The sequence below is a fragment of the Bubalus kerabau genome, chromosome 5, assembly GCF_029407905.1.
Source record: "Bubalus kerabau isolate K-KA32 ecotype Philippines breed swamp buffalo chromosome 5, PCC_UOA_SB_1v2, whole genome shotgun sequence".
NCBI classification, from domain to species: Eukaryota; Metazoa; Chordata; class Mammalia; order Artiodactyla; family Bovidae; genus Bubalus; species Bubalus kerabau.
In genome coordinates, this window is record NC_073628.1 from 82,531,459 (window position 1) to 82,819,816 (window position 288,358).

Consider the following 288,358-nt stretch of genomic DNA (forward strand, 5'->3'; position numbering starts at 1 on the left):
TCATTCTCTTGACTGTAAGACACCGTACCAAGCTGGGCCAAGAGAAAATAAGAACAAACAGGGGACACCCAACAGTTATTTCAAGCAAAAAGCAGATACATGACCACATATTCCCTTTGTATACATTACTTAGTATTTATGACTTATGAAATCTTTAAAGAATAGTGTCGTGATATGTAAACTTTAAGTAGTGAAGTCATGGATTTTAAAGAGCGTTTTTTACATTCAAAACAACTTATTTAGAATCAACAGATTATGTCAGATTATCTAAGTGTCACAAACAAGCAACATGTATATACTGCAATTTTATTTCAATCGCACAAACGAAGTTAGCGTGTAGGAAATTTAAATGGAACAGTATGGTAAAAATAGCAGAGAAACAAAAACTCTACAAAGGAAGTACACCTAGAGCATGAGGATTCAACATTCATTAGTGTTTCATCTTCAGTTCTGATTGACACTTGATGCTTGCAAATTCTGAAACAAACTCAGATCATGATGACTATTCTGAAGAGATTTCAGCACCAGCACTAAGGTTGTACATTCAGTTGGTTTGCAGTTGACTTGTTAGCCATTTACATAGTGTGTAGTACAGATTTGTCACAGGTCAGATCACAGTGTTAAAGGAAAGAAGTACCTTCCTGTAATTAGAAAGGATCCCCTAAACTGCACTCAGCTTAAGACATCCAATGTACAAGAGCACGAAAACCATCATAATAACATGGCTCCAAGGAACATAGTTTTGATAAGGAAAATAACCTAAGCTTCTGTTTCCCGTTTTAATTACTGAAATCTCTAACAATGACAAAACTGTCACACAGGACAGTAAATGTGTACAGTAATTCAATCAAACTTCTTGGAAAGAACACATTTAGCAGTCTGGGATAAAGCAGAATGACAGGAAATAAAATGTGATTCAACACTGGTTCTTTTTGTCATTTTACACAGACATGTTAATATTTAGACCAAGGCACAAAACGTTTAGTGCATAAACCAGTTTCTTCTTCAAGATCTAGCATTTTTAGCGTAGTCTTTTATCTTACTTTGGACCACTTATACCCAGTACTCTATCCTACTGTTTAACTTAATCAACAAAATCAAAAATGATTTCTGACCAGATTTATGGGGGACATAAACATTTATATCTCCAAAGTGTTTGCATAACCAAAAGTACGGTAATAAAGATGGAAATGCCTCCTATTTCTTTAAGAAAGTAGTGCTTTATAAGCTTGCTGCATCTTTAATGTCTTTACTGGTGGATGACAATGAATATCTGATAGAAAAAGAACCGCATATTAGAATTATGATAGCTCATCCATCACAGATTAATCTAAAAATGAAGTTTCTACAGAAACAAGAACTGTTTTAATATGGGAAAAAAAAAATTTCCTCATTCAAACCTCTTTGAAGTGGTGATGGCTGCAAACCTGCATTTAGAAAACTACGCTATCAACAAGCTCTGTCTTATGAAGGAAGATTAGGAAATCCAGAAAGCAGACAACAGTGGACTATTTCTTCAAAATTTTAGTAAAACTACAGATAATCAAAGATTTCAAAGCAAATATGGCACATAACAACTCAAGCATAATAAACCAAGATGGAGAGCCTGGAGAATTTTTGATTTCCTAGATTTTCAAAAAATGCTATCATTGTAACATACAGGATTGCTCCCCTATTTTAATCTCAGAAGTTTCAAAGAAAAGGGAGTGCATTGCACACACGCACACACACACACACGTGAGTGCCCACACAAACACGCACACGTACATGGTGGTAAGTAGGGCATCTAGTTCCTTCTTCCTACCACCTAAGTCTCACTTTATTTATTAAAAGAAAATTATGCAGGACCCCTCGTCGTTCTTCCCTTTATCTGATGATTTCTGTGACCTTAATTGCTGCCATCGTTGTTACTTTTCTAGTATTTCAACATAAAAGTCCGAAAGCAGCTCTGAAGTCAGGAATGTGTACCTGAACACCTGGATAACTACAGGGCACCTAGGTAATAACAACTGCCAGATTCAGGGATCAAACGTTTGAATTCCACAGTAAGACAGAATTCATGTGAAGCTCAGAATCATGTTTCAGACCATTGAAGTTACTGAATTAAAATACAAATAGCTGAAGACATGATGTAAAAGATTAAGTACTCGGTTCTGTTAACATATTTACCAATTAAAGTCACAAAATATTCCTCATCATTATTCATGCAGATAACTGAGAAAAAAGATAGTGCAGAAATTAACTTTAAATAAAAAGTTATTCCTTCCCCGCCTCCCACTCCCTATACTCTACAAAATGTTTTCCCTGGGACTAGGCCTTGAAAAGGCCACTACATATTAGTTTAACATGCATTACTGTCTGCAATTAAAAAAGCTAATTTTTGTGGTGGTTGTAATTACGTTATAAAAATGTCCACATGCATAAATCTAAAAAAGGTTGAAAACCTACCGTAAATCTACAATATATTGTTTTACATTTGACCACTGGTTTGTGTTATGTAGGAGTCATAGATTTGGTAAAGCATTGTAACAATTTAGGAAGGCATCTAAATCTTTAAATTCTGGATGAATTTTATGTTTGAATCTACAAAATTGCATGAAGGCTAAACTCGAGAGACCTCCTATCATTCTAAAATTCCTCTCTGGACAAATCATTTTTAGGACACTTTCTTATAAATGTCACCTTTTGAAAGCACATACAATTACATTTGTTCCATATTTTATGATCTTAACCTACACAGGGCTGATCTCAATTATCCATGGAATATCAAATATGATAGGAAGACAAACCTGAGAGAAACATTTACAATACAATAGCATCACTTGCTAAATTCTTCATCAGCATTCTCTGGAAAAAAAAACTTCTCAAGCCTTTCTCCTCTTTATTTTAGCAATGGACTGTGGAAAATGTGCAATTGTCTCTTGACATGAAAATATTTTCAATGTATGGTGATCTTGCCTGACGGGTTTAGTTATTTTCTGCATAACTGATATAGGAACTCCTATACGACTCTCTTCCATCCTGTTGTAAAGGTCAGAAAAAAGCAGCAAACTGGGAGGGAAATAGCTTATCTGCCAGAGTAGTAATGTTTGAAGGCTTTCAAAGTATGTTGGTTTTCCCCTCCTTCCGACTGTGTATCTCCGTTTTCTTCTTACAGCTCACAAAATGTAAGGGTTTTGTTGTTGCTAACAGTTGTTCTTCGCAGGTTTTTATTTTCTTCTTTTTCCAGATTAAAGTCCTGTCTCTCCTTAGTTTGTTTCTCTACGCAGTATTTGACTTGCTCAGTTCCTGCCTGATTGCTGGTAGGAAAAGGAAAAATAATAAAAGTAAATATAATGGTAAGGTAATATAAGTGGGTGATTCATTCTTAAGAAATCTTAATGACTGCATTCAAACTCATGGTAATACAAAGATACACTGTGCATCTTTCATTGAAGAAATCTATGTTATTATTTTTATAATATTAACATCATCAATTTGTATATATTTATATATTCTCTCCATTTTGTACACAAAATGAAAACACTGATTCTTTGGGCTCAAAACGAGAGTTCAGTGGGATGGGATGGATGAAAAGGAGTAACCTAGAGAAAGAGTGGTTTACTTAGTTTTCCATCTAAAACTACTCAATACCAGAAACTTAAGAGGAATTTTGTTTACCCTGTTTTCACAAATAATTTCCATTATATGAAGCAGAGAGACCCTCTCTTTGGCATCTGAAGCCAGGTAAAGGGCAGGATAATATGGAAAAGTAATTGTTTTATGCTCTCAAGTAATAAATGAGGTATTTTTTAATCTTCATTTTATTTAGAATGGGTATTATTAAACATTATAAGAGTAGCAAATTTGTTTAGACACTCACCATCAATGAGCTCTTCTTTTAGCTTAGTTAATTCTTTTCTCATTTCATCTAAAATGTCCTAAAATATTACAGAAAAACATCAGAAATACAGAAAATAAAGATTCTTGCTTATATAAAATTTTATGAATGTATCAAATGTTAGCTCTTTTGTTTCCAGATTCATAATTTATGACTTAGAAGATCAATTTTGGTAAATTGTGTTTTAATAGTCTTCCCTTCCCAATCTTTGCTTATTCTAGCTTAGCAAAATATGAAGCAGAATGTTTTCTAAACTTAAAATAATTACCCGGTCATGCCGTGAAAGCTATGATTCAGATAATGCCTATAAAACATATAAGAGCTCTGCTTTTAATCTAATCTTTTGGGAGCTAAGAAGCAATCCATAAACAAGTTTCAAGGAAGAAGACACAAACTGGACAATCAGCTCCTGGGAAATTTGTCATCTGGTCTGAAGTATGGGGACTGCTTATGAATCACCAGAGCTGTCAAACTAAACTTCATGGAATCTAGGATTCCCCTGGAGGGCCCTCGGGGGCTGCCCTAATAGGTGGGGAAGTAGGAGGATGGGACCCTGCTGGACATACACAGTCTTAAGACAGAAGACCAGCCACACATAGCTACTGAGCACTTGAAACGTGGCAAGTCTGAGGTGAGATGCGCTGTAAACGTTAGACACCAGACTTCAAAGGTTTACTATGAAGAAAGTAAAGTAAAATAACTAATCAGTAATTTAAACACACTGATTATATACTGAAATATTACTTTGGCTACATCAGGTTAAATAAAAATATATTAAAGTGAATCACCTATTTCTCTATATTTAATGCACCTGCTAAAAATTTAAAGTATGTGATCCATCTTACATAGAGTTGGTCAAAAAGTTCATTTGGAAAAACCCTAACAAACTTTCCAATCTGATCATATGGACCACAGCCTTGTCCAACTCAATGATATGAGCCATGCCATGTAGAGCCACCCAAGACAGACGGGTCATGGTCAAGAGTTCTGACAAAACAAGGTCCACTGCAGAAGGGTATGGCAAGCCACTTCAGTATTCTTGCCTTGAGAACCCCATGAACAGTATGAAAAGGCAAAAAGATAGGACACTGAAAGATGAACTCCCCAGGTTGGTAGGTGCCCAATATGCTACTGGAGATCAGTGGAGAAATAACTCCAGAAAGAATGAAGAGACAGAGCAGAGCAAAAACAACACCCAGTTGTGGATGTGACTGGTGACAGAAGCAAGGTCCAATGCTGTAAAGAGCAATACTGCATAGGAACCTGGAGTGTTAGGTCCACGAATCAAGGCAAATTGGAAGTGGTCAAACAGGAGATGGCAAGAGTGAATATCGACCTTTTAGGAATCAGCGAACTAAAATGGACTGGGACGGCTGAATTTAACTTGGATAACCATTATATTCTTGCTACTGTGGGCAAGAATCTCTTAGAAGAAATGGAGCAGCCATCAGTCAACAAAAGGTCCGAAATGCAGTACTTGGGCGCAATCTCAAAAATGACAGAATGATCTCTGTTGGTTTCCAAGGCAAACCATTCAATACCACAGTAATCCAAGTCTATGCACCGACCAGTAATGCTGAAGAAGCTGAAGTTGAACAGTTCTATAAAGACCTACAAGACCTTCTAGAACTAACACCCAAAACAGATGTCCCTTTCATTATAGGGGACTAAAAGTAGGAAGTCAAGAAATACCTGGAGTAACAGGCAAATTCGGCCTTGGAGTACAAAATGAAGCAGGGCAAAGGCTAACAGCATTTTGCCAAGAGAACGCACTGGTCATAGCAAACACCCTCTTCCAACAACACAAGAGAAGACTCTACACATGGACATCACCAGATGGTCAATACTGAAATCAGACTGATTATATTCTTTGCAACCAAAGGTGGAGAAGCTCTATACAGTCAGCAAAAACAAGACCGGGAGCTGACTGTGGCTCAAATCATGAACTCCTTATTGCCAAATTCAGACTTAAACTGAACAAAGTAGGGAAAACCACTAGACCATTCAGATATGACCTAAATCAAATCCCTTATGATTATAGAGTGGAAATGACAAATAGATTCAAGGGATTAGACCTGATAGACAGAGTGTCTGAAGAACTATGGACATTGTACAGGAGACAGTGATCAAGACCATCTCCAAGAAAAAGAAATGCAAAAAAGCAAAATGGCTGTCTGAGGAGTCCTTACAAATGGCTGAGAAAAGAAAGGGAAAGGAGAAAAGGAAAGATATACCCATCTGAATGCAGAGCTCCAAAGAATTATAAGGAGAGATAAGAAAGCCTTCCTCAGTGATCAATGCAAAGAAATAGAGGAAAACAACAGAATGGTAAAGACTAGAAAATCAGAGATAACGGAACATTTCATGCAAAGATGGGCTCGATAAAGGACAGAAATGGTATGGACCTAACAGAAGCAGAAGATTAAGAAGAGGTGGCAAGAATACACAGAAGAACTATACAAAAAAGATACTCATGACCCGGATAACCACAATGGTGTGATCACTCACCTAGAGCCAAATATCCTGGAATGAGAAGTCAAGTGAGCCTTAGGAAGCATCACTATGAACAAAACTAGAGGAAGTGATAAAATTCCAGTTGAGCTATTTCAAATCCTAAAAGACGATGCTGTTAAAGTGCTGCATTCAACATGCCAGCAAATTTGGAAAACTCAGCAGTGGCCACAGGACTGGAAAAGGTCAGTTTGCATTCCAATCCCAAAGAGAGAGGCATTGCCAAAGAATGCTCACACTACTGCACAATTGCACTCATCTCACACGCTAGCAAAGTAATCCTCAAAATTCTCCAAGCCAGGCTTCAACAGTACATGAACCGTGAACTTCCAGTAGTTCAAGCTGGATTTAGAAAAGGCAGAAGAACCAGAGATCAAATTGCTAGCATCCGTTGGATCATCAAAAAAGCAAGCGAGTTCCAGAAAAACATCTACCTCTGCTTTACTGACTATGCCAAAGCCTTTGACTTGTGGATCACCACAAACTGTGGAAAATTTTGAAAGAGATGGGAATACCAGACCACCTGACTTGCCTCTTGAGAAATCTGTATGCAGGTCAGGAAGCAGCAGTTAGAACTGGACATGGAACAGACTGGTTCCAAATTAGGGAAGGGAGTACGTCAAGGCTGTATATTGTCATCCTGCTTATTTAACTTATATGCAGAGTACATCATGAGAAATGCTAGGCTGGATGAAGCATAAGGTGGAATCAAGATTTCTGGCAGAAATATAAATAACCTCAGATATGCAGATGATACCACCCTTATGGCATAAAGCAAAGAGGAACTACAGAGCCTAGATGAAGGTGAAAGAGGAGAGTGAAAAAGCTGGCTTAAAACTCAGCATTCAGAAAACTAATAAGATCATGGCATCCAGTCCCATCACTTCATGGCAAATAGATGGGGAAACAGTGTCAGACTTTATTTCTTTGAGCTCCAAAATCACTGCAGATGGTGACTGCAGCCATGAAATTAAAAGACACTTGCTCCTTGGAAGAAAAGTTATGACCAACATAGCATATTAAACCAGCATATTAAAAAGCAAAGACATTACTTTGCCAACAAAGGTCCATCTAGTCAAGGCTATGGTTTTTCCAGTGGTCATGTGTGGATATGAGAGTTGGACTATAAAGAAAGCTAAGCACTGAAGAATTGATGCTTTTGAACTGTGGTGTTGGGGAAGACTCTTGAGAGTCCCTTGGGCTGCAAGGAGATCCGACCAGTCCATCCTAAAGGAAATCAGTCCTGAATATTCACTGGAAGGACTGATGGTGAAGCTGATATTCCAATACTTTGGCCACCTGATGTGAAGAACTGACTCACTGGAAAAGACTGATGCTGGCAAAGACTGAAGGCAGGAGAAGGGGATGACAGAGGATGGACATGAGTCTGAGAAAGCTCCAGGAGTTGGTGATGGACTGGGAAGCCCGGTGTTCTGCAGTCCATAGGGTCGCAAAGAGCTGGACATGACCGAGTGACTGAACTGAACAAACTTTTTGGCCAGCCCAATATTTCTATTTAATAGTGATGCTCTAGACCCTCTTGCCTGGAAAATCCCATGGACGGAGGAGTCTGGTGGGCTGCAGTCCATGGGGTCACTAGGAATCGGACACGACTGAGCGACTTCACTTTCACTTTTCACTTTCCTTCATTGGAGAAGGAAATGGCAACCCACTCCAGTGTTCTTGCCTGGAGAATCCCAGGGACAGGGGAGGCTGGTGGGCTGCCGTCTATGGGGTCACACAGAGTCGGACACGACTGAAGCGACTTAGCAGCAGCAGCAGCAGCAGCAGACCCTCTTTCCTCTATGATAACCACTCTGTCTTTACTTATTTTGCAAAATTTCTATTTATAGAGTTCAACTTGAAATAATGGATACATCCTCTAGTTAAAAAATATAAAGATTGTATAACATGAACACTAAAAGGGCTAATAAGGTGATAATTTTAATGGGTGAAAAACAACGATCCTTTGGAAGGATTATCAAATTCTATGACTTTCTTTAGCACTGTGCACACCTTAGGTAAAATTAAATAGCTCTATGTTTAAGGCTCATCTTAAAAAAAAACAACTTTTAATGTTTAAATTAGGTTGAAAATTATCAATTAGTTTATTTCCTCCATTTTCCAGTGAGGAAACTGAGGCACAGAACTAACAGATATTCTTTTTCAAATTAAGTTAAATCAGTCTTAAAATCAAATCTATTCCTCTCATCAAGTCCCCTACTTCAGACAGTCAAGAACTGACCATATTTTAATTGTGTGCAAGTGCTCCATTTCAAGATATTTTTCAAGAAAAGAAAGCCATGTTTAACACACAGGAAACAAGCGCTTGATTATCAATGACCACATGCTTTTCCAATTATATAACTCAACTGAACTGTTCAAACAGTTTTGTAGTATAAAAGTCAGGCTGATCTGAAACTGTTACTATTTGTTGCTTTAATTCCTATTTAACTTTTACTTTGAACTCATTATACTGCAACATTATTGGTACTCTTTTAAGCCCCACTCAAACTGCTGATATTTTAAAAAATGAGTGACAGAATGGGGAAAGCGGGCTCTGAAGATAAAGACAGGATTCTGATCCTGATTATGGGACTGAGTAAATTCAAATTCTCTGAACCTCTGATGTGCACAATTTGAGTACAGACACTATGTTATCTGACTACTACCAGGATTAGGAGACAATGTCACGCTAATAACCTAGCAAATGCATAACACTGAGGTCTGCCAGATAGTCGGTAAATGCCTATTATAGTGATCACTACCACTGTTATCTTTACAGGCTATTCTGAAGTGCAGGATAAGAAGACAAAGATTAAATTGTTCATTACAGGCGTAACTATCAGGTCTACAAAACTGATAGCTGTTTCACTAAGATGTCTTTAGCCTTCCCTTTCCAATCGTTTAAAACACTATCAACCTCTTTTAGAACTAAAACAGTTCAAGGTTCCAAAATTACCTATTACTCCTTCCATTTTTTTCTGTGTATATAGGTATTAAACACAATGCATACTGTGTCTAAAATACAAACAATATCTTTTTCTTATTGATTTTTTCCCCAAACCGCTTCCTTTCACAGAAATATGTGCGAGTACTCATCTTCCTTACATTCTTGCTAAAACCAGACCTGGTGGGTCTGCTTTGGCCAATGCTGAGTGCGAGCCCATTTTTTCTCTTGAACAACTGTACACCATTTACTTACATTTAACGTTTATCCTATTACATTAAACCACTGTCCCCACCCTCCACCACTGCTGGCACTTTATGCAAACTGATGAACCAAAAACTGAGGATCTGAAAGAAGTAATACAGCATGAATGCTGTTTAATTTCTATAAAAATATCAAGTCTATATTCTTTTCAAATACATTCACAACCTGTCAAATATACGTACATGGGGTTATTTTTAAAAAGAACAAGTACAAATAAAGGGAAGCTGCTGCTGGGCACCCACCTGCTTCAGCCTGTCATAGTCCAGTCCCTCTGTCTGGACTCCGTTGGCACTGGGCTGTGACGAAGGCGCAGATTTTGGTCTGGACAAATGAAATTTTCAGGACAGGTAAGTAACACTTAGCGTATTTAATGAGTTCATTAGTAATTGCAAACTTACCAACCCAACACCAGATTACAGTATATTTCTTAAAACATGTGTTAAAGAGTTAATTATCTTAATAGTTGCAGAACTAATTAGGATGTACAAAAATACTTTTCGCTTTTTACAGCATTATCAGTATAAAAAAATTAGAAAAAGTTGGTAACATGACAAAACTTTTCCAGTAAAGAGTAGAAGACAACGCTCTTTGGGCACGAGGAGGGTGGCAGGGTAACAGGTGGCATCGTGACCAGGACAGACGGGAGGCCAGCTGCAGCGACCCAGCCCAAGTAACACAATCTTGCTCTCTCCTTTTGAAACTGTACGCTATCTACTAAATATCTGGCAAACCAATGAGAGCGAAATGATGAAGACCAAACTGTTTCATTCTGTATAAATCAATTTTCAAATTCTATGCCTTGGTTTCCAGTGGCAGGGGGAGGAATTGCTTAATGAGTATGATTTCTTTGTATGTGTTCCACTCCATATCAAGCATCAAAATAAATAAGCATCTCGGAAATATGATTATTAAGTTAAAAATTAGTTATTAAGTTTTAAAAAGTATGTTCGTATCCAATTGGCTTTATGGCTATTTCCCAATGAAGTTTTTATAAAGATGGTATCTGAATGGTCATCTAACTACTTCCACAAACTTACTTTGTTTCAAAAACAGGGGGAGGGTAAGGAGACAGAAGGAGACTGTCAATTACTATTACATTTTCAAAAGTTGAGCTTCTGTTAAAAAATTTTACATGAAGAAATAAGTCTTAAGTATTAGCCATATTTTAAGCAAAAAGTTTCAAAATCAAGTCAGTCAGTCATGACTCCCTCTCCAATTCTGGCAATAAGAGAAAATACTAAGTGGAAAAATTTAGAATTTTAACTGAATGATACTTCATTTTCAGCTTTTAGTATATATTAAGTGGCCACTTTTTAAGGGTCACAAATCAACGCAAATGAAAACTATTAGGCCATATATTTCCAACTTTGCAGAATACCAATGTGAGAAATCTGAACCAAGACTTAACAGGCATAACTTTTTCAAACTTACAATTCTTATAAGGCATATTATACTTCAAACCCATAGGCACTGTGTGTGAAGATGAAATCTTGAGTCATTTAGGTTTACATCAAACATATGACAGCTTAAAAGATTGATGTGAAGGAACTCAACCAATTTTACTACATATCTGCTGCTATGTTTATATGAACAAGAAAAATAATAACTCATAAAATTTCATTCAAGAGGCACTGAATGAATAAGGCCCTGTGCTGGATAAGATTTATATGACATAGTTCCTTTCCTCTTGAGACAATATACCTTTTCACCTTGTTGAGGAGGTGACTTAATTCCACAGTCATTTAAGATGCACTGAGATCCACAGTACGCAAGTCACACTGCACTGCAGAATCCGGTCTATACAGTAGGTATCATAAACATTGACTTTTATGCATTTCCTTTACCCATACTGCCTGTTCCTGCTCTCCAGAAGTAAATTATTATTTATTCTGCTTTTCTTCTACATTTCAGATTTAATTGGTACAAACACTGTTTTGGTTTCTTTTACTAAACTTACATAATGAATATCCTTGAAAATCATGTGAATAACAATAGTTTGTTACTTAACTGGGGAGTATGTTATAAATATATCCATATTTACTAAACAATCCAGAAAATTATTGTTATATAATTTTAAAAAAATCGTGGAAACATGCAATTTGTAAAAAATTTAATTCATGCTAACATGCAATCCACCACCACCGCCGCCACCACCACCACCATCACCATGATAATTAACTAAAGGGGGGAACTTTTCATACTTAAGGAAAGACGTAATCACCACTTTTTAAAAAAGGTTTATCAACAACATTATCTCAGGGGGATACTATGTATGAAAGTGGCAAACTGGAAAGATTTACAACAGAAAATCTCATTGTTAAATGCTATTTTTCTATGTTATTTTCTAAATAAGTCTTTGGTCAAAACAATTAAACCACCTCAAAAAAAGCAGGAAAAACTATTTCACTACTGTATTATAAATACTTTATGCAAATTTAACTGGCTAACAAAAACGAACTTGCCAAATATTTTAATCATCAATGGCATGAAAATAACCGTAGCTAATAACAATGTGGTCGAATAGAGTCTGATTATAGAACTCCTTACTCACTACCAAAGACAACCTCCCGTATACTATTTATGCTCCCAGTAGACTTGATGTGTATTTTAAAAAACAGATGCATATAGTAACATGAGTATAATATCTCAGTTATTTCTATCATTAAGGTTTTCGCCATAATTGATAACAAAAAAGGGGGATTTTTATTACTTTATAACGAGAGTGCTGCCTCTAGATACTGCCTATAAAATAACTATACTGCAACTATTTAAGTCCCTGTTCTGCAAAATTAATTCTAAATATAGCTTAAGCACTTGAGGATCTTAAGAAATTGTCAGTTTTTTTTAATTAAGAAAGAAATACATGGTTCATATCCTAAGTTTTCTTAATTAAAAAATGATATAACAGGACTCATCCTAGAAAACAAATAATCTGCTCAAGGATATTAGATGTTAGGTTGTTAAAGATACTCAATTTACTGCAACGTATGTAGGAAACAGAGATTTTCCTCAAATAAATTATTCACAATGGCTATTCACTGTGGCTCTAATACTGTCCTGTCTTCCAGTGACAGAGGACAGGATCTTCTGTTCAACTTTTTAAAGCCTTGTCTTCTAAAAGGAATGGCTTTTAAAATAAAATGCAAAAGCTAGACACTCTCGATACATGTGGACTTCGATTCTCATTCTCGTATTTCAGGTATGTTGACCATTAATGTTTATCATAATCCAAATATAAACTGATGGCAGGGAAATGAATACTATTAATTTTTCTCACTAAAATCACTCCGAATTTTTTCTAAAAGAGTGTTTTAGACACAGCTAAATATGAAAGATTTACGTTATCGCCATTTTGCCTTTGTGGTGATTACCAATCCATGTAGAAAAAGCTCAGCCCTATCCTGAAAATGTTATTTAAAAGTCTCAAATCACAAAGTCACATCAGGATGATACCTGTGTAATGAATCATAGGACCTGTTGTCAAAAACAATCTGATTTTTCCTTGGAGAATCCCGTCTATGAAGGGGAAAAACCATTTAAAGGGATACACAATAGAACTCTTAAAAATAATTCTCATTTTGTTACTGTTTTACATGTTTTTAGTTATAGCAAACAGAAGAACTAAAGGTGTCCATTAACTTTAAAATAATTGTAAAAAAAAAAAAAAAGATTATTTGGAGACTAAGTCTAGTTATGTGAGGACACTATTTACTTGATAATTACAGAGAATTCTTTTAAAAAATCATTATATAGTGGCTACTTTTACATACTGTAAAACCTACTTACATAAAAATTCAACAAGTATCAAAACACAGGACATTTCTATTAGAGTGAATATAAATAAAACTACAGACTCAAATAAAAAGCACAGTAAGAATCACTGTAGCTTGAAGTATACAAAATTAGCTCTTCTAAGGAGGCAAGTAAAGAACTTTTTTCCATCTTGAATACAAGATCTGTAAGCTCCCAATAAATGCCATGGGAAGGATTCATAAATTTTCCAACGTTACATTCCAGTCATGATTTAGAGCTTTTTTTCCTAATTTATTTTTTATATTGAAGGATAATTGCTTTATAGACTTTTGTTGTTTTCTGTCAAACCTCACATGACTCAGCCATAAGTCAACATTCTTGCTTTTATTCCACTGTCTGACATCTTCACTTAATACAGAATATATATTACAGAATATTAATCCATCTTATCACTAATATAATTTTGACACTGCATATTTATACTTTCAGTACTGTGCAAGGATAAAGTGTGCTTAAATAAAAGCAAAAAAAAAAAAAAGGCTAATATACTTGTTTTCAGAAGGAATGAGGGGAGTAATTTAGGAAGAAAAGCAATACAGTTCTTTAATTGGGCATTTTAGAATGTTCACTCTGGGAAAAGAGAGGAAAACCATCTACCAGAGTTAGAACATGATTACAATACACTACTGGATAATAAGAACCCATATTTGATTATTCTATACAAAATATTTTTAAAATAGTAATGCTTAAAACATTTATCAAACTTTCTTTAGAAGTCTGAAAACTCTCTGAAAGAATATTCTGTCCTTTATTACATGAACCCAACCAGAACAAGGAACACATACATTCCACCTGGAGAAGTTTTTCCATGTCCCGTCTACGATAGAGCTTTTGCCATGAATTTCAGTTTAGCTTTAGGCAAGCTCACTATGGAATCCCTACCTATGAGGCAGGGGTGAAAGTAGTGACAAAGAGAAGGCATTCCTCCCCGTTACAATTTGAAACCTCAAAGGACACGGCACATCACCGGTCTGTTCTGAAAGGCACAGTGCTTGATAAACTGGGTGTTGTACAGTGCTACTGAAGAAAATCTGTAACTACTACCAGAGATACATTAGAAGGCCACATCAATTAGGTATCTGGGAACGCAAATGCAGTTTTTCCACTCTGTTGAAGAAACATATTCACCAAAAGCAATTCCAGTCAAATATATTCATCTTTCAGTGACAGAGAAACTGAAAGCTTTTATATATTCAAAAAGGCCAAGTTTCTTTGTGAAATCTAATTAACTATTTCATCACCAAATATTTCCCACCAACAGAAAGAACCACACAAAAAAGCAATCCAAAGTTAGACTGAAGCTCATGTACAACAGACCTGTGACAATATAAGGTCTATTCTTGTATTTTTTTAAATTAGGCTTCTATAATTAGATGGTAAGTCTGCTTTTTTATGAGGCAAAAATAAGGCGAATAGCTCAGAAACAAAAGGCAAAAAAAATTTTTCAGTCTCAAGACACATACTTTTTTCTAGGAAAATTATGAGTCCTTTAAACTGTCTCATAAACCAAGAAAATGTTTCATCTATGTTTAAGACCTACAATATAAAGTTAGTTATGACAGTAAAGTATATCTGACTAAGGCATACTGAATTTGCTCGACTATGCAACACATAGCCGCTTGTAGAAACATGAATTAACTAGTGTTGTTCCTGGGCATTATCTTTCTTAACTCGACTATAATTAGAAGTTTCAACTGAAAAATAAATCTTTCTACTTTATAAATTCAAAATTTTAGGTTTTATTCTGTTCTCTCTTAAACACTATAGCCTTTTCTCTCCAGCTGCTTTTCAGTTTAAAGCGTTATGCTTCTTTCAAAAGCTCAATGTTATTGACAGTAATAATGATATTGAGGTTATACAGGAGAATATCCTGTTTCTTAAGACAAATGCTCAAGTATTAGGGCTGAAGCAGCATATATTTGCAAACTGCCTTCCAACTATTCAGAGAGAAAAAAGTGTGCATGTGTAGACAAGAGTTCAAGCCAATGTTGGCAAAATGTTAATAACTGGTGAATCTAGGTGATGGATACATACATGGAGGTTTGCTATATTCAATTTTTCTGTAGTTGTTTTGAATTTTTTTCAAAATGTAAGTACTGGGAGGAATAAAAGCTATCTAGAAATTTCAGACAACCTGGGTGATAATAATAAGCATATGGTAGAATACAGACCAATAAAAATGCAGATGTTAATTTCTTAGATACAACTGTAATATAAAACTTAGAAAAAAATTTGATTACCTGGAAATAACAGGTGACTTGCTGCCATTCATTGTATTTGTTCTTTCCCAAGGTTTTCTTATTGGTTCTTTAAAAATTAAAGAACTTAAGTTAGATATCCTATATGCTCCCAGAGTTAAGATTCTAATTTGTGTAACTGCAGATCCCAAAATGAAAAGAAATTACTAAGCAACTAAGTGTGACAACTTTCTCTATGAAGAACTTAGATTGTTAAATTTACAATACTGTAATTCTATACACCAGATGGTAAAAAGTTTCTCTAATAAAGATAGGATAATAAGAATAAGGGTAGGATAATTTTGATTAATTACAATGAAATTGTAGCGATTATTTTAAATTAATAAGGATAGCTTAAATTAGAATGGGAGAGTACGGACTATACACTCTTTTAAACTATTTTTAGTGCCAATGGTAAAACAAATAAAAAGAATCTTTAATGTGTTCATGTACTTCAACATTTAATCTAAATTCAAACAGCCCTCTTGGCAAAAAATTCAAGCAACTCAAAATGTATTTCAGAATTATCTCATTCTACTGTACTTCCTTGATTTTCAAACAACCAATTGTTAGGACTTAGCAGACAATTCCAGTTAAATAAAATTAGGTTTCTCTGAACTTTCAGTTGATTGTGTTTTGAAAAACGAAGTTCTAAACTGTTTTTGCTAACCTGGGCTGCCTCACTGATGCTGTCTCTGGCCTCACTAGATGACTAGATGAAATCCGGAGTGGAAGCCTCTCATGGAAGAACAAATCTGGGCCATGGGAGAATCAAGTCTAAGTTGTGCAGAATTTTAGCTTGAAAAACTGCTGAGTTCTACTGTGGCCCCTCAACTGGCCTATGGACATGCATATAGGCAAAACTCAACTCTCAACTCAAGCCTGAAGCACTGCTTATTTTCCAGATTTCTGCTGTCTTCAGTCATCTAGTGAAACAAAGTCATCATTCATCTTGCTTTACTCCTTGTCCATCAACCAGTCAATCATTGCTCCTTCTGTATTCTCACAGCTAACACACTCTCTCACTGACCACCACAGACTGAGCCAGTGGACGTCAGATAATCAGATGAGGATGTCCACGACAGAGAGAATCAGAAACACATCCAAGAGATACCTCCAGAGTAGGGGAAAAGAGGGGAATCCTGAAGGACAACTGGACAGGCAGTGGATGGTCATAAGAACACTGTCACTAAAGAAGAGACAGGCGAAGTGATGTCTCCTAGTCTCTTCCAGCTCCAACTCCCCATCTCTGCCCATGCCATACCCACTTCCTCTACTTCCAGCTAAGTGAAATACTCTTCAAGGCAAGGCAAAATGTCATTTTCTCCTACAAAGATGATCCAGGTGACTCCAAACTATACAATCTCCTTCTCCGTGATACATTTTTTAATATTCAACATGTGGTTATGAAACATTAACATTTCACTTGTGTGTGTGTCTCAGCATCCAAGCTGAATCATGAATTTCTTGTGCTTAGGGTGACTTCGTCTTTTGCTTCTTTTTGGCCTGGCAGGTGTCTGACATGTGGCAACTAGGGGAAAAAAACTGACTGCAACAAGCGAAGTAAAAAAGCCTCTAGACCTTTTGAATGAATCCTTAATTTTATAAAAATGGTACACATGTGCAAACACACACAAAAAAACACATGCAAAATCCATGCTTCAGTTTTCCATGTTTTAAATAAGGGGATATACATTAGATAAGGAGTCTGTACATAACCTTCAGGGAATTAGTGAATATTTCAAAATGATGATCAGTTTTGTATAAAAATATGATTTTTTCTTCCCTGGGAGAGGGCTCACAGCTCTTTTCAAATTCCAAAAAGTTCTCTGACTCTAAATTATAGCTAAGTCCTAAAATATCATTGGCTTAGTAACAGCATGTATACTGATTTGGGGAAGACAAAGGTAAAAATAAGTAAATCACAAACAAGAGAATTTTTAATGAAGGTAACATAAACTGATTTGAGTCCTATTCAGAGGAAAAATTATTCACATTTACAATATTAATTATAATACAGCAATCAGGCCACTACAGATCACTATTCAGTGAGAATGAGTAGTTGTTCTAGATATTTCTCTATAGTCAATTCCTATGGCTAACTCTAAATATTAATGCATCAAAATTATCAAACTTCATTCCAAATTAGGTAGGGAGAGAAACAGTATTTAGTCATTTAGTCAAACATGAAGAAATGGCATGTAAAATCCTCGCCTTTAAGAAACAATTATTAAAAGTATTTCTCTTTCATCTAGATAACATATTTTTCCTTGTTTAAATGAGTAACTTCAAGTGATTAACAATAATATACATAGAATGTGTAAAAATTATGATTTTCAGAGAAAGTCACATAAAAAACACTTTGGATTTTAATATTATCTCCCAAGGTCATCAAGAAATGAACAGCTGCTTCAGGGTCACAAAAGGTAGAGGAGAAAGTCAGTGCTTTCAAGTGTGAACCAAGAATTTTAACATTTTAGCAGCTAAGCAGTCACTTGATCTAAACATGGGAAAAGGGAGTTTTTTTAATTGAGAAGTACTAATATTTAGATAAAGTTCATAAAGATGAAAATGTATCCCCTGAACTTACCAGGTGTAGTTGTTGAAGAGGCCTTAGAAGTTACAGGCTCTGAGTCTTCCTAAACATACAGAAATACATATTAATAACATCATATCTTCTAGAAACCTGCTGTATACATTTGGTGCTTTATACCTTCGGCCATTTCCCACTTTTGCCTTCATCAGTCTCTTCTCTCTTTTACACTAAGTTTAGGCTTTTTTTTCTATCCTAGCAGCCCCACCTCCAAACTCCTCCCTCCCCCACTGCAGTTCCTCAGGGCTCCCTTCCTCGTGTGTTCTCATTGAGAACTGCACACTCAATGAGAACCACACCTGCCAATGTGCTGCTGAATGGAAGAGAGGGCACAGTTAATAACCACCAGTATCTGGTCAAATTCCTTCATTTTTAAATGCAAGGAAACTGAAACTCTCAGATATTTTAAAAACCTAGGGAAAAGTCCTTCACTCCTTTAATGGTAGGCTTAGGTACATAATGAAATATAAGTAGGAATTCCAGTACTATCCCCCTAACTACACACATTCAACCCATTTTACTAAGAATGTCATTTAAAATATATAAAAAATATATCAAAACCACTATGAGGTACCATTTCACACCAGTCAGAATGGCTGCAATCCAAAAGTCTACAAGTAATAAATGCTGGAGAGGGTGTGGAGAAAAGGGAACCCTCTTACACTGTTGGTGGGAATGCAAACTAGTACAGCCACTATGGAGAACAGTGTGGAGATTCCTTAAAAAACTGGAAATAGACATGCCTTATGATCCAGCAATCCCACTGCTGGGCATACACACTGAGAAAACCAGAAGGGAAAGAGACACGAGTACCCCAGTGTTCATCGCAGCACTGTTTATAATAGCCAGGACATGGAAGCAACCTAGATGTCCATCAGTAGATGAATGGATAAGAAAGCTGTGGTACATATACACAATGGAGTATTATTCAGCCATTAAAAAGAATACATTTGAATCAGTTCTAATGAGGTGGATGAAACTGGAGCCTATTATACAGAGTGAAGTAAGCCAGAAAGAAAAACACCAATACAGTATACTAACGCATATATATGGAATTTAGAAAGATGGTAACAATAACCCTGTGTACGAGACAGCAAAAGAGACACTGATGTATAGAACAGTCTTATGGACTCTGTGGGAGAGGGAGAGGGTGGGAAGATTTGGGAGAATGGCATTGAAACATGTAAAATATCATGTATGAAATGAGTTGCCGCCAGGTTCGATGCACGATACTGGATGCTTGGGGCTGGTACACTGGGACGACCCAGAGGGATGGAATGGGGAGGGAGGAGGGAGGAGGGTTCAGGATGGGGAACACATGTAAACCTGTGGCGGATTCATTTTGATATTTGGCAAATCTAATACAGTTATGTAAAGTTTAAAAATAAAATAAAATTAAAAAAAAAAAAAAAAGTGATGCCATTTTTAATATCTGAAGAGTTAAAAATAAACATTGTTAGTTAAAATTAATTAAATTCAAACTAATCTTTGACATGAGCTATACTTAAATCTCACATTTTCAGGTGCAGCAGACTATTTTGATTTTTATTTATTTTTTGCTCACACCACTCGGTAAGTGGGATCTTTGTTCTCAGACCAGGGATCAACCCGTATCCCTTGCAGTGGAAGCATGGTGTCTTAGCCACTGGACTGCCAGGGAAGTCCTCGTGAACTAGACTCTTTTTTATTAACTTACATTTTTGTCCTCTTTTTGTTCTGTTTCTATCGTTGATCCCTTTTCAGCAATTCTTCTCCTAGGAAAAAAGTACGTCAGGTAAAAAATTAAAACAAATCATGTAACAGTTTAAAACTATACCAAAAAGGAAGGCCTGCATCTAGTTAAATTATACTTAGAATAAAATTAACACAATTCTTTCAATCCTGGACACACCCACATAATTTCTCACTCACCTCCTGGCCAGCAGGGCACTCATTTCTTCCATTAAACCACTACCCCCTAAAGGAAGGGGTCCATTTCCACGACCTGTATCTGTTTTAGATGAGGCCGAATTCACACCAGTGGTGTTCCCTCCGCTTGGGAAAGAGGCATCTTCCATCTTAATGAGAATATAAACACATAATAAACTCCTATGTGGGGCAATCCTAATATATCAATCTTTTATTAATATATTACATTCAAAACAGAAGGATATATCCTTTTTTTACTGACATTAATAAAAACATATAGGTATTATCTTTAAAACAATAAAAATATCGTCAATAAAAACATCTAGGTATTATTTTTAAACCTTAAGAACCAATGGAGTAATTTTATGTATCAGGGAAGTTTTATCAAAGCTAACATCACCAATAATGGCATAACATGCTATCACATGTCTCCTTGTATAAGGCATTGAAAAGGGTGTATTACGTTGGTTGTAAAAATTGCAAAACCTGTCCCCCAAAATGCATAACCTCCATCAAATCTTAGGGAAATATCAGATCTACAAAATACTTATATTATTGTCTTCAAAAATGTCAGTATCATGAAAGAGGAAAATGAGGAATTATTGCATTTTAAAGTAAATTAAAGAGATATCACAACAAAATGTAACAGGAGTGGCCCTGAAATAGAAAAAAATTGCCATAAAAGACATCATTGGACAACAGGTGAAATTTTAATAGGTTTGTAGATTATGTAGTATTGTATCAATTAAATTTCCTAATTTTGATAATTATACTGTGGTCATGTGGGTGAATGTTCTTCTTACAAAATACACACTTCAGTATTTAGGGAAATAGGAGCATGGTGTCTCTGATTTATCCTCAATTCAGACAGAGTGTGTGAGTTTATACAGAAGAAAACATATACAAAGAATAAATATGGTAAAACGTTTAGTGGTCAATACGAGTAACGAATTTACAGAAATTCTACACTATTCTTGCAACTTTTCTTAAGTTATTTCAAATTTTTTAGTCAATGAAGTTAATAACACAGGGTTCATACAATAATTCAATTTTTAGATGCTGAGACAGAATGAGACACACATAAGAAATATAATGAATTAGGAAATCCATTTACCCGTGACACTTTCCTAAGTTTTGCTCCAGCAATTGCAGCTGCAAGTCCAGTTAAAGGGCGATTGTCTTCAGACATGGATCCCGAAAAAAATCCAGATGCAGGGAGGGGAGGAGCAGGAGGTGGAGGAGGAGGAGGGGGTACTTGATTGGGAAGAGGTGGTGGAGGAGGCGGGGGCGGAGGCCCTGAGGATGGGAGTGGAGGGGGTGGAGGGGGTCCTGGGGGAGGAGGGAGTATGGCTGGTGCCTGGGCAGGACCTGGCGGGAGTGGAGGAGGGGGTGGAGGTGCAGGTGGTCCCAAGACAATGCCTGAGAGGAAGAAATGTTAAGACCGTTAATGATAGAGCCATGTTACACTATCTCAGGAGGAAAGGCATGTAGAGTAACATGCTAAATTAAACATTTATCACAAATTTATGAGCTCAATTTACGTAACAGCTAAAATCCAAGTCAGTATTAAAAAGATACTACAAAAAAAATTTCTTAAAAAATGCTAAAATTTAAAGCCAAATCTTAAGCTAACTAATTAAACGTAGAGTTTTAGTAACAGAACTTCTAAACAGATCGTCTAATTAGGTTTTTTTTGGTTCATGGGGATTTGGTAAATAAAATAAATGCTTATAAAGGTCGGGATGGAGGTAGCATCACTGGAAAGAGAAATACACGTATAGGTCGGCTGTTAGTGTTATTTAAAATAACAGACCCAAAATAATCTGGATAAACCTTTGGAGTTGAGATAATAAATCCTACACTAATGAAACATGTAATTTACTTGCTTTCCAAAATGGCTGAATTGAGACCATGAAAGAAGGGCAGGTCCCAGGCTCCAGCATCTCAAAAATACTCCATACTTAAATACAGTGTATCAAGAGAGTTGAGAATTACCGAAGTAAAGGAATCTTTACTTTATTAAAACAACCAGGAGACACAGAACTTGTACAGAGTTTTAGCCTAGAAGACGGGGGTGGGAGAATGTCCAGGTCTTGTAAAATCACAAAGTAGTGGACCAGAACAAAATCAGGAAACTGACCCTGTAGGTCCTTCCCCTTCCTTGAAGGCTTAAAGGGCTGTTTTAGGACAAATAAAATGCTATTTGCGTATTGAGTGGTTGAGTTTTTCAAAAGTGCTAACTTTGAACAGTGACACAAGCTGAAACGACAAACTCCTGGAAGAAAAACAGTGATGGGCTGTCAATCTTCCAACAGAACTCTGAGGATACAGGAGGTGGGCTGTCTGACCTTGTCAAACTCGGCCTCTTTTGTCCAGCACTACTTTCACAGTGATACTGAACTGCATCTACTAGAATTGTGATGCAATGTTTAAGCAAAATTCAGCAAGTCAACATGAAAAATATATATATGGAGATAACAAGACCCCTTAGAACAAAGATTTTTTTTAAGATGTGCTTAAATCCAGACTATAAAACTGCTTCTTTGTAAGTACAAATTTGTCATATTCCTTCCTAAATTTCTCACTAAATCCTATTTTAAAAAGGGAGTGGTTGCTAGGAATCTTTTTATTTACTTACAGAACCAGGTCCTTCTCTACTTAGGAATAATCCACACCTAGAAGATCATAACCCCCTTCCCTGTCACGGAGACAGCAAAGTTCGAGCATGGGGAGTAGGGGGATGACTGCAGAGGATGCTACCACCTCCCAGCTATCCCTATAGGCTGCTACGTCTTACAATCTGGACCATGGAATCCTTTGGGGCATACATCATGACTGCCCTCTCCCCACTCTGTGCAAAGTTGGGATGCTCCCCTGGTTTAGGGTGGCAGCCACCCCTGGAAGTCTGATACAAGAAGCCCAATGCATACAGGAGGGGCCAAAAAGAAAGAGGGTCCAAGATAAGAACTGTCCTAGAGGAGACTCCTGGATGACACAGATCTAATGACTACAGTTGGGCACTAAACATAATTTCTCTATTTCCCAGAAATTAAAGGAAGATACGTTTGATTATATATTTATTGTGTGGATTAATATGTCTAGTAATGTTTTCCCAGTGATTATTCAGAGAAATGTATCGAGACCCTGAAACATGGAAGAACACCTCCAACACTGCATAAGAATCCACATCTAGCTCAATAGGGAAATTCCTCCTACTGATCCTCCAAATGCAGTCAATTCAACAAAAAGAAACCCACCTTCAACTTTTTCAAAACCATCCTCCCCATTCTTCTAGGGAAGTGAAGCTGTCTGGGGTGGAACATTTTCAAGGGCTTAGCGGTTAGTCGCGATAAGGGAAGCCTTACCCTGCTGGGCTGGAGTCTCGGTCGGCTGAGAGGCTGCCTGCAAGCCTGGCTCAGGAGCAGAGGAGTCTCCCAGCACAGAGTTTAGAGGAGTCTCCACAGAGGCAGGGGCAGCTGCAGAGGGAGAAGGGAGAACACTAGGCTTGGATGAGGGAGTTGAGGCAAGAGGGGTGCTCGGAGGTGGAGGAGGAGAAGCTTGCGATCCACAGTGTGAGAGTGGTGCGAGGGAAGGCAGTGGCGGCGGCGGCGGCGGCACTGCTGGCCCTGAGGTAGGCGGCGGAGACACGGGGTGCGGGACCGAGTCGAGCAGCCCGCTGGGCGCTGTTGGTGAGGGGGGCATCGGGGGCACAGGAGAAGAAACACAGACGGGGAGGACAGGCCTTGGACCCGTGGCTTTGCCTGGGGGGCTGCTAATCATTACTGGGGGAGACGGAGGGAGGGGTGAAAAATTGGAAGTAGGCCAGGCACAGGGCTTCGTAGCTGGAGGCTGAGGAGAGGGTGTGTTCACAGGAGAAGAAGGTCGAGAGTTTTTGTTCAGAGGACGAGGAACTGTAGCATAGTGGGGAAGAACGGGGTGGAAGGCTGAACCTAGAGATGTCGCAAAACGTGTCGCGGAGTGTCGAAGTGGTGGTGTAGGGGGTGTGGAAGTAGGTGGCAAAGCGGTCACTACAGCGTATTCAGGAGTGGCCTCTGACACTGGAGCTGAGATGACTTTAGCGTATGATGGAGGAGGTGCTGAAGGAGGCTGGCAACTGGCATACTCAGGAAGTGGAGCACTATACAGGGAGCTGTCGGAGGATGGAGCTGGACAGAGGTAGAAAGCAGCGGCGAAAGACAGGATAAAAAAGGAGAGAGAAAAAGGGAGCTAGTAAAGCCACAAAACCAGCATTCAGACAAAATGTATAAATGTAGACTACAGTTAGTTCCAGAGAATTAAAGCACATGTGCAAATACCTGACTTCACTCAAGAACGTTTTAACGTATAAATAAATTTTGAGATCCAAAAGACGGTATGTTTTCTTTAAATCAAGTAACAGATCAGTAAATTAAACTGATTAGCTTATTCTTGCAGCAAAAAAATACAGTCGTCTTAACCTTCATTATTTTATCCACTAAAAGGACAGTAACATTACATGAATAAGATCACAAAGAAGAATAAGTTGCTTTTTAAAAATAATAGAGAAACTAGCAAAAAAGTTCATCAGTAAGGACTAGAAGCCCCCAAATTCAATGATCATTTGTGGAAAAGTTATGTTGACTATAATCCCAGAAAATAACTAGGCAATCAAAACAAATGAATTAACTCAACAAACCAATCAATATTTAATCAACCCACACTGAGACTTTAGATATAGATCATAAGGAATAGAAAAATTGTTAAATCCTATAATAAATGTTAATTTTAATGAATGTCAAAATACCTCAAATTTTTAGTCATATCTTTACCCTTATGTCCTTCAATAAAATTCCATCATATTTAGTAATTTTCACTAATTTTTCACAATATTAAAATACGTTTACATTACTAGTCAGCTTTAGAGACGGTATTTTTTAACTTGCTGTTTTTAATTCCTCCTTCAAAAACTTGAGAACACAATCCAGCAAATTTCTGGAAAGCTACAGTACTCAAGAAAATTGAAGCAACCTCAAAAGGGAAATATATTCCAAATTCATCTAACACAAAAAATTTCCCATGAAAATAATTTACACTTTATAGCCAATTTATAGGCACTTAGAAGAATTAGAATGCCAGGATAAAATTTTCCAAGAGCTTTAAGTCTCCAAGCAATAAAAGCAACACAGAAAGAAATTTAAAAAAAAGATAAAGTAGCAATCGCCACATATTTTTTCTAATTTCGAATCGTACTGCTTAATCCCAAGAATCTCAAATGCTAAATATTCTTCCTAATTTATGACTCCACCAAACACCACCAAGCTCAGACATCAGGAACACAGAACAGTCTGTAAACTTCTTACCGGCATTTGATATTCTCCGCTCTCGCTCCCACTCCAGCTGCTCCCTCTCTAGTTGCTCCTGCCGCTCTCGTTCCTGCCTTTCCCGGTCCAGTCTCTCCAGCCTCTCCCGCTCTTGTCTCTCCCGCTCCAAGCGATCCTGACGTTCCCGTTCTTGTCTCTCTCTCTCCAGCTGCTCCTGTTCCAGCCGCTCCCTCTCCAGCCTTTCCCTTTCTAACCTCTCCCTCTCCATTCTCTCCCTTTCCATTCTTTCTCTCTCCAGCCTTTCCCGCTCCAGCTCCTTTTGTCGTTGCTGCTCTTGCAGTTGCCTGAAATTAAGCAAGTAAACAGTAGGCAATTATGGCTACTCACAAAGAAAATCCCTTTCTTTTCACAATGAACCCACAAGAACCTTATTTCTGATTTAAATACAAAGCAGTGTAGACCATGCAATCAACATCTCTCTTTCCACGTGAAGAAGGACTATATTCAGTAGAGACAGCTTATGTTACATACAAATGAAAAAAATTTCTCTTATTAGGATCATTTTCACTGCTTCAGCACATTAAACTAATATCACATTTTATCCTGCACTTTTCCTGAATAAAGTGGTCCAAAGAAACGAATAACTGAACATACCACTTTAATGACCAAGACATCCAAGGTCAGTATAATTAACATTTTGACATTCATGCTTCCAGACTTTTCCTCATGTAAAAAATACATGAGGAATATAAACCAAAAACCAAACAAAACAGAGTATTTCTCTACTACTCTGAAGTCTGTTTTCCTCTCTCCCACTTGATATATTGTAAAAGGTATTTGACGCACTAAGTAAAGCTTTGCGCCTTTACTTTTCATGCCCGTGTAGTGTTCCACTGTCCAGTTGTTCAGTTTGAGCAGTCTCCTATGGTACAATATATTAGCCTAATACTATTACTAATATGGCAATAAACATTTATCCTCATGTATCTTTGAACCATTTTCTAACTGCTTCTTAAGCACCACCATCCACACAGATTTGCTAGATGAAAATATATAAATATCGAGATTTTTGATATACAGTTCCAAAGTGTCTTCAGCAACAGTGGTGCCGATTAACACTCGCCAGCAGTCCCACAGTATATGAGAATATCCACTTTTCTTTCCTTTCACTATCATTGTTTTTAATCTCTGCTAATATGATTGATATCATGTAACAATTTTCACTTAATTACTTCTGATGTTAAATATTTTACAATTTGTTTACTGATTTTTATATTAGTATTGACTGCATATGTTCTTTGATCAGCTTTCTCTTTGGGAGGGTTAATACTCCATATTTCTTTGAAAGGTTCTTTTCTATATTAAAGGTCACAATGCTTTGTCACACACTGGTCATAGGTATTAACTTTTATTATGGCTTTATGTCTTTGATTTTAAAAGTGTTATTTTATAATATGGCTTTTAATTTTATATAGAAAATCGAGTAATATTATTCCTTTATGTAACCTGCTTTCGATACCCTTCTTAGCAGCCTTGTCCCACAAAAAGATTATATAGTTGCTAACACTTTCTTTTTATACTTTTATTTTTTACAATAAAAGCCTTTAGTTCATATGAAATTCGTCTTGGGCTTAACATGTGAAGAAGTGACCTATATCACAGCACCTATTATTGAATAGTTTATAGCCCTGATTTAAGATGTCACCTTTACATGTGCTGACTGTTACTGAACTTCCAGAATGTTCTGGAGCATGGATCTGCTTGTCTGGCAAGGCACGAATATCTTGATGCTTTGATACCCAAAGTATACTTTAGTATTTACTAGGATGCAGCCATTCTTATTACTCTTCTTTTTGAGTTTTTCTAGATGATTCTCAGATATTTAACTCTTTCTAGGTAAATTTTAGAATCACTTTGTTTAATTTACCCTTTCTGCCAACACCTATGCTTTCAATCCTATCAATGTTTCATTAAATTAGAAAAAGTCCCATTTTTATCTCCTTATCTAAGGAAGTATAGACTGTCTCAGTATTTATATTCAATTCGACTAAAAATCTCAATTCTAGGACCTCAAATGATGACTATAAAAATATCTGCAATTATACTAAAATCTGCAGAAGCCTCCTGCGTGTGGCTCTAAAATAGTTTGTTTTTACCTTCCATACATAATATAACAGAGCAAGAAGATGTCTCCAAGTATCCAGCTCAACTTAAACAATTAAACTGTTATAAAAATTAACGTGCCGTAAGATTTAAAATAAAAGGTTATATTCATCTTACACATAAAATATTTTAAAGCACTGGCAGGATGATGAAATGAGATAGTATCGTGAAAGCTCTTTAATAAGTACCTGGAGCATAAGAACACTAAGTAAATGTGAGCTATAGTAATAATTATTTGGAAATTTCAAATTGAGACTTTCCCTGGACTGACTGATAAGCTGACTGGGTTCTGGGAGTGCTACATGACAGAAATGTGTATGCTGTCTTTTGTTCCTCCCAGTAGTATCAATAAACCAATAAAATCTTTCCATAAATCTCTATCTTTCATGCTTCTTTAATTGATTATTAAACAAAAAGAAAAGTCCAAGCCCTCTCCTATTAGCACAAAAACACAGAGCTTCTTTCTGGACAGATCATCATACTCAGTAAATCCAAGAGAAAAACCGAAGACACCTATGGTAGTCCTGCTTATGAGAAATAGCTGCTTAAAAATACTGACAATAAAATCTGATTTTTAGGGTACATTACTGACTTCATTCTACTATTTGATAAAATACTAGCTGCCAAAGTTTCTGAGGGATAATGATATCACTGTAGGGATGAGGGCAAGAAATAAGGTGTATTCAGAAGAATGTTTTTAATAATAAGACAAAATTATTATTTTTGAATAACTGGCATCTAATGAATAAATGCAGGTAGGGCTTATATTGCATTTGAAATACATAACACTCATCAAAAAATAAGAGCATATTAAATACAATACTCTAAACAACCTACTGGGTCGTGAAGACAAAAGATATACCCATATTATTCTAATTAGAATATATTTGAAAATAGAAGCTAGGGGAAAGTATTTAACTTTTAATGTAGCTGTACTAAGATCTATGATTAAAATATTCAATTTATTAGGCTCTGTTATGATCCTGTGCTACCTCTTTCATTTTATTCTATCAAAATAATACAAGCACATAGTTTTTAAAGTCTGTAAGAAAAAAACAGCAGTTCATGGCTCCAACCCTCCCATCTCAGTTTCCAACATATCAGAGATAATTACTGTCAACTCTTTTGGCTGTTTCTTTAGATATGTCAGTTCTTTTCATTATTTTAATTTTATAAAATATGTCAACTGACATAAGATATCTCTTAACTTCCTCACCACACACAGGCTTTTCTCAATATAGTCATGGGGAAATACTGATTTTTGGTTATATCAATATTCATTCAGAGTTTACATTATTAATATGATAATGTAAACGCTGTTCACAGCTGAACCACATAGTACTCTAAGACTACATTTCATTTCTCATCCAAATTCTTGGTTTTTTTTTTTAACCCCCCAGTTAATGGCTGCTTCTCTAGACCACTTATAACACAAAAAATAAGCTTAAAGCACAGGCAGAAGGCCAGGTATGGGTAAAGTGAATCTGAAAGAATTATTAAATAATGGCATTACCAACCAATGTATCCTGACTTAAAATAACAGTTGCACATGTCATAATACCTGGGTTTTCAGGCTATGAAAGAAAAGGAATATACTGATGTAAGAAAAGAGCACAAGGCCAGAAAGATCATCCAAGTTCACTGACAGAAGACTAAGTAGGCGGTTCCTACAGCGGCAGGAGATTCTGTTATTTATATTTTTGATTTGAAAGGAAGAAAGATGCAAGAAAGAAAAAGTGTTTGAAGTCTCTAATTTTTAGCCTGCTCACTGAAAAGAAACACATCTAAACATATTTTCCCAAGTTGTGTGTCTAAATCTCAGGCTTACAAATCCATAGTGGAATGAATAATTCCCACCTAAATTGGATGGTATAAATAAATCTACTGACTTTCATGTTTTGACTTCTAAAGCAAGACATTTGTATATCTTTTTAGGGGGACAGTTTCCAAATTTATAAACTCTGCTTTTCTTAGAAATATCACTGCCAACTCACACACTGGAAATGCACATGATTCTTCCCAGAGCTCTGACTACAAATGACTGTTTCCAACTGAAAATTTTTTCAAAGTACACAGGCCCTAATTCTGAACGATGGAAACATTCTGGAGACTAATTTTTCTTTTGGATATGCATTTTACAGCAATTTAAAAGTTTCTGAGAAAATATATTTTTTCATAAAAACAAAACAAAACAAAACAAAACAGTGCAAATGACTAACAGTATAGTCATCAAGAGCATTTAAAAATATCGGGAAAAATTCTTCCCACCACCAAAACATCTATTTCTTCCCGAGAAGAGTTATCCCCAAATGTAAAGAGAATTGTTGCCTGTAAAGCACCAGGCAACAATAAGATCAATAGCTTTTTTATATACTTGAATACATATTTAGTTTATGTTAACTCAAAGACCTTAATTTTCTTATAGCAAGCACAATCTATATAAAAATTTGAAAACACATTTCATTCAGCCTTATGTATAACAAAAAAATAGCACTAGGTAAATGAAAAGTAATTTAAATTTCAACATAATAAAGGAGGAGAGTGGATCAGGAAAAATGCTCCAGGTTGCTAACATTCAGTAACACTAATGCTACCAACATTTGACAGAAAATAAAACCGCATAAAAAAATGTAGGCATTTCAAATCTCTATTAGTAAACAAACAAACAATGGATAAAACTAAACAAGATAATAAAGTTTTTAAAATTACAAAACTCCTGAGACAGGAGACAATACTCACAAGAGAAGGCGGTCAACTCTTGGTCCATCCTGCCTCTGAAGGCTAACCTGAGGACAGTATACTCTCATCACTGCAACTCCTACTTCTGTGCGGGGGTTATTACTCCCCTCTTATAACTTTCAGGTAGTAGTGGTGATTTGCAAACTATTTATAGATACTAACTAAATTAAGTTCTATGCTGAGACTGACACAGGACTGACTCATGTTTCTTAGAATATGTTTTTTCATCAGTCAGCCAAGGAAGCCAAATTAATAGTATGAGTAGGAATCAGAAATTGGTATTAACAAATGACACACAATATATGAATAGAAAACTATACTATCATCATCTTACTATAGCAAAAGTATTGGACTAATAAGATTTAACATCTAAGGTAAACATTGATTTTATCAACTCAATTTTACCCTCATGAAAAATTTTAAAATTACTTGTAAAATAGTTTAAAAGGTCAAAGTGTTACAAAGTTTATAATAAAACACTAATCCAACACTCATGGAAAACTAACCAAATTGATGACATGGATCACAGCCTTGTCTAACTCAATGAAACTATGAGCCATGCTCCTTAGGGCCACCTAAGACAGACAGATCATGGTGGAGAGTTCTGACAAAACGTGGTCCACTGGAGAAGGGAATGGCAAACCACTTCTGTATTCCTGCCTTGAGAACCACATGAACAGGATGAAACGGCAAAAAGACAGGACACTGAAAGATGAACTCCTCAGGTTGGTAGGTGTCCAATATGCTACTAGAGAAGAGTGGAGAAATAACTCCAGAAAGAATGAAGAGATGGAGCCAAAGCGAAAACAACTCCTGGTTGTGGATGTGACTGGTGATGGAAGTAAAGTCTGACACTGTAAAGAACAATACTGTGTATCACAGTAATCCAAGTCTATGCCCCAACCAAGATGGTTCTATGATGACCTACAAGACCTTCTAGAACTAACACCCCAAAACAGATGTCCTTTTCATCATAAGGGACTGGAATGCAAAAGTAGAAAGTCATGAGATACCTGGAGTAACAGGCAAGTTCAGCCTTGGAGTACAAAATGAAACATGGCAAAGGCTAACAGCATTTTGCCAAGAGAACGCACTGGTCATAGCAAACACCCTCTTCCAACAACACAAGAGAAGACTCTACACATGGACATCACCACATGGTCAATATTGAAACCAGAAGCTGACTGTGGCTCAGATAATAAGCTCTTTTTTGCCAAAATCAGATTTAAATTGAAGAAAGTAGGGGAACCACTAGACCATTCAGGTATGGTCTAAATCAAATCCTTTATGATTATACAATGGAAGAGACACATATTCAAGGGACTAGATTTAACAGAGTGCCTGAAGAACTAAGGACGGAGGTATAAGACACTGTACAGAAGGCAGGGATCAAGACCATCCCCAACATCCCCAAGAAAAAGAAATGCAAAAAAGGCAAAATGGGTGTCTGAGGCGGCCTTACAAATGGCTGGGAAAAGAGAAGCAAAAGGCAAAGGAGAAAAGGAAAGATATAAGCATCTGAATGCAGAGTTCCAAAGAATAGCAAGGAGAGATAAGAAAGCCTTCCTCAGTGATCAATGCAAAGAAATAGAAGAAAACAAGAGAATGGGAAAAACTAGAGATTTCTTCAAGAAAATTAGAGATACCAAGGGAACATTTCATGCAAAGATGGGCACAATAAAGGACAGAAATGGTATGGACCTAACAGAAGCAGAAGATAAGAAGAAGAGGTGGCAAGAATACACAGAAGAACTATACAAAAAATATCTTCATGATCCAGATAACCATGATGGTGTGATCACTCACCTAGAGCTAGACATCCTGGAATGAGAAGTCAAGTGGGCCTTAGGGAGCATCACTACAAACAAAGCTAGTGGAGGTGATGGAATTCCTGCTGAGCTATTTCAAATCCTAAAAGATGATGCTGTGAAAGTGCTGCACTCAGTATGCCAGTAAATCTGGAAAACTCAGCAGTGGACACAGGACTGGAAAAGGTCAGTTTTCATTCCAATCCCAAAGACAGGCAATGCCAAAGAATGCTCAAACTACTGCACAACTGCGCTCATCTCACACACTAGCAAAGTAATGCTCAAAATTCTCCAAGCCAGGCTTCAACAGTACGTGAAGATGAACTTCCAGATGTTCAAGATGGATTTAGAAAAGGCAGAGGAACCAGGAATCAAATTGCCAACATCCGTTGGATCATAGAAAAAGGAAGCAAGTTCTAGAAAAACATCTACTTCTGCTTTCTTGACTACTCCAAACCCTTTGACTGTAAGGATCACAACCAACTGTGGAAAATTCTTTAAGAGATGGGAATACCAGACCATCTGACCTGCCTCCTGAGAAATCTGTATGCAGGTCAAGAAGCAATGGTTAGAACCAGACATGGAACAACCAACTGCTTCCAAATTGGGAAAGGACTACGTTAAGGCTGTATTTTGTCACCCTGCTTATTCAACTTCTATGCAGACTACATCATGCAAAATGTCAGACTGGATGAAGCACAAGCTGGAATCAAGATTCTCAAGAGAAGTATCAATAAACTCAGATATGCAGATGACACCACCCTATGGCAGAAAGCAAAGAGGAATTAAAGAACTTCTTGATGAAAGTGAAAGAGGAGAGTGAAAAAGCTGGCTTAAAGCTCAACATTCAAAAAAGGAAGATCGTGGCATCCAGTCCCATCACTTCATGGCAAATAGATGGGGAAACAATGGAAATATGACACTTTATTTTTGGGGGCTCCAAAAGCACTGAAGATAGTGACTGCAGCCATGGAATTAAAAGACGCTTGCTCCTTGGAAGAAAAGCTATGGCCAAACTAGACAGAATATTAAAAAGGAGAAACATTACTTTGTCAACAAAGGTCCATCTACTCAAAGCTATGGTTTTTCCAGTAGTCATGTATGGATGTAAGAGTTGGACCATAAAGAAATCTGAGCACCAAAGAATTGATGCTTTTGAACTGTGGTGTTGAAGACTCTTAAGAGTCCCTTGGATAGCAGAGATCCAACCAGTCCATCCTAAAGGAAATCAGTCCTGAATATTCACTGGAAAGACTGATGCTGAAGCTGACGCTCTAATACTTTGGCCACCTGATGCAAAGAGCTGATTCACTGGATAAGACTCTGATGCTGGGAAAGATTGAAGGCAGGAGGAGAAGGGGATGACAGAGGATGAGATGGTTGGATGGCATCACTGACTTGAGTTTGAGCAAGCTCTGGGAGTTGGTGATGGACAGGGAAGCCTGGCGTGCTGCAGTCCATGGGGTTGCAAAGAGTCAGACACGACTGAGTGACTGAACTGAATCCAACACACTAATCCTCTTCTCAACTCTTCATCGCTTCTGATTCCTCTCCCCAGAAACAACTACATTCAACACTTGATATTTATGTTTCTAACTAATTTATTTGTTTAGAACTAATACTTCTTAGTCTTTCAGATTTAGAAGTTATCTACTGACTTAGACTACATAAATGATTTAATTCCTAGACCCTCTAACCCTCCTAAAAATCTTACCTTACTTATTCTCCCAATAAAGTCATGACTTTGGATACATCAGCAGCCACTTAACTTACTCATGCTGACCATATTTACTTTCCAGAACAATTCCTTTCTTAACAGTGGTGTTAAAAATGGCTATTTTCAGAATTTGATTCTTTTTTCCATACCTACCCCAAACTCTCCATCAGAACTCTAGACCCTCTCAATGGCGTCAAATACTATCAGGTGATCTATTTTTGTTTGTTTGCTTACTCTTTTTCTTTCCCCCAGAAAATTTTGGCCCATCCTACAAAGCTACAATGCCACAGAGACCTTGTGGCCCACAAAGTCTAAGACCTTTATTGTCAGGCCCTTTTCAGAAGAAGTCAGCACCCCTGACCATGATCAGGTCACTGAATTCCAGGAAAGTTCCTTATATTATTTGTTTGCAGGTTCCATTTCCTCACATTTTTGTTCTTGTTCTCCTAAAATTCCTATTATTTGGATGGTGTGCCACCTAATCTGATCTTAATTTTTTTCCCCTCATATACTATCTCTTTTACTGCTATTTTCAGGACAATTGCCTCATTCTTATTTTTCAAACCTCCTATTATTAAAATTAATGCTGTTTCAAAAAAATTTTCTAAGTACATTTCTTTACACTCATTCTTTTTAAAATATATATGTGTGTGTATCTATATTACATATAGATACAAATATCTCTCTATATATTTGTATGTAGACACACGCACATATTTTTTTCCTGTATCAGGTCTTGGTTTCAGTATATGAGATCTTTAAGCTCTGCCATGAAGGATCCAGTTCCCTGACCAGGGATCGAACCCACTTCCCATTCCTGCCATATTAAGAAAGCAATATCTCTGGAATATCAGGGAAGTCTAAAATACCTACAAATGTTTGCTTTATGAATGAAATATATTCTTAGTTCTCTGAAGCTATTACAGTATATTTTTAGGTTTTCTTCTGTTCCCTGTTATTACATCTATTTCCTCCAATATCAATTTTTTTGTTTGTTTTGATCTGTCTTCATGTTGTAGAAGTTGTCCTTAAAGACATGATGATCCCTGGCTGTCCATTTATAAGCAGTACTAAAGCTGATTCAGAAGGCCTTAAAAAAATGAGCTTCACTGGGAAGGACCCTGGATGTCAACATCTTTGATTTTTCTCTTGGCTGAGCAAGTTTCAGGAGGAGGACTCTTCTGAGGACTCTTCTTCCTCACCTGAGTTCTACAGGTCTGGCTGCCAATGACGGCAACTGAGCAAGGGAAAGAGACCAAGTTGGCGGCTTTCACTCATCCCCCCTCCGGTACGGCCTCTCACCCACATCTTCTCTTCTTTGTCCTGCGTCAGTTTACCTTTTGCTGGCCTACTAAGTTAGTGACCACCTATATTGGTTTCTTTGGTTACATAATAAAGAACCACACACTAGGTGGCTTAAAACAACAGAAATTCACTGCCTCAGTATGAGGTTAAAGTCTGAGATCAAGGTGTCGGCAGGGCTGGTTCCTTCTAAGGGCCTCAGGGGAAGAGTTTTGTCCATGCTTCCTCTTCCTTCTCAGAAGGCCGTTAATTCTTGGCATTCCTTGCCTTGCAGAAGGATCTCTATAGTCTCTGCCTCCGTCTTTACATGGTGCTCTCTCTGTGTCTTCATATGATTATCTTGCTTCTGTAACTTTCTCATCTTCTTATAAGGACACCAGTCACGTTTGACAAAGGGGGTCCATCTCACTCAAGTATGACCACGTCATAACTAACAACTCTATTTCCAAAAAGTTACATTTTGAGGTAGTGGATTTCTTAGGAGACACTATTCAATTTGTAACATTACTCATCAACAAAACTGCAGAAACCATAAAGCAGATGGCCATTCCTTGTCTTCACATTGTACAACTGATGTCCTTAAAGTGTAACTGAAGTTTCTCAATGTCCCATGGACTGTCCCAAACAAAAGCAGATTCTTCAGAAATCAGATTCAGATTTCTACTTCACTCCCTCTTCAAGGCACAGCTCAGAGAACATCTCGTCAGGAATGCCTCCCGCCCGCTCTCAGAGCACAGACAGAAGAGCCCAGGCAGCATGAAAAGAGTGTGTATTATCTTATTTAATGGTCCCAACAACCTTACGAACTCCTATTTTCTGCCTGTTATGTCCCAACACCTACATATAAATGAATTCAGTACCACTAGCTTTTTGGCTTTTTATTAAAAACTTTATTCAGGTTCCTACTCTCAAATAGCCAACAATGTTTACTGTAGAGGTTAAGACTCATATGTAAAATAAACAACAAACAATAAAATACAAAAAGCGTGTGGTTAAATTGTGAAGTTCAGAAAAGAAAATCATTAAAATACCTGGAGAAGAGTCTACAGAAAAATGATAAGACAGAAAAAACAGGAAGGGCAGGACAGAAAACGTAAAATGCTACTCAGGGAAGCGCAGCGGGAAGAACAGAGTATGGTGTGGAAACAGTCATGCAGAGGAAAGAGACACACGGAGGGGCTCTCCAGGCCAGAGAACTGAACTGGGTGTAAGGAGAGCTGGCCACCAGGAATGCAGGCGGCGAGTGACAGGAGTGCCTGGACTCTTACTCACATTGGTAGATTTGACCAGCAGACTATCCTTCCCCACTCCAGAATGCTAATGGAATTAAAAGTGTGCATAAACAAACCCATTACAAAGTAGGAAATTAAAGAGTGGTCTTTCGTAGACTAAATTTATCATCAAATTTTTGGACGACAGAAAGGGTAGGGAGGAGTTACATGTCTAGAATTCTTTACCAGTTTCTACAGACTAGTTCATCCAACTACCTAGTCAACATTGCTACTTGAAGTGTAGCATTTTCAAAATTCATCTGATCTCTCCCAAAAAAATCTACTCAGTCTCGCCCATTTCAGTTCATAGTAATCTCATCCTTCCCACTAGCTCACGTTAAAAGCCACAACCCCTCTTCTCTCACACTCACTCACAGTCAGTCCACCAGAAAATGTGAGGACCTTTCTCACTGCTCCCACTACCTGGGGAAGCCACCATTATCTCCCACCTAGTTAAGGTCTCAACAGAGCAGCCAGACTAAAAGGTGAAATCGCTCAGTCGTGTCCAACTCTCTGCGACCCATGTACTGTAGCCCACCAGGCTCCTTGGTCCACGGGATTTTCCAGGCAAGAATACTGGAGTGGGTTGCCATTTCCTTCTCCAAGGGATCTCCCTGATAGGGATAGAACACTGGTCCCCCGCATCACAGGCAGACTCTTTACCATCTGAGCCACCAGGGAATCCCATAATTAACAGAATTAGAGCAGCCAGACTAATTCTGTTAAAATTTTAAGCCAGATCATTCCCATCAAAATCATCCAATGGGTACTTCATTTCTCTCAGAATAAAAGATAAATTCTTTATAATTGCCTGCAAGGTCCTGCATGATACGACTCTCCTTTTTTGCATCTGTTCTCTCAGCTAAAGCCTCAACATCTCCTTGTTCCTCCCTACACACGTGAGCACAGTCCTGCCTTAAGGCTTTGCAGAACCATTCTCTCTGTTGCAATGCGCTTACCTAGACATCTACTCTGCTAACTCCTTCCGTTCATTTCTGGAAGATGCACTCCAACCAACCTCTTTAAAGTTATAACCACTTCCCCTGCCTTCCTGCAACATATATTCCCTTTATTCAGCTCTACTTCTCCCCACAGCACTGACCACCTTCTACTACACCATGCCACATTCCCTCCAATCTGGTAGAGGCTTTTTGTCCACCACTCCTCACCTTCATGTACTATAAGCACTTAGAACAAAAAAACACTTAGCCTTGAACACAACTAGACTAAAGAGTGGAGGCATCCAGAGTCCAGAACATACAAGGAGGATGGCTGAAGCAGACATGAGAAGAAGCTGGGGAAGACCTAACTTGAGACGAGCAGATATGAGAGGATGGAAATGTGAAACACAACCATAATCAAGCTGATGAAGAAACACACACATTATCTGAAGAAAATTCACCAGTCATCCCTCTGCTCCCTAATCATTAAAAATAATTTTATGTTTCTTTTTACTTCTGCTGGTATGGCTACTAGAAAAATTTTAATTGAATATGTAGCTTCTATTTCTACTGGACAGTTCTGGTCTAGAATGTACAGGTAAAAATATCACCAAGAAGGGACTTCCCTGGTGGTCCAGTGATTAAGAATCTGCCTGCCAATGCAAGGGACAAAGGTTCAATCCCCGGTCAGGGAACTAAGATCTCATATGCCTAAGAGCAACTAAGCCTGTGCAACACAAACTACAGAGCCCATGCACTCCTAAGCTGTGCACCACAGCTGAGACCTGATGTAGCCATAAATAAATAAATATCTTAAAAAATATCACTAAGAATACAGAACAAAGAAACAGAGGCAGGAAATGAGAAAACACCAGCATCATAAGGAAATAACTCAAGAGGCCCAGCATTTGATCAGTAGGAGCTCCCCAAAAAGAGAACAGAAGAAACAGAAGGAAATGGTTAAAGAAATTAAAACTTCTTAAAAATTTAGTTGTGGCGGCTAAGTCTTAAACAGAAACAGTCCACTAAGTATTGAGCTTAATAAATAGGGGAGGACCCCAAAACCTAATCTAATCACATCTTGGTGAAAACTCAGACTACTGTGGTTACTAAGAAGGTTAAATGGATTCTAGAAAGGGGGAAAAAAGATCACATAACATAAAGACAAAAATTTAATAATAGTAACAGAAAGACTGCAAATGTATAAACCTTGAGAATAATAAAAAAGATGACGTGTCTGCCAAAGCTAGGTTGCAGAATGGAAGAAAGGGGGCAGCGGGATGTGCAGAACTACTGCACTCCTCTTACAGAGTTAGGAGTTAAGACATATTGTCTAAGACTGTTGTTGTTTAGTCACTCAGTTGTATGCGACCCCATGGACTATAACCCGCCAGGCTCCTCTGTCCATTAAATTCTCCAGGCAAGAATACTGGAGTCAATTGACATTTCCTTCTACAGGGATCAAACCTGTGTCTTCTGCACTGGCAGGCAGATTCTTTACTGCTGAGCTACCAGCAAAGCCTTAGAAGAACTGAAAATAGTAACTACTCATAATTGGCAGGGTAAAGAAATCTTCATTTTTCATAGCAAAGTTTCAATAGCTACTCTCTGTAATGTGACTAATCAAAAAATAGAAATATAAACAAATTACTATGGGAGAACTCACCAAAAGTACTTAAGGTAGAAATGGTTAAAAATGTTTAAATCTGGTGATTGATATGAGGAGAAGGCACAACTGTGCAGCAGATTACCCTCCCTAACTTGAGACCCTCCTGTACTGTTTGAGCAAAAAAAGTTTAATAAAAAAAATTAATCTGGCAGTAATAAAGTAGGAATAACTGAAAGGGATCTAGGTTAAAGACAGAAAAACTAGAAAGTCCAATCTACAGTAGTATATAGGAGAATAAATACTGGAGAAAGCTACTACCAATGAGAATATTAGAACAGTAAACCCAACAGGCTTTTAGAGAAAGAAAGAATGAACTGTACTTGAATAGATATCATGAATGAAGATAATTATAGACTTTCCAAGTAGCAATTCTGGGAAAAATATTAGAGAGAAGAAGGAATGTACATTACGAATGACATCATAAGGGTTTAAACTGAGGCATCAGTGGGATACCCAGGTGGACGAGCTCTACACAGGAATTCTCATTGAACATCCATTGTTGGAATTAAAGGGGTCCGTGATCCTCTGGACCATGTAAGGACAGACGTGTGCACAATCACACACATATCTGAAGGGTGTGTCTGCAGCGGGGGACAGGATGGAAGGAGGCAGTAGTTCACCACTTCCTCCCAGTTCTCAAAAAGGACCCATGACTCTACTCCATTTCACTGGAAATATGGGTCTAGATCTCTACTGGATAATTAGGAGCTGGGGGCTGTAGATTTTGAAGCCATCAGCATAAAACTACAAGACCCAACCAAACCATCAATTTTTCAAAGGTTATATTGTGTGCAGAAAGAAAAAATAAAGATAGTTTAGTGTAAAGCCTTACATAAGAAAACAAAGAGGTACAAAAAGGAGAGAAAAGGAGAAGGGTTAGCAAAAAGAAGAGATTCTCAAGTATCAAAAGGAAGAAAGAGAAGTGGTACTAGTCTAAGTAAATGATGGAAGCAGCATGTCCAGTAGATCTGTGGAGACACAGGCAGATTTCATAAGAATAAAAAAGAAGTGGGTGGAGAATAAAGAAAAGGAATGAAGATGAAATAAATATTGGCGAGAGAAGGAAACTGGTTGGTGTCATGTGGAAGGAGAAAGCAGTCTATGCGTGACTGTGGACAAAAAATATAAAATTTATATGAACTTTTCAGAAGTTTGGATTTTATGCTTCAAAATGACTGAGTTCAAGTCTTCAACTAAACAAGTAATGTAAACATGTCCACTTTTCAAACTCTAAAGCATCTACTTATATACAAAGAGAAAAACTTCGCTCAGATGAACACTTTGAAAAGAGAAAAAACATATGTGAGGCATGGTGTTCTAGTAACAATTACTAAAAAGTCACTTAAAATACTCACTTCCAACTAAAAGTGTACGCTGCAAGTTCTTGACAGCCCTGTGCAAAGCGGATGTCCCACCTGTGACCCTGAATGAGTCAGCAGTACTAGCAGATGGTTTCTGTCTCTATTCTCTATTGTCCTGGCCTCCAGCAACTGTGTCTGGGATTGTTTGCTTGCCCACTTTGTATCACCCAAAGATTATGTACTTAACTATGTTCAGGGTTTTCTCCTGGTTCTTCCTAGCCTTCTACAAATCTACTACTCTTAACATTGGGATGTTCGTTTCCTGGCCAGGGATGAAACATGTGCCCCTTGCAGTGCAAAGACAGAGTCAACCACTGGACCACTAGGGAAGTCCCCTATGATAATTTTTATTAACTACTTTTCTTTTCGTGTGTGTGAGAGACAGATCATTACAATTTCTGTTAGAATTATCCTAGTATGTTTAAAACTTTCAACACAGAACTGAAATGATTATGTCCTTTCAATTTTCTTTATTTCTACAGAAACTCATTTTATTCATATCTGTCACAGCATCACTCTAAAGGGCAGACAGAGTTTCACCAAATATGGAGGCTATTTCTGGAACTATCTGAAGATACAGACTGTCAAAAGCAAAACTCATTTTGGGAGATCCTGGAGGGCATTCTTCAAGAACTAAGTAGTTACACAGCAAAGTAACCAACACAGAACCACAGCAAGAGGTCCCTTGACCATCCGTCAGGGAAACGTGGCACATGTATTAATAACATAAAGAATATAAAGAATGTTTCAGATGTGAGGTCCAAATCAAAGACAACAATAAAAAATACTGGCCTGCACGGAGCAAATGCCTTTCAACTGGAAAATTCCATCTACATGATGGCTATCAATTTCCAGAACAAAACAGGGGTAATCTACTAGTAACAAAAAGCAACATCAACATCTCCAAAAAGTTTTCCTTTCTTTTAAGTAGGACACCTGGTTTGACTAGCTCAATTTTAGTTACTGATTGTACCTGAATTTTATAAAACTGTTTTGTTATAAAGTAGCTTATAATTTAGAGACTATTTTGCTAATTCAGAAAAAAAAAATCCCTAGATGAAGCTGTATTATAATTTCAAATGTATTTCTACACTACACTGAAAATAATGAAGATAATATTATTGATTTCATTAAACCAGCAGTTTAATCAAAATCAGAATGACTATACACTTCATTACTAAGTCATATCTAATGTCCAATGCCTTATACAGTCAACACTACTTCAACCTTCCAAATTAGTCACTTGACAGCCGTAACAATCACAGATTAATTTATAACAGCTATAACAATAAGATGTCTTGAAGACTTCTTAACAGTACACAGTTCGTGATGAGACACAATCTACTTTCAATATCAGATGTTCACAGACTGGTCTTCTGCAGTAGACAGGGGCAAATAATAACTTGGGAATTTACCTTCTTTGAATTTCCAATTCTTCTTGTGATGGGCCATTCTGAACTTGGGCAGGTAGTTGTGAATTTTGTCTAGGCAATGTTGGCCCTAAAAAGGGAGGGAAACATTATAAATGAACATTATCTTTACATTGTGCTGGACAGAGGAGGTAAAATCATGAGAATAACATAAAACCATCACATAATTACAAATGTTTCTTCTTTTTGTTTAGCAAAATAAAATATAAGCTTCATATAACACACAGCAAATGAAAGACTGCAACAAAATACTGTCATTATTTCCAGAAGGCTTACTTGAAACAAATGGAAAACATCAACAATAAAGGAAAAATAAACATTTATATATGAAGAGCTTGAGTAAAACAAGTGTTCAATGAGCATCTGAATAGGCACCTAAGCTTGACATTTTCTAAGACAATGAGACATTCTCTTTGGGGTACTTATTCATGAAGTGGAGAGGGAGAACTTAAATGAAAAATCAGAATTCAAAAACTCACCTAAATAGAACACTGGAAATGAAAAACAGGAGAGAGAAAGCATGAGAACCTTATTACTAGACTGATGCACGCTAATGCATTTATCAAACTTGCCCACTTTAAGTTGCCATTCTTATTTAACGGCCTGGCATTTCCAGCACTGGTGAAAACAAACATTTGCTAAACTTTCACATATAATTAATCTACTTATCTGAACTTTTTAATGTAACAGAGATAACTGCAATAATTTTTCACTTGGGGTAAAACAAAACAAAAAACCTGCATTCAAACCAACACGATTCTGTCATGAGAAACTAATGACCATTCATTCCCATGTCATATAAAATGCAGACCCATTTTTAGCATCTCATAAAGAAGGCCACTAAACAATGGGACATTTTAATGTCACTGGATATAAAAATTGTGTCACAAAATGAGATAAATAAAATACTGGACCTAATATACAATGCTTATAGTTATAATAGAACAATCTTGAATTTAATCCAGTAAAGAAGAGAATAAAGAAATAGTAGTTATCTTTCACTCTTGGAGAGAAATATATGCATAATGATAATGCTATACATATTTGTGAATTCTAGTGTGCTAGCAAAGGCCCCTGGCAGATATTTTGAAAGTGTTTTTATAGACCACTAGTATAAAAGACAGTTAATAAATAAATGCTTCTAAGTGCTAAAGCAAATTCTTGTAAATCTGAGTTAACAGCCCAAAGTATCTATTTTATACTAGTGGAGATTTCACAAAGAGAACGATAAGGTTCATTAGAATATAATACAGTACTTGTTATATCCCAAGTGTAAAAAAATAATTTGATCTGAACTTACCTACTAATTTTTCCCTCATCTCTTTACATGTTTTTAATCATTTAATTTGTCCTCTGAAGACAAATTAGATGACAACTGCAATACTTCACTAGATTTCCTAAAAGTCTCTGCTATTTTAAGAGCCACATAAAGGAAATATAAAAATATATTAATTCCATGTCATCAGTAACAGCAACAACAAAAAATCAAAAAGCTTCCAAAATTAAAAATGCATTGAAATGTTTGCACAAATGAAAATATATAGTGTCTAGTAAACAGACTGGAATTCTCTCCTTTCTGATATCAAGATAATGATACAAAAATAGACTGCCGTATTAAGCCATACACTAATGTTCAGTGTACATTACTTGTCTCTTCTGGCCGAAGGACGGGGACAAACAAGGAGGGAGGGTACTTTTGAAAACATATAAACTAGTCGGAGGCAGTACTTCCAAAGTTATATTTATCAAAAAATATTAAATGTGAGTATTTAAAATGGGCAACTCATAAGACCATCATGGTTTAACTATTTTCAAAAATAATGTTTGGATATTTAAGTTAAAACCTCATGCGGCTCAAATAATTAATCAGGTGAATGTCGGATTTGTTTGGCATCAATCTCAAATTTGATCCTAACACATCTATACCAGGCACTGTAATTATTATTGTAACAATAATATTAATAGATTAAATTCACCAATTAAAATCTCTTGATGTTAAGTTTCAACATATCTCAATTCAATCCTACTGATTTCATTTAAAGGTTTTTTAAATTAAACTAATGAAAGTTTGATATAACTCACAAAAAAATCTGAATGTGAGAAAGGTCTCTTTTAGCAATTCATAAAAACTAATTTGGATTTTTTTTTTTAAGTTTTAAGTTTACTCAGCAAACTTGTTTTAAAAGGAGCTTTAAAAAATGTGGGTAGTATTTTCTGGCTTATATTGCTAATTGTAAAAATAGTTTACAATAAGGAAGATCCTTTTTAAATGGGAGGAATCCAAGAACTAAAAGACACTCTTTAAAATTCTTTTCTACATGGTTCTTGGTGATAATGGGTTATCTTCCCAAAAACTTTCTTTAAAAGGGGTGGGGGTGGGAATAGAAAAGGAGAAGCCTCCTCCCCCAGCATTTTCTCACATCCATATTTAATCTGGTTATTTTGTTTCTTCTTTATCAATACGGTCAACTCACAATTAACAAGCACATTGAAATTTATGTGCATTTAAAAATAATATAAATGTACGGTGAGATTAAGTAAGAGTTCTAGGTAAACTATGAACTTCAGGTACACGATTACATTCTTTCTTCTTGCCCAACACTCTATGGGACTACACAGTTGGTAAATTATACCAAAGGCACCACACAACATGAAGCAGCAGGTGAGAGTACAGGCTGTCAGCTGCCACTGTACTTTCTGTAACACAACTACTGGTCACTGCACACAGGTCATATGTCTACATGAGTATCTGTGTTCTCATAGAATGCCAAAAAAAAAAAAGGTAGTTTTCTAACAAGTGGGTTAAGTAACAACATTTTAGGAGCATCACAGGATAGTCAACAGTTCTTTTGGAGGGAAAAGGGAGAAGAGACAAGTGAACCTGCTCTGTCCCTACTCTAGTATCATAAAGAACAGTAGCTATATGAGAGTTAAGTTTTTTTCTGTTTTATTACCAGAGCCAGAGACAATAGTTGGTCTTAATGTGTCCTGGCTAGGATTCATGTAGCAAAGTATGTAAATCACTGATTCTAATAAAGAAAATGTGTCCATGTCGCTGATACAGTAATTTACAAATGATGGAAATCAGAACAGAACGTCTGTATAAACCAGGAATGAATGGCATTTCAGTCTTGACTTTAGTACTGAGTTTTGGCTAAAGCACATTTCACTTATTGTCACGTTTTAATTTTCCCATATCTTGTTTCACACTTAGCCACAGACTATTTAAAAACACAGGACTAAAAGACAAATAAGTGTTATTATACACAATACAATCAAGTTTAAACTTAGCAATGTGGTAATTATATTGTTTGCACACAGTTCAATCAATCAAAGGTAATAATGGGGGAAATTTGCTTTTATTTTACAGCTTAAAAAATTCACCTTTATGAAGGCCAAATCTCTTCTCTGCAACTGGGTAAACTCTATTATTCTGCATGTGAAACCCCACATATTAAGTAGCAAAGTATAGAACATCAAGTAAGTTTTCAAAAAGAGCTACAGAGTCCTAATAACACAAACAGGAACAATCACACTCGCAGCTACTCCAAAAGATGGCCTGGAAGAACCCCCAGGAGGAGGCAGAAAAATCAAAATTAAAAGTTACTAATTAAACACTTAATCTGCAAGGATTAACTGAGGAATCTGAGAAGGAGTGAAGCGTTTATACAGGGCCGCATGACAGGCCCACTCCTATAACTGTCACCTGGAACAATCATAAAATAAAACCTCAGGTGATTAAGGAATGCAGCAGAATTTTCATTTTGGGGGGCAATTTATAACACATATTTCCTTGCCTAAACCAGCAAGTATATCAACCTTACAACAATTCTCTTTATAGGTAAAGAAACAATATTAGTAGTACTGAAGGAGCATATCAAGAACTCTGAGTCACATGGATAAAATAAAGATACATGGCTGAACTGTTCATATAACATTTTAGTAGTGTTTATCATTCTATCTCTCATAAAATAATCTGGCCAGTTAAGGTATACAGTAGTAAAAAAGGCATATCTGAGTCAAAGGCGGGGGCTGCTGCGCCTGTAAGATTTGAAAGTCACTTTTTGAACTGGGGTTTTCAAAACCAAAGTTTTAGAATCAAATGAAACTAAAAGGAATTCAGATGTATGTCTGTGTGTGTGTGTAAATGTTTACATATGCAGATATATCCTAGTGTAAGGAGAAGGATATGCATATACTTGATTAACTGTAATATGGAAAAAAGGCTAAGTGACATAACTGATTTGTCCATGCAAACAACACATATATGTGCACACATGTGTATATGAGCGTGAGAGTGAAAGAAAACACACTATAAGCCTAAATTCACTCCTAAACCACAGATATCTAACCTACTGAATCAAGAAGGCTGTCGATCAGAAATCAACCTATCAAAGCATGAAAGAGCTCACAGCTGCCTCACAACATGTACATTTGGAAACTAATTCAAGCTAAGCAAACGCTCCCTTCCAGTAAATCCCAATTACACTCCTGATATCATAGTAAGATGGATAAAACTTTCCCTCTAAAACTCTAACTTAAAAGACTGCTCTCAAACAAAATAGTTTAAAACAAAAACGAACAAACAAAAATCCCTCTCATTCATGTTGGAAGAAGTGAATAAGTATTAGTTCTGAGATACTAATTTTAACTAAACCCTCGCTAGGAAGCCAACTCAAAAGCTGACCAAATCACCTACATGAACCACAACAAATATCACAACATAAAACAGTAGCTTGCTATATATCCCAAATTCCACAAACCAGACCATGGCCTAAGGAAACAAAAGTTATGGAAATGCGCAAGAAGTATGTACCACAGCTTGAAAAAGTAATGTAAACATAATGTTGCTTACCACAGAAAATACATCGCAAATTAGTGCTGTCCTGGGTAGCAGTAACCTTGCTCTGGGCTGCAACAGACACCTTGGTGTTAGAAGCTTCAAAAGACAACGGGGCCATCTGAAGAACTTCACATAAACTAAAAGGTGCTTTGAAAGGTTCAAAATGTATTATACATACGTCCTAGCTAGACCCTCATTCTGGAAACTCTGTAATTTAATACAAACGTATCCTCTGTGACATAATTTTTTCAAAAAATTTTATGTGTTTTTTTTTTTTTTTTTTTTTGTGGAAAAACCCTATAATAAGCCACAGATCAAATGATGCACTTACAGCTTAATTATTTCCTGAGTTACACAATCAGAGAATGCATCAATTTGCATTTTACAATTTATCTTAAAACGTAAATGGATCTGAGATACAGGGAGTCAAACCTTTGGCCATTAGTTAATTTCACGATAGTTACCCTCTTTCAGTATTGCTCATTTAAAAGAAGCTGCAGCTGAACAAAATTTAAGGGAAATGCTTATGATTAGCTTAACATGAGCTGAACTCATTTCTCCTAGTTGAAAAAGATCAAAGCCATTTTAAACAGCCTCCAGCAATTAAAGTGTTACATATTCATTGATGTAAAGTAAGAATATCTTCATTTTTCACTTTGAAAAACATCAAAACTATTGTTTTATCAAGCCACATTTTACTTTTCCTTTTTTCTTCAACATGTGTATATGCATACACATTTGAAAAAAAATCTTACTAAAAATGTGTGGCCACATCAAAAGGCCATTTAGTATTTAGGCTATCTACACTAAAATTTACTTTGAATATTAACGAGATAAATTCTCTTTAAGTGAAAAAATTCAATGAGGAGGAAGTGATAATTTATGAAAAGGTTTTTATAAAAGCAAGATGACACTCAAAATTAGGGTGGGGGGAAAAAAAACTAAATTTCTTTTAGTTTTACATTAATAACATTCAGAACTTTACATCAATACTTTTCTATAAAATACTAAAGAAATTCTTTTCAGCTTGGGAAAGATTTTCTCTTCCAATCAGTATTAATCAAGAAACAGTGAACAAGTTAAAAATATACTGACTTAAGAAAGACTGAAGAAAGGCAAACAAGACAGTATTTCCCTTAAAATTATATTCTTTAATAATACAATATATGCTAACTAAAAAAAGTCTGCATAGAATCAGAACCAAACCAATTTATATTTTAAGAATATACACCTGCAAATGGTAATAAATCTTAAATAATCAAGAAAATCTTTATCATTTATAGAAATTAGATTTAATACAATCCAATTAAGTTTAAATCTTGCTTTAAAGGTATTAAATACAGCAGATTTTTTAAACACAAACAAGACTAATGAATGTCACCTTTGCTAAGTACTTCCACCCACCCAATCAATTATTATTAAAGTAGCATGCACAATTATTTACAGTAATGACATAAAAAAGACCACAGGCACACATATAAAATGTCTACTAGCCTAATCAGATCATGCCAATCAGTAATTATATTTTAAGTTTAAACTTAAAAAAAAAAATCTGTCTTACCGATGTCTGTAAATGACTACTTCTATAAAGCCTTTATTAAATAAACATGCCTAGTCTTCAGGTTTTACCTTTCAGTTCCTTTCATTTATATTTAAAGGATTAAAAAATAAGAAAAATATTAAAAACTTACAGGAAAAACCTGAGAAATTATCTCGTCTCTGACAGCAAAGAAACTGCCACATTCCATTACCAATCATTTTGGCAAAAAGTCATCTGACATTTGTCAGAATGCAGGTAAAACATTATTACCACATAAGACACAAAACTCCCAATCTCGTGACAATTTAAACAATTATGCAATATTCTATGCAACCTGGTATCTTTAAACATCTTTTTCCTACTGACTTTTCATACCATCCTGTAAAGTACTGATCTAAATTCTGATAAGCTAGATTGAGTTCTACTGCAGTTTGCATTTCCCGAAGATACTAAATTATTCATTCCATCATATGCATAAGGCTAACAGCACTTCCTGCTTAATACTGATGCTGCTGACTCTCTGCTCAACTGAGGGAGGAGCATAGAATATGGGAAAAGAAGGTTCAGTGTTCGGATTGAAGAAATTCAGTTAGAAAAAGAAAAAAAGGGACATTTCTCTTTAAATCAGCATATTAAAATAGGATTAGGGCTTAGAGAAATAAGGATGGACCCTAAAGAAAAACACGAACTGAGGAGGTTAAGATGTATCAAAAAAGCAAAACTTAACCTCTATGTTAGACTTCAAGAAAAGAAAAATGACCCATCTCTATTAGCCACACTGACCGTGAAATAGCCTTGTCATGGTTGTTCATATATTTCTAATAGTTTGTAAAACAGCTATCCCTCAGGCTTTCTCCACCCTTTAACATACTTTATAGTTAGGTGTTTTGTACAAGCAGGGAAGTACAGAAACCTTGGGTGAGATACTAGTAGGAGAAAAGGACAAGATGTCACTTGATCAGTATTACTGTTACTGCTATACAGAATTAGTATAGTAGATTCTTAGTATTCACATTTTTAACCTTAAAGGTTTTCACTGTCACAGCAATTAATCTCAAAGCAACTTGTAATGAGGATACTACCCATCTCAGCATTTTTTCTGAGGATTAAATGAGAAAATGTTTGCTTAGAGCTGGTTTTCATTTGGTTTGTGCTCTCTGGAAAGCTGGTCTGTTGAGTGAGCACAGCACCAGCATCCAAATTAACAGTGGTCGCCACGAGGGCCCCAGGTTACCATCATCATGACTGCCAAGAGCTACTGCCAGCAGTTGTGAGAGGGCAGGAAAACATGTTAAAAAGCAGAGACCTCTGCCAACAAAGGTCCATCTAGTCAAAGCTATGGTTTTTCCAGTAGTCATGTATGGATGTGAGAGTTGGACTATAAAGAAAGCTGAGTGCTGAAGAATTGATGCTTTTGAACTGTGGTGTTGGAGAAAGACTCCTGAGAGTCCCTTGGACTGGAAGGACTGATGCTGAAGCTGAAACTCCAATACTTTGGCCACCTGATGGGAAGAACTGACTCAATGGAAAAAGACCCTGATGCTGGGAAAGACTGAAGGTGGGAGGAGAAGGGGATGACAGAGGATGAGATGGTTGGATGGCATCACTGACTCAATGGACATGAGTTCGAGTAAGCTCTGGGAGTTGGTGAATGACAGGGAAGCCTGGCATGATGCAGTCCATGGAGTCACAAAGAGTCAGACACGACTGAGCGACTGAACTGAACTGACTAAAAGCAAATGTGCTTGTGTTTGTTCTAATACATCTAGAATAGAATGAAGATGCTGCAGTGTGGTATGGGTGCCTCTCTTCAAAAAGTAGGTACCATGAAATATAAGCTAGGGCAGCTACTATGGAAAACAATATTGAAATTTCCCCCAAAATTAACAACAGAACTACCATATAACCCAGAAATCCCACTTCTTGGTATATTCCCAAAGGAACTGAACACAGGTAACTGAAGAAATAATCTGCATTCCCATGTTCAGTTCAGCAACAGTCACAAAACTTGAGATACAAAACAACCTAAGTGTTCATTAACAGATGAATGGACAAAGAAGATACACTATATTAATATATATATTAATATACAAACACTGCAATATTATTCAGCCATAGGAAAAAGGAAATACTATTATTAGCAGCAATGTGGATGGATCTTGAAGGTATTATGCTAACTGTGATAAGCTGGACAAAGAAAAGACTGCATGGAATCACCTGGATGTGGAACCTAGAAAAGCTAAATTCACAGAAACAGAAAGTAGAAGAGTGATTGCCAGGGGCTGGGGAGTGGGGTGGATCGATAATAGGCTAGTAAAAGGGTACACATTCTTAGCTATAAAATGAATAAAGACTGAAGATCTAATGTAAAACATAGTTGATAACAGTTGATAACAATGTACTGTATAACTGAAATTTTCTGAGAAAAGAACATAAATGTTCTTAACAAACAAAACCACCAATGAACCAAACAAAAAAGATAAATATGCAATAGCTGCATTAACCAGATGGAAGAAATCCTTTCACAACTTATACATATATCAAATCATCATGATGTACACTGTAAACATCTTACAATTTTGTCAATTATACCTCAATAAAAATGGGAGGAAAAACGTACTCTATCTGCAGGGCACTGTGCTAAATAAACCACATGAGACTTACAAATAGTAAATTTTACTCAAAGTGTGGTATTTTTAAAGTGGTATTTTAAAACATTTTCAAAAGAATTTCAAACTGTTTTAAAATACATATAGTTTTTAACAAAGGAAAATCTTACATACCTCAGGAAATGAAACATTACGTGTCCATAGTCACGAGTGAAAAAAACATCACCGCTCTCTTTTTCTAAATTACCGAGTCTTAGGCAAAACTGTTTGTATGATTGGGTTTCCCCACCCCTCTTCATTTCTTTAGTTCTCCCCTAAATTAGGGCCTCAAACGCATTTTATTTCTTTCTAAGCAAGTATGAAGATGACTGCTCACAGTTGATAAATTGCTGATAACTGATTAGGCTTTGGCAACAGCATCATTCCAACACCTGTTTTGTTTTTCTAAGCCCTTTGGATGTGGAATGAGTGACTGCCTCCAGCTAAAGAAACTGAAGAGTCAAGCTGCAGGGTCTATACGACACTTCCAAAGGCAAGAGTAACTCATGTCCAACATTCATGTCTCTGCTTCTTCCTCCTGAGCATAGATCAAGGCCTGTCCATCAATCACCTTACCACCTCCATCCCCCCACCCCCACCCCTACCTGTCCTTCCTTACTAAGAAATTAGTAAGAATATGCTCAGAGAAAGCAGCACGTTCAGGCAGAATGCTTTAACAAAGATGTTGAGCTCATGACTACAGCATCTGGTTAACTCTCTAATCTATTCAGGTATGCAAACCAGATATCTAGGGCTCTCTTCACCTCTTTTTTCTGTTTGTGTGCTCAGTGGTGTCCTACTCTTTGTGACCCCATGGAAGGAGCCCTCCAGGCTCCTCACTCCACGGGATTATTCTACCAAGAATACTGGAGTGGGTTGCCATTTCCTCCTCCAGGGGAATCTTCCCAACCCAGGGAGTAAACCCAAGTCTCCTGTGGCTCTTGCACTGGCAGGTGGATTCTTTACTACTGAGCCACCTGGGGATTCCTTTCCCTCTATTACTACTATTCAACTTATTTCCAAGTCCTATGAATACAATCTCTGCATTTCTCTCTCCAAACCATCTCCACTATCACTGTTCATGTTCCATGATCTGTTGTTTTGATTCAGGATCTTTTGGTTTGCAAAGTGGGGTTCATATCCCAGAATACTAATCATACCCTGCGATGGGAAAGAAAATAGTAGTACTTCTACTTCTGTTCATGTTTTCTCATTCTTTTTACATTTCTATAATTTCACATTTTATAATGTATTCAACATGTCAATACTAAACATAAACTATAAATACAAATGTATTTAGGGACATAAAATACACCAGCCTAGACTATTTTACATGGGGCTTCCCTTGTGGCTTAAAAGGTAAAGACTCTGCCTGCAATGCAGGAAACTCAGGTTCGATCCTTGGGTTGGGAAGACCCCCTGGAGAAGGGAATGGCAACCCAATTCAGTATGCTTGCCTTGAGAATTCCATGGACAGAGGAGCCTGGTGGGCTACAGTTCACGGGGTTGCAAAGAGTCAGACACAGAAGCTACTAACACCATCACTATCACTAGACTATATGTGGCATCATCTAATTAATCTGTTCATCCTGATTGTCCTACCTCTCCCCTCCCCCACAGAAACCAGTAATGCTTAATAACTAAACCAGATCAAATCATCTCCCTTAGTAAAATCTCTTCAATAGCTTTCCACTGATCTAAAGATAAATACCAAAATCCAGTGCTTTCTCCCCATGATGTAACTGTACCCTAACTCATCCAACTCATACTCTGTTTCTCTCTGGGTACACTGGCCTTTTAAATTCTCAAATGAGCTTTATGCTCCTCCTATGTGCACATGTCTTCTGTCCGTGATCTTCTTGGTCAACCAGTATGCTCCCTTTTTGAAAATTAGAACTTTCTGGTAGTCAGCAGGAGTTACTATTAGTCTCCAGACAACTAAGATAATTATTTCTCCCTCCTTTCATAGGCATTCTTATTTCCTGTTTCCAGATTTATTAATTACCTATGTTTTTAAAGATTTTCCACTTCAAAAATTTGAAAGGAGATAATAAGTATAAATACAAAATTGGGTAATACTAAATTTTCTAAGAAATGTGAAGAATCTGCCTAGACTTAAAAGTTTTAGGCAACATTAATATTAGGCAAAGTGGGAGGGAGGGGATGGGGACCCAATTCCATGGGCCAGGCTCATCTGGGGATGAGAGGCAGCATCTAATAATATGAGAACACCTCAAAACATTCTTAAGGAAATTCACACAATTTCGTTCCCTCATCCTTAAGTGAAGAGGTGAAATTCTTTTAACTAAGAAAACTGTTTTCACTCTAAAAGTTTAACACAGAAGTTTTCGAAGACCATGTCTGTTCTTCCCTACTTTTGTAAGAGAAGAGAATCAAAAAAGTATGAAGTTTAAAAAAAAAAAAAAGTATGAAGTTTCTAAGCTAATGCTCTTGGATATGGGGGTAAAAGTGAAGGCAGGACAATGCTGGGCAAGAAAATGTGCCTGGGAGACAAGACAATAAACCTAAGAGATTTCATAAATTGTCCAGCATTCTTCTCTATATACAATCAATTTGACACAGAAAACCACTACACAATTCTACTTTACACCATTTACCACATTTTAACATGTTGGGTTTTATAAAAAATATGAGGAAGCCTTTCTGCTTTGGTTATAACCTATTTATTTTTTAAATGTTTGGAATTAATCATTATTTTCACTGTATACAACTTTAACACATGAAAATAAATTGTTAAAATGAGAAACTCAGCTGTTAAAATTTAGAAAGTATGCCTGGATTTATAAATATGTGCTAATGATTTACTTTTCAAACTGCCATGCGTGACACATGCTACAAAACAGATGAACTGTGAAAAAGTTGTGCTAAGAAGCCAGTCACAAAGATCACATGTTGTATGATTCCATTTATATGAAATGTACAGAACAGGCAAATATACAGAGACAGGAAACAGGTTAGTGGTTGCCAGGAGCTGGGAGGGATGAAGGAATGGGGTGAGGTAAGGGTGTGTGCATGCTCAGTTGCTCAGTCATGTCTGACTCTTTGTGACCCCATGGGCTATACCTGCCAGCCTGTTCTGTCCACAGGATTTTCCAGGCAAGAATACGGCAGTGGGTTGGCAGGTGGATTCTTTACCACTGAGCCACCTGGGGTGTGGGGGGTAAGAATGGTGATAATGCTTAATGGTGTGATCAAACTGCTCTAAAACTGATTACGGCGATAGTTGTACACTTCTATCAGTATACTAAAAATCACTGAATTGTACACTTTAAATGGGTAAACTGTATGGTATATGAAGTAAAGCTCAATAAAGCTGTTAATGGCGGAGGAAGGGAAGTGCCCTGTCATGCTCGTGTTCTTGGAATTGAAAGACCAAGTTGAAAAGTATCTCAATGCCTATTACTTTTCTATTATGGATAATATTAAATGTAATTACCTCTGGGTGGTAAGATTTTAGATATTTTTACTTTCTTCTTTATGCTCTTCCATCCTGCTTAAACTTTATAATAAGCACGTAACTTCTTGATTAGAAAAAAAATCAGAGCAAAATGCTGTGCTGGAAATTTGAGCTCTTTGCCAAGAGCAGTTGCCATCGGTGGAGCCCTAACTGGCTCTAGGTTCTGACGTGAGAACTGGATGTACACAAGGAGGGGAGTGACTTGATTAACAATACCAGCGTGACCCCAGGTGTCTGGAAGGACCGCAGAGCCAGCACTTGGGTATCCTTCCCAAACACCTGAGCTGGCCTGGAAGATTCCTCTGCCACCAGCTTGTCCTTCAGGAGGAATAAACAGTCAAAGGCATTTGTTAGGCCATGACTCTGAATACATACCCATTCAGGAAGGTTCATACAAAACCAGGCCTGTCCTAGTTAAGCCAGAACAGTTATCTCCTCTCTGGGAACCCTACTGCCCTTCCCTTCTCATTTTCTCTGCACAATAATTCATGACACTTCATCAGTGAAACCAAGAAGCAACTTCTATCTAAAACAACTCAGGAAAGCTGATGCTTAAATGACAAAGATGTTCACATTTACTTTTTGGAACTCAAAATTAAGTAAAATTTTATTGAAAGAGTAATTTTGTTCAATATATAATAAAATAAACTGGGTTTGTTAACCTGACATGGAGTTTATGAAATAGAATTAAATATAAAAGTTATTGGTGTGGGCTGTCAGTAAGGACATAAAAACTTATTCTACAAACTAAACTCATTAACTTCAGTCTCTGAAATGTAATTTGTAACAATATGTATCTTTAATTTCACTACTCTTTAAAAAAGATAATATCTAATAATTAGTAGGCCTAAATTAGATACAACAATTCAAGCATGAGGGTATGTTATTTAGACAAAACATCAGTGTACTGAGACAAACAAAGAAAATGAAAAAAGCCAACACCTATGCTGTTGAACTTATGAAAAAATTTAGGAAACTTTAAATTAGGAGTGCCATATTCCCAGTCTTAAGGATCCATAGATGTTACTCAATAAAGAACTTCTTTTTCTGGAAAACTATACAAAATACTTATTATCATACTTTAAATGATAGTCTTAGTTATCATAGTTCAACCTGTAGGCCTACAGTTTTTATTTTCTTCATCAGACATTTTTCACTAAATCTCAGTCTTTTACTACTATTCATTCTCTAAAAATGAACTATTATACAAAAGCAGCAATATACTGTTATTTAAAAATAAAACAGGGGGAAGGGAAAAAGAAAACTTCCATACCAGCCACAGCCCAGAAGGAAACACACTATGAAACATCAAAACTGGCCCAGCTTAAGGTCTTTACAATTCACTGTGTGACTGATGAATTTCCCTTTACATCACGTACTAGAGTCAGCTGTGTGCCTCACTAGACCTCAAGATGCTCGAAGGTAATATTCATCTTCCCAGTTACCAGCAACCAGCATGGAGTTCAGCACATTGTAGGTGATCAATAGGGGACTTCCAGGTGGTGCAATGGTAGAGAATCCACCTGACAATGCAGGAGACGCAGGAGACAGAGGTTCAGTCCTTGGGTAGGGAAGATCCCCTCAAGGAGGAAATGGCAAACCACCACACTATTCTTGCCTGAAAAATTCCATGGACAGAGGGGCCTGGTGGGCTACAGATCATGGGGTCACAAAGAGTTGGACACGACTGAGTGACTGAGCACATACACACAGGTGACTGATAAATCTGTTTAACTAAACAGGAGTTTTACCAAATTGATGCAATTTAACCAAAACTTGCTGAAGGCCTACTATGTTAGAAGTACCTTTACATACAGGAATCCATCTAAACAATGTAAATGGGAGAGAATAAGTATGAGAACGAACGAATCTGTATATAATTTTATAATTAAGAAGCAGGAGATTTACACAACACCAGAAATATTTAAACAAAAGTCAGGGAAAGAAAACTGTCTTCAACTGAAAAACAACCTTTATGTGGATGGGTAAATAAGGATTCCTATAAAGCCTTGTTCAGTATTATTTAAAGAAATCCCTGAATACCCAGGAAATATATATCTAAAGTTTTTAACGGATTATAAGATTGGGACCCCTCAAGTTTCTGGGAAAAAGAAAATCAACTTTTAAAAAAGCAAGGAAAAATCCAGTGTGAAGACATTCAGGTGAAGGCAAGTTATTTCTACAACCTTCATGACCACGAACCATAAGAAGGCAGGGCACAGAACTATTAAAGGGAGGGGCAACTCTAGGAAACAGGGAGGTAGCTTTAGATAGGCAATCTGGCTGAATCTCCTCTGGCAACAACTTCATGCTGAATTTGTTTTTTAGCAACTCAAGACTCCACAAGCTGACTACAGGGACCACACCATCACTATTCACAGGAAGATGAAATACACAAGAAATACTCATGGGAAGTTTTTAAAATGATACATGTTCTAATTTATGCTTTAATGAATAAAAGAGTAAATACTGCCAGAGAAATAATTGCTGGACTGACAATGTGGAAATACCAGAGTCCTAAAAACCTAGCTCTTGCCTGAGTTATGATAACTTGAAAATAAAACTGAACTACCCAAACTGAGGCAAAAGTACCTACTTATGAAGGGAAAGATATAAATTCAAGCTGATTTCCCCAAAAGAACAGCAACCCTTTGGAGCAGAAAAATAGTTCTAGCTTCCTCAGAACAAAACTCTAGAGACTCAAACACCTACTCATGTAAAAATACTGTAAATTACTACTACTGTATTAAATATACTTGAGAGATGTTTATATATCATATCTTAGTCCAGATTAATAAGATTGTAGGCTACATTTAAAAATGCATGAATGCATGTATCTTTTGGCCTTCAGCAGAAGACACTTTGAATAATTTGATCTTTATATGCAAATAAAATCTGCCAGTAACTGTCACTGTATTAGGACTGTCTCCAAATTTATTTATACAAATCATTTTAAAGTGTTTTTGACAACAAAATCCTTTTCCCCTGTGCAATTTTCAGCCCACTGGGAAATCACCAAAAAAAATCACCAAAAAAAAAAAAAAGTTATTGAAAAGACTCACCATGGTGAAAGAAGGAATAGAAGGTGCAAGGATCTGAACCAGGGAGCATGTTTAGTTAATGCAGAGTCAAGAGGGGCCAGTTCATGAAGGAATCCGGATTCCTGGTAAGAAGCCTGTATTCTGTTCTAAGAGCAACGAAAAGCCACTGCAAGACCATTTGGTATACACAAAAATCCAATCTACCTCCTATGGTCATTCCCTAGTATTATCTGCAGAAGACACTAGAGACCTGTTTCCAGGAACTGACATCAGTCATCCAGTCAGTACCTTCAAACTCGGGGTGTATGGTTCTGTGACTTAAGAAAAATGTTAAATCCACAGAGACCAGTGTGACTTTAAGTCTGAACAAGGTAAAGTAATTCTTTGTGTTTAGTACAGTATTATCACGGTAAAGATCAGGACAGTATTTGCATAGGAAATTCCTTAATAAAGATGCATTTCTTCTTATATGAATGGCACTTTCACAGCCAAATTATCACTGAAAATTTCCAGAAAACAGAAGCCACTTGTTTCCTCAGGTGAATCATCTCAGAAACTGCAAAAGCTTACAGAAATAGCAGGTCTACTTCACAGGAGTTATTTCTGGTATCCTTACATGAGTAGCGTGCTGTATTTGCCTATTCCACTTCCTAATTACCACTCTGTACCATTCATGGTACTCACGCCATCTTGCAGGTATTTCTGACCATGGCTTATCTTCTCTACACAATAGCCTCTTAAGGTCAACAAATTTGAACCATTCATTTTTGTTTCTCTAGTATCATGTAATGTAAGTACCTTATCTGGAGTACAAGTAATTCAGTTCATTGTGGTTTTTCTTCTTTTATATTATGAGACCACCTACCTCTTAGGAATTTTTAATGGGTTAATGAAATAATATCACATATATATATAATAATATGTTGTCTATATATATGTAATATTGTGACACTGTTTATATATGTATGTGAAGTGAAGTGAAGTCGCTCAGTCATGCCCGACTCTTTGCGACCCCATGGACAGTAGCCTGCATCACGCTCCTCTGTCCATGGAATTTTCCAGGCAAGAGTACTGGAGTGGGTTGCCGTTTCCTTCTCCAGGGAATCTTCCCTACCCAAGGATCGAACCCAGGTCTCCCACATTGTAGACAAACGCTTTACTGTCTGAGCTACTTATATATGTAGGAAAGTGAAAGTGAAGTCGCTCAGTCGTGTCCAACTCTTTGCGACCCCATGGACTGTAGCCTACCAGGCTCCTCTGTCCATGGGATTTTCCAAGCAAGAATACTGGAGTGGGTTGCCATTTCCTTCTCCAGATCTTCCGGACCCAGGGATTGAACCCAGGTCTCCCGCATTGTAGGCAGAGCCAGCAGGGAAGTCAATAGCAGATGTTAAAGAGATCACCATTTAACACCATCTTCAGAAGATTAACTAGAATTAATTAGAATTTTGCTAGCGTGTCTAGACCATACCAACAGGAATGCCCAGTGTTAATTCAGAAGCACCGCACCAGCGTGTACATGCTCTCTGCTGAATACAAACACGAGCAACACAACAGTATACACTATCACCTACACACTGATCAAAGTATGTCCAAAATTAAGCTGTGACTCTGAAACTAGTACAATATTGCGAATCAATTATACTTCAATTGGAAAAACACTAAACTGTAAAAGTTGTGAACAGGTTTGGCTACAACTGTTGTAACTGGTCTCACAAGAGCAGAAGTGGTTCCTGCAATTTGAGTCTTCGCATCAGTGGACAATGAGACAGATTCTGTTCTATCAAAGCTTCTCTCTATCTCTTACATCCATAGTTAAATATGAAAAAGTCCGACAAAAAGGTATCAGAACTTTCAACTGTCTAACATCCAGCAAATGCTTCTCCAACCTACGGGCAACAAATAATGATTACAATCCAAGAAGACAAGTAAAGTAATTGTATACAAATAAGTATTCTCATGCAGTAAAATAATCACAAAAATAACTGTGTAAACAATCATGAATGACATCCTCGGTTTGCTGCAGCCCCATTAATTAAACTTCAAGTTTATTGTAAAGTAAGCCTAAAGAACTGAAGTCACCAGTTAGACCTGTATCAGACACATTAAAAGAGGTCCAACTGACAAAGAAACAGAGAAATAAGAATGAGAGAGAATACAGTGTCTGACAACAAACTTCAGGCTAAAATAACTTTCTATAATTATGAAACACAGATTCATCAGAAAAATCTTGTCTGTTTTAGTTATTTAATCAATTCTACAACACAAGACTGAAGCTGTGCTTAAGAAAAACACAGTATTAGACTCGAGTTACAGTCAAGACAAAGCAGCTTTCCCAAAAAGCTAATGATCAGGAACCTAAAAGTCACAGAAATAAATACTCTCGAATTCTTTTATTATAAATAAAAGATAATAATTCGTATGTTATAACGTAATAGTCACCAAGTCATTTTGCGTAAGTGCTTAACCCTCTCGTAACCCTGGATGAGAAAGGTTGGGCATACGAACCAGACGCCTAACTCAGTAGTTCTCAACATTTTCAACAGCTAGAAACCCTTTTATTATTTTAGCTACCCTCCTTGGACTCGATACTTACAGTGAGCTTGTTCAAAGGAACTGTATTTATCATTAATCTTTGTTCTTTCTTAAGTAAGCAAAGATACATAATTGGTTGACCTCAATTCAGGTACTAGGACTATTTAATGTTGCTTATCAGCATTGTGACACAATCACAAGATCCAGAAATTCTTCAAAGTGTCAACAACAGCTAATTAGGATTTCTGATTGGTTTCCGATAAGCATCCCTACAAAGAGCTGGCAAATTTTAGTCCCCAACAAAGAAGTTTAACATCTGACTTAGGAGGTATAATCCTATCGCTGGAATGTATGATGTACATTGTTTATTTAGCTTTCCAAAACACTGAAAATTATCTCACAAGTGTTATCAGTTGTTTTGTATTATTTTTGTAACAAGTTGAAAACCATTGTTCTAACTCAAACAGAATTATCTCCCAAAGAAAAGGACATTCATATATAATATGGATGCGAACTCTGTTAATAAATTACTAAACTGTGGGCTTAACGTATTTGCTCTCTAAAAGCTATTTAAAGACAAATCTATGTCCATGTACCATTCTTTCTAAAACCTGGACTCCGGTTCACAGTAAAAATTCAAACTCATGCTGAACAGCATTTTCATTTTTCACCTCTTTCTCCCAAACTACTGACTTTTCTCATAAGTAGAAATTATTGTAGGTACCATACTATCGGCAAACAGATATGATACTCTCCTAGAGATTTCTATTGCTTTCATGTGAAAATCTGCAGCCAGAATTCTTTGGTAAAAGGAAAAGTTGTGTAAGGGGAAGAAGTACTCATACAATATTGATTTCCTATCCCTCTCCTACTCGAATTTTCTCCTCTACTCCTACTATTTCTGCCTTTACTCAGCAACTTAAGGCTTGTCTCAGTTTCCAGCAGCTCTCTTTTCAAACCATTGCTGGCCTTCTGAAGTACAGCTTTGTTCACATCATTCCATTTGCTCAAAAACGTACACTCAATCTCTATCACCCACAGCTCTCAAAGGCCCTTTTTGGTCAGACCTATCTTTCTGACTTTATTCCCTATCAGGCCAATCAAATAACTCCTGTTCTACAAACAAGCTCATTTTTCCACTTTTGTACTCCTACACTACTTCCTGGGCCGGATGGATGTGCCTTTCCCCTTTATGTCCCTCTTTTATCTATCTTTCAAAATCAGTTCAAAAATCCATCTCATTGTTAACACTTTCCTCAATTGTTTCAGTGGAACAATTCCCCTCCTCATACTCAAAGGATTTTATCTGTACCTCACAGACAACTCTCTCTTTTGGATTAAGATTGTGTCTTATCTCTCCTGCAAGAGTAGAAGAATCCTTGAGGGCAAGATTTGAGTCTAATTTTCCCCTGTCATGTATGTATCAGATGATGGGTAAATTAATTGATTTTCTATGGGGAAACATAACATGGTATATCTTTACCAGGCAGTAAAGACAAAGAGGTTAGAGAAAACTTCAAAGTCTGTCTACTACTTTTATTCCTCTAAGAAAATTAATCCACACAGAATTTTCTGTGTATTTTTTAGTATTAGCATTAAAAAATAACATCCTATAGTTTAAAAATACTAATCTCTTTACCTCAATTAATCCCTAGGATACAGTAACACAGGTATTCTCATGATCCTTTTATAAGGATCCCTTTATATGTTTCCTCATTGAAGGGAACAGCTTTAGAGAAAGCAATCTGCCACCAGGGGAGAAGTCAAAATTGGAGTCTTTCACTTCCAAACCTAAGTTCTTTCCACTAAATCAAAAATGAAAGACCATAAAATTTTACTCCCCCCCTAAAATAAAACAAAAAATGAAAGTTTTTCTCTTTTCGATTTTCTCACCTTAAACGGACATCCCTCAAAAGCCTTTTAAAATATGCTTTGAAGATCCTGAGCTGAAATGCAGAGAAACCTAATACAAAGAAATCTCCTGAAGGTCAGTAAAATCCAATCCCAGTTGAGCCTCCCTTTCTAGGTATATATGACCTCAGCGAAGTCCCACCTCTCTGTGTCAGTCTTCTTAATTAGAAACTGGGGGTGACAATACTGGTCGACTAACCTCATGTTTTTATAGAGACTGTGAGTTTATAATGTGGAAGGGTGTGAAGAGGTAAGTTAGAGAAGGAAGCACCCAGAAAAAGCCTGTCCCACCCACACAACCTCCAAACCTCTTACTCATTTAATCCTGGCGAGCAGCTACAGTTCTATGTTTCACAACGTTACTTCTCTGATAAGACCGTTGATTAAGTTAGAAGTGCAAAGTACTATATCCAAGATCACCTTTAGAATCCATTTTCCCTGACTGCCCAAAACGACACAATCTAGTAACTGTCTTAGAACAGCATCCTCTTCTTCCTGACCTATCCATTACATCTCATGGACACAGTGGAAAAAAGGTGAATGCTAAAACTAAATCAGGGTACAAATGGCCATTAATGCCACTGTCTTGCTGTGGGCTCTTGGGCCAGTCCAGAGACCTTTTGTAAGCCCCAACCTTATGTCTGCTGCTGCTGCTGCTGCTAAGTCACTTCAGTCGTGTCCCACTCTGTGCAACCCCATAGACGGCAGCCCACCAGGCTCCCCCGTCCCTGGGATTCTCCAGGCAAGAACATTGGAGTGGGTTGCTGTTTCCTTCTCCAATGCATGAAAGTGAAAAGTGAAAGTGAAGTCGCTCAGTCGTGTCCGACTCTTAGCGACCCCATGGACTGCAGCCTTCCAGGCTCCTCCATCCATGGGATTTTCCAGGCAAGAGTACTAGAGTGGGGTGCTATTGCCTTCTCCAAACCTTATGTCTTAAACAAGCTTAATACCAGCAACTCTGTAGTGTTATACAGATTATCAGTAATAAATGTGCCCAATTAGGACCAGCCACAAAGCTGGTGCCTAAAAAAAGAGTATTATTCCTGCCTCAGAACTGCTTTAAGGACTAAATGAGGATGTAAGTAGAAGGCCTAAAACTATGCCTTCACAGGCAAGGCTGGCACTAAAAGTCTGTCACCTCCTCTCCACTCTGCTCCTTTCCCTTCTCATATTGTGTCATTTCAAGACTCATCACTCTCACTGGTATTATCACAACGGCATCTGAAACTCATCTCCATGCCTACAAACACATGCTTACCAATTTATCACTTTTGTCCTAAAGTATTTATTCAGCACCCTCAGGGACCGCATCACCGACCAGTATCCTGAACTGCACACCGCCCAGCAGGAACACAAGGCCCTTCCCAGTCTCATCTCTTGCAACTTCCCTTCCAGATAGAAACCCTCTGGCCCAAGCCCACCACATCACTTGTTTGTTTCCCAACTGTGCCAGGCTCTCATGCCTCCAAGCCTGTCCAGAATGTTCTTCTATCATCTACTTATTCTTCAAAAGACAGCTCAAACATCATCTTCTCTTCAAAACTTCCCTTTACCCTAGAATTTTCTTCTGCATACTTCATTCACATGTCACAAACCATACTCTAATTTTGCTAAGAAATCCTAGAAGGCAGAGGATAGGCCTTATCATGTTAGCATCATTTCCAGTATCCAGCACAGGACCTATGCTCAAAACATGTTTGGCGGTTTTTGTGACATAACCTTAATATTGGTCCCATTAATACTGGCATTCTGGATGTCTGAAAAATAAAAGTGCCACTATAAACATAGCAAGTATTTCTAGAAACTTTTTGAGATATTTTAAATCCAGTTAATTCTGAAACATATGTCAAAAAGATTTTTAAAATGCTGAGATAAAACTCATACAAATGCACATATGAAAGGTTTATCAGACCAAATTACCAATTAAAAAAATGAATGGAATCTCAGTTTTCATAAATATTTAACTATAAGCTCTAAGGAAAATTCCCAACAGGAGGTTATCTTTGACTATATTCTTGCTTTCAATAGACACAAAATAAAATCCAGCAAAAGCAGTCTTAGACAATGGTAAAATATTTTAAGGTTTTCCTCTTAGAAAGGTATGCTTAATTTTGGTTCAGTAGAATGAAAGGAGTAGAATAATCTTACTTAAAACCAATATGATTTCCCTTTTTTACAAATGGATTTTAAGAATTATCTCTTTTCAAATGACTTAAACCTTTTTCAAAAGGAAATAGACTGTGGAAGTTTACATCTACTGATCACGAAAAAGACTGACTTTATATTTTATATAATCCATGACTATTATCTGCAAAACTGCTACACATGTACTTGATAAATAATAAAGAAATAAAAAATACCAGGCTGGATAACACATTTTGAATGTACTTAATTGAGTCCATTTCTATTAGGCAAAGAAAACAGATAAACTAGCTTTTGGTATAAAAGAAAGCATTAAATTCAACTCTTTTTCAAAACTGTTAGAACATGTGACTTGTTTCTTAAATTCCAAATATAACTCACTGTATTTAGCACCTTCTGTACTTTCCAGTATATTAGATAATTGCACACCAAGTTAAAAACAAAATAAAGGAAAACATTCCTGCCACCCACCCCTTTCATAAAAGAAATGGAAATATTAAACATCCACACAGAGCACCTTGTAAAGGTCATCATGACTAGCTATAGAAAAGGCCGTTTTTTTTTTTCCCTTAATTTGAACATTTTGTTCGAGGATTTAGAGGGGCAAAGAAAAGAGGAAGGCAGAATTTTGTGATTTTTTTTTTTTTTTATTTTGGCAGAAAAGATGAGTTTAGTAATTTCCAAATCCTGCTCGAGGGAACCACATGGGTGTCCCCATGGTCAGAGGCTCCCAACTCCCACATTAATCAGAGAATCTCTGCAGGTTTCTTTTTTTTGTTTGGGGGTGGGGGTGGGGATGGGGGGCTTGGTCTGTTTATGCACTAAGCATCTGAAAAAGATTTTTTTTGTACAAAGGTGACCATAACTTCAAAAAGCCTAAAGACCACTAAAAAGGACTAGCGAATATTCAATAAATAATACATTAAACCTAATAAACAAAAAATCCAGAAGCATTCAATATGGAAAACTGGTTTTAAAAAGTGGAAAGACACCAAGTAAAAACAGACTAATAGCTACAGGTACTTTACCTTTATGAATAAGTTTGTTTCTTTTGCTTCTGATCAGAGATTTACAGGGTATATTGTTTACTTAGGGAGGGGACATGCAAGTTACCTGTTCCCAACTTGGTTTTGGCAGGCAGAGAATAGATGGTTTTAGCAAGCAACTGGCTATGAATCCAAAGCAAACAGCTGTGGAGAGGGACGACGTGTTCAAGATGAGAGGTGACATTATTGGGTATGTTTGTTTATGTGGATAGCAGGGACTCACAAAATTAACACTGGGGGTGGAGTTCTTACCGATTCTACTGAGATCTACAGAAAAGTTTATATCCTTTCCTGAGGACACTTCAGATTCACAGCATCTAAATCCTCTTATGCCTCCAGTGAAACTCGCTCAGTCGTGTCTGACACTCTGCAACCCCATGGACTATACATACAGTCCATGGAATTTTCCAGGCCAGAATACTAGAGTGGGTAGCCTTTCCCTTCTCCAGGGATCGAACCCAGGTCTCCCACATTGCAGGCAGATTCTTTACCAGCTGAGCCACCAGGGAAGCACCTTATGCCTCCAATGCCAAGCTAATTACTGCTATCAAAAATTGGAGACAGTGTTTAACTACACTAATGTACGAAAACAGTCATTTTCTAAGTAAGTCAGACTATGAAGAACATTTCATGTGCTTTGCCTTCTCTGATGAAAAAGCCACAGAACCAAGAGCTTCTTTGCCAGTGACTGGGGCCATGATGCAAGGAGATGGCTAGGATGGAGCAACTTCTTCCACCACTCTCTCTCCTGCCTCAGCCCACGATATTCTAAGTTGAGACTGTGACAGAGAAGAGAATAAGCTTCAAACTTATCTAAGAGGAATCTATTCAATTTTTCTGCCTTAACAAAATGCTTGCATAGCTAATGAGATGATGGGCGATCTTCCCATTTACTAAACTTTCTATAATGTGGAAATTACAATAGACAATGTAATTGAGTCTCTCCACATTAAGACTCATTAATTTCAAAAGATCAAGATCAAAAGAAAAAACATTAATTAGCATCTGCATTTTGAAAACAAACTATATGACTATACACTGATAAAAACCTTTTCTAATTGGTTAAAAAAACTGATGATAAGATGAATAATAATGTTAACCACTTTAAATTAGTAACATTCAATTCTAAGGATCAGTGGACAAGCTTTTGAAAGTTCAGAAATAAAAATAATGCTAGATTGTTCCAAACATGGAGAAGCTAAACGTTATTGTCACTTATGCTCTCTAAAGTTTGGCTCTTAGATTATTTATTATGTAGTTGATCTATTCAATAAAATATTAAGAACAACGATTAGAGTTGCTTCCTTATGGTAAAACTAAGTAACAGAAAAGCAATTCTATACCCACAAGAGAATGCTGATAAAATACTGATGCCTGAAAGCAAAGTACAGTGACTTAGACAACGTACATACAAGTCTGTACACACGGGCAGACTTCTGTGCTACTTTCTAGACTGAGTGACACACTAGAAGAAGTTCTAGTGGTTTATTTTCTCAAAATAGATGAGAGTTATGTACAAATTATTTATAGAGACATTAATTTCCTCAGAAGAAAAACCACCTATAGGTATAATAAAGTAGTTTTAGTAAGATTCCAAAGTGTCTTCTTGCCCTGAAATTCACATCTGAAATAGACTAACACATAGGCTAGATGCTTCAATCATTTTTAGAATAGGGCAAGGTATAAATAAAATTTAAATGATCTATAACAGGTTTTGAAATTCTGTACTTTCAACAAAATATTGAATTTTAATGTAACTATGTAAGTCCTCCCTGATAAAATATATAAATAAACTTTATTTATGGCATGCTTATATCAATAAGGTTGCTACTAAACACAGAAAGGCAAGCAAGAGTAATCATAGGTGTTTGCTTTATTATAACCTTAATTTTCTGAATATTAAACCTATCTCCCCAAAGAAATAATCACAAATTGGCATATTTTTTCCTATTTTTTAAGTCAAAATAAAAACAGCTCATCTGTGACACGTATACACTTTCAAATCCTGTGTGTTTTTAAGTGAATTATTTCTACACACCTCTCTGACCACCATGCAGTGTCAGAGGACATGCAATTCACAGCTTATACCACTGGAGGGCACTCTGAAAATCTTTAAACAAGTTTTAGAATGGAATTTTTACCTACTAGGAAGGAGACCTAGTCCTAGACCTTGAAATTCATGGACTCAGTAGTGGCTTAAAAAACATATTTCAGAAAACATGTGTTTGATCATAAAAGATAAGATGATGACAAATATGCATATTCAGTCCACAGCTTATCTCTAAGTCTCATGTTCTTGCAATGAAAGTTGAGGTTCTAGATCAGAATAAACAAATTAAATAATTTCAAATAAGAACACTAAAAAATTACTAACTACTAACCAGTCTCATAAGATTATCCTTCTTGAGTAAATGTTCATCATCAACAAACAGAAGTTCACATTTTTGTAGAAAACAAAACAAATTCAAGAATCACTTCAAATATTAATATATATATGATTTAAAAGTTGGTCAGAAAAGACTTGGTTTAATATATACACAGCACTTCAGTTCAAGGAAACAGGTAACCTGTGGAAACCCTACCTGTTTCCTGTGAATTCAACACTTCTAAGGCATGCATCATGGCACTTGCGAAGACATTGGCATCTTCTTTGCTGCCAAAGTTGAGACCATACACCTGTCTAGCATCCCGCCATTGGTGGAAGGTCTGTGTAGCTTGATTGTACTTCAATCCTTTAGGAATGGCACAATTTATCACAACCTAAAAGACAGTAATTCTTTATAAAGTTAAGCTAATAACTGGCAAAATCAGCAAAGTCAACATCCTGACTGGACATGCTCATTCAAACCTGCTCCTGACCAACCTCGGCAAAAAGAAAAAAAAAAAGGTTAAAACCAGTATTTGGAGTAAAATCAGTCTGCAGAAGTTAACAGCCTGATAGATGTTAGGCTGTCTGATAGTTACAAGTCTCTGGCCTTAAAAGACTAAATCAGCAAAACAAAAGAAAATCTATATCCCTCATTAAATATTTGAACATGTTTACTGAAGTTTTATAAATTCAGAAAGCATATAAAACATAATCATGTATCTTAGTGATTGCTCCTAGGTAGCCAAACCCTGATCAAAAAATAGGACATTAACATCAGAAACCCCTCCCAAAGGCATCAGCCACACTTCTAACATCAACAAATAGTTTTGTAGGTTTTGAGGTCTTATGTATAAGGAGTTACACAATATATACTGTAATTTGCCCTCGTCTCAAAATTGTTTATGAGACGCAGCTATTCATTGCATGTAATTGTGGTTTACTGCACACACTTCTGTTGGGCATATACCTAGAAGTGGAATTGTCACGAGCCATACATATGCTCGATTTCAGCAGAAAACGCCACGTAGCTTTCTAAATTGGTCCCATCAGTGTTCACTTCCACAGCAGTATACAATGGCTTGCACAACCACACATACAGTGCATCGCTATAACTGGTATCGTCAGGCTCAAGTTCAGTGATTCTGCTGGGTATAAATACTACATCATTGAGGTTCTAGGTAGCATTTCCCTGATTACTATTGAGATGCAGCACTTTTTTGTATTTTAGTGGCTATCTGGAGATCTTCTATGAATACGTGCTTAAACTAAATCCCTTGCTCATTTTTTAACTGAATTGCTCATCTTTTTTTTAATTGATCTATTAAGAGTCCTTTATATATTCTGGATGATCCCACTGTTGGTTGTATGTTACAAATATCTACTCCCATTCTGTGACTTGCCTTTTCACTCTCTTAATGGTGTCTTTTGATGAACAGAAGTTCTTAACTTTTATTCAGTCCAAATACACAATCTTTTCCTTTATAGAGTCAATGCTTTTTGAAATCCATTTAACAAATGCTTCTCATGTGTGATAAAAGTGATAAAAATATTAGTCCATGTTAAATTATAGAAGCTTTACTGTATTAACTTTCATATTTACATGTCCAATTCAACTGGAAGTGATGTATGCCTACGATATGAAACAAGGTTCAGCTTTCTTTTTTGTTCCAATATGGCTCTCCAACTGATCTGGCAGGACCTACTGGCCTGCTGCAGGTTTACCTTTTTCATAAACCAAGTGTCTAAATGGCTCTATTTTGTTCTACTGCTCAGTATGCCGATCGGAGCCGACATCACAGTGACTTAATTATCATAACCTTACAGGAGGTCTGGGGAGCCACTAGTGCGTCCTCCTATTCGCAGCTGCTCAATATTGCTTTGGCTGTTCTCAGTCCTTTGTGTGCAGCTGCAACTTTATACTTATTGTCAATTTCATATTATTTATCCAATTTACCAGTCTCTGTTTTTAACAGTAGTGTTTAATCCATTTACACTTACTGCAAGTTATACATAAATCTGGGCCTAAATCTATCATACCTTCCTTTAGAGTGCTTTACTACTGTCCTATTAGCCTGCTAGTTGCACAGTGTTTTCACTGTTGTTTCAGTGGTTGCCCCAGAGATTGAAACAGACGTCTTAAACTTATCAAAGACACAGAGGAACCAATATCTTTGTCTTCACCTCAACAATCCACAGACTTACAATACTTTATCTCCCCCTTTCCCAATGCCCATCCTAAGAATTCTACACTATTTTTATCAGGTATTTTTAATTCCATTAAATCCCATAAAACATTATTAGTAGTCTTATACAGTTGATGGTCATTTAAGATTTACCCAATATTTATCCTTCTTTTTGTTGTTTTTTATTCCTCTGTCCTCTCCAAGCTTCTGTTGGGACCATTTCTGATCTTGATGAGCACCCTTTAGAATTTCATTCAAAGGAGATCTCCTGATAATGAATTCTCCATTTTGGTTTCTCAAGAAATCTTGAGAAAGAATTCTCAATTCTTAATATCTTTATTTCACCTTCATTATTGAAGACTATTAGGTATGGGATTTAAGTGGTCATTTATTTTCTTTTATCCTTTGCCTTCTAACTTTTATTGTTTCTACTGAGAAGTCAGCTGACAGTTTATTCTTGCTTTTTAAAGGTGTATTTTTCTCATGGATCAAACTGAAGAACTTCAACTTGAATCTAGTATACAGTGATTTTAATATGGTATGTTTATATGTGGTTTTCTTTGTACTTATCCATTTATGGTTTACAGCATTTCTAAGGTGATACCCTTTCACCATTTCTGAAAATTTGTGTTCGCTATTTTGTCTTCGATTACTGCCCCTCCACATTCCCTCCTCTCTTCTGAGACGCCAATAAGGTAAGGGTATACCTTACACTTTTTTTTACTGTATTTCCTATGTCCCTTAAGCACTTTTTCATATGTCCATAATTTTCTCTCTCCAAACATCACAGCTTCAGAATGAATATTTCCTTCTGATCTATATTCCAGTTTACTAATTTTTTTCAGTAGCTTCTAATTTGTTATGAACTCACCACTGAGTTACTAATACCAGCTATTTTATTTTTCAATTCCAACATTTCCATTTAGCTCTTTTTCTACTGAAATTCTCAATTTAGTCTTTTATCTCCTTGAATACATCAAGCATAGTTTTTTTTTATTATTTTATTTTAAACTTTACAAAATTGTATTAGTTTTGCCAAATATCAGAATGAATCCGCCACAGGTATACATGTGTTCCCCATCCTGAACCCTCCTCCCTCCTCCCTAAGCATAGTTATTTTAAAGTCAGTTTCTGATAATCCCATTAACTGGAGTCCCAGTAGGTTACTGTTACTGTTCCTCTTACCGTTCCTCTTGTCTCCTCGTATGCTGTTTATTTTGACTGAATGCCAGACACTGGCTATGGATAACTCTATGGAAATTTTGAGGCCTAAAATGATGCTATATTTTCCCAGGGAAGATTTACATTTGTTTCTGGCAAGCAGCTAGGGAAACTAACAATTTCAAATTACCTCAATCCAAAAGTGATTAAAATGACTAGAGGCTGGGTATCAGTTCTTCTAAAGGCTAGTCTACTCAGAGTCAAACTTCTTCCCCAGGGTATGGGGCTTCTGGGTCCCAAATCACAACCTGGGTGATTACCAAGACAACCTCCCCTCATTAGCAGATCTGACTTATAATTTTTGTTCTACTAGTCCCAGGAGTCTGCCAAAAGTTCTGTTCAGCTACTCAGGCTCCTCTTTCAAAACTAATATGTGCTTCTGGGTAAAAACTGGTTCCAAGCTAGGCTCACTTCTCTGATTCCTTCTTCTTTTAAGTCATGGACCCATAATTCTTCACTGTCATGTAAGCTCTCCAAATAGACTTTTTTCTTTTAAATATTCATCCAATTATTTTGGTTCACAGAGAGAGGCTTTATCTAAATTACCTCATCCACCAATATCCAAACATGACATTATTTTTAAAATATGATGACCACTTAAAGATAAGTGAAATAAGCTAGATTTACAGGAAAAAATATTGTATGATTCCAATTATTTGAAGTACCTAGAATAAAAAAATTTGCAAATTATATAGAATATAAACAATATAGAATGGAGGTTGCCAGGGATTATGGTGGAGGGAAATGGAAAATTACTGTTTAAAGGGTTCATAGTTTCAGTCTGGATGAACAAGTCCAGAGATGAATAGTAGTGGTGGCTGCAGCATGGCAGTGTGAATGTATTTAATGTCCCTGAATGAAATTAAAAATGCTCACCCCTTGGAAGGAAAGCTATGACCAACCTAGACAGCATATTAAAAAGCAGAGACATTACTTTGTCAACAAAGGTCCGTCTAGTCAAGGCTATGGTTTTTCCAGTGGTCATGTATGGATGTGAGAGTTGGACTGTGAAAAAAGCTAAGCACCAAAGAATTGATGCTTTTGAACTGTGGTGTTGAAGAAGACTCTTGAGAGTCCCTTGGACTGCAAGGAGATCCAACCAGCCCATCCTAAAGGAGATTAGTCCTGGGTGTTCACTGGAAGGACTGATGTTGAAGCTGAAGCTCCAATATTTTGGCCACCTGATGCAAAGAGCTGACTCATCTGAAAAGACCCTGATGCTGGGAAAGATTGAGGGCAGGAGGAGAAGGGGATGAGAGAGGATGAGATGGGTGGATGGCATCACCGACACAATGGACATGGGTTTGGGTGGACTCCAGGAGCTGGTGATGGACAGGGAGGCCTGCTGTGCTGCAGTTCATAGGGTCGCAAAGAGTCAGACACGACTGAGCAACTGAACTGAACTGAACCATACACTTAAAATTTATTAAAATGGTAAATTTTATGTTATTTTTACTACAACTTAAAAAATATGGTCACGTCTTACCATTTAATTTCTACACATATCGAGAGTGGGAGAGGGTTACAAATCCTTAGCTACTAGAAACCCAAAGCTACTAGAATTTAATACCACAAGAAAACTATGAACCAAATTTTAAGGCAATCTATATCCTGCTTGACAAATAGGTTATCAGGGAAGACAAAAAAGATAGTTACGTTCACTTTTTCAACTCTTCATTGATAATTAGAAAAAGTTGAGGAAAATATTACTAGAATTAAAATTATACTACCTAAATCATTAGCTCAGTTTTTTCAATATAGACATTTTAAACTGTGAAATTTTAGTAATTTATAGAATAATTTACAGAAATTTTAATAATTTTAAACAGATTATTTCATTCAATTCTATCTTTCAAGGATAGACAATGCTATATAATCTTAAAAAGCTTTAAAAGTAAAGAGGGACACATACACCTTCATTTAACAATAACTGTTCACTAAGGATACTATTGGGTATGAACTTCTTCAAAATTCTAATACAGCAGACCCACAAAGCTTGAATCTAGATTAGTGATTTACACCCTGCATACACCCATCCATTTTTAGCCTGATCATAACAGATTAAACCGTGCAATAAACATCTATGCTTCTTTCTGACATGGCTCATCAGCTTATCTTGTCTATGAAGTCATCACAACCTTTTCCCCCATCTTCTCAACAAACTGATCATTCTTTTATGCCCTAGCTACACAATGATTTATTTATCATAACTGAAACAACTAACTGTGCTTTCCTTACATGTGTAACATCCCCATTCTTTACTGCATTGTTCTTCAACATCAGGAATTTATTACCTATATAAAACCTAAGCACAGCCCCTAGAAAACAGTAAGTACTGAAGTATTATGGAAAAAATGGCAGCTTTTCATATGTATGTATATGATTTGTACATATTCATTTTTATAAACTGTGGTTAATGTTTTAATGGCTCTTAGACATTATTTAATAAATTATAATAATATGTTCCCACTTAAAACAGACTGATAACCATTAAGCAATGAAAAAAGGTACTCTGGAATGAAACCAATTATTTATGAGATTTATTCTTAGGTATTTTATCACTGCTGTTACTTTAAGTAGTATCTGTATAAAATTATATTTTCAAATTGTTTATTGCTAGTTATACAAAAATGCTACTGATTTTTATATAGTCATCTTATATCCAAAGACCTTGCTGAACAATTTTATTAGTTCTAATATTTTATCTGCAGATATTGGGATTTTTGTTACATAGACAATTGTATTATCAGTGAATAAGATCAAGCTCTGTTTCTTCCTTTTCAATCCTTATAGTTTCTGTTTCTTTATCTTTATATTACTAGATTACCATCTCTGCAATAGAAAATGAAAATGACTAAAGCTGAAATCCTCAAACTTATTCCTGAGTTTAATGGAAATCCTTTCAACACTGAACTGTCTTGTAGATGTCAGCTGTATGTTTACATTATTCATCCTTATCAGCTTAAGAAAACTCATTTTTATGCCAAACGTGCTGAGCATTGTTCTGTATGGATTTTATCAGTGTTGTTCTTCTAGGTTTTCTCCTACCAAATTAATAGGCTACTTATGTTAAACTACCTTTACATTACTGAGATAAAGAGGAAGAAATCCTCTTTGGTTAAGAGGTGATCTTCCTCCCACCCCCTCCTCCAATATACATTGTTACATTTGGCCTGTTAATATCTTATTGAGGACTTTCATCTCTTTAACAATGTTAAAAATTGAAATGTGTTTATAATTTTCCTCTCTGAAATGGTTCTGTGTCTTAGATATCAAAATTACACTAGCCTCATAAAATACTCCTCTTTTAAGATTTCTTTTTTGACACGGATCATTTTACAGTCTTTATTAAATTTGTTACCATATTGCTTCTGTTTTATGTTTTGGTTTTTCGACCACAAGGCATATGGTATCTTGACTCCTGGACCAAGGATTGAACCTGCAGCCCCTGCAGGAAGGTGGAGTCTTAACCACTGACTGCCAAGGAAATCCCAAAACACTCTTTTCTAGAACAGTTTACATAAAACAGGTAATAGTTTAAAGATTTTTAATTTCATTTATAAATGCTCTGGACACTGTTCTTTTTAAAAAATATTTGGGGTAGATTATTAACTACTGATATAGTTTATGACTGATAAAACAAAATATAGTCTATTATGTTTCTACACTTTTTGCCAGTTATGATAAATCATATTTTTCTACTAAATGGCCCACTTATTGGTGTAAAGTTGTTCATAATATTATCTTATTATTTATTTCCTTACTGTAACTACAGTGATATCTCTTTCCAACCCTAATGCTGTTTTATTTGTAACTTTTGGGGGATTTGATTCTGTCAATTTATTCAGGGAAGCAGTTTCTTGTGTTATTAATTTCTAGTTATTATTTATTTTCTTTTATTTTTAGTATTTCCTTCTGCTTTCTTTGGGTTTGCTTATTATATGCCATTAAGATTTGTCCATCTACCTAGACGGTATTATGCTAAATGAAGTAAGTCAGACGAAGAAAGACAAATACGCTGTGGTTTCACCTGTATGTGGTATGTGAAAGAAAACAAATGAACAAACATAACAAGACAGATTCACACATACAGAGAACAGGCAGGCAGAGGTAGGGACTGTCTATCTAAGGACGCTTAGACATCCCACAGGTTTCTAGGTGTCATACCTTGTCACTTAGATCCAGGGTTTTGTTGGGGTTTTTTTTTTTTTGACTTTTGAACATTTTCTAATCTTCATAATGATTTCATCTTAGTGTCACTAATTATTTAGAAGTGTTTTCAAATTTCTAACATTTTAAGAAACACTCCATTTGTCAAAAACTGGAAGCCATAGGATAGCTACCTTCTCTTTTGAATAAAAATGTCAGTATTTCATCTTTACAGAGATTTCTTTCTAATCATTTGTTTTCAACTGAGGTGTAACTGATATATAACATATTCATTTCAAGTGTACAAAATAATGATTTGATCCCATTATTTTTAAATACCCATCTTCTTTTTCAACAACATTTAGATATATTTAGGTGTGTTCATCAGGTTATCAAATGACCAATTCACTGAATTTACCAAAAATTTATTTTACAGCTACTGGTTTGTAATGTGTTTAAAATATTCCGTAACTTCTATAAAGTTCTAGTTGTCCAGTTCCCATTTTTACTTTGTAGCAGCATCTTAGGGGGTATTCAGTGAGTCTCTGGCCCAACTCACTCCTTAGACAGCCTGCTGCAGGAAAAGACAAAGAGCACAGAGAGGCAGAGAGGGTTCTTGGTACAGAGACTGGGGGAACCAGAGAAAGGCTGAGCAACAGGTGCACAGAGCAAAAGGAGAGAGGGGAGGAAGAAGAAGGAATAGGGTGGAGGTGGAGGCACAGGGGAGAGAAGGGAGCCTGAGAGGGCAGAGAGCAGCAGGCTAGGACAGTCAGTACTAATAGGTAAATTTGCTGCATTCAGTGAACTGCTCTTTCTGCCAACTGATTCAGGTCTTGGAAAGTTCCTCTCCTGGGAAGCAATACATTTGTTTTCGCCAGGTGCCGTAGGAGTTTCACTGGCCCGCAACCAGGATTGGTTAATTTCTCAGCTGGAGATGTGTAAATGAAGCTGGAGGCTTCCATTTTTCAGAGGAGCTCCTAAACTAGCTCAAACTCCTCTGCCTACCTGTGCTGGTTAGGAAGATTGTTCTTAGTCTTCTTTTTATGGTGTGCAGCCCCTTGAAAAGGTTCAGCTTTAGGCAGTTTTGAAACTTTGATACCAGTTTCGAGGCCCAGCATCTCAAAGGGCACAACCTGTACCATACAAATACCAAATCTAAGTCCCTGGATATTACCAGTTCATAATTTCCATCCCCAAATACAGCGCTGTCACAGCATCTCACACACTACACCAGCCTGTCTCCCAGTGGAAATTCAGAGAACTATCTTTCTCTAATAAGAACTCAGCTGGAAATCTGTTACATTTTTCCCCCCCGCATATGTTTAACACTGGCTGATTTTACCATCTTACCAGCGTCAAAAGTATTTCGTAAATCTGTTCTTTATAAAAGTCCTCACTATTATTAGTATATACTTAATGCTAGTAAAATCCCATCTCCATTTTGCACTGTCTACTGGCTCCTGATCTGGAAAGACCCCAGAAATCAAGTAATCAGATAATCCAGTCACCTTTCTAAGAAATCCAGAGCAGGGAATTAGCAAAAGCTTAGTTGTCATGCCAGACATGAATTACAAAAGCCTAACTATTCCAGCAACCTTAATACAATTTTTCTATCATATATGAATTTAACAATACTTTATGAAACTACTTAAATTTTGAACTCCTTCCTATAGTCCAATACCCCATACCTTTGGTGGGAAATGAATTCCTTAAGCACAATCTGCTACTTAAGTGATATTTCACATTTTAGTTTGTCTTAAATTTACTTTAGATTCCCAAACCTAGCTAGTTTGAAGGCGAGAGGATTTAGTGAATATCATAATTTAAAAACTCAGATTTATATTCCTGAACAATTAGTTCTAAACTGTCATCTAAATTCAAGCTTTATAAAGATGGAGAGGGTGGAATGGCAAAGCTATACCCAGTTTTTCCCACAGAGACTCTTTTGGCTACAAAATATGACTTTATTTTACTGAATATAGTGAGTCCTTTTGTAATACTAGGTAACTTTAAGAATTAACAAATCCTTACCTGATGGTCCTGAATCTTCCTGCCCACCACTCTGAATGTGTTGTTGCCTGTATGGTGATATATATGAACTCTGCTGAACCCAGTTGAACCACCGGCTGGCACCCACTTTTTATTGGCATCATCGTAAACCATCACAGCAGCTCTTGCCTGACAGATACTCTGTTCACTGGGAAAGGGAAAAAATAAAAAAGCAAACTTTTAAGATACTTAAATATGCTAAGTTTCCCATAAGGCCATATAAAATAGTTATCTAACAAAGCGGTCGGTCAACAATCAGTGCTTTACTGGGCGCTAGAAATGACGACAGTGAATACAGCAGAGGCCTTCCTGCTCTTATGAGTAGACTCGAATGGAGAAGACAGACCAAAAAATGAACTGTAATGAGGAAGCAGAAGGAGGAGATCAGGATCCACAAAGGAGATTGTATATTATATACACAATACAAAAAACATTTTCTTCTATCAATAAATCTAATATATCCATTAAACTGAATAGAACTATAAGTATAAATTAATCATTTCACTGTGTGTGTATATATACATTTATACTATTGGTGAACTGTCTGTGATTACCCATCTTTACTGGAAAAATTACTTTTATCATCAGGCTTGCTTCAAGGTCTATATAACGAATTCTGCTAGGCTCCATCTGTCCCGTGAGATACGGGGGGGCACTAGTGATCCTTGCCTGGCACTGTGACTGAGCCCCTGACTCCACTCAGATAAGGTAACATCCTATGTCTCAAATTTCTTCACTTAAAAGTGATTTCTAAGCATTCTTTTGGATTTTCAATTCTAACCTTCACAAATAAATATTAAGGAAAAAAAGACCAACTCCATGATAGAATATTTAAACCTCAGCTTCCTCTCAATTATTTTGTTACCAAGTGAGAATGAGATTTTGTTGCTGTTGTTGTAGAGGTGATCTTCGTTACATATTAAGCAATAATTTCATATTTCAACTATTCCAAAATACTACTGGGCAAAAAAGACTAGTTGAAATTTTACTTTATACCATATTTTACTTCTTAAAAATCAAATACAAAAATTGAACAGAAGAAAACAGGTATGTTAACTCCATGATGACTATTAACCTAATTAAAATGACTCAATCTTCACAATTTTCATACATTTATCTGACGCTTAAGTAATTGTTAATGGAGATGCCAAGGAGCTCACCCAACCCTATCTTCAAAGAAAGCACTGCTCATTCCACAAATTTCAGCCTCAAAGTAAATCATGTGGGTTCTTCCCCAATATCCTGGGAAACAAAAAGTCACTTTCATCCCTCCCTTCTGGCCCATCTCTCAACAGTATCTGCTTGTGCTTTGCTAGACTTCTGTGATTTGATGACAGAAGGATCACAGGAAACCTAAAGAGGTCACAGCACTGAGCAATGAAACCACTCACAACGGTAGTGTTAAAACCATTCATAATTTTCCATTAACGAAATCTCACCAAAACTAACTGGTAATAATATCTGTGCAGTACAAACACTGAAATAAACCCAGTGGTACCGTCTAAATTTTTATGCTGTACTGAATTTTTTTTTTTTTTTTTTTGTAAAATAGTTCTGGGAGTAAAAATGAGGCAATGACTAAAGCTTGAATTATTTTTAAAAGCTTGATTAAAGAGTCTTTGTCAGCACAGCAGTTGAAATCTCTTCATCACTCACAATAAAAATACTTGTTAAGTGACAAAATTTACATAACCCTTTAGAAAGAAACAAGCTAAGGCAAAGTGCCTTTTATGGCATACAATCCAAGAAATAAATTTACTAACAGTGAACAACAATTCAATAAACCCGTCTGAAAATTAATATAGAACAGTATTTTCCAGTTTTCACAAAACAGTATTTTTGGACACACAATTGCCATGCCTCAAAAAAAAAAAAAAAAAAAAGAATGAAAGATATATCAGAAATGTAAAGCCAGGAAAGTTAAATATAATGTCCTAACTTTCTCCTCCACTTTTTTCTTCCCCGTTGCTCTACAATGGGATGCTGGAGACATTCCAAATATTGAAGCTCATCAATCAATCAGTCAGTTCAGTCGCTCAGTTGTGTCTGAGTCTTTGTGACCCCATGGACTGCAGCACGCCAGGCCTCCCTGTCCATCACCAACTCCTGGAGCTTGCTCAAACTCACATCCATCAAGTCGGTGATGCCATCCAACCATCTTATCCTGTCGTCCCCTTCTCCTCCCACCTTCAATCTTTGCCAGCATCAGGCTCTTTTCAAATCAGTCAGTTCTTCCCATCAGGTGGCCAAAGTATTGGAGTTTCAGCTTCAGCATCAGTGCTTTCAATGAATATTCAGGATTGATTTCCTTTAGGGTGGACTGGTTGGATCAGATCTCCTTGCAGTCCAAGGGATTCTCAAGAGTCTTCTCCAACATCACAGTTCAAAAGCATCAATTTTTCAGCACTCAGCTTTCTTTATAATCCAACTCTCACATCCATACATGACTACTGGAAAAACCATAGCTTTACCTAGATGGACCTTTGTTGGCAAAGTAATGTCTCTGCTTTTTAATATGCTGTCTAGATTGCTCATTGCTTTTCTTCCAAGGAAAAAATGTCTTTTGATTTCATGGCTGCAGGCACCATCTGCAGTCATTTTGGTGCCCAAGAAAATCAAGCCTCTCACTGTTTCCATTGTTTCCCCATCTATTTGCCATGAAGTGATGGGACTGGATGCCATGATCTTACTTTTCTAAATGCTGAGTTTTAAGCCAACTTCTTCATTCTCCTCTTTCACTTTCATCAAAAGGCTCTTTAGTTCTTCTTCACTTTCTGCCATAAGGGTGGTGGTAAAATCATACCCTCATAGTTAATTGAATAGCTATTCTTCTCTAAATGAACATATCAAAGTAGCCAAGAAAAGACCAAAAATGCAAACACTAGTTGATGTTTTATAATGAAGATGAAAAGACATCTTCAAAATGAGATTAAGGATACAAATCTGACACTCAACAAAACAAGAAGCACATAAAGAAATCAAGATTAAATGGAACAAGATAAGACATGGCTAAGAGCTGAGATGTTATTGGAGATGTAGTCAGAGCCATTCAGGTTATGTATCAAGCTGTAAAGACACAAGTTAGCCCCAGACAGTGCTGGAGTTCTAGCAGGCATCCAGTCCTCAGAGAAGCCACATCATGCAAGGCCCAGCCAGAAAAGAGAATGGCACTGTCCAGTGGGGCCTCACTGACCAAGTCAAATCTTTCCATTCCTTCCACGTATCACCTCATTAGAGACACACATCCTACGGTATAATAAAAAAAATACTTGGTCTTTGTCTGGTTCCTGGAACAGAACTCCTAAACCCCTTGGCATCTCCCAAGCAGTATCTTTGTAAGCTAATAAGATGACTGACTATAGGCTTCTGATGGGGGCTGTGTACCAGAAATAGCAAGCCATGATCAGAGGGTAGAAATTTTCAGTCCTGGTCCTTCCCCATCTCTGGGGAGGGGAAAAGTGCCAAAGACTGGTCTCACTCACCAACGGCCAATGAAACAGTCATCACGCCTCCATGATGAAATCTCCATAAAACACCCAAAGCAGCTCACATGGAGGTGCTGGTTGGATGGCATGCCTGGAGACAGCATGGAAGAAGCCCTCTATACCTTGCCCTATGCATCTCTTTCATCAGGCCGAGTTGTATCCCTTATGATAAATCAGGAATGGTAAATAAAACACTTTCTGAGCTCTGGGAGCCATTCTAACAAATTACTGGGCCTGAAGGGGAGTCGTGGGAACCCTGAATTTGTAGGCAGTGGGTATAAGTAGGGGGGTAACCCAAGTACCTGACTAGCAGTGCCCACTAAAAACTGTTACCTGCCATCTGGTTCTACAAGAATGAAGCCACTAGCCACTGCAGTCGCTGACCTTCAATACACCCTGAAAGGAGTTTGGGGCGGAGATCAGGAATGAGGCACTCTGTGCTCTGGGAAAAACTGGCAGAACAGGCCTTCAGATGCACCCGATTTCTTGCATCTTCTCATATCTAGAAAAGCACTAAAATCATTAACGGAGACATCTGCTCCTCGTGACTAGCAGCAACCTTCTCGTGACTAGCAGCAAGCCTCTCAGAAAACCTGTGCTTGATCGACCTTCCTTCACCAAAATCTCATATATACTGACCTCCCCCTTATCTCTTCAGAACAGTTCCTCAGAGCTTTCTGAGAGGCTGTTTTCTGGGCTACAGTTCTCATTTGGCCCCAGTAAAACTTAACTCACTACTGTCACACTGCATTTTTTTTTCCCCAGTCAACAGCAGTTAGGTCTAAAGTGGGACAGTCTTGTGGGAATGAGCCCTTAACCTACTAATTTCAGAGAGTCAGTGTTTGTATTCAGCGGAATTGCTGGACACCCAGCTTGTATCAAAAAATAAGAGAACTCATTGTTGACCTGAGAAGAAAACCACCCAATATATCAACTCCAATTACAGGTGTGCACAAATAAGCTAGTGGTACCCAATTTTGGATTTCACAGACTCATAAACTTCAAAAACCAACTATGTGAATCAATACAGAATAGGTCAACAATATTTTGGCCTACTTGACAGGCAGGAGATTTCAGAAGAGGGGAGGGAACCGCCATAACTTACTAAAATGAAGATATTTTGGAACTTAAAAATCTCAAAATAAATACAATGTAATATACTGTAAGTATAATAACTAGCTTTCTATACAATTTTCTACATTGTCCACTTTTTTTTTTTTTTCATTTCTCCCCAGCCAAGTGAAATACTTATATTATAAGCCTGCTTTACAAGTATGACTATATGACTGGCCTGCTTAGAGGTTCTTCTGGTAGGAATTTCTAACTTTAGCTAGGAGAATTTTTAGACGAGAAAGTCAATGAGTGAATTTCTGAAATGATAAAACTTTGCAAATTCAGTATGTGCAGTTTTTCAGGGAAAAGTAATTTGGAAGGAAAAGATTTAAGAATCACAGCTACTGAAAGAGTCAAAAAGGCAGGAAAAAAAATTAAAGAAAATGAAGACCTAAACAAGCACAGCAAAAAAGACAAAAATTTTATAATCTTTACACTTATTATTCTACAAGCCTCAAAATAAACACCTAGTCAAAGTCTTCAACACTCTGAATCAGTAAAGGAAGTATACAAAAGATTAAATTAATTAATTACTAAGCTGTACTGTGACGATCAGGCACTAAAATTAGTTATCAATAAAAATTTCATTTTATGACCAAATGCAATTGGCATATGTAATTGGTTATACTTCATCTTCCTGATGTTAATTTTGGCTTTTAAAAAAAAATTGATATATGGCCATAGAAGGCTAGAAACAGCTCGCTTTTTTTTAAAGTATAAAAACCATGACACTACAATCAAATTTTGTGGCTTTGTCAATATTTGCTTCTGAATGTACTCAAATTTCCTGGACAGGTATATATGATGATAGAAAAAGGTTGGCCTGATTCTATTTTTATAGGTACCCATGAATGAAATGGTTCCTGGTATTTAAGCAGACTAAGGATCCCTTGGCTCTTGTATATGCTATTTATTGAAGTTACAATACATACAGCCAACTCTTTGAAAATAATGACTTACTTTCAAAGTAATCATTACCTGTCAAAGCATGAATCTGCAGTGCCTAGGCACATAGAGGCACTACTTATTTAAATTCTTATTCAGCACATAATTTCATTTAACAAAAGTCTACTCAAGACCTGGACCAAATACCATTCCTTCTGTTAAGTCTTTCTGGAGCCTTCAAAGTCAGATTCAACTGCTCCCTCCTCTGAGTTCCCATAGTATTCATTCATTTTTCCATAAGGAGGACTCTCTGAAGAGGTAATATTTGAGATGGGATTTTACCCAAGTGCACTGGAAAGCCAGTAGAGGGCTTTAAGTAGAACATGACTTATAGTTTTAAAAGATGATTCCGTTTCTATAAAGAGAAGGGATTCGGGAAGGTGGCATGGAAGTCAAGAACGCAAGCATGAAGACTAGTGTGAGAAGTGTATTTATGATGAGATTTGGTCTAGATTAAAGGAGAGGGAAGGGTGTGAGATATATATGTCAGAAGCAAAGGAGATAAGATTTGCTAATAGGAAAGATGAGAGAGCTGACTCATTGGAAAAGACCCTCATGCTGGGAAAGATTGAAGGCAGGAGGAGAAGGGGACAACAGAGGATGAGATGGTTGGATGGCATCACCAACTCAACGGACATGAATTTGAGCAGGCTCCAGGAATTGGTGATGGACAGGGAAGCCTGGGGTGCTGCAGTCCATGGGATCAAGAACAGTTGGACATGACTGAGCGACTGAACTGAACTGAACTGAAGATGAAAGAGAAGGGAAAGGAAGAAGACAAAGACAAGAGAACAATTATGTCACCTAGCAATTTACTGATATTTCCAAAGTAATGACATGCTACAAAGGATGTAGCATAGAAGTCATGACCCCAATTTATTTTTACATACGTATAAAAATGTCTTCATCATCTTTGAAAAAGGAGAACGTCATTCAAATGACAGAGCCTAATTTGCAGTAAGTTATCAAGTCTGTATCATAACCTCTATTATACTACCAACCACTTAGAGAATCTATCCTAAGAGAATTGGCACCTTGTCTGTTATGATACTGAGTCATTCTGTGAATCAAGATGTCAGTTATTCAGAAGATAAAACATTAAGAAAGAAACTACACAAAAAAGTTGGAAATCTTTAAAGAGAGTATTTCCATCTTATTCTCTGATGTCAATTTTTTTTACTCAAGCTTGCAATTTTATAACATTTCAAGCATTAAAGAGGGTTAAACACAATGTTAAGATTTCAATTCAAGTCCACAATTATTTTTCATATCTACATTCCATGGCCTCCTAGAGTTTCAGAAGACTATGTACTGAAATCAGGAATAAAAAACATGTATTTTCTTCAAATAGGAAAGTAAACAATAAAGAGCATGCCCTGTATTGTTAAGCACGAGAGGAGTCACACACACAAAGACTTGTCCTCCGTTCACCACTCTGGACTCGAGCTATCTTGCAAACCTAGAGGTCACGCCAGAACTGTCCCTGCCCTTGACCTTGCCAGGTGCTCTGTCACTGAGGCCTGTCAGTTCTACTTCCTGAATTCAGTAGTTCCCTTTGCTCACAGTGCTCACAAGTTTTAATCTGGGCCCTCCCTAGCTTCTCATCTGGATTATTTCAGATACCTCCTAACTGGTATCCTTGACTGCAATTTTACTCCTTCCTCCCAATGCTTCCAGCGGGAAAATTTTTCTAAATCAGATCTCAAGACATCACTCTTCTGCTTGCTGCTGCTGCTGCTGCTAAGTTGCTTCAGTCGTGTCCGACTCTGTGCGACCCCAGAGACGGCAGCCCACCAGGCTCCCCTGTCCCTGGGATTCTTTCATGCATTTCTCCAATGCATGAAAGTGAAAAGTGAAAGAAAGTGAAGCCGCTCAGTCGAGTCTGACTCTTAGCGACCCCATGGACTGCAGCCCACCAGGCTCCTCCACCCATGGGATTTTCCAGGCAAGAGTACCGGAGTGGGTTGCCATTGCCTTCTCCGACTCTTTTGCTTAAGACACTCCAAAGGCTCATTTCAGGATAAACTGTGGCTTCAGGGGTCTGGCGTGATCTGGCTTCTTTCTCAACATATATACTTTCTTTCAAACACTGACAGCATGATACATGTGTCAGTGTATAATGTAAATGTTCTAGCATCCTGCTGCTGGGGGCACACAGTGTTCACTACAGCAGTAACAATTACACCATACCTGTGCACATGTCCACGCCTTTGCACACGCCCTGGACCTAAACTACCTGCTACATAACATTTTCTCCTCCTAAACACCTCCTCCCTAATACTGACTGTTCTCCAAGATTTAGACACAAGTTATACACAAGTATCATATACTCCTGAAAGTTTTTCCTCTCCTGCTCAACACAGGGCCTCCCTTTCTGTGCTCTCACAATACACTATGCTTATCATCTCTACAACATCATATTAAACCCCTGAAGGGTTGGCATTATATCTTTTTCTCTCTCAAAAGTAAGATTTGTTGAAGTAATGAGTTAGAAAGTAGTGAGCAATATTAACTGTATAAGGTAAACATCTATAAGCTTTGAGTAAAAGCCCCAAAACATACCAGTGAAAGCTCTTTTCTGACTTCGAGTGCCCAAATGGACAATCTCAGACCCTCTCCTTTCCATCTGTAATACATACCATAAGCACTCAAGACCCTGAGCTCTGAGCCAGTAGATTACTCTAATCCCCCTGCACTCTTCTGCTCCCAGCAGTTAGGCTGTGTACTTAGCAAGAGTCAGCTGTGTTTGTGACCAAATGTACTCATACCAATTATACTGTAATTATGCAATTTAAATACTCTATAAATGGATACAATGTGAATATATAGAAATTCTATGAAAATTAAGTTTCTATCAAGATGAGTCACTAAAAAATTGTGAGATATACATAAAAGAGAAGGCAGAATGCTATATTCAGAACACTCTGCATATATCTTAAGTTCTCTCTCCACTTCAAAGAAACTGAAGCTGAAATTTTGAAGATAAAACAGAGGCATGCTTTAGCAAAGAAAAATAATGTAGACTTCTCATCATCTAACACTAAAAGTTTTACAAAAACAAAGGTCCCCGGTGGCCCTGGTCCCTACAGGTCCTCGGGAACAGTCAGCCAGGCACTGCTACACCTCTCAGCTAGGCTAAGGTCTGCGGCCCCAGCCCCTTTCCCTGTAAGAATAAGGGTGTAGAGTCTCAGCGGGGAACGAGACAGGCTGGGACCTGGGATCCTTCTCTGCAGTGCTGCAATGCTTGCACCTGGACAAACCTCTCCTCTAGCAACAAAATACAAGGGAACTACATGGGACTAAAAATAACTGCATGCATATGCAGTGAGCACAAATTCTGGACAAAAGATACAAAGAGACCAAAAAACCCAACTGCCTCTTTTGAAGAGCTGGAGCAAAAGCAGGGTACTGAGAATGCCCCCACACTCAACACTACCAGAGTGGGCAGAACACTGGGCCGCCCCTCTGGCCCGAACCCCGCACACCCCTACCCTCAAGCCATCTAAGGAACAAGCTCACCCCCAACTCAACAAGCAAGTGAGCAGGCAAGGGAGCTTATTTGTCCTCACTCCCCTGCTATAATAGGGCCCCAATAAAGCCTTGCTTGGAAAACAAAACAAAGGTCACAGAATTAACACATACATTATAGAGGAGATTAAACGTTCAAAGGCACATGTCATTTTTAAGGATACCAAACTTGAGGTCAATTAGCCAATCAGTACAGATCACAATACAAGGGCTTCTTACGATAGGGTACATTTATGAAATACTAACTAGCTTTTCTCCTTTCATATTCCATTCATAAATAAAACACTTGGTAAGAATGGGGGGATGCTGCTTGCTAATAACAATTAGGTGCTGCTGTCATGGCTCACCGACTGAGGGGTAAGGGAAGAACACTGTGAATACCACTGAAAAATAGCAGATACAAACAATGGCAGCAAACATTTTCTACAAGGCAAGAAAACCATCTGTGAGGCGGCAGTTCCAAAGACACAGAAAGGCAACATTTCCAGTAAAGGCCACACAGCTGTAAACCATTCATCTTTCTAAGAGATACTAAAAGGTTTTTGTAAAAAGTGAAAATATCAATGTCACTACTTAACTCTTTCTTTCCATAACAGCTATATTCATGTACCAAGTACAAATGCAATCTAACGAATAAGAGATCCACAGTCACCACAGAAAATGACCTATGTATCTAAAGCAAAATACAGTGTTTTGGAAAACACTTCAGCCAATCTGCTGGGTTATCCCACAGGATGACAAAAACCTCTTAAAGGAGAAATTAATCATTAAACAATATACAGAAGAAGTATCTGAAAGGAGGCACCTGCATGTTCAGAAGTAAGAGTGATCTTTTAAATAAAAATCTTTATGGTACTATTTGACTTTAATTATGGATACCGCTGACTCAAGCATGGTGGAGATTTCTGACAGAATGTGGTCCACTGGAGAAGGGAATGGCAAACCACTTCAGTATTCTTGCCTTGAGAACCCCATGAACAGTATGAAAAGGCAAAATGATAGGATACTGAAAGAGAAGCTCCCCAGGTCAGCAGGTGCCCAATATGCTACTGGAGATCAGTGGAGAAATAACTCCAGAAAGAATGAAGGGATGGAGCCAAAGCAAAAAGAATACCCAGCTGTGGATGTGACTGGTGATAGAAGCAAGGTCCGATGCTGTAAAGAGCAATATTGCATAGGAACCTGGAATGTCAGGTCCATGAATCAAGGCAAATTGGAAGTGGTCAAACAAGAGATGGCAAGAGTGAATGTCAACATTCTAGGAATCAGCGAACTCAAATGGACTGGAAGGGGTGAATTTAACTCAGATGACCATTATATCTACTACTGTGGGCAGGAATCCCTCAGAAGAAATGGAGTGGCCATCATGGTCAACAAAAGAGTCCGAAAGGCAGTACTTGGATGCAATCTCAAAAACGACAGAATGATCTCTGTTCGTTTCCAAGGCAAACCATTCAATATCACAGTAATCCAAGTCTATGCCCCAACCAGTAACGTTGAAGAAGCTGAAGTTGAATGGTTCTATGAAGACCTACAAGACCTTTTAGAACTAACACCCAAAAAAGATGTCCTTTTCATTATAGGGGACAGGAATAGCAAAAGTAGGAAGTCAAGAAACACCTGGAGTAACAGGCAAATTTGGCCTTGGAATACGAAATGAAGCAGGGCAAAGACTGATAGAGTTTTGCCAAGAAAATGCACTGGTCATAGCAAACACCCTCTTCCAACAACACAAGAGAAGACTCTACATATGGACATCACCAGATGGTCAACACCGAAATCAGACTGATTATATTCTTTGCAGCCAAAGATGGAGAAGCTCAATACAGTCAACAAAAACAAGACCAGGAGCTGACTGTGGCTCAGATCATGAACTCCTTATTGCCAAATTCAGACTGAAATTGAAGAAAGTAGAGAAAACCACTAGACCATTCAGATATGACCTAAATCAACTCCCTTATGATTATACAGTGGAAGTGAGAAATAGATTTAAGTGCCTAGATCTGATAGACAGAGCACCTGATGAACTATGGAATGAGGTTTGTGACATTGTACAGGAGACAGCATCACTACAAACAAAGCTAGTGGAGGGGATGGAATTCCAGTTGAGCTATTTAAAATCCTGAAAGATGATGCTGTAAAAGTGCTGCACTCAATATGCCAGCAAATTTGGAAAACTCAGCAGTGGTCACAGGACTGGAAAAGGTCATTTTTCACTCCAATCCCAAAGAAAGGCAATGCCAAAGAATGCTCAAACTACCGCACAATTGCACTCATCTCACACGCTAGTAAAGTAATGCTCAAAATTCTCCAAGCCACGCTTCAGCAATATGTGAACCGTGAACTTCCTGATGTTCAAGCTGGTTTTAGAAAAGGCAGAGGACCAGAGGTCAAATTGCCAACATCCACTGGATCATGGAAAAAGCAAGAGAGTTCCAGAAAAACATCTATTTCTGCTTTATTGACTATGCCAAAGCCTTTGACTGTGTGGATCACAATAAACTGTGGAAAATTCTGAAAGAGATGGGAACACCAGACCACCTGATCTGCCTCTTGAGAAATCTGTATGCAGGTCAGGAAGCAACAGTTAGAACTGGACATGGAACAACAGACTGGTTCCAAATAGGAAAAGGAGTACTTCAAGGCTGTATATTGTCACCCTATTTATTTAACTTATATGCAGAGTACATCATGAGAAACGCTGGACTGGAAGAAACACAAACTGGAATCAAGATTGCCGGGAGAAATATCAATAACCTCAGATATGCAGATGACACCACCCTTATGGCAGAAAGTGAAGAGGAACTCAAAAGCCTCTTGATGAAAGTGAAAGCGGAGAGTGAAAAAGTTGGCTTAAAGCTCAACATTCAGAAAACGAAGATCATGGCATCCAGTCCCATCACTTCATGGGAAACAGATGGGGAAACAGTGGAAACAGTGTCAGACTTTATTTTTCTGGGCTCCAAAATCACTACAGATGGTGATTGTAGCCATGAAATTAAAAGACGCTTACTCCTTGGAAGGAAAGTTATGACCAACCTAGATAGCATATTCAAAAGCAGAGACATTACTTTGCCAACAAAGGTCCGTCTAGTCAAGGCTATGGTTTTTCCTGTGGTCATGTATGGATGTGAGAGTTGGACTGTGAAGAAGGCTGAGCGCCGAAGAATTGATGCTTTTGAACTATGGTGTGGGAGAAGACTCTTGAGAGTCCCTTGGACTGCAAGGATCTCCAACCGGTCCATTCTGAAGGAGATCAGCCCTGGGATTTCTTTGGAAGGAATGATGCTAAAGCTGAAGCTCCAGTACTTTGGCCACCTCATGCGAAGAGTTGACTCATTGGAAAAGACTCTGATGCTGGGAGGGATTGGGGGCAGGAGGAGAAGGGGACGACAGAGGATGAGATGGCTGGATGGCATCGCTGACTTGATGGACGTGAGTCTCAGTGAACTCCGGGAGGTGGTGATGGATAGGGAGACCTGGTGTGCTGCGATTCATGGGGTTGCAAAGAGTTGGACACGACTGAGTGACTGATCTGATCTGATCTGACTCAAGCATAGAATGTGCAGAACTCTGTAAATGTGACTTGGCCAACAAAAAGGACCTGCCTCTGCCCACAATATACCTGGAGAGAGGGGAATAATAGAACGAAAACATGACAATTTCGGTATTCTTAGAACCACAAGAGAGAGGAGAAATCTAGGATGGAATTTATAACAGTTTGCAAAGAGGAAAGAAAATGAAATCACACTGCTGCTGCTGCCAAGTCGCTTCAGTTGTGTCTGACTCTGTGCGACCCCAGAGACGGCAGCCCACCAGGCTCCCCCATCCCTGGGATTCTCCAGGCAAGAACACTGGAGTAGGTTGCCATTTCCTTCTCCAACGCATGAAAGTGAAAAGTGAAAATGAAGCCGCTCAGTCGTGTCCGACACTGGGTAGGAAGTAAAAAGAGAATTAAGAAACTAATAAAATCTTGGCTGGAAAACTGCCTCTGCATGTAACTGGTGGCAGGGTACTAGAGGAACCTTGTTCTACTGCTGAGAAGCCCAGGTAAATCAGGCCCCTCCTGCCTTTCCTGTGCTACAGAAGACTAGGCAACACAAATAAAGCAAACATTATTTTAAAAAAATCATGTACAGCTGTTTCAGGAGACTGCACTCTACAAGAATCCACAGGTAAATATTTTTGGAATTTGTTTCAAAGTAATGCTTAACTGCAACACAGAAAACATAACAAAAATCAATGAGGGAAAATGTATTAATTTTTTTACTATCTACAGTCTTCAGTATGGACGGACATATCCCCAGTTATAGTCAAAAAGAATCCAAATCTCCTTATATTAATAAAGACCTAAAACCCAGAGACAAGTGACTGTAACTAATTACTGAGTCAACGTGATGATAATACTGTTACTACTAATAATAACAAATACTAATATGAACATAATACTTAAGAAGGGCCACACACTGTTCAGTGTGCTGTGTCTATATTAATTCACTTATTTATTCAACAACTTTATTTGGGAGATACTTGTTAATATTCCCAGTCTACAGATGGGGAACAGAGACAGAGAAGTGTGGTGTGCTTAGTCTCTCAGTCGTGTCCAGCTTTTTGCAACCCCATGGACTGTAGCCCGCCAGGCTCCTCTGTCCATGGGGGTTCTCCAGGCAAGAACACTGGAGTGTGTTGCCATGGGGATCTTGTATCCAGGGGATCTTCCCAACCCAGGGACTGAACCCAGGTCTCTCGCACTACAGGTGGATTCTTTATGGGTTCTTTACCATCTGAGCCACCAGGGAAGCCCAAATTAATTTAAAGAACTTATTGTAGGAAGCAACAGAAATGGAACTCAAAGCAGCCAGTCTGCTTCAGAGTTTGGACTTATGACCACTCAAATAAGAGAGCTAAAATCTACCTAACTACCGATTATATTAGCTCAACAAAATTAACTCCTCAGAAGTTGTTATTTCTGCATTATTCTTCATGTTATATTTAATTTGAAGTTAAGGGGAGGGAATTTATATATTTGCTGAAATTGATGTTCCTGTAGAAATAAACAAGGATTCTTTTGAAGATTTCACGAGAGAAAACTATACCTTATACTATTACAAAAACATATCTGGGGGGCTTCCCGTGTGGCTCGGTGGTAAAGAATCTGCCTGCCAGGGTTTGATCCCTGGGTCGGGAAGATCCTCTGGAGAATGGAATGGTAACCCACTCCAGTATCCTGCCAGGAGAATCCCATGGACAGAGGAACCTAGTGGGCTACAGTCCATGGGGTTACGAAGAGTCAGACACGACTCAGGAAACTGAGCACACACACATGACAATGCTTGGTTTGGAAAAGCCCTAAACAACCATCTCTGGGTTTTCTTTAAAAAAGCAAAACATATCTACGGCTATCACAGAGCTTCCCTTGTCGCTCAGTCGGTAAAGCATCTGCCTGCAATGCAGGAGACCCGAGTTTGATTCCTGAGTTGGGTAGATCCCCTGGAGAAGGAAATGGCAACCCACTCCAGTATTCTTGCCTGGAGAATCCCATGGACAGAGGAGCCTGGCGAGCTGCAGTCCATGGGGTCACAGAGTTTTTAAAAGATAGCAGTACAAAACACATGCGTAAAATAAATCTTTCAGGGAAACTTCCCTTCAAATTGAACCTCAATGTTCTTCAAAGAATTCATGAAGACAAAAATCCGTGGGGAGCATTGTAGGCATCAAATTAGACACACACAACACACAGGCACACAAATGGAGGATATAACATGATTTTTAGAAACAAGTCATATGGTAGAATAGCACCCACCATCCCATGATGTTACTCTGATTTTGTTACTACATGATGTAAGAATTTAACATTATAGGGAGTACGTGAACTTTAAAATATACTAGCCAATGAGGAATATAGCTCTCATTTTTCAAAAAATGAATAGGCAAAATGAAATAATACAAGAAATGTTAATGATTTTCATCCACGTTAGTTAAGTACTGACTAGAAAGTTAAGATAAAATTTCAATCTAAAACTACAGAAAAAAAAAAAAGATTCTTTCAAGTAAATGAAAACAAAGAGAGGGTTGGATATGAATACAGATGGAACTAGGACTAGGTGTAACACTATAATTATTTACTAAAGTCTCCCCAACTAAATTGGGATGGTAAGGCCTTGTTTTACTAATATATTTACATTAATTGGTATTTAGCCCCTACTTTTAGGAGCTCACTAAACTTCTGCTGAGTCAAAGACTTGGTACAGAATGAAGTGATAATTTTAAAAAAAGTACAGGATAAAAAAGCTCCATTTTATGGCTGAGTTCTAGACAGTTACAAGTGCCAGAAATCTCACCTTTCAATGAGTGGCTGATTTACTGTCTGACTCCCCTAAAATTGGACAGACCTGAATTATAATCTAAATCCAAAATTACTGTAGAAATGTGAATGGTCAGCAGACCCAGTGACATATGGTGTGTGGTTTATTTTCTAAAATACCATAAACATCAGCGTCTTAAATTACACTAAATGTACGCATATTGTTAATTATTCTTTAAACCAGTCACTAAAACAAGATGAAACTTTTATGAAAAGGTTTTCTTCTGGTGAGACTTTTAATGAAAACTCTGTATGAAAAGTTCAGTCTTTCACAAAAAGATGTGTTAACACCACTTGTAACTAGGCAAAGTTAATAAAACAATTACTTGGGTACCTAGTATTTGTATTTTTTAACTAGTAGAAATCTCTCTTGTCTTCTGCTACAGATGTCTTTTCAATCAAAAAACTTAAAGCTAATTGCTCTCTGTGCCCACCTGTACTGGGCAGCTTCTGAGATAGCCCACCCCCAAAGCAGAGACTTAAACAGACATCTGTACATCAATACTCACAGCAGCACTCTTCAGCCAAAAGGTGGAACCACCCCAATGTTCATCAATGGATGAACGGATAAATAAAATGTGGTATATACAAACATATTCCTCAGACGCAGAAAAAAATCCTGAGACGTGGATTTTACATATATACGTGCAACCCGCTCCAGTATTCTTGTCTGGAAAATCCCATGGACAGAGGAGCCCAATGGGCGACAGCCCATAGGGCTGCACAGACTTGCAGAGAGTCGGACATGACTGAAGCAACTTAGCACCCCACAGCACATACATCCTATATATGTAACATGATATACATGTATACAATGATATATATCATCCATATATAGTATGGATGAACCCTGATGACATGAGGCTAAGCTAAATAAGCCAGACACATAAGGATAAATACTGTACGATTCCACTTATACAAAGTACCTACAGTGGTCAAACTACTAGAGACAGAAGGTAGAATGGTGGTGTCCAGGAGCTGTGGAGAGGGAAGGAGGGGGAGTAACTATTTAATGGATAGTTTTAAAGTGCTGGGAAGATCAAACAGTTCTCCAGATGCCTGGTGGAGACAGTTACACAACAACGTGACTGTACTGAAGACCACTGAACTGTGCACACGCAACGTGCTTAGAATACATAGAACTGGTATTATGTACACTTTCCCATAACTAAAAATACATAATAGCTTTAAATATTAAGAAAATGTGAAAACATTTTTTAAAAAAGTATTTTTGTCTTTCAAGGAATAAAACTTTATTTATTAATCCCAGTCATATTTAGTTAAAGGTTGTGTCTTAACACAAATCTTAAAATTTTTATATTAATACAGAAAACACAAATAATGACATTGTCTAGAATTAATCCAACATGTTATAATGAATATTTAACATTTTCTTATGTCCTGTTATTTAAGATGCTTTGCTACTCATTCTTCTTTCTGTAAGACATTTCTTTGGGCTGTACTAACAACCATTAGCTTCCTAGTTATGAACTTTGGTTTATAATTTCCCCCAGCTGTATGTTTCTGGCTCCCATTACAAGAACAATTACAAGAAATAATTTGCATCTTTTTTCCTCCTCCCAACCACACAAAAAAAGATGGCTCCCAATGACCACCACCACCTGGTACTCATGCCTGCAAGCACTGAATTCAACCATAACTATGTGAGCGAGTATAGAAGCCCCCTCCCCTCATAATGACTTCTGTTAAGACTACAGCCCTGGCCAACATCTTGACAGCAATTGTTGAGAAACCCTGAGCCAGGGGACCTATGTGCTGTGCTTAGTTGCTCAGTCATATCCAACTCTTTGCGACCCCACGGACTGGGGCCCCCCAGGCTCCTCTGTCCATGGGGATTCTCCAGGCAAGAATACTGGAGTGGAGTGCCATGCCCTCTTCCAGGGGATCTTCCCAACCCAGGGATTGAATGAACCCAGGTCTCCTGTATTACAGGCAGATTCTTTACCATCTGAGCCACCAGGGAAGCAGGGGACCTGTATTCTGTCTAATCCACAGAAACCACGTGATAATGAATGAGTACTGTTTTGAACTACTAAGTATTGCTGTAATTTTACTGTGTTGCCATAAATAACTAATATACCACCGCCCCACCCCCTCTTGCCTGTCCCCCAAGATCTTAAACTTCTTTTTCCCCCATTATTTAAGTTCCAGGTATACAACATAATAATTCAGTATTTGTATATATTGCAAAGTGATCACCACAGTAAGTCCATCAGCACAGTTACAATTATTTTGCTTGTGATGAGAACTTTTAAGGTCTCTCTCACCAACATGCAAATATACAATATAGTATTTTATGTAAACTTAAAAGTCAAAACAATCTCAGATTTCACATCCCCCAAAGAACTTAGCACATAATATTCATACACATATGGCTCATATACTGTATCTACCCACTCATCTGTTTTTTAACTGACCTTAAGTTTTCAAGCATCAATTCTCAGTGAATGAGCAAATCTATTAAACTTTCATTCATAGCTTGATAGCTCACAAAAGTAAGTACATTTAGAAATGGTCAGCGACAGGAAGGAAATACAGGAAAACACTTCACTTGGCAACACAAACCTTGCCTATCCTAGCAAATCTTCCCATTAATAAGAATTGAAGCAATTGATTAGAAGTGTCCCTGTTTCCTGAACTTTTCTGCCTCACAATATTTTCATCAGGCTGTAAAAACTATAAAAGGTTCCATTCATCAAAAAAAAATACAATCATAAATGTTCAAAACCCATGAAGCAAAAACTGGAAGAATCGTGCAATGTATCAGTGCATCAAATCAACACTTTATACTTCCACAATCTTGTATGTTAAGTTTATCTCAATACAGCCAAGAAAAACACTGACAAAAGGAGAGGACAACAATTTTCACAACAATTAGTTGCAAATTTTAAAACCCCCTCTCAGTTAACTATTAAAACTAGATAATAATTTATAAAGTAATTAAAAAAATACTGAACACACAGAAAATCTGAAACCTATTAACCACTATGACTTAACTGATATTTCAAAAGCATTACTGCAACAACTGGAGAATATACATTCTTTTCAAGTACACAGTATGATCACCAAAACAGATGCTATACTAGCCCATTAAAAAATCCTCAATAAATGTAAAATAACTGAAAGCATACAGAGTATAACCTCTGATCACAATGGAATTAAATTTGAAGTTAATTATACTAGGCTTCCTAAGCAGAGACATTACTTTGCCAACAAAGGTCTGTCTAGTCAAGGCTATGGTTTTTCCTGTGGTCATGTATGGATGTGAGAGTTGGGACTGTGAAGAAGGCTGAGCGCCAAAGAATTGATGCTTTTGAACTGTGGTGTTGGAGAAGACTCTTGAGAGTCCCTTGGACTGCAAGGAGATCCAACCAGTCCATTCTGAAGGAGATCAGCCCTGGGATTTCTTTGGAAGGAATGATGCTAAAGCTGAAACTCCAGTACTTTGGCCACCTCACGTGACGAGTTATCATTGGAAAAGACCCTGATGCTGGGAGGGATTGGGGGCAGGAGGAGAAGGGGACGACAGAGGATGAGATGGCTGGATGGCATCATTGACTCGATGGACGTGAGTCTGGGTGAACTCCAGGAGTTGGTGATGGACAGGGAGGCCTGGCATGCTGCGTTCATGGGGTCGCAAAGAGTCGGACACGACTGAGCAACTGAACTGAAGTTAGAAAAGAGTAAAGAAAATCCAAAGGAAGTAGGACAAAGAAAATAACAAAGAAATCAGTGAAAAAGAAAACAGTAAGAAAAGTAAAATTTCTAGTTAAACTTATCAAGAAAACGAGAGAAAGTAAAATACCTAATAACAGGAATAAAAGAGGACTTATCACTACAGATTCTATAAATACTTCAATAATACTAAGGGAATTTGATGAACATGTTATGCCACCTAATTTGACAAATTAGATGGAACTGGAAAAATTTCTAAAAAATAAATTGACATAAGATGAGACAAAATCTAAATAGCTTTATCTATTAAAGAAATTACTGAGCTTCCCACAAATAAAACTCCAGACACAGGGGTGCTCTAGTGAACTGTATCAAATATTTAAGGAAAACACAACATCCATTTTACACAAACTCTCAGGAAACAGGAGAAATCATTTCTAGTTGGTTTGATGAGGCCAGCATGACTCTAATTCCAAAACCTGACAAAGACGTTACAAATAAAATAACGTTGCCTTTCCATAATACAGATTTGACAATGAACAAAATATTACAAAGTCAAAATTAGCAGTATATCTAAAGAATAATTAAATATTCTTTATCCTAGGAATGTACAGTTGACTTAGCATTTGAAATCCAAAGTAATTCACACATTAACAGAATACAGGAGAAAAACTGTGGACTGCAAAAGATGCAGAAAAAGCACTGGATAAAATGCAGTATCTGTCATAACAAGAACCCTCAGCAAACTAGGAACAGAAGGGAATTTCCTTGATATGAAGAACATCTACAGAAATAGCTATAACTAACGTTATATTTCACTGTGGCATACTGGACTCCTTCCTCCTAAGATGAAGCACAAGGCAAGGATGGCCCTTCTCACCACTTCTATTCAACACTGTAGTGGCAATCCTAGCCTTTGCACCAAGACAAATAAGTAACAGAAAGACCAGAAAAAGTAATGCCTTCTAACTGCAAATGACAAATATTTATATAAATAAATCCTACCAAATCCTCAAAGGCAGCTACTATAACTAGTAAGTGAATTTAGCAAGGTTGCAGGATTCAAGTATTTGACTCAGTAATAAATTTAATATCAGATATGCAAGATCTCTATGCTGAACATTATAAAACACTGGTAAGAGAAATTAAGCACAACCTAGATTTTAAAAAGTATACTACATTCATATATTGGAAGACTCAATAATGATATAATATAAAGGCTCCCTCAAATTAATCAATGGATTAAATGCAATTCCAATGAAAATCCCAGGAAACATTTTTGCAGAAATTAACAGTCTAAAATCCACATGGAAATTCAAAGAACACAGAATATCCAAAACAACTCTGAAGAAGAATGTTAGAAGGCTAACACTATCCGATTTCAAGACATAAAGCTTTAGCAAACAAGAGCATGATAATGACTTCAAGATAGACAAATATATCAATGAAACAAAAGAGTTAAAAATATGGATTGATTTTGTGTTTTACAAAGACGCAAAGACGTATTAGTGGAGAAAAGAATCTTTTCAGTTAATAAGTACTGGAACAACCAAATATGCACACAGAAAAACATAAATCTCAACCTAGACCTCACACCATACAAAAGAATTAATTCAAGATTATCATAGACTTTAACATAAAACCTAGACTCAAAACTTTTAGAAGAAAACATAAGGAGGCTAGTTTCATGAGTTGAGGGTAAGCAAAGGTTTCAGCAATAATCACAGGAAAAAAAAAAGTAGGTGGGTTAAAATTTTCTCTCATTAGAAACCACCTTAAGAAAATGCATGACATAAATTACATCTCAATAAAGCTGCTACAGAAAGGAAAGAAACTAGGGAATTTAGGCCACAAGGGAATTTCTTTACAGGACAGGCAAGGTACAGATGCGTAAAAAACATATTTACAAAACATAAATCTGAAAAGCATCTAGACTGCATTTTTAAAACTCAATAATTGAAAGACAACTAATAAAATATTGGGCAAATAATTTAAACAAACGTCACAAAATGTGATACACAAATGGTCAATAAATCCATGTAAAAGTGTTGAACACCATTAACCATCAGGGAAATACAAATTAAATACACAATGTAATGTCACTACCCATCCACCAGAAGAGGTAGAATGTGGTGCAGCTGTTAACTCCCATACAGTACTAATGGAAATACAAAATCGTCACACAACTTTCAAAGATACTTGGTACTTCAAGATATAGAACAAAACATACACTTACCCTTTGACCCTTCAATTCCAATGCTAGATATTGCCAAAAACTAGAAAAAGCCCAGGTATCCACCAATACAAAGGATAAACTGTATATTCATATAACAGTGTATGATTGAGCAAGAAACACAAACAACAGAAACAAGCAACAACATAGTGTTGAAAGCATTAATCACTCAGTCATGTCCTAACTCTTTGCGACCCCATGGACTATAACCCACCAGGTTCTTCTGTCCATGGAATTCTCCAGACAAGAATACTGGAACGCGTAGCCATTCCCTTCCCAACCCAGGGATCGAACTCCAGTCTCCCGCACTGCAGGCAGATTCTTTACCCTCTGAGCCACCAGGGAAGCACCAACAATATAGATGAATAGCAAAAACATCCTGGGAGGGAAACCTTAAGCAAGAATGTGTATTTTATGATTCCTAATAGATGAAGTTCTTGATCAGGAAATACTTACAGTGGAAATTAAACAGTGGTTGTTGGGGGGGGAGGGGAGGGGCAGACAGTGAAAATGAGGATGATGTGGGAAGAGGCTTCAGGGAACTCTGCCATCAGTCCCAGAATGTTTTGTATCTTGAAAAAGATTTGGGTTACACAGGTGTGTGCATCTCTCAAAACTTACCAGATGATCTGTACAATTCCCTGTATATATTTTACAACAAAAGGGAAAAAACTGTATTACAGAGCCCTAGGTAATGACATACATACAGGAAATAGTGCACTGATGAGTCCACATACATACGACTAGATGGATAAGTGATAGAACAGGTACACTGAAGTGTTAATGGTAGAATCTGGTAGATGGTGGGCAAATAAATTTTCACTGAACAATTCTTTCAATTATCCTGTGTGTTTACAATTTTTCATAATAAACTGTTAGGGGTTGGGAGGTAAATTAACTAAACGTTCATTCCTGTGTAGTCTCCTCTATAAAGAAGCTAATTATGCAGACTCAACACCTGTAATAAAAATTATGATTATGTAATATAGTACATTTTTTTATTTTCAGTAATAAAAGAGAAAGACAAAAGACTGGCATGATTTACTTCTCCATGTTCATTCAAGAAAGAACTCTAAAAGTTTTAATTGAATGGGTTGAGAAACAATGTGCAGATGAAAAGAATCAGCTTGGCAAGTAGTGTAGTGACTAATCCCTTCCCCCCTCACTCAAAATACACACATACAACGACCACCATCACCAAAGCTTAAATCCGAGTCCACACTCACAGTTTCAAATGATACCTGCTAGAAATTGCCAGCACAAAGTGATTTCCAGCCCATACTTCTAAGCTCTAAACCCATACAGACAGCTGCCTGGTATGTATTTCTACTTACATTATCACAAACTCATGTCAGCATACAACCTATTTTCCTCCCTCACACATCTGCTCCTCCCTATTTCCAATTCCAAGGAAGGGATACAAAAGTCCTACTGTCTGGCACCAGCTAGAAACCCAAGTGCCACTCCAGACTGCTCCTCTGCTCACATCCCCACGTCAGTCACCAAGCCTAGTCAACTCCACCATCTAGGTCTCTACCAATACCGCTCCCCCCAAATCTGTCCCACTGCCCCTGCTCTAATGCATTATTTCCTGAATTACTACAGGGCCCTCCAAAATAGCATTCCTACCTATACCCTCTCTGGGTAGAAGCCCGATAATCAGCACTTTCTGCACAAGAATAAGCATCTTAACACTACCTAGAAAATATAATGTCCCACTATTTCTCCATAAGAGGCTTCAGTTAAGAATATTTTAATTTGGACCCTTTACAAAACAGATTTACATTTCTGCTGGTTTCACTAATCTTCATTTTCCAGTAAAACTAATAAAAAGTTTATTCATATTACCACACCAGTTTAATCATTAAGACCAGATGACAGTGATGATCTTAGATTTCACTACAGAACTGTTACTAAGCCTATATAAGTTACCACAATCATTGATACACAGACTATACTTCCCTCCCTGCTCCCAAAACAACTTGTACTTCAATAAGGTTTCAAATTTCTTTGAGACCTTAATGTCAGTCAGTACTAGATTCTACAGGGCACAGAGGGTATCTTTAAAAGTGCTAGAGCATGGGAGTGAAGAGTAGAATTAAAGCTGAATCAATTTCAGTTCCAGCTCTGTCATTCCCAATGCACACATACATGTGACCCTGAACAAGCTTCTGTTTAGACTAAGCCTCCTGATGGCTCCGACAGTAGAGTCCACCTGCAATACAGGAGACCCAGTTTCAATCCCTGGGTTGGGAAGATCCCCTACAGAAGGAAATGGCAACCCACTCCAGTATTCTTGCCTGGAGAATCCCGTGGACAGAGGATCCTGGTGGGCTACAGTCCACACGGTCTCAAACAGTCAGACACAAATGAGCAACTAACACTTTCACTTCACTTTCCTTATTTATAAACTGGAATGATAATAGTTCCTGTGTCACAGAACTGCTGCGAGAATAAAACCATGTACTTCCACTACTCGGCACATCACTGGCATTCAATAATGTTTTACCATTATTGGTACAGCAGCATTAGCAACAGCATTTTGGTAAATGAGGACAGCAAATAAGTGGGATTCCAGAATCACAAGTGATGGCAACACTACTGAAGAACTGAAGTGCACCCTTAGCCTTTGATGTGCTGACAAACAAACCTAAAGATCCATGGCGTTCAAAGTCATCCTTCAACCAATACAAGACTCAGAACATCCCACTCTTCCAGTCTGGTGCAGTAAGAGTGAGCTTGATCAGATTTCTATCACCTGCATGCCAATGGGGCTGACTTCATTTCTACACATGCCTGGGTACCTATTTACTTTGGTGACTACTACAGGCTCAGTTCAGTTCAGTTCAGTCACTCTGTCATGTCCAACTCTTTGCAACGCCATGGACTGCAGCATACCAAGCCTCCCTGTCCATCGCCAACTCCCAGAGCTTACTCAAACTCACGTCCATCAAGTTGGTGATGCCATCCAACCATCTTATCCTCTGTCATTCCCTTCTCCTCCTGCCTTCAATCTTTCCTAGCATCAGGGTCTATTTGAATGAGTTAGTTCTTCACATCAGATGGCCAAAGTATTGAAGTTTCAGCTTCAGCATCAGTCCTTCCAATGAATATTCAGGACCAGTTTCCTTTGGGATTGACTGGTTGTATCTCCTTGCAATCCAAGAGACTCTCAAGAATCTTCTCCAACACCACAGTTCAGAAGCATCAATTCTTCAGTGCTCAGCTTTCTTTACAGTCCAACTCTCACATCCATATTTGACTACTGGAAAAACCACAGCACAGGCTACAGTAGTTATTTATGGATCTGGTAATTCATAATAGCCTTGGAATATCACAAGTATACTGCTGCAAGTGGCTGTTGCTTAGCACATCTCTATGGGGCTAGAATATAATTCTAGCTTCATGTTTCAATTTAGCTGCTTCTGCATGTGACTTAACAAGGATTATGGACTACTCAGGGGATTCTCAGGTGGCACTAGAGGTAAAGAACCAACCTGCTAGTGCAGGAGACATAAGAGACACAGGTTCGATCTCTGGGTCGGGAAGACTCCCTGGAGGAGGGCATGGCAACCCACTCCAGCATTCTTGACTGGAAAATCCCATGGACAGAGGAGCCTGGTGGGCTACAGCCACCAAGAGTCGGACACGACTGAAGCGACTTAGCACACATAGCACATGGACATAGCACAAGTCCTAAAAAGTTGCTTTTTTGTTAATTTTTAATAGTTGATTTAAAAGTTAACTTAAAATAAGATATATATATAAATATGATGTTCAGGTAAATAGGATATTTAGTCAATTAAACTAATTATAAATACACTAAATCAATTATAAACATTTCTCATGCTTAAAAACAACCACCCAAGGAAAGTCTGGTTTTCCTATTACTCTAAGGAAACTCTTAATTTCCCAAGAGTGTTTCTTGAACATTCATGGTTCCAGACCAGATATTTATATAGTTTGGCAAATACATTCAACATCCGCCAGCTGCCAAGTCTTGTTCAAAACTACTTTTTTGAGTGGTGAAATTCTGCCCTGAAAAAGTCTGTCCACTACAGCTGGGAAAACATACTTCTCTAGTCTTTCTCCATATATAGTTCTTACACACAGACCAGGAATTCAGCCCCTAAATATGACAGACCATATCATCCTTGGCACAAATTAGCTAAACCAAACGTCAGCATACTTTAGTTCTGAGGACTAGACTATGATGACTACCCAAAAACAAATATTCCAGAAAAAGCATCTGAAGATTACAAGATGCCACACAGCAGGCTTTCAACACACATACCCTAAAGGAGTCTAGGAGCCCTACAGAGCCTACAGCAAACAAATTTCTTGGAAGCTTCACATTAAAATGTAGTGAAAGTGAAAATGTTAAGTCACTCAGTCGTGTCCAACTCCTTGCAACCCCATGGACTGCAGCCCACCAGGTTCCTCTGTCCATGGGATTTCTCAGGCAAGAATATTGGAGTGGGTAGCCACTCCGTTTCCAGACCCAGGGATAAAATGTAGTTGAGTATTCTGCAATTCACTCCATTACCCAGCCTACTTTAATATGATGTTCTTCCCAAAAATCTTTCAGTGAAACTGACGTTCCCGGTAGAGAGGCCACGTTTGCCTGACGATCTGCTTCATACACAAGCGCACTGCAGCACGTCCCTGAGGTACGGACAAGGACTCCGGCAGTGAGAAGACCGAAGTACCAAGAGTACGGTAAGCCCTGCAAAAGGAAGCCTGAACTGCACAGGGAATACCAAAACTTGACACAGGCGTTGGCAAGCGGAAGAAAATCTGTATTAATAGATGGAAAGCCAGCAGTCACGTGACTGACATGGACAACACAATAAACACGATAAAAGCTGAGAGTGATTCAGGAATCACTAGCATAGGATGTTCTGTCACGCACCTTGGGGGTGTGTTCTGAAAGTAATTATAGCAAAGCATGATCAAAGAGAATGGCTGACCGTATCTGAAAAACAGCAGCCCCACTTTTATCACTCATCTTCAGCCAAATATAAACAGCTTGACATTTAAGAAAATTTTCAATTTCTTGTTCTGTACTTCTACAAAATGTTCAAACAAGATGTAATGATAATGATTATTTTTATTATTTTTTTTAAGTTGCTTGACTAGAATGCCTTAATGCTGTGCTTTTCTAATCATATCAACAAAGTGGAGTCAATAACAATCAACAGCCGAGTGCAATGAAGACTGCCTGCTGGAATCTGCTGAAGTAGCAGCCAAGCTAATGTGCCTTGAGAATAAACCAATTATTCTCACGTGGTATCAGCTGTAAAATTCTCTTTTCAGTCTACCATAAGAAGAAGCTGAAATGAGTATGCATGCAATAAATGTTGAGGGGAGGCTAGAAATGCAGAGATTATTTATCTTGGGAACCAACTACACTGCTTCACTCTCATGTTGCTAGATTCAGAGTCAAGGGTATTTCTTCTTAAATAGCTGTGGAAAGTCATAAGCACATGCAGTATCTTTTATTTTTTCAATGAGTGAGGACATCTTCAAGCAGTGCACAGTTTGTGGAACTGCTTCAGTGAAATGACGTCATCACCATCTACTAGATTTTGTTTTCCACTTGGGGCAACAGTCTCTCTTTTCTCCATTCCTTTGATCAGGCTACTCCTGAGTGTTCAAAAGCCTTCTCTGCCTTCATCACCTTGTTAATGGTGACTGCTCAATCGGCACCCCGCAGTTCACATCCAAGTACCCTGGGAATGGCCCCTTCCCATACCACCCCTCAAGGAGGTCTGCACGCACCACAGAACTCCAGGAACACTCTTATCACAGCGCGATTCTTTCGGTAGTGTAACAACTCATTAGGCAGTGCACATCCTGGTACAGAGAACAGTACCACCTCTACACTGTTAATACCTGAAGCGTATTCAAGTATTTGTTGAATGTCAAGTGAGCAAATGGATCGCAATGCCCAGCATGAAACATGGACAATCACTATTTTAATCTTCTTAAAGTTTTTAAATTAGCAATAATCATCTCACACAGAAATAATATGCAATTTTGTATCCGAAATCAATGGGAAATTTTCTCTTTATAGACATCTTTGCTAAAAGCATGTCAGTGAAGGTTAGAACCTAACCTTCTAGATTCTGAACATTTATATAGTTATGCACTAAATAAATACACATAACTGATACAACTGAGGGGAAATGGGCATATAAAAAACAACACTTACACTGGCAGATCTATTTAATTGAAGTTTGACAGTAATTCTATCTTAAAACCATCAAATTAATTATGGCACAAATATTCAAACTAAATAGTTCTACTAATCAATTAATTTTTATCAAATGAAATCTGAAACTGAAGTTGACTTAAATGTATCTTGACATGAGTAGTTAGTTGGTCATGCTTACTCTAATTCTTAACAAAATTAAGGGGAAATATTCCCAGCTTTCCAAGAGAAATCCTAAAGCCAGGCTCTCAACCATGAAATGCTCCTTGTCATGACTACTGGGTACCTAAAACAAGGTAGGCACTATTCAAAACATTCAAAAGCATGATTTGATACCCATATTCTCATGTGTTAGCTTCATCTTTTATTTTTGTGGCAGCTGACTATCAGTAGGCATAGGACCTAAACCATGATCCTATTTCTCACAGTAATTCACATACATCGCCAAGCAACAGCTGTGTAATTTTTATAGTACATCTAAAAATATATAGTTCAAAACATTAAATAAATTTCATCTAACATTTAGGAATGACTGAACAAAATAGTCAAACTCAATTCATGTTAAAGGAGTAATTTAGCAGAAGGGAACATTCAAAACGATGAGTAATTCAATTCACAAAAATAAAAAATGTATATGGGCTACATTTTAATTTTAGAAGTGTCCTCTTTCTTTCCCTCATGATATGTAATGCCTGCAACTATACTTCAAGTACTACTAAAGAGGATATTCTCTTTGGCTAAAAATTTAGAAAGCTATAGTTTCCTCAGTCTCTTGACATAGGCCTATGCCCTCCCACAACTTTAATTGAAAAAGACTTTTCTGAAGCTGGCTTATTTTGTCTTCCCTTGACTGACCTCATAAGCCACTTAGCTGCAAAAGGCTCATGCTATCTTTTAATACGCTTTCCCAGAAGTCCCACTGCTAATGAGATATACAGCTCTGTCTAACACAAAGTACTCCTCATCGAAAAACTTGATTTTCAGATGCTTTTCTCACCTAAGCAACAACTGCAAGAGGGACTTACGTTTTACTTCGGCTAAGCGTGCCAGGCAAACCCACCTGACTGATCCCTCTGCAAATCAGCCCTGAGACCTGATCAGCAAAGTTTGTGAACTCCAGTTGAGTTCAGCCCTCTTGGAGTTTTCAACCTCCTGACCTGTAAAGTAAAACAGTCCCTGGAATTACCCAAGCCATATTACAAAATTAGCAAGGCCACATATAGCCTTGGTAAAGCCTGGGTTGGGGTGGAGGGGAAGGCTGGCTTCAAAAAGGACTTTTTCACAAAGTTTAACTATTCACTTATACAACAACCCAAAAAAAAAAAAAAAAAAGACTATAATTATTCCCCAATTATTAAGCCTAAAAGGAGTGATTTAGCTTAGGTATATTATTCCAATTAAGTTTTTACAGTTTCCAGGAAATCTGACTTATTTGGTCTAGGAAAACAGTTGAAAACTTGATCATACAGATAACCATTTCAAAAGTCAGTAAAATCAGGTGATACAAATCATACATGATAAAATGAGGCGATAAAATCACACCATCATCAAGTGATACAGATAAAAATTGGGCAGCAAAGGGTTAAAACTTACTTTGCTCTTGCAATTGGTTAGGCTATTCTTCACAGCTGCTACCTTAAGACTTCAGTTTTTCTCTAAGATATTCAAATAAAAATTAAAACATTTCACCAGTAACATAAATGGTACATAAGTGGAATAAGTGGCCACAGCTGCTAGCTTCAGTGTTTCTCTCATTCCCATGAAAAATCTAGGTCAGAAGACTTAAACTCCCTACCCCCTCTTCCCTCCCTTCTAACACTCTTTGAAAAATACAGTAAAAGTTCTCCAGTCAACCAGTGGACACCATTCTTATATGTGGGATGTATACCAAAGTGACCAGTTATGTTTCTGTTCTGCCAAGAAACCAATATTCTACCAGTGATGAAGCATAACAATTTAAACATTAAAACCATGTTAAATCACTACCCAGAGAGACTCCATGTTTTGTAATGGTAGTGCTTTGGAACAAGGTAAATACTAAAACAAAAAATTACTAAAAGTGGAGGACATTATACAAAATAAATAATCTTTAACTCATCAAAAAGGTCAATTAAGAAAGACTGAAGAACATTCCACAGTAAGAGACATGACAACAAAACCCAGCATGCCATCTGAGCTCAACCCTGAACCAGAAAAAATATAGTTTTGTTTTTGGTTATACTAAAACTGAACAAAATATTAAAAAATAAAGTATAATGTCTACCAGGTATATACTAATATCACATTCTAATGAAATCCAAATCTGAAATCAACCTGTTTAACTTTTTATTTAGGTCTCTGCTTCTTAATCACTTTAAGAGTTTCCCTCTGCTTACTGTTTTATTTTTTACAATTATTAATTAATATTATTATTAGTTGGAAACAGTGGCAGATTTCATTTTCTTGGGCTACAAAATCACTGTAGACAAGACGCTTGCTCCTTAGAAGAAAAGCTATGACAAACCTAGACAGCATATTAAAAAGCAGAGATGTCACTATGCCAACAAAGGACCGTATAACCAAAGCTATGGTTTCTCCAGTAGTCATGTGTGGATGTGAGAGCTGGACCATAAAGAAGGCTGAGAGCTGAAGAATTGATACTTTCGAACTGTGCTGCTAGAGAAGATTCTTCAGAGTCCGTTGGACAATAAGGAAATCAAACTAGAAAATCTTAAAGGAAATCAGTCCTGAATATTCATTGGAAGAACTTCTGCTGACGCTGAAGCTCCAATACTTTGGCCACCTGATGCAAAGAGCCGATTCATTGGAAAAGACCCTGATGCTGGGAAAGACTGATGGCAGAAAAAAGGGGCAAGAGAGGATGAGATGGTTGAATAGCATCATCGACACAATGGACACGAGTTTGAGCAAACTCTGGAGGAGAGTGAAGGACAGGAAGCCTGGTATGCTGCAGCCCAAAAGGTCATAAAGAGTCAGATGCAACTGAGCGACTGAACACCACCACCACTTATAAAAGTAGGTGTAAAAAAATCCTAAATGCTGGAGAGGGTGTGGAGAAAAGGGAACCCTCTTACACTGTTGGTGGGAATGCAAACTAGTCCAGCCACTATGGAGAACAGTGTGGAGACTCCTTAAAAAACTGGAAATAGAACTGCCTTATGATCCAGCAATCCCACTGCTGGGCATACACACTGAGGAAACCAGAAGGGAAAGAGACACGTGTACCCCAATGTTCATCGCAGCACTGTTTATAACAGCCAGGACATGGAAGCAACCTAGATGTCCATCAGCAGATGAATGGATAAGAAAGCTGTGGTACAAACACACAATGGAGTATTACTCAGCCATTAAAAAGAATACATCTGAATCAGTTCTAATGAGGTGGATAAAACTGGAGCCTATTATACAGAGTGAAGTAAGCCAGAAAGAAAAACACCAATACAGTATACTAACGCATATATATGGAATTTAGAAAGATAGTAACAATAACCCTGTGTACGAGACAGCAAAAGAGACACTGATGTATAGAACAGTCTTATGGACTCTGTGGGAGAGGGAGAGGGTGGGGAGATTTGGGAGAATAGCATTGAAACATGTAAAATATCATGTATGAAACGAGTTGCCAGTCCAGGTTCGATGCATGATACTGGATGCTTGGGGCTGGTGCACTGGGACGACCCAGAGGGATGGAATGGGGAGGGAGGAGGGAGGAGGGTTCAGGATGGGGAACACATGTATACCTGTGGCAGATTCATTTTGATATTTGGCAAAACTAAGACAATTATGTAAAGTTTAAAAATAAAATTAAATTAAAAAAAAATTTTTTTAAATCCTAAATAAAATACTGATTGACCAAATCCAATAGTGTACTTTTTAAAAAATAAGATCATATTAAGAACATATTAAAGGCTAAAATATACACATTATATGATTATCTCAAGAGAAGCAGAAAAGCTGAAAGAAATCAGCATCTATTCATTAATTTTTATCTTAGCAAACTAGGAATAGAAGGAAGTTTCCTTAACTGGAAAAGGTTACACATACTGAATACTATATCAAGTTAAAAATAAAGAAATTTCACGTGAGCAAGCTCCCGGAGTTGGTGATGGACAGGGAACCGTAGCGTTCTGCAGTCCATGGGGTTGCAGAGTCGGACACGACTGAGCAACTGAACTGAACTGAACTTTAGGTATGTGCACAAGAATAATGGCCAAACAGAACTAAATAAGAAATTATTACATGACACAAAAAATTTAAATGATAATTTAATAATGAGTAAAAGGGCAATGGCTCTTAGCCATCCAAAATGAGGACCTTAAGAGTGTCATTTTCTCTAAGTAAAAAGTAAAAATAGAAAATTTAACAAAATGAACATTTAAAATTAGACATGAAACTTCTAAAGAATTTTAACTACATATATACCTCCTTCTTAAGAGTTCAAAGTACATGTTTAAAAGCTAGTGAAAAATAATTGCTTAAATGAGTTGTTTATGATATGGTAATCTTTAGCTCCTGCAAGATTATTTTTAAATATATATTAGTGACCATCAAAAAAGCAACAGAGTTCCAGAAAAACATCTATTTCTGCTTTATTGACTATGCCAAAGCCTTTGACTGTGTGGATCACAATAAACTGTGGAAAATCTGAAAGAGATAGGAATACCAGATCACCTGACCTGCCTCTTAGAAACCTATATGCAGGTCAGGAAGCAACAGTTAGAACTGGACATGGAACAAGAGACTGGTTCCAAATAGGAAAAGGAGTATGTCAAGGCTGTATATTGTCAACCAGCTTATTTAACTTATATGCAGAGTACATCATGAGAAATGCTGGGCTGGAAGAAGCACAAGCTGGAATCAAGATTCCCAGGAGGAATATCAATAACCTCAGATATGCAGATGACACCACCCTTACGGCAGAAAGTGAAAAACTACAGAGCCTCTTGATGAAAGTGAAAGAGGAGAGTGAAAAAGTTGGTTTAAAGCTCAACATTCAGAAAACGAAGATCATGGCATCCGGTCCCATCACTTCATGGGAAATAGATGGGGAAACAGTGGAAACAGAAGCTGACTTTATTTTTGGGGGGCTCCAAAATTACTGCAGATGGTGATTGCAGTCATGAAATTAAAAAACACTTACTCCTTGGAAGGAAAGTTATGACCAACCTAGACAGCAAGCATATTAAAAAGCAGAGACATTACTTTGTCAACAAAGGTCCGTCTAGTCAAGGCTATGGTTTTTCAAGTGGTCATGTATGGATGTGAAAGTTGGACTGTAAAGAAAGCTGAGCACCAAAGAATTGATACTTTTGAACTGTGGTGTTGGAGAAGACTCTTGAGAGTCCCTTGGACTGCAAGGAGATACAACCAGTCCATCCCAAAGGAAATCAGTCCTGGGTGTTCATTGGAAGGACTGATGTTGAAGCTGAAACTTCAATACTTCGGCCAGCTGATGCGAAGAGCTGACTCATTTGAAAAGACTCTGATGCTGGCAAAGATTGAGGGTGGAAGGAGAAGGGGACGACAGAGGATGAGATGGTTGGATGCCATCACCGACTCAATGGTCATGGGTCTGGGTGGACTCCAGGAGTTGGTGACAGACAGGGAGGCCTGGCATGCTGAGGTTCATGGGGTCGCAAAGAGTAGGACACAACTGAGCGACTGAACTGAACTGATTCTAAATTAAATTAAACTGGAAAAAAGCATGCCTTCAAATATAAACCTTTGCTTTCTTTCTCCAAAACTGCAATTCTATTCATCTTTCAGTTTAACCCTAGTATCAAGTTCAGTTCCAAAAAAAAATCAATTGCCTCCACAGCCTCAAAATGTACACAGAGGCATTCATTACAGGCATGCCTGGCTACCTAAGTGCTATGAGTCTTACTTATTTTCAAAGACAACACTAAGGGAATGTCAATCAAAAAAACTGTGAAAAAGCACATTAAGAAAAACGTTGAAAGTGAAAGTGAAGTTGCTCAGTCGTGTCCGACTCTTTGCAACCCCATGGACTGTAGCCTACCAGGTTCCACTGTCCATGGGATTTTCCAGGCAAGAATACTGGAGTGGGCTGCCACTGCCTTCTCCAGGAGATCTTCCCGATCCAGGGATTGAACCTGGGTCTCCCTCATTGTAGGCAGACCGCTTACTGTCTGAGCCAATTTACCAAATGTAAAGTTTTAAAATTTAGATTATCAGCCGACACACAAATTGGTAAAACAAATCATTTAACATAAAATTTTGCAAATTTAAGCAGCATATGGCTATGGGTTTAAATTAAAAATGTTCATTCACTCAGGACTGTAAAGAAAAGACTATAAAATCAGAAATGTATTATAAAAAACATGGAAGTACTACCCAATAGCCTTTAAAAGATCAGGTTTTAAGGGGTCAATCTTATTCTAAATCTTATTTATTCAATTACAATGTAAAACTTTTTGTGGGTATGGTTAATCTCTGCTAGAAACTTCTAATAAAACTTGTCTATAGGTCAAAAAATCTTCAGTAACAGTACACATTATAAGTAAAAATAATAACACTATCATTCCACAAAATAAACAGAAACTCAAGCTACTTTCACTGGTAGACGTAAAAACTGGAATTCCTTGTCTTGGTCCATTTTGAAAACACCCAACTCTTAGGTGGTAATCCAGGTATAATTAAAGCCCACGCTTTTTCACCATTTTTGGCCAGTGAAATTACTACTGCTTTGTTTTCCTTTGGATAATGTCAATGACTTATGAGCGGATGGGCAAATAAGAGAATAGGGAAATGAGGCTTACTATACAAAAGTGGGTAAATAAGTAGGTGGGAAAACATGGACTGAGTGGCTGTTACAAAGGAAGACTGCTTACCAAGTGATTTGTCCACAAGCAATAAACACCAACATTTAAAAATTGCATGTGTTAGAAAACAAACATGGATACCAAAGGTGGAAGTGAAGGAATAAATTAGGAGTTTGGGATTAAGAGATACACACTACTACATATAAACTAGATAAGTAACAAGATTTACTGTGCACAGTAAACTATATTCAGGGAACTATATTCAGTATCTTGTAATAACCTAACCTATAATGGCAAAGAATAGATACAGATATATATGTGTGTAAAACTGAATCACTTTGCTGTACACTTGAAACTATCACAACTGTGTAAATCAAATAAACTTCAATAAAAAAGAAAAACAGACACCACCATCCAAAACCTAAAACACTGGAATACAGTAAAAACAGAATATAAAATACCAAATAGCATAAACCCTGTTTTATTCTGCTAAACAGCACAAAAAAAAAGCAACAAGTACTTGGAAAAACAAAACAAGATCTGAAAATAAATATAATTCACATTATTCAGATAAACCCTAAAAGAAAAGATTACAAGCCACTGCAAGAATACTTCAATCAACACTTAACTAGATATTACAGTAGGGATTATGAAGGGTTAAACAGTTTATACACAGTAAGGATGTATGTCAGTATATCATATTGATTGCTCACAGTGTGTAAGAAAATCTGTACAACAGAAGAACAATTCCAAAAACATGAACCTGGAGCAATCAAATTGATTGTTAATCTCTGAAATGCAAGTAGGAAATAAATACTAAATTAAAAATCTGAAACACACTCAACTTGTAAACAGCATAACATTACTTTGAAAAGACAGTAAGAACATTATAAAATAAAGACTGAAATGCAAAACAAAGAATGACATCTGCCCTTTAAACAGTCCTGCTATAGATAAAAAATACTATTAACGATGGCAAAACAGTGAATATATTATAATCTAATTTTAAAAAAGACTGGACACAAAGATCTAGCTTTTAAACTCTACTGGGGTGGCGAGGGGGGTGAGGGGGGAGTCACAATTTTATCTTAGTATTTAACCAAGCAAGATCTACTAGCGTTTTGGTCAAAAGAGTTCTTGTAATGTGCAAGCCTTAACTTGGCCAATCATCAAGATGCACCCAGGGTGTGCATCTATGCACCGTGCGCTTTGTGTTGGAACAAAACCAGGCCCAAGGCAGAACCAGCACTGTCATAATCATGGGTCAGTTAAGACTGCTGCTGGAAAAACAGCGAGTTACAACAGGAATCCCTCCTAAATATGGCGTACTATATATTTTATTGTTTTTATTTTTATTGAACTATAGCAGAGCTGCAATGTTGTTAGTTTTATTCTGTTTTTAAACTATTATCACAATTAGAAAAGCGACTAAACAGACGTATTCAAGAAATCTCAAGATTGTTTTAAGGCTAATTACAGTTAGCTGGAAACACATACTGTCTTGAATTAAAAAATTATAAATACTATTTGAAATAAGTACTCCTCTCTATTTAACGCAGATGAGGTTTCTAGTGAAAAGGCGAGGAATGCCAAAAGGGCCCTGGAATCAAGGATTCTACTCCCACAACCATTAACTAATCTTATCACTCATAGCTTACCTTCCACACAGTACTTACTATGCAACCTGCACTGGATAAGAGCGTTTCAACCACTATCTCAGCTAATTCTTGCATTGGTAATATGAAATAGGTACCATCTGTTGTTATTCCCATTTTTCAGGTGAAGAAATTGAGGTTTGGAAGTTAAAGAGCTTGCCTAAGATTATTAAGGTACTAAACCATAAAATCAGGATTCAAACTTGAGCTATCTGAACCTAGAATCCTACCTTTAACTACCAAGTGTGTATGCATTTTGGTCTTTTTAGTTTCAGCTTCTTCAACCAGGAAATGAAAGGTTCTATTCTCTTTAGTTTAATTAACAAGTAAGAAAACAGAATTTTCAACTTTTACACAAGTAAACCTAGAAGCAATGGAAAAGACACTTAAATAAGAACACAAATACCCCAATATAAAAATGGACAATTCACAAAACATTTAGAGAAACCTTATAAAGATATGGAAAATACTGAGGCTCACTAGACAAAGAAATACAAGTTAAAACAAGATATCTTTTCTAACTTTGATAATGTCAGAATGGGAAAAGGGCACTATCTTATCTTGTTGATAAAGGTGAAATAAGCATTTTGAAAAGCTGTTTGTCCTTAAACATCAAAAGTCTTTGAAATGTGCACTCATCAAGCAGATTACATTTCTGTAGGTTTCACTTAAGTATCTGCATGCTCAGTTCAGTTCAGTCGCTCAGTTGTGTCTGACTCTTTGCGACCCCATGAATCGCAGCACGCCAGGCCTCCCTGTCCATCACCAACTCCTGGAGTTCACTCAGACTCACGTCCATCGAGTTAGTGATGCCATCCAGCCACCTCATCCTCTGTCGTCCCCTTCTCCTCCTGCCCCCAAACCCTCCCAGCATCAGGGTCTTTTCCAATGAGTCAACTCTTCGCATGAAGTGATCAAAGTACTGGAGTTTCAGCTTTAGCATCATTCCTTCCAAAGAAATCCCAGGGCTGATCTCCTTCAGAATGGACTGGTTGAATCTCCTTGCAGTCCAAGGGACTCTCAAGAGTCTTCTTCAATACCACAGTTCAAAAGCATCAATTCTTCGGCACTCAGCCTTCTTCACAGTTCAACTCTCACATCCATACATGACCACTGGAAAAACCACAGCCTTGACTAGACGGACCTTTGTTGGCAAAGTAATGTCCCTGCTTTTGAATATGCTATCTAGGTTGGTCATAACTTTCCTTCCAAGGAGTAAGCGTCTTAATTTCATGGCTGCAGTCACCATCTGCAGTCACTTTGGAGCTGTTTCCCTGTTTCCACTGTTTCCCCATCTATTTCCCATGAAGTAATGGGACCGGATGCCATGATCTTCGTTTTCTGAATGTTGAGCTTTAAGCCAACTTTTTCACTCTCCACTTTCACTTTCATCAAGAGGCTTTTGAGTTTCTCTTCACTTTCTGCCATAAGGGTGGTGTCATCTGCATATCTGAGGTTATTGATATTTCTCCCAGCAATCTTGATTCCAGCTTGTGTTTCTTCCAGTTCAGCATTTCTCATGAAACATTTGCATCCTCAGTCCTGTCCAACTCTTTTGTGATCCCATGGACTATAGCCTGCCAGGCTCTCTGTCCATGGGATTTCCCAGGCAAGCATACTAATGTGGGTTGCCATTACCTCCTCCAAAGGATCTTCCTGACCCAGGGATAAAACCCACGTCTCCTGCATTGGCAGGTAGTTTCTTTACCACTAGCCACCCAAGAAACCCCAAGTAAGTATATTATGTATGTTTAAGAATGTTAAACCAACAACCAATGACAGGAAATTTCACTGAGGGACTGACTTAAATACATTTTTCAGTTGAACCTTATGAAATTGCCAGTATTCAAAATCACTTGTGAATACAAAAGCATATGGTAATTTTAAAAATAATATATAATCTATATTTGAAATTGACATTTTTTGATATTAAATGGGGGGGAGAATAGACAAAATACAGTATTTTAGGGGGAGAAAAATCCAATAGTGAATATTTGAGAGGCAACTCTATGTCCAGGCACTTTAACATAGTCTTTAATTTCATACAACCACCCTGTGATATACTGTTACTTCCAGATTACAGATTTGGGAGCAAGTCTCACAGAGGTTAAATAATTTAGGGAACTATAAAGAAGCAAGACTAAGATTTAAGCCAAGCCTATATGTCTGCCTACAAAGACCATGTGTTAAGTCACTAAGTCACATCCAACCCAACCCTTTGCAACCCCGGACCGTTGCCCACCAGGCTCCTCTGTCCATGGAATTCTCCAGGCAGGAATACTGGAGTGGGTAGCGATTCCCTTCTTCAGAGGATCTTCCCGACCCAGGGACTGAACCTGGGTCTCTTGCATTGCAAGCAGATTCTTTACCATCTGAGCCACAAGAGGAGCTCCACGAAGACCATACTAGTAATATTTCTACTGGGCTACACAAGTACATTCCTTTCTCAACTGTGTTTGAAACAATACTGCTTTCAAAGCATAAGAGATAATAAAAATATTTTTTAATGGCTGAATTTTATTACCCCCACTCACCCAAATTCATATGTTGAAGTCCTAACACCAAGTACTTCAGAATGTGACTGCATGTGGAGTCAGGATCTTTAAAGAGACAATTAGGTAAAATTAGGTGATACACGGGGGCCCTAATCAACACGACCCGTATTCGTGTTAGAGGAGAATGGGACACAGACTAAGGGAGGACTATGTGCGGACAGCACGAGATGCCCCCTACAGGCCAAGGAGGGGCCCACAGAAGAAACCAAACCTGCCAATACCTCGGTCTCCAACCCAGCCTCCAGAATTGTGAGAAAATTAACTTCTGTTGTTTAAGCCACCCAGTCAGTGGCATGTTGTCATGGCAGCCCTACCAAACTAATACTCTTAATCTAAAAATACTGAACATCTTAAAAACCTAAACCCCACATTCCCCTTGTATTAAAGAATATACTCCTTTTAGAAAGATTATCCATAAAGCACCTAAAGAGATCTTTTAACAAACAGTTTTAATGCAATGTTAATCATTTTAAAAATACATTTTACTGAAATTTAACTTACTAGAATTACTATATCTTAATAAGTAAGTTGAAAAGCACTGATAGTCTATTCAAAATAAGTAAACTTTAATAACCTTAACCAATCACAAAACTTCTGACATTTATCCAATAAAATAAGTACACATGAAGGTCCTGAGTAATGCAGCTGACAGTCCCAACACAAAGACCAAAGGAGGCCTCACCAGAACACCCATCCTCTCCTTAGCAGAATGGAGCAATGGCGTTTCCTATAAGTCCAACATTAAATAATAATTATTTTAAGGCAGAGACCATACACAAGCAAAAAAAAATAAAACTTACACATACATACACGCACACACACACACACACAATTGTAGCAAACTATAATTTTGGAAGCTAGAAAGTAAATGGATGAAGACAACAGACATTGTCTAGTGAGGCTGTTGAGGGTTAGTGCCCAGAAAAGCCTAGAAAGGTTCAGGAATCAGGAGTCAGGGTAGGCTAAAAAGAACTGATTAAAAACACTATATAAGGAGCAACTCCCAGACCGCATAACCCAGAAATCCCAACCAGATACCCAGCCCTTCATTTTGGGAAATTTACACTTAGGGAGACTGCAAAGGCCAATTCTGAGGGAAGGAATGACAAGGATGAAGTGTAAGTGTAAATACTGAATGGTAACTACCCACCACCTACCATCCTCTCTCCCAACACAGCACAGAATCTTGGCAGTAAAGCTTACCTCTGAGGCAGGAAAATCTATGGAAAACAAATGCCTACAAGAAAAAAGACCTACCAACACTGCCAACTGAAGGTCTCTCAAAGAAAATCAGATCAACTAGTTACCCTTCAAAGAGGAATATCATACTATAAGCTTTCCATGAAAATACACCCTCCCGTTCACTTTAAAAGGGAAAAAAAAAGCTTCACACGTCAATCTGGACAGCCAAGGATCATCGAACATTTAAGACTTGAATTTGAAAGCCAAGAAGCAAAACAGAGGGAAGGAGGGAAGAAATTTTAATATAAAAACAAATACATGTAAAATATCATGTATGAAATGAGTTGCCAGTCCAGGTTCGATGCACGATACTGGATGCTTGGGGCTGGTGCACTGGGACGACCCAGAGGGATGGAATGGGGAGGGAGGAGGGAGGAGGGTTCAGGATGGGGAACACATGTATACCTGTGGCGGATTCATTTTGATATTTGGCAAATCTAATACAGTTATGTTAAGTTTAAAAATAAAATAAAATTAAAAAAAAAAAAAATACAGTGAAAAAAAAAAAAAACAAATACAGTAAAGCAGGGAACAGGAAAAATTTCAAGTTATGTGAAATTAATATCCTCAGAAAAAAGATATTCACTAGTGAAATAAAAATGTTATTAAAAGGGACATTCATAAAACAAGTCAAAAAATTTCAAAATTTAAAACAGATGCTAAAAATTTCAAATTCAATAAAAGAATTAGAACACAAAGAACAGCAACAACAAAGATAGGAAACAGGAAGAAAAAAAAAGAGAAAAAAAGAAAAAAAAAAGACAACTGGTTCAGAAGACTAAAAATAAAAATGTTAACAGGCATTCTTCCTTTTCAGAGCCCATTATCAAAGAAATAATAAACTTCCTAGCATTGAAGAACATACGTTTCTAGATTAAAAGGGTCTAGTATAATGAGTTTTGGGGTCCCCCCCCACAGAATAACATTAAGACTCATCACTAACAAGTTTCACAACATCAGGAATAAAGTTGCGCTGTGTGCGTACTCAGTCAATGGCTGACTCTTTGCAACTCCATGGACTGTAGCCTGCCAGCCTCCTCTGTCCATGGGATTCTCCAGGCAAGAAAACTGGAGTGGGTTTCCATTTCCTCCTCCAGGGGATCTTCCCAACTCAGGGATCGAACCCACATATCCTACATCTCCTGCACTGGCAGACGAATTCTTTTAAAGGCTCCCAGGAAGAAAAAGGTTTCTTACAAAGGACCAGGAATCAGAATGACACCAGATTTTCCACAACACCAGAAACTAGAAGACACTTAAGAGCAATGCCTTCAAAATTTCGAGGAAAAATAATTTCCAACCTTGACTTCTAAACTAACAGCCATATTGTTGGTCAGAGGCTCTAATAAAGAGCCCCTGTAGTCTAGGTCTAAAGCCATTTGCTTCTCATGCTTCAATAATGAGGCAGCTACAAGTGGTAATAAGCACACAGAAAAAGCCAAAGAGAATTCCCATGATGATGGTGAAAAAAAGCTCCACTACAAGAAGCCGGCCCAAAATGGAAGAGAAGGTTAAAGGTATCCAAGAAAAAACTGAAAAACACTGAAAGATTACTTGATGTGTCTGATTATATTGAAAGGAGAGTTAAACATCAGAAGCAGAGTTTGGAGCTGAATAAATGATGAGTGTATGGAAAACTATTAAATAAATGAACACAAAGATTCATTAAGTCTGGATAAAACAAAAGGCTGTTTCAGAAGAAAATGTAATCACAGCACACACAACATGGCACAGATGTAAATATTATGGAATCATCATAATGCAACCTTGGTTAACCAAAATTTGTCATACAGCCATACCTAGAATACAGAAAGTACATATTGTGGGGAGGGACGCAATGTTTAAAAACTAAAATATCTTCCACAGTGGCAAGTTAAGAAATAAATTCTAAAACTGGAACAAGTTAAGAAATGTTGGTTTAAGCGTGTTATCTGGAAATACCAAAAAACTGTAGAACAAGTAAAAGACAGCAGCCATCCCTCCACAGAGTCAGATTGTAGAGGGGGAAAAAAAAAAGCTACACCCCCCTCCCCCAATCCCAAGCCTTGCCAGAACTAGTTGAACTCATGTGCTACTTTTATAGAAACTAGATTTTACATCATGCTTTTATTTAAAAAAAAAAAAAAAAAACTTCAGAATAATATAGAGCAAAATATTCATAGTACATTATTATGGGAGAAATCACATTATAGAACATTATGTTCGACATAAAAACAATATTGCATTAAAAATACAGGAAGTATACACAGAAAAGTGGTTTTTTTCTAGAGGTAGTGGTATTACTTTCACTTTAAGAAAACTTTCCTGTATTTTTCAAATTTTCTATATCACACGTATGCTATTTCATAATTTTAAAAGAAAGTACTTCAAGAAGGAATAGAAGATTAATAGAACTCAAAGATCAAAGAATTACAGTAATATTTAATTCCTGCCTCAATAAGTCACTTACAGTCTCAGTGTGGGGGTTAAAGATAAATGGGAGTTTTTTATAATTACTGTAAAAACACTGGCAAACACTCTTAAAATTTAATAAGCAAATAAAACAATGCCAGATCCCCAGGTCAAGAAATACTCTTTTTTTTTCAAGTATGCTTACACTTGATCACCCTTCAACTTCATACCAAGATTACCTGACTCAGAGAGCTGACTCTCCAAATCAAAAGCTCTAGATGGAGTGGTCATTTTCTAAACTTACAGTTAACCAAAGGGAGAAAAAAAAAAGGGAAACCACTAAAAACTTCCTTATGTCCAAAAAAGAACTAAAATTAAACAAATCAGCTAGCAAAAAAAGTCAACCAACAAAGTAAATACTTACACCAAGGGCAACACTACAAAACTACTACTAAACCTCTGGAGACTGAATATGGGCAGCAAGAAAAAAACAAATACCAGAGTTCTCAAAACACTATCATATCCCCAAACAAGAAACTACACATGCAGATGTTCATCAACAGAATGGATGAACAGCTAGCATTTCACACAACAGCATAAAACGAACAATATGGATGAATGAATGGGACCAACTGAAAGTTAAGCCAAAGAAGCCAGACACAGAATACATATTAAATAATTCTATTTACGGAAGAACTAAAACAGGCAAAATATGTTACAAGTAAGAGTGGTTACCCTTTGGGAAGAGGTTTTAACTGTAGGAGGGCATGAGGGGAGCTGGCTTCTGTTGCTTGATCTGGGTGCTGGTCACATGGATCTATTGAGTTAGTGAAAACTGAGTTAACACTCAGAACAGGTATACTTACTTCTGTACATGTTATACATGTTGTACGTCAATTAAAACTGAAAACTGAAAATTTTCAAAGGCCAACAAACACATGAAAAGATTATACAACATCATTAGCCATAAGTGAAACAAATCAAAAATCACGAGATTCACTCACCCTCAGTAGACTAGGATGGCTATAATAAAAAGCAAAAATATCAAGTGTTGGAAGACAATGTAGAGAAAGATGAACCTTCATACACTGCTAGTGAGAATGTAAAATGGCACAGCTGTGGAAACCAGTTTAACTGGTCTAAATAGATTAAAAACAGAATTACCTTTTGACCCAGTAATTTCACTCCTAAGTAAATGCTCAAACAAACTGAAAATGGGCACTCAAATATCTGTACGTAAATGTACATAGCAACCCTACACACTCACAATAACTTCAAGGGAGAAATAACCCAAATGTCTATTAGCAGATGAATGGAGAGCCAAAATGTGGTATAACCAAACACGTACGGAACAATGGAATAAAATGGAATACGGCGCTTACACTTGCTGCGGCTTAATGAACCTCAAATCCTCAGCTGAATAAAGCAGCCAGACACAAAAGGCCACATAGTCTATGACTTCTTTTACATGCAATGACCAGAATAAGGAAATCCACAGAAACAGAGAGCCTATTAGTGGCTGTCAGGAACTGGGTAGCGGGGGTTGGGGACGGGGGGGGGGGGGGGGGGCATGGAAAGTGACTGTTCAGTCTCAGTGGGTACTGGGCCGCCATCTGAGGTGATGAAAAAGTTCTGAAATGGCAATAATAGTTGTACAACATGATGAATGCATTTAATGCCAATGAACTGTAATTTTAAAATGGTTACCATGGTAATTTTACGTCATATATACTTCACCACAATTTTAAAAATTAAAAAAAAAAGATAATAATATAGGCCAGGATATAGTAAGAACTCTCCATACATTGGTTACTGCAAAGTATTTTGCAGTAAGTAATTCATATCTTTGTACCAATTCACATTTCTCCTTCTGAGAACAATCCTAAGCAACAAAAAAGCACTCATGTAACATTTATAATAGTGAAAGACAGAAAGAAAGAAAAGGAGGAAGGGGAAGCGAAGGATGAGTGAGGAAGAAAAGAAATCTAAATGTCAAATTATCAGGGAACGGGTAAGAAAATCATGAAGCACTTACAAAATTAATTATGCCAGAACGAAAAACGTTTACTAAAAGCATTCACTGTGAAATGGGGGAACGTTTATATTATGAAGCAAATGTGATACAAGCAGAATACCAATTCTATAAACACAAGCCGAACTATACATCAAAAAAAAAGACTCAAAATTATCTCTTTGTACTTACCACAACATGAGAATAACTGAACTTCTGATTTACGTACATTCATCTTTCTTCTCCATCCCCTACTAGAATGTAGGCCCCCTGAATACAAGGACTCGTACCTTATTATTTTAAATGTATCATGCCACCCCAGTCTGGTCAGCAGACGTTCTGGTGAAAAATCAGCTGATAACCTTAAAGGCATTCCCCTGTATGTTTTCAATATTTTCTCTTTGTCATTTTGATTACAACGTATCATGGAATATTCCTCTGTGGGTTTATCCTGTATGGAACTCCACGATTCCTGGACTTGGTTGACTGTTTCCTTTCCCAGGTTGGGGAATTTTGCAGCTATAATCTCTTCTAATATTTTTCAGGCCCTTTCTCTCTCCCCCTTCTCCTTCTGGGACCCCTATAATGCGAATGTTAGTGCACTTAATGCTGTTCCAAAGGCCTCTTACACGGTCCTCATTTCTTAGCATCCTTTTTTCTTTTTTCTGCTCCACATTAGTGATGTCCTCTACTCTGTCTCCCAGCTCACTGATCTGTTCTCCCGCATCTCCTCTACTAGATTCCGTTCAGTGTGTTTTTCACTTCAGTTATTTTATTGTTCAACTCTGTTTGGTTTTCTTTATATTTTCTCTGTTAAAAATTCCTAACTTATCAATCTGTGCATCCATTTTTCTCCCCAAATTTTTGGATCATCTTTACAATCATTACTCTGAACTCTTTCTCAGGTAGATTGCCTATCTCCACATCACTTAGTTCTTCTGGGGTTTTATCTTGCTCCTTCATCTGAAACACATTCCTCTGCCACCTCATTAACTACCTGTCTCAAGTTTGGAGAAGGAGCCTTCTTAGGAGACCTCCTATGGGTCCCAAGAGTGTGCTCCTCTCTTGTCACCCAAGGGCCAGGGACCAGTAGTGCCAGGGTAGTGTCTGGCCTGCATTTGCAGACTACAGGCTGCTGGATCATAGTTTTCTTCCTTCTGGATTCTGCTCCAGATGGGTGAGGCTAATCTAGAAGCTTGTGTAGGCTTTCTGGCAGAAAAGGCTGATGCCTGCCCACTGGTGGGTGGCACTTGGTCCTGGCCCTCTGGTGGGCAGGACCATGCCTAAGGGCCTGTGTCTAGAGGTGGCTGTGGGATTAGGAAGTCTTTAGGAAACCTGTCTGCTAATGGATGGGGCTGTGTTTCCCGCCCGGTTAGATGTTTGCCCTGAGGCATCTGGCCTAGAAGCCTACAGGCTCTCGAGGGGGCGGTCAAGTCTTGGTGCTAATAGTCCAAGCAAGATGTCTGCCTTGAGGATAGAGTTCATGCAGATAAATAATCCCCAATAAATCTGCCACCAGCTTTCATGACCACATGAGGCACAGCTGCCCCCTGCCTCCCCCGGAGACCCTCTCCAACACCAGCAGGTAGGACTGGCCCAGACTCCTATGAAGTTACTGCTTTTGCCCTTGGTCCCGGTGCACATGAGATTTTGTGCAATCCCTTTAAGAGTTAAGTCTTTGTTTCCCTCAATTCTGTGGAGCTCTTGCAATAAGCCCTGCTGGCCTTCAAATCCAAGTGCTCTGGGGGAGGTGGGGGGTGGGGTGGTCTTCTTTCCAATGCTAGTCCCCTCAACTGGGAAGCCAGATGCAGGCCTCAGAACTGACTCCGTGGGACAGCCTCTGCAAGGTCACCCACGGGATGGGGCTGAGGAACTTGATCATATTACAAGCACACACCTCCTACCATCTTGCTGTGGTTTCTTCTTTATGCCTTTAGATACAGAAGATCTTTTTCTGTAGGTTCCAGACTTTTTTTAATCATTGGTTCTTCATCAGTTAGTTGTGATTTTGATGTGTTCACGAGAGGAGGTAAGCACCAGGTCCTTCTACTCCACCATCTTGAAAGACTCCTCAGGACTCTTACCTTATTCATCTACACATCTCCAGACCCAGAAAGCTGTACCTGGCAGTATTAATGAATACTTGTGAAGCTAATCAGTAATACTGGTTGACTTTAACCTGTTCTTTCCATACTTCATCAATTTTCTATAACAGCACACACTATTTTTATATGTTTTAATTTTTTGTTTTTGTTTTTTATTTTCTTTTGGCCACGGAGCACGGCTTACAGGATTTCATTTCCCCAACCAGGGACTGAACCCAGGCCCTCCACAGTGAAAGCACAGAGTCCTTACCACTGGACCACCAAGGAATTCCCTCTAATCTCATTTTTAAATATAAAATACTTTGGTGGGCAAATATCACTTATCAAGTCAACGAAAACATATAACTTTGGTGATATTCCCTAATACAAGGCAAGGGTCCAGTTTTCAGTCATAACAACAAAATCACTAATTACATACTCTTCCTAATAAAGGGTAAAGTTCTAGTACATTTTATAGCACATCTTATCAACTTTCAGAAATTTAGAGACCTCTCTCAAATTTCTGATTCCATAAGGTACTTACAATAATCCTTCTCCCAACCCCAATTCTACGCCCACCATTCCAATGCCCTTCCCCATACACATACAAACCCGTTGAGTAGTATTTTAATAGACTCACATCTAACACATGAGAATTATTTCAGAATTCACTGGAATCAATATGCTAATACTAAACAATGTTGAGAAAAATTAAATAAATTTAATTTTACTCATGTGAGTGAATTTCAAATTAAAATATACTAGTGTCCTAGCTACATTTACTCTTGTGTTGATCTGTAATTAAAATGCAGTTCCACAAGAACCTAACTATATATAGTATTTGCAACTATATTTATAGTGTATCCATATATAAAAATTGAAGAGAAAAATATCCTTGTTTTGAAGAGAAGAGCTAGTGAGATGTTGAAGAATCTAAAGTGAAACTACCATTCACAGGGAATAATTCCAGACTCTGATAAAATGTAAGCATTCAAAATTCACTGTCACTAAGTTTCTACTGGTGACTGGAAAACTGAGCTCACTCACTAAATTAAAGTTTGAAGACAGCAGGCTTAAGTGCTGAAAATCTGCTGAGCTCAGGCCAACAAATGCAACTGTGGACATCAGAACGAAAAGGACACTTCCATGTCTTGTTTTAAAGTTTGATAAAATTTACCTGTCCACTGACAACTGCATCAATTCTTAAAAAAAAAAAAAGTGAACTAACTTCTTTGTTGTATCACAAATATACAACAAACTGAACATGCAAATACACCTCAAAATCCTTGTGTATTACCCTTCCAGGATCCCAGATAGCACAAGACTTTCCAGTTTACCAACAACTTGTAAGTGAAAGTCAAAGTCGCTCAGTCTTGCCCGACTCTTTGTGAACCCATGGACTAAAAAGTCCATGGAGTTATCCAGGCCAGAATACTGGAATGGGTAACCTAGCTCTTCTCCAGGGGATCTTCCCAACCCAGGAATCGAACCGGTGTCTCCTGCATTGCAGGCCAACTTAGCCATCAGGGCCAGACCTAAATAAATACTGGGGCATTAAGACCCTGGCTCAGGATACTTAGATATCAGATTATTATCTGATATACAGAAGTCAGCACACACCGCAAATGAAGCCCCAAAAGCAGCAGGTTCTTATCTCTATAGTATTAAAAAAAGTATTTACTCAGATAATCAAAAAGAACTTAACAGAACAGTGCTAAATGGGCAATGGGCAATAGGCTGGCAATAATTTAGTCTCTTCTGTAAATGTTTGACAAAATTAGTACCATGATTGGTCAGAAATATGACACATGTATACAACTCCAACCCACTATCAAGCTTAGGATTCAACCAGCTAAGTAAATTCTACTACAAATGCTTCTAAGGGGCTTCCCAGGTGGCACAGTGGTAAAGAATCTGCCTGCCAACGCAGGAGACACAAGAGACTGGGTTTGATCCCTGGGTCGGGAAGATCCCCTGGAGTAGGAAATAGCAACCCACTCTAGTATTCTTGCCTGGAAAATTCCATGGACAGAAGAGATTGGCGAGCTAGTCCATAGGGTCATAAACAGTTGCACACAGCTGAGCAATTGATCACACACACAATGCTTCTAAAGGTTATTAGAATTTAAATTCCAACCCAAACTATGGGTAAATCTTGCTTGATACTGACATCCAAAGGATCAAAAGGCATTTCCTCCAAAATGGTTAAGTAATAAATAGCAAATTTTTTAATTCAAACATCCTGCTATGACCAACTTGTGATTAAATTTTGAGCAAAAACTAAGGGAAGACAGAAGCAACATTTTTAATTGCTTCATAGTAAGTAGCTGTCAAAAACTATCAAAGAAGCGCCCTTCAACAGTGCTTCCCGTGTGGCTCAGCTGGTAATGAATCTGCCTGCAAAGCAGGAGACCTGGATTCGATCCCTGGGTTGGGAAGATTCCCTGGAGAAGAGAAAGGCTCCACTCCAGTATTCTGGCCTGGAGAATTTCATGGACTGTATAGTCCATGGGGTTGCAGAGTCGGACACGACTGAGCGACTTTCACCTCACTAAAGAGGAAGGTTATCAGTTAGAAAAATTACCAGCCAGAACTAAATGAATGTAACCGAAATAAGCAGAAAAACATTTACCCTTGAGGCAAAGAAACATAATTTCAGGAACCAGGAGGCAGATTTCAACTACATACCAACTTGTACCTAATCCCCAAGCAGATTGTTTAGCAGCTGTTGCCCTTGCCAAAGCAGTCCCTCCATTCTCATCCAAACGTCCCCCAGAAGGAAAATGACAACTCCCTGAAAGCAATAAGCCTTCCTCACAATCAACTTTTCCAATAACTGGGGAGAAAGAAAAAGTGAACCATGGGCCAATATCCCTCAAAACTAAAACCACCACCCAGCAGCTCTCTGCATGAATGGTTTATCCATTTCTCTTCAAAAAGGCCATCCAGATACAAAACTGGCCACAGGGACTGTTTTTAATCAACCAGTTGCCGATTTGGGATTCCTTCCCTCTTATCTCTCCCTTCCAAGAGCACAGTATTAAAATAAGGGGACGATAATCACCTCTGTTCACTTGTGCTTCATATTCACTAATAAGTAGTTCAATGATCCTAGACAAATGTTCAGACTCTCTCCATTCATTTAGCCAGTCCACAAAGACTTACTGAGTGCCTGCTAAATGTCACTATTCTATCTTGTTTTCTTCTGAATCACAGATGAATCCTTGGTGACTTCTGTACAAAACTCAACTAAGAAGTTTTTTTGTTTGTTTTTTGGCCACGCCACAGGGGATCTTAGTTCCCTGACCAGGGATCCAACCCGCAGCCTCTGCAGTGAGAACACTGGGTCTTCACCACTGGACCACCAGCAAAGTCCTTTACCAGGAAGTTTTACATTCTACTTACAACACTGAAACGAAAAAAGGAGAAAGGCATCGACCTCTGTGTCTTAGGTTTTCTGTTTTTAACTGCCTTTAGACCAGCAACTACTAGGAAGCCCCTTAAAAAAAAAAAAAGACTCCCAAAGGATTCCACCCTCTATAAAACTGTATTTCATTATATGGCAGGTAAAGATAACCCAGTGAAAGGGAAGAAGGCCTATCACTTGGCCCACAGTAGAAACAAAGTTAACAAAGTCCCAGGACCCTACAACAGTATACCTGAAACCCAACCTACAGCAATTCATCTACCGAAACAGCATCAAATTACTGAAGCCAGTGATAAATACACAGTACATACCACGACGTAGTACATACATACAAAGAGAACTGAAACAGTTTCATGGAACAATACTTGCCATAACAACGTGCAATGTACTCTGATATTTTCTATTCTACTCTTTCATTTTGATAAACACTGTTTAAAAATCCAGTTTGAAGACCACCATCCTAAAACACTCCCTTCTTACCCTTTTTCCCCTCTCACTCTCTCCTCTTATTCCAAGGAGGATCCCTTCTCCCAATCTGAGAAGGAGCAAAAGCAACATTTTGGGGAATGAAGAATCTTCGATCTTGGGCATCTCGATTTCAAACTCTGCACGGATGGTCCCAAAGAGATGTTTTAAGATATGTCTATCAGGTCAATTGTGTAGGACCAATGTTTGTCAAATAAATTACAGACATCAAAAATATCTGGTGAGAATGAAATGTACTGGGCTGAACCATATTCAATTGCTAATAACTGATGCTTTTTGACCTAAGAGTGTAATACATACTTCAAAGACATGATGCATTAAATGGCCTGTGGACTGAGGACCTAATCACCCCTCATCACAACATAGTTTCCACAGAAAGACATGTGCTAAATTCTTACCAAAAAACTGATTTCAAAAGCTGAGACTATCTGAAGTTAAGCTGTGATATGATCTGATAGCTCTGAAAGCTTTTTCAATACCATCACTACTGGTTTCTACTCTTAACCACCAGAGAAGACCCAGGCCTCTAAAAGCCCAGAACTTTTCCATGGTTCATTCTTGTTTTCACACAATTATCAAATCTGGGGTCTCAACTTCTGCTCGATGCTTCTATCAGCCCTCTCTGATTTTCTTAAAGTATGTTCAGTTCAAACCAACTGATCATAAGCTCCTTAATGGTACAGACAGTTCCTTTTCATCTTTAAAAACCCACTTCTTTGCAGTCTTGTACACAATCAAATGTGTCCTGAAATAAAACAGATCCTCTCAAGAAAATCTTTGCCTGATTTCAACTTGCCTAAAATCTTTTGAGAAGTGACAATGAGCCTACATACTAGCAAATTCCATAACACTGGCTGTGCTTTCATACCACATGATCTTTAACTCACTGGAGTCATTACTATATCAAAACTACTTTGTCTACCAAAAAACTTTCCAAACACTCCTTTATTTCCTACCAATAATCTAAAGCTGTACCAGCAACCATTCTCATTATATTTATTTTAAATGAGGAGGAGCCTATGGGACCTTCCCAGGACAGACCCCTCGACCACCTCATCTGCTTTTGCTCCTCTGTGAAGTACCTAGATAATAGCAGACGAGGCACATTTCCTGAGTTGTTTCTACAGCTGCTAAAACCCCCACCAAATGAAAGATGTTAAGTTGCTTGATGACCATGAGCACACAGGCCCCAGCCTGAGGCTTGATAATGTCAACCCCTCACTGCCCTGTTACCTCCCCATCAACCAATCAGAGAACTGTGTGTGAGCTGATCACATACTCTGTGATTCCTCCATCCCTCACCTGGTCTTCTTTGTTGGCCGCACCCTTTACGGGATCTTAGTCCCCAACAAGCGATCAAATTCGGGCCTACAGCAGTGAGGTCACAGATCTCACGGTGAGGTCACAGATCTCACGGTGAGATCACATCACTGGACAGTCAGGGATTTCACCACCTGGGCTTTAAAAATGCCTCCCTGAAACCCATCGGGGAGCTCAGGCTATCATGAGCACTCCTGGACGATTTGTGTGGCACCTCACAGTAAACGATGCACGCTTCTTCACCACAACCTGAGGTGAGAAGGACTTCTGCAAACTGGGCATGTGTGTGGGTGGGGGGTCCTCTGTAGAAGAGTACCTCCCCCACAGTTCCTTCCTCTGGCAATTCACCCTTTGAGTGACTTGGTGGAGCATAAAGGGTCCTCCACCCTCAATCTTTTCTTATAAGCTATCTTCAAGTGTTTGAGGCTTGTAATTCTGTCATTCTGCCATAGTTTTATATTTAATACAACTTAAACATTTTAACAGCTTTATTGACACATAACTGACATAAAATAAATGCCACTGCCAGGTGAGCAGACCCAGGTGTGAGTGAGGCCATGAGAATTATCTCTTTAAACCTACCTCTTGGCATTATGCTAAGTGTGTATGCCAGAAAAAGACAAATATTGTATATTCTTGCTTCTATGTGGAATCTAAAAAAGTCAAACATACAAAACAAAGAACAGACTGATGGGTGCCAGGGGTTGGAGATGCGAGAAATAGGAAGATGTTGGTCAAAGAGTACAAACTTCCAGTTACAAAATGAATAAATTCCAGGGACCTGATGTATAGCAACTATATTAACAGTATTGTACATATACAGTTGACCCTTGAACAATGTAGGGGTTAATCCAAGTATAACCTAGAGGTGGCCCTTTATACTCAAGGTTCCTCCATATCCACAGACTCACCCAACTAAGGATTATGTGATACTGAAGTATTTACCTTTGGAAAGTATCTGTATATAAGTGGAACCTCAAAGTTCAAACCCATCTTTTTTTTTTAATCCACATTTTTCAAGGGTCAACGGTACTTGTAAGATGTTAAAGAGAATAGACCTTAAATGTTCTCACCACACACACAAAAATTAATTATGTGAGGGGATGGAGGTGTTAATTAACCTTATTGGTATTCATTTCATCATACATACTGATATCACCTTGAATTTACATAGCTTATATGTCAACGATGTTATATGTCATCTCAATAAGGCTGGGGAAAAAAGAAATGAGCATGTGTAAATAAACAAACAAATCTACCTCTTCATCAACCGTTAAGATTATTTTAGATTCACACCATAAGGATCCCGTCGTTTCACCAACGAAATTTTCCCTAAATTAAATATTTTTCCCTAAATTAAATATTTCAAATTTGCACTCTTGCCATGTGCTACATAGGCCTTTAACAATTGAATACATCCCAACTAGGCACTCTCATTCACCATCTGCCTCATCCCACAGTTTCATTTAGTTAGAATGTACAAGCTCTCTGCAGCATACCTGTCCCTCTCACGCCCGAGGAGATGAGTACTCACTTTGGAAGAGAAGGGACCATTTACATCCAGTCTCACTCTCTTTTACTTTCTCCTTGCCTCTTTCTGCTATATCTCTTACCCCAAAAACAGCTGAAAATGTCTCTATCTCCAACACGAAACATTCAGGGTACTATCAAGTCAGATGTGCAAAGAGGGTGTTTTAACATATCATTAGTCAACTCTTTAAATAAAGTCCTGCTACTATTAAGACCAGGTAACAAAAGGGGAAAAGTGTTATTGATACTGTGGTAAATTAAAAAAAGACACCACAGGTCATGCAAATCAAGTGTTAGGATTTAGGAGTGACTTCCCTTTTTCTCCCTATTCTCCAAATTTTTGTTGACATGCTTCTGTTTTCCTTTTAAATTGGGGGTGATAAACAGGTTCACTGATAGCTTCCCTGGTAGCTCAGTTGGTAAAGAATCTCCTGCCTGCAGTGCAGGAGACTCAGGTTCAATCCCTAGTTCAGGAAGATCCCCTGGAGAAGGAAATGGCAACCCACTCCAGTATTCCTGCCTGGAGAATCCCATGGACAGAGGAGCCTGGCGGGCTACAGTCCATGGGATTGCAAGAGTCAGACACAACTTGGAGACTAACCCACCACCAAACAGGTTCACTGACTTGACTGTGGTGACGGCTTCATGGACACATACATGTGAAAACTTATCCAGCTATACATTTAAAATGTGACATTTATTTTATGTCAATTATACTTCAGTAAAGCTATTAAAATGTCTAAGTTGTATTAATTTATGAAACTATGGCAAAAATGAGAGAACGGCAAGCCTCCAACATGTAAAAATAGCTTCTAAGAAAAGGCTGAAGGTGTGAAACCCTCTATGCTCCATAAAGTCACTCAAAGGGTAAAATGCAAAAGGGAGTGGGGGGATATGTTTCTAAAGAGAACCCTCTCACACATGCACTCAGCTTACAGAAGACTTCTCTACCTGGAGCAAAAAGCAAAAAAAAACGTGCAAGTTTAAGGTTTCAGAAATAGGAAAACTTTTGCATTGCAGAAAAGATTCTGGACGACACTAAGATCCAAAATAAAGGCACCCAAGAACTTTCAAAACACTGGAGTTCTCACTGGGGACCTGAGATATCTCTGAAAAAACAGGCTCAGAGAAAGAACAAGATGAAACAAAGGGGTTTTTTCCCTATTTGCTTTTAACGACACATGCTTCTTGTGCTTAGCTTTTATATTCTGTCATTCTGTTCTTTGCATTATATCTGCTAATTAGCAAATTAGTCCCTTTGTTTTCTATTTTCCTCCAGTTTTTGTTTTGCTTATTAATATTAATATTATTATATTAGTCAAATACTTCATCAAGGGCTCTTAGAGGTTAATTCTTTTGTGTCGGTGCTTTTTTAAAAAAACAACTTGTGTTATCCTGGTGATGGGGGCGGGGGGCGGGAATACCTAACGAGTCTCTTTATCAGAGATCAAAAATCCATAATGTCACTTGTAAATCCAAAGTACCATAATACTTCCATTACTTCCATTAACAAATCTCTTGGAAAATAGACAAGCTTTGAATGTTAAAAGTTTCCTGATTTAGTGGAAGGGAGACCATCTGTTCTAGACAATGAAAGGATGCTCTGTTTTCCTCAACACCTGGACTCTAGCTACAGGGGATGAAGAAACCAAGATCAAGACCCCCTGAGGGGGAAACAGCTCAGGATCCGGATCCCTGTGATACCTGTCACAGGGTAAGTTCTCTCCAGGCCACGATCTTACATGGTAGATACAAATAGATAGGAGAGCTAAGGAGTAAGGACACTCTGACCAGATGGGATGCCAAGTAGCTCCTCCTTGAGTCCGTTTTCTGATGGTGGAGTAGGAGGTCAACATACTGGACATGGAACACTCAGGACGTGGAACTCCAGGACCCCTACTCTCTCAGACATCACCCATTTCTGGAGGCAGGATGTCTATGAGCTGAGCAATAGTCTTTAAAATGAGTTTTCATTCTAAGAGTCAAAATCCAGAAAATTCCTGGGTAGGGGATGCATGTTTAGTTTTAAAAATTAAGGTACGAAAACTCACTTATATAAGAAATACAGATAAAATTAATTTTCTAAATAAGTCTCACCTCAAATTTCTAATTTCTTGGCTTACTTAAAGCAATATTTAGTAGACAGAAGTGATTTTTTTTTTAGTTGCTCAGAGACCTTATAAGAAATGAGACTTTGTCTTACCAATTTTCTTTAAACTTTGTCTTAGGAAACCCCAACTTTTTTATTACCATAAAGGAAAAGGAGTGTTGCAAGCTACATTCTTTGACAAGCTCTGTAACTCGGTATCTCGAGCAGATAACTAACACATTAATCTCTAACTTCTCATATCATAAAACTTTATCTTTTAGACCTGTCTCTTTTGTACATGTAACTGGCTTTCGCTACCGTCCTTTTCTGAGTATCATAATGCATTTGTTTGCCAGCATTCCTTCTCCCACGTTAGAAAAGCTCACTCCCCACACCACTGATGCTCATCACAGCATTCCACCCCCCACTGGAGAAGAATGCACAGTGACCTAGGTAGGGCTTATTACCAATCTTCAGCCAGGATTTTTTCCTACCTGAAGATCACAAGAAACATTCATTGACTTAAATTTACAAAATCTGGAAAAAGAGACTCTGGAGAAGCCATATGAAGCAAGAGTACGGAGCAAAGAATAAAGTCTAGCAAAGAATGGGTAACTACTAACAGTTAACCGATACTGCCAGCTCTGAAAGCAGTCCTGGCTTCAGCCGCTCTCACTGCGATGCTGTAAGCTATACTAGGGTCCTTCTTCAGCTAAACCGAGTTTTCATCAGTGTCAAAATTATCATGTATGATTACAAACACAGACAACCAGTTTTAAGTACAAATAGGGGTCCAATCCCATTACCACTTTCAGAATACCTAGTGACTTTCAGATTTCTTTCAACTGTATTATTAACATTTCGTTTCTTGTTTCCTCCTCGTTTTTATGAGAGCACCAACAACAGTACAAAAATAAATGTGAATAAAAATACAATAAATAAATGCATACAATAATCTACAAAGGCATTGATACTGACAAAACTGAACTGTTGAGTAAGTTGTACCACCATACAATAGTTCAAATTATTGTTTGTCACCTCACATATGAAATACTAACCTGAGGAAAAAAAGAATGATATTTAATGGTACAGGTACATAGCATATGGAAGCTCACATTAAAAAAATCCTTTAATAAGAACCCTTCTTCGTTCAGACATTCAGAAGAAAATAGGCAAACTTCCTTCCTGTCTACCAGAAGAAATCACGGATTTTGCTTACAAAATGAGAGTGAAAGGCATTCCTTTCAATATTACAAGTCCTACACTGGTATTATTTATAATAATAGCCCTTATGTTATTTATAATAATTAGCCCCTTATGTTATTTTTTATGGTTGAAAGTCTGAGGGAAAAATGTCATTTAAATACGTATTTATCAGTAAGTACAAATCTGTATGTTCATATCACACACTCTGATTTGGACACGTGATGTTTAAGGTGCTCATTAGTTAAGCAAATAAAGTTGTGAGCTTATGTGGAGCTCACAGAACTAGCCAGAAACTTGAATCTGGGAATCAGAAGTACACAGGTGGTCAAGTCCAGGGGCTGAGTAAGACTGGGCAGGAATGCAAGTCGAGGGGGAGAAAGAAAAGGGAGGAGAGGGCTGAGAGATGCAGCCAGTGACATGAGGAGAGAACCAGGAGAACTTAAAGCTACCTCAGCCCAAGCGGTCCAAGGCCAGGACAGTTAACTGCACCGAATGCGGTTATGAACCCAGAGGCAGCTTCTACATTATCAGCTTTCAGGAATGCTTTTCCCTTGACTTTTCTTCTACTTAGGGAAAACATTCTATCAGCTCTTAGTTCTTCTGAATTCTTTATGAATTTTTAGGGAAAAGCCACTTTACCTCCAGAGCTGTTCGTTATTTTCTAAGTAAAGAAGTAACAGTAACTCAGGTAACATCTGAGAAGCACCCCCTAGACAAGGTGGCCACTGAACCTGATCTCGGTTGCCTCTGCTGCCCATGGAGCCCCCTGAAGGGTGAAAGAGAGCACCAAACCCATTCCTGCCCAGGCTCTCAAGGGAAATGTCATCTGAAACACACACCACATTGTTCCATACCATCCAACTTATCAAAATAATTAAGGGACTGAAAAGCAGAAACAGTCAGTCATTCGCGCATGCAAAAGGGTACAGGGGTAAATGAGACCTCATCTGGGCACTGACTGCATCAAAACAGAAATCAAAAACCAGTTGAAGGACAGAAACTAGTAGCCAGGCCTCCCGTGTCTCGAATCTAATCTCAACCGCAATTATAACTCTAGGTGTAATTTAGGATAAAGGTCCAGCAGAGCTGTAAGTCAATTCTTCTTAGATTTAAAGGTCAGCATCAAAACATTCTCTGCTGCTGCTGGTTGTGGTAAAATGGACACTCCATATATTTGCAGGCTGGCATGAAAACGGGCACAACACTTCAGGAAAGCATTTGGCAATATGATTCAAGAGCTTTTAAAACTGTTTCTATTTATTCAGAGATCTAATACTATTTCTGGAAATCTATCTTAAGGAATTAGTCTGCAATTAGGAGAAAAAAAAAACCCTTAGAGTTCATGAAAGCATTATTCATTATACAAAATCACTTTAAACCATACAAATAGCCATTTAAAAGGAAACAGGTAAATTACAGTGAAATATGCTACTAAAAATCCTGAACAGCTTTTTAAAAGCATAGAGAATGCAAAACGTAACAAGTGAACAAATGAAAAAAGGCATCATCAAACATATATAGTAATGCACAAAAATAAAAGGAGGAAAAAAATTTTTTAAGATGGTGCAACTATGAAGAGAAATGAAAAGCAAACTGACTATAGAATAAATCTGTCTGAGCAGGATGAGACCACATAAAACAGGGAAAATCAAGGTCAAGGGTTCTCAAGGCAAAAATCTACTGGAACGGGGGGAGGGGCAGCACGGGATGGGGGGAAAGGTAAGTACTTCAGTTAAAGAATAAAGAGACATAAAAGTACCTAACAGAAAGACAGCAAAATTTTTAAAAAATACCCATCCCTTTGCATCAACTGATAGTTCAAATGACCGCCTGCACTGCTCTTCTCCCTTTTCACTCTTGAGCACTGTTCTTTATTGTAGATTGCCAATACTACAATTAACTCCATATTATCCATGAAAAAGAAGAGCATAAATTTAGAAAATACGAAGAAGTAGATGATCCAATGCCAACTGGCTTTAGACTTTAAATGGCATCACATTACAATTCTTTAATAATACTACACCTTCCTGTATGTTTGTATCAAACGATCAGAAAATAATCTGCATATTCCATACACTCTATTGGAAAGAATTGCAAGGCAAATGACCCATAAACAAGCTGAAAGGGGGAATTAAATCCTTTCTATATGATTAACCAAAAGGTATATAGTTTTTATACATAATTAACCATAATACAAACTACATCCTTTTTACATATTCAGAGCAAAAAAGTCTAAAATATGGCCAAATTAAATTTACTAAGAGTCCATAATACTGTTAAAGCATATTAATTTTACTTGAATAAACTATAAAAATTAAAAAAAAAAAAACACACACATTGCTCCTACCACTAAAAAGAAAGTAATTCCAAAAGAGGGCAACACAGCGTAGCGGCTGAGAACACAGCAGAGCAAACTGCTGGGGTGTGTGAATTCCAGCTCCACTCATGACTAGGGCATGCTCTTCTCTGTGCCTCGGTATTGTCACTTGGAACATAACAGAAATACTTACCTTACAGGGTTGCTATGATGACTGAATGAGTTAATTTATCTAAAGCATTTACAAGAGGGCCTGGATTAAGTTACTAAATGGATGCAAAAGGCTATCAGTTCCAGAGATGAAGAAACATGATAGTTTGTACAACTATGTGAATGTACTTAATGCCATGAAACCATACACTTAAAAATGGTTAAAATCATAAAATCTTATTGTAATATTTTACCCCTTTTTTAGGAAAAGGCTCTTATCAACCACCCACTTGCTATTAAAACATTTTAATTTTCCTGGGAGAAAATAAAGTAACAGATTCTACAGGAGAGTCTGTATAAGTTTAGGATTCCTATAAAAAACATCTTTATCAACAAAGGGATGCTGATATCAACATCTGAGTCCGTACTTCTCAAAACTAAAATTTAAAATAATATGTTGTGCTATTGAAAAGCTCTGATGTTCAAATTACTTAACTTGAATTTCAAGCAAAAACTGACTCCATGCAAGTGGCAGCACCATCCTTCTTACAGTTACAGAACAAAAATATTGCTCTAAACTGAAACTACTTGGAAACAGATCTATAAACCCTTTCTTTGAACACAAGCATTTTAGTGTATCTTCTACACAAGAACAAAGACTTCACAGACCTTAAACGCAACCAATTAAAAAAAGCAACAAAAATCTTCAAATGCCTGTTTTAAAATAAAACCTTGCAAAATAGCCTGAAACCACTTCTCTCAGATTACAAAATGAGCATGTGGTGAAAGGGACAGAGAACACCAATTTACTATACCCTGTGCTGACTGACAACGTCTGTTGCATAGCAACAAGATTCTGCAGTCTGAAAACAGCACAGAACTCCTTTTCTTGACTTGCCAAGCCTCGATTAACCCCATCAAGGCTGAGAAACCAAATTTACAGAGATTACTACCAACATCGGCTTCCCATGTGGCACAGTGGTAAAGAATCTGCCTGCCAGTGCAGGAGACTCAGGAGACATGGGTTCGATCCCTGGAGGAGGAAATGGCAACCCATACCAATATTCTTGCCTGGGAAATTCCATGGACAGAGGAGTCTGGCAGGCTACAGTCCATGAGGTCACAAAGAGTCAGACACAACTGATCACGCATGCACAATACTACCTTCAGAATTCCAATGATATTCTAAATTCTAAAACTATAGAATCATAAGTCTAAATTCCAGCCTGTTCACAGCTTCAATGTACTGGTATGCCTTCACTCTCAATGATTCTCTATGTACTAGCATAAAACTGCTATTTAAATTCTTTTAAAAGCATCATTTAGAAGAGTCATTTTTAAAATCCTATGTAACAGCATACCACATGCCTTTTGTTCCATAATTTAAAAGAAGTAATTTGATCCTCTCAGTTTATTTTCAAAAAATCCTGATTTATAAAACAAGGGCTATAATTTCCTAACAATTTAAATTTCCTACTTGAAATTTACTTGAACTATTTTAATGGATTTGCCTATATAGGTAACTAGTAACTTTTTTCCCCTGAAGTCTTCATCTAAAAAACAAAAATTTAGAGTCTGCAGTTTTTCCTGCCATGTCTATAAATACTTGCATTATTTGGGGATATCCCTGTCTTTTGAGAAAGTTAAATGGTTGCCAAGCCCCACCTAAAAAACAGATCAAATACAGATAAAATCAATTTACAACAGTGGTTTTCAGCCTTTTTGAAGATAAGAATGCCCTGTAAATTCATAAATTCTACTTTTAACATATTCTGACTCAGAAAAAGCGATGTAAAAGTACTTAGAATTTACTACCTTTTAGGTTAATCTATATCTTATCATAAAAGCACCTACATACTTGAAATATAACATTTACAAAGGCAGGTATCTCTGGGTTACAGACAAAGCTTGGTGTGCACCAATTGGTTCAAACTAACTCCGCAAAATAATCCCACAGCTGCCCCCAGTGACCACAAATTAGAAGTCATTAATCTACCAGAAAAGGTCAAACCACTTTGAAGACATAGGGCTAAACACATACAGGTTTGGAAGTGAAACAAAGTTGGGTTTAGGGTTCTGAAACAAAGTTAGGTTCCTTCCACCCCTTATTAGCCATATACTCAAGCAAGGCCCAGGGACGGGAGAGCCTGGTGGGCTGCCGTCTATGGGGTCACACCGAGTCGGACACGACTGAAGTGACTTAGCAGCAGCAGCAGCAAGCAAGGGTACTAATGAGGGTGATACCTATTCTAGAAAGCAGCTGTAAAGATTGGAAGAAATAGTGTATAGAAGTATGAAGTACATGAGTTTCATTCCTTTGTTATTCAAAGCCTTTATAAAATCCAGTTCAACCTGCTGCATTTCCCATACTTCCTATACAAACTCCAACAGTATTGGATTCAATCTTAAGGATGGAAAATGAAATCTCAGAAGCAGCATTAAAAGAACAATTAGAGGCCAAAGTAATACATTAACAGCAAGGTCTTTGGAATGATGCAGGACTTTGATTCGAACCTCGGCTGTCATTTAGACCATGTGACTTCAGACAAGTCACTTAAGCATTCTAAGCCTTGGTTTCCTCTAATGCAAAATTAGCAATGATGACACCAATCTCATTTATTCTAATTCATTAAATGAAAAGATTCACATGAAGCGCTTAGCAATTGCCGGGCTCGTTTTTAAATGTGCAACAGATGATAGCTGATATTTATAAACATCTACTTACTTTGGATAAGTGGAGGATACTAAAAGTTGTCATGTGTAATTGGATAGCCCATATGGCCTGTAGGAAGCATGAACAAAGGTTAGCCTCCAAGATACCACAATCTTCAGCCAAGGGCTCGTGTCCTGTGCCAGGTACGTGATGGGTTTCCAGTTACTGGGCCTCTGGATCAGTGAGGAAAATTTATCAGGTTTTAGGGACACAAAAGTTAATCATGAAATTTTCTTTAAAAACAATGAGTTAAGTTTTTTTTAAACACTAATACTAAACTAATTATGAAGAGGTACAACAATTTCTTCCAAAGTGGTTTTTTTGTTTTTTTCTTCTTTTCACCTATGTTAAAATTCAAAGGCTGATTTTTTTCATCTTCAGGTAATTCCTAACTTACAAACAGACTTAAATTGACTGATTTGCAGAACACATTTTTCTGTTTTGAAACACTTTATACTCTGTGGCTGGATTACCAGACTAAAGTTTAAGTAGCCAGATATAAATCTTTGGGAATGAAAGTAGGAAACAAAACAGGAGTCACCTTTTTTTCACTTAAACATAAAACATTTAAGGGAATTAATTCCTTGGTGGTCCAGTGGTTCGGACTCTGTGCTTTCACTGCAGAGGACATGGGTTTAATCCCTAGTCAGGGAACTAAGAATGTCCCACAAGCCACATGGCACAGCAAGGAAAAAAAAAAAAAAAAAAAAAAAATTAAATGTTTTAAAATACACAGAACATATTTTTTAAATATTTAAAAGTTATACAATAATTGCTGACATTTCAGAATTCAGAGCAGTAGTTCTCAACTGGGGTGATTTTTCCCCCATCCAAAATTTCACTAGGAGGAAATTTTCACTAGGGGTGAGCTATAGGTCTAGTGGGCAGAGGCAGGAGCGCTACTAAACACCCTTCAATGCACAGGACAGCGCCCACAACACAGAACTCTGAGCCCAAATATCAACACCACCAAGGCGTTCATACTGTAGAGAAAAATCCCAAACTCTTTCAAAAGAACTAAGAATATCCAGTTTCCTCAGTAACGTGTTGAAAAGATTATCCTCTTCCCATTAAATGATCTTGGCACCCCTGTCAAAAATCGATGGATTTCCCTGTTAATCCAGGGGCTAATACTCCAAACTCCCAATGCAGGGGGCCTGGGTTTGATCCCTAGTCAGGGAACTAAGATCCCACAAGCCTCGCTACACAGCCAAAAAAAAAAATTTTTTTTTTTTAAATTTTTAAAATAAAATCAAAAATCAATTGACTGTAAACATGAGTTCGCCTCTGGGCACTCTATTCTGTTCTGTAGGGCTGTATTTATGACAACACCACGCTGTTTTGATTACTGTAGCTTTGGAGTAAGTTTTGATATCAGGAAATACGAGTCCTCCAAGTTTGTTCAAGAGTGCTCTGGCTATTCCAGGTCCCTTGAAATGCCATACGAACCTTAGGATGAGTTTTTCTATTTCTGCAAAAATACACCATTGGGGGACTTCCCTGATGGTCCCGTGGGTAAGTACCTGCCTTGCAATGCAGGGGATGCAGGTTTGATCCCTGGTCAGGGAACTAAGATTCTACATGCCACCAGATAACTAAGCTTAAGTGCCAAAACTACAGAAGCCCTCGTTCGTGACACAACTAGAGAGTCCATGAGCCACAATGAAAGACTCCCCCATGCCACAAAGACCAGACACAGTCAAAAAAATGTTTAAATAGATCACTGGGGTTTGACAGGGATTGCCTGAATCTGTAGATCATTCTACAGAGTACTATCATCTTAAAAATATTAAGTCTTTCAGTCCATGAACATAGAAGTTCTTTTCATTTACTTAGGTCTTAATTTTTTCAGCAATATTTTGTTAAATTCCATTTCACTGGTTAAATTTATTCTGAGGTATTTTAGTCTTTTAGATACTACTGTAGATGAAACTGCTTTCTTAATTTCCTGCTCATATTGCTCACTGCTGGCGTACAGAAACAACTGACTTGGGGGCATTAATCTTGTACCCTGCAATTTTACTGAATTCATTCATTACTTCTAACAATTTCATTGTGGATATTTTGCATGTATTTATATTTATTATATGTGTACACGTATTCTCCTCTGTTCAGCTGACTAAAGTGAGAGATGATGAGACCAAAGTCTTGGTCCATACCCAAATGGGAGACTAAGGCAAAAGCTAATGTTGAAGTGCTAACTCCCAGTACCACAGAAGGCGATACTTGGAACCACAGAATCATGGCAGATATAATTAGTTAAGATGCGATCACATTGGAGTAATCTGGGCCCTTAATCCAGTATGACTGGTCTCCTTAAAAGAGAAAAATGCCATGAGAAGACAGACACACGCAGAAAATACAGACTTATGACAACAGAAGCAGAGATTAGAGTAAGGCACCTCTAAACCGAGAAATGCCAAGAATTGCCAACAAACACCAGAAGCTAGAAGAGGAAAGGAAGGAATTCTGCATCAAGACTGTGACATAAAAACTGAGTTTCGATACTACCGGCTTGCCCTACAAATTCCAGACTCAAGATGCAAAATCAACTCTTGTCTGAATTTCCAGTGTGCCAGTTTGCCTTACAAATTTCCTTCTAATCAGCCCCCACAGTCATGTAAGTCAATTCCTTTAAATGAATGAATAAATAAATATTGGTTCGATTTCTCTAGAGAATCTTGACTGATACAGAAATTACGGAAGCATTTAGGAAAATGAGGGAAAGAGGAGATCTGGCAGTCACAAAAAATAAACTGTCTACTTCATCACTGTACTCATGATCTGTATTAAAACCTTATTGAATTAGTTTCTAATTTAGTACTTATTACAGACTCAGAAAGAAATGCAACAGTTAATCTGTTAAAGAGAAACAGGACTGCTGATTGGGTGATAGAATACTTATTTACATAAGGTTTCCCACTAGGAAAACAAATAGATACACATACATACAACTTGTGTTGGTCCTTAATAGTTTCAAGTACATATTATATTGTTTTATCCAAAAACCATTAGCATTACTCACCCATACCTACTTAACTTTATAAAAATACACTGTTTAATATTAAGTTGCTCAAAGTACCCTAATACCTTTGAAAATAGGTGATTTATCTAGAGAATTAAAATGAGAAGGACTAAGACAATCAATAATCATGAGTTTGGTGTGTATATATATATATATATATTTTAAGTTACGGAAGTCCCTGATTGTGCCCAGCATGCTATAAAGTGCTTATGGAAATGTACCAGGAGTAAAAGGAGCCCACACTTGATTTTTGAAGGAAAATTTTAGGTCTGAAGTACCAAACAAGCTGAATGGTCAACAGATGATCTGAGTTCAATAAGAAAGACTTAGCCAGGAGTGATCACTAAAAGATATAAACTAGCAGAGGAAATTGAAGCAAGAGTGAGACTGAGTAAGCACAGAGAAGGCAGCTCTCCAGAAGACAGAACAAAGGTAATGAGACCAAAATTCCACCAGAACCTTTGGGGAACAAAAAGCAGACCACTGTGAAATGAATTCACATGATGAGTATGGACAGGCACAGCTGGAATGTTTTGCAGACGACCCTGAATGCCAGGTTGAGACAGCTGTGTGCTGCAGAGTGCAAGTGAAAGTTTCTTCGGAGAAAGTTTGGGAAGAATAGCTGGCCCAATATGGACCAAGCATATGGAGGGAAGGTTCGAGTGGCCACTGGGGGAGAAATGAGGCTTGCTTCCAATGATGCAAGTAACAGTTCCACAGTTCAGGGGGTCTGTTTTTTAAAAATTCACCTTAAGAAAGCTTAAAACACTTTAAAATACACATACTCTAAGACTTTAACTAGCTCCCTTGCTTTTAGAGTGCCTAAAATCAGAAGTCTTTCATACTAAAAGTTAAAGGGACCTTCTTGGTGGCACAGTGGATGTGCCAATGTAGTGGATGTGGGTTCAACCCCTGGTCGAGGAACTAAGATCCTACATGCCATGCCACAACTACTGAGCCAGTGCACTCGAGAGCCCACACTCTAGACCAATGGAGCCAAACAAATAATTCTTAAAAACAGACTTCTCTGGTGGTCCAGTAGTTAAGAATCTGCCTGCCAATGCAGGGGACACAGGTTTGATCCCTGATTCAGGAAGATCCCACATGCCACAGAGCAACTAAGCTCGTGTGCCGCAACTATTGAGCCCATGAGCCCCAGAGCCCATGTTCTGCAACAAGAAAAGAAACCACAATGAGAAACCTGAGCACAGCAACCAGAGTAGCCCCTGCTTACCACAACTAGAGAAAGCCTCAGGGAGCAGTGCATGTGTACAATAGCTAGGACATGGAAGCAACCAAGATGTCCATCAGCAGACAAATGGATAAGAAAGTTGTGGTACATATACACAATGGAATATTAGCCAGCTATTAAAAAGAACGCATTTGAGTCAGTTCTAATGAGGTGGATGAAACTGCAGCCTATTATACAGAGTGAAGTAAGTTGGAAAGAAAAACACCAGTACAGTATATTAACGCATATATATGGAATTTAGAAAGATGGTTAATGACGACCCTATATGCGAGACAGCAAAAGAGACACAGATGTAAAGAACAGACTTTTGGACTCTGTGGGAGAAGGCGAGGGTGGGATGATTTGAGAGAATAGCATTGAAACATTTATATTATGTGAAACAGATGACCAGTCCAAGTTCAGTGCATGAAACAGGGCACTAAAAGTTGGTGCACTGGGACAACCCAGAGGGATGGGATGGGGAGGGCAGGGCGGGGGGGGGGGGGGGGGGGGGGGGACAGGGGTCACATGTACAACTGTGGCTGATTCAAGTCAATGTATGGCAAAAACCACCATGATATTGTAAAGTAATTAGCCTCCAATTAAAATAAATTTTTTTAAAAAGACCCAGTGCAGCCAAAAATTAATTTAAAAAAAAGTTAAAGAAAATGGCAAAAGAACATTCAGCAGCTCAAATTTTATTTTTTAAAAAAGGTTATGGTACAACACAAAGAAAACAATACACTAAATCAAGTGTACAAGAATACACTAAATCCATAAATTTTCTAAATGCACTAAGCCAAACCACAAAACAAGGCAACGGATTATTAACTCCATATGGCAGAGACAGAAATTGAGATTGGGGACAGCCAAAGTCTCAAAGTCAGTAAAAAGCAAAACGTCTTTGAAGCCAATGATGATTTTACTAGACCTGCCTATCTCCTTCTAAAATGAAAACACCTTGAAAAGCTTCCATATCCCGAGGAATATAAAAAGATGACAGAGGAATCTCCCTTAAAGTAGATGCTTTAAACAAAATAATAGATGGATTTAACAAAATACTTCACTAAAGCAATACAAAATAACATTGGCAAGCTGCTATAAATAAAGGGCATACATACTAGAGAAAAATCTTAAACATTATTTGCACATGACATTGAGGAATCAAACAGAAATAGATGAAGTCTACCTTCACGATGTGTGAAGTCGCTTTAGTCGTGTCCAACTCTTTGTTATTCCACGGACTATAGCTACCAGGCTCCTCTGTCCAAGGGACTTTCCAGGCAAGAATACTGGAGTGGGTTATCATTTTCTCTTCCAGGGAATTTTCCCAACCCAGGGATTGAACCCACACCTCTTAGTTCTTCTGTATTGGCAGACAGGTTCTTTATCACTACTGATTAATGCCTCCACCCCGACTAAACTGTAAGCATAAGGGAATGGGTATGTCCATGTACATCTTTTACTTTTTTATAACTGGTTTTTGAGGATTCATCTTATTGTGCCATTTTACTACTTTGGAATCACAGAGCAAGAAGATTCACGCAGGAAGTAGGCAATGAAAAGGAAGAGTTTGGTCTTAATTCTAAGAGCGACATGAAGCCCCTGAAGTGTTTTAGACATGACATTAAAGTGATGAATCTAAATTTCAGAAAGATCTAACTGTTGCATAGATGACAGATTGGATGGGGTAATACACCAATGCAATAAATGAGAATATCCAGCAACACATATGTAAAAATGTAATACAGGACAAAATAAGGCTTGGGGTCTTAATATGATTCATTGCTGATTCATAACTTGCCAGGTTGCCCAGGGAAGCAAAATCATCCTAATACATACACACCAGAAAAATGAATGAACTAACCACTTATAAAATTCAACCCTGTCAAGCATTTCTCCTAAGGCAACAGTAGCCTCTGTCAGTTCACTTTCTTTACCTGTCAGTCTCTCAATGATGGCAGGTATTTCAAAAACAAAGCAACACAATGAGTACCACCGACAAAGTTGAAGCACAAGTTTTCCAAGAGATGCAGGGCTCTTCAAAGTTACTAAAAATGATGAGAACTGTTTCCAACTACTCGCAAAGCCACTGGCAGAAATGAACACTGGAGAGGGACACTGACTTGGAAGGAATGTTAAAGGCACTTAATGGCGTGATGAGTATGTTCTGTATCCTGACCTGGGTGGTAGTTACACAGATGAGTATATGTACTAAAAATTCATCAACCTGTAGATATACTTATGATTAACAATTTAGCTGTATGTAAATTATACCTTAAGGCAGGCGGAAAAGGAACAAAAGATGACCCTTCTTCCCATGAAGACATCAGTGGTTCTGAACGTGAAGCCTAGAAATCCCATGCCCTGCTTGCTACCAGCGTGAAGATTAAATGGATACTCAAGATGGCAAAATGTACCTGGGTTGTCAAAGACATCTGTAAGCCACTGAGTAGAGTGGGCCTGGACCCCACTCTTTCTCTAGACTTTGAATTATATGAGATGGTAAATGTTCTTAATGTTGAAGTACTTTGAGTCTGCTACTTGCAGCTAAAAGCCTTTGAACAGACACCATCAGCAAATAACTGGAGAAAGCTAACCAAGATGAGATAATAGGTCAAAAAAAATCTGAAAATATAAGTAAAGCTCTGCTAATAAAGCTCTTGAATATTTTTTAAAAAATGACTTTCTTTAGGATCATACTAGAAAAGTCCATCATGACATGAATTATATAGTATAGTTTCATACCATCTTGCAATTTTTAAAGAAAAATTATGTGAAACAAGCAACCAACACTTGATTTATTCTTATTCCATCTTAAGAATTTAACACACAGTAGCAACCATAACATGAATGTTTCCATAATTTTGTTTCATTTTTCAGGATTAAACCCAAATAAAGCCTTTTCTCCCCCACCCCTGCTATCTCTGAACTGTTCCTCCTATTCTAGGTCAATTCATTCTACATGGCCTTGTTCTTCAGAAAATAAAGAACGCTTATATGATGAAATCACAAAGAAAAATATTCACTCACACATCAACATTTAGGAAAATTCAAACACAGACCTCGATTCATAATAGTGAATCATTACAGAGAGACCCTGGAATACTGGTTAAAAGCACGGGCTCTGGGATCAGACTGCCTAGGGTGAAATCCCAGTTCACTGTTTACCAGCGGGTAACCCCGGGCGAGGTCCTCAACCCTCTGAGACTCATCTTTCTCACCTACAGAAGGAGGCTAACAACTGTTTCTACCTTGTAAGTTGTAAAGGGGAGTATTAAATGGTTATATGGGAAGTATTTCAGGCAGTAAGTACTCAGTAACTATTAGCTATTACATTTAAAAATCTAAGAAAACTGAGGCATATAAATGCCAACATTGGAAATTAGTTATTAGAGAAGGAAAAACTCAAAATCAAAAGCTTTACGTTTAAAGGTAAGTATATATGTTAAATAAAATATAAGACAAAGAAAAATGAGAACAGATATATACTTACAGCAAAAATGAGCTGAAAATTTAATTTCTAAATATAGAAGTTTTTAAAGGTACAATATCAAACCTACTAAATTATAAACTAAAGTACTGCTACACTTTACTAAAGATAAAATTTAAAAATCTGAATACATAGAGACAAAAAAGAACAGAAAATTCCATATTATAAAGGGGTCAATTCCCCCAGCCATGTTAATCCATTAATTTAACACAATTCTAATTAAAACTCCAACAGGTTTGGGAGTACAATTTTTTATTTCATTTCTGCTATTATTGATGAGATGATTCTAAAACTAATCTAAAGGAATGTATCAAATAGAATAGCAAATAAAATTTTGAAAAACAATAAATGAACAGTAACTTTCCTTTCTAGATACTAAAATATACTATAGAATCAGAGTAATTAAGACAGTGAGGTAATAGCCTAAAATTAGACAAATACCTAATGAGTCAAATAACAAGTGTTACTATGACATTAATAATAATGTTAACAAATAACAAAACAGAGCTAAGTATTTATGAGAATTCAGTATACAAGGAGTATGACATCTCAAATAAATGGGAAAAGATGGATTATTCAACAAATGATGCTAACAACTAAATGTTTGCTATTTAGTCAAGTACTAACCTCCCATCTTGCACCAAAATAAATTCCAAGTGGCTTAAATTTAAAGATAAATGAAACCCAAAATAACAGAAGAAAATGAAGGTGAATACCTGTATCATTTTAGTTTGAGAACAAATGGCTTGACACCAAAGGCAGAAACCATAAAGGTAAAGACTAACAGAACTGACATGAAACTTTAATGCTTCTATACCAAAGCAAAATTAAAAGATAAGTGCTAAATTTCTTTATAAGATACATACAGTTGGACTTTCCTGGTGGTCCAGAGCTTAAGAATCTGCCTGCCAATGCAGGAGACACAATTTGATCCCTGGTATAGGAAGATTCCACATGCCCTGGGGCAACAAAGCCAGTGTACCATAACTACTGAGGCCAAGTTTGAGAGCCTGTCCTCTGCAACAAGAGAAGCCTTGGCAATGAGAAGCCCACACATTACTACTACAGTGTAGCCCTTCCTTGTCACAACTAGAAAAAGCCTGCACATAGCAATGAAGACCCAGAGCAGCCATAAATAAATAAACAGATGAACTTTAAAAAAAAAAGATACATATGGTTGATTTTGATTCATCTGTGTGTAGTCTCCGTCTCCTCCCACCCTGACTCTGGGCTTGATCATATGCCTGACTTTGTCAAAGAAGGCATTAGGGAAGAGGATGCAAGCAGAAGTTTGGTAAGACCTTGCAACTGGGGCATAATCTCAAGGAAGGCTGCTATTACTAAGTGAGAGACAAAAAGACATAGCACACAAACCTAGTTAAGAAATGAAAAGATACACGTGAGCCCAGGTGAGTCCAGCGGAACTGACCAGTCAACTCATAGATGTTTTGCTAGGCTTTGAGGCAGTTTCTAATACCACATTAGATAACTGGCATAAAATATCTACACCATAAACAGTTACCTTTTAAAGACGTTATAAATCATTACAAAAACAATTAAAATCCTATTCGGGAAACAGGCAAAGGACACAGAGACAACTCTGTCATAAGAAATGTCGAATAAACACAAGAAGAAATATTCAACTCTACTATCAAAGAAACACAAATTAAAACAATGAGATAACATTTTTTGCCTATCAGATAGGCAAAGATTAAAAATGCTGACAATGGCTTGAGTTGGTTAGTGAGGTGAAAATGGCACTCTCATCTGTTGTTGTTAATTTGGTAATGTGTATCAAAAACTAAGAAAATTCCCTTTGGTCTAGCAATTTCATTTATTATTCACTCAAACATTGCATACTCACAGAAGCCTGTGAATTCTCCTATTCTAGGAACTAGAATAGAGTCAGATCATGCAGAACCTACTAATAATTTTGGTTTTATTATTAATTTGAGTTTTATCCCAAGAACACTAAGATGACATTGAAGGCTTTAGCAGGCAAACAACAGTATTGGATTTCCACTTTAAGACCATTTTAACTGATGTATGGAGAATGGGGCACAAGAACGGAAATGAGAAGATACCAACTGCTCCAGTTAGAGTAACAGTGGCCTGAGTTTCAGCAGTGTTGGTGAGATGGAGAGAAGCAAAGGGAGACCTGACAGGACCTGCTGATAGAAAAGAGTAAAAGAAAAGGGAAAAATAAATACTCTTCAATTTAATCCTATGAATTTATCCTAAAATGTAAGTATATGTGCAGATATAAAATATGATATGCACAAAGATATATACCCAAAGATGTTCACAGCAGTATTTTTTATAAAGCAAAAAAATCTAAAAGTCTACCCCTTGTGGCTCAGTTGGTAAAGAATCTGCCTGCAATGCAGGAGACCTGGGTTCAATCCCTGGGTTGGGAAGATCCCCTGGAGAAGGGAAAGGCTACCCACTCCAGTATTCTGGCCTGGAGAATTCCATGGACTGTGTAGTCCATGGGGTCACAAAGAGTCAGACAGGACTGAGTGACTTTCACGTTCAAGAGATTAAGTAGATTAAGGTCAGCCAAAGCATAGTGAAAATACCATGCAACTTAAAATTATTTTAGATCTGTATTTAGTGACAAGATGTGGAGAACAGCCAGTTACAAAATACGTAATTTTGCTTCTAAATAGTATGATCTCACTTTTACTTAAAACACACTCATACACCCACAAACACATTTATGTGCATTATGGGGGCTTCCAGGTGGCACCAGTGGTAAAGAACCCAACTGCAAATGCAGGAGGCATAACAGAGGTGGCTCCAATCCCTAGGTTGGGATGATCCCCTGAAGATGGAAATGGCAACCCTCTCCAGTACTCTTGCCTGGAAAACTCCATGGACAGAGGTGCCTCGCAGGCTACAGTCCATGGGGTTGCAAAGAGTTGGACATGACTGAGGATGCACAACATATGCCATATGCATTATGAGAAGTCTAGAAAGCTATATATCAAAATATTAAAATTCTAGATGGTTTAGATTTAAGTTATTGAAATCTTTATACTTTCCATACCTTCTAAACTCTATGTAGAATCTGTACTGCTTTATAATGAAAAGAAAAAAAGTAATTAAACACTGACCAAACCTTTGTTTCAATAATAGTAAATTGGGTTCATTTTCTTAAACCACAGCAAATAAGAGACTAAAAAGAGATGAAAGTAAATGAAATGAAAACTTTTTTGATCCATAAACCTTTAATTGCTAAGAAGAAAAAAAGAATGGACACAATTTGCTTGCAATACTAGTCTAATGTGAGATGAGAATTTGGAGGAAATGAGGGGACTTCTCAAAGCAAAAGCAGACACTCAAATATAACCAATCTTTTATATCACAATACCTGCACAGAAAGATCAATTCACTGCACTCTAAGACAAGCAATTTGGATTCCCTTGAGATTTGACCTAAAGAGATATTCATTTTATTTCACTTTATGGTCTGAGGTTCTTTATGAATCTTCTTCCCTACCACGCTCACACATGTAACAACAGATACCAAAAAGGACAGGAGTGAGGACCTGGGCAGCACAGTTAGTCATTTGGACTTCATTATCATTAGACGTACAGGTTTGTCAAGACCAGATGTCCTAGAAGGGTAAAAATATCATCAAGGTTGATGACACCAAAGACAAAGCCTTCTCTGGTATTTGTGATTACTGTAAACAGACCCAAGAAAAATCACTATCCAGATTAAAAAGCTTTCTGAAGATTCTGATGGACTTGTTTCACTGATATTATCAGTGACTTTAGTCATCCTTGTTGCAACAGAGCTACCAGAGAGATGGCTGCTACCTGTGCATAAAGAACTCCAAAATTTGATCAGGCCTCTCAGAGGCACCATTAATTAACATTTCCACTTCAGCACTCCCACCTACCTGGTTTCCTAAAGAGAAAAGCCCAATGGTTCCCTATCTTCATTCCCTCTTTAGAAAACATTAAGATGTCAATTTAAAACATTAGTCCAAGAAGAATTGCTGCTTTTGAACTGTGGTGATGGAGAAGGCTCTTGAGAGTCTCTTGGACTGCAAGGAAATCAAACCAGTCAATCCTAAAGGATATTAATCCTGAATATTCACTGGAAGGACTAATGCTGAACCTCCAATACTTTGGCCACCAGATGCAAAGAGCCAACTCAGAAAAGATCCTGATGCTGGGAAAGACTGAGGGCAGGAGGAGAAGGGGACAACAGAGGATGACATGATTGGATGGCATCACCAACTCAATGGACATGAGTCTGAGCAAACTTCAGGAGATGGTGAAGCCTGGTGTGCTGCAGTCCATGGGGTTGCAAAGAGTCCGACACGACTGAGAGACTGAACAACAAAGTATATTCACAAGGTTGAACAATGATCATCATTGTTTAAATCTAGAACATCTCCCATCATCCCAGAAGGAAACCCAATATACATTGTGATTTTTAAGATATATATTTGGTCTTCCTCCACAGTTTCAGGCTCACAGCTCCCAAAACCCTTGAATTTCTGAAGAAGAGTGATAAGGATGTCTTTTGGTTATGTAAATGAAGTAACTTTCAGAAGCACCCAAGGATCGGGGCTGATGCCAGAAGGACCAACCAAGTAACTACAGGGTTGGAACTTTCAGTGCCACCCCCTACCCGCTCCATTCTATCTCCCATGATGAGGAGAGAGGCTGGGGGTCCAATCAACCACCACTGACCAATGGTTCAGTCACGACAATGTGAAGAGGCCTCTACAAAAACCCAAAAGAATAGCTTTCAGGCTCTCTTTTTTGAGAGCTTTCACGTCAGGCAACCAAAACACTTCCATATGTCACCGTACCATGCCCCAAGTTCCACAAGGACACAAGCTCCTTTGTTCAGGAACTGTGTAGCTCTTCATCTGGCTCATCCTCTTTAATATCTTTTTTAATAATAAAGGAGGAATCCAGTGAGTAAATGAGCTTTCCAGAGTTCTGCTGCTGCTGCTAAGTCACTTCAGTCATGCCCAACTCTGTGCGACCCCAGAGATGGCAGCCCACCAGGCTCCCCTGTCCCTGGGATTCTCCAGACAAGAACACGGGAGTGGGTTGCCATTTCCTTCTCCAATGCATGAAAGTGAAAGTGAAGTCGCCCAGTTGTGTCTGACTCTAGCGACCCCATGGACTGCAGCCCACCAGGCTCCTCCGTCCATGGGATTTTCCAGGCAAGAGTACTGAGGTGGGGTGCCATTGCCTTCTCCCAGAGTTCTGCAAGCCATTCTAAAAAATTAATCACACCTGAGGAGGGGGCTATGGGGCCCTCTGAGTCACAGCCAGTCAATCAGAAGTACAAGTAACAACCTGGACTTGCGACTCAGCTCTGAAATGGAAAGGGGCTTCCATGGTGGCTCAGTCACTAAAGAATCCACCTGCAATGCAGAAAACCCAGGTTCGATCCCTGGGTTGGGAAGATCTCCTGGAGAAGGGAATGGTTACACACTCCAGTATTCTTGCCTGGAGAATCCTGTGGACAGAGGAGCCTGGTGGGCTACAGTGCATGGGGACGCGGTGTCGGACATGATTGACACACATTCTGAAACAGAAGGCGGGTCTTGTGGGGCTGAGCCCTTTACACATGGAATCTGATTCCATCTCCAGGTAGGCAGTGTCAGAATTCAGCTGAATTCTCAGACACCCTGACGGCATACACACAAACACACATATACACAGTGGAAAGGGGTCGGGGAACCCTTTTGCACATACTCACTTCCCAATCCTCCTTTACTCTCCCCAAACCATAGCAACTATTAATCTTCTTCTTGTCACCAAAGTGGCTTTTTGTGTCTGACTTCCATTCACTTAGCATGTTTCCAACCATGTTCCTTTTGGCTATTAAGAGCAATGCTGCCATGAACGTTTGTGTACAGTTTGTATGGACATCTATTCTTATTTATTTATCTTGCACATATTCCCTGGAGTGGAATTACCGGGTAATCTAGTAACTCTATGTTTAGCATTTGTTTTCTAAAGCAGCTGCACCATCTTACATCATTTTTCACATTCTTAACACAAACTTAGGAGATGTCAGACTTCCACAGAATTGGGGATTTACTCTCACCAAGCCCATTTTACGTGCCAAATGTTATGCCAGGGTTTTAAATAATTTCTGATTTAATTTTCCTTAACAACTCTATAATGCAAAAAAGTATCTCCATTTTACAGGAAAAATTCGTATCTCAAAAATTGTGATCTACTCAAAGTAGGTTTATAACCTACTCTGAACTCAGGTTGACTTTAAAGCCTGTCCTTTTTATCCTCTTATATGCAACACTTTGGCCACCTGACACAAAGAACTGACTCACTGGAAAAGACCCTGATGCTGGGAAAGATTGAAGGCAGGAGGAGAAGGGGACAAGAGAGGATGAGATGGTTGGATGGCACCACCAATGCGATGGACATGAGTTTGAGTAGGCTCCGGGAGTTGGTGACAGACAGGGAAGCCTGGTGTGCTGATGTCCATGGGGTCACAAAGAGTCGGACACAACTGAGCGACTGAACTGATGCAACCTCTGCACTGAGCCATATGCATAGTTTCATACCAAAAGAATTATTTGAAAAAATAAATGTAAGTTTATCAGTCATTATAAAACAAAAACTTCCCAATGTACAGAAATTTCTAGAAAATATAAGAGGTTTCTTTCATAAATGAGTTTCATTTCATCAGTAAATACTTCCTTCACGTAGAGTTACTTAAAACCAATCAATCTAAAAATCACCTAAGCATTATACAGATTCACTTCTTCCATCAAAGCTGTATCCACTGACCAAAAAAACTGGGCTATCTTCTGCTATGGGCTGAATTATTTCCCAGAAAAATCCATATATTGAAGCCCTATCCCTTCTTTGACTATATTCAGAGACAGGACATTAGTAGGTAATTTCCTGGTGGCTCAGACGATAAAGTGTCTATCTACAATGTGGGAGACCTGGGTTCGATCCCTGGGTGGGGAAGTTCCCTGGAGAAGGAAATGGCAACCCACTCCAGTACTCTTGCCTAGAAAATCCCATGGACAGAGGAGACTGGTGTCCATGGGGCCACAAAGAGTCGGACACGACTGAGTGACTTCACTTCACTAAGGTTAAATGAGGTCATAAGGGTGAAGGTCCAAATCCAAAAGGATCAGCGACCTTATAAGAAAAGGGCGAGACCTCTGTCTCTCTGCCATATGAGAACATTAAAAAGAAAGTGTCCAAGAAGATGGCAGTCCTACCAGAACTGGCCATACGGGCACCCTGACCTCAAGATTTCCAGCCTCCAGAACTTTAAGAAAATAAATCTCTATGAGATTTTGTTATAGCACCTTGAGCTGACTAATACACCTTTCTTCATGAATATCACAAACTATCCAATTATTGGTATTTTAAGCACTAATAAGGATCAAACGGAGAAGGAAATGGCAACCCACTCCAGTAGTCTTGCCTGGAAAATCCCATGGACAGAGAAGCATGGTAGGCTACAGTCCATGGGGTCACAAAGAGTTGGACACAACTAAGCCACTTCAGTTCCACTTCTTTATGACTTCCCTGGTGGCTCAGACGGTAAAGCGTCTGCCTACAATGCAGGAGATCCAGGTTCAATCCCTGGGTTGGGAAGATCCCCTGGAGAAGGAAATGGCAACCCACTCCAGTATTCTTGCAAAGCAGTCATTAAGCAGAGTAGAAATCAGCTAAGCCAATAGACATGTATGCATTTTGAGCTTGTTGCTCAAAAATATTTGCAAGTCCCATGATCAAAGAAACTAAAAAACAGAATGATGGCCATTCTGTTAATTCAGAATTTAATGAGAAAGTCAAGGAAACCCAGAATCTTCCAAAAGGGCTTTGGAGTTAGACAAACCTGAGTCTGACTCTTTTTGGCCACTTCTGAGCTTTGTTTGGAGAAGGCAATGGCATCCCACTCCAGTACTCTTGCCTGGAAAATCCCATGGATGAAGGAGCCTGGTAGGCTGCAGTCCATCGGGTCACAAAGAGTCAGACACAACTGAGGGAATTCACTTTCACGTTCATGCATTGGAGAAGGCAATGGCAACCCACTCCAGTGTTCTTGCCTGGAGAATCCCAGGGACAGGGGAGCCTGGTGGGTTGCCATCTACGGGGTCGCATGTTTATGGGGTCGCACGACTGAAGCGGCTTAGCAGCAGCAGCAGAACTTTGTGTTTGAGTAAGAAACAAGCTCTCTACCTATTCTTGTGTTCAGGATGCTTGTTTTATTTGAATTAAATAACTTTATTAACATTTATAATATGCTGAATACTATTTTACATCCTAGAATACCCAGTATAGCTACAAAATATTAGGTGCTCCAGGCATGGTGGTGCTTATTGTTAGTGAACAGACTCTGGAAAAGGACACCAACGCAAGCATTTATATAAGCACCCACATTATGCCAAACATTTTGCTGGCACCCTGAATATAAAAGCGCTGTCCTACTCTCAAGGAGCTTATAGCGAAGAGGGACAGAAAAATCCACACCATTATAAAACAGTGTAATAAACGCAATGGCAAAAAAAATATGCAAAGGACATAGTAACACAGAAGACAGCTGGGACGTAGATAAATCAAGGACTACTTCTCAGGTCTGACAAGGAATTCTCTTCCTGATTTCTATTCCAGAAAACTTCATAAGCCTTTATTTGAGGAAGCATTCACTGAAGTACAGCCTCAGCTCAGATTCTCTCTGACTTTTACTTCCACTCACTTTCATCCATCAATTCAGAGAAAGGGGAGAAGCGCACAGAAGAACTGAAGTATCTTTTTCCTCCCCAACAACTGCAGAAAAATTGAAATCACATTTTTCCAAACCCTTCTTACACTTATGATAAAGACTGGGTGTTAGACAAAGAGAACAGATTTATGCACAAGGGTAGGGGCTGGGGGAGGAAAGGGTGGGATGTATGGAGAGAGTAACATGGAAACATCTATTACCATATGTAAAGTAGATAGCCAATGGAAATTCACTATATAACTCAGGAAACTCAATCAGAGCTGTGTAACAACCTAGAGGGGTGGGATGGCAAAGGAGGTTCAAGAGGGAGGGGACATTAAAAAAAAAAAAAAAAGACTGGGAATTTCACAAGTTATACAGTCACCCCAGATTTAAGCTGTGTGTAGGATAAGTAACCAAAGCTGTCAGTTGAGTAAGTAATTTCTTCTATACCAGCCAAATGGGCCTGCCAGTTATTTCAGTTATTCCAACTGGACTAACTGAAAACCTTGACTGCTGTAAAAACCAGTACATTTTCTTCATCAATCCACATTCTTATTCATGATGTATTCCTTAATACCTACAAGGCAAAACAATGCCTAAATACATAGCACTGACATTCTAAAAAATGCAAATTTGGCTCCTGCTCCTAAAATTAACCTCTGGAAGAAAGCCACACATCCAAAATCTACAAGCATAAAGCAAGATCCATGGGAACAGACAGACTACTATTACTATCCTTTCATGGGCTCTCACTTGACCGTTGACACAACAATCCTTGAAATAATAGAATAATCTCCATATTTATCAGTTTTCTCCATTAACAAGTCAGCATATAAAACCAGGATCTTCTGAACTTTAGCTATGCCACACTCTTAAAATGTGTACTAAATTTATCATTACTATAAATGAAGGTAACAAAATCACAAGAACTATTTCAAAGACTAAAGATACACAAGGAAAGGAAACAAAGATCGGTTTCCTCACCTATAAAAAAAGAACACTGGACTAGATCACAGATGGTTAAATTAGGAGCATACCAGGAAACACTTTATTGCCACTCTGTACAACCCTCATCCCAATCAAACATCATGGCCCTTTTTCACAAAACCCAGAAAAGCAGCTATGCCCTTATCAACATGGCAGCCACTATCAACTGGGAGTAGATAAGCAAAATATAACCTGCTTGCCATCCTTGAACTAGATGAAGTGAAGCAAACTACCCAAAAGATTTACCTAACCAGTCTGACACAGAACTAAGCCCAAAAACAAGATGAGCAATGTAACTGTACAAGGTTTGCTGCTGCTGCTGCTGCTAAGTCACTTCAGTCGTGTCCGACTGTGTGTGACCCCATAGACGGCAGCCCACTAGGCTCCGTCATCCCCAGGATTCTCCAGGCAAGAACACTGGAGTGGGTTACAATTTCCTTCTCCAATGCAAGAAAATGAAAAGTGAAAGTGAAGCCGCTCAGTCGTGTCCAACCCTCAGCAACCCCATGGACTGCGGCCTTCCAGGCTCCTCCATCCATAGGATTCTCCAGGCAAGAGTGGGGTGCGGTGCCATTGCCTACAAGTACACAATACACACTCTCTTCTAGTCAATATTATCATTTGATCCTTAATACCCAGTAAAGAATTATCCCTATTTTGGAAGTGAAGTGGCTCAGTTGTGTCCGACTCTTTGCAACCCCAGGGACCGTAGCCCACCAGGCTCCTCGGTCCAAGGGATTTTCCAGGCATGAATACTGGAGTGGGTTGCCATTTTCTTCTCCAGGGGATCTTCCCGACCCAGGGATTGAACCTGGGGCTCCCGCATTGTAGGCAGACACTTTACTGTCTGAGTTACCAGGCAGGCATCCATATTTTTAAATATAGATCAGTGAAATAAAGTGACCAGCTCAAGGTCATCCAGCTAATAAATGACTTGGCTGAATCCTCACAACTCAGCTACACCTTTTTTCCATGAGAAGGTCACAGAAGAGTGAGTGGAATCCTGGACTATTTAATACATATCTAAGAATGGCAATCCAAAATCTTCTGAGCTCTTCTTAGCCACTAAGCTACATACAACTATCTTATATCAGACAAGCTCCTCTATCAAAAAAAAATTTTTTTTAGTAACTAACCAACTAAGCAAAAATGTTATCATTTAAAAGGTATATACTATATTAATATTACACATAATCGCCTACCTCTATCACAAATCACCTTATACTTTTCAATCATTACATAAATAAAAAATAAGAATAGAACAAAAAGTCGGATGTTCCACTAAGAAAAGTAACAGTTTTTTAGGTCTCAACCCTCTCACTGTTTTGTATAAGAAATACATGTTCTCATTTTAATTCTCATCTGTTTTTAAAAAAAGTACTAACAAGTAATTCTATACACAGCTTTTTATATGTGTAGAATGCCATTAAGATTGCTTCAGGAACAGGATCTCAGAAAGCTGGACATGACCGACCAACCAAGCACAAGGTATTATTCCATTCCCTTCTGCAAAGGAGTTATTACATTATACCACAGTGAGAGTGCCATTCCTGAAACTAAAGTCGTTGGTCACAAATGCCTAAACCACAACATATTTATCACATCCCCTCTTCAGAATTATGACCAACTTAAGGGGAAATTTCCTACCCATGCACTCCTATTTCTGGATGGCCTTTAAAGCATCAGAACTACTTATAATTAGAGAGACTCAATTTAAGAGTATAACATTTACGTCCTAGCATACTGGAAAGCATGGAGACCAAATCAATATGAATATAACCTAAAAAGCCGTTAAATATGCACCAAAATATGCCAGAGCTTTTTGCAACCAGCACTTTTTACTTCCTTACCAGACTATCCTGCTTTTACAGCTATCTAAGGAAATGTGAATACATATGAGTCGCACAAACCACCTACCAAATAATCCAATGCCTTCCAAAGTGAAAAGCTGATCCTCTTTTTCTGCTTGTAAATTATTCACAATTAGCCTACAAAGAATTACTGTAGACTAACAAACTTTTCAGACCTGTGTACCATGTTCTTTATTTAAGCTACTGGAAAGCTTCGGTGTGATTCCTCCCTTTCTACATTTAATAAGGAACAGAGCTGAGCAGGAAAACAGCTTAAACGTTACAAATTACTTTTTATTAGAAAAGGAATTTTTAAGTGAAGATATAATTTACCTTTGACAGGTTGATAACTATACATAATAGTGATCAAACTTCACTGAATATTTTTTAATTTTTAAGTTTTTTTTTTTTTTTGGTTCAGTCTTTGAATCTGACAACTATACAATCATTTTATTTTAAAATAATTCACTTTCATTGTTTTACATTTTTCAATGTTGGGAAGTTTACCTAAAGTTTGGAAAAACATTTGATAAATTCTTGTCTCCAAGACCCCTATAGTAAGCATTAAAAGTTACAGCAGAAATCAGCAATATATTTTATTACAAGACTTAACATTAGTAATGCTTTATTATAGTTCCAGAGTTTTTAAGGACATCAATAACTTGATTCAAAAAAAAAAAAACTATGTTCAAAGCATGGCTCAAGTTTTTCAAGCCATATTTTACAAAGTATGCCATAATTACATTTTGCACTGATCTATACTTGAAAATAAGTTGCTTGTGAAATCACTAAGGAAAAGGGGTCACTTATAGTTTTTCAAGCCTTCAAATAAAGCTCCATAACTTGAATCAGAGATAAACAATTCAAATTCACAATAAGCTGAAAGCTATATCTCAAATATATATATATATATATATATATATATAAACCAAAATGGGAAAGTAGTGTTCAATCTTGATAGGAAAAAAAAAAAGTTTAAAGTGGAAACTACTTAAATTGAGAAAGAATTCCAATGACAAGACATTTTCTTGCCAAAACGCAGGAATGTGTAGATTATATCATTCAAATCTCATTGTATTACATTATAAGGGTTTTGGCAATGGTTAGCCATTAATCTTTTAACACAAAGGAGATTCAAATCCAAACGAACTGTAAGACTATCTCTTCCAGAAGGCAGAAATGGAGTAATTTACTTTTATCCACAATTGTTTAACCTAAAAGGAAGGCCTGAAGGATGATAACGCAGAATGGATCAGCCTTCAGTCTCCCAAGTCCCATTTCTCACGAAGTCTTGCACCAATCCGAAAAGAGAAGGTTATGGACACAAAACATAGGAAAGGCTGAAAAAAAATCTCCAATGAATGACACACCACATCATGGGTTTATTCTCTAACACAATTGGAGAAACAAACACGAAAAATATCACACCATATGTTTCATCGTATCAATTAAAGTAACATTTTACGACAGTACATTCAATTCTTTGGGGCTGAAAAAATAATTTAGCTTCTGTTTTATTGATTAGAGAGAAAAAGGAAAAAGGCAGCTGCTGCAATGCAACACAGGCTGCTAGAGGAAGAAGAGAAAAGGGTTTTCCAAACAAATCCCTCCCCCGCCTCCGTTTACACACCCCGAACAACTTACTTATCGCAGTCTTTCACTGTTCCCCCCGCCTCATATTAACGTAATAAATTCTTTCCCTTCCCCCACCACCGTGAAATTTCACCTTTCTGAGCTCTTTCACCTACCACTACCAGAACACTTCATTCCCCACAGAAATTTCAGGTCTTTCAAACTTTTATCCTTTTTTTTAAACACCAGAGTTTTGTTATAAAAGTGAACGAAATTTTTACATAGAGACGGAAAAATACCTGTTTCCCAGCAACAAGCACGCTTTGATTCTCGAACCCCTCCCCATCTCCCAGGTTTGTCTCGCAAGGGCTGGGGGGGAGGGAGCCAGGAGCATATTAAATTTAGGAAGGGAAATCCTGGGCTCAAGAGGAGCATTTGAGGAAAAACGGGAGAACGTCGAAAAGAGGAACGCCCCCCCCCCCCTCCCCAATAAGAGGGGCTGGGGAGGATTACAAGAAAGAAAGAGAAATGAGAAGGGACAAAGGGGGAGGGGGGGAGATAGAGACCGGAGACCTGGGAGACGCGCCGGGCCGGGAGAGGGAAGGCGGGGTCCGGGGAGAGAGAGAGAGGGGTCGCGGCTCCCGCGGCACAATGGCCCGCTGGCCCCCGCCCCGCGCGCCCCTCACCTCATGGTGCCGGCCGCGCCGAGGCTTCCCCAGCAGCCGGGAGACGCGGGAGGCGCCGAGCTGAGCGGGGGGGGTCTCTCCTCCAGGGGCGGGGACGCAGCTCGGAGCCGGCAGACAAGTGTCCAGCTCCTCTTTCGGGCGGCCGCGAGGCTACACCATCTCCTCGCACAAAGCCGAGGCGCCGGTCCGGAGCGGGAGAGGAGCGGGCGAAAGAAAAGCTGGGGAGGGGGCGGAGAGGCCGAGGCGCCGACTGTGGGTCCCGCGGCCGTCGCAGCCCCCCACCTCCTCCTCCTTCACCTACTCCTCCCCCGGGAGCTTCTTTGGCCGCCCTCGGAGGGGTGCCCGCCGGGGCCGCGCGCCCGGCCGCCGCTCCACAGGATCGCGCCCCGCCGCGCCCGCCGCCGAGGCCGTGTGCAACCGGCAGCTGCGGCAGCCGCGGGAGGAGAGTCGGGATAGCCGCGAGGAGCCCGGGAGGAGGCGGGGCGCGCGGCGGAGGAGCACGCAGGCGCCGCCTTCCTCCCCTCCTTCCCCCGTGGGCGAGGGGGCGGTGCGGGGGGGAGGGGAGGCAGGGGGGCCGGGCTCCCCGCCCCGCGCCGCCGGCCCGGGACCCCGCCGGCCTGCGGGGAGCCGCGAGGGGCGGGAGCGGGCTCGGCGACGGCGGGTTAGCAAAGGCTCTTTGTTGCTTTCCCACCCCGCCCCCGCCCCCCGGCCCCCTGGGATCAGGGCTGCCCACGCCCCCGCCCCGAGTTGTCCTTGGCCGTCGCCCCCCCTCCCCCGCCCCCAGTCTACTCCCGCTCCCCTGAGCCTGGGGGAGCTCCCGGGCCTCCCCCGCGCCAGAGCGCTGAGTGCCCAGACTGGGGCGCCAGGACCTCCCGGTGCGGGACCTGCGGGCACAGGCGTGGGGAGCCGGGAGGCGGCGATCTGGATGCGTGAGACTGGGCCGGGCCGGGGGGACTCCGGATCTGCCCGTCCGGGTGCCCTCGCGCGGGGCTTGTCCTCAGCTCGCCCTGTTGCTGTATCTCACGACCCGGACATGCCAGTCGTTGGGCATCCCGGCCAGCCCCACGGCCCGCCCCCGCCTCGCTCGGCTCCCGGCGATTCCTCCGGGCTGGGGGGAGGGGTGGCGTGTACATGTAAAATATGGTCATCATTGTTCGCTTCGCTCCTTTTCTTTCCGAGGAATCCCAGTGTGCTGTACCGATGTAACGAACTGATAGGCACACACCATGTATAGGGATGACTTCATCCCCGAAAGAACGCGGCCAACTCGCGGGGAAACGCAGTCGCCGGGAGACGCGCGAGGCATCGTGTGCAGCAGCAAGAGTGGAAGAAGAGAAACGCAGCTCGGGAAACCGCTTTCTGTCGTCATTAGCAAAAAGGGAATTCCGGCCGCAACAGGGGGATAAAGGGTGGAAAACTCGGGGTAGGGGTGCAGGGGGGCCGGGGAGGGATATGAATGATGTAATGATGGTTGTAAATTTTCCATCATTGGTTTGGTCTTGAAATCACCTTTAAAAGGTAAAATGTAAAATGCTGGCGAAGCAAACTCATTTAAAGTCAGTGGCGTTGGGGGATGGGGGAGTCCATCCAGAAAGCCAGGATTTACAGTAGTGGGAGTTTTTAGGTACCCAGAAGCAAATCCAAAAATCAAATGAAAAATTAAACTGGACAAATTGCAGGCCTTTTGTAGTCCCAAGGAGAAGTGTGTGTTTTTTAAGATGATTGAGAAGGAAAAGGTCTATTGCTACTGGGTCCGTATGACTGGAGAATCTAATCCAAAATGGAGGACCTGCCATGACTCCGGAAATCTAGTCAAAAGTTTTGTTGTTTTATAAGATGGAGGTACAATTCAAATTATAGTTTTGATAATTGAGATCGTGTACACTTCCAAAAGAAAAGTGAACAGGTTATAGTCATACTTGGTGAATGCCTGACTTGTCTATAGTAGAACTGTGTGGCCCAGTTTTAACTATAAAAAGCTTCCCGGTTTCAGATTCAATACCAAGTTATTTTCTTTTTGGAACCTGCAGCCTCTAACCAACAGCCCTGTATACTCAGTGACCTGGAGCTATGGCACAGGACCAGGGTGGCCTCAGGTAGTAAAAAGGCACAATGACTCTGCTTAGACATGGTGTGCTTAAACATTAATTTCCACCCACATGTCTAATTACATCTTAACTATCACAGTGTATTTTATTCAGGGATCTCCAAGCACTAGAAGGGAAACAGTCTTGCCCATCAAATGTCCTTGCTGCCATATTACAGGTAGAGACAGAGAAATACAGAACCCGAGAACTGGATGAGTTTGTGCAATCACCACAATTAAAAACCATAGCTACTAACTATGAGGCTCATTGTCCTATCCTAAGTACTCACTGTTATTTATGTAATTAAAACACATGCACCTCAGATAGTCTCCAAATTAACCAGAGAACATTTGCTGTGGAGGTTTTTTCCTTGAAAAAGTAATAATAAGACATGTTGAACCATCTTGCAAAAATATTAAGAAGAGGTATTTGACCACAAAGAATTCACACCAATTTGCCTTAGTCCATTCATAGCAATACAGTAAATCCAGCAGAGCTTATGTTTCAGGGAAAACTCTTACAAAGGGCCAAAAGGGGTGGAGATGTTGCTGTAATGACTCAAGCTATCTCCTGCCAGAGACAAGAGGCAAGGATAAAAATGCCTTACAGATGACTCCATAACCTACTTCTCATTTGTACAAGTTAATCCATCCTGCGCTAAATAAGTGATATATCACATCATCTTTATCCTTCCAGCAAGTGTTTCAATGGTATGGGCACCAAATTAAGCAATCCAAGTGGAAAATGCTGTTCTTATTTTCTATGTTTATTAAAAATGTACCAGCCAAGAATTTTGGCTAGCTACAACCATTTCCATACTTTTGGATGGCAGCCCGCCAGCTCACAAGTTAATCATACCATTGCCTTTGGATTTAGATGTTGTGATGGGTGGCCTGACCTCCAAAGGTCAGTCAGTGGAAGGGCAATTTGTTGGCTGTGACAAAATATTATTACTTGTTGTTCATATTTGGTTTAACAATAAAAGAGCAAAAGGGAAACTTGAGCTGGGAATTCACCAACTAATTCTGGTCACAAAGGAAACTTCGTGGAATGTGTTACTGTATAGAATAAAAGAATTTTAGAGATGGAAGGAATCTTAAGTCCAACCCACTCATTTTTTCAAAAAAGGAAAGTGAGGCCCAGAGAGGTTAAGTAAACTGCCCCACAGTCACGCAGTCTCTTTCTGGTAGAACTGGAACTTAAACCCAGGATTTCTAATTATTGGTCCATTGCTCCTTCTACCACATCATACTGCCTTCCTAGGGCATAAGTAAGTGAGTTAGTAAAATGTAAAGCTGCTTTAAAATTAGATGATTTTATTGGCTTGGCTGAATGGTGAAAATCGCTTGCATTTTTCTCTGACAAGTGTTGCTCAGCCTGAAGCCCAATACCTGGCCCTCAGGTAGGCACCTGGATATTTGGAAATAAACAAATAAATGAATAAATAAATGAGTGACTGCTCTAATCAAAGATGAAGAGGAAACTCTTCATCAAAAGAAATACAATCTCTTCTTAGCACTGAGTATATGGACTTAAACTTTGGCTTACAGAGCAACACCCCAGCTTAACACCACAATGGAAGGCCTGCTCCAAGCCCTAGGTATGCACAGCGATCCCCGCAATCCCAAGTTGTTCTGTGCCTTTATTAGTAGTGTGTGCCCAAGTGTAAGATGAAACAAAACACACTTCTATTGAAGATGGGTTTGCTGCAGGAGTGTTGTCAGTCTGGCTCTGAGGGTTCTCTCAGAACAGGCCTTGTTTAAATTCGTCTGATAGCATCAGTGTAGGCTTATCCTCCATTTATGGGCATGAGGAGGATGCATGACTAATGCTGCTTAGCAGTCAGGAAATTATTGCTAAGGATTGTAGGCACGGTCTCCTCCATCACCCAAAAAAGGGATCTCCCCTGAAAAACCAAGAGTTACATAGGGATGGGTGAGGACAAGAAGTAGTTCGGAGTGAATGTGATTGTATACTTTCACTTAGATGTAATGGGATTGGGTTTTCTTTTGTGGCCATTAATGTAATTTTTGTTTGTTTCCCCAAGAATGGGAAAAAATATATATATAACATGATATTCCAGTAGGATTCAAGATATTTTTATTACTCATCTTTCAACTTTAGCTGTCCATATATAATCTTGGTTCAAAAATATTATCAGAAGACAAAGACGGTAGAGCAAACTATTTGCCTCTCTGCCATTTGCATTTTTCTGCCATTTGTCATTTTTCTCCCTTCCAAATTAGGATTTATTCGGTTAATTTCATTTCCTCTTTCCCAGAGTCTCTTTCTTTTCTTACTGCCACAGTGTTTAAACTTGGCAGAAGATTTCTAAAGCCTGAATAATATTAGAGTAACAATTGGTAGAGGCCACATTCTATACAATGCAAGGCATTATTTCCACAAAATTCAGCCATGGATCCCATTTAAAGAGTATAGCAGGTGGGCTTCATTTCTAGATAACGATCAAGTCATGATGCTTTAGTAATTGGATTGTAAAGAAGCATCGCCATAACCCTATTCTGAATTATCTCTTATAAAATCTGGCTGATAGCTTGGCAAGAAAAATGAGTGGTTGCCCTGTCTCTTGCATTGAATTGATTTACTTGTCCCATTGACTTAATCAAATTTGAAAATACCAGTCAATTATCCTAGGGACATTATGATTGGGCAACAACTGACCTTGGAGTATTTCCTCAAAGGAGATCAGGGGAAGAGTTAATAAAAGATTATTTTTCTGGCTAATCATGGTAGAGAAGAAAGATATTATCACTAGGATGTATCCTGAATGAACTGTTTAAAGTCACACTGCCTAATACCATGTCTTTTGTAGCTTTCAGCCCACCTTTCAGGAAAATTTCAAAGCTTATTAAAAATCCCAATTATCTTTTTCTTTGAAACTGTTGCTTAGCATGGTAACCTGGCCAAATTCCAGGTTGAGAGATTATTTTCTTGGGTTTAACATAAAAATTCAATCTCTAATCAAGTTTTGCTAAAGCCAAAAGATAAGCAGCAATAATCAGAAAATAATTATTAATGTCACTAATTATAATACTTTCATTTGGCCTCGAAACATTCTAGTACTCAAGTCATTTGTCATTGCTACCAACTTATGGTAAAATAGAATGGTGACACGGTATTTTGTGTATGAAGAAGTTGAGTGCTTTGACCAAAGTAGCCAGTGGCTAACTATTCTAAGTTTATTGTTTAGTCACGCAGTTATGCCCGACTCTTTGTGACCCCATGGTCTGTAAGTCACCAGGCTCCTCTGTCTATGAGATTTCCCGGGCAAGAATATTACAGTGGGTTGCCATTTCCTTCTCCATGGGATCTTCCGACCCAGGGATCAAGCCTACATCTTCGCATTGACAATCAGATTCTTTACTGCTGAGCCACTGAGGAAGCCCATTCTAGTGGCAAATGAATTGAATTGCAAATCAAAAATTAAGGCAATTAAGGGCCAAATTTACTTTGATTCCCCTCTCCTCTCTGTACTAATTTGCTGGCTTTAGATGGAAGCCAGCAAAGATTGGCTTTACATTTGAGGGAAGAAGTGTCCTTTGAGTCACAGGAATGTAAGAAGTGAATGTAAGTGATTGGCTAGCCAATAATGGTGTGTGCTAATCTACTAGGCACTCACATACACTCATTCAGTCCATCCTTACAATATTCCTTGAACCTGCACACCATTACTGTCATCCTTGCCATACTTGTAGTTCATAAAGGTCAGGTACAGAAAGGTGTAGAGATTAACCCAAAGCCACCCAGCTAGGAAAGAAAAAGTCAGAAAGGCCGTTTCCACGAGCCCACACTCCAGCTCTGCATTAGGTGGCTTCTATTTCACTTCACTTCTCTGATTAAAGAAAAGGAACAAAAGACTCAAGTTCCATTTAGGAAACGGAATGAGCATAGTTAAAAACAAAGCAAACAAAACACAAGTCACTTTAAGTCCCAATTGTGCTACAGCGATAGCCCATCTTGTAAATCGTGACATGGACTACCCAAACTATGAATAAACCCCTCCCTTAGCCAGAGATCTGTATATCAAGGGCCTATGCTTATACCCTGTATCATGCAGGGACTCAGTATATGAGTTAACTTCATCTCCAAATTAGGGAACTTCAATTAATTTTTTTTTCAGCATAATAATGCTACTGAGAAGGGACCAGTGATCATTCATTCATTCACCCTCCTTCCCTTAGATATCCCAGCCATACAACTAGCAGAGGTTAACTGAGCTTATAGAGGTTCAGTTCAGTTCAGTCGCTCAGTCGTGTCCGACTCTTTGAGACCCCATGAACTGCAGCACACCAGGCCTCCCCATCCATCACCAACTCCCGGAGTTCACTCAAACTCATGCCCATCGAGTCAGTGATGCCATCCAGCCATTTCATCCTCTGTCATCCCCTTTTCCTCCTGCCCCCAATCCCTCCCAGCATCAGAGTCTTTTCCAATGAGTCAACTCTTCGCATGAGGTGGCCAAAGTACTGGAGTTTCAGCTTTAGCATCATTCCTTCCAAAGAAATCCCAGGGCTGATCTCTTTCAGAATGGACTGGTTGGATCTCCTTGCAGTCCAAGGGACTCTCAAGAGTCTTCTCCAACACCACAGTTCAAAAGCATCAATTCTTCGGCACTCAGCTTTCTTCACAGTCCAACTCTCACATCCATACATGACCACTGGAAAAACCATAGCCTTGACTAGATGGACCTTTGTTGGCAAAGTAATGTCTCTGCTTTTCAATATGCTATCTAGATTGGTCATAACTTTCCTTCCAAGGAGTAAGCGTCTTTTAATTTCATGGCTGCAGTCACCATCTGCAGTCATTTTGGAGCCCAAAAAAATAAAGTCTGACACTGTTTCCACTGTTTCCCCATCTATTTCCCATGAAGTGATGGGACCGGATGCCATGATCTTCGTTTTCTGAATGTTGAGCTTTAGTTTCCTTAAATCAATTTAGCGAAGCAAAAACTCATATAGGAATCCTCGGAGTATACTGGCTAACATTTTTGGTTGAAAACAGGGCAATAAATGAAATGAAGCCAAGCCCAAGTGTGTTTTCAAAGGTGTCGAGAGAAGTGTCTATATACTCTTCATTAACATTCTAACTAGTACCAGAGAGACTAGATAGGAAATACCATACCCCTTTGGTGACCAGTGCTATCTTTAGCTATGGTTGTTTGCAAAGCAATTGACCATAAACGTCTTAGTCTAGATGAGACTTAACAAAAATCTTTGAAAAGGAATCATGTATTTTTTCATTTTCCTTCTTGTGAAACTTTTTTTAGGACTTAAGTACTCACTGCAAATTTATCACCAATATGTATGGTTACAATATTTTAGGGAAAGGCCTTGAATAGAACTCTGCCATCTGAGCTTCCTGTTCAGGCTTTCTTGTCTAACTCAGGTGGCATTTTATATCGTCAAGCATCTGATAAATAATTTTTCTTTAAATAGCTCCTGTTTTATGTGTTTTTTGTAATGTTGCCTTCATTAAGCATCTCATTGTACTTGATTTTATTCAATGTCTCTCACTTGCAAATATTTCCCTTCAAAAGTTCACAGTCTGGTCTTTTCCTACTTATTTTTCATTTTATTTTCTCTCCTGTTACTAATGAGATGGTGATCTTGATTTGCTTTATTTGAGTTATTTATATCTTCAGACCTCTGTTTAATATTAAGTCGGGTTAGGCATGCCTTTCCTACTGAATGATGCCCAAATTAAGTTAAGAAACAATTCCTAAGAAAGCTGGTCTGTGATTCTTCATGTTCTTCTGGTATCCTAAACACTGGACAGTCTGTTTAATTTTGAAAGTTGATGTAACGAGCTAAGTTCATAGTTTATGTCAGGTTTGACTCAATGAATGCTTTCCAGAATAACTCTGTTCTAAAACTGGTTGGGATGAGACAAGTAGGGAAGGAAGAATTAAAGCAGTCTAAGTGATGAGCAAAAGTGCATAAAAGTTATTGACATGCAGCAATTTGATATCTTAGTTAACTCCTACTCATGTGACATCAATTCATAAACTATACGGCATATAACCCTCTCCTAATGATGGGGTTTCTAGTGAGAAGACACTCAGTGGAATATAGTAACAAGGGGCCCTGATGCTACATCTACCATAGGGAATTATGTCCACTGTTACGATCAACGTATCAAAGAACTATACTTAAAAGATAGATGACCAACAAGGACCTACTGTATAACACATGGAACTCTCCTCAGTACTCTGTAATAACCTAAATGGGAGAAGAATTTGGAAAAGAATAAGTACATGTATATGTAAAACTGAATCACTTTGCTGTATACCTAAAACTAATATAACATTGTTAAATTACTATAAAATGTTAAATAATATAAAATAAAAATTTTTATAAAAATCTGTCAAAGGAAAGGAGCTTTTCTCCTTTGACCTTCTATTTGAGGTCAATAGAAGGTCAAACCTATATTTTTGTTAGGTTTCTGGGGGCAGCTGATAGAAATCCAATTCAAAGTAGCTACCAGACCAAAATAAGTAGCCAGTCAACCCACAAAATCATGAAAAAATAATGGTTATTGTTTCAAGGTGGCTAATGTTAAGAGATCGGAGAAGGCAATGGCACCCCACTCCAGTACTTTTGCCTGGAAAATCCCATGGATGGAGGAGCCTGGTAGGCTGCAGTCCATGGGGTCACACAGAGTCGGACACGACTGAGCGACTTCACTTTCACTTTTCACTTTCCTGCACTGGAGAAGGAAATGGCAACCCACTCCAGTGTTCTTGCCTGGAGAATCCCAGGGACGGGGGAGCCTGGTGGGCTGCCGTCTATGGGGTCAAATGGAGTCGGACACGACTGAAGTGACTTAGCAGCAGCAGCAACGTTAAGTGACAGTTTGTTACACAACAAAGTTAGCTGACACACCAATTTTCTTCTTCATGAAGTTCCCACATTCTTTGAGGAGAGTGGCGGCTGCTGCACGGTGAGGGAAATGGTTGCTCTAGTTGAAGGATGTTCATTTTTGCCCAGGTTGTCTTGTCAAGAGATGCTCTGAAGATGTCTCAGAGTCTATGCACCTTTAAGCATCAAAAGTCCTCACTAGTTGTTTGATTATTATATTGATACTTGGAAGTTCTTTCTCCAAAATAAGACAGAACCTGCGAAATGGGAAAGAATGCACAGGATAATAAAAAGGCAGGATACAAAATTATAAGCAGATAAGACAGGAGCACTTGAGGTCATGAGCAAGAACCATAACTTACAAACCAGGTAATCTAGATTCTTGTTTCCCTCTGCTTGTTTTTCTTTTGTTATCCACAGATCTTTAGCAAAATCTTATTTGAATGCTCCAAATTGCTTTCAGTGGGTCCACAAGGTCTTAAAAGAAAAGTATCTGTCCATGTTCAAGTTCAAGTTTCTATGGGGGAAAGCACCCCTCTCAGGCCATCAAGTTGGTGGCAAAGCTAAGTATGAGGAAGAAGCTCCACCCGTCATCCACCAAACTCTTAGGAATCAGCTTCTGCTCAGTTACCCTTGGCAGAGTTCTCAGTGAGGGACCATTGTCGGTATATCATGACTAAGGAGCCAGGCAGAAGTTGGGATGAAACCCGTGTTTCTCTCCAACTTAAAAAAGACACTGAAGTCATTCTTCAGAAGAGTTTAAGAAGTGCATTTCTCTCCAAAGAGGAAAGAAGGAATGAAGCAGAGATTCCTGGAGGTCTCATAGCAATATTTTGGATCTTGGCCTCCAGACTTACTAGGCAGCAGTCCAGTTAAATGACTTTAGTGAAGCTAGAGTACGTAAGAGATCTGAGAAGGCTCTAAGAAGGGAACTTAGAGCTCAAGATGCTTAGGTCTGATTAGAAGTGTTAATCTGGGTCAGGAAGGGAGTCAGAGAGAGGGGAGGCCCTTTAGAAATATCTGGAGTGCAGAGTTCTGGAAGCAGTCCTGAATATATCAATACACACATGCCCTTGTTGGAGGACCCCTGAATATTTCTTTCATTAGAGCCCCCAGCCGCTCTCTGCTGCCCTAGAAAGACTGATTGCATTGTAGTCCAAGTCGGAGGACAAGAGTTCCTACTTTCCTACGTTAATCACTCCTTTTAAAAGATTATAATAGACAAAAACCAAATTGAACTGAGGGAATTATTTCTCATGTCATAAAATCTCAGGAAAGGCAGGGATGACCAACGTGCCAAACAGTCAAGACTCTTTCTCTGCCTTGTGTCTAATTCTGAGTGATGGCTTCTTCCTCTCAGACTGGCTTCTTCACAAAGCTGTAATACAGCTGCCAGAGCTTTTGGCTAACCTCTTACTTGGCTATCAAGGAAGGACATGTTCTACCTCAACAAATTGTACGTGGGAGGAACAGAGATAAGCTCTGATTGACTTGCTTGGGTCATGTGTGCATACCTGACCGAAACACTGGCCAGAGATGAAGGACTTTGATTGGTCCAGCTTAGGTCCATGCCTCCCTCGCTTGAGAACCCTCGTAGAATCACACCTCTGGAGGGAGGAAAAGAGAGATTCCTGAAAAGAAGGGAGGGAATTTCCCCTGAAGATAGAGATAAAGCAGGTCTTAATCCTTCTGGCTTCCTTTCCAAGTTCTTCTCCTTCCCAGGCAATCATTCCTTTAAGGAGTAACATGGAAAAGAATAGAGAAAAGTCTGAATGATGGCAGAGTTGTTATGGAACAAGTTCTGTGCAATGTCTCTCTCCTTTACTTTATCTTCCTTCATATTTTACTTTTCCACAATTTCTTTTCCCCTGGATGTATAATAAAAATTGTGAAAATAAGAATAAAAATGAAAATACAAAGGAATAAAGAAATGTCTAGGATCAGCACTATTAAAGATAGCTCAACTATTTTATGGAGTTTAAGTGCATACAGAAGAGATACATTCAAAATATAGAAAAACATAAAAATGACTTTTCAAATGGGTGAAAGGTGATTCATGAATCCATAAAATAAATTATTTCCAATCTAGTGGAGTTTACTAATACCACATTAACATCTACTTAAGTTGCTTTTTGCTAATACATGGAACTGGGACTCTGTATTGGCTGCTGAATTTTACTATATAACTCTCTCCTTCTGATTGACGGAATGAAATGGAATGGGAGATCCTTTTTGTATTTGTTTCTGTCTGCGTCTTTTTTATTATTTTAATACATCAACTTATAATTAAATAGAACCAATGGAAAAACCTAGGTGGTGCTGGTGGTAAAGAATCCACCTGCCAATTCAGGAAACACAAGAGACACAGGTTCAACCCCTGGATCAGGAAGATCCCCTGGAGTAGAAAATGGCAACCCACTCCAGTATTCTTGCCTGGAAAATTCTATGGACAGAGTAGCCTGACGGTCTATAGTCCATGGGGTTGCAAGGAGTAGGACATGACTGACTACATGCATATACACAATGGAAAAATTTGTAAAATCAGATCAACTGCCATGTTTTTAGTTAATTTTATTCACCAAGTTCAATTTACTATTTTTAAATGAAATTTATTGTAACATAATTTATATATAATAAAATGCATCCACATTTACTTGAGTTTTGTCAAATTTATATACCCTATGACCACCATCACAATTAAGGTAAAGGACAACTCCATCACTCCAAAAATATTCCCCTGTGACTCTTTCTAGTCAATCCTTCCCTCTGCCCCAGGCAACCATTGGTCTGCTTTGTATTAATGTAGATTAGATTTGTCTCTTCTAGAGTCTTTCATAAATGTAATTATGCAGTATGTACTCTTGTGTTGACTTCTTTTACCTAATGCATTCGTGATTCCTTCATGCTGTTACAGGTATTAATAGATCATTACTTTTTATTTCTCAGTATTCATTTTATGCTGTTTATTCACTGATACACATTAGGGTTTCCAGTGTTTAGGTTATTGTGCTGATATACATTTACAGCTGATGTGATCATTCATCTACAAGTCTCTGTGGACTCTGTGGATTTTGAATACTGAAATGAATATGTTTTTATATTTCTTTGGTAAAGAATTAGATTTGGAAGGGCTAGATCATGTAATTAGTGTATATTTAACCTTATAGAAATCTGCCAAGTTGTTTTCCAAAATTGTGCCATTTTACATTCCTACCAGCAGTATATGAGAATTCCATATACTGAGAATTCCATATATGAGAATCCTTGCCAACACTTAGTACGGTCTGCCTTTTTAAGTTAAACTATTCTAGTATATGTAGTGTTATCTCATTGTGGTTCTAACTCCTATTTCCCTAATGACTAGTGAGTTGAGTATCTTTTTATTTGCTTACTGGATATTCATATATCTTCTTTGTTCCACCACTGCCGCTCTTCCACATTTAGGCTCTCATCATCTCCTGTCTAGAATGTAAATTTCTAACTCATCCCCAGTGCAAACCAAGTTCTGATCATATCCCAATCCTACTTATAAGCCTTTCACGAACCCATATTTTCTTGGAATAAAATTCACACTCAGCAGGACATTCAGAGTTTTTACCAATTTAACCACATGAGATTCTTTAAGATCAATTTTCTGCCGTTTTTCCCCCTGCCTTTTCTTCCCACACCCTTGCACCTTAGGCTGATGGCCATTCCCTAGTCCTGCCACAGATGCTCATGAATTTGAGGCTTTGCTCATGTTATATATTCTGCTTGGGTTGCCTTTTGCTCTTCTCTACATGAACACAAGAAATCTTCATTCCTTAAGGCCCAGTTCAAAAGTCTCCTCTTCTGGGAAATCTTCCTGACTGTCTCAGGTAGAATTAACCTTTATCTTTGTGCTTTGGTAGCACTTAGCCCATGCTGCCATGGAAGATTTCTGGGAACTCTTCCTGACTGTCTCAGGTAGAATTAACCTTTATCTTTGTGCTTTGGTAGCACTTAGCCCATGCTGCCACTACAGTTCACTGTAGTGATTAATTGTGGGGTTGCCTGCCTCTTCTTGCTGGAGTTTAGATCCTTAAAAACAGTCTTGGTATCTTATTACACTCTTTTTGCATTCGGAGGGCCTCACATTGACTCCTGCCTGCTAACCGTGGTTGCTTGAATATGTGGATGAAGGACTGGGTGAATAAATGAAAAAAAAAATCTACCTTTAGGCAAGTTGTTTATCTTCCTTGTTTCTTTCTCTTTAAATTGAGAAAGAATAATATCTTTCCAGTTTTAATGTTTTTAAAATTCTATATTTATTATTTGAAATCCAACAAAACATTGTATTTCAACATATTTCAAACTGCATGATGGATGAAGTGGTGCTAATTACAGAACAGTGGATTATCATTGACTTTGATGCTTGAGGAGCAGAATTTATTCACTATAAGGTGATAGGAGGAAAACAGTGAGATTCTTCACAATTAACTTTGCTAGCAGATGAGATGGAGAAGGAAATGGCAACCCATTCCAGTATTCTTGCCTGGAAAATCCCAGGAACAGAGGAGCTTGGTAGGTTGCCATCCCGGGGGTCGCACAGAGTCAGACATGACTGAAGCGACTTAGCAGCAGCAGATGTGATCATGAAAAATTGCACCATTTTAGTCTAAATCTACAATGCAGCAGCAACAGTACATTCTCACATTTTCTCATAAATGTGTGCCTTGATTTTTCTGTTCCAAAGAATAGCAAGGAGAGATAAGAAAGCTTTCCTCAGCGATCAAAGCAAAGAAATAGAGGAAAACAATAGAATGGGAAAGACTAGAGATCTCTTCAAGAAAATTAGAGATACCAATGGAAAATTTCATGCAAAGATGGGCTCGATAAAGGACAGAACTGGTAAGGACCTAACAGAAGCAAAAGATATTAAGAGGTGACAAGAATACACAGAAGAACTGTACAAAAAAGAACTTCATGACCCAGATAATCACGATGGTGTTATCGTGACGGTGACAATCACCTAGAGCCAGACATCCTGGAATACGAAGTCAAGTGGGCCTTAAAGCATCACTACAAACAAACTAGTGGAGGTGATGGAATTCCAGTCGAGCTATTTCAAATCCTAAAAAATAATGCTGTGAAAGTGCTGCACTCAATATGTCAGCAAATTTGGAAAACTCAGCAGTGGCCACAGGACTGGAAAAGGTCAGTTTTCATTTCAATCCCAAAGAAAGACAATGCCAAAGAATGCTCAAACTACCTCACAATTGCATTCATCTCACACGCTAGTAAAGTAATGCTCAAAATTCTCCAAGCCAGGCTTCAGCAATACGTGAACCGTGAGCTTCCAGATGTTCAAGCTGGTTTTAGAAAAGGCAGAGGAACCAGAGATCAAATTGCCAACATCCTCTGGATCATGGAAAAAGGACGAGAGTTCCAGAAAAACATCGATTTCTGCTTTTTTGACTATGCCAAAGCCTTTGACTGTGTGGATCACAATAAACTGTGGAAAATTCTGAAAGAGGTGGGAATACCAGATCACCTGACCTGCCTCTTGAGAAACCTGTATGCAGGTCAGGAAGCAACAGTTAGAACTGGACATAGAACAACAGACTGGTTCCAAATAGGAAAAGGAGTATGTCAAGGCTGTATATTGTCACCCTGCTTATTTAACGTATATGCAGAAACACTGGGCTGGAAGAAGCACAAGCTGGAATCCAGATACCCAGGAGAAATATCAATAACCTAAGATATGCAGATGATACCACCCTTATGGCAGAAAGTGAAGACCTAAAAAGCCTCTTGATGAAAGTGAAAAAGGAGAGTGAAAAAGTTGGCTTAACGCTCAACATTCAGAAAACGAAGATCATGGCATCTGGTCCCATCACTTCATGGGAAATAGATGGGGAAACAGTGGAAACAGTATCTGACTTTATTTTTGGGGCTCAAAAATCACTGCAGATGGTGATTGCAGCCATGAAATTAAAAGATGCTTACTCCTTGGAAGAAAAGTTATGACCAACCTAGACATCATATTAAAAAGCAGAGACATTATTTTGTCAACAAAGGTCCATCCAGTCAAGGCTATGGTTTTTCCAGTAGTCAGGTATGGATGTGAGAGTTGGACTATAAAGAAAGCTGAGTGCTGAAGAATTGATGCTTTTGAACTGTGGTGTTGGAGAAGACTCTTGAGAGTCCCTTGGACTTCAAGGAGATCCACCAGTCCATCATAAAGGAGATCAGTCCTGGGTGTTCACTGAAAGGACTGATGTTGAAGCTGAAACTCCCAGTACTTTGGCCACCTGATTTGAGGGGCTGACTTATTTGAAAAGACCCTGATGCTGGGAAAGATTGAAGGCAGGAGGAGAAGGGGACAACAGAGGATGAGATGGTTGGATGGCATCACCAACTCAATGGACATGAGTTTGGGTAGACTCAAGCAGTTGGTAATGGACAGGGAGGCCTGGCATGCTGCAGTTCATGGGGTGGCAAAGAGTTGGACACAACTGAGCGACTGAACTGAACTGAACTGATGTTTCTGTATGCTGTATTTTTTTCTTTCTTTACAGCTCAAGGGACAGAATAGAAAAAGGAATGATAATACTTAGGAAAATATAGTCTACTATTTAGCTCTATAATCACAATTAAAGCAATCTAGTAATTATTACTTAAATTATAACTTATAGATTGATAATATTTTTTAAAAGTTGTTTACTGAAGTGTTTCCAGTTAAAAATACATGATGAAGAATTTTTTTCCATATGGGAATATGACAATTACTGTTTTAAATGATACAAATTATCATTGTTTGACCTATAAATCTAGACATTTCTCTTCCACATGATTATCCTGGAAAAAGTTAGAAATTTAAGCAGTCTGATAGCTTCTTAACTTTTTCCCAGTATTACAGCATTTGTTAGCTGGCAGCAGCCAGAGCCAAATCTACAATTTGGATTTCGAATTTAGTAAGTGGTAAATCACTTGTAGGACCCAAAATACACAAAGCTACAGCAACGACAATATCCTTCCCAAGCATTTCAGGAGGGTCACAAGCACACTGCAACACCTATTAATTGCTCTCGAACCCTGGAGGTCTGACAACACCAAAGCATCATTAGAATTATTGTTAACTGTCACTTAACTCTGAAGGAGAAGCTGCTCGTGAAATTACACAGTGATCTTCAGGACGCCTTCATATTTTTTAGGAATCTTTGAGTGCCACACTGAATTGGCCCATTCTGCAAGTCTCTTTCCCATATGTAACAGATCAATATTCTTACTATTTGAAAAAAAATACCAGACCAGAAATACCTCTCTGGGTGTCTATCTTTCACCATCTATAAAATGGGAGTAACAGTCTTCGGAAAGAGTCTACCCAGTGGGGCTCCTGTAAAAACAGGTTTGATTATTTTTTTTAAAACCCTAAAGTACACCTGAGAAAGTCCAGAACATGAATACTTCCCCAAAAGATAATAAGAGGTGATTATTTTTTAAGGATTCTTACTGTACAGCTATTAAAAAGCATGTATCTGAAGCTGATTTAAAAATATGATGATATGGAAAAATGCTACAGACTACCAAACTGCAAGAATAGAATAAGGCCAGTTTAAAAGAATAAGAGTGGATAAGCTACAAATCCACGAGCATGTATGGGAGGATTAGAGAATAATCAACAGTCTAAGGTGCAAGTATATGAGTGTTTTGGGGGCCAGGGCAGGAAAGATAGTGAAGAAAAATGACAGGGAATATATATAAAATATTTATATATACAAAATACATATACATAATGTATACATAGAGACACACACACATATATGTGTAGAGGGCAAGTGTATAGAGAAGGGAATATGAACACAAATATTAACAGAAGTCATCTCTACACAGTGGCATTATTTTCTTTTATTCCCTTTTCTATAATTTCTAAATTTTCTACAATGAATATAATTTTATAATAAGTTATTTTGTAAAAAAATCTTTTAAAATAATTGATTGTAAGATTTTTTTAAATAGCTAGCTCCTCTAAACTACATTTAAAGTATGATTTTTATGATCACAACTGCTGTGAGACATACCTACCTAACTTGTTATTGTTTCACACGGTAGACACCCCACTGATCCAGAGGTCTTGAAAGCTGGTAGTTTTTCACTACATAAGGACAACTAAGAACCAGTAAGTAAGCAAAAAAAAGAATTTGACAGAAGATAACAAGTGTTGGCAAGGATGTGGAGAAGTTGGAACTTTTGTGCACTGTTGGTGAGAATATAAAGTGGTGCAGCTATTATGGAAAACAGTATGGCAGTTCCTCCAAAAATTAAGAATAGAATTCCTACATGATCCAGCAATTCCACTTCTGGGAATATACCCCAAAGAACTGAAAGCAAGAAGTCAAAGAGATATTTGTACACTCATGCTCATAGCAACACATTATTCACAATAGCCAAAATGAGGAAGCAATCCAAGTACCTATCAACAGATGAGTGGATGAACAAAATATAGTACACATACACGGCTGCTGCTGCTAAGTCGCTTCAGTCGTGTCCAACTCTGTGCGACCCCATAGACGGCAGCCCACCAGGCTCCCCCGTCCCTGGGATTCTCCAGGCAAGAACACTGGAGTGGGTTACCATTTCCTTCTCCAATGCAGGAAAGTGAAAAGTGAAAGTGAAGTCGCTCAGTCGTGTCCGACACTCAGCGACTCCATGGACTGCAGCCTACCAGGCTCTTCCGCCCATGGGATTTTCCACGCAAGAGTACTGGAGTGGGGTGCCATTGCCTTCTCCATCACATACACAATGGAACATTATTCAGCCTTAAAAAGGAAGGGAATTCTGACTCGTGCTTCATTGTACACAAACCTTGAGGATTTTATGGTAGGTAAAATAAGCCAGTCACAAAAAACCACACACTCTATGATTCCACTTACATGAAGTATTGAGAGCAGTCAAATTCATAGAGACAGAAAATAGAATAGTGGTTTCCAGGGCCTGGGGAGGAGAGGGAATAGGGTAGTTATTCTTTAATGGGTGCAGAGTCTCAGTTTTGCAAGATGAAAGAGCTCTGGAGATGGATACTGGTGATGGCTGCACAACAATGTGAATGTACTTAATGCCACTAAATGATTAAGATACTAAATTTCATGTTATGTGCATTTTACTACAACTGAAAAGAATAGCTATGAGCCACTTCCCTGGTGGTCCAGTGGTTAAGAATCCACCTTGCAATGCAAGGGACTCCAATTGATTCCTGGTTGGAGAACTAAGATCCCAAATGCCTTGGGGGCAACTAAGCCTGCCAAAACTAGAATCCATGCCATGCACTGAAGATGCCCAGTGTCACAACTAAGACCCCACACAGCCAAATAAATAAATAAATATTCAAAGCTAAATTTTAAAAAAGAATAACTTAAAAAAACACTTATGTTGATTTAAAAATCAATGTACCAAAGCTCAGACAAGTACTTAATTTGTAGGGTTCAGGCTACCATCGAAACTGTTTTCAGCCTTATTTATTAACGTGTTCTGAGAAGTTCCGGCTTCTGGCTCCCTGGCCCTATACAAATTAAAGAAAAGGGCCTCAAGAGGCAGCTGCGGGTGTGGCAGCATGGCAAGCCAGCACCTGTATGGGGTGGGGGACAAGTGCTTGTGGGGACAGAAGAGGAGCCCCACGGACCTTAGAGGTCCTAAACGTGGAACATTAAGGGCGTCTCACGAATGAAGACCCAGAGCTATATCCCGGTACATTAAAGGGAATACATCTAAAAAGTTTCAAAAACAACACCAAATGTTTTCAGATTTGCAGTTGGGGTTCTTAAAGGAATAAGTTCCGGTTACCTGGAAAATTCACCATTCTGGCCTCCCCTGCGCTAGACAAAGAGGTGTTACGTGTTCATTTGTTTGCCATCGTGATTCAAACGATTCACCCCACACCCAGGCCAGCCTCACGATCGCCTCGGTTACAGTCTCTGGAGCAAAGCTTCATTCATTACGGCTCGCTCTCGGGGCTTCCTCTCCGAGCACGTGCCTCTGCACTCGGATCTCGAACTGTTGCACTCAGACTCCGCCAGCGGCAGCCAGCCCTCTCAGGGGACCGAAAGGTGCGGCGTGAGCCAAACTGAATGGGGCTTCTCTCCAGCATCGCGGGTCAGGCAGGCATGTTCACGGATCTGTTGAGACCACGGACTGCACACGCTACTATCACTTAGTCCTTTCAGTGAAAGGGAATCCTGCCCTTTCTGCTTTCTCTCCATTTAGGCCAAGGATCATCAACCGTGTTTAGTGTAGTGTAGTATTAGTCACTCAGTCGTGTCCGACTCTTTGTGACCCCATGGACTGTAGCCCACCAGGCTCCTCTGTCCGGGGAATTTTCCAGGCAAGAATATTGGAGTGGGTTGCCATTCCCGTCTGCAGGGGATCTTCCCAACCCAGGAATCAAACCGAGGTCTCCCGCATTGCAGGCAGATTCTTTACCATCTGAGCTACAGGGAAGCCATGTTTAGTACATAGTATTTTAAATACTGTCCAAAGATAACTTTTGGCTGGTCCACAGCAATTGGTCAATAGAGACAGAGAGCTAGAACCCCATTTAAGGTTGGGTGACTTTGTGAGAGAAATCAGTTTTGAAATATTGGAGAAATTACCAGGTTTTACCTCTCAAAATGTAAGTAGTACAGTTTCATGGGGCTGGGGGGTGGGGGTGGGGGGGGGGGGTGGGGGGTGGGGGGGGGGTGGGGGGGGTGGGGGGGTGGTGAAGGAATGAGGGAGGGAGAAGGTCCAGGTTTGGCTCAGTAAGACTTGTACAGATTTAGAAAGTTCTGACCAATCTGATGGGCAGTTTCTGGATTCTTCAGGTCACCCTGTGGACAGCACCCTCTGGGGGAGCTTCTGGACTCCTCACCTGCTTCAGTCAGAGCAGATTTGCCTTCATTAATTTTAAATTCTGAGTACACTTTTCTTTAGAAATCCATAAACAAAAATAAAAATGTGCTTCTGCTTCTAAAATAGAGTTGAAGATTGAGGACTCTTCAATTGAGAACACTTCAGTCACTCAGTTGTATCTGACTCTTTGCGACCCCATGGACTGCAGCACGCCAGGCTTCCCTGTCCGTCACCAACTCCCAGAGCTTGCTCAGACTTATGTCCACTGAGTTGGTGATGCCATCCAACCATCTCATCCTCTGTCGTCTCCTCCTCCTTCTGCCTTCAATCTTTCCCAGCATCAGGGTCTTTTCCAATGAATCAGTTCTTTGCATCAGGTGGTCAAAGTATTGCGGCTTCAGCTTCAGCATCAGTCCTTTCAATGAATATTCAGGACTGATTTCCTTTGGGATTGACTGGTTTGATCTCCTTGCAGTCCAAGGGACTCTCAAGAGTCTTCTCCAACACCACAGTTCAAAAGCATCAATTCTTCAGTGCTCAGCTTTCTTTATGGTCCATCTGTCACATCCATATTGTGACTACTGGAAAAACCATATCAAATGAGATCACTGGGATCAAATCCTACACTCATGAGTCCCTGGACAAGTCACCTACTAGAATCCTAGTTTCTTAGAAGGAGAAATTGTGATAAGGTTATTTCTCTCACATGAGATAACTTGTTAGTAGCAAAGCCAGAACTGGCATGCTGTAAGTTATTAAAATTTTATCCAGTCCACAGTGCCACTCAGTCTACCTCTATCTCATTTCCAGAGATTAAACACCTCTAACTTAAAGAAACAACTTAAAATTTAAATTCAGGGCACCTGGTTTCCAATTCCAATGCTGCTACTTCTTAGTTATGTCACGTAGCTTTTCTGAAACTTCGTTTATTCACATGTACAATTGTTAATATGTACCTTAGCCTCTCTTCAGCTTTAGTATGAAAAACCAAATGATGACTCAGTTTTTGTGTTTAAATTTTTAAATATTAATGTTGAATGTGTTGAAGTACTGAAATTATCAATATTTCTACTTAGTCTTACAGCCTAATTTGCCCCAGACCGGATACTCCCTTTTATTATTAATTCAGGAAGAACTTGTCATGTGATCCAACTTAAAACTCCGGTTATTTTTTCTTTAACTTTAAACTTTTTATTTTGTATTGTGGTATAACAATGTTGTGATAGTTTCAGGTGAACAGTGAAGGGACTCAGCCAGACATACATACATGTATCCGTTCTCCCCCCAACACCCCCTCCCATCCAGGCTGGCACATAACAATGAGCAGAGTTCCATGTGCTATAAAGTAGGTCTTTGTTGGTTATCCATTTTGAATATAGCAGTGTGTACATGACCTTTCCAAACTTCGTAACTATCCCTCCCCCCTCCCCCCTGGGCAACCATAAGTTTGTAAAACCCGGGTTCAAAACAGTGCTGTTTGGAGTTAGTAGGGAATGTGGAGCTCCCTTTTCCTGTGAGGTGGTGCTAGCAGTAAAGAATCCGCCTGCCAATGCAGGGGAGAAGGCAATGGCAACCCACTCCAATACTCTTGGCTGGAGAATCCCATGGATGGGGGAGCCTGGTGGGCTGCAGTCTATGGGGTCGCACAGAGTCGGATATGACTGATGCAACTTAGCAGCAGCAGCAGCAGCCAATGCAGGAGACGTAGGTTGGATCCCTGGGTCAGGAAGATCCCCTGAAGTAGGAAATGGCATACCACTCCAATATTCTTGCCTGGAAAATTCCATGGACAGAGTAGCCTGGCAGGCTACAGTCCATGGGGTTGCAAAGAGTTCAACATAACTGAGCGCATGAGAGCACACACGAAGACTTCCTAACTGCTCATCTGATCAAAAATGATCTTCCTGGCTTGCTTAGTTCTGGTAAGGGTCTTCCTGTTAGGCCTTAGTGAATGTTGATTTAGAAATGTTAGTGTCATTCTAGAATCACCTACCTGATTACACCAGAGGCTGTACCTGACCAGGGGTTCTAAATACAGGGGTCAAAGGACACCTGAAACCAAGAAGAACCACTGCTGGTAGAGCTTTTCTGGCAGATGATGTTGCTGGCTTCCTGGCCTCTGGGGAAGCCACCTGGCCCTCTGCCTCCCTCTGCACAGGCCCTTGACTGCCCACTCTGCCTCATCTTTCCCCTCACCTGCCTCACCTCCAATCTGTTATTCCATGTTCAGTTCTAACTGCATACAGGTTTCTCAGGAGGCAGGTAAGCCCATAACCTGCCCCCTCTCCAACTGTGTCTGACTTTCTCCAGTGCTCCAAAGATGGGAGTTGTCAGAAAATGACAAGATATGAAAAATAACAACTCAGGTGGAAGCAATCCAAGTGTCTATTGACAGATAGATGGATAATCAAAATACAGCATCTAGATGCAGTGAAATATTATTCAGCCTTTAAAAGGAAGGGAATTCTAACACATGCATATATATTCGGACACATATAACATGAGTGAAACTGGAAAGCATTGTGCCAAGTAAAATAAGCTAATCGCAGAAGGACAAATATTGTACGATTCCACTTATAAGAGGTATCTAGAATAGTCAAATTCACAGGCATAGAAAGTAGAGTAGAGATTATTGGACCTAGAGGAAGGAGGGAATGAGGGGTTATTGTTAATGCGTAGGGAATTTCAATTTTGCAAGATAAAAAAGTTCAGTAGATGGCTGGGGGTGATAGTTGTACAACAATGTGATTGAATGCATTATTTAATGCCACTGAACTATCACTTAAAATGGTTTCGATGGTAAATTTTATGTATATTTTACCACAAACCAACCAACCAACCAACATCTCTCTTTAGAAAGTTTAGGAAACCCTAGTGACTTTTTTTTTTTTTTTTTTTTTTTTTTTTCGCAAAAGACCTAACTCACACAAACAGTTCAGATTTCCTGAGTGTTAGAAATCAAAGACTGCTTATTACTTCTCAAGCGTATCCTGTTTTGTTCCATTCATTATAGGACTGGCTTAGCCAGTAAATTATATCTTTATTTCTCACTCACAAATCAACAGAAATTCTAAGCGGATAAGTAGAATTTGGGCATCTAGTGAAAGTATAATTGTCTTATAACTTAACTCTATAAAATACTCTTTGCAATTCAGGAAATTGCTAGTTGCTTTTCCTACGCCCTGTAAAACGTCTAAGTTTTCAAAAATCTCAGATATCTTTGAACCTTTTAAAAATAAGATAGCTATTGTGCTTTACTACATGCCTGTCTCCAAACTGATTTGTCTTAATAGCAAATAACATGATGGAACCCCAAATTCAGTTATTTGAAACATCTATATACATTGGGCTGCATAACAAGAAGTGCAGATAAATACTTGGTTTAATTATAACATTTGGTCCAACACCCCTAACCTTGTTTGAAGGAAAGATCGCCTTATTCAGGGGAATGACTTATTTAACAATGAACCATTCATTCCCCTGTGATTGCACCAGAAGAGAATTACTAGTTCTTCCAAGTAGCTTTTGAAAGCAAGAAATTAGCCTTTTGGGGGTGAGGAAGGCTGGGAACAGGCAGGAGGTAAGAAAATGGATCTAGAGTAATTCAACCTGGGCCACCCAGGACCAGGAAGCCAGTTCCAAATTGTGGCTCAGCAATAAAGAATCCGCATGGTAATGCAGGAGATGAGGGTTTGATCCCTGGGTCGGGAAGATCCCCTGGAGAAGGAAATGGCAACCCACTCCAGTATTCTTTTTTTTTTTTCACTCCAGTATTCTTGCCTGGAGAATCCCATGGACAGAGGAGCCTGGTGGTCTACAGTCCACAGGGTCACAAAAGAGTCGGACACCTCTTAGCAACCAAACAACAACAGCAACAACAACAATCTGAGTTCTAAACTGCTGGCTCTATGCCTATTTTGAATGCAAAGAAATTTCCAGCACCCTGAAAGCAGCTGATGCTGATAGAGACTTCATCTGATCATCTCAGCAGAAGCAGCAAAAGCTAGTGGGCCAAGTGACCATCTGCCCTCTATTTGAGACCATGGTGGAAATAGGTATGGAGGTGGTGGAAGGAGAGTATCTAATCACCTCTTCAGAAGACAATTTTTCCTCTGGAATTGTCTCCACTGCCTTGTTCCTGTGGGTTGAATTCTCCTTAAAATTAGGCAATTCTGTGCAGGGGGACTTAGAGCAATGAGAAATCCGTAATATTACACAGATTAACCAAAATGAAAATTAGCAATGAGTTTTAGGGTAGGAAGAAATTCGTTTTTGGATGACAGTGAAGGACAGTGCTGGCAGAGAGCCAGTTTGAATGAGGAACTGACTTTGGGAGAAAGAACACAGATGGAGAAGAGCAGCATGAGCCCGCCCGAAAGAGAGGTAATGAGAGGACACCAGCCACGAAGTCCAGCACTTGACTCACATTTTATGCTTGAGAACTGAGACCATCTCTCCCCATTCCCATCCAGTCTGGACACAAGAACCAAAACCACCTACCCGTCTGCCTTAGTATGACTTTGTTATTCAATTGTGTTTCTCATAATTGAATAATTTACTATTTACATAATTTACTATTCCAGGAGACACTTTCACAGGCAAATAGCCTTATTGTTCAATAGAGGAACTTCCAGCTCTTTCAGTAGAAAGCATCAACTGTTCACGCTCAAAGACTCTTTGACATCCAGTGTCAAAATCCTTGCCTTGCTGTGTCCATCATTATATGCCAGTCTTTGCTAATTATCCTCAAGCCTCTATACTGAAAGACTGGTCTTAGACCAAATTTCAAGTTCTCAATAAATTTCAACTTTGCCTTTTCCCCTCCAATCCCTACTGAAACTCTGTGCAGTGGTGTCCTCACTTTCAACAGTGAGTGATCAGCTCAACTTGGTCTTATCAACAGGTTGGGCTGGAAACTATGCAAACTGGAATCTTAATTCCAAGTTTCCTGATATCACACGTTGACTATAAACCCTCAGTGGTTTAGTCATTCGGTCATGTCCCACTTGTGACCTCGTGGGCTACAGCCCACCAGGTTCATCTTCCACGGGATTTCTCAGCAAGAATACTGGAGTAGGTTGCCATTTCCTCCTCTAGGGGATCTTCCCAACCCATGGATCGAAACTGGGTCTCCTGCATTGCAGGCAGTCTCTTTACCAACTGAGCCACCAAAGAAGTGTAAACCTAGAATCATAATTATAATATTAAGTATTTAAATAGGATATAAAGCATTTGCCTAAATCTTAATGACCTAACGTGTATTCGTTTGCTAGGACTACTGTAAAAGTACCGCTACTTGGTGGTTTAGAATGACAGAAATCATTGTCGTTCTGGAGACTTGAAATCCAAAAATCAAGATGTCAGCAGGGTTGAGTCCTTTTGAGGTCTGTAACGGGGGATCCATTCCATGACTCTTGCTTAGCTTCTGGTGGTTTTCTGGAATTTTTAGTATTTCTGTATCACTCTGATTCATGCCTTCATGTTCACATGGTATTCTGCCTGTGTACATGCCTGTGTCCAAAATTTCCCCTTATAAAAGGAAACTTTATATTGAACAAAGGTCCTACCAATTCCTGTATGACTTTGTCTTAACAAATTATGTCTACAGTGACTGTTGCCAAATAAGGTCACATTTGTGAGGCAGTAGGGCTTAGCACATACATTCTGAGGGGAAACAATTCAACCTATAGCACAAAGATATGAAAATTTGTTCCACCTTTGCAAGCCCAACAGTTCATAATTGATGCTTTTGTTCCAGCAGTCCTTGGGACTAAGAATGGTTTTTAAGACTGTAAAATTTGCCGTTGTATAGAGACACTTAATGGACTTTCTAGGTGGCACTAGTGGTAAAGAACCCACCTGCCAAAGCAGGACATGCAAGAGGCATAGGTTCAGTCCCTGGGTCAGGAAGATCCCCTGGAGGAGGAAATGGCAACCCACGCCAGTATTCTTGCCTGGAGAATCCAATGGACGGAGGAGCCTGGGGGGCTACTGTCCACTGGGTTGCAGAGAGTTGGCCACAACTGAGTACGCACACAGAGACACTTAATACCTTAGGGCAGATACATTTCCTGGGCTGCTATGTGGCTAATTTTACTTTATTCTCAGTAAGTAATCATGAGTACTTCATGAATTATTGAGTCAAATGAGTGTGGAGAAGCCATTGTTTGTATTCAGTTTAAAGGATGCATCCATTTCAATTGCATTTTGAGAGTGAGGGCAGCTAATGAATTGTGTCCACTGAAGAGCCTGGTCCAGATGGCACAGGCTGTCCCCTGGTAAAAAGGGGTTTGTGCAAAAATACAGTTTGAAGAAAATAATTTGTTTTAGTCAAGAAAATCAAGGAACGTGGCCTGGTACTAACTTGGGTGAATTTATTCTGGAAACCTTTTCTGCTATAACATTCAAAGGCTGATCCCAGGAATAAACATTCTGCTCCTCTACGGGGGACTCATTTAGCAACTGTGAAAATTATACCACAACTCGCACACACGTGGGCATACACACATACATGAAACAATTTATGAAACAAAACTTCTTACTACAATGTCCTCTAAGTTTTTCTACTCAATTGTATTCTTTAAAAAATATTTATTTATTTGGCTGTGCTGGGTCTTAGCTGCTGTTTTCGGGATCTTTGATTTTTGTTGCAGCATGTGAACTCTTAGTTAGTTGCAGCATATGGGATCTAGTTCCCTGACCAGGGGTCGAACCCAGGTCCCCTGCATTGGGAGTGCAGAGTCTTAGCCACTGGACCACCAGGGAAGTCGCTGTATTCTATTTTGTTTATTAAAAATGTCAGTTGTATGCCACTAAAATAGGTTCACGACCCAGGAAACGTGCAACTTTGGAAAAAACCTGATCTAGAATACATACTCAGGAGTGAAACTACTAAGTCCTAGTTATATGAATGTTTAACTTTACAAGGAAATGCCAAATGATTTTCCAAAGTGATTATAGCAGTTTACACTCCCACTAGGAATGTGAAAGAATTCCTGTAGCCTTACCTCTTCTCTCCCATGCTGGGTGTTGTTACAATTCTTCTTTCTTGCTAATCTGGTGTGTATAAAAAGGTATCTCAGTGTGGTCTGCACTTGCAATTCCCTGAGGAATAATTAGCTTGGACTCCTTGTTGATTACATTTTCACAGTCTCAGTGAACTGCCTGTTCATGTCTTTTGCCCATGTTTCCGTTGGGTTTTTTACAAGGCGCTTATTGAACAATTTGCAACACACTCTATGATGTTTTGTTCATTTCATGCAGGACTTAAATGGGTAGATTATTTCTTTAAGAATGGATTGAGATTCAAGAAACTTTGTCTGGTATGAAGGAGGTGTAAGAAGAAAACTGGTACCTTATTTTTGGTTTACTACTGAGACCTCCTGTTTACCCTTGTCAGGAGTAAACTTGCATCAGGAATGCTCTGCTCTCTTAGCTAGGTTCAGGACCTCTTCCCTGCTTTCTTCAATGTGTAATAGCCTTGCAGACGTTCGGGATGCGGGTGTGGTTCCTCACTGACACTACTGGAGGAATGCCAGTCCATCTCCCCCTTCCCTGCTGTGTTTCTCTTCTACCCCAACAGGATGGCTTGCATTTCTGCTGATCTGGCATTGGGATCCGGGGCTCCTGCACATTCTGGAAGCTTCTTTTGAGGTCATCCATAAATGTAGTCCTGGTGGCTCAGATGGTAAAGAATCTGCTGGCAATGCAGGAGACCCAGGGTTCGTTCCCTGGGTTGGGAAGATCCCCTGGAGAAGGAAATGGCAACCCTCTCCAGTATTGCCGGAGAATTCCATGGACAGAGGAGCCTGGTGGGCTACAGTCCATGGGGTCACAAAGAGTCAGACATGCCTGAGCAACTAACACTTTTACACTTTGATAATGTAATCCTGAGTTGAAATTCTGGATCTTCTCTTTCACACATCCCTCTCTTCCTTGATATTAATCACAAGAGGTAAGAGAATCGCTGGCCACTGGGTACTGGTAATTATGATGTTCTGACCAGGGAGCTCATGTCCTTTGCCTGAATCTGCTCCTGCCTCCCAGTCAGGGTGGACCTTGTCCTGTGAGGGTTTTTGTAGCAGTGTAGTCCGTGAAGCCACTTCATCTAGCAGGTGAAATTTCCCCACAGTAACCAGGCTATAGTTGGGGTTTGCGTCGTTGACTAAATCAATCATGAATATAGCCACCTGAATATTATAAAAATTTTAAAATGCACAATACTGTGTAATAATAAATGAAATGAGTCATTTTGTCACAGAATAGGGTTTATGGAATGACCTTACTTAGGGAATGAGTGAAGTTCAGATTTCTCACTTTTAGGATCTGGAGCATGACTTCATTGTTACAAGTTTCAGAGTGGTCCTGGTTTGGCTTTGATGACATTATCCTTGATAGTAGCTTTGACCTACTTCTCACAGATTGGGGATCCTCAGATTAGGTTTCTTGGAGCCTCACTGTTCTGGGGGAAAACCTTCAAGTGGACATCAAACACCGTGGGTGTCGGCCTCTAATGTGCGAAGACAGCCAGAGCAGGTGGCCAGAATTCTGGGCCCTCTCCTCTGTTTCAGCCGGAGCAGTCTTTTTGTTTTCTTATTTATAATTAGAATCCCATATAAGAATGCATTTATAAATGCAACTTCTTTTCTAGAAGTTTGGAAACCACTGCAGCAATTAATGTTGAAGCAAAGCTTAAATAGTGGTTTGTAGCCAAAGAGGAAGAGCAGGCTAGTATTTGCTGATGGTGTCTTTTCCTTTAAATGGACACACAGTTCCTAAGGATAACATCTTTTTTTCTTTTCCTTTCCCATGACATTTCTGATGGCTGGTCAAGCATCGGTAACTACCCCTCTCACTGGCTAGTGTGGTCTTCTGGTTCCTTATTGCATCAGACTGACCTTGCCTTCCCAAATCTATGCTTCTCTTCTCCTCTGGTAATGGAATTTCAATCCACACACCCCCACCCAGCCAAGGGTTTCATTTCCCAGCTCCCCATGGTGCAATATGGCTCCATGGCCGTGCTCTCACAGTGGACTGTGAGCACCAGTGATGTGTGTAATTCCCCCATCAGTTGTTTAAAAGGAAACTGCTTATCCAGGAGTTTTCTTTCACTCTTCCCCTCTCCCACCAGCTGAGCACAAATGTGATGGTAACCCTGAATCCCACGTGCAGACAAGGACAACTCTGGGGGAAGATAGAGCAGCAGATAGAAAGGACCCAGGACCTAGGCCTGGGTGAAGCTCAGTGTCCCAACAGGTGGGACAGCTTGCCCCCAGACTGTGATAAGGGTCTGTAGTTAACTGCTGTGTAAGTGGTCTGCAACCTTATTCTGTAATAGAGTCTCCAAATCTAAGAGCTTCGGAGTTGAGAGAAGAGTAAGAATTATTGAAACCAGTTCTAGGATTTGCATCCCTTCAGAGAGAAGTTACTTTTGGATTTCTGAGGTCCTGAAATCACAGGGAGTTGGGGTGTGGGATGGGAACACGTTTTACATAGAGACTAAGAAGGCAGACTGCCTCAGAGAGAGTACCCCTCCCCTCCAGGATTTGCAGCCGACAGCTCTGGGTGTTGGAAGGACAGAGGGAGGGCTTGGCTTGCTGGAAGCAACCATCTTAGGTCCTCACACAAGTCTTAGCTCTGTCTTGACTCTTTTGGGGGTCCCTACTTTGGGGACCCCATCTTTTTCTTTCGCTGTACCTTGCAGCATGCAGGATCTTAGTTCCTCAACCAGAGATAGAACTCATGCCCCTGGCAGTGGAAGCGCTGAGTCCTAAACACTGGACTGCCAGAGAATTCCCTGGAGACCCCATTCTAATTCAACTTCCGTGGCTTATAGAGAAGAAAACTGAGCTCAAGTGTCTTCTTCGAGGTCACACAGTGATTTAGTGGCGAAGCCGGGACTAGAATCCAGATATCCCTAAAGTATAAGACTGTCCATGCACTATGACAAAATGTTTGACCACATTTTGCAATAGAAATGAAGAGTTATGTCTCTTGATCTTGGCTTCTTGTCTATTCTTGTGCTGCTGATCAGATATTCCTGCTTTCCTTCTCACGTCTCTTAGCTCGAGCCCTGTCCTTATCTGACAGTCCACCTTCTCCATCCTTCTGCATCTCTATGATTTCCCTCTCTTTACTGAGCACACTCAGCTTTCTGTCCGATCCTACTCTTTGGCCTCTTTTCTCTTTTTGCTCCATTTCAGCAGAGCATAGAAACAGAGACCAGGCAGGAACCCTTTGGACAACAGCCCGTAAAACATCAAGACAAACAGGACAGATTGCTTGGAAGTACAATCTTGTGATATTCAGGGATTAAATGAGTGACAAGCTAAAGGCTCCATATCTGAAAAAGACCACCACCTCCACCGTAGGCACCTAGAGCCAGGGTCTCAAAATGAATGACTCCAGGAAAGGGACCAAGTCTCCTAAGAAGTCACATCCTCCACTCTTCATCCATCTTTCCTGTCAACACCTTTCTGATTGAAAAGAAATGGGAAAACTGCACTTGAGTTTCACACTGATACTTTTTAAGATCCAGCAGAAATTCCACATCCTTTCGTTGCCTCCTAGATTTCAGTCTCTTCTCTCTTTTTCCTCCTCGTTTTTATATCAGGTCATTTAACAGGCAAGGGTCAGAACTAAAAATAAATCCCCATTTTCCAGAGCTACCTACGATGTCATTTACTGTATTCCTAGGTCTCTGGAGTCGACACCGCTGACACATGGGCATGTAGATACACATTTGCAAAATGAAACCTCAGCTCACAAGCAGTTTCTGGAAGCTTGTGGGATTGCTTTGGGCTGAGGACTGGACTTTTCCAGGGGTTGTTCATCCACATTGCTCCTGTGTTCCCTATCACCTTTCATCCAGGGATCTTACGGGGGTTTCTAGCCCAGCACTGATGCTCATACCTCCCCATGGAGCCACCAGTAATTGCTTTTAACAGAAGGAAACTGAGGTCCAAAACAACAACAAAGACAATAGACTGAGTGGATGGGGAAGTTTCCAGCCAAGTTAGAAATAAAATTCATTTTGTATAAAAACCAGGAACACATGCTTTGATCTCTTTTTCTTTTGGTTGATACCAAAAGAGGATCAACATGCAGAGGGTTAAACATGTGGGGGAAATAAATTTAGTGGTGTTGGTTCAGGACAGAACGTATTGGAAATGAATAATAGAAAAACAGTACTCTCACTAAGTTTCATAACTCCAGCAAATTTGTGGATTGGGGTTAACCAAGGCTGGAATTCCAGAACTCAAGTTACCCAACTGTGGCAGGCCAGGGGAATTTCTGTTGGTTGGATGGGAAATCTTCAATGTCAGCATTCACGTTCAACTGTACTCAACACTTTAAGCCAGTATGTAAGTAACTTTCTTTCCATTCTTATGGTGATCAGGAGCCTAGAGCCTGAATGGAACAGAGAAAAAGGTCTGTATTCACTTGGACTAAATGTGGCCACCGGTCATCAAGAATGCTGACTGTGCCCATTCCCAGTCAGCTCCTCGTGCCTAGCGCTAAAAGACACTGGACACCTCTGGCTGCAAGGACTTCAAGCGACATCATGAACTTGTCACTTAATTCGTGAGCTGCCACGAGTTCCCAGCTAGCTGGCTATGTGAAAATGTCCTACCTCCCCATTGAGCTGGAAGTCCCTTGAAGTCAGGGACTCCCTCATATTCCTTTGCAGCTCCTGTGTTGCTCCATGTTGACTTTCCATCAGCCAGAGTTCACTGAAGAGAGCAGAACCACTATGAGTACCACAGGATGTATTAGGCAAGTGTGGGAGAAGCTGGGCAAGTAGAGATGCCTAACTGGGAGCCGGAGGACTGGTGACTAACCAGTTCTCTTGAAGCCCTGGTGTGAATGGAACAGTCAAAGTCTGCCAAGAATAGCCAGGCAGATCCAGTTGCTGGAGTGGGACTGTGAAAGCAAAGTTGGTAGAGAAGTCCATGGAAAACTATTGCCTTTGAATCTGGTGGTGGGCCTGGGACCACTGGACCAACCGTCAGAAGAATTACTAGAGAGAGTCCAGTGGTGATTGCCAGGGGCTGGCGGCAGACATTAGTCAAAAGGTACAAATATCACACAAAACAACACTGCTACTACTACTAATAAAGAGGGTGGGAGAAAACTTTTGGAGGGGACGGATGTGTTTATGACATCACTTATTGCGATGGCTTCACAGTTATATACTTACTCCTACACTCATCAAGTTGTATACATTAAATATGTACAGATTTTTGTATGTTAATCACAGCTCAATAAAATGGTGAAAGACAGAAGGAAAAAAAGGAAGGAAGGAAGAGAGATTTGCTGGATGTGGAATGGAAAAGACCAAAGGCAAACTGGAACCCAACAGCACTTTTGCATCTGTGTGTTGCCACATGAAACCACAATGACCTTCACAAAGTAGCGGCTATCGCTCTACTTTCACCTTCCAAATCTTTCCCCCATTTCTCTTTGGGTCAACTCTAACCCAGAATCATACAGAGAAGGGGATTCTGGGAAACCGCTCCAGCTGAACCAAGTTACACAATACAGTTCACAGTTATCACAGATGTGCAACAGTCTCTTTGAACTCATCTGGTCGGTTTCTGGCATCACTGGGAAACTTCTAATCTAGAGTCAAGAGATGAGCCCGGGATGGTTCTACCTCTAAATATCTGTCCTTAGCTAGGTTGCTTAACCTCTCTGCCTGGCAGGTCCACAGATGGGAAAAGGTGATTCATCACCTCCTAGGAGGTCCATGCAGAGGGAAGGGACTTAGAATGTTAGTGAGCTTTGATAACTTTCAGCCAAAGGTTCTAAAGGATACTAGATTCTGCAACATTATTTCTCTCAGATTTTGCTAGTGTGCATTTAAAGCATGTCTATTTAGAGCTGAGTCTCCTGGCTAAAGCAAGGGTTTGAAAATCAGAAATTCCAACAATTTTTTTCCTCTAACTATATTCTTGGCATGCTGTGAAATTCGGAGCAAGTCGTTAAACCATTTGCTGTCAACATTTACTTATGTACAGAATGGGGATAATCACATTCCAAGAACACCAATTGCCCACTGGCTCAGTCCCTTAAAGAAATGAAGACCCAGCAGAGCCATTATAAGCTTTACCAGAGCAGTGTTCTACAAAATTTCCAGGGCTTGCTCTGTTATCTCCTTCTTGGGACAATACATAAAATTGTGCCAGAATTTATGAAGCCAGCAAACCTGCTCCATTTCACCTTGAGCTAAAGCTGCAGAGTTTGCTCCCTTTGATGATGCACCATGAAATACAGAAAAACTGGTTCCAGTCTGATCATCTGCAAAGCAGTAAAAAGCTTCCTGCCTTGCTCTGTCCACAGGATGTGGTGACAAGGAGCCCAAGAAAGATGGAGGAGATGGATTCAAGCCAGGGTGGAGGAAGCAGGCTGTGACTTGCAGATTACCCTCTCCAGAGACCAACTGCTTCCCACAGAAGAGTTGGGAGCCCTGCCAAAGACTCCCTCCCAAGACCACAACTCTGAAGAGCATAAAGTACAAGCTTCACCCCTTGGATGTAGAGGGTTAACTTCATGGCAAACAAAGGGTTAAGAAAAGAATTCACAATAATATCCTCCCCCACACACTCATTTTTCATGAGCAACAGTGTACCTTCCTAGGTCTGAGTACTTTAGTGCCTTCCCTGAATAATTACTGTCTGGGAAATTAAACGTTTCAGTTCTTTCTACCTGGTATCTGTTGTGTCAGCCAAAACCCACTAACAAATGTAAACCGATGACACTTGAACACAAAGTCATGCCTCTTGCCTTCACAGGTGACAAAGCTCAGAGTAGCATTTTTCACCCTCAGCTTTCTATTGTTAGCAAGTTTGTTTAAAAATTGGTGAGGGCCTGGGAATCCCCTGGTGATCCAGTGGTTAGGACTCTGAGTTTTCACTGCTGAGGGCATGGATTCAATCTCTGGTCAGCGAACTAACATCCCACAAGCCTCACAGCACAAAATAAAATATTGGGTTGGCCAAAAGTTTCTAACACAACTTTCTTGTTAGGTTTGTTAGAAACTTTTGGATAATACAATACAGTAAAATAAAGGTGAAACCTTGTATTGCACCATGCGCTCTCTCCCACAGGTCTCTGTGATCCAGGGGCATGTTTCAGCAAGTTGGCTGACGGACAATAAGTGAGGTCTGAACATTTATAGAGTCGAAGATGAATACCTTTTGGTACTTTAAAAGCCCGGCGTAAAAATAGCAGTAAGAATATTTCATGATAAAAATAATCAGTTCCGAAGTCCTTTATTCATTCCCCCGTTTCTTAATTGGAAGACTTTGGTGTGACTTACAGCGTTTGGGTCCAGTGTCATGTTTGTTATGTTTATATAGTAACCAAAATCTATGGATAAATATTTATGTAGTTACAAAACTTTTAACAGGCCCCAAGCTTGGAATAACCCAAAAGAAAGCAAAGCACTCCATTTGGGGCAGTTGTAAATCCCCGGTTGTCAACGTGACTTGGACATCGGAAGGGAAGGAATAAGCCCCAGTGGCTCCCATATGTTTGCCGAGAGCAGCCTTTGGGGGTGGGGGTAGAAGGAAGAACAGAGGAAGGGCCACCGTGGACAGGCTGCATTGAGTGTCCTGACAGTCTGGGAACAGGCAGAGCATCGTTTTGCACTTGTCAGCTGTTGCCCAGTGGACGCCTGCGTGATAAATGAATAATGGCGCCACGGGCTTCTTCTTACACTAAAAAATTCAGTGCATATGGTTCTGGCTGGTTCTCTCCCCCATCCTATCTTTTGGTCATTATGGAAGTACATTTGTTCCCTGGGCCATTAAAAAAAAAGGGTATTACAGCTTTTAGAAGAGAATTGAGGCCAACAACTTAGAGATTCAGTCTTGAGGGACATGATATAAAGAACTCATATCTGAACCCTGGATGCAGGGTCATTGAGAAAAGTACTCGGGCTCAGTGGGGCAGTGTTGTTGAGAAAAAGAAGCTAACAAAGATTGCTCTTTCGAATCCATAAAGACCCATTTGTGCACATTTTATTTTAGAAAATATTTATTTATTTGACTGTGTTAAGTCTTTGTTGCATCCTGTGGGCTCTCTAGTGCAGCACACAGATTCTCTGGTTGCGGCATGGGCATAGTTGCTCTCCAGCATGTGGGTTCTTAGTTTCCCAGCCAGGGATCAAACCTGTGTCCCCTGCATTGCAAGGTGGATCCTTAACCACTGGACCACCGGGGAAGTCCCCACTGTGCACATTTTCAACTGGTAATCATTTGAGAAATTTTAGAAGAGAAAGTAAAGTGAGGATGCTTCCAGGCATATATACATTACAAGGTGACTGTGGGCTGACAGTAATTTGGGGCCAGTGATCAGAGTAACAGTAACTGTACTGCCCTCACAAGTTTGTCAGGAGAAAAAAATGCAGTGATATGGAAGCTGCTTAGCATAACACAAGGGGCAATCCATCAGTATTACTATTACTTAGCTTTGGAGATATTGTCTCATTACCTGCACTGCAAGGAAAGAGTACATACTAGACATACTTAGCTGAAACGATGGGGAAAATTCAGCAGAAAATCTTCACTGAAGGCTTAGAGTTGGAGGAGGGGATGTTTAAGTTTCTCTTCCCCGAAAGCTCTGGCCAAGGGGCACAGACAGCCTCTCCCCACCCGGGAGAGAAACCCTACCTCACTGTGGCTAGGTTAGCAGAAGCCTGGCCTCCTAGGAATGGAGTCCGTCATGGCCTTTTGGTCCTTGAATAGTTCAAAGCATTTCTGGAAGCTATGCTAGTGGGGCAAGGAACGCTTGTCGAAACCTGAAATAGCCCTGCCAGGGCTGATGGCCAACAGCTGCAGCCATGGCAGTTGCTGTGTCCCACGTCACTGCACCTGACCCCAGGCACGGGGATCCCTGACAAATGGTCATGAGAGCCTCGCGGTTCTCATCTGTCTGGAAGCCAGTGAGAGGTGAAAGGGAGCCGGATTCTGGTCCCCAAAACTGGCACCCTCCGGTCACATCTGCTTCCAGTGATCTCTCTCCTTGCCATGGAATTCCAGACTTTGGAGCTACACGAGGAATACTGTATCCTTTCACCCTGTTTTCAGGACAATTTTCTTTCACTGTGAAATTCAGCTAAATTTCTCATCAAAGTAGAATTTTATACCCAGTGCTATCTGAATATGGTTTTGAACACTGAATATGGTTTGAGCAGGAATAAGATGCAAACTGCCACTTATAAAGGATCTACTATATGCCTCCAAGTACTGTAGTGCTGCATATATATCTCAATCTTACAAGGTTTACCTCCAATATCAAGGTAACATAGCTAATTAGTGGCTACGGTAGAACAAACTCATCTTTCACCTCTGTAGAAGGTTTTACAAGGAGTCTTTTTTCTCCTTTAACGGTTTATAAACTTCTCTGGTTATACAATAATATATGTTTATATTAGGAAATTCAGAAAATATGAGATGCATTAAAAAGTAGTAATTCTACTACCCCATATAACTACTGTTAACTTAAAATTTTTTTCTAATATGTTTTTCTGTATATATACTTACAGTACTTCCCCTTTTCCAAACTGGGATCTTCAAACTTTTTAGACCTTCCAAAGATTTTTAAGTTTCCTTGAAATACCAGGAAGCCTGTTGCACCCAGGGAAGCAACTGTGGACTTCTGAAGTTCAAATGCAGTTCAGAAAACTGACCACACAGTTTCCAAGAGGTGACTAAAGTTGGCAGAATGCCTTTTTCCACCCTGATAGAGGCTTTAAGTGCCTGGCCATTTGTTTTTCTGGCAGCAGGACCATTCTTCACTGTAACCAATGGCTACTAGTGTCATTAGAAGTTCTTCAACCTTTTTAGGCCTTAATCATGCTCCAGATGTTACAGAAATTTAGTGACTGAAAATGAACATACATTCAAGTCTTCAGCTGCTTCTTCAAGGTCATTGGGATTTCAGCTTCAGTCTCTTAATTTGGAGTTTCAGCCAGACCCCTTCAGGGGGATTTCACCCTCATTATAAGCCAAGGAGACTTCCTTTTAGATATATTTGAGTATTTTGTATTTTCAGCTGGCTGCCCAGTAGTGTATGTGTTCCTTTAAAACATCTCTCCTTTGCCAGACAGCCCATCATGGGGGGTCCTTTTGTGGCTATGAGAGGTTATACTGCGTTTTAATTCTATCTTTGCCCCCAAGAGACCAACCAGTAGCACTCTTCCTACGCTGTCTGATCAAATAGAGCTATTTTTAGTAGAGGCTGCTTTGCTTGGAAGACAGCTTATAGTCTTAAAAAAGCTCTTTACACTGTAGGCATATGGGTTTCTTGACAGTGTGTGTCTAGAGTGGCAACATCCTCGCTGCCCAGAAGACTAGCTTTGAATTCACCCTTTCTGCTCCCGTATGTCTGTAAAGATAAATGAATTGCTTTGGTGCTAAATATGGTAACTGTCACATCCATCATTTGTGACCACTACTTCCTGAACTTCATCCCTGAGTGCTGTACACACCATTTTTATTGGTTCTCACCAGAGCTCGATGGTGCCACAGGAAGCGATCAGCAGACAGCAGTAGCAGCTGTACCTTCCCATGACTTTTACATACTGCTTTACAAAACTCGTCCAGTATTTTTACATATTCACTTAACAAACGGAACACACAATCTATTTGACTGGGGCCTTGTTGGATAAATATGGAAAAAATGTGGGAACTATGTCATGAACCACAATGGGTTTGCGTTCTGTGTAATTTGAAGACAAGATTCTTTTGCTGTGTGTCACTTACCTCCTATATTACCACTGTCGCCCAATATTTCGTAACCATCAACTCTTTGCCAGTGCCCACATGCAAAGACGGGTTTGTATTAAAAAATAAATGAGAACAGCACATTCTGATGTGGTGTAGTATATCAGCATTTTCCACCGAAGCCTTGCTGCCTGCCCTTCCCCTTTTAAGAAACAAAGGATCCAAAGCAGAGCGACTTATCCTGTTACAGCTCCCGGTGAGAAGGGTGATGAGATGTCAGAAAGAAAAAGAAAAGCCTTTTTCGTTTGAAATATCTAAATGTCCAAAGATGGGAACAGCCACAGCGGGGAGAATACTGTGCTATGCCGTTTGATCTGATTCTGTGGACCATCCGTGTCCAATTGGAAAGCTCAATTATTTTCAATTGCAAGAATCAAAAAACCAGACGCCTAACGGCTTCAACATATAGAGCTTTATTTTTCTCACAGAACCAGGTGACCAAAAGTGGGCTGTGCAGGCCAAGTCATCCCAGACTCAGATTTTCATTTCTGTTCCACCAAACTTACCAAATGTTGCATTTCTTCCATGTACTTGTTGCTTCGTGGTGGCAAAGTAGCTGCAGCACCTCTGGGACTCATTTTTAATGTAGGACGAAGTGAACAGGGCCATACTAGCCGGATGGTCTCCTTCTACCTGGAAAATCAGCAGATCTCTGCTATCTTCTCCTTGGCCAGAACAGGGTCACATGGTCAATCTCAGTAGGCTTGAAAAATGAGTTTTAGCTGAGAGCATGGCTGATTTGACCTACAGGGAAATGGCAACCCACTCCAGTGTTCTTGCCTGGAGAATCCCAGGGACAGGGGAGCCTGGTGGGCTGCCATCTATGGGGTCGCACAGAGTCGGACACGACTGAAGCGACTTAGCAGCAGCAGCAGCAGCAGCTGTGATTGTGTTAGTGCAGAAGAGGGAGGAATGGGTGCAGTTTAGTCACATACCTCACACAGCTGCTTTCCTTAAGGTCTTCCTTAGAGGGTGGCATGGCTGAAGGAAGGGCCCAGAGATAGAACATACCGACCTCTTTGGAGATGTGACTGTCCCCGTGTTGTGTTCTTCTAGGCAAAGGCATCACAATAATATTTGCTATATGAGAACAGCCCCAAACTTTTTGTTCATATGTGAAATTTGGTAATTTCAATTACCAAATTCAATGGTAATTCCCCATTGCAATTCTTATGAAAACTCACTGTATTTAAATTAATGGAAAAGTAAGAGTGTTCTTTTTAGGGACTTCCCTGGTGGTTCAGTGGTTGAGACTGCATGCTCCCAATGCAGTGGGGCATGGGTTTGATCCCTGGGCGGGGAACTAAGATCCCAAATGGCACAGCCATAAATAGAAAAAAGAAAGAAAACTGTTCTGTTTGAAAGGTTAATCTGACCATTTTACCACCCTGCTTAAAAGTCTTCTAGAACTTTCTTCGTAGAGCTCTTAAGATAAAATGTAAAACCCACGGCTTGACCTTTAGAGACCTACAGGACACAGTCTCTATTTCTGCAGCCTCCTATGTCTCTCTGCCTCAGGACCCTTGCATGCCCTTTCTTCTGCCCAGAAGCCTTTTCCCCCTACTCTGAGCTTAGCATCCTCTGCTCATTGCTCTGCTCTAAGATTGAAGAGTCTCTGGAGAAACATTCCCTAACCTGTCAGGCTAGCTTGGGACACTCTGATTTGAACTCCAAGCATTTTAATTTTCTTCTTAGCATTTATCTTAAAAAAACAATGAATTGGGACTTTCCTGGTAGTCCAGTGGCTAAGAATCTGCATGCTAATGCTAGCGGACGCCGGTTCGGTCCCTGGTCCATGGAGATCCCGCATGCTTCAGGGCAATTAAGCCCATGACCCGCAACAATTGCAGTCCACATGCCCTAGAACCTGCAACAAGAAAAACCACTGCCATGAGAAGCCCCCACACCGCAACTAGAGAGAAGCCCCTGCTCCCAGCAACTAGACAAACCTTGCACACAGCGATGAAGACCCAGTGCCACCAAAAATAAATACATAAAAATTAAAAACTAATTGATTTGAAGTGAGTTGTTCCAAGTTTGCTTCCCCTGCTAGAATGTTAGCTTTGAGAAGGCCCTAATGTTCTTATTTACTTCACTTGGTTTATTGCCTGCTGTGTAGTAAGCATTTAACAAATATAACTGAATGAATGAGATGAAATTCTAAAAGCATGAACTGAATTTGCTGATAATATGTACTTGTGCTACTCAAAATATAGTCCTTAAACTGGTGCTAATCTGCAAGTTGTTCCTTGTTAATCTACCACAACTATAGAAATTGAAAGTCAGTGTTTAGAAACTTTTATAGCAATTTAAAAAATGTTGTCACTCAATGGTTTGAAAATTTAAAAAAAATAAAGCTTGTCCTTCAACACAGATGGTTTGAGAAGCTCTGTTATAGGTTATACTACAAACTGTCATTACACTAGTAAAAAGGCAAGCATTTCTAAAGCTGGAGGCAGACTGCATAAAATAGATAACCGCAAGGACCTACTGTCTAGCACAGGAAACTATATTCAATACCTTGCTATAACCTATAAGGGAAAAGAATCTGAAATAAAAAGGTATATATATAGACTTGAATTGCTTTGCGATATACCTGAAACTTTCGGAGAAGGCACTGGCACCCCACTCCAGTACTCTTGCCTGGAAAATCCCATGGACAGAGGAGCCTGGTGGGCTGCAGTCCGTGGGGTCGCGAAGAGTCGGACACGCTGAGCGACTTCACTTTCACTTTTCACTTTCATGCCTTGGAGAAGGAAATGGCAACCCACTCCAGTGTTCTTGCCTGGAGAATCCCAGGGATGGTGGAGCCTGGTGGGCTGCCGTCTATGGGGTCGCACAGAGTCGGACACGACTGAAGCGACTTAGCAGCAGCAGCAACATACCTGAAACTAACACAACGTTGTAAATCAACCATACTTCAGCTTAAAAAAAATGAAATATAAGATAAGATGAAGGCACAGGAGCTCCACAGCCTATGCCAGCAGCCATCAAGCAGGCAGATCATCGTGAATTGCCAGCAAGAGAGGAAGGCCATACAGCCCCACCTCCACCTCCTAAGAGAAACCCTGTCTCCCTAACATCACAGCAAGTTATTTAATTTGAACACAGTCTTTCATCCTTTGTGCCTCAGTTTCCTCATGTGGAAATGGGGATAATGACAGAATCTACTTCATGGGGTTGCTGTGAAAGACTAAGCTGTGCAATTATATGCCAAGAATTTGGAGTCACTTTCATGAGTATCTGATATTATTACTTGCAATACATGAGAAAGCCATTATGCAAAAATAAAAAAAAAAGAGGCGATTTCTTAAAAAATAAAACCCGGTTTGGATTAAAATAACACTTGGGATATAAAAGCACACTGAACAGAGATTGATATCAAACACTGAGAACAAACAGCCTGCTGGGAGGATGTGAGGCTGTGTGTGCCTGAGGCAGGCTGAGACCGGGCTCTGACCTCGGATTAAGGAAAATATTTGCACAGCGGAGCTGGCATATTCATGCGTGGTTCCTATATAGGAAAACGTGCAAATGGAACAGTCAGGGAGGAGGGATGAGTTTATGTTTTTTTACTCTAATATTCTGCTCCAACTCAGGGTGGATGAATCGTATCATGAGGCTGCAGCCTCTTAGTTGAAGGCTTTCGAGTAAAATGCAAGTACAGTTGATAGGTTACTTTTTAAGCTCTCATCAGTCATTTACACTTTAGTATGAAATAAAAATCAAATGGAGCTTGGATGGGAGCCCTTTGCTCATGTCTTACCCTAATCTGGCCCTTGCTCCCATCAGCAAATCCTGCCCATTATGCACCGTGTAGCCTTGCTCAATGCTTAAATTTGAACACTTTCTTGGCTGTCCAGCCTTGCTCTTCTCCCACTTTCCTGATAGGACATACAGGCTGTGCCACAAAATTGAGCACTTGTTTGTTTATATTCTGCCGTGCACTGTTCCATGCTGTTTTAAGGCATTTATCTTAATTGAATCTCCACGTTCAGGGACCACGTCTTACACTTTGGGTTGCCCCTCCTCCCTCCGAACAGGCCTGCACACAGAATGTGTGCTTGTTAAGTGACTTTGGTCATGTCCCACTCCTTGCTATCCCATGGACTGTAGCCCACCGGGCTCCTCTGTACATGGAATTCTCCAGGCAAGAATACTGGAGCGTATTGTCATTTCCTCCTCCAGGAGATCTTCTTGACCCAGGGATCGAATTTGTGTCTCTTACATCTCCTGCACTGGCAGGCAGATTCTTTACCACTAGCGTCACCTGGATGGTCCTCCATGAACTCTTGTTGGATCACAAGGAAGGTGAGGTAGGAAACCTGGGACGTCTGTGTCAGGACAGTGTAGGGTAAGCCTTGGATCTGGAGCTGCACGAGCTAGTTGTGACCTTAAAGAGCATTGTCAGTGGGAGCTGAAGTGGGGGGCCAGGAGAAAGGAGCACAAGGATGGTGAATACAATGGAGGCAAGATGTGTAACACAAAGTCATTTTTTTTTCGGTGTCGTTTTTTTTATATCTGTTATTTATTTGTCTTAGTCGCAGCATATTAACTGTTAGTTGTGGCATGTGGGATCTAGTTCCCTGACCAGGCATTGAACCTGGGCCCCTTGCACTGGAAGCCAGAGTCTTAGCCACTGGACCACGAGGGAAGCCCCCAGCAACTTTCAAATATACCACATGGCAGTGTTAACTATAGTCATCATGTTGTACATTACACAGTACTTATAACTGGAAGTTCCCTTTTCATCACCTTCTTCCAATTCCCTCACCTCCTGCTTCTGGTAACCACAGTGTGATCTCTTTTATGAGCTTGGCTCTTTTGAAATTCCATATATAAGAGACAGCACACACTATTTGTCTTTCTCTGGCTTACTTCACCTAGCACAGTGCCTTTGAGGTCTATTCATGTTGTACCTAATGTCAAGTTTTCATTCTGTTTTATGACTGAACAATATTCCATTGTACATATACATGACCGCTTCTTTATCCATTAGTCCTCTGATGGACACTTCAGTTGTTTCCATATCCTGGCTGTTGTAAATAATGCTACAGTGGACATGAGGGTACCAATATTTTTTCAAATTGTGTGTTCATTTTCTTCAGATAAAGGCCCAGAAGTGGAATTGCTGGATTATATGATCAAAATTTGGTTTTCAGCTAAAAATAAAAATGTTTAGTTTTTTTGAGAAACTTCCATACAAGTTCCATACTGGCACTTCCAACTAGTGCCAGTTTGAAGTATGACGCAGGGCACCCAAAACCGGTGCTCTGTATGTTTTACATGGTGACTGCCCCAATTTACGTTCCCATCGACACTGCACAAGTGTTCCTGTTTCTCCTCACCAACACCTGTTGTTTCTTTTTGATAATAGAAAGCCCCTTTTAAAAAGAGTTCATCAGTAAAGGTGATTGGAGGAGACCAAAAACAGGGATGTTTTCAAGAGAAAAGACAGCAGGAAGGAACAAGACCACAAAGAAGGAGCATTTGTAGGTAAAGAGAAAGGGAGAGTTGGCGAATTGCAGTCCCCAAAAGGTATGGGATCAAGGGTCTCAATAGAGGGGTTCATTTTGAGTAAAAGGAGCAACCCCTGTTCTTCTGAGACAGAAGGGAAGGAAAAGTGAGTAAGTGAGGACATAGAAACACCGAGAGGTGGAAAAGCAAATGGATGAGGGAAGGAGCTGGCAGACTTATAGAGGATCAATAGCTAGGACGTGGAAGCAACCTAGATGTCCATTAGCAGATGAATGGATAAGGAAGTTGCAGTATTTATACATGATGGAATATTACTCAGCTGTAAAAAGGAATGCATTTGAGTCAGTTCTAATGAGGTGGATGAACCTAGAGACTATTATACAGAGTGAAGTAAGTCAGAAAGAGAAACAAAAATACCATATATTAACGCATATATATGCAATCTAGAAAGATGGTACCAATGATTTTACGTGCAGGGCAGCAAAGGAGACACAGACGTAAAGAACAGACTTTGGGGCTCAGTGGGAGGAGAGGGTGAGACGATTTGAGAGAATAGCATTGAAACATATATATTACCATGTGTAAAATAGATAACTAGTGCCAGTTTGAAGTATGATGCAGGGCACCCAAAACTGGTGCCTTGTGACAATCGGGAGGGAAGGGGCGGGGAGGGAGGTGGGGGGGGGTCAGGATGGAGGGGACACATGTATACCTATGGCCAATTCATACTGATACTGATGGTTTCTTCATAATGCAAAATCCACCACAATATTGTAATTATCCTCCAATTAAAATAAGTAAATTTAGAAAAAAATTGAGGATCTAGGTTCCCTTCAAGGGAGAGCATCTCACCTCTTCTCACCTCTATCCTACAGTTTGGAGCTTTATAATAGTAGAAAGAATGTTGGAGCTGGTGCTGAAATGTAAGCAAAGAGGTGTTTTAAATGTTTACTCAGCGACTCTGAGGACCTTGCTTTAACTGGCTGCCAGAGGTGTGCGGCAGACCCAGTGGGTCCCTAATCCATCCGGCAGTTATGTGTCTGGTATCTATCTTCTGCTGGCCTTACTTAAATCTTTAGGGATACAGCTGTGAGCAAGTAGATTCCACTCTCTTCTCAAGGAGTTTGTAGACTGCAGGGGAGACAGACAAACAAATAGGTAGTTTGTGGATACAACGTGGGGAGTGTTACAATGGGGGTCAATATGGAGACTGTGTGGAGGTAACTCCAGTCTTAATAGAGAACTGGCACTAGTGGTAAAGAATCCACCAGCAAATGCAGGAGATGCAAGAAATTCGATCCCTGTGTCAGGAAGATCCCCTGGAGAAGAAAATGGCAACCCATTCCAGCATTCTTGCCTGGAAAATCCCATGGACAGAAGAGCCTGGCGGGCTATAGTCCAAGGGGTTGCAAAGAGTTGGACACGACTAAGCACACACGTGCAAAGGCTGTAAAGATTTTTCCAGCCATGGTGAGTGGCAGGATCAAAGACCCAAACGCAAGAAAGAGCCCCACATTTTTGGAAACTGAAAGTGGAACCGAGAGTATCTGGAGGGAAGAGAAGATGAACAGAGTGGAAAAGTCAGGGAAGTGGGAGGAACCAGATCACAAGGAGCCCAAACTATCCCACCAGGGTCCACCCAACACGCTCCAGAGTCTGGTTTTAACCTGCAAGGAGGGAGGGAGTTTGGAAACAGAGGCCAGTTAAGAAAGTAGTGATGGTGGAAATGAAAAAAATGAATAGCTTTGAGGGATTTATAGGAGGACTAATTGACAAGGCTTGTTGATTGATTGGATAAGGGAGAAATGAAGAAAGATTCTCAGGTTTCTAGCTTGGACAATTGGGTAGAGTGATGTCACTCACTCAAAGAGGAAACAGTAGGCAAAGCTAGTTTATGGGGAATGATGATAAGCTTGTTTTTGAACATATGGACTTTGAGAGGCCTGTGGGAAATGTGAGTGGAGAAGGCAATGCATAGTATATGCATCTGGAGGTCTGGGCTAGAGACACTAAATTATTGGTCCTCAGCACTAGATGATAAAGAAAGTCACAGAGTCACTGGGCTGAACCAAGGGAGAGAGGAGAATAAGAAGAGAAGCAGACTGAGACTAGACTAGGAGAGAATCTAACCACTTAGGGGAGGGCAGAGGCTGAAGGACCCACAGAAGAGGAACTCACACAGGAGACCGATGAGGGAAAATAGGAGGAAAAGTAGGAGGCAAAGTTGAAAGAGCGTGAAGTTACGGAATTCAAGGGAAGAAAAGGCATTTCAAGGAAGGGACAATCAACAGTGTTAGAAGCTGAGGAGAAGTCAAGGAAGAAAAGACTCAAGATTGTCTATTGGGTCTTGTAGCCACAGGAAGATTTTAGTGATCTTGGTAAGACTGGCTTGGAGGGGTGATGGGTGGATTCAGAAAAAAAAAGGAGGAAGGAAAGAAAGTGAGAGGGGACCACTGTTTAAAGAAGGTTAAGTGGAGGAGAAAAGAGAATGACAGATGGAGGGGCATGTGGGGTCAAGGAAAGGTTTTAATTTCATTGTCATTTTAAAAAATTGGGATAAATTGAGTTTTAAAAAATGCTGATGGATAGGAGCCTGTACAAGAAATGCTGAAGAAGTAGAGAGTGAAGAACTGATAGAAAAGCAGTTCCTGAGGAGGAAGGATGGGATAGAACTCAGAACAATGAGGAGGGCCCTGGACTGATGCTCACAGTGTCAGGCCCTCTGCTGAGCCTTTTATGTCCATTATCTCTTTTAATGCCCATAATCATCCAGTAAAATAGGTACTATCATTATCCCGATTTTTAAAGTGGAGACCAGTGTTTCACTGAGGCCCACACAATTTGCATCAGAGCTAGTTAGCGATGGAGCTGGGACTTCAGTCTCAACAGGAGTGGAAGAGGAGAAGATGGACTCAGATGCAGGCAGATTTGGTGACAGGAATCCGTGTGCATTGTCTTCTGTCTTTATGAGTTGGAGACGGGGGAAGGGCCATGGGAGGGCAGAAGGGAGGGAGAAGTTGCCCGCCTCTATGAGCTCTGCGAAATAAGCAGCTGTGACAGGGCCATGTCTTCAGCAGCTCCTGGAAGTCAGGGAGCAGAAGCAGAGGCGGTGGCCACACAGGAGTGGTTCTCGCTTGTCTCTCCCTGTTTTCACCTTTCAGACCCGAGGGAGGACCCGCCTTGGAGGTGTACTAGCCACGCTGCCAATGTAGAGAGAAAGCAGGAATCTCTGGTTACCTGCCAAGGCATGTCAGAACAATAGTCCTGCCAGGTCCTGGAAAATCGTGGTGCAACACCCATGTCATTACCATCCCTATAATTTTTCACTGGCTTTTGGAGCAACTTCATTTTCTTGCTCCAACTTTAATTTGGAGAAACTTTCATTTCAATTTCATTTTTGAGGTACTAAGTCTCAGTAGCATAACAGTTTTTAGTTCTCAGATGTTTCATTCATTTCATCATTCATTTATTCATTCCACAAATATTGACTGAAAGTCAGGCTGTGCTTAGTTGCTCAGTCGTGTCCAGCTCTTTGCCACCCCATGGACTGTAGCCCGCTGGGCACCTCTGTCTATGGGGATTCTCCAGGCAAGAATACCGGGGTGGGTAGCCTATCCCTTCTCCAGGGGATCTTCCTGACCCAGGAATCAAATGGGGTCTTCTGCATTGCAGACAGATTCTTTACCAGTTGAGCAACCAGGGAAGCAGTAGTGGCCAACACATCCATTTTCCCTGTCCTCCAAAGCCAGGGAAACAAATCTATTTTAAGCAGAATGTAAGTGCCACAAGGTCAGGGATTGATTATTTTACTCACCGCTGTATCCCTAGTTTTGGCAACAGCGCCTGGCACGCAATAGATAATCAACAAACAGGTGTTGGATTCAGAAGCACTTTTAACTGTGAAGTAAAAGAAGTTGAAGCTTAAGCCCCTTCCTTCACTGGTCCCTTCCAAGGCTCTGGGAGGGACCCTACTATGTGCTTTTGTGGTTATATGTTTTTATTAAAGTTACCAAAGAAAGGTATTTTAACTACTTAAGACCTATTTCTACTCCAACTTGCCCTCCATCACCTTTCCCTCCTGTCAAGGGATATTGGAGTGGCCACAGGCATTTGGGGACTGGGCTAAGAAGAAGCTGTGGTGGGAATACATTCAGTATGGAGTGTGGGGGACACAGTTATATGGTGTGTGGAGTTATTGCTAGCTATCCTAGTACAGGAACAGCTTCGAGGAACACTCCCACCAACCACTTTGAAGACTTGCCCAGCATGTCACAAAGGAGCAGAGTCTGATGTGGTGCCACAAAAACGACCATGCCCTAGGCTCCTGGCACTGGAAGTTGTATGTAGTAGAGAAAGAAGGTCTTCCTTAAAGAGGGCCTCTAAAATTGTTTCAGGCCCCTCAAAATGTGGATCTGCCCTTGGCTAGATGAAAGGGTGAATCTAAGTTCTCTTGGGTTGAGAAATAATCAGCTCCTACTTTACTTGTCTTTAGTTCTTATGGACAATAGAGTTAAGTTCATACCTTATTTTTGGTCCCAGGGAAGACATCAAACCCTGCTAGTAAATGGCTCGTCTTCCTAAATGATGCTCTTGTGAGACTTCTCACCAAAGGGCAGCAAGATTCCAATCACATCTTTAGATATGATATAGCCATCAAGTTCTAATTCCCTATACATAACAGCCAAATAAATATTGTCACCGCCAAGTTCTTTACTAGTTGCTTTACAAACAGAATCATTATAGCTTAGCTAATGGTTTTATTATTATTTTTCTGGTGGTGGTCATTCATTCGTTCATTCGTTCATTCATTCATTCATTCATTCAATAAATGTATTGAATCTTTACTATAAGTCAGGCATTGGGGGGTAAAACATTAAACAAGACACAGTCCCCTTCTTCAAAGAGCTTTTAGGCTCATGGGGAAGTGAGATATTTAAATAGGCAATGACAGTCCAAGATTCGTACTAAGATGGGGGCGGTGATGAGCACAGCATTTTCGAAGCCCTTGGGTGGAGCACCTAACTCTGGAGTCGAGTCAGGGAAAGCTCCTTGGAAAAGCTGAGTCAACCGCCTGGCAGGGATGTGGAAGCTCTCTGGGTGGGGGTTGGGGGAGGGTGAACTGGATCAAAAGTTCCCAAGTCAGGCTTATCATCACATCACCTGGGGCCGCTTTGAGACATCCAGGCCTACCCCAGACCTAGTGACTCAGAATTTCAGTGGGGTAAACCTCAGGAATCTGTCTTTTTAACAACACCCACAACCTGGCCGTGTTTTTGATCAGCCGGATCTGGTGAAGTGAATGACCTTTGTGATGGTAGGGAGGCATAAAGAGGCCTGTAGGGACAGGGAAGGTCCTATGGTGGAGACTGCAGGAGACGGAGGAGCTGAGGATGGAGGCAGGCAGAGGGGATGTTCCAGGCAAGGAAACAAAAGCCTCCTAGATGGACTGTTTGAACAGATCACAGGCCCTTTTAGAAGTCACTCAGCGTACCTGGCAGTTCGTAAGGCTGCCAGCTAACTCAGACTCTGAAAGCCATTTAACAACCTAACAGAGGGCACAGAGCCAGGTGTGTTTTGCAGGGAACAGATGTGCGAGTACCCGTGTATGAGCACGAAGGAGAAGGCTCAGGCTGCCCTATGACCACACAGGGACATGCCATCCCCCAAAGTTTGGCCCTAGTCTCACCTCCAATTCTTCTAGTTTAAGAGATAGTTCCTTGTGTCATTTACCTTAAGACAAAAACAAAAACATTACTTAGATTTAATTGATATTTTGGCTTGGCCAAAAATTTCCTTTGGTTTTAAAGTTAAAATAAAAGACACATTTTTCATTTTCACCAAGGACCTTTATGAACAACCTGTTCACCATTTTGTTCCACTACCCTCTGCCATTTTTCAGGCAACTTCATAATTTCGTCTTCCCAAAACTTTTTATCTCTTTGAGCAAAAAATTGTTCCAGCTGCCTTTTACAGTCTTCCAGAGAATTGAAATTTTTTCTATTAAAAGAATTTTGTAAAGAATTTTGTAAAGACCGAAATAAATGGAAATCCGAGGGTGCAATGTCTGGTGAACATGGTGGATGAATCAGAACTTCCCAGCCAAGATGTAACAGTTTTGCCTGGTCATCAAAGAAACGTGTGATCTTGCGTTATCCCGATGGGAAGTTATGCATTTTCTATTGACAAATTACAGATGCTTTTTGTCGGGTGCTGCTTTCAATTGGTCTCATTGGGGAGCAGTGTGAAAAGCAAAAGTATTAGTGGTTCATTTCACTTGCCCCCCAATCTCTTCCATTCCACATTGTTGTACAGTATCCACTTTTCACTGCCCATCACAATTTGCTTTAAAAACAGAACATTGTCATTTCATTTCAGTAGAGAATTGCATGTGGGAAAAGGGTCAAGGTTTTTTGTGTTTAGCTTAATGTGGAACCCAAACATCGAAGCAACTAACATAACCAAGATTGTGCAAATGATTTTCAGAGCTTGATTTGAATATTTTTAATACATTGGCTCTCTCTCACGTGGTATAAAGTTGACTGCTTTCAATTAATATCTTGATTTGATCTCAATCAACTTCAATTGCTCTACCTGACTATGGAGCATCATCCAGAGAAAAATCTCCATATATAAGTTTGTAATCTCCATACGAATCTATGTAAACCACTTTTGACACGTTCAATCAATCATAGCACCTTCTCCATACGCTGCACAAATCTTTTTTTGCATTTCAGTTGCATCTTTACCTTTCTTCAAATAATAAAGCATAATATGCCAAAAATGTTGCTTTCTTTCCTCCATCTTCTATATTAAAACAGCTACACAAAAATTCACCAATTCTGATTTTTTTTTTTTTAATGCAGGCTGATATGAGAGCTGTCACAATACATTCTAACAAAATTGTTTCTAATGAAGTTAAAGACAACTAAGCGCTACTAGGAGGCTGCCCGGGTGGCACGAGTGGTAAAGAGTCTTCCTGCCAATGCAGGAGACCCAAGAGCATGGGTTCGATCCTTGGGTTGGGAAGATCCCCTGGAGTAGGAAATAGCACCCTGCTCCAGTATTCTTATCTGGAAAATTCCATGGGCAGAAGAGCCTGGCGGGCTACAGTCCAAGGGGCTACAAAGAGCCGGACACAACTGAGCACCACCAAGTAGGCGCTACTGGAGCCTCTTACAGAAAAAAATGAACGAACATTTTGGCCAATCCAGTACCATAAAATTCATTCTTTTAATATATAATTCAGTGGTTTTTAGCATATTCACAGAGCTGTGCAACCATCACGGTTATCTAATTTTAGAACATTTTCATCACTCCTGAAAGAAACTTGAACCCATTAGGAGTCACTACTCATCCCCTCTTCCCCCTACTCTTGCCTCTCTCCCCATCCCCTAGTCATCGCCAGTCTGGTTTCTCTCGATAAATGTGTCTGTATGTTTCATATAAGTGTAGTCATACTATATGTGGCCTTTTCATAGCATGTTTTCAAGGTTCATCCATGTTGAAGTATGTATTGGTACTTCATTTCTTTTGATGGCTCAAGAATATTCCATTGGATAGCTTTTGTTTATCAGTTAGTCAGTTGACGGACATTTGGGTTGTTTCTATCTTTTGAATGTTAGGAATAATACTGCTATGGACATTATGTATCAGTGTTTGTGTAAACACGGGTTTTAATTCTCTTGGGTATATATGTCGGAGTAGAATTTATGGGTCATGTGGTAACTATATGTTTAACTTTTTGAGGAACTGCCACACTGTTTTCCAAAGCAATTGCCCCATTTTATATTCCCATCAGCAGTGTAGCAGTTCTGATTTTGTCACATCCTCCCCAATACTTATTTTCTACCTTGTTTTCATTATAGCTTCATCCAAAGGTAGAGTGGTACCTCATCATGTTGATTTGCATCTCCATTATGACTAATGATACTGAGCATCTTTTCATGTGCTTATCAGCCATATGTATATTTTCTTTGGAGAAATGTCTATTCAAATCCTGTGCCCATTTTTCAGTTGTCTTTTATTGTCAAGTTGTAAGACTTTCTTATATATTCTAGATATAAATCCCTTATCAGATATATGGCCCATTCTGCAGCTGTCTTTTCACTTCTTGATGGCATCCTTTTGAAACACAAAAGTTTTTACTTTTGATGAATTTATCTATTTTTTTTCTTTTGTTACTTGTGCTTGTGCATATTTAAGAAATCATTGCCTAATCCAAGGAAATGAAAACTTATTTCTATATCTTCTAAGAGTTTTATAGTTTAGCTCTTCCATTTAGATTATGATCCACTTTGGATTAATTTTTATATGGTGTGATATAGGGGGTCAACTTCATTCTTTTCATAAGGATATCCAGTTGTCCTATACCATTTGTTCGAAATACTATTTATTCCCCCCTTGAATTTTTGGCATCCATTTTGAAAATCAATTAACCATATGCGAAGGTGTATTTCTGGACCCTCAGTTCTATTCTTTTGGTCTATATCTCTATTCTTATGCCAGTACTCCATTTTCTTGACCTTTGTAGTAAACTTTGAAAATCAGGAAGTAGGAGTCCTTCAACTTTGTTTTTTTTCAAGATGGTTTTGGCTATTCTGGGTCCCTTGGATTTCCATATGAACTTTAGGACCAGCTTGTTAATTTCTGTAAAAAAAGGCAGTTGCAATTTTAATACGGATGTCACAGTAATCATTTATCCTTGAAGTAGTTTCATGAGATCACTAACAGGCCAGGGAGAAGCACAGGTATTTATTATCTACTTGACAGATAGAAAAATTGGAACCAAAACAGTGCATTTAAGAAACTCCTCACTCTGCCAATGCTACCTTTAATACTAGAATGGATACCTCCTAACCCCCATAATGCCTATCTCCTTCTCTGTTGTTCTCTGTTAATCTTCAAATATTTACTTAGCACTTGCTCTGTGCCAGGCACAGTTCTAGGTACTCAAAAATTTAGAAGTCAAGCTTAAGAGAGAACCATTTAAAGTTCACAGTCAAACCAATTGTTATTTTTGATACAGAGACGTGATGTCCAAGCCATTTTTATGCTCTGTACCATACAGAAAATCCCAACTAAATTTTCTTTTAATTTAAAAATTTACCGTTGTTTTCGTGATTGCATAATTAAATGTGCTAACTTCAGATAAGAAAGGGAGTGGTCTTGAAATTTCTTAAGCTCCTGGGGACCTTGCTAGTCCCCTGGGGTCTAAGTAATCTTATGACTCACAGGGTGAAATTTTGTAAAAGTTAAAGAAAAACCAGCTGCTTTTTGCAAGCAAATTGATGATGATATCAGTTTGTGGCCTGGGATTATATGTGGGAGCCCCCAGAATTACAATTTAAAGTCTTACCCATGGAGTAGACTTGTTGCCTGGGACCCTTTCCCAGTTGGAACTCCAGGTTGCTGTCATTTGGGACTTTCCAGTGCTGTTCAAGTCTGGATGTAAGTGTTGACCCAATTTGGTGATGTATATACTATTACTTGGAGAAGGCAATGGCACCCCACTCCAGTACTCTTGCCTGGAAAATCTCACGGACAGAGGAGCCTGGTAGGCTGCAGTCCGTGGGGTCCCCAAGAGTCAGACACGACTGAGTGACTTCACTTTCACTTTACACCTTCATATATTGGAGAAGGCAATGGCAACCCACTCCAGTGTTCTTGCCTGGAGAATCCCAGGGACAGGGGAGCCTGGTGGGCTGCCATCTACGGGGTCGCACAGAGTCGGACACGACTAAAGCGACTTAGCAGCATACTATTACTTGTCTCTATTGTTTCTATTTCTTTTGGTGCTTCTAATGCAAAGAAATAGAAGAAAACAATAGGATGGGAAAGACTAGAGATCTCTTCAAGAAAGTTAGAGATACCAAGGGGACATTTCATGCACAGATGGGCACAATAAAGGACAGAAATAGTATGGACCTAACAGAAGCACAAGATATTAAGAAGAGGTGGCAAGAATACACAAAAGAACTATACAAAAAAGATCTTCACCACCCAGATAATCACGATGGTGTGATCATTCACCTAGAGCCAGACATCCTGGAATACGAAGTCAAGTGGGCCTTGGGAAGCATCACTACGAGCAAAGCTAGTGGAGGTGATGGAATTCCAGTTGAGCTATTTTAAATCCTAAAAGATGATGCTATGAAAGTGCTGCACCCAATATGTCAGCAAATTTGGAAAACTCAGCAGTGGCCACAGGACTGAAAAAGGTCAGTTTTCATTTCAATCCCAAAGAAAGGCAATGCCAAAGAATGCTCACACTACCACACAATTTCACTCATCTCACACGCCAGTAAAGTAATGCTCAAAATTCTCCAAACCCAGGCTTCAACAGTATGTGAACCAGGAACTTCCAGATGTTCAAGCTGGTTTTAGAAAAGGCAGAGGAACCAGAGATCAAATTGCCAACATCCGTTGGATCATCGAAAAAGCAAGAGAATTTGTGAAAAACATCTATTTCTGCTTTATTGACTATGCCAAAGCCTTTGACTGTGTGGATCACAATAAACTGTGGAAAATTCTTCAAGAGATGGGAATACCAGACCACCTGACCTGCCTCTTGAAAAATCTGTATGCAGGTCAGGAAGCAACAGTTAGAACTGGACATGGAACAACAGACTGGTTCCAAATAGGAAAAGGAGTACATCAAGGCTGTATATTGTCACCCTGCTTATTTAACTTCTATGCAGAGTACATCATGAGAAATGCTGGGCTGGAAGAAGCACAAGCTGGAATCAAGATTGCCAGGAGACATATCAATAACCTCAGGTATGCAGATGACACCACCCTTATGGCAGAAAGTGAAGAATTAAAGAGCCGCTTGAAAGTGAAAGAGGAGCGTGAAAAAGTTGGCTTAAAGCACAACATTCAAAAAACTAGGATCTTGGCATCTGGTCCCATCACTTCATGGGAAATAGATGGGGAAACAGCGGAAACAGTCATAGACTGTTTTTTGAGGCTCCAAAATCACTGCAGATGGTGACTGCAGCCATGAAATTAAAAGACGCTTGCTCCTTGGAAGGAAAGTTATGACCAACCTAGACATCATATTAAAAAGCAGAGACATTACTTTGCCAACAAAGGTCTGTCTAGTCAAAGCTATGGTTTTTCCAGCAGTCATGTATGGATGTGAGAGTTGGACTATAAAAAAAGCTGAGCGCCGAAGAATTGATGCTTATGAACTGTGGTGTTGGAGAAGACACTTGAGAGTCCCTTGGACAGCAAGGAGATCCAACCAGTCCATCCTAAAAGAAATCAGTCCTGAATGTTCATTGGAACATTGAAGTTGAAGCTGAAACTCCAATACTTTGGCCACCTAATGTGAAAAACTGACTCATTTAAAAAGACCCTGATGCTGGGAAAGATTGAAGGCGGGAGGAGAAGGGGATGACAGAGGATGAGATGGTTTGATGGCATCACTGACTCAATGAACATGAGTTTGAGTAAGCTCCAGGAATTGGTAATGGACAAGGAGGCCTGGCGTGCTGCAGTCCATGGGGTTGCAAAGAGTCAGACACGACTGAGTGACTGAACTGAATGACTCTATATTGAAATTAAGTTAAATAATCTTGTATTAAAAACTGAAATTGTTAAAAAAATTAAATGTGCTCATCACAAAAATATGGGAAATTCAGAAATTCTGAAGAACAAATAAAAATTACCCATAATCCTGCTAGTAAGAGACAATCATGATTATCAGGCTGGTCTAAGACCCTTAGCTCTATAATAGTAGGGCTTCCCTAATAGCTCAGTTGGTAAAGAATCCGCCTGCAATCCAGGAGATCCCGGTTCAATTCTTGGGTAGAGAAGATCTGCTGGAGAAGGGATAGGCTACCCACTCCAGTATTCTTGGGCTTTGCTGGTGGCTCAGCTGGTAAAGAATCTGCCTGCAATGTGGGTTCGATTTCTGGGTTGGGAAGATCCCCTGGAGAAGGGAAATTTACTATTATAAACTGTATAATAGGAGGTAACATGGTAATTATTGCATGTCTGACCTGTTTTAATATTTCACATTTATCATCTCAATGTAATCCTCACAAAAACCCAATGAATTAGGTATTAATTGTTCATTTGTCCAATAAATATTTTTTCAGCCCCTATTAGGTGGTCTTTGGTCCTACTCTAGGTGCTTGGGATGCAGGCACAGCCTATGAAGTGGCATGGGTTGCCTCACTGAGTAAGTAAATAGGATAATCAGGTCTATTTATCTATTTGTTGTGATTATAGCTGATGTTCTGCTGCTGTCCAGATATCCCTTCAGGACTGAAGATTTCCCCCCAACTGCTCGGAGTGTTGACAGCCTTCAGCTGTCAGTCTTTTTTGGAAATTGCCTTGGGTGAAGAAAATCATCTCACCCAAGGCTTCTGTGGCAGCCCATATCCAATAGCTGGTTAATGCAGGTGTTCAAAGACCTGCCTCCTTGCCCCTGCTTGACACTACTGCGAAGGGTCACCCCAGCTTTAACTCTTCACGTGGGCCTGGCTGAGGCCTCATTCAGGCTGCACTGTGCTCCAGACCACTTTTCCCTGTACACAGTCCTGCCTCTTCCCTTCCCATCCACAGGTGTTGATATCAAGAGCACGTCTTTTCTTCTCTGTGGATGCTTGCCTCAGAGTCTGCTTCCCTGGGACTATTGATACCAGCAGTGGTTGAAGAAAGAAGGTGCTAAGATGTGATTTTGGAATTTGATCACCCATCATCCAGCTGACAGTAAGGACCCTATTGATGTCAGTAGGTAGAATACAGGTAGGCCCTGGTATGAGGTGACAGTGACCTTTTTAAAATTTTCACTGTTGTTAAACTGGGATAGTATTCTGGTGGAAGGGAATGCACTAGTGGGTGTGATAAATCAGGCATTTGAGAAATATGGGAGACATAATAATCACAAGGACAGTGAAATTAGAATAGTTAACACTTCACAGTTTTGAGGAGTAATCAGCAATTTCTTTGGTGATACTTTTGAATTATCGTGCTTACAAAGACTCTTGAGAGTCCCTTGGAGAGCAAGGAGATCAAACCAGTCAATCCTAAAGGAAATCAACTCCGAATATTCATTGGAAAGACTGATGCTGAAGCTGAAGCTCCAGTACTTTGACGACCTGATGCAAAGAGCCTACTCATTGGAAAAAGACCCTGATACTGGGAAAGACTGAGGGCAGGAGAAGAAGGGGACTACAGAGGATAAGATGGCTGAATGGCATCACTAACTCAATGAACATGGGTTTGAGCAAACAGTGAAGGACAGGGAAGCCTGGCGTGCTGCAGTCCATGGGATCACAAAAAGTCAGACACAACTTAGCAACTGAACAGCAATAATCAGCAATTTAAAACCTAGTGCAAAGGCCAGAGGGCCTCCTTGGGAGCATATGAGGAGACGCTCCCCTATGCCTGGAGGATGGGGAAAGCAGAGGATCAGGTCCAAGACTTAATCACAAGAGAGGCAGAGCACTAAAGATGGTCAAGTTCCCAGCGTGGGTAGGACAGAGCCCCAACTGGGAAAGAATGGAAACTCTATACATGTAATGTGAATATCTGAGTTGATATATCCCCATAAATTTAAATTTTCAGGTTACCTGAACCCTCTGAGCTTGCAGAAATGGCCTGCCTCTCCCAATGAAGGGCTGGCCCTGCCCCCTTGCTTACAGAAGATGCAGGGGACTCTCCCCCTCAGGACACAAACCTGGGGTAGAATCTGTCACCACCTGCCCTCCTGATCACTAAGCCAATACCCAAGGTATGGTCAAAACGTAACATGGACAGAGACAAGCTGGGCCTGATGAGGAAGGAAAGGGCTCCTACTCCAGAGAAGCAGCCAAAGCTCCCAACACATAGCAGGAGCTGCTGTGAGAGGACACAGGAGACTAACTGCATCCTGAAGGCATGGGATCAACAGGGGCACCACAGAAAGTTGCAAAAGAGACTGAGTTTTAATTTGAGAGCAGACTTTCAGGACATAGGATTTAATACCCTGGCAAGATTCCAGAGTGACAGTGTGAACACGCTGCTAAAAACAAAAAAGAACTTTTTTTTCTTTTAACTTTTTATTTTATATTCTAGTGTAGCTGATTAACCATGTTGTGATAGTTTCACCATTCTCCCCTAAACTTTCCTCCCATCCCGGCTGTCACATACTATTGTGCTGAGTTTCCTGTGCTATACAGTAGGTCCTTGTTGATTAGCTAGGATGGTTCTTTTTTTTTTTTTCTTTTTGGCCACATGGCATGGGGGAATCTTAGTTCCCCAACCGGGGATCAAATCTGTGCCCCTTGCAGAGGAAGCAGAGTCTTAACCACTGGACCACCAGGGATGTCCCTAGGATAGTTCTTAGAAGCATGATGGCCCACACTAAGTGAGGTAGAAATGCCAGGATGGCCATGGCAGATGATGGAAGAAGGAAATAAAAGGCTTGGAGAAGGTGGCACGCTAGAATTGCTATGCTATGTGCAACAGAAAAGCCTACCAGGTAGCTATGTCCCACAGGAAGGCCTGGCTGCTGCTGCTAAGTCGCTTCAGTCATGTCCAACTCTGTGCGACCCCATAGATGGCAGCCCACCAGGCTCCCCCATCCCTGGGATTCTCAAGGCAAGAACACTGGAGTGGGTTGCCATTTCCTTCTGCAATTCATGAAAGTGAAAAGTGAAAGTGTAAGCCGCTCAGTCGTGTCCGACTCTTAGCGACCCCATGGACTGCAGCCTACTAGGCTCCTCCATCCATGGGATTTTCCAGGCAAGAGTACTGGAGTGGGTTGCCATTGCCTTCTCCAGAAGGCCTGGGGCACACCTCAAAGTGTTAGAAGTGCATGGCGAGTGAAAGGAGGGTACCAGTGTTACTGAGTCTACAGGCCAGGGCTAACGGTAGGAGATGCCGTTACAGAACCAGGCTTACTCATGATAACGGGGATGATAGCCCTGAAACAGCAGGGCCCAGAGGTGGTATGTCGCCCTCAGTGACCAGGTGGATGCGATTATCGTGATGAGCAGCAAGGCTGGAGTCGCAGCCAGGGGACCCTGGCCCTCAGAGAGTTGTGGAGCTGGTTGATTAGGACACAGCAACAGTGACTGGGCACAAGCGTTCCGCTTGTTCTGATGATCAGTAATCCAAGGATAGAGTCCCAATAAAAAGCCATCATCCTTTGCTCAGTTTCCAGAAAGGAACTAGTTTTTAGACCTAGAACTCAGAGGTTGAAAGAAAGGTCAGGTCCCCAGTAGGAAGTACCCTGTAACGCCATGATGACGTACATGGTAGGCATTTCCCAAGTCTTTCCCTAACAGGAACTGTGGCTGCTTATTTGGGTCATCAGATACTGAGAAAAGTGAATACTCTTTCAAGGACAGTTGCGTATGGGGTCCGAGTTGAGATCCTGAAGTATCATCATGAGACCCCTGTTACAGTGGGTACATACAGGCGCCAGTTAGTAAGTGGAGACTGGGCCAGGTCTGGCACTCGGTGTGTCCACCGGGCGTGTGGGCCCACCAGGTGTTCATTTCCCTAGTCCCTGAATTAGAATACTCATATCTTGGTTTCTTGGCCTATGGAATAAAAGTTATTTAGTGAAAAAGTCTTTGAAACTCTTTCTTGCATCACTCCTGCCCCTAGGAGCCAACATAGTAAATCAAAAGCAACGGCACATCCCAGGGAGGATGAGAGCAATTCATACAAAGTAATTACGAAAGTACAATAATTCAGAATCTTAAGGGCTATGCGGCTGGTGGTGCCCATCACGTCTCCATTTAATCATTAGTCTACACCCTTCAAAAAGTCAGACAGATTCTGGAGGATCACAAGAGATTACTGTAGTAGAGTAGATCTGTCTGCAGCTGCCGGGCCAGGTGTGCTATCTTTGCTGGAGCAAACGGTCTTATCCTCGGGTCCATAATCTGTGGCCAGTGAACCAATGAGCACACTTATTTCTACCCCTACAGGAAAGAGGATCAGAGCAGTTGATTCACTCGGAACAGACAATATATACATTTACAATCTTGCTTCAGGGCTATGTTAATGCTCCCACTCTTGATATAATGTGGTCCCAAAAGACCTGGACTGGCTGGATATTGATGACAACACGCTAATTGGAGCCGCTGAGCCAGAAGTGACTAGCAATTCAGAGACCTCTGTAACACATGTATTCCAGAGAGTGGGAGAAAAACCTTGTGAAGATTCAGAAGTGTGAATCTTTTTTGGGGTCCAGTGGCCTGGGGCATGCTGAAACATTCCCTCTCCCCCAAAGTAAAAGATATAATTTTGGCTCTTGCATTTCCCACCACAAAGAAGGAAATCCAATACCTGGTAAGCCTCTTTGAGTTTTACAGGCAGCATATTCCAAACCTGGAAATATCACTTCAACCCATATACTGGGCAACACAAAAGACTCTCAACTTTAAGTGCAGCCAAGGGCAGGAAAGGGCTCTGCAGAGAGTGTCAAGGCCACCGTGGAGGCAGTCCTGCTGCTTGGGCCATATGATTTGGTAGACCCTGGGTTCCTAGCAGCATCAGTGCTAGAAAAAGACGTCATGTGGGATTCATGACAAGTCCCGATGGGAGAATCACAATGCCAGTCCACGGGGTTCTGGAGCAAGGCCATGCCATCTGCAGTAGAGAATTAAATACCTTTCTAGAAAGCTTCTGGCAGGCTACTAGGCCCTAATAGAGACAGAACACCTGACCATGGGACAACAGGTGGCCGGGCAGCCAGAACTGCTCAGAATGAGCTGGGTTTTGCCAGAGCCATTAGAATCATAGGGCCAGGGAGTCCCAGAAGTAGTTCATTATAAGACAGAAATGCTCCATGCAGGATCAGCCATGAGCAGGATTGATGGGTATCAGTGATCTACTCAAGTTGGTGACACACACACAGGCTGCCATCCCTGCTACATCGGCCCCTCTCAGCTCCTTCCCATGGCTCCATGCAGATCTCTGGAGAGCTAGTGATGACTGGCTAACAAAAGAGTGAAAATCCCTAGTGAGGTTCATGGATGGGTCGTCTTGATATGTGGGTATTAGCTGAAAATGGATGGTAGCTGTACTACAGTATCATTCAGGGTGATCTCCAAAGACAATGGAAGCAAAAATCCTCTTCATGGCCAGACCTTCAGACACTGCATCTGTCATCCAATTTGTGTGGAAAAAAAAATGTGGCTTTGGGTTTTGGAATAAATAAAAACTCACGGGCTGTGGTGAATGGCTTGGTCACTGGCCTTGAAAGAGAAAGAGTTGAAAATTAGGACAAGGAAGTCTGTGGTGGAGACGCTTGGATGGACATTTGGGAGCTGGCTTGCAGTGTAAAGGTCATTGTGTGTGTGTGCTCAGTCGCTCAGTCATGTCCAACTCTATGCGGCCCCATGAACTGTAGCCCACCAGGCTCCTCTGTCCATGGAATTTTCCATGCAAGACTACTGGAGCGGGTTGCCGTTTCTACTCAAGGATTGACTAACACAATAATACCTTCTTCTTCAAAGAAGTACTAAACAACCAGGTAAGCAAATGACTCAGCTAGCTGAGTCAACCCACGTCTGTCATATGTACTGGGACACTGGCTGCATGAGTAGAGGAAACATATGGAGGGATAGAGGCTATTACTGAGCCCAGAAGCTTGGGCTCCCCCTCACCAAAGCTGATCTAGCTACTGAGCCGCATGTCCAACAACAGAGCCAGCCACAGAGACCAACTCTGAGTCTTTTTTTTCCCCTCTCATCCCTTGAGGAAACCAACTAGCTACTTTGTGAGAAGTAGCAATTAAATTTTTTAAGTAGAAAAACTAGGAGAAAATATGATATTTATTAAGTCTGGGCAGGATTGACAATTCTCATGGCTTTAAAGCAAGAGAAGTTATCAGTGAAGAACAGATGAACAGATTTGAATTTTTAAAATTTAAAACTTCATTGCAAATGAGGAGACAACAGACTGGGAAAATTTGCATTAAATTATGACACAAAAATGATTAATATGTTATGAATTTAATATATAACTTACTCATTATATAAGAAAAGTACTGGGACTCTAATAGATAAATGTAGAATATGACAACTACCATTTATTGAATATTTTTCTATGCTAACATAGAATTATAAAATAAGATGGTACGGGTTGTTTTGTGTATAAAATGTTTTATAAACAGCTTTTTTTCACATGACAGCACAGACTATGTTACTAACCAGTCTCTAGAACATAGTTTTCAGTAGTTGCAAAGTATTCTATTGGTGAGGAAATACACTCTATTTTACTGAAAGTTTTCTTTCTTTCTTCTTCTTTTTTTTCAATTAATGTTGCAAGAATTAGATATTCCAGTGATGGAATATCTTTACCTTTTCTCCATGCAGAGCCAATACTGCTACCCAAGTCTTCTAGAGTATTCCGATCCACCAGCATCAGATCCCACATAACATTGTATTAGACCAAGGGGCTCACTTTATAGCAAAAGAGATACAAGTGTAGACCCATGACCGTGTACATATATCATACTATCTAATCAGAGACAGTGAAGGAATAGGCTGTTGGGGCATCAACTTGGAGGCGTGGTGAGGATGGCAACAAACTTTCTTAGTCTAAGAACCAAAAGGTAGAAGCAAGAATAACTCCCTTTACCATCACCCTCAATGATCCACAAAGCACAAGAGAATTTGAAGCACAAAGAGAATTTATGCTTCCTGTCTCTGCAATGCTGGATTCTTCAGGGTTAGAGATCTTGAATATAAAAGAAGAAATGCTTCTACTAGGGGACATAAAAAATTCTCCCTGAACTATAAGCTATGGCTGCCACTCAGGGAGTTTGGTTTTTTGGTGCCAAATGACAAGCATGCAAGAAGAGGAGTCACTGTCTTGGCAGGGGTGACAGACACTGATCAGTGGAGAAGGCTGGATGGCTATTACACATTTGGGGAAAAAAAGAAAGAACATATGTGGCATGCAGGAGATCCATCTGGGTGACCCTTGGTACTCCCCCACCCAATTTTGATATGGACAAATCCAGAAGTTCTGCATGAAAGGAGCATGGTTACAGGGAACATATCCCTCAGAGACGAGGGTCTGGGTCACCCACCAGGTCAACCACCTAAACCAGCAGAAGTGCTATTTGTGCATGACTGGAGTCTAGAATGGATAACAGGGGGAAGGAGAGAAAATACATTTCAACTGTTGCCCCAAGGCGGTCTGCTATGTCAGGGGCTGTAGTTTATCCCCTTACCTTCCTATTGTAAGTTTCCTCTCGGAAAGAAGCCCCCTGGAATTCTGGAGGAGCTGCTCCCCAAACTTCTACAAAGCAGTAGATCTAGCACAGAAGGGTTGGATTATAATGGATGCTATAATGCACTGCCCATGATCCCCATCAGAGCTGATGACCTTATTCACCCTATTGGGAGTGCAGCCAGCAGACAGGCCTCAGCTGTTAGCTATGCCCTGAAACTGCCTCTGCTGAGGAGAGTCACATGGTCCCTTCCCTACAGCTGCCCACCAAAGGGCAGTTCAATCCAACTAGTTGAAGCAGGGAAAGACTATCCTAGCCCCTTATCCTAACCCAACCCAGCTCTGAAAGGCCTGCGGGCTTCAGAACTCCGCATGGGGTTGGCTGACAGCATTGTTGAAACACATAAACCCTGCTTCTTCCTCTCCCTGATGTGGGAGTTGGCCCAAAGGGCACTCCTTAATAAACCTGCTGCAGACCAGTTTGTCAAGAAGCAACAGTTAGAACCGCACATTGAATAGCAGACTGGTTCAAAACTGGGAAAGGCGTGCATGAAGGCTGTATATTGTCACCCTGCTTACTTAACTTGTATGCAGAGTACATTATGCAAAATGCTGAGCTGGATGAATCACAAGCTGGAATCAAGATTGCCGGGAGAAATATCAGATATACAGATAACACCACCCTTATGGCAGAAAGCAAAGAGGAACTAAAGAACCTCTTGATGAAAGTGAAAGAGGAGAGTGAAAAAGCTGGCTTAAAACTCAACATTCAATAAAGGAAGACCATGGCATCCGGTCCCATCACTTCATGGCAAATAGATGGGGAAACAAGGGAAACAGTGACAGATTTTATTTTCTTGGGCTCCAAAATCACTGCAGATGGTGATTGCAGTCATGCAATTAAAAGACATTTGCTCCTTGGAAGAAAAGCTATGACAAACTTTGACAGCATATTCCAAAAGCAGAGACATTACTTTGCCAACAAAGGTCTATCTAGTCAACGCTATGATTTTTCCAGTAGTCATGTATGGATGTGAGAATTGAATGATAAAGAAGGCTGAGCACTGAAGAACTGATGCTTTTGAACTGTGGTGTTGGAAAGACTCTTTAGAGTCCCTTGGACTGCAAGGAGATCAAATTAACCAATCCTAAAGGAAATCCATCCTGAATATTCATTGGAAGGACTGATGCTGAAGCTCCAATACTTTGGCCACCTGATGCAAAGAGCCGATTCATTAGATAAGACCCTGATGTTGGGAAAGATTGAAGGCAGAAGGAGAAGGAGATGACAGAGAATGAGATGGTTTGATGATCACCGACTCCATAGACGTGAATTTGAACAAGCTCCAGGAGATAGTGAAGGACAGGGTAGCCTGGAGTGCTGCAGCCCATAGGGTCACAAAGAGTCAGACAGGACTTAGCAATTGAACAACAATAAGACCAATCTCTAGTTCCAAGGCTGCCTCCAGGGAACCCAACCTGTGACACTGATATCTGAGCAGACTTGAAAAGAAGAAACATGAAGATCATTCCAGGCAAAAGTGTGACTAGTTCAAAAGCCCTGAAGACAGGACTATCTGTGGTAATGAAACAGCAAAAAGACCAAAATGGCTGTGGAGGAGGGCGTGAACGGGACGGTAGTGAAAGATGAGATCAGAGTGATCATAAGAAACCAGATCATGGAGGACCTTGAGAGCCTTCAGTGGGATTTGACTTTTTACTCCAAGTGGGCACCACTGCAAGGACTTGATAAGAAAAGTGCCATACTCTAACTTAAAATGTGAAAGAATCATTCAAGCTGCTATCTTGAGAAAAGAGGGGTGGGGGGACTTCACTGGTGGTTCAGTGGCTGGGACTCCGTGCTCCCAAAGCAGGAGTCCCCAGTTCAATCCTTGGTCAAGGAACAGATCCCACATGCCAACTAAAGATCCCACATGCTGCAATGAAGATGAAAAATCCTGCAAGCAGCAGTGAAGATCTGGCACAGCCATATGAATAAACAAATAAATAAATAACACAATTTTTTAAAAAGTGATGGAGAGTAAGGATGGTCACATGGCAACTAGCTAGGAGTCTATTTCAGTAACTCAGACCAGGCTAGTAGCAGAGACAGTGGTAAAAATTGATCTGATTTCAGGTATGTTCTGTAGGTAGAGTCAACAGATTTTCTAAGATAGGATGTAGGAGGGGACAAGGAAAGAAAAAAAAAGTTAAGAATGACTCTAAAGTTTTTGTTCTGAACAACCTAAAGAGCAGAATGGAGGTAGGAATGCCAGGGAGAGGAACAAACTGTGGAGTGAAAATAAAGATGTTCATTTTATTTTATATATTCATTTTGAGATGACTATTAGACACCCAAAGATGTTGTGTCATCAGTTGGAAAAATCAGCTGGTATATCAGGGGAGAGATCAGGAAGGGAGAAATACTTAAGAATCATCAGCATACAGATATTACTGAAATTGGATGAGACCATCAGGTGAGGTGAAGGGGTGTAGGTGGAGAAGACCAAGGACTGAGTCACAGGTGCTCCATCCTTAACAGGGCAGGGAAAAGGGAAGATCCAGCCAAGGAGATGGAGGAGTGACCAATGTGAAGCAGTAGGAAAATCAAGAGTGTACAGAGTCCTGGAAGCTAAGAGAAAAATGTATGTCCAAGAAGGCAGGGCCGATTGTGTCAAATTATGCCCAAAGGGTAAATATAATGGCAGCTATGAATTATTCTTTGAATTTAGTCAATGTTGGTAACATTGACAACATCAGTTTCACTGAAGTGGCGGGGGCAAGAAATGAGTGGGAGTGAATTTCAAAGAGAGTGCAGATATACGACTCCTTTAAGGAGTTTTGTTACCAAGAAAAGTAAAAAAATGGTGAGGAGTGGCACAGGAAATAGTTAGGAGAAGGTACTATTATTATTGTGCCCATTTTACAGATGACAAAACTGAGGTTTAAAGAAGTTGAGGAAATTACTTAGATTCATTCAGCTAGTAAGTTGTGATCTGAGCACAGACCTGTGTGAAAGTTTACTTATTCTTAATAGAGCTAATCAATATTCTTATAGATAAGCATATAATCACATCTCTGATTATTTCCTTTAAATAAATTTCTAGGGGTAGAACTCCTGGGTCAAAAGGTAGGTACCTGTGCATAGCTTTGAATCTGCATTGCCAAAGCCCTGAAAAAAAATGTTGTGGATGGTTACATTTTCATCAGCAGCTTATGAAGTCTGTTTCCCTGTATTACTGCCGACACTGGATCCTATCTTTTCTCTCTCCCTCAGTGGTAGAGGTAAGAAGAATAATATCTTATTTTGCATATGTATGATTACCAGTTAGAATTGACCATATTCTACAAGTCTGTTTCCCAGCATCTCCTTGGCTTCTGCTGAGGCTTATTATTCTCAGAACTGATCACCCTCATCTGACCACTCTCATCATGAATACTCATCCTTTGTGGCAACATGTCCAGTTTAGAATGTAAACTGCACAGAGAAAATAGAACTAAAAGTTAATAATAGCTTAGAAATTAACTCTTGGGTGGTTTTGTTTTTGTTTTTTATCTGAGAGACTCTGGAAGAGCTAATATACTAGGAAAAGTTGGAGGGCAAGGTGGGACTGTGTGCTAACAGGATCCTATGCTGCTAAGTCGCTTCAGTTGTGTCCGACTATGTGACCCCATAGATAGCAGCCTACCAGGCTCCTCTGTCCCTGGGATTCTTCAGGCAAGAATACTAGAGTGGGTTGCCATTTCCTTCTCCAATGCATGCATGCTAAGTCGCTTCAGTCGTGTGCGACTGTGCAACCAATAGAAGGCAGCCCACCAGGCTCCACTGTCCACAGGATTCTCTAGGCAAGAATACTGGAGTGGGTTGCCATTTTCTTCTCCCAACAGGACCCTGTATGTCATATGTGACTATTACATGAGAGTACCCAGTGCCAAAGAATCTCCCAGTGGGTGCCAAAGAAGCCCCCAGAGGGTACATGGGCAGAAGAATGGAGATCCCCTTGTAAAATATACTTTGTAGCCCATAATTTCCAAGTCAGCCACTTTTTTGTTTCAATGGAGTTTTTTTCCAAAAGGTTTTCTGTTCTTCCTTTGCTCTTCAATCTGCAAAGACAGCTGATAAACTGGCTGTTGCACGTTTGAGAGAAGTATAGATATTTAGTCATGCCAGCAATACTAGTTGTAGAAAGATTAGGAAATAAAGACAAACAGAAAGAAAAATAATTAAACCAATAGAAATTCCTCCCACCATTCTCTCAGATAATTATTATTTACATTTTCCTGATTTTTGTTTCCAGATAGTTTTATTAAAATTTTACATAAATTAAAAAAAAAGAGAGAAGAAAAAAAGAAATAAGAAAAAAAAATTAAAAAAATAAAATTTTACATAATATATTTATGTAAGCTGTTATTTTCAATGAATGAAACTTGAACATTTTTCTAGCTTTCTAGTTGTCAATAAATCTTGATATATTGTCATTTTTAATGAGTTAATTTTTATAAAATTCTGTTATGTGGATAATTGTGATCAATTTACTTAATCTCTTATTTTGGGGCTTTTAGGTTATTTCTTAGTTTTTTTAATATTATAACAAGCAAGATCCATAATTTTACACATACACATTTGTACACTCATCCACTATTACTTTAGTGTAAAGTCAAAGAAGGGTTACCAGGTCAAAAAGCATGTACATTTTTAGGATTTTCAAGATGTATTTCTAATTGTCCAAACATTTCCCAAACCACTTTATCTTCACAACAGAGTTCTAGCTCATAAATGAACATTGGTTTTCACTATACAATGTTCCTGCTGAAATAATCAGAAGGAAGTCACAAGTTTTCTTTGGAAAGATAGTTCCCCAGGCAAGGATGTTACTTAAGAAAGATGAAGTGAAAACAAGAGATAAAGGAAGAAGCATATATTAACATCTAGAAAGTGGAGAAGCAGGTCTGTCCTCAAGGGGGAACTGAGCTTCCAGAAGCTTCCATCTGGCCTGACTCTGGTTAATGGTAGCAGCAGTCCCAGGGCTCTTGTTTGCACCTGTCTACATTTGCGCCTGTCTCCTTCCAACACTCTTGTTAACACTTATCCAGTGCCAACTCCTTGTGCAGGTGGTTCTCATTGGCTTGTTGCTTTGCGAAGGAGATAATACCTTCTAAGTTCCCTTCCAGCACACAAAATTCCTGCTGACTGACAGAAGACGTGATGACATCGGAAGAAGATGCCACATATCACACATCAAAGATGGATGTGTGTGGACATGTGGCTGGCACAGACACCAAGAGAACTTGGTGTCCTCTTAGGAAGACCTGAATCATAAACAACAGAAGTATCCTTTGCAAGAATACCAATCACCACCCTCGCTCCACACCCTGGTCGGTTAACCCAACAGGCACCAAACCAAGCTCATTATCATTTCCCACATTTGTCTTCACCTACTGGCATTGCCACCACATAGAAGCCTGTGCAGGAAGCCTCATCTGTCACTCATGACTGCTCCCAGTTGTTTGCAGTCATTCCATCCTCAGAGCATCTCTTTCCCTCCTCTCCATCCTCATAGCCCTGGGTAAAACTGCCATGCCTCTTGCCTATGAGAAGGTGGGCAGTGTCCTGAATGGTCTCTCCAGGAAAGTTCAAAAAGCTTGTCATGGCTCCACACAGGCTGCAGAGTAACTTTCCCACTCCTGACAGCCCTTCCAAAATCTGACCCATTCCTTGCTTTTCACGTCGCCCCGCCCCTTCCCTTCGTGAGTCACACATGTCTGGACCCCTACTCCCACCCCAGTAGCCTCCTCCTTGTGCTTTTGTTTCAGTGTTTTTCCCTCACTGTCCTCACTTTCTTGCTCGGTCTGCTGAAGTCCTTCTCATCCTTAAAGATCCGATGCAAACATTAATTCTCTATAGCTTTCTCCAGGCAGAATTAATTATCCTCTCTTGGTGTTCCCGTAGTGTTTTGTCTGTACCTCTGGGGAAACATTCATCACGATATTAGCTGCCTCTTAATGGACTAGAAGTTCACTGAGGACACGGAGTATGTCTCATTCATCTTTGGATTCCCAGGACCTAGCCTAATGCCAGGAATATCATAGGTGCTTAGTAAATATTGGTTGAGTTGGATGCAGTCAGAAATAGACTCGGATCACCTGACTCTTATCCAGGGCCTTTTATACTATTCCAAAGCAAAGGTTTGCATGACTAGAATGGGCTAATCTCTCAACTCTCCAGCAGCCATTTCTATCAATATTACCTGTTAAAATTCCATGGGAAATGAATTCTTTTGTGTATAATACTAGCTCTAGTTAAATTACAATTATCCCCGAGAGAGATGCATTTTTACCAAAATTAACTCTACTAAAATTTTCATGCTGGAAGAGAACTTAGAAGTTATTAGTTCTTCTTTCCCAACAACTAGCCTACAAGAGAAACCTGCAGGTTTTGGCACCAGATAAGTGCTGACAGAAACAGTAGAAGACGTATTGAAAGCAGGGGTGAAGGGGTTGGTAAAGGCCAGTCCTGCGTGAGGTACTCTGAAGGGCGGCACAGGGTGGTAAGAGAACACGTATGTTGTGGAGGAGATGTCCACAGGGGAAAGGAATTGTGTGGCAGGAGGGGGGAGGCAGCAAAGAAAAATTCCTCCAACTTCTCAGTTTGGTCAAAGGGCTTCCCTGTATATAGTACTGATCCCTAGTTCTGATATCCAAACATCTCTGGTAAACCTTTTTTTTGCTAGAGTGCCAGAAAATTCTTGGGTAATTTCCCAATTTTAATTCACCTTCATCTTAAAAATAAATATGTGCCTCGTGGCATTTTTAAGAGGGGTGGGTGTTTGACGAGATGAAATGAGTGACAATAGGGTGTCACAACTCCAGAGAGGTTTCGTATCGCTGGTTTAGTTTCCTAGTGAGTAGGAGTTTGATGAACTGCAAAAATGAAATGGCTTCCAAATCACTCTGCCCTACTATGCTGGTTTGCAAACACATAACCTTCCTACACTGCTTGAAAAGCTTCAGCCTGGGGGTGAATGAACCTTGCAAAGTTAGCGCTTGGCATTCACCTGGCACTTTGAAAAAGGCTGTGAAAGGAAACATTACCAGTGAATTGATAGCTGCATGACCTCGAGGGAGGGGAAGCCCAGCCAAGGCGCTCTGGACAGGCATCCAGGTCAGAGCACAAAGCCTTCCTGGGAATTCTCAGGACTGCAGCAGGCTGGAGCCCTGGCCTCACATTTCACTCCAAAGGAGGCCATCACCTAAATGGGTTGAGATGCTCCTTTCTGCTTCTCCGTATTCAGAGGTTCAAATACCCAGGAAAAGAGAGAAAAGGACAAATCAGCTGAATTAGCATCTGTTTACTCTTGGGCTTAACTCTGAAGCAGCATTGGGTGGTATCTGTCAGGACCGGAGGAGTCTAGAAGCTGCTTCCTATGTTGGAAGGCATTCATGACATTTTTTTTTTAAGCTCTGGATTATGTAGGACTCCTCTATGTGATTGTTACCTCAGATTAATATTTCAAATTGTGATCTTACTATGCCTTGGAAACGGCTCAGATCCTAAAAATCTGCCCACAATGTTGGAGACCTGGGTTTGATCCCTGGGTCGGGAAGATCCCCTGGAGGAGGGAATGGCAACCCACTCCAATATTCTTGTCCGGAGAATTCCATGGACGGAGGCTACAGTCCATGGGGTCACAAAGAGGCAGACACGACTGAGCAACTAAAATAATAAATATGCCTCAAAAAAGAGAGTTTGAGGAGCCTGTTAGGCCAGGATCTGTGTCTTTTAGAAGGAGGTGTAGAGACTCCTTCACAGGTGCCCTGCTGTGGCCCAGATGATTTTGTCACCTTTCCTCATACCCAGGGACCGAGTGTCTCTCCCTCTTTGCTTTTTCCTTTTTCAAAACTCTTCACAGCTACTAAGGAATAGGGTGAGGATAATGTACATCAGGGCTCTGCCAACATTTAAAAAGTCTTATTTGTTTATTTTCTGTTTTGGCCATATCACATGGTGCGCAGCGTCTTAGTTCCCTGACCACGGATTGAACCTGTGTCTCCTACAGTGGAACCACAGAGTCTTAGCCACTGGACCACCAGAGAAGTCCCACTATCAACATTTAAAAATACTGATTTATTTGGCTGTGCTTGGTCTTAATTGTAATGCTTGAAATCTTCGATCTTCGCTGTGGCACACAGGAACTTTAGTTGCAACATGTGAACTCTTAGCTGTGGCATGTGTGACTCTAGGTCCCTGACCAGGGATCGAACCTGGGCCCTCTCCATTGGGAGTGCAGAGTCTTAGCCACTGGACCAACCCAGGAAGTCCCCTGCTGTCAACATTTTTGAAGAAAAGGAACTCTTTCAGATGAAATCTTTACCCAACCCCAGTATAGAAAACAAGAGGGTTGAGGTCCTCTGGCTAACCTGGGAAGTGGGCCTGGTTGACCTCACCCTCTCTGCCCCTGGGAAACCAACCTGTCCCAAGTCTCAGAATCCTGCCATCACCCAAATCACAATTTTTCAATCTCCAAGGGAAATGTTGTCATCTGGCACTTCCACGGCTGCTTTAAAATGTTACAAAAGAGCTGGTGGCGTCCCCCTGGGAGGGGCAGTCACCTGTGTCTGGACATGTAAGCCAGCGGGTGTGGTGGGAGGAAGGGACCGCTGCCCGCTCTGCTGGGGGGCTCTCGTCCTCCCGTCCTGCTCGCTGTCCACACCACGCAGGGCACCTGGTGGAGAAAAGGTGTTAGGAAGAAGCAGAGGATGCCAGAGGCCAGAAAGGGCATGACACACACTGACTTAGGTCAGCCCTCAGGTAGCTTTCCCCTCCCAGCTGACTCAGGATGCCTTCCACCTTGCTGCCTGCTTGCTGAGGCCTGTCTTAACAACTGGCATGGGATGGTTGTGACTAGTCAGTTTTCCCCCAGGAGTCAGTGAACACGCAGCAGAGGCAGACCTGCCACTGCTCAGAGTCCTCCCAGAAGCTCAAGCTCAGGCAGTCTCCTTGTCTGAACACCCCTAGTGAGTGGGGCCACACCAGCAGCTTCCAGGCTGATTCAGCTTAGTAATCTACAACAGCTATTACTCCAGGGTTTTCTGGAGGAGCAAAAGGAAGGGGCTCTGCCTCAATGGGCAGAGGGAGCTACTTCAGTGTTGGAATCCAAACGAAATGAGATGTGCTCTCCGGAATCTGTAAGCTCTGTTCCCAGGACCAGGAAGGCATGAAGTCAGGCCTGAGCTTTGAGGCTGGTTTCAAGTGCCCACAGGATTCGGCAAAGAAGGAAAAGCCATTGGCCCCCTGCTCCTGATTCCCTCACCCATCAGGCCGAGTGGGTTCACCACGTTCTCGGCACAGTTTCAGACAAGCTCATGAAGCCTCCTGTCCCCTGAAAACCGACCGGACCAGGAGGACGTGTGCCAGGAGTGATTCTGCTTGTGGTGCCAGCGACAGATCGCGACACTGCCTGCCTTGATTGAAGACCTGAGACTCTTGGGTGAGGGGGGCAGAGCGGCCCCCACTGGGAGCAGGCTAGGCCTCGTCCCTGAGAGGTACACGTTCCCGGAGCCAGAGCCCAACACTCAGCTCACACTAATTCTGTCCTGAGAGGCAGCTTAAGGAAGAACAGTGGAGATTCCAGAATCAGGAGCCGGATTGTCTGAGCTCAAGGCCCAACCTCTGTAAAGACGATAATGATCATACCTGCTTCTAGAATCATAGCCAAGAGTGAGCTAATATATGTAATGAGACAGGGCTCAGCTCACAGTAGGTGCAGCGTAAGCGCGAACTGCCTTTATCTCGACACCCAGATTTGCCTCAATCTCCTTCTCGGCCCACTGGGGCCACACTCCATCCATGATTTCTTGCAGGTGCTGAAAACATGGGGCTGCATCTGGCTCTCTTAACCCTGTCCCAGCCCCACCGCATCTCCAGGGCTCTATAGTGTGACATTTGTCCTGGAAGAGATCCCACCTCCCTGCTCCAGGACTTGCTGGCAGTCAGATCCACTTGTGATCTGGTTGGATGAGTCATTTTTCACCTCTTGTCCTGAGCTGTGAGTGAAAACAGCCCCATATCCTATAATTCCATGTGTGCACTTTTCCTGGGATTATGAGTGGCCGTTGTAAGCGGTGAGTGCACGGACCGCAGAGGCCCCGCCAGGCACTCACCCAGTGGATGGCTGGAGCTTGCTGAGTAAAGTAAGCAACATGCTGGAAATCTGGGAGTCATCAACTCAACTTTTGCTGCTCCATCTCATGCTCTTCAGCTTGTTACTTCTATATTCTGCCTTCATCAATAGGGACAAGCTGTCTCTGAGATTGCTTTAAGAGACACTAATGAAAATGATTCATTGGAAAAGACTCTGATGCTGGGAGGGATTGGGGGCAGGAGGAGAAGAGGACGACAGAGGATGAGATGGCTGGACGGCATCACTGACTCGATGGATGTGAGTCAGAGTGAACTCTGGGAGTTGGTGATGGACAGGGAGGCCTGGCGTGCTGCGATTCATGGGGTCGCAAAGAGTCGGACACGACTGAGCGACTGAACTGAACTGAACTGAACTGAGTGAAAATGATTACCAAGTGCCTCTCTAACCAGAAAGTACAGGGAGCATACGTGATTTATGCAAGGGCATTCAGTCTTTTTCTCCTCCCTTTTCAACCTGAACCACAGAATCAATCATGTTTTTCCAAGTGCAGTGTCGCCAGGACAAGATGTGAATCCATTCTCTGGGCGCTGGGGAGGGGCCCCTGCCCTTTGGAGCCTGGTGTCTGGGGCTGGGGCTGGCTTTCCAAGGTTAACTGCCCATCCCTTCCTGGGATTCCAGCCCAGATACCAGGATTGCATATTTCTCTAGCTTCAGAGGAAGCTTTCTTCAGGGGTTGAGTCTCTACAATGGCTTTGGTCATCTATTTCCATTCTGCATCCTCAGATGTAAACTTAACTATCTTCTGTTGAGAACCTATTGCACTCAGGCACTATTCTAAATGCACTCACCAACATTATCTTGCTTACTCCTCAGAGCCCCTTGGTGAGGTAGGTGTGGTGTTACCACTCCTATTTCACCTAAGGAAGTACACATGTTGGGGGTAGTTACACAAGTCAGCAAAGTAGCACAGAAAGCAAGGGGCAGGGCCAGGCCTCCGCCCCAGCGCACGTTATGACTTCCCATGTTTCCCTTATCAGTTGTCCTGCTGGTTCCAATGTAAGAGAAAATCGAGCTGTAGTTGGAGAGCATGCTAATTAGAGAGCGCAAGGTAGTGGGGCCTTCTGCCCAGGTCCTGGTGAGGGTACGCTAAGTGTGGGCTCTGGGAACCATCTGCCTTGGGGGATGAGCGTGGAGGGAAATTTTCCCTCCTCCTCCTTCTTGTCCTGGAGGCCAGCGCATAGCCTGCAGTCAGTCAGAGCACTTTCTACAAGCTTCAGATCTGAAATACAAAGCATCCAGGCTTTGTCAACCCCATAGCAGGGCCCCGGTGGCCTGTGTTTCAATGTTGTTGGCAATCCCCTTTCAGCTGAGTCATCCAGGCTTGTGAGATCTGCCCACTTGCTAGAGAGCCTTTCTGCAGCTTGTTTATGATGCCCCTTCATGGAGTCCCATCTCATAGCAAAGGCAAGTGATGGGTGCAAACGAAAACTAGAGCACAGGAGATGACCCTTTCCATGCTTCTCTTAGTTCTCTACAAAGAGATGAAAAGGTTGATTACTAGCCTCTCTAACAAAGGGAACTGAGATATAGAGCAAAGTGGAGCTGCCTATAGATCTATTGATATTTTAACTTATATTAAAGGTGGAGAGGGGGTGTTGCTTGGAGACTGGGGCAGAGGCTTCAGGTTCCTGCATACTATCTGTTCTCCTCTTCCCCCTTAATTATAAAACTCCAAGCTTATTTGCGGCAGCAATGTGCCCAGCTACAGCCCACATTTCCAAACTTTCCTGATCAATTAGATAAAAGAGGATGTTATATGTACAATTTCCAGAAAGCCTGCCTAGACTCAGATGGACCAGAAGTCCTTTTGTTGCCCATTGGCTTTCTCCTTCTGTCCTGCTGCCTGGATGCAGATGGGATGGCTGACATGCCACAGTCCTCTTGGACCATGAGTAGACCTTGGACCATGAAGTGACCTTGGAAAGTGCTAAGGATGGTGCTGGAGAAAGTCAGAGTATCTTGGGGTTCCTGGTAACGTCGGGACTGGCAATTGCCCAGGACTGAATTCCTCTGGACTTCTTTCTCAGGAAAAAATGAACACTAGTTTTCTGTTGCATAAAGTCTAACTTAATTCTAACTGATGGATCTTATTTAATAGAATTTCTAGCTAGTCAAGGGTCCTGAGTCCCATCTGCTCTATCTACCTCCTAAACACACATACCTAAGTCTACCTTATACCATGATGAATCACAGTGGCTTAGTGTGCGTCAGTCGCTTAGCTTCAGTCGTGCTGACTCTGCGACCCGAAGGGAATTAGTCCACCAGGCTCCTCTGTCCATGAGATTATTCAGGCAAGAATACTGGAGTGGGTTGCCACTTCCTTCTCCAGGGGATCTTCCCAATTCAGGAATCGAACCTATATGGCCTATATCGCAGGCAGATTCTTTACCACTGAGTCACCTGAGAAGCCTGATAAATCACAGAGTATGTGTCTATCTATAAAAGCTTAAGTAAGGAGACTTTGGGGCTTGAATTCAATCCATTACTGTATAAATTTGTATTAAATATCTACCATGCACCAGGTACTGAGCTAAAATACATGGTCTCTGTTGTTTAGTCACTAAGTTGTGTCCAACTCTTTGCAACCCCATGGACTATAGCCCTCCAGGCTCCTCTGTCCGTGGAATTTTCCAGCCAAGAATACTGGAGTGGGTTGTCATTTACCCACTTCAGGGATCTTACTGAGCCAAGGATTGAATCCACATAGCCAGCATTGAGGCAGATTCTTTACTGCTGAGCCACCAGCGAAGCCTCTACTCTCAGGAATTTCAATTTAAATAATGTACTTTGAGGAAGCCCTATAACAGAGAGGAGATCCCTCATCTAACCTTGGGGAAGGCTTCCCAGGGAGAACTGGGGCCTTGTAGAGCTAGTGGAAACCAGTTAGGAGTAAAGATAGTCAAATAAGAAGCTTTCTGTAGAGGATATGCAATCCCTTTTAATGGACTACATTTGTCTTTCCAAACAGGCCGTGACCCAGCAGCCGATTCTTGCTAAGCTTGCAACGATCTTGCGATGATCAATACTGACAGCCACTCCATTACTGGACCTACAGTTTAAAAGGTAGTTTATCATTTTCCTTCTTTTTCTTTAACCACAGTCTTTTCTCCCTTCTAGGGCCCAGGGGGAAAAATGCATGTGGATCAGAAATCTGATCCTTTACTGAGAGTATATTTGGGTGAAGTTTGGATTCTGGTTGTATCCAGATCAACTTGCACTTTCACTCTGTGCTCTTAGCCCTTGACCTTAGAAGAGTGGTGGTGCCAGGCAGGAAAGCTTCCCAAGTGATCCCAGTCTCCAGGGATCAGTTTGATCATCACTCCCAGACCTGGTCTTCTCAGGCCAGTTCTAAGTCTGCTGCTTCTGCCTTTAACAGAAGTTCAAAGTTTTTGTTTACATTGAAGGTGAGACTGAATTGATCTTAAGCAGGAGAAATAACTCAAGCCAGCTTAAGTACAGAAGGGTAAGTCATTGAATGAGTGAGGTTTTCTTTTTACAGCCCCTGCAGGAGATCAGCTGGGTCTTAGGAAAACCCCTAACACTGGGGCCTAGAAGGTATTGGGATATCTATCTGTCCATGTCACCTCTCTATGGAAGAAGTGGAAGTGTTAGTCGCTCAGTTGTGTCCTACTCTTTGCGACCCCAAGGATGATAGCCCGCCTGGCTCCTCTGTCTATGGGATTTCCCAGGCAAGAATACTGGAGTGGGTTGCCATTCCCTTCTCCAGGGGATCTTCCCTACCCAGGGATTGAACCCAGGTCTCCTGCATTGCAGGCAGAATCTTTACCATCTGAGCCACCCACCTCTCTATGACTATGTCCATTTCTGTCTTCTTACTCTATAATAGACTTTTTATGCTCTCCAGTTCATATGGTTAAAAAAAAAAAAAAAAGTACACTCCAGTATTCTTGCCTGGAAAATTCCATGGACAGAGGAGCCTGGGGTTGCAAAGAGTCAGACTCGACTCAGCAACTGACTGCACACACACACACACACACACACACACACACACACACGATTATTTGTCTTGCTTGACTTTTTCTTTGGTTCTGCATTTTCTTACTTCTCTGATTAAATATATTCTTTGGGACTTGAGGGAGGCCTAGGAGACTACATTTTTTTTTCCCTACAAAGAAGAAGCAGACAGAGGAGATGGCAGGTGGATCTCTCTCTGCTCTCTGCCATGTGAAGATATAAGAAGACAGCCATTCACAAACCAGGAAGACAGCCCTCACCACACACTGGATCTGCTGAAGACCTGATCTTGGACTTTTCAGCATCCAGAATTGTAAGAAATAAACATTGTTTAAAGAGAAGAAAAAAAAATTAAAGTAATAAGAAATATCCAGAAGGCCTTGCCTTAGCTCCTGGTATTTCACAGGTTCAAGAGATCAGCCTAGATTGACTCTTTTAGTCTCAATTCCAAACCCTGTGGCAGCGACACTAATTAGCCCAGCCTGGCTTAGAAGCCCATCCTAGGATGAGAACCAGGGAAGGGGGCCACAGCTGCAGAGCCCCTGTCTGGAGCACAGGCAGTGTTGGTGAGGAAGGTCAGCACACAGCCCAGCAGATATCAACTCCAGTCTCTGCAGGGCAGCCTAGGGGTCCCAGAACCTACTTTTCTTCTGTAAGTCCTCTCTGATCCATGCAGTCAGGACCTGATCTCTCAGACAAATGTCTGTACCCTGGTTAGAATATAAGCTCTATAAGGACAGAGGTTTTAATCTGTCCTGTTCACTTAATCCCAGAAATTAGAATAATGCTTGGCACCTTTGGAGGCACTCAAGCACATGCGACATCAAATAATGAAATTAACATCTCCATTCCTGGAAGGGGAAGGGGGACAGGATGACAGCCAAAGAGTGGCATGCACAGGAGAGAGGATCAAAATAGAATCTCTGAAAGTGGCCCTGATGCATATTTGGAGGCACTGACCTACCCAGTTTCTGGGCTCTGGATGTGGTTATGAAGCAGCACACAAGTCCTGATCTCTGAGAAGGTAAACATCATTTGCTAGACACCAAACCTGTGTTCTCAGCATTCACAGGCCTAGGTTTACTATTTCTTTGGTCCTGTGATTCCTGGCTACCTTTAAGCTTCTCTGAGGCTTAAAATAAATAGTTTATTAGTAAACAGAGCACCAGGTTATTGAGATCAAACTATTTAACATATTAAATACTGCCTTGTATGTACTACACTCAAGCAGTTCTATAAATATTTATTGACTCTTGCAAAACATGGTGTTGGGTTTTGTGTTGTTTCGTGGTGGGTAAATTGGGAATAGGGTAGAACTGTAGCTGTGTAATTTACTATAGGCCTTGGGTTCTTAGAGGAGATGGAATTGACTGGTATAATTAGCATTTCTCACACAAGAATAGCCCTGCCTTCACCTGATTCCTTTTGTGGAAATGCTGTTCTTTCTGAATGAAGGCAAAGCTTTGGTCCCTCAGCAGGAGCCCTAAACGCAGCATGGGCCATTTGAGGGGGATGATGGCATTTGTCTTGCCCTGCAGATTCCTTCCTACCCACAGTGTGGGCAGAGGGCAGATAGGAGCTAATGGCTCCTATGGAGCAAGTTCCTGGCCTCATTCACTCTGTCTTCTCACCACCTGGCTTCTGGTCCCAGGCTTCTCAAGCATAGTTCAGCCTCTCTGAATCTCCCTCTGTGACCCCGATGCAGCCATCTCCATCCCTCAGATTCCCTTCAGATCTGCCTTCCTACCTCCCCTCCTTCCACAGCCTCGCTGCCTCTTCTGCTTTGGTTTTGATGCCCTGCTCCCAACTATCCCAGGGCTCACCACCCCCACCCCACCCCCCCATCCTACACTGACCTGAGAGACATGTGTCCCAGGCCCTGCTCCCCTAGAGACTCCCCCCGACCCTGCCTCCCTCCGTCCCTCAGTTTGGCCTCACAGGGCAGCCAGTTTGTGTTTGAGAATCGTCCCTCTCCTCCGGATGTTCATTATCCACCTCCAGCCGTTAGGGACACAGTGACAGTCTGAACCCAATGGAGAATACCACAGAAATTTTTAACAGAGAGAAAAAAAAAGAACAGATAATTTCAAAAGGACATTAAGCTCTATTCAGGGACACAATCTCCAATCAACAAAATGAAAGGCAAGCGGTGGCCCCACGGGGACCGACTGAAAGGCAGCCAGTTGGTGAGAGTGTTCTGGATTCAGCTTCTCACAAGGGGCCTCCCTCACTCCCCCCAGTGACAGCCCCCTCCCCGGCAACCAGCCCCGCCCACCCTGGGCGATGATCAGGCCGGGACTCCACAAGGCCTGGGGCCTCCCTGCCAGTGGGGCTTCCTCCCTGACGGGACTCACAAAGGCTCCCTCACCAGGGGTAACAGCAGGACCGCACTTGGCTGACAGAATCCTTTGGCAGAAAAATGCTGTCTGAGTCAGTCCTCAGAAATTATTAACCCTCAGGATGTTTCCTGGAGCACCGAAGTGGGTTGAATGTTGAAGATGCAGGGAGTGATGAAGCATTTGTCTTCTGAAGGTGAGGGAGGGAATGCTTGGCCAGTCAGAGCCCTCCCAGTTAGCTAGAACCTGCTCTCAGGGCCTCAAGACTGCTCTGAGAGGCAGGCAGAAGGCCCTTCTTTCCTTAAGAGACTCTTCCTGGACACCTGTTTCCATTTAGGGGCTTTTCATAACATGTGAGTCAGGCAGTAAACAAATAAGAGCCGCTCTTTGTTGCTAAGTATGGTACCAAGTGCTCAGAGAAGATACAAGTGAAATCTGTATTTGACCAAGCCTTGGGGAATTCATGACCTGGGTAGAGAAGTGAGACAGGAACAAAAGAATGAATTTGATAGTCTGTTGATCATGCATTCATACATTCAGTGTAAAAGGAGAAAAGGCATTTTCTTGAGCCTAAGCAGATTACTTTACACATGTAGACCAGGAGCCCAAAGACTTGCTAAGATAATAATGCTGCCCATGATTTATATTGGTTCTTCCTTCTAAGAAGACTTCAGAGCTCCCTGCCAATGTCTCAGTGAGACTTGGTCAGATTTTCCTCTTTCATTTCCCTCCTTAACAAGGGCAAAATTTCTCATCCTCATTCAACAACCAGGAAAGTTAAGACACAGGCCACTGGTTGGCCTGGCTTGCAACCAGCCCCAGGTCTACACAGACTCAAAGGTGCAGACACTGGCACCTCCATCATCACGCACACAATAAATTCATTAAGTTTTCAGTTGTTAAATGCACTTTGAGAAGAGGCATAATCCAAGGAGAATCAGAGAATTAGAGAACAACAGATGTCACACTGGGGCTTACCATCAACACAGATAACACTGGTGTACTGTATTATGATGCCATGGGAGATCGCTCTGGTGTCAACTAACATTTTTATAGAAAGTCAAATAGCAAATAGTAAATATTTTAGGCTTTGTTGGCCAAATACTAACTCTATTGCATATTCTTTTTCAACACACTAAAAATGTGTTAAAATACACATAACATAAAATTCACCGTCTTTCCCAAGGGGGAAAGATACTCTCTTCAAAAAATAATGTTGGGAAAATTGGATATCCCAAGGCAATGGCACCCTACTCCAGTATTCTTGCCTGGAAAACCCCATGGACGGAGGAGCCTGGTAGGCTGCAGTCCATGGGGTCACTGAGGGTTGGACACAACTGAGTGACTTCACTTTCACTTTTCACTTTCATGCATTGGAGAAGGAAATAGCAACCCACTCCAGTGTTCTTGCCTGGAGAATCCCAGGGACGGGGGAGCCTGGTGGGCTGCTGTCTGTAGGGTCACACAGAGTTGGACACGACTGAAGTGACTTAGCAGTATGCAAAAGAATGAAGTTGTATCCTTACAACTTGTATCCACATATACAAAAATGAACTCAAAATGGATTAAAAACCTAAACATAAGACCCAAAACTATAAAATCCTTAGAAAAAACAAGGGAAGGCTTCTTGACATTGGACTTGCAATGATTTCTTGGTTATAATACCAAAAGTAGAGGCAATAGAAGCAATGGTACACAAATGGGATGACATCAAACCTAAAAACTTTTATACATCAAAGGACACATCAACAGATTAAAAAGGCAACCTACGAAGTGGAAGAAAATATTTGCAAGTCACGTTCCTGATAAAGGGTTAGTATCCAGGATATATAAAGAACTGCTAGAATTCAACAACGAAAAATCAAATAACCCAGTTAAAAATAGGCAAAGGACTTGAATAGACATTTCTCCAAAGATGACATATAAGTGGCCAACAAACATATGAAAAAAATACTCGACTTCACCAATTATCAAAGAAATGGAAATAAAAACCACAATGAGATACTACCTCACTCATTAGAATATTGTTGCTGTTTAGTAGCTAAGTCATGTCCGATTCTTTTGCGACCTCATGGACTGTAGCCTGCCAGGTTCTTCTGTCCATGGGGTTTCCCAGACAAGAATACTGGAGTAGGCTGCCATTTCCTTCTTCAGGGGATTTTCCTGACCCAGGGATCAAACCCACATCTCCTGCACTGCAGGTGGATTCTTTGCCGCTGAGCCACCAGGAAGCCACTCATTAGAATAATTACTATTCAAAAAAACCTGCAGGGGCTTCCCTGGTGGCTCAGTGGTAAAGAATCCACCCGCAGAAGACATGGGTCGGATCCCCGATCTGGGAAGATCCCACATGCCACGGAGCCACTAAGCCCATTCGCTACAACTATTGAGCCTGTGTGAAATTACGTCATGAACTGCCTTCAAACATAGGAGGCAGCTTCTAGGTTCTTCTGGTCCAGAAACATACCACCCAATGCTTCTTCGGAGTCAAGTGCAAAAGTAAACAGATGCTAACAAGGCTGATTTGTCCTATTGCTGTTTTTTAAAAAAAGTTTAAAAGCTTAAAATAGACCCAGAAATCTCATTTTTTGATATGAAAGTGTTAATCGCTCAGCTGTGTCCGACTCTTTGCAACCCCATGGATTATAGCCCACCAGGCTCCTTTGTCCAAAAAAATTGAAGCAGGATCTCAAAGAGATATTTGCATACCCATGTTGATAGCAGCATTATTCACAATAGCCAAGAGATGGAAGCTTAAAATGGTTAAGATAGTAAATTGTATGTTATGTCTTTTTACCACAATTAAAAAAATAATAATTTAAAGGACCTGCCAGAAAAAATTTTTTAACTAGTTTGACCCATTTAAGTGTACAATTTAGTATGCATGTGCTCATATGTAACAACCCTTTAAGAATGTAAAAAGCCGTGCCCAGTGTGCAAGCTTTATGTATAAAACAGGCTGTAACTAAATTTGACCCATAGGACATAGTTTGCTGACCCTCCATGCAGGATCAACACAATTAAGACCCAGATTTTGTAAAATATAAAGGCTTTAAAGCAGGACAAAGGAAAATCATCATATACATGAGACAAAAGTGTGGTTATTAAGACTGGTGCCTTAGTCAGACTTATAGCCACATCCTGGGTATATAATGTGGGTCAGATGGTAAAGAATCTGCCTCGGAGGCGGGAGACCGGGTTCAATCCCTGGATCAGGAAGATCCCCTAGAGAAGGAAATGGCAGCCCACTCCAGTATTTTTGCCTGGGAAATCCCATGGACAGAAGAGCCTGGTGGGCTACAGTCCATGGGGTCACAGAGAGTCAGACACAACTGAGCGACTTTCACTGGGTATATAACCTTAGACAAGTTACTTAGCCTCCCTATCCCCAGTTAGCTCAAGAGTAAATAGGGGTGATAACTGAACCTTCCTTGTAGAGTTGTTGTGAGGACTAAATGAGATAACACATTGTAAGCACTTGGCGTAGTGCTGGCCACACAGGAAGATCATGGTAAACTTGGGCCTCTATACATATTTTAAGTAAAGGAATTGTGAGAAAGACGTCTGGTTTATCACACTATCAAGATCGAAACCATTGTAATTCCAAGATGAGGCAGGGGTCAAATACTTTTGCTCAGTCTGGGAAGTCTCTGGATGCATGTGGGCTACAAAAACTGACTGCAATTCGTATTGTTACTGACCAGGGCTTCTGGCAGGAGAAGGCAATGGCACCCCACTCCAGTACTCTTGCCTGGAAAATCCCATGGACGGAGGAGCCTCGTGGGCTGCAGTCCTTGGGGTCGCAAAGAGTCGGACATGACTGAGCGACTTCACTTTCACTTTTCACCTTTCATGCATTGGAGAAGGAAATGGCAACCCACTCCAGTGATCTTGCCTGGAGAATCCCAGGGACGGTGGAGCCTGGTGGGCTGCCATTTATGGGGTCGCACAGAGTCGGACACAACTGAAGTGACTTAGCAGCAGGGCTTCTGGCCTCCTTAATCCACAGAAATTGATAAGAAGCCAGACAAGAAATTCAGGAAATGCTTTATTGGGGTCCCTGTTGCAGCAGCAGGGAGCAAAAACAAGTAACAGTTTCTTTTGCTTGCTCGCTGAGTGGGGGCATGCTGGTTCCTTGTATGAGGTGTGTCCAGGGGTCAGTCCAGAGGGGTGGCTTAGGTGGTTTGCTCACTCCTTTGGTGGTGTTGAGTGCAGGGGACATGTGCAGTACTCTTTATTTACTCCCAACATTCTGCTTTTTTGTTCCCAGCTCTTCAGAAATGGCAGTTGGGTTTTTGGTCTTTTTATATCTTGTGGTCCAAGATAGATTTGCCCTCACTGCTCATGCACACAGTTATTTTTAGTTCCTCATAATTTCTTTGTATTTTGTTGCTCAAGGAGACATGTGTCCAGGTACAAGCATAGCAGCAAAGGGTCCCAGGTCTCAGGTCCCAGCCTGTCTGTCTGGTCCCATCACCCTGGGGCTCTTGGGTGGGAAGCCAGGCCCCCTTGAGTTCACCGATTGTGCTGTTTGAACCCTGCCCATTTGGCCCCCTGCTTCCCCAGCCCCTTGGCCTCAAACTTTAATGCCAGGGAGAGACTGTCCCTACCAGAGAGCATTTCCCTTCCAGGCAGGAGAAGTGGAGGCAACCAGATGGAACCAGTGATGAGGGGCGTCACAAGAAAGAGAGTTTGGGGTTCCATAGGTGAGGCCAAAACCTCAGAGGCCAAGCCCTCCACACACAACCCCGAGGGCTGCTTTTCTTTGCTCCAGTGGGTGTGACAGTTGGCCAGGGGGCTAGGAACAGAGATTGATCTGTGCACACCCTGGCTTCTTAGCAGGCATGAGAGAAATTAAGGACAGGGTTGAGAATTCTGACACACCCCTCAAAAGAGCCTCTCCCGCCACATCAGCAGCCTTCACTGGAGGCCCACTGCGTGGACCCTGGGGAACCAGCGGGAGGTTAAATGGGAAACCAAGTCGGGGCTGGGCCCTGGCTGTAGAGGGTTCACATTGATCCACAGGCTCACCCTGCCCAACCATCAGTAGCCTCTCCTAAGGGGTCATTGCGGCCCTGCCTTAAAGAGCACCAGCAGCCAGGTGGTGGGCGGGGATCCTTTGTTGTCAGCAGAAAAACAACCACAGATCAGATTTCAAGGCTTTGGGTTTCCACCTCCTACTTCCAGTGTTTTCTCAGTAGCTGCAGGAACAGGAACCCCAGAGGGGAGATGGCCACAGGCCCTCAGCACAAAGGGCAGGAACCTCTCTGGGCCCCACCCAGCTCCCGTTGCTGCCAGGGCCTGGGAGCAGCCCTGACTTTCCTCAGTCGGGGAGACAGAGGAGTCTGTAGGAACCTCCAGGCGTTCTGAGGAGCAAGCCTGGATGGTTCTGACTCCAAGGACAAAGCACCTCCAAAATCCACACCAGGAACTCAACCAAGAAGAACAAAAAGAGCAAACAAAATCAATTCCCTCCACTCCTCCAGAAGACAGAATATTCATAAGCCAGAGTTTATGTGTTCATTCTCCTTCCTCCTGGGGAAAAAAAAAAAGAGATAAGTCCCTCCCCATTCACGCTGAAACCCTCCTGAACTGAATTTGAATTGAAAGTCGAGTCCGACTCTTTGCGACCCCATGGACTATACAGTCCGTGGAATTCTCCAGGCCAGAATACTGGAGTGGGGAGCCTTTCCGTTCTCCAGGGGATCTTTCCAGCCCTGGGATCCAACCCAGGTCTGCACATTGCAGGCGGATTCTTTATCAGCTGAGCCACAGGTATCAGCAATAAATGGCTTACGAATTACTTCTCCCATTGTGAGCTAGTTTCAAAACTCCTGTTAGGATAACAACAAGGAACTACTGTAAAGCACAGGGAACTATATTCAATATCTTGTAGTAGCCTATAATGGAAAAGCATCTGAAAAAGAATATTATATATATTTATATTATGTATAAAAAATAATCACTTTGCTGTACACCTGAAACTAATACACCATTATAAATCAATTATACTTCAAAATAAATAGATGGAAAGTCATTCAGCAAATAAGGAAAAACTGGAGTTAGGATGAGAAATGTGTATTCAATAAGATTGTAATAACTAGACTTATCTTGGTGATCATTTCATAATGTATAAAAATATTGCATCACTATGTCATATGCCTGAAACTGATATAACATTGTGGGTCAGTTATAAATCAATAATAAAAATTTTTTTGTAAAAAAAAAAGACATGGGCCTTTAGAGACTAAAAGTCACAAACCTCACAAATAGTGCCCTCTTTAACCCTGGGCACTGGGTGCGAGGGTAGGGGGAGCATCGAGGCATGTTCAGACTGGGACCATGCCTGAGATCAAAGTGTCACTTGCACTTTTCATTGCAGTACCACCCCCATGACCCCTCCACATGTTAGTCGTTCCTCAAGCAGTGGTATTACCAGCAGTCTTTCAGTTGGTATGTGTAGTCATGCTGACCTGGGGGTACTCAGGCTTTACGAGATTCTTGGACCAGGCATCAAACCCCTTAGGGCTGGAGCCCCACCCTAGGCACACTCAGTTCAGCAGAAAGCAGCCGAAGCTAATAAAGGAAGATGTATTTTAGAGGTCATACCCCAGAGTTGGCTCCATTCAACTGCAGATCCAGCTCTGACCAAGGCTGAGACAAAAATTAATATTATTTTGCATTTTAAACAATCTACTAGTCTTTCAAAGAGTACTGATTGATGAGCAGCAATTAACAGCTCAGTAATCAGTTATAAATTGCCAATAAATGCTACCATTTCAAGTGTGCATTTTTTTCCTTCTTCATTTTCTCCTCTGTGCTCTCTGTCTCTGTCTTTAAACCAACATATATTTATTGACCTTCTTTAATCAAAGTGGGCTAGGAGCCACAGAGCATAAACAGATACACCAGCCAAGTGTTTGCATTTGTTATTGTTGTTCAGTTGCTATGTCGTGCCTGACTCTTTGTGACCCCATGGACTGCAGCACGCCAAGTTTTGCTGTCCTTCACTATCTCCTGGAGTTTGCTCAAACTCATGTTCACTGAGTCGGTGATGTCATCCAACCACCTAATCTTCTGTCACCCCTTTCTCCTGCCCTCAATTTTCCCCAGCATTAAGGTCTTTTCCAATGAGTCAGCTCTTCACATCAAGTGGCCAAAGTATTGGAGGTTCAGCTTCAGCATCAGTCCTTCCAATGAATATTCAGGGTTGGTTTCCTTTAGGATTGGCTGGTTTGATCTCCTTGCTGTCCAAGAGACTCTCCAGAATTTTCTCCAGCACAATAATTTGAAAGCATCAGTTCTTCAGCACTCAGCCTTCTTTATCGTCCAACTCTCATATCTGTACATGACTACTGGAAAAATCATAGCTTTAGGTATATGGACTTTTGTTGGCAAAGTGATGTCTCTGTTTTTGAATACACTGTCTAGGTTTGTCATAGCCTTTCTTCTGAGGAGCAAGAATCTTTTAATTTCATGGCTGCAGTCACCGTCCACAGTGATTTTGGAGCCCAAGAAAATAAAATCTGTCACTGTTTCCACTTTTTCCCCATCTATTTGCCATGAAGTTATGGGACTGTATCTTAAAAAGATACAGCAGCCAAGTGTTTGCTTTTGAGAGATTCCTAGTCTGGCTAGGGTAGTAACACTGTACACACAGGGAAAAAAACCAAATGGCCAAAGTGCTGTGTGATGAATGCTGGCTCTGAAAAGGCAAGCTTCACACTCGATGTTCAGGGAGTTTGCTTTTCAGTTGCTTGAGGGTTGTCAACGACTTCTGTTTCCAAGGAGAAGCTTTCCTTTACATCAGTGGTTCCCAAACTTGAAAGTCTATGCAGTAGTGACACGAATCCTGTGAAAAAGGTGTTCTATTGGCCAAAAACATTTGGGAGAAATGCCGATTTCCTTTTTTTTTTTTTTTTTTGCAATTGACATGCAGCTGACATACAATGTTGTATAAGGTCCCCTTACTGCTGAAGCCAAGAACTTCTAACCCTGTTTAGAAGGCCAAAAAAAAAGTTCATACCTCATTCTCTCTATGAACTTTCCCCTCCAAGGTCAGCCCGTGTGACCCCTCTTCGCCTGTACCGCCGAAAGCACTTCCATGTCACCAGTCTAGCACCAACCACTTTCATGTGTTTCCTGTCTCTTTGTACAGTTCCGTACCTCATACCACTCAACTTGTGCAGAATATATAGCAAATGCTCACTAATAAGGAATTACCTTCTTATTAAATACACTTCAATGTCGTGGATAAAAGCAGACTCTAGACTCAGGGGCCAGAGTTCAGAAACTCACACTGGGCTTATTGACTGTGTAATCTTGGGAAAGTTACTTAACCTCTCTGGATTTTTTCCTTTTTTCTCAGTACCTCATGAGGTTGCTGTGAACATTAGACTAAAGTGCCCAGCACACAGTCAACATTTAATCAACGTTAGCTCTTTCTGTTACTAGTCCTAAGTGTGTTGGACTTGGTCACCAAGCAAAGAAGAGAGCCTGGCCAGTGCGTGGAAGGCTAGATTTCAAGGGCAGCTCATAACACTGGCCCCAAACACAGTGATATTGTTTATCTCTGCTAAGATCTTGAAGTGCTTTAAAATCTCAACTTATTAATTTTCCCAGGAGTTCTTGCCATAAGTTGGAATCCAATATAATCAACCTCGGGAGGGGTTAATGACCTGCTCAAGGTTGCTTGCCCGGGTCAACTACAGGCTAGAAATAGAAATTGGCTCCACGATCAACTCTTTGTCTCACTAGCTTCCTCCCAATGTGGTTTTGGCAAAGATAAAACACATAGGAGTGATGTAGCAACTGGAGTGAAGGTCAAAGAACAGCATCTGTGTTTAGCCCAGGCTTGATGATGCTTTTGTTCCTTCATCCTCCCACAAGCAGGCTGATATATCCAGCAGCCTCCTGTCCTTCTCTAAGCCCTCAAAATAGTATTCCCTGACCTCCATTCACCAGGATAAGCCAGTGAGAGGAAGAGAGGGAGCGCTGGAAATCCCACTGGAAGGGCTGACGGGCAGAAAGCGGCTCCGCGACCTCAGACCTTTTTGCATCGACACCTCCTTCTCGTCACCTTGGCTGCCTCCCGCCATCACAGCACTCACACTAGCTCCTTGCAAGGACCCCGCAATGCCCTCGCTGCTGGCATAAGCAGGAAAAGTTCTCAGCAGCCTGAACATCCTGTGGCCGAGTTGGCGACAGCCCTATTTATGACTGCAAAAGCAGTTAGGCTCAGGAAAAAGCAAAACAGAAAAGTCAGAAAACCATGTAACAAAGCTCATTAAAGCAACTCATCCTGGATGTGTGTAAATGTGTGTGTGTGTTTTCAAACCTCTGTCTGCCCTTCCTCTCCAGATACTCAGAGCTCCGAATACTCAGAGCTCCTTGCTTCTAACAGCTAATAATTTATGGAGTGCGTGCCCGCTCAGTGGTGTCCGACTCTTTGCGACCCCATGGACTGTAGCCTGCCAGGCGCCTCTGTCCATGGGATTTCCCAGGCAAGAATACTGGAGTGGATTGCCATTTCCTTCTCCAGGGGATCTTCCTGACCCAGGAATCAAACCCATCTCTCTTGCATCTCCTGCATTGGTAGGCAGATTCTTTACTACTGCTCCACCTGGGTACCTAATTTATGGAGTACCACACTGCATTCAGAGTCTCCCATGATCACCTGGATTGTTACCACTCCGGGGAGATTATTGCCTAAGTCGTTGGGATTGAATGGGCATGTAGGTGAGCAGTGAGAGACAGTGACCTAAGATGGTACTCTGAACTTCATCAGGGGTTGGGAAGAAGTGGTCTGAGGAGGTCACAGAGGACAATGGAAGAGTCTAGCCTGCCTAACTTACCAGTAGTAGTGATAAGGAAGCAGGTGGGAGGGATGCCAGGAAGGTAGAAAGCGATAAACAGTGAATTCCTGCCCAAGCTATCAGGCAGCCTCTGTTGTGACAACACATGCCTGGAGTGGTTTCCTGATAACCCAAACTTGGGCTCTGGGAAAGCAAGATGTATAAAGAGGTCTAGCCTAAGACTAAGGCCATGAACACCTCAGATTCTGTTCTTTATCACTAGCTTATTATCTGGAGTGCCAGATATTACCTGGGGACTGGTCAGTCACTTCCTTCATAGGAAACTTTGGTTCAGGATTTTTGCTTGCAGGTCTTTGTGTCTGCATTTTATTGCTTGTTACACAGAGAATTTCAAGAAATAACTTCCTCTGGGTCTCTGCCCTCCAACAGCTTACAAAATATGGCAGAAGAGATAAGACGTGTACACAGTGCTGCTGTTGTGAGGGAATGTACTAGAATGCTTTTCTGGAGTCATTTTTGCAAAAGTATGTACCCCTAGAACAGTGCTCAAAAGTCTCTTTTTAACATTTCTAGTTAATATTCACATCAAATGGTAAAAACTGTTTGTTTGCTTTTATATGCATTTTAAATACCTTCCCATATACCTGGTAGGCTGCCGTCTATGGGGTCGCACAGAGTCGGACACGACTGAGGCGACTTAGGAGCAGCAGCAGCATATACCTTATTCATCTGATTGTGGATACCATCAATAGAAGGTGCACTTTTATTTTTGTATACCAGAAAGGAAGAAAAAAACTTCTGCTGATTGAAAAATGCACCTTGATTTCAGAGATATCAACGTGTAAAAAAAAGGTGTACCTTATACCTGATACAATATTAGGCTTAAAGAAACCTCATTTTTATCAGCTTCTTGCCCTAAGTCAGAGAAAAGCACCTCACTCTCCATGCAAATCCAATGCAAGGCCAGCCTGCTTTATGGTTAATTTCACCAAAGAAAAACCAGGAGGAAGGAAGGGGGAAAGATGAATTTAATGTTTCTATGGATAAGATACTAAATGGATAAGCATGTCTATTCACCCCACCTTTGCTTTCTGGGTCTGCCAAATAATTGAACTCAGCATTAATGGAAAGGGATCTGACGAAAGGAAAGGAGGTGCCTTCTTGACTTGTTTTGTACAAAAAGATTTGCCTCTACCCAAGGCGGCGTGTGGGCTGTGCTATGGGAATGGTTCCGGCAGTCGAGCCGGATGAAAGCTTTGTGGTGAAGGCATCTGATCAGAGATTGAAGGTAAAAGCATCTCAAGACTGAAAATACAGGAAGACAGGAAGACATGCGGCATGGCTGGGCGCTTGGTGCCACCTCGTTAGTGACAGCAGACAGTGGGCAACAAAGCTGGAGAAAGAGGAAGGCAGCAGGCTTCAAAGCAGCACACGAAGGGTTAAGGATTTTGGCCCTTTTTAGGCTGGCCATGGGCTACCATAAGGTTTTTGAGCTTGGGAATAATTGATACAAATAACATTTCAGGGGTGAAAAACAGTATTTCAGGAAAAACCCCCAGAATTTTAGATGACAAATTTGTAGTTCTGTATATGGTTAAACTCATTGGGAAAAGGTAAAAATTGAAAGAACCAATGAAAAGTTTAAAAGTTACCTTTTTAAAAATTTATTTTTTTATTGAAGTGTAGTTGATTCACAGTGTTGTATTAATTTCTGATGCACAGCAAAATGACTACATTACACACATATATACATTAAAAAAAAAATCTTTTCCACTATGGCTTATCCCAGGACATTGAGAATAGTTCTCTATGCTATACAGTTAGGCCTTGCTGTTTATCCATTCTGTGTGTAATAGTGTGTATCTCCTAATCCCAAATTCCCAGGCGGTTTCTCTCCCACCCCACCTGCCCCTTGGCAACCACTGTCTGTCCTCTGTCTGTGAGTCTGTTTCTGAAAACTAACATTTATTGAGTGCACTATTGAAAGAAACAGGAAATTAAAGGAAAGAGCTGTTTGGAGACAGCAGTGGTAGAGATAATTGAGTTGGAGGATGAATTTGAGATAATGGAAGAAATAGCCACAAAGTAATTTGGAGACACAGAAATAATGCTGCGGAAAGAAAGGATTTCAATCACATTTGGGAACCCTTTTCATACAGGTGCAGGTTGAGTCAGGGTGTTCTGAAGTCATGGGAAAAGGTTAGAATTTAGACACTTCCCAACTTAGAAATGAGGAGCTCCAAAAGAACACAGGAAGTGGGCTGTTTTAATTCTGGGACGCTTTGTCCCCTAGAGTCAAACACATAAAGGTTGGTTGGAGTTCTACATGTGTCCACAGATGCCTAAATTACTCACAAGTTGGTTAAAATACATGATATTGGGGGAGGGGAAGAAAAAAGAAAAGATAATACTTAGAAAGGAGGCACTTTAGGATCTTAATTAAGAAATTGTTTTTTGCAGAAATAGACATAGAAAATAAACTTATGATTACCAAAGGGAAAGGGGGAAAGAGGAATAAATTAGGGGTATGGAATTAGCAAATACAAACTACTGTATATAAAATAGATAAACAAGGTCCTACTGTATAGCATAAGGAACTATATTCATTATCTTGTAATAACCTATAATGGAAAAGAATCTGAGAAAGAATATATATATATATATATATATACATATATATATCTGAATGACTTTGCTGTATATCAGAAACACAACACTGGAAATTAACTATAATTCAATTTAAAAAAATAAATTGCTTTTTAAATTAGAAAATATTTGAAATATTCAGAGTACAAATAATAATATAATACAGATGTCTTACCCACCTCCCAAATATTTAAAAAGTCAATTTTTGATCTATTTGCTCAGATTCTTTTTTAACATTTCTTCTAAAGAAAAACCAGACAGATATAACTGAGATCATCCTCACTCTTTCTCTTCTTCCCTGGAGATAAGCACTATTCTCCTATTGCTCTGAAGCCCTTCTAATTATTTCTGTACTTTTATGACATAGGAAGAGACAGCCAAAAATATTATGTTAGATGTTTTATTTATATACATGATATAATAACATACATGTCTTTTGCAATTTTCATTTCATTCAACACTCATATTATATTTTGGAAATTTATCCATAATTACATATAATTATGAGTATATATGTGACTCATATTTATGAATTGTGTATAATTATATATATAATAATGGAATACATTCATTAAACTTTTGTGTAGTGTGCCATTAATATGAATATGTCATGAATTATTTCTCCTTTTTTTCTCTAGTTTTAACTATTATAAACAATGCTGTAACAGACATCCCAGTGTGTGTTCCAGGTGTATGTGTACAACAAGACTTTCTTGTATGTGTGCCCAAGACTTTCTGAGGGGTATATATTTTGACGTAGAATCCTGATTGTAGAATATTAATATAAATATTTCTAGCAGATACTGCCAAACTGCTAAGTATACGTATTAAACTACACAGCAACTAATACTTGGTATTCAGTTTAGTTCAGTTCAGTTCAGTCGCTCAGTTGTGTCCAACTCTTTGCGACCCCATGAACTGCAGCACGCCAGGCCTCCCTCTCCATCACCAACTCCTGGAGTTCTCCCAAACCCATGTCCATTGAGTCGTTGATGCCATCCAGCCATCTCATCTTCTGTCGTCCCCTTCTCCTCCTGCCCTCAATCTTTCCCAGCATCAGGGTCTTTTCGAATGAGTCAGCTCTTCACATCAGATGGCCAAAGTATTGGAGTTTCAGCTTCAACATCAGTCCTTCCAACAGACAACCAGGACTGATCTCCTTTAGGATGGACTGATTGGATCTCCTTGCAGTCCAAGGGACTCTCAAGAGTCTTCTCCAACACCACAGTTCAAAAGCGTCAATTCTTCTGCACTCAGCTTTCTTTATAGTCCAACTCTCACATCCGTACATGACCACTGGAAAAACCATAGCCTTGACTAGACGGACCTTTGTTGACAAAGTAATACTCGGTATTACAAGACTTAAAAAAATTTTGCTCATCTAATGGGCATAAATCGGTGTCTTGTTTTCTAATTTGCATGTTTCTTATCACCAAAGAGTGTAGGCATTGGTTATCCAAGTGTTCCCTTCTGGGAATGGAATTGCTTGTTCTAACTTATGCCCTTTTTTTCTATGAGGTTGATGATTTTTTTTTAAACTGCTTTGTAGTCCTTTGTATATTTTGGACAGGAATCCTTTTTCAGATGCATGTGTTCTAAATATCTTCTCCAGTCTATATCTTGTCTTTTAACACTGTTCACAGTATCTTTAATTTTTTAATTATGAAAATGTCCAATCACCCATAAAAATGAAAAGAACATACTCAACCATTAAAAGGGTTTTGTGCTCTTCATCGTAAGTCTTTTTTTCTTTCTTATATTTCTACTAACATTTTTTACACTCTTTATGTTGCATTGGGATATAGTGAACTAGTAAACAACGTTGTGATAGCTTCAGGTGCATAACAAAGAGACTCAGCCATATATATATACATGTATCCATTCTACCCCAAACTCCTCTCCCATCCAGGCTGCCACATAACTTTGAGCAGAGATCCATGTGCTATACAGTAGGTCCTTGTTGGTTATCCATTTTATATATGTTTCTGCTAACGTATTTTATAGCAAATCCCAGATGGTACGTCATTTCACTACTACATACTTCCGTAAGCATCTATACAACTATGGATATTTTCCTTGTTTAAAAAATTGTATTTATTTTTATTTCTTGGGCCATGTGGTCTGTAGGATCTTAGTTCCCCAACCAGAGATTAAACCTGGACCACCCGCATTGGAAACTTGGAGTTTTAACCACCAGACAAGGGCAGTCTTATGGACATTTTCTTATGTTATCATGCCATGATATGATACCTATAAAAATTAACAATTATTCTTTCATATCACCTAATATATGCTGATTTTGGATACATGGAAGTTTTTAATTGGGCCTCGATTTTTCTACTGCAAGACACAGATGTACCATTGCCTGGCCTGGGGTTATGATAGCTGTCCTTGCTGTGTGAGAATGACCCATGAGGGGTTCCATGCTGACCGATGGCAGGTCCTTCAGGAGCAAGCAGGCCTTTGCACACCTGGAGGAGACGTGAGCACTGTTAGTCTGTACGCTGGCAGCTCCTCACAAGGCTGTGGTGACTTGAGCCACTATCTCTGACACCTCTGTTAGAAAACAGCCATGGATCTCAGAGAAGGTGGGCTGCCTGCTGCTAGCATTTCCCGATGCTCCTCTGTGAGGCTGCTGTGATTTCACACATAAATTCTTCACATCCCTGAGGGGAAAGGGGAGCCAGAGAAAGCTGCCCAGAGTCAGGACGGTTTGGGGGATGAGCTGGGTTAACTCCTCCGCCGTGTTCTCGGAATAAAGAAAACAGACGTTCACTGGGGAAAGAAAGGGCATGAATACGACTACCAGAACAGTGTGTTCTGTGGATCCCTTTACTCAGAGAAAAAAGAGTCTACGGATTTCTCTCTATACTGCTCAACACAGCAAAGGACCCCGAGTCGCTGGAATTAATGGGAAGACTGGAACAGCTCTGGATAAGACACCCAGTGAGGTAATGTCTGGTTTTTGTTAAATATCCCAAATAGATTACTCACTCTTGCTAGATAAAAGGTAAAGACATTGTCATGTATAAACACAAACCCTGCTGAAAACAGGACCCCTGTGGTTTCCTGGGCTGGGGAGCCTCCAGGCTGCCCCAAGGCCAGTGATGGTGGCATCACAGGTAAACCTGTACTCACAGGAAAACCAGTCAGCTCTGTGATCTTTGTACAGAAACTCTTATTCTCTAAGACCCTAGACCACCAGCAAGAGCTGGGATGTCCCTATCAGACGAAGCCAGAAAGAAGGGCCATATGGAAAGGTCCATTCTCCCTATCTTCAGTAGAAGAGAACTACTCAGGCCCAAAAGGCTCCACTCAGCTCCTCTGAGCCCCTGGGAGCAATTCCTAGAGGATTCTGTGCCTGGAACAATTCCTTCCAATTAAGGTACTTTACGGGCTTCCCTGGTGGCTCAGTCGCTAAAGAATTCACTTGCAATGCAGGAGACTGTCTGCAGTGCAGGAGACAAGGGTTCAATCCCTGGATTGGGAAGGTTCCCTGGAGAAGGAAATGGCAACCCACTCCAGTATTCTTGCCTGGGAAATCCCATGGAATACAGAGGAGTCTGGCGGGCTACAATCTATGGGGTCGCAAGAGTCAGACAAGACTTAGCAACTGAACCACCACCAAGACACTTTAAAGTTTACAAAGAATTTCCACGTGCAGGGTTTCAATATAGCGTCACAAGAACCTTTCAAGAGAAGCAGATTACACTGCGGCCTTGTAGGTTAACTGATAGATTAAGTGACCTGGCAGGACCTCCAACCCAGAATGTGGACACTAAGCTCAGGGTTCCTTTTCTGCATCCACGCAGAGGGCTGGATGACTGCTCCTAGGTAGTCTTTCTTGACCTTACAGCATGGGGGTTGTCAGAGGCGTGGGAGAGGCTGAGAAGAGAGCCGGGCATCGCTTTCTGATTCCTGGGGTCCAGCCTAGGCATTTCTTCATATCACCACACCACCCCCATCACCCTGCCAGGGAACCATCTCTCTCCTCCCCCATGCCACAGGCTGCCATGCGGAGAAGAGACAGCTCAGGGAGCTAAGAGTTGCCCAATCCTGGTCTCTGAGGCAGAGCTTCTGTTCTGGAAAAGAGACTAATGGATTGCCAGGGAAATAGACCGATTTCCCCAAGGATTCTTGCTTCAGCCAAGTCATCCCACACACTCTGTGGCAGGGGACTTGAGATTTCATTTCACAACTTCCTGGCAGATATCAGGGCAGCGGATGGTAATCCCGTTAGAGTTGGCCAGTCTCCCAATCAGGCCAGAATGCTCGATCTGCTGCAGACTTCCTCCTCCCCCACACGGCTGCCAGGCCAGCCGGGGCCGCAGTCTTGGTGGCAAGCTCTGAAACCTCGCCAAGAAGTCTCTCCAGGACACATGAAGGCAGCTCATGATAATGAGAGAGGCTCACTATAATATTATTATAACAGCGAGGCTCCCATACTCCCGGCACTACCAACCATCCGGCCTCTCCCCTCAGTGAAGGGTTGTGAATGCTCCCCACCCACCTTCATTTACAAGCTTGTGTCCTATGCATCCTGCCTCACAAGAAGCCCTGAGGCACAGACAAGCTCCTTGAAGCTAGAAGTTTCTCCAGCATCCGGAGGGACCAGTCTGCACAGGGGAATGCGTGTGCTCAAACCTATTGTATCATATTATCCAGGAAACTCTGCCTCTGAGCAGTTCAGCTTTTCTCACCACGCTTCTTATCGCTCCCAGATCCTCCTTCTGGGGAAATCACCAGCCTCCCATGGGGTCACAAGGCTTTAATAACCAGGAACTAAACAGCATGGAAATGAGATGAATCACATGGAGGTAAAACAGGAGCAGAGCAATATCTGCTATTATTAAAGTCAGACAGAAGTGCTGCCTTCTCCATCATCTTCCAGTTATCCAGGCTATTGGTCGGTAGGAAGTGGGGAGAGCTGGTAGAGAGAAGACTTTCTGGTACATAGTAGATTCAAATGCTGGTTTTTCTGAGGTTGGAAGGGAAGATATTATTATCCCCACTCTGCAAAGGAACAAACCAAGGCCATAATTATTCAAGATTATATATATGTGTATATATATATATATATACACATACATATATGTGTATATATGCTGCTGCTGCTAAGTCACTTCAGTCGTGTTCGACTCTGTGCGACCCCATAGACGGCAGCCCACCAGGCTCCCCCGTCCCTGAGATTCTCCAGGCAAGAACACTGGAGTGGGTTGCTATTTCCTTCTCCAATGCGTGAAAGTGAAAAGTGAAAGGGAAGTCGCTCAGTCGTGTCCGACTCTAGCGACCCCGTGGACTGCAGCCTACCAGGCTCCTCCATCCATGGGATTTTCTAGGCAGAAGTATTGCAGTGGGGTGCCACTGCCTTCTCCGATGTGTATATATATACACATACATATATATTGTACACTAACAATGAAATATGAGGAAGAGAAAGTAAAAAAAAAAACAATCTCATTTAAAAAAGCATTAAAAAAGTCCTTGCTTGGGAATAAACCTAACCATGGAGTGAAAGACCTATATGCTGAGAGCTATAGAACATCCATAAAGGAAATTAAAGATGATTCAAAAAAAATGGAAAGATTTCCCATGCTCTTGGATTGGGTGAATTAATATTCTCAAAAATGGCTATACTACCCAAAGCAATCTACAGATTTAATGTGATCTCTATCAAATTACCCATCACATTTTTCATAGAAGTAGAATAAATAATCCTAAAATTTATAAGGAACCACAGAAGATCCAAAATTGTCAAAGGAGCCCTGGGGAAAAAGAACAAAGCTGGAGGCATAACCCTTTCAGATTTCAAACAATACTACAAAGCAACAGTAATCAAAACAGTGGCACTGGCACAAAGACAGACATAGAGATCAACGGAATAGAATAAAGAGCCCAGAAAGGAATCCTCACACCCATGGCCAATTCATCTTTGACAGAGGAGGCAAGAGTGTACAATAGAGAAAAGACAGTCTCTTCAGCAAGCGCTGCTGGGAAAGCTGGACAGCTGCATGTAAACTAATGAAGTCAGAACACTGCCTCACAACATACACAAAAATAAACTCAAAATGGCTTAAAGACTTCAATATGACATGATGCCATAAAATTCCTAGAACAGAACATAGGCAAAACATTCTCTGACATACACTGTAGCAGTGTTTTCTTAGGTCAGTCTCCCAAGGCAATAGAAATAAAAGCAATAAGAAACAAATGGGACCTAATCAAACTTATAAGATTCTGCACAGCAAAGGAAAGCATGAACAAAAACAAAAGACCACCTAAAACTAGGAGAAAACATTTGCAAATGATGCAACTGACAACTGGGCTTAATTTCCAGAATAGAAAAATAGATCATATAACTCAATAGCAAAAGAGCAAAAAGCCCAAAAAATGACCAGAGAAATAGACATTTCTCCAAAGAAGACATACAGATGGCCAATAGGCATATGAAAATATGCTCAACATTGCTAATTATTAGAGAAATGTAAATCAAAACTACAATGAAGTATCACCTCACACTGGTCAGAACGGCCATTATCAAAAAGCCTACAAACAATAAATGCTGGACAGGATGTAGAGAAAGGGAACTTTCTTACACTGTGTGGGATGTGAACTGCTGCAGTCACTATGGAAAACAGTATAGAGTTAGTTTCCTTAAAAAACTATAAACAGAGTTACCATATGATCCTTCAACCCCACTCCTGGTCACATATCCAGAAAAGATAAAAGCTCTAATTAAAAAAGACACGTGCATCCCACTATTCATAGTAGCACTATATCCAGTAGCCAAGACATGGAAGCAACTTAACAGTACATTGACAGATGAATGGAAAAAGAAGGCGTGGCATATATATACACAGTGGAATATTAGCCACAAAAAGAATGAACAATGCCACTTGCAACAACATGGATGGACCTAGAGATTATAATACTAAGTGAAATAAGTCAGACAGAGGAAGACAAAAATCATATGATATTACTTATATGTGGAATCTAAAAAAAAATAGTCAAATGAACTTACTTACAAAACAAAAATAAACTCACTGACATAGAAAATGAATTTATGGCTATCAAAGGGGAAGAGAGAGGGATAAGTTGGGAGTATGGGATTAACAGATGGACATGACCATATATAAAGTCGATAAACAACGAGGATTTACTGTACAGCATAGGGAACTATAGTCAATATCTCATAAGAAACTATAATGGAAAAGAATCAAAGAAAAATATATATACATATATATGTATAACTGAATCGCTTTGCTGTATACCTAAAACTAACACAATATTGTAAGTCAACTATAATTCTATTTTAAAAATATTTAAAAGATGCTCAACATCGCTCATTATTAGAGAAATGCACATCTAAACTACAATGAGACATCACCTCACACCGATCAGATTGGCCATCAACAAAAAGTCTACAAACAATAAATGCTGGAGAGGGTGTGGAGAAAAGGGAACCCTCTTGCACTGTTTGTGGGAATGTAAATTGATACAGCCACTATGGAAGACGGTATGGAGAGTCCTTAAAAAACTAGGAATAAAACCACCATGTGGCCCAGCAATCCCACTCCTAGGCATATACCCTGAGGAAACCAAAACTGAAAAAGACACATGTACCCCAATGTTCACTGCAGCACTGTTTACAACAGCTAGAACATGGACACAACCTAGATGTCCATCAACAGTTGAGTGGATAAAGAAGTTGTAGTACATATACACAGTGGAATATTACTCAGCCATAAAAAGGAATGCATTTGAGTCAGTTCTAATGAGGTGGATGAACCTAGAGCCTATTATACAGACTGAAGTAAGTCAGAAAGAGAACGGTAAGTATCATATACGAATGCATATATACGGAATCTAGAAAGATGGTACCAAAGAATTTATTTGCGGGGCAGCAATGGAGAAACAGACATAGAGAACAGATTTATGGACATGGGGAGAGGGGAGGAGAGGGTGAGATGTATTGAGAGAGTAACATGGAAATTTACATTATCATATGTAAAATAGATAGCCAATGGGAATTTGCTGTGTGGCTCAGGAAACTCAAACAAGGTCTCTGTATCAACCTAGAGGGGTAGGATGGGGAGGGATATGGGAGGGAGGTTCAAGAGGGAGGGGATATATGTATACCTATGGCTGATTCATGTTGAGGTTTGACAGAAAATAGCAAAATTCTGTAAAGCAATTAACCTTCAATTAAAGAATAAACAAATTTGAAAACAAAAGGAAAAAAAAATATTTATATGGTAGTGGTCCCTAGACTCAAAAGAGCTTTCCTGGCCTCACATGTCCATATTCCAGAATCCTGGGATATAAATCTGACCCCTTCCTTTTTCTTAAATCCTTCATCCAATTAACCCTCTTGATGCTCCAGCTTTAAACTATCTCAGATATGTACCATGGCACAGTTATAAGAACTTTAAATCTAGTAAATCTAGTAACGAATTTATCCTCATAAAACACTACAGGGGGTATCATTATTATTCTCATTCTACTGCTGAGAAAACTGGTGCATGTGTGGGTGAAGTAATGTGTCCAAAGTCACATCCTTGCAAAATGGCAGAGCAGGAATCTGGGGGGTCTGGCTCCTGAACCTCAGCTCTTGACCACTGCATTACGTCAGCTCTCACTCACTTTGTTCTCAGTGCCTGCCTATCTCAGGCATTAGTCATTAAGTCCCTTGAAGGCAAGCATCGTCTTTTTATTCTTATCCCTGAGCCCTAAGCACAACGTCTGGTACACAGTACGTGATCAACAACTGTCTACTGAAGGAGTACGTCAAGGCTGTATATTGTCACCCTGCTTATTTAACTTCTATGCAGAGTACATCATGAGAAATGCTGGACTGGAAGAAACACAGCTGGAATCAAGATTGCTGGGAGAAATATCAATAACCTCAGATATGCAGATGACACCACCCTTATGGCAGAAAGTGAAGAGGAACTCAAAAGCCTTTTGATGAAAGTGAAAGTGGAGAGAGAAAAAAGTTGGCTTAAAGCTCAACATTCAGAAAACGAAGATCATGGCATCCGGTCCCATCACTTCATGGGAAATAGATGGGGAAACAGTGGAAACAGTGTCAGACTTTATTTTTTGGGGCTCCAAAATCACTGCAGATGGTGACTGCAGCCATGAAATTAAAAGATGCTTACTCCTTGGAAGGAAAGTTATGTCCAACCTAGATAGCATATTGTAAAGCAGAGACATTACTTTGCCAACAAAGGTCCGTCTAGTCAAGGCTATGGTTTTGCCTGTGGTCATGTATGGATGTGAGAGTTGGACTGTGAAGAAGGCTGAGCGCCAAAGAATTGATGCTTTTGAACTGTGGTGTTGGAGAAGACTCTCGAGAGTCCCCTGGACTGCAAGGAGATCCAACCAGTCCATTCTGAAGGAGATCAGCCCTGGGATTTCTTTGGAAGAAATGATGCTAAAGCTGAAACTCCAGTACTTTGGCCACCTCATGCAAAGAATTGACTCATTGGAAAAGACTCTGATGCTGGGAGGGATTGGGGGCAGGAGGAGAAGGGGACGACAGAGGATGAGATGGCTGGATGGCATCACTGACTCGATGGATGTGAGTCTGGGTGAACTCCGGGAGTTGGTGATGGACAGGGAGGCCTGGCGTGCTGCGATTCATGGGGTCGCAAAGAGTCAGACACGACTGAGCGACTGAACTGAACTGAACTGGGAAGGAGAGAAGCTACAGAAAGGCCATCCTGTTTAAACTTAAAATCTCGGAGCTCAAATTGGTCATGAATTCTTTCCTCTGCTTTTATCCAAAATATTAAATGGCCACAAAACGGGTCATGATCCCACCAGAGTCCACCTCTGACGAACTTTGAGGGAGCAGCCCTCCCAAAGGCAGCACCAGCACTTCAAGACCCTATGCGGAGCTCCCAGGCGCCCTGCCTGAGATCTGACGTCATCTCCCAGGACTGCACTTCTGGGCTTAGAATCAATAGGCTCCCCACAGAAACTGGAAATCTGACTCGCAGCTTCTATGCTGATGTGCTGAGGTGGAATCAAATGGGGAGGGCTTCCCAGAACGTCCGAGTGAATCAGCTGCTCCGTTTGGGATGAATCCAGAACATGTGCCCACAAAGGGCAGCACATTGCAAATTGAGATCTAAAATGAACCATCTGGTCTGGAGAAATGGCCAGCTGGAGGGATGGGGGCCTAGAAACCTCCCAGAGAGCAAACTTATCTGGGGGAAATGATGAGTCAGCTCTGCCCAGAAACAAAAGCCTTCGATAAAGCCCTTTGCAAGAGGTCCCATGGCATCTCTTCTTGGAGGCGCCAGAATTCGGTAACTCCATCTAAAGGTTACCTTTGGATTCAAGGTTCTAAGATGTCTGGTCCTGGGGTCCATATGGACCCGGGTACCATAGCATAGGATGCAGAGTATCACTTCACAGCCAGACGGATGTGTCAGGCAAGAGGTGACAGGAAGTCCTGGACTGGTCGGGGACCAGCCTTTTCCCCTAAAATTGAGACAGCTTAGCTTTGATCCTGGAGGACAGCTTTCTGCTGTGTCTTCTTCTCCCAGCCATAGTCACTGTTGCCTGTAAAAAAGTAAAAAGCAAGCCAATTACCAGGTCTAATTATCTCCCTTCATTCTCCTCTTGGCAACAGCTGCTAAGGCTCTTGCCAAAACTCTGCTTCACCAACACCCTGATCCAAAAAGCCCCAAGTTAGCAAGAGAAGGCTCTGCCAGCGCAGAGCAGCTGTAAGACTTCCCAACACCAAGACAGGGCGCAGGAGTTCAAAGTAGCTCTCTCCCAGGAGCCCCCTCGGCCTCCGCATCTGGACAGAAAAGAGGTGGTGGCGCCGGCCACCTGGAACCACATCAGGACATGACACAGGGCCACCAACAGCCACTTGCCTTGTCTGCCCGCACCCCTACCCTAGAAAGCAAGGAGGCTTTTTAAAGGCCTGTTTGTGCTTGCAGTGGGAGCTGCCTGGCCATGGTGAGCTTCATGGCCACTTCTGTCCAGGCTTGCTTAGAGCTGAGCCTGAGCCTCCCAGCTGAGCTCAACTGGGAGGTGGGCCAGGGGCTCTCAAGGGGATGCTGGGAAGCTCTCCAGGCACCATGCCAGAGCCTGTGTGCACATCCTTGCACTCCCCAAGTAGCTGTCCTGCCTCTGCCCAGGGGTGAGCCCGAGACCTTCTAGTCTCCTCCTGCCTGGAGCGAGCGGTCACTCACTCCTGGAAGATGCCTGGAGCCGTGGGGTTCTCTCTGACTCATGCAATAGCGAGCCAGTCTCCAAAACCCCAGTCAGCAGGGAGAGGGTAAACCAGGTGGCAGTCTACTCGGCCTCCAACCCCACAGCCCCAGGGGAAGAAGGACCAGGTGCAGTTCAAGGGGCAGTTATGAAACCTGAGAAGCTGGAATGGCGTTGGGCTGGGGCTTTGAGAACAGGCAGGTATTGTGTGGTCAGGTGCAGAGGGGGTATAGAATACCAATCAGTTCACATACAAACACTATCCCAGCCTTGTGCAGAGGGAGGAAAGGCCTTCCAGGAGCCTGAGTGATTTCAAACCAGAATGGAAAAAGGAAGGCTGTGTCCATGAGGGGGTTGGTGAGCCACACCCAGAAGAAAGGAGGCCCAGAAGCCAATAGGGACATGTTTCCCGGCCCTCACCCCAATGCCTACAACAATTTTAAAGATCCCAGCATATATGCCTGAGACATCTCCGGGGATACGGAAGTTCCATCGGTCAGTGATCAAAGAATCTTTTCCTAACAGCCTTGGGCAGGGGTTAGTTTCTCCACATGTCATCATACTGGCCATCAGCAAATATTTACTGTCTGCATGGTCAAAGATCAGTGCCTGCCCTCCCAGTCCCTGCCTCCTGAAGACAGACCATGAAGGGCAACAAAGCTTCGCAGGAGCTTGAGCAATCAGACAAAGATGGCTTGCAACGGGTCAGACACAAGAGACATGGAACACCTCATCTTTGTGCGGAAGCCAAAGCTTTGCATGTTTTACCATTTTCCTCTTTCACAGTGACTGGAAGGCTGTGAAAGGTGAGAAGGGAATAAGAGCAGGAGAGAAATTGACTGAGAGCACAATGGCGCATGGAGAGAGTGATAATAGAGTGAGAGGTGGGGGTAGGGAGCCGTGGGGCAGCAGCTCCCAGGTCTAAGTGGGGAAGAAGCCAGGCAGACACCTATTCAGAGATTTCCCCAGGGGCTGGGCTTATCTTCTCCATCTGTCCTCCCATAGTCACCCAGTGTGCTGGACTTGGGAGGGTTCCCTTTCTCCCTTGACTTACTGATGAAGACTGGAGTTATCAACGCCCTGGTTCCTGCAGCCTCAGGCAGCCACTAAAGCTCCCAGGCCAGTCCCTCACCCTGGCCTCTCAAAAGATAAAATCCAGAGACAGGGTGTGGGAGGACCTTCCTCACATGTTTCCCGATGTCAATGGCCATTCCAATGCTCTCTTTCCCAATGGGTCATCTCTGTCACCAATATCACCATATTTTGAGCACCCCAGCCTCCCCCTGGAGAAGGGCTCTATCTGCTCCCTGTTTGTGCCTTCACTTACACCTTCTCTGTATTCTAAAGCCTGCCTATTCCATGTCATAATTTGACCTTTATTTCTTAAAATAATTTTGTTTATTTATTTTTGGCTGTGCTGGGTCTTCATTGCTGCGTGGGCTTTTCTCTAGATTCAGCGAGCAGGGGCCACTCTTGGTTGCGGTGCTTGGGCTTCTCATTGCGGTGACTTTTCTTGCGGCAGAGCATGGACTCTAGGGAGTACAGGCTTTAGTAGTTGCGGTACATGGGCTCAGTAGTTGTGGCTTCTGGACCCTAGAGCACAGGCTCAGTAGTTGTGGCACACGGGCTTGGTTGCCCCACAGCATGTGGGATCTTCCCAGATCAGGGATCAGGGATCTTCCCAGACAAAGAAAGGTCTCCTGCACTGGCAGGTAGATTCTTTACCACTGAGCCACCAGGGAAGTTCCCTGACCTTTATTTTTTTACATCCAGCTCCTTTGTGCAGGTTTTCCTGATTGCATCCCCATTAACCTGTCCCTTCTCTGCTCAGAATTTTGTGACTTGAATGTAAACTCTCCTTACTCATACGAGTTGTGCACACAGCCATAGCCTGCTTAATGCTGTGTCCACTCCCTACCCCCCAAGAACTCCAGGGAGTATCAGGTAGACACTTAGGACATATTGGCTGACTTGTTGGACTGACTGGCTGAGGACATGACAGCTGTGATCAATCAAGAGCCCACAGTCACCGTTTCTCAGGCCGCCCGGAGAGTTTCCACAGCAGAGCCTGCTGCGGAGTGGAGATGTCATCCGATGTCTTAATTAATGCAAACACTGTTCATCCGAATGCTCTAGGGCACAGTTTTTTTCTTTTTTTAATTGAAAAAAAAATGAGAACATTTAAAAAATGATAAAAATAACATTTACCAGCTTAGGAATAAATGAAGCTTTATTTCTAGACCTTTTGTCCTGGCAGCAATCCCGCCCTCCCCAACTCCAGCCCTAGTCACCCTCCACAGGTTGTCTGTCCCCTTTTCCCACCTTTCCCATGGTCCTTCTTTGGGTGATGAACAGAATTCCTGCCAGTGACTACTAATTAGGTTAATGGAGTGACTGTGTAATTGTTCTCTCTTCGCAGCCCAACCCACCACCCTGGCTGCTTTCCGACTACCTGCCTCTCATCTGTTCCAGGATCACTAATTTGCAACAACAACTTCCATTGTCGTCCACATCTGGGACTCTGGGGTTTTAAGTGAATCTCCCTAAGGCAGAGAACAGAAGATGCTGCTATTTCGGTTTGTCTCATCTACAATAGGACCATTCTCTGGGGTTTCTGGGCAGTGCGGGGCTGCCCGGGTGAAGGGGAAATCTGAGCAGTGATGGGACCCAGGCCAGAGCGCAGCGTGCTGAGGGAGGAGAGCAGACAGGGGTAAAATTCTGACCTTTTCTTCCCTGCTACTTGGCTTTGCATTTCATTTTAATCAGTTTCAGATGAAACTGACAAGCCAAGAGCCTAGGGAATCCTGGTGCCCCTCAGGAATCCTGGTGCCCCTGCCATTGCCCTCTGGTCTCCAGGGCATCGGTTGGGCAGCATCTGTCCTGGCCTGACCCAGCTTCCCCCAGAGGAGGCAGCATGGATGGTGGCCTTTCTGATCCCCACAACTCAATCGGAGCCTAGTCTCTCTTGTCAGCATGGCTGGACAAGACAAGGCTTTATCCCCCTGTTGTTTTTTCAGGTATGTTCATTCTACTTGAAATCTGTTTCACCTTAAAGGGATCACTGGCTCAGTGGTAAAGAATCCGCCTGCCTATGTAGAAGATGTGGTTCCCATCCCTGAATTGGGAGCATCTGTTGGAGGAGGGAATGATAATCCACTCCAGTATTCCTGCCTGAAAAACCCCATGGACAGAGGAGCCTGGTGGGTTACAGTCCATGGGGTCACAAGGAGTCAGCATGGCTGAGTGACGAAGCACAACACAACGGCAACAGAAGGATCGTTACCTGCCCAGACTGTGGCACGTTAGCATTTTAAGAACAGGGTGTAACAAGGACACTGAGGGACAGCCTCCTGGAGCTCTGTCAGGTGCCGGGAGGGGGGGGGGGGGGGCGGGTTTGTCAGTGGGCGTGGCTCGAGGGTGCTGAGCCCCCTTGAGCTGGGCTCTGGAAATAGGCTTTGTTTCTTGGGGTGACTTCTATCTCCACCTGCCTTCTACCTTGGCCTGTGTCCCTCCTTCCCTCCCTTTCCCACCCTCCCCCTCCAGGCTCAAGGTGACCCTCACTGTTCCTAGGTAGCTCTGGGCTTCTGATCCACAGAACTGGGCAGCGTGGGATGTGGGTTCTGGGAGTCAGTTCTGGGCTTCACACAGTCACTCCTGTCTCTACCTCCAGACCACCCGCCCCATCCCCAAACACCTGGGAGGAGGGGATGCTGAGACCTGCTTGAATCCCCATAAACGCTTGTTTCTGCCTCCAGTCTTGAACGTTTATAAACTCGCCTTATACCTACACCCTGCTCTGCTCACATTAGCATTTAAGCTGCTCAGGCACATCTTTGTTTTCACTGTAGAATGCCCGGCAGGGTGACTGACACAGAAGAGGTGCTCAATCATTAATTAATTAAACTGGGTTGGAAGTTCCTGACAGTTAAGTAAGAGCTAAGGCTCTTTCTGGAAAGGAAAAGTTGAGACTGAGCAAATGATAAACAAAACGCGCCAATACCCGCCTCAGCTAAGGCAGGGTTAGGCACTCCACAGGGATCATGAAGAGGCTGAAGTGGGCTCTCAGGGATCGTCTCCGCGGGACCATCTGCTCACCACTGCCCTCCACTGGACACCGGGCCAAAGTAGCCCGGCCTCGTCGGGCGCTCTCAGGCTTCCTTCTCTCCCCATGCTGGATCCAGCTCCTGGGCAAACCGGTTTTTCTGCTGGCTTCTCTTACCAGGTTTGTTTCTCTCTAACTGTGCTGCACTGAATTCATGAGACCTAGGAAGGCACAAGAGAACTGGGACTTCTTTGAGTCCTGGCGTATCGAGGGTTCCACAAATGCTTAATGCATGAAAATCAACATAATGACCTTTAGTTCCTGACATGCCAGCAGCACTGTGGACTGTTACTATGATTGCAAATATAAGAACCCACTTAAGAACCTACTCCTACAACGGTCTACACACCCAATGCTGCCAGCTTTTAGAAGACAACCGAGGAGAACAAAGAAGGACAAAAAGCTTCTGGGAAAGAATTCAAAAACAGTCAGTCATTTCTATCTTAACAACAACAGACCTTCCTCCTTAGGGGAAAGAGGGAGGAAGGGGAGAGTAAACCCAGGTACCACTAAATCTTGTGGAAAGACTTCTCTCTCCTGCACTAAATCTTGTGAAATGACTTCTCTCTCCCTCACTGTGCCACTGTTCCTGTCTTTAATTATAGGTATGGGTGAATTTGCCTTATTATCGCTACCCCTGACCTCTTTCGTTTATAAGGATTTTGCCCAACACACTGACCCTTAAAAGTTATTGAATTCCTGGCAGTCAAATATGGTGTATGAGTGGCTAATAATTTGCCAAATGGCAATATAGTAAAGTAAGTTTAAAAGGACGCATCACATTTATGGCTTACAAATTGCTTCAATTTGCTGAAAAATTGTTTTCGTCTCCCAAAATTAACTCTGGAGTTAGCCCAAGGCCTGGCAGGCATTTGGAGATATGAATCTGAAGCTCACAGAAGAACCTGGACTAAGCAGCATAGAGGCGAAAGTGAAAACCCAAATATTTCCCAGGAAAAACTCAGAGGGTGAAATCAAAGTATGATACCTCAGGACCCAGTGTTGAAGGGCCAAGAGAGTGGAGGAGGCTAGGACAGAGTCAGAGAGGGAAAAACCAAAGAGGTAGAAGAAGGAGCAAGGAAGGATGGAGTGAAAAAAACCAAGCAGCTCGGAAATTTCAAGGATGAAGGAGTGGCACATGCCCTCAGATGCAGTTGAATAATCTGGTCAGGAAAGGATTGAGGGACTTCCCTGGTGGTCCAGTGGCTAAGACTCCATACTCCCAATGCAGGAGGCCCAGCTTCCATCCCTGATCAGAGAAAGAGGTGCCACATGCCGCAACTAAGACCCAGTGCAAGGAAATAAAGAAATAAATATATATTAATATATTTTAAAAATTTTAAAAAGAAAGGATTGTCAGCTGGACTGGGCAATATGAAGGTCACTAGTGACCCTGAGCGGAGAAGGCAATGGCACCCTACTCCAGTATTCTTGCCTGGAAAATCCCATGGACGGAGGAGCCTGGTGGGCTGCAGTCTGTGGGGTCGCTAAGAGTCGGACGCGACTGAGCGACTTCATTTTCACTTTCATGCATTGGAAAAGGCAATGGCAACCCACTCCAGTGTTCTTGCCTGGAGAACCCCAGGGACGGGGAGCCTGGTGGGCTGCCGTCTATGGGGTCGCACAGAGTCCGACACGACTGAAGCGGCTTAGCAGCAGCAGCAGCTGTGACCCTGAGAGCAGTCAGTGACCTTGTGAAAGCAACTTCATTTGAGGGTTGAGGTGGGGACAGAGTCGAAGGCACTGTGGTGGGAATGGGATTGAATGGGAAGCAAGGGCATGGAAACAATCATAGGAGGTAACCAACTTAGGCCAAAGAATAAAGGCTTTCACTTTTGACCTTGCACAGTCTGGACTTTACCGATTCAGCTTCCCTACAGCCACTTGTGACATGTTCTAAAAATAAAAATTAATCATATCACGTCCTGCTGTGATTAACATCTGCCGGCTCTCCACTTGCTGAACAATGGAGAGCAAAGTCCAGGGCCGATGTGTTTAGTATAATTTACTTTCTATAATTGTATTTATTTATTTTTGGCGGTACTGGGTCTTCCTTGCTCTGTGACGGCTTTCCCAAATTCGGGCGGGGGGGGGATTACTCTTCGTTCTGTTGTGGTGCTTGGGGCTTCTAACTGGGGCTTCTTTTGTTTCAGCGCACAGGCTCCGGGGCGCAGTCTCAGTAGTTGTGGCGCATGGGCTTAGGGGCTCAGCGGCATGTGAGATCTTCCCGGGACCAGAGATAGAAGCTGTACCTTCTGCATTGGCAGGCGGACTCTTTACCACTGAGCCGCCAGGGAAGCCTTAAAACTGATGTTTTACTATACATAAAATATACTTCAACTTGATTAAAGAAAAATACCCTTCTACCTCACTCCATAGCCTGGAGAACAAAGTTCAAATTTCTTCCGGCTTAAGTGATATGATTTCTTCCCTTGATTCTTCCCCCAGGCCCCTAATACGTGCTTGCGTGCTAAGTCGCTTCGGTCCTATCTGACTCTTTGCAACTCTATGGCTATTCTGTCCATGGGATTCTGCAGGCAAGAACATTGGAGTGGGTTGCCATGCCCTCCTCCAGGAGATGCCCACCACATTAAATACACTACGGATCTAAAATGGGCCTCGACGTCCTGCCCTGCCCACCTGTTCAACACCCGTCATGTTTCTCAAGATTCAACTTGTGCCATCCCTGTTAGCGTCCTCTAGACACAGATGTCTATCATATAAAGCTCTCCATTGCACCCTTCCTTTATGTCTCCCCTTTCTTTTACTAAGCTGTAGGCGTATCACTAAGCCGCTCTGTCTTTGCTGAAGAAACCTGGGGTTTACCGTTGTAGTCCAGCCCGAAGGACAGCGGGACAGATCCTCCTCCAGTCCTACAAGAGGCGCTGTGGCAACCTCCATCGTCTCCCTTCTCTTCACCTCTTCGGACCCTCTCCCAGACTCACACGCTTGGGGCTCCGCCTCCTAGGCAACATCCCTCCTTCCCATTGGGCAAGGACGATCCTGGCTGGCCAATGGAGCGAGGCGTTGGTGCGAGGCGGCGCCACCATCTTTGAGCGTCTGGGCCCCTGTCTCGGTAGGCGGCTGTGGGAGTTAGGGAGGTAGGTGTGCCGTGCCGCGCCGCCTCCGGTACACAGCCGTGTCTCTTTCTGTCCTTCTGCCGCGGTCCCACGATGCCGCAGTACCAGACTTGGGAGGAGTTCAGTCGCGCAGCGGAGAAACTCTACCTCGCCGACCCAATGAAGGTAAATCGCAGGCGGACCCAGTGTCTCTGTCCCAGCTCCGGGTCAGGATGTCTTCTCTGCCGTCCGCTCGGCCTCCGGAGCTTCTGCAGCATCCTAGGAGGTGCTGTGTGTGAAGAGAGACGGACTCCGCGCGAAGTCCGATTGTTCTTTTTGTCTCTTCTCTTAATAAGGGCCCAGTGAAGCCTGAAATCAGCAAAATCAGGGTCAAGTCTGGGCTCTAAGAAGCCTTCCCCCCTCTACAATCCCTGAGCTTCCCTATCGTTGGTTTACGTGTCTCTAAGGGCAGGGCTCCTCCCCGCTGCAGCTTCGGCCTCCTGTGGCGCTTCAGTTCAGTTCAGTCGCTCAGTCGTGTCCGACTCTGCGACCCTATGGACTGCACCACGCTAAGCTTCCCTGTCCATCACCAACTCCCGGAGCTTACTCAGACTCATGTCCATCGAGTCGGTGATGCCATCCAACCATCTCATCCTCTATCGTCCCCTTCTCCCGCCTTCAATCTTTCCCAGCATCAGGGTCTTTTCGAATGAGTCAGTTCTTCGCATCCGGTGGCCAAAGGATTGGAGTTTCAGCATCAGTCCTTCCAATGAATATTCAGGACTGATTTCCTTTAGGATGAACTGGTTGGATCTCCTTGCAGTCCAAGGGACTCTCAAGAATCTTCTCCAACACCACAGTTCAAAAGCATCAAAGACCCCAATTTGGAGGCATCTACCTCCCGCAGATTAGTGGTTCTTAATATTTTGGAGGTTAGTGCCCTTTGAGAGCAGGAGAATGCACTTAACACATAAATGTTTGTAAACAGTTTTAGGGGGTCCGTGGATCCCTGTGGGCTTCACTGGAGGCTCAGACAGTAAAGAATCTGCCTGCAATGCAGGAGACCTGTGTTTGATCCCTGGGTCAGGTAGATCCCCTGAGAAGGGAATGGCAACCCACTCCAGTATTCTTGGCCTGGAGAATTCCATGGACAGAGGAGCCTGGCGGGACTGGTCTAGAGTCCATAGGGTCACAAAGAGTCAGACACAAAGTGAGCGAGTAACACACACACATGGATCTCTGTAATTCATTCATGGCCCCCATAAAATTATAATAAGCTAACCTCTGACATCGACTTATCATAATTTTATGGGGGCCATGAATGAATTACAGGGATCCGTGTGTGTGTGTGTGTGAGTAACCAAAGAGGTTGCAAGGACAAGAATTTAGCGTTTGGGTCTTGATTTTTCTTCCTCTTGGTATTTATTGTCATCTAAATACTATTTGAAATATTAAAAAGCCCTGCTAGCTTTTTAGACCTAGATAAGTAACAAGAAGCCGGAAACATTCTTAGTTCCATTCTTTGCAATAAAGTGATGTAATAGTAATAAATGATAAAATGAATTAGATACTTGTGAAATTGAGTACTTTGTTTATGACACAATTTCTAGCTCCTCCATTTGGTTGATTTTGTTCATAGGATCATTTGTTTCTTTAAGCAGTGTACCATGAGGACTATACAGGACTTTTGTAGAAGTACCCACAGTGTAAACTAAAAATATTTGGAAAGATAGTAAAGAATATGCAAATCCACAGTAAGAATAATAATACTATAAGAATGTGGTCATAGTTATAGGGAAAATGAAAATAAAATGATTATTATTGAGCATTGCTATGAACAAAGCATGTGTAGAATAGGCAGGAGAGGGAGAGCCTAGGAGTTCTGTTCAGAAAATTCCAGTGGCCTAAAAACTTGTGCCTTCTCAGGATAACTTTCACTGCTTTTTAACTGATTTTTTTTTTGATAGGTCGGTGAGGGGAAGAGGGGGAAGAGAGCTGGACTGACAGTTGTATTGAATACCCTCCATGTGACAGACATTTTATGTATATACACTTATCTGTATAATTTATGTATACAATTGAAGACAGTCCCTTGAGGTAGTTGAATGAACAGTCTTAGATACATTAAATGATTTGCCTGGTGATCGCTAAGAGATTAGGCTAAAATTTGAACGCACATCTCTAAACACCGTGTTCATGCTGTTTCTACCAGTCTATACTGCTGAAACTAAAGAAGAAAAGAAATTTTGTCAGAACTCTTTGGGATCTGTTTTACAGAATTCTTTGTCTTCTCTCTCTCTTGATCATATTTATCACCTTTTACCATTCTCCATTGCATCTGCTCTAAGTGAAGATGGTATTATTGCTGGACCATGTAATAACCTCTTTGTCTGCCTGCATTTAAAATTCCTTTTTCACTCTCATACATACTGCAGCTATCTCAGACACAAAAATTGAATTCCCAGTTTCCTGTTTTAAAACTAGTTCTTCACTGATTGCTGGTAAAAGTCCCATCTTCCAGGCCCCAGTCTGACCCTCTCTCCAGTCTTGTTGGCTTTGTCTCCCACCATTTCCACCGTCCTCATCCCTAGCTAGCCTCAGAAAGCTACAGAATGCATCATATCTTCATTCAGACTGCTGCTTCAGCCTTTCTCCTAACTTCTTCCCTAAAAGAAAGAAAACAAAAAATGCATTTCTGCAGCCATTTCCATAAATTCTTTTTACACTTTCCCTTCCCCCAATCTAAATTACTTGTTTCCTCTTTTAGCATTTTACCTGTGTATGTCTTTCTAGGACTTAATTCATGTTGTCTTATGTTTTGATTATTTAAGTTGGTTGAATTACTAAAAAAGCAAGAACCTTGACTTCTTTTTCTTCTTAGTGGCATCTGACATGGTAACTTAGGTGCTTTCTAATTTACCAGTAGAAAGGGAATTGGGGCTTCCCAGGTGGTGCTGGTGGTAAAGAACTCGCCTGCCAATACAGAAGACTTAGCGGGTTCCAGATCCCCTGGAGGAGGGCATGGCAGCCCACTCCAGTATCCTTGCCTGAAGAATCCCGTGGACATAGGCACCTGGCAGGCTATATAGTCCATGGGATTGCAAAGAGTTTTTAAACTCATTTCTCCTAATGAAGCCACTGGGTATTTTTTTAAGCAGGAGTTAAAACTTTACATAGTTGTCATGCTTAGTACGTTTTTAAGTTGGTTTCCTTTTGTTTCCAGAGGGCTGAATTTTTTTAATATGTAAAACTGAATTTACTAGCTCAATAAGTAGAATCTTATTAGGTAGTCTAAAGATACTTACACCTACTTAAGTGCTTGGTGAGTTCCCTTTGCTCCCTCACCAAGACAAATCTCAGGATGATACGACCTTTTTTAATTTGCAAACCCAGGAGAGTAGAAGGCATAATGAGAAAAGCTATAGAAAAAGCTCTAATAGCCCTTTTTATCTAGTTTCCAGAATTATCTTGAGGGTCCTGTGCTGCATTGGAGCCATTTTAAATATATGTTCTTGTTTTGTCTGGTAGATACTTAGCAATTTTTAAAACAGCTAGCTAAAGCTAAATTAGAGTTATTTATTATATTTTTGATTAATAAGAAACTTGACTCTGCTGCAGTACACTGTTTTGAATCCATCATTTAAAGAAATAAAAATAATATTCATGGAGGTTGTAAACTCTATTGGGAGCTGTTTTCTTTTATTGGAATATACTAATATCTAAATCATTTTCTTGGCTTCCTAACTGTAGAACACCCAATAGCAGAAAGTGCTGTGTAGCATGGCACTCAATGTAGGAGTTATTCTAGATGTGGAAAGTTGTGTCTTATATCATGGCATCGTGAGAAAGATACGATTTTGCTGAGTAATTAGTCTGAGTCCACCTCTTGAGAGCCATGGGAAAATGGAAAGTATGAACTGCAACTGCAGTGCTTTCTCCTGGGAAATGGATTTGAACTTTACTAGCCATTTCTGTTACTCCCCGCCGCCCCCCCCCCCCCGGTTTTTTTTTTTTTTTTCCTATCAGTCCTCTGTGGCTAGATGTGTGGGTATTATAGGGGAGAAGAAAACCCTCCCTTTTACTCTCTTAGGTTTCATAACTGGGGCTCTGCAAATTAAACTGATGAAAGACAGGTTAATAAATAGAAAGACTTTACACTTAGCATAGAAATTCACAAAGAGGAGGAATTTGGGACCTTTATACCATCTTAAGGGTGGGAAAGTATGGGAGGGAGGTTGGACAGAGGAAAAGAGATTTGGGGCTTCTGGGAGGGAGTACGTTCTGAGAAGATGCTTAGGAAATGTATGGGCAATATTAGAGTTGTCTGGTAAGGTTTTTAGGGAACAAACCTTCTTCTCTTTTCCCAGGGAGAAGAAACACCTTTACAATTGGAAACTTACGTAATCTTTACAAAGCTTAATTTATGTCTTGCTTTTGATCAGAAAGGGCAGAGAACTAATTGCCTTCAGCTCAAAACTTTCCTTTGGCTGAAGTGGTATACTTTTGAGGTAGCATGCTGTGAATACCCTTCAGTACATAGTCTTACTGGCAAGAAATGCCAAACCACCTTAAGAGTCTTAAAGACATTCTCTGAATATGGGTGTGCCTTGGGAATTTTCAGTACATCTTTTCAAAGTGGCTGAAAATAAAATACCTGACTTTCTTTTAAGTCTTAAAAATATTGTAGCAATAGGAATGCACAAAATGCTGTTTTCCCTCATTTCAGTAATGATAAGTTTACAGTAAAGGTACCTTTAGATATTTTGGCTATTCTAAAAGGATCTATTTTCGCTCGCTTGAAGACTAAATTATTTATGAGAAATGTCTTCTGAGTTCACTGTTTCTAAATATGTATTTTTATTTCAGGCCCGTGTGGTTCTCAAATATAGGCATTCTGATGGGAGTTTGTGTATTAAAGTAACAGATGATTTAGTTGTAAGTATACATTTTTATTTGTTGCATACTTTCAGATTTGTTTGAGTTAATCATTTGTTTGAAATTATTTACATAGAATTTATGCAAGTCACCCATTAGAATGCTTCTTTTGTGTTTCATTCCCAAGTCAAGAGCCTTGTTCTTGAAGCTATTTTTATAGGCACTTGGAAAGATAATTCACCTTGCTTCATTAATACAGTTTGTCAGGTCTAGTTTAATAACAGCTGAACAAGAGGAACATAGAGACCAAACATAGATACAGGGGTAAAGGTTTCCTTGTAGATGTGTGAGGAGTAAATGGTATCTGAACACAAGTTACGGGCTCTGTAGTTGCGTTTCTCTCGTTCCCTGTCTGCTCATTCCTGTCGCTTCCTCACCCCATTTATTTCTCACCCCTCTGCCATGTGGTTTCTACATGAAGTCTTTCCCTGAACCTGCTCTCAGTGAGGGCTCAGCAGCAGCCCCTTCATTTTCAAACCCAGCAGTTCATATCTTGCTTCATCTCCTGGCTGCTTTTAATATTTTTAATATTTATTTGGCTGCACCAGGTCTTCGTTGAGATATGCAAAATCCTTAATTGCAGAATTCGGGTTCTTAGTTGCAGCATGTGGGATCTAGTTCCCTGATCAGGGGTCAACCTGGGCCCCCTGCATTGGGAGCGCAGAGTCTTAGACACTGGACCACCATGGAAGTCCCCCTCCTGGCTGCTTTTGATACAGAAAACCACTTCTTGTAGAAATTATTTTGGCATCTGTGGCTCCCTTTTATCTTGTTTTTCTTTCTCTGTTTATTTCATTCTTTGCTAGTTATTTTGCTGACTTGCCCCATCAATGTTGGTTTCTCCAGGATTCTGTCCTTGATGTCATCTTACCACTTCTGGATCAGTCCATTAAGTCCAGTACTGCTTGTATGTCTGTTTCCAATTTTGTACCTTTAGCTCATATTTTTCTTTTGGCTTCCTGACTAGGTCTGAGTTGAGCATCTTTCCTCCTCTACTTGGTAAGGTTAGCCTGTCTAGAATGAAGTCCTCATCCCTTATCAAACTGGTTCCTTCTGCTTCCTGTCTTTAATTACACTGTCATCTACCTGCTCAGAACCTGGGAATCATTTTTGGTCCCTTCCTTTCCCTTATTCTCACATTTACTATTCCTTCATTTGAAAAACTTGTATTTTGATCCTCTGATAAGTTCCATATGCTTTGCTGGGCATTTGTGAATTATTGATTCAAGGTCTCATCTCATTTCCTGTCGTGAACCCTCCATCTTCATTGCTGACCTCTTAAGGCCTCATTGTCGCTTGCCTGGACTAGTAGCTCTGTGTCCCTGCTTCCAGTTCGTCCTTCAGTTGTCCTAATACTACTGTCCTGCCAGAGTGATTTCTAAAAATGCAAATTGGATTCTTACTACCCTGCTTAACAATCTTTAGTGGCTTCTCATCACTCATAATGTAAACTCCACCCTCACATCCCCTCTAATCTCTTGTCTTTTTATGTTACTTAAGGGCTCCTTTAATATGCCATGCAGTCTTAGGCCTCTGAGCTTTTGAACAAGTCTGTCTCCATCTTTGCAGTATTGAATCCCACCCCTGCCCCCATGTGACAAGCCAACTGCTTATATTTCAAAACCCACCTCAGAAGGACTGCTTCATTTCTTGTTTTTATTTCTGCCTCTTTTTATGCTGTTTCACAATTTTTTTTTTTAATCACATTTGACTTTTAATAGGTTGTGGGCTTCAAAATAACAAGAATAGATGAGTGATAGTCTTACTGTATTTGAGGTGACTAGTCCTGACCCAAAGGGTACCTAGCAAGCATTTCTTTTAATGGATTAACTCTTTTAAAAATCTCATAGTGACTTTAAAAATGACTTTCGGTCGTATCTTTTACTGTATTTGTATTCAGGGTTCCATTATGAGGTTGCATGAAGTCAGATCTTTTTAAATTAGTGTCATATCTTCTAAGAACCTATTGAGTTTGGTGAGTGTGAAATGCGAAAAAGCAGTAAATTGAGCTGTTGTGTGCTAAACCTAGGTTGAGGAGATTTGAATCCTAGCTTAGCAATCTAACAGCATTTTAGTCTTGGGGAAGATCAGGCCAAAAGTTTGGCTTTGGGGGCCTTAATCTGTGAAGTGCCATAGTAATAGTCTGCTCATCTAATTGGGTTGTTGTACAAAGTAAATGAAATATGTGAAAGTGCTTAGCACTAGTGCCTGCCACTTAGTAGGTTCAATAAATGTATACTTGAATCCTGAGCATTCACATTGAGAAAAATGTTACTTGTGATTTTCACAGAGTGGATAGATATGTCTACTGAAGAGAAATTGGTATGTTCTGCTTTAAAAATAGAGGAAAATGCAGAATTGAATTCAATACAAAAGACTTTACCTCCAAATGATGACTTTTGGCCTCTGGTAATGATTAAATATAGTTAAAGATCCATGGTAAGCAATACTGGAAAGAACTTTAACATTAATGATTTCTGTGATAAGATCTAAGTATAAAGGATTCTTTTTGTTCCCTTTCTTAAAACTACTGAGAATTAGTCCTTATCTAGAAGGGACCAAAGATAGAATCAAATCCATCATACTAAATAATAAATGTGTGAACCAACTCCAATGAAAAAATCTATTTTCTAATGATTTTTAAAGAAAAGTTTGTATACTTCCCTCAGTAATTCATTTTAATGGCTTAGAAAACTTCTTAGACTTTATTATCTTAGAGCTTTGACTTTTTTATAGTCCCATTTATGCATCTTCTGTTTCTAATTCCATGTCTGATTTATAATATTGTTTTCTTTGGACCTCTTTCTATGTCAAACTGTAGTGAGAAGGTATATGTTCTCCTATAGTACATACACTAAAATTGAAACTCTGGAGATGATTATGGCCACTTTATAAGATTGTTAGACAGATTTGTACAATGTGTGAACTTTTCTAAGTAAGTGGTTTAAGGGCTGTATGAATTCAAATCAGTTGCGCATTGTCAACCACAAATTGGCACTTGCCATCTACCTCTACAAGGATTAAATCATGTGCTGCTGCAGCTGCTGACCTCCAGCGCCCCTTGAAGGAGCCCATGATGGAGAACAGAAATGAGGCACTTTCTGCTCCCCGAAACCTGGCAGGACAGGTCTTCAGATAGTTAGATATTCTCAGGAGCTGATTTTCTGAGCCCAGTTCTTATATCTCCTTGTATCTAGAAAAGCACTAAAATCTTTCATGGTGATGACTGTTTCTCACGACAGGCAGAAGCGTCATGAGACCAGCAGAAACTTTCTAAAAAATAAACATGCTTGATTGCATGTACTCCCCCTTCACCAGAATTGGATGTATACTGTCCTTCTCCTTTTGTCTTTGGAACAGTCTCTCAGAGCTGTTTGAGGTGCTGTCTCCTGGGCTGCAGTCCTCATATTGCCCCAAATAAAACTTTTAACTCATGACTCTGATGTGCGGTTTTTTTAAGTTGACAGTACGATCAAGTTGAACTCCAACAAATCAGTTTAAGTTGATGAATATTACTGCAGGATCACAAAGTTCCCATTGCTTAAAACTCATATGAATCCATAAGATGGAAGAAAAAAAATGGATTTGTGTTACAAAACGAGACTGCCGCCTTAAGTTTGATAATTTGGAAGATTCTAGATGAAGAATTGAATGTAAAGCAAGGAAGAGTTTGGATTGGTTTAAAAGTTATAAATAATACCAGAAATCAAGGTTGAACAAATTTATCTAGCTTGATGTAGGTAGCAACCAGCAGTAAGCAAGGAATTCCTGATTTTTAAAAGATTATCATTAACCATACACTTCCCATTTCATAAACAGAGAAAGAGATCCTAAAATGTATATGCTTTTCCCACTATAACTATAGAATCACTTATAACCAGATCCCAGGGAGAAATTACCTGATTCCAACCTTTAATTTTTCTCATCAGACCATGGCAGAATTTGATTACATTAGTCTACTGATCATTTTTGAGATGCTTTGAATAGAGTGCATTTTGTTTTTTGTCCATAGCAGTGGCATTTTAAATATTATAAAATACTAAACTTAAGGAATGTAATTGTGGGAACCTGGAAACTTGAATGATCTCTGGAGGAAGTAAAGCAAAACAGTGGTAGGGAAGGACTCAGATTTTTACCCAAGAATATGTTTGCTATGTCGTTAGTAATCTAGTTTTACATAGTTAATGTGTGCTTTTAAAATTCCTGACAGTGTTTGGTGTATAGAACAGACCAAGCTCAAGATGTAAAGAAGATTGAGAAATTCCACAGTCAACTAATGCGGCTTATGGTGGCCAAGGAATCCCGCAGTGTTGCCATGGAAACGGACTGAATGGTTTGAAATGAAGACTGTTATGTTCTTAGGAAGTAAATATCTTTTGAATTTGAAAAAGTATTGGGAGAGAAAATACTTTATGTAACGAAGTGGGCTGTTCAGAAGCCAAGAGATCATTTTTTTTGTACTTTGTTTTTTAATGTTTACTTTAGAGAGCCAGGAATGTAAATGCTTTCAGTTAGAAAGCCTTTATTTATTTTTTGGAGATTGAACAAGAAATGCATCTATCTTGGAAACTTTTTGTAGATTATTTGGTGTTAAGCAAAATAAATAATTACTCGCTGTTAAGTTTGTATCAGTAACTTGAAAATGAGATTAAGAAAAGCTAGTTCTTCCTTAAATTTAGTTAATCTGTGTTTAAAAGAAAATTGAATATAATTGTTTTGCTAGATTGATGTATTTTTTTCAGAGCATAAATTTTGTGCTGTTGATGACCAGCAAATATAAAATAAGGTAACTGGAATTAACTGTGCACAGCAATATAGCTGATTATATATAGTAGTGTAGTCTCAATTATATCTAAAAATAATTATGCAAACAAGTATGCTTTACCTTAAACTTTACAAATTTAAGCTATATTTTTAAATATAAGGGATTCATATTATCATTAACTTGTTGAGCAAAGACTTACTTTGAATCTAATTTTCAGTGCTCTGAAACATCTGCAGTTACTTTAAATGCATGAACAGAATGATCACTAATAGATTGAAATTACTATATTACAGAAATATTTGCCACATATTTGCCATCTATCTTTTCTCAGAAGGGCTAAAGATTATCTGAACTGTTAAATTTTTGCATACCTCTGATACCCCAGCCCATTTCTGTCTTTACTTAACCAAGGTATTAAGCATGACTGTCACAACTATTTCCTTTAAACCAGAAATATATTATTTGACATTTATCTTATATTTGCAATTAATTTTACCAACCTAAATATAATATGTTGATTCCTACATTAAAATATTCTTTTGTTTGGAATCTGTTGTGTTGACCAGCGTTTCAATATGCAAGGTTCCATTAACTGTATGAATTTTGGCATGTTTCAGAGAGGTCAGCAAATAAAATATTACGTAAATGTGTATTATGTCTCTTTAAGTTTTCAACTTCTTAAGGATAATTGATTTCTTGACTGGGATATTCTATAATAGTTTAGACTAAAGTGAGCCTAATTATGCGGTATGTACGTTTTATTTGTTTCTTCGTACTTTTATTACTCAGCTTTCTCTGTTATGGCATTTGTTTTTTTTTTTTTCCCCCCCTCTGTTTCTCACAGTTGTATTACAAAAGAACCATGCTAGCTTTTTCAAGTCTCCTATTGATAGACATTTGGTTGTTCCCAGTCTTTTGCTGTTAGGATGCTGCACTGAATATACACATGAGTAGTATATGTGTACATTAAATTTCTAGGAATAAAATTGGTGAGTCAAAGGGCATATGTATTTCTAATTTTAATAGATATTGTCAAATTGCTTTACACGGCGATTGTCCCATTTTGCATGCCCAGCATAAACGCAGGAGAATGCTGTTTTCTTACAACATTGCTGCACAAAAATAGAAATTCCGGATTTTTGGCATTCTGATGTGTAAAACACAGTTGTTGTTCAGTTGCTAAGTTGTGTCCAGCTCTTTTGCCACCCTGTGGACTGTAGCCCACCAAGCTCCTCTGTCCATGGTATTTCTCAGGCAAGAATGCTAGAGTGAGTTGCCATTTCTGTCTCCAGGGCATTTTGTTTTCTTGAGTAAGAAAAGTAACTAACATCAGGGACTTCTCTGGTGGTCCAGTGGTCAAGAGTCCATCTTGTACTGCAATGATGTGGATACGATCCCTGGTCAGGGACTAGAATCCCACATGTTGCAGAGCAGCTAAGCCTGTGAGCCACAACTAGAGAGTCTGTACACCGTGATGAAAGATCCTGCACGGCTCAAAGAAAATCCTGTGTGCCACAGTTGAGGCCCAGCGCAGCCAAATATTTACAAAAGAAAAGTAACATCAGGTAATGCAGGGGTTTTTTGGGTTTTGGCTGTTTCCTGCCCATAATAAAAACTGGAGGGTTTTTTGGCCTTTGTCTTTCTCATTTAAATCTTCTACTTTTTAACACTATGAAGATAACCTGGAAGGGGAGGGACATAGGTTTGGGTTCTTTGAATCCTTGTAGCAGTGATTAAGAGCAGAAGTTCCAAGGCAGACTGTGTTGCAATCTTGGCTCCACTACTTCTACTTCCTAGTTCTGTGGTTTTTGAGAGGATATTTCTCCATTGTCTTCTGTGGAAATTGGGCTGAAAGTAGTAGTCATAGGGCTTTGAGGATTAAATGGCATAATCTACTTTAAGTCCTTGGCACATTGCCTGGAGCATAGTAAAAGCTCAATAAATGGTAGCTATTATTACTGTACGGTTGTTATTTTTCAGTGGAATCGGTATAAGTAACCAGCTCTTAAGTTTTCTCATTTTAATTGAATAGTTATTTATAAGTTAACATCTGCCTTTTCTACCAAGCTGTGTCTACTATCAAATGCTATTTTTGGCAGATGGGAAGTAAAACAAGATTGTCTCCATGGAGAGTGTTTTTATGTAGTGGGGGAACTGAAATCTTAAATCTAAGACATGTTCATTTGTACCGACACAAAATTATTAAGAGAACTAACTGATGGTGAAAATATTAAGTCTCTCAAAGACTGTATAATAATAAAACTCCAAATTATATATTCTAAAAGTCACAGTGCTATATACTCTGACTTTTTTCTTTTATTAGGAGGTATTTCTGGATACTATAATCACACTTTTCATGGACTAATTTTTTTTTTTAAATCATTCTACATGGCTTATGGGATCTTGGTTCCCCACCCAGGGTCCTGGCAGTGAGAGCCTCAAGTCCTAACCACTGGACTGCCAGGGGATTTCCCATGGACTAATTTTTAGCAAACTGTTTTGTGATGTATTTAATCAAATACAGTAAATTACATTACTGACCCTAAAGTAATCCAAATGCAGTTATCATAGTAATTAACATTCTAGGTACAATTAACAGTTCAAATAATTTTTGTTCTCTTCTTAGGAAGACCCACTGTCCTTGGAGCACATAGCATTGTTGGAGTATTAAGCATTGTTGGCTACATGTGTTCTCTGTTATGAAGGGCTGGCTTTTCCCTTCTCCCTAGCCTGTCAACGTTTTGTCTTAAAAATATAAAATTTGTTAGAGCTCTAAGTGATTAGAGGCTGTATTGGCAGCATTTTATAGTTGATGTCTTCTGTTACCCGTAGAAAAATCTAACACTAGCAACAGTATGATGATAATAGTCTTGAAAGTACAGCTGACCCTTGAACAACATGAGTTTGAACTGTATGGGTCCACTTATATGCCAGTTCCTTTCATAAATACGTAATACAGTAATATACAATCTGCAGTTGGTTGGAATTAAGTTCTGGAGGGCTGGCTACAAAGTTAAAATTGGATTTTCTACTGCAGGGAGTGTCAGCACTCCTAACCCTTGCATTCATTATTCAGTTCAGTCGCTCAGTCGTGTCTGACTCTTTGTGACCCCGTGAGCTGTAGCACACCAGGCCTCCCTGTCCATCACCAACTCCTGGAGTCCACCCAAACCCCCATGTCCATCAAGTCGGTGATGCTATCTAACCATCTCATCCTCTGTCATCCCCTTCTCCTACCCTCAATCTTTCCCAGCATCAGGGTCTTTTCAAATGAGTCAGGTCTTCACATCAGGTGGCCAAAGTATTGGAGTTTCAGCTTCAACATCAGTCCCTCCAATGAACACCCAGGACTGATCTCCTTTAGGATGGACTTGTTGGATCTCCTTGCAGTCCAAGGGACTCTCAAGAGTCTTCTCCAACACCACAGTTCAAAAGTGTCAATTCTTTGGCACTCAGCTTTCTTTATAGTCCAACTCTCACATCCATACATGACCACTGGAAAAACCATAGCCTTGACTAGACAGACCTTTGTTGGCAAAGTAAGCTCTCTGCTTTTGAATATGCTGTCTAGGTTGATCATAACGTTCCTTCTAAGGAGTAAGCGTCTTTTAATTTCATGGCTGCAGTCACCATCTGCAGTGATTTTGGAGCCCCAAAAAATAAAGTCTGACACTGTTTCCACTGTTTCCCCATCTATTTCCCATGAAGTGATGGGACCAGATGCCATGATCTTAGTTTTCTGAATGTTGTTTTAAGCCAACTTTTTCACTCTCCTCTTTGACTTTCACCAAGAAGCTCTTTAGTTCCTCTTCACTTTCTGCCATAAGGGTGGTATCATCTGCATATCTGAGGTTATTGATATTTCTCCTGGCAATCTTGATTCCAGCTTGTGCTTCTTCCAGCCCAGCGTTTTTCATGATGTACTCAGTTCAGTTCAGTCGCTCAGTCGTGTCCGACTCTTTGCGACCCCATGAATCACAGCACGCCAGGTACTCTGCATATAAGTTAAATAAGCAGGGTGACAATATACAGCCTTTTCCTATTTGTTGTTCATTGTTCAAGGGTAACTGTACTCCTTTTCCTATTGTTCATTGTTCAAGGGTAACTGTATTAACTAATTTATAATGAGTTAAATATGGGACTTCCCTGGTGGTCCAGTGGTTAAGATTTCACCTCCCGATGCAGGGAGTGCATGTTCAGTCCTGTTCTGGGAGCTAAGGTCTCACATGCCCCTGGCCAAGAAACCAAAATGTAAAACAGAAACAATGTTGTAACAAATTCAATAAAAACTTTTAAAATGGTCCAGATCAAAAACAAAGAGTGAAATGAATTGCCCAAGAACAATAAAGTTTCTGCCTACTAATAATGAAAGAAAACCAAATTCCTAAGTAACATTTATTGCTTCCCTATTTTTCCTCCTTTAGTAAAAAATACCTTGTGGTAATGGCAATATCATAGTATTTAGTATTATTTCTTTTTAAAATATTCAGGAGTGAGATGGGGGAAGGAGATGGAAGGGAGGTTCAAGAGGGAGGGGACATGTATACCTATGGCTGATTCACATTGATGTTTGACAGAAAAGAAAATTCTGTAACACAATTATCTGTCAATTAAATAAATTTTTAAAAAATAAATAAATACTCCCCTAGTTGGGCTTCACAGGTGGCACAGGTGGTAAAGAATCCACCTGCCAGTGCAGGTGATGCAAGAAATACAGGTTTGATCCCTGGGTCAGGAAGATCCCTTGGAGAAGGAAATAGCAACCCACTCGAGTATTCTTGCCTGGAGAATTCCATGGACAGAGGAGCCTGGTGGGCTCAGTCCATGAGGTCACAAAGAGTCGGACATGACTGAGCACACAAGCACACGCATTCATCTAGTTTTGCAGTTAAAGTTTATGATAGCATGAGAAGAAAGAAAAATATTTCATTCTTCTTTCTTAAATTAAAAGTAGTAATCGGGCTGGTTCCAGAAAAAGATGGTATAAGCACACTCCACCTCGGCTCTTCCGCTGAATCCAGCTGTGAATACACAGAGCAACTGTTTGAGGACTCTGAAAAGAGGTGGATTGGGCAGGAAGACCAGCATGTGAAGTACCACTGAACCAGTGATGATTGATTCTTATCAATTTTCCCCCTTGGGGTATCCCCCAGCGCATTGAATTCAATCCCCCACTGCATTGAATTCAATGCACTGGAAACCTAGAAGTGAGTACTGGGTTGCAGACCAAGAGTGCCAGAAACCTTTAGGTCTGGTCCGAGAAGAAGAAGGGTACTTGTATTTGGAGAGAGTGCAGAAATCCTTTTTCTTTTTTCCACCTTTTCTTTGTCCTCTTACAGCACACCCACAAGCAATCCCATGGTGGTGACAGCGTGAACTACCTGCAGTGAAGCCAGTAGGAGCCCAAACTCAGGGAGATAGCCCTTCCTTTCCATACAGCTTTGTTTCCAAGAGGTTGGAACCAACCTTCATCTTTTTCTCTTTGTTCTCTATTTGCTTGGCTCTGGGTACAGATGATGATGGGGAAAGTACACATGGTAGCTAAAGCCTCAGTCTTTTGGCCAGAGAACGAATAGAAGGAACCAGAAAGTACCAGGGAGATCATAGAGAAGAAGGAACTAAAAATAAATGACCCCATAAAACTGTTCATATAGTTCTCAGCCTACCCTCAGTGTGCACATGTATATGGATCTGATTCTTTTTAGCACGTTAGAAACTGAGTATGAAGGAGGAAACAGAACAGGCTCTTGAGAGCAGGACTCCATCTTGGGTTAGACTGTGGACTTTGAGCTATATGCCCAGGATCTATGGAAACGACATACCAACTGGAAAACCAGGCCCCCGGAAGGAAGAGCCCCAGGGCTCGTACCTAGACTCTCCCTTGCCTAAAAGAGTACCCTAATTATCTGTATAACAGAATAGAACCATCCATTCTATTATGTGTGTTGGGGTATGACCACAGGCCTATTGATAATTGTCCACTGTTAACTTCCTAGGCTTAAGGCATATGAATCACAGGTTAACTTTGTATCTTTCTTTTTCCTTTGTTCAGACTAGTTTCAGGGAATTTGGGGAGGTGGGTTTGGGCACGTACACTTAGGGTATATAAGGTTTTCACAAAAACTGGTCGGGGTCCTTGGCTAAGAGGAGACTCTGCCTTGGGCCCTCCAGTGTAATAAACTGCACTCCACTATCTGCATTGTCCTTCTGAGTGAGTTTGTTTCCCAGAACGTGTGGCTACAACAAATAGACTACACCCAAATCCCAGACTGGCAATCAGGAGGCATTCACATGCAGTAGGTCCAAAATGCACTGCAAAAATTCTGAAAGCTGAACTGACATCCCAACCTGTCTTCTGCAGGCTATGATTCCAATGTCAATTCAGCTTTCAAAACCTTTTCAACACCTTAAACAAAAAGAAACCAAAAAAACTTTTGCCTGCAACCTAACCAGGTTGACTGCCTGCTGAAATAGACAAAAGTTCTATATTCTCCATAGTATTTAACCAAGGCCCCAAGTTGGTACCAATATTCAAACTGTCAAGGATACTATCCAAAACAGTATACCAGGAAATGGAAAAAGTATCAATTCTTAGAGAAAGACAGTCAACAGATCCCAGTCAGAGATGTTGGAGTTATCTGACAAAAGACATTAAAGCAGCTATTACAAAAGTGCTCTAGCAAATAACCATGAGCACTCTTGAAATTAATGAAAAAAACCTAATCAAAAAAATAGATATTTTTAAAAGAATAAGTGGAAATTTTACAATTGAAAAATGACTCAACAGTCTTGAGCATAGTAAACTTGAAGATGAACTAAGAGAATTTGATCTGAAAAACAGAAAAAAAGATTGGGAAAATAAAGCAAAACCATGAGCAGAAAGTTAGAGACTTGTAGGGCAATAATACAGAGACGGCAATGGCACCCCACTGCAGTACTCTTCCCTGGAAAATCCCATGGATGGAGGAGCCTGGTGGGTTATAGTCCATGGGATCGCACAGAGTCGGACACAACTGAGCGACTTCACTTTCACTTTTCACTTTCATGCACTGGAGAAGGAAATGACAACCCACTCCAGTGTTCTTGCCTGGAGAATCCCAGGGATGGCAGAGCCTGGTGGGCTGCCGTTTATGGGGTCGCACAGAGTTGGACACGACTGAAGCGAGTTAGCAGCAGCAGCAGCAGGGCAATAATAAAATGTGTAATGTTTGTGCCATCAAGAATACCAGAAGGACAGGATAAAGTGTGGTGCTGAAAAAAATAGTTGGAGAAATATTGGTTGGAAACTCTAAATTTGGTGAAAAACTTAAACCTATAGATTCAAGAAGGCCAAAGTAATCCATCATAATGGAAATCTAGTCACCATCACAATGAAACTGGACAATGATCTTAAAAGCAGCTAGCAAAAAGCATAACCTCAAGGGAAACTGATTTGAATTACTGGATTTCTCATCAGAAATCGTGGAGGCCAGGGGGAAGTGGCACAATACTTCTAAATTGCAGAAAGGAAAGAACTGTTAACCCAGAATTCAATATCCACAGATAACAACCTTCAGGAACAAGAGTGAAATAAAGTCATTCTTGAGTAAAGAAAAAGGAAGAGAATCCATTGCCAATCGACTTGGCTTAAAAAGAATTACTAAAGGAAGTCCTTCAGTTAAAAGGGAAATGACACCATAAAGAAAATTGGAACATTCAGGAATGAAGAGAAATAGAAATGGCAATTATCTGAGTTAAATGAAGAAGCTATTATCTTGAGTTCTTAAAATATATTTGATAATAGAAATAAAATATGACAAATGTTCTCATTGTGTGTAGATGTAGTACATAAGGCATTAATAGCATAGAGGAGAAAAAGATACCTATATGATAGTAACGTTTCTATTAATACACTCCACTGGAAGTGAAAAATAGTTATTGTCAGTAGACTGAAAATGTAAGTATGTATATCATCCCTCAAGCAATCGCTAAAAGATGCTGCAAAGAAATTTAATAACAGATAAAATGAAATACTAAACATTTAAATAAAAAAGGAGGGCAAGAAAAGGACATCAGGAACAAAATATGGGAAACATGAACCAAATAATGGTAGGCCTAAATGCAAACACATCAATTGTGTGTGTGCACACGTGTGCATGTGCACACACGTGATTGGTCGTGTCTGACTCTTTGTGACCCCATGGACTGTAGCCCTCCAGGCTCCTCTGCCTTGGGATTTTCTAGGCAATAAACTGGAATGGATTGCCATTTCCTCCTCCTGGAGATTAGGGATCTTCCTGACCCAGGAATGGGACCCACATCTCAGTGTCTCCTGCATTGGTAGATGGATTCTTTACTAACTGCACCACCTAGGAAGCCCGTATCAATACTTAGGTGAAATGTAAGTAGTCTGTGCACACAGAGGTTGTCAGAATCAAAAAACTAGAACCAGCTGTATCCTCTCTGCAAGAAACTTACTTCAAATATAATGATACAAGTAGGTCACAAGTAAAAGGATGGAAAAAACAGGCCATGCCAACACTAATCAAAAGAAAGCATGACTGTGTTAATTAGTAGACTTCAGAGCCAAGGATATCTCCAAGGATAAGGATATCCAAGGATAAAGAGGGACTGAATGTATTGATAAAAGAGTCAATTCACCAAGAAGACATAGTAATTCTAAATTACACATAAACAGCTTTGAAATGCATGAAGCAAAACCTGACAAAACTGAAAGAAGAAACTACAGTGATGGATCACCTCACATCAGTCAGAAGGGCCATCATGAAAAAGTCTACATGTAACACATGCTGGAGAGGGTGTGAAGAAAGGGAACCCTCCTATACCGTTGATGGGAATGTAAATTGGTGCAGCCACCAAGGAGAAAAGTATGGAGGTCCCTTAAAAAAGCAAAAATAGAACT

The 288,358-nt window shown here is 40.3% G+C and overlaps 2 protein-coding genes, 2 long non-coding RNA genes and 2 other non-coding genes across 15 annotated transcripts; 3 read left to right on the forward strand and 3 right to left on the reverse strand.

Moving 5' to 3' along the window:
• Window positions 1–290: 290 nt before the first annotated feature.
• On the reverse strand, window positions 291–160,261 carry ENAH (ENAH actin regulator). 10 transcript variants are annotated; one of them, XM_055581994.1, is made up of 16 exons: window positions 160,128–160,261; window positions 76,994–77,159; window positions 67,624–67,801; window positions 46,713–46,769; window positions 41,843–41,927; window positions 25,496–25,800; window positions 23,522–23,632; window positions 21,271–21,575; window positions 20,160–20,305; window positions 19,945–20,002; window positions 18,246–18,294; window positions 15,659–15,725; window positions 13,059–13,121; window positions 9,848–9,926; window positions 3,863–3,920; window positions 291–3,299 (listed from the first exon to the last, which is right to left on the reverse strand). In XM_055581994.1, exons 1-16 carry the CDS (start codon window positions 160,130–160,132, stop codon window positions 3,262–3,264), a joined length of 1,770 nt encoding a protein of 589 aa, XP_055437969.1. In that variant the 5' UTR covers window positions 160,133–160,261; the 3' UTR covers window positions 291–3,261. The 10 variants fall into 10 exon arrangements, with proteins under 10 accessions (XP_055437969.1, XP_055437971.1, XP_055437973.1 ...); XM_055581996.1 differs by lacking the exon at window positions 46,713–46,769; XM_055581998.1 differs by lacking the exon at window positions 23,522–23,632.
• LOC129652905 (uncharacterized) lies at window positions 72,116–78,387 on the forward strand. The gene is made up of 3 exons (XR_008714846.1): window positions 72,116–72,247; window positions 77,600–77,719; window positions 78,307–78,387. It is a non-coding gene; the product is annotated as an uncharacterized LOC129652905 (long non-coding RNA).
• TRNAC-ACA (transfer RNA cysteine (anticodon ACA)) lies at window positions 153,847–153,918 on the forward strand. Its single transcript has one exon. It is a non-coding gene; the product is annotated as a tRNA-Cys (tRNA).
• LOC129652907 (uncharacterized) lies at window positions 155,841–160,091 on the reverse strand. Its single transcript, XR_008714847.1, has 2 exons — window positions 159,741–160,091; window positions 155,841–159,209 (listed from the first exon to the last, which is right to left on the reverse strand). It is a non-coding gene; the product is annotated as an uncharacterized LOC129652907 (long non-coding RNA).
• Window positions 160,262–186,629: 26,368 nt separating the features above from the next.
• On the reverse strand, window positions 186,630–186,702 carry TRNAG-CCC (transfer RNA glycine (anticodon CCC)). The gene has a single exon. It is a non-coding gene; the product is annotated as a tRNA-Gly (tRNA).
• Window positions 186,703–269,733: 83,031 nt separating this feature from the next.
• Window positions 269,734–280,108, forward strand: SRP9 (signal recognition particle 9). The gene is made up of 3 exons (XM_055582003.1): window positions 269,734–269,942; window positions 274,623–274,691; window positions 278,902–280,108. The coding sequence occupies exons 1-3, from the start codon at window positions 269,871–269,873 to the stop codon at window positions 279,019–279,021; spliced, it is 261 nt and encodes an 86-aa protein (XP_055437978.1). The 5' UTR covers window positions 269,734–269,870; the 3' UTR covers window positions 279,022–280,108.
• The last annotated feature ends 8,250 nt before the right edge of the window (window positions 280,109–288,358 follow it).

What these genes read in the sequence shown, in the direction of transcription:
- ENAH (XM_055581992.1), bottom strand. An exon ending in CTCTTCAACAACTACACCTG is followed by an intron (nt 15,726 to 18,245) that starts GTAAGTTCAGGG and finishes TAATTTTTAAAG; the next exon opens with AACCAATAAGAAAACCTTGG. An exon ending in ACTATGACAGGCTGAAGCAG is followed by an intron (nt 3,921 to 9,847) that starts GTGGGTGCCCAG and finishes GTAATATTTTAG; the next exon opens with GACATTTTAGATGAAATGAG.
- SRP9 (XM_055582003.1), top strand. Translation starts at nt 269,871, where the DNA reads ATGCCGCAGTACCAGACTTGGGAGGAGTTCAGTCGCGCAGCGGAGAAA. An exon ending in ACCTCGCCGACCCAATGAAG is followed by an intron (nt 269,943 to 274,622) that starts GTAAATCGCAGG and finishes TTTTTATTTCAG; the next exon opens with GCCCGTGTGGTTCTCAAATA. An exon ending in AAGTAACAGATGATTTAGTT is followed by an intron (nt 274,692 to 278,901) that starts GTAAGTATACAT and finishes AATTCCTGACAG; the next exon opens with TGTTTGGTGTATAGAACAGA.